The sequence below is a fragment of the Notolepis coatsorum genome (assembly GCF_963971535.1).
Source record: "Notolepis coatsorum genome assembly, chromosome: 1".
Classification (NCBI taxonomy): domain Eukaryota; kingdom Metazoa; phylum Chordata; class Actinopteri; order Aulopiformes; family Paralepididae; genus Notolepis; species Notolepis coatsorum.
This window is the reverse complement of record NC_140165.1, coordinates 231551207-231814105: the sequence shown is the minus strand read 5'-3', so window position 1 is coordinate 231814105 and position 262899 is coordinate 231551207. Positions and strand designations below refer to the sequence as shown.

The 262899-nt window shown below is 44.5% G+C and overlaps 5 protein-coding genes across 6 annotated transcripts; 4 read left to right on the top strand and 1 right to left on the bottom strand.

Moving 5' to 3' along the window:
• Window positions 1-12740: 12740 nt before the first annotated feature.
• Window positions 12741-17903, bottom strand: lipt2 (lipoyl(octanoyl) transferase 2). The gene is made up of 2 exons (XM_084314915.1): window positions 17156-17903; window positions 12741-14815 (listed from the first exon to the last, which is right to left on the bottom strand). Exons 1-2 carry the CDS (start codon window positions 17598-17600, stop codon window positions 14595-14597), a joined length of 666 nt encoding a protein of 221 aa, XP_084171041.1. The 5' UTR covers window positions 17601-17903; the 3' UTR covers window positions 12741-14594.
• Window positions 17904-25387: 7484 nt separating this feature from the next.
• On the top strand, window positions 25388-27416 carry defbl1 (defensin, beta-like 1). Its single transcript, XM_084314928.1, has 3 exons — window positions 25388-25520; window positions 25827-25950; window positions 27279-27416. The coding sequence occupies exons 1-3, from the start codon at window positions 25469-25471 to the stop codon at window positions 27301-27303; spliced, it is 201 nt and encodes a 66-aa protein (XP_084171054.1). The 5' UTR covers window positions 25388-25468; the 3' UTR covers window positions 27304-27416.
• Window positions 27417-29990: 2574 nt separating this feature from the next.
• Window positions 29991-54051, top strand: rnf169 (ring finger protein 169). 2 transcript variants are annotated; one of them, XM_084316725.1, is made up of 6 exons: window positions 29991-30428; window positions 31188-31258; window positions 40412-40504; window positions 45198-45307; window positions 45884-45983; window positions 48753-54051. In XM_084316725.1, exons 1-6 carry the CDS (start codon window positions 30029-30031, stop codon window positions 49959-49961), a joined length of 1983 nt encoding a protein of 660 aa, XP_084172851.1. In that variant the 5' UTR covers window positions 29991-30028; the 3' UTR covers window positions 49962-54051. The 2 variants fall into 2 exon arrangements, with proteins under 2 accessions (XP_084172851.1, XP_084172852.1); XM_084316726.1 differs by lacking the exon at window positions 40412-40504.
• A 367-nt stretch (window positions 54052-54418) lies between these two features.
• On the top strand, window positions 54419-69175 carry spcs2 (signal peptidase complex subunit 2). The gene is made up of 5 exons (XM_084320762.1): window positions 54419-54495; window positions 54929-55012; window positions 57948-58108; window positions 59398-59532; window positions 66712-69175. Exons 1-5 carry the CDS (start codon window positions 54454-54456, stop codon window positions 66896-66898), a joined length of 609 nt encoding a protein of 202 aa, XP_084176888.1. The 5' UTR covers window positions 54419-54453; the 3' UTR covers window positions 66899-69175.
• An 8235-nt stretch (window positions 69176-77410) lies between these two features.
• On the top strand, window positions 77411-185029 carry abcg1 (ATP-binding cassette, sub-family G (WHITE), member 1; the record flags this gene model as incomplete). Its single annotated transcript, XM_084314618.1, has 15 exons — window positions 77411-77473; window positions 81912-82158; window positions 143342-143459; window positions 146604-146736; window positions 151005-151055; window positions 151928-152073; window positions 157087-157210; window positions 157720-157834; window positions 157918-158063; window positions 158501-158602; window positions 169758-169926; window positions 171189-171289; window positions 174224-174382; window positions 177745-177863; window positions 184801-185029. The coding sequence occupies 15 exons, from the start codon at window positions 77411-77413 to the stop codon at window positions 185027-185029; spliced, it is 2022 nt and encodes a 673-aa protein (XP_084170744.1).
• Between the last annotated feature and the right edge of the window lie 77870 nt (window positions 185030-262899).

Sequence of the window (262899 nt, the reverse complement as noted above, 5' to 3'; positions counted from 1 at the left end):
TTGAGTATCAGGAGATACCCTGTTTCCCTCCAATGGTACTGACATCCTGTGAGTGTCAACGGCACCCCTCCACACCTTTTAAAAATTCCAAGAATAAAAAAAATAATAATAATACTCTAACCCTAACTAACCTTACTGTCATGCACTTGTCTTAAGGCGAGACACCCGGTGAATAGGCAAATATACTTTTTTTTGTTGATTTTGAGATTGTTATATTTTGCTTCCTAAACATGTCTTCTATGAAACTAGTGACAATAAAACATCAATAACACACATTTAGTTGTTTATTTTACTTCATTTTGCCTTATTGCATCCATAAATGTGCACATATTTTAATGGAGAAGTGCCTCATTTGCATATATAAACATAAAATTCAGAAACCTTGCAATATATTTTTTCTTAAACTGGGAAAGTTTCATAGTGATATCTATTCAAATATTTTTTGCCTATTAGGGGGTACTACACTGTACTACACTGTTTGTAGCCTGTGTGTATTTCTGTTCAGTTCAATAACATCATTATTATTATTCAGTTATCAGGCAGGTATTTAGGTTGTCTATTACTAATGGTTTGATTAGGTATTGTGTTTGTAAATATCTGCTTCAAAAAAAAGTATGGCATTTTACAATACAGCACTTTGAAGGTGTTTTCCCAAAAATGAGTTTTAAGAGTTTTTCCTCATACTCTGAGCCAGAAATCTCCACTTCAGTAGCACTCACATACACCAAACCTTCCAGTTCTATTCATATCTATGTTATGAAGGTATTTACAGAAGGGTTTGTTGATATCGCATCATACCCTGATTTATATCACATTTTATTCCTAAAAACATGGCGAAATATGGAATTTTACTATAAAAATGGACTGTGGAGTATTTTCTGATTTATGGAGTGATAAAAAGAGATATCCAAAATCCCCTCTGTAATAACCTTTGGCTCTAATATGTCAACAAAATGAAACTATAATTTTGAAAATGGCTTTATCCAATGTTCAGATTTCTGTTCTGGAATTATATGCAAATTAGTGCATATTTAAGTAGATCATGCCTCATTTGCATATTTAAACATACAATTTCAGAAAACTTGTAATACAAAAAAGTCTTGTCTTAATATAAGTAATCAACTGGGGAAGTTTCATTGTGATATCTATTAGTTAAATTTTTTACCCTATTCACCTGTAGTGTCTCACCTTAATAAACTAACCTACACTGTAACACGCAACACTTTGATGAACATTGTTACTCAGCTGAGTTGTACCCTTCCTGATGACTTGTCTACAGAACTTGTAAGTCGCTTTGGATAAAAGTGTCAGCTAAATGACTAAATGTAAATGTAAGAATAGGGCGCCACCATGAGTCCAAATGGACAAGTTGCATTAAAGATGCCAGCAGTGCCACCTCAGAAACATGGATGCCCGTTTTACTGTGGGATGGTCTGGGAGGAGTGATGAATGACGTCAACCCTGGAGGCCTCCATGTTAAAGCAACTAGTCTTTACTCAGCTGATAGAGTTGTGCCCTTCCTGATGACTTGTCATACAGAACTTGTAAGTCGCTTTGGATAAAAGCGTCAGCTAAATGACTAAATGTAAATGGGTGAATACTAGATTCTGACACCTTAGTATGCAATTCCAACCGACCCGTCAGATCACTGTTCTAACTTAATACGCTGACTATAGTGTGGACTTGCTACACAATATCATGCAAGCTAATGTTATGCAAGCAGGCATTATGTTTGCTGGTGTTGCCTAAGGTTTGTAAACAGTGAATATGTTAAACAGTATGTCCTCGGAATACCAGAGTGGCAGTAAAGTACCACACAACTTGCTACTTGAATCTGCTGCCGAGCTTAATCAATGAGCGTGACATTAAGCTTTGTGTTAAACATACTGTTAGATCATATTCACTGTTGGCAAACCTTATGCAATGACCATAATGCCTGCTAGCATAACAAAGGTTATCCTATAACCCTAGTTATATGAGTATAGCGAGCGCTCTGCTCTATTGGAACTGTCCCTTTAATCATATATGCTATCATGAAAACGTTCAACCACATGCACGCTCCACACCTGCCTGGCCACGCCCACATCCACTCACACATAAGTGGGGCCATGGCCATACTACCAGCTCCTTCCCCAGTCTTTCACCGCTGAAACGGAAGACACATGGGGTCCTCAGCGAGTCAGAGCAGAGCGCTCGCTATACTCATATAACTAGGGTTATAGGATAACCTTCGTTATATTTTGTTATAGCTTTGCGCTCTGCTCTATTGGAGCACAAGAGTGGAGCAGAGCGGAAAACCCGACAGATGTACCCGCTGAGGTCCCCTACAACAATCAGAATACCGGGAGGATCCGGGCCCCCCCGACCCCCCTAGTGAGGGACGGGAGGGAGATCAGACCCGACTGTGCGAAGAGGGTTCAGTACCTCAACGCACAGGGCGAGCAGACCGCAGGACTCACCTTTGTTTAGAAGAGACCGCAACTACTCGGATGTGCATCCCGCCCGCGTCTATACTTTAAGCAAGTGGCTTGTCCTTCCGCGTTCCCGTTTTTTTTTGTATTTTATTTTTTTATTATTTTTTAAACAAACACAAACAAACATGACAACACACAATAAGATATACAAGCATTAGTTGACAGTGCACATCCAATGAAATCACCATTTAGTTAATTGTCTTATACAGGATATACCCCTAATACCTGTTATCTAAAAACCTATACACATATGCTCTAGCTCGTACCCCCCCCCCCCCCCCCTCCCGGACCCCCCATTGGATAATCCAACCATTATAACTTGTTCCTAACCATACACTACCATTGTATGCTAGCTTTTATTCTCTCCACCACTTCTAACCACATTGTCATTTTGGATTCAAAACTTTTGCGCTCCGATTGGCCACGCACATTTCTGGTCATGTGACATGTATGCCAATCGTGGGACGGCAAGTTCTGCGCCTATTTACGGGTCTAACAGCCTGCAAACGACCTAACGCCTAGTTTATCACTGGTTAAGCTTAGGCGACTCTTTCGCAGTTGGTTAAGGTTAGAGTTTGGAATCAGGGCAGGCGTTCTATCGTCATGCTCTAAGACAAACTCTAACCATAACCAACTTCGAAAGAGCGCCTAAGCTTAACCGTCCAAAAACTTGCCGTCCCACGATTGGCGCACATGTCACATGACCAGAAACATGCGTGGCCAATCAGAGCGCAAAACGGGAACGCGGAAGGACAAGCCACTTGCTTAAAGTATAGAAGCATCCCGCACGCCACCAGGGAACAGACGTGAAGCAAAAAACACACGTCACAGCCCCCAACATCGCGGGGTCGGGGTAAAAAAAACCCAACCCGTGGCAAGGCCATAGCAGCGGGGCGCGGAGGAGGCCCCAGCCCCAGGCCACATCCCGGGGGCCAGGACTCCCTGGAAAAGGGGCCTGGCGAGGTCAACGAGGCCGCGGCATCGAGATCCCACCAGACGGTCACTGGTGACACCACCACCCACATAGCCAGCCTATCGGACAGGGCCTAAAATAGGTGAAGGCCCTTCTCCCCCTGGCACACCACTCTGAAGCGCTCCAAGGAGGCACAATGTCGTGGGGCCAGCTGGCACACCGGGGAGACAACCCTCCAAGGAGGTCGATCCCTCAATCCAGGTCGACAGGTCTTAAAGAGCAGAACTGGACCTGCGCCCGGAGCACTGCGGACTAGACAGGCGCCTAAGGGGCTTACTGTAAGAACAGTATCCCGGCGGAAAGGGTGTTCGGTATGCCGTGCACCATGTCACAATCTCATGGGGCCATGAACCTCGCGGAGTCGGAGTTAGCCAACTCTGCCAGCGAACAGATTCCACCACGAACCCTGACCCTGCCAATTTATTAATCCCACGGGGTCGAGGTTCAGAGAAAGAGTTTGACACAATTGGCAGACGTCACGAAACATGCAGGGGCATTTAGAAATACAGACGGTATTGAAAATCAATAGTCAAAATCACAGATGCGTTTCAGTTTCCATTACACTGAAACGGAGTTTTGACAGTGGTTGGTTGTAGTGCACACACAGCAGGCGCCAGCAGAGGGCGAGACCAGTCCTCACTAGTGGAGCGAGCACACGCAGAGCTGGTTGTCTACACACAGGAGGAAGCAAACGATAGGGGGAAAACCCGCTTCAGTGGTGGAAATTAAATGAGACACGCTTGCCGTTGCTGGTGCTGCGGGCTAACTGGCTATTCTGAGAGCTAACTGTTGTGTATGTTTCACGCGACAGTGCTGTGAAAATACCGTAAAGCGTTAGCTCTCAGAATGGTAGCCAGAAGCCTGCAGCTCCTAGTACTACTATCGTTAGCTCTCAGAATGGTAGCCAGAAGCCCGCAGCTCCTAGTACTACTATCGTTAGCTCTCAGAATGGTAGCCAGAAGCCCGCAGCTCCTAGTACTACTATCGTTAGCTCTCAGAATGGTAGCCAGAAGCCCAAAAAAAAGGATACATTCACTGTGTTCTGCCTCATTTATTGATGAAACGAAACAAACATCAACACAATGTACCACCAAGAGCGGAGATTTTTTGTCTCTCAAAAAGCGAGAGACTAACGTTACCGCTGTTGTTGTTGTGGTTAGCTTACATGCTAACTAGGGATGCACCGATATGAAAATTTGCCACCGATACCGATTGTTCAACTAACACAATCGGCCGATACCGATATTTGTGGCAAAAATCTTTTTTTAAATATTTTTTAAATATTTTCTTTTTTTGTAATATTTTCTTTTTTTGTAATATTTTTTCTTTTTTTTATGAAACTACTGTATATTTGTCTTACAAATTGTGCTCACCGATATGAACATAGGCCTCTTTACTTACTTAAAAAAAGGAAACATCAAGAAATAGCACTATCTCTCTCCCAGTATGTTCTGCAGGGCTGCAGCTAGATACTAGTTCTCCCAGCATGGTCTACCTGCTGGGCTGCAGCTAGATACTATTGTCTCAACCAATGAAATTTTGATTGACAGTCGATTCTGCCAATTACGTCACACACCGCTTGCACCCGCCTCTGCTGTTACCACCAATCGGCAAGCGCGTATAAATTTTTTACTTCTGCTTTTGTCCGCCATTGATTTTGACGAGAGAGGTTTTCTAGAACAACAACAACAAGGCGTGGCCGACGTTTAGCTTTTAGCTCCGCAGGATGACTTAAATGAGGCATAATGATTTTACTGCAACTAATGTTATAATAAAACAAAGCCTTTCTATACATGCGTCTGATTGAAAACGTTATTAACAGATTGCAGAATGGGTAAAACTCAGGGCTCTGTGAGCAACAGAAGGAACTGAGCTAGTATGAACGCTTGCTACGTTCGGGTAAATAATATGCTGATGTTATTGAACATGTAACACTAACTATATAACGTTAATGCCACAAAACGAATGCCTTGTTAATCATAAGCAGTGTTGGGACTAACGCGTTACAAAGTAACGCGTTACAGAAACGAAGTTACTTTTTGCCGCAACTAGTACTCTAACGCATTACTTTTGAAATTCAGTAACGCTACTTACGTTACTGAATGGTTCGTCACTGCGTTATTTGCGTTATATACGGCGTAGATTGATAGCGAGCGGTAGTGATTATTATTATTATTATTATCCTCATCCCCACCCGCGTAGAATGATACGAGGCGAGTCTGGCCACTGGCCAATCAGAAGTGCGCAAGAAATGCGGCTACGGAAAGAAATAGACCCTCTCTATTGTAAACAAAACAAACGCTCGCTATGAATCTATATAAAAAGAACGCAGTAACAAACTAACAAACCATTTAGCAACTACTTGGAGAGATAATTAATATACAACATGGAAACGAGATAAAGAACATGTTTGAGGCGCTGCTGGAGTCAACTGGACTAACGTAACGTTACTACATCTCAACCACCGCAGACTTTGGTGAGTCAGTGCAATGTGTTCACTGAAACTCAAGTTGATCAACGGATTTTGACTGTACGAAATCTGCCAGGGAATCTCATAATACTAATCAAACAATATAAATATAGTCCTTTCATGCACAATTGATATCCTAACTATTCTAACGTTGCAATGCTTTGATTGATATCTTAAACAACGTTGCAACTTGCAAGATGGTGAATGAATGAATGAATGAAAACTTTATTTAACAGATTGCAGAATGGGTACAATACAGTACGGCTCAATACATACAATTGTTAAGGGGATGCAGACCTGAGAAAGACGTTTGTCTTGTTTCCATCAGGGTCCCCCATTTTCAATTCATATAGAAATTTATGACATACACAACATACATGACATTTATGGCATAGGGACATATAGGTATTTAGTACTGATACATTTGTGACATAAACGGTATTCAAATATACAGTACTGTCTGTTACCCCTAGCTTTGGGTAGGGCGTTCCACATTGTTGTGGCATAATTGCGAAACGTGTTTAGTCCCTTGTTTGAGCCGAATCTGGGTTTTACATGATTTGTTGAGCTTCCTCTGGTGTAGTGGTTGTGGTATTCACTGACCTTTGGGAAGTATTTTGACATGTACATGGGTACCCCGGTCGTATAGTGTATCTTGTAGACCAGGCCCATTGCAAGTTGCTGTACTCTGTCGTCTACTCTAAGCCATCCTAGGTTGTCAAAGTGGGCAGGGGTGAGGTGGGTTCTGGGGTTCAGGTCAAGTAGTAGTCTGACCAGTTTGTTTTGTGATGTTTGTAATTTTGTTTTAAGCGCCTTTGAGGTGCTTTGGTACCATGAGGTGCACGCATAGTCGTAGTACCCTTGAATTATAATGGTTATAATGAAACGCTCCGGCGACATCAAGGCTGTTCCTTCAACCGGCGCACTTCTTATTATATGACTCGGGACAACATTTGTTTGTGTCAGATTTGTGTTTGTATCTAGACCACATTGCTTAGCAGAGTTCGGTGATGTGAATGGAAACTGTCAAGTTGATCAACCGATTTTGAGTACTATAGGGCATGGGACTCGGGAGCAATCTTTTTTTTTTATCTTTTTTTTTAAATAACTAAATAGTTACTTTTCACAGTAACTCATTACTTTTGGGTGTAAGTAACTAGTACAGTAACGAAGTTACTTTGAAATGAAGTAACTAGTAAAGTAACTGAGTTACTATTTTTCAGTAACTAGCACAACACTGATCATAAGTAGTAACTTTGATGCAGTAGCTTGTGTGTGTGGGGGGGACTGGGGACGGCGTTGTGCAGGTCGCGAGTGAACTATTTTTTTGTCTTGACGCTACACAAATTGATGGATATTTATCGGCTACTGCCATCGGCACATTCGAGCTTATCGGCCGATAGGCCGATTGCAGTCAACAAGGCACTTATCGGCCGATACCGATACCCGACCGATACATCGGTGCACCCCTAATGCTAACGTCAATGGGATCGACAATAGCATTGTGGCTAGGCTAGCTCCCATGGCTTAGTAGAGCTAGTTGAATGGATAAACGTTATTTAACATTGCAGAATGGGTACAATTACAATACGGCTCAATACAAACAATTGTTAAGGGGCCCAGGGGGTGTAGACTGTTGTAGTTTGGCTTCTGGCTACCATTCTGAGAGCTAACGTTACTAGGATGCTGCGAGCCGGCCATCGTTCGGTGATTTGTTTACTTGGTAACACGGGTTGCCCCCCCCCCCCCCCCCCCCCCCCCCGCTAATGAAAATGAAAGTCATACCGTCATATACCGTATATATGTCATCAAGGTATGACGGTATGAAAAAAATGATACCGCCCAAGCCTAGGACCAACCCAACCCGGTTCTAAACGGGAACCGGTACTAAATTAGAAAAAAACTGAGTATTGATAAGCTCCGATGTTATCGGTACTGCTATCGGTAGTCTAGGAGCAGATTAGCTACGGAGCTAACTACGGTGTACCATCCATCTGCGACGCAACGGTGGCAGCAACAGTGGATACAGAGTAATGTTAACGTTATGTCGAGTTCATACTACACTACACGTATGAACTCGACATAACGTTAACGTTACTCTGTTTCCATGAAGTGTTTAATTAGCAGCAATCTGTTGTTGAAAATGTAACGTTAAACCGGAAACGGAAATGTGAGGACAGGAAGCCATCATGAAATCGTTGTAGTCATATTGTAGTCTTTTAGTCTTATTAACTAAAAGATTTGAACAAAATAAAAAGCAGCAGCACTATATTGGATAACTGAGTGACGTTTGCTATGCATTTCTTTCTTTAGGGGAGTAGGACATTTGTTTCACAGTTTTAGCATGTTTTATAGATGGCTAGGTTAAACACAGGTTTTTGTCTTTAACACATCCCACGCCGGAAACGGCTTACGACGTTTCAAGTTCATGCGAATTCTGCCAATCCACGGCGTACAACGTTATTGAGATCATATTTCATTTTTTCGCCATGTTATTCATAATTCCCTCACGGAGCCTGGTATGATGCAGTGGGAGCATGCACAACTCTGCAACGCTTCAATACTGCCACCTGGTGGATGATCGGCGAGTTGCCAAACCGGAAGTGGATCTCTTGTGATCCCGGTGCATCTGACAAATGCGTCCGGCACTCGCATATTGTTGCGGGACTGTATACACACGTCCGTGTGTAGCGATCGCTGCCATAACGCAATAATCGATACGATTTGGCTGTGTATTATGATTATACAAACCGGAAATGGATTTAGGAGATCGCCGTCAAATAAGTGGGATCTTTTTCCTCCAGTCTCATCGTCGAACGGTAAGAGGACACTGATGTCATTTTCAGCGTGTTTGTTTATTATTATCCATGCAAACTGCTCTCATCAATATATCACCCATACTACATAAAGCATTTACCGACGATCACGGAATTATAAACGACCACCCCCCCCCCCCCCCCCCGTTCATCCGTGCATGATCAGTCATAACGTTTAGGATCATGTACAGTTGAAATTTTTAATATAGCGTGTATCGCCAACAAACGGCATTTGATAATCTATATATGCGTTTATGCCTATATCTCACGTTCTAGGAATTACTGCAGAAAACGATAAAAACATATTTATATTCTAGACGATATTTTCGTATGAATCTATGAATGAAAAAGTAAAACGTTCCTACATCCTGAACGATGTTGAATGAGCCATAGTAATGTCAATTTAGCAATACAATTAAAAAAGTTATAGCCCTGCAAAGAAGGTAAACATCTCCATAGGCTTACAGTGCTGGCAGAGGGTGGTATAAGATGCTCAAATTGCGTGGCAGGGAATGTGTTAAGAGGGGGGGTTTGATTTGATTGAAGTGCATTTCAAATATGCAACACAACAAAGAAACATCAAGTACAGATATAGCCTTAAGCCGTTCAAATAATAAATGTATAATATTTTTTTTAAATAATAATAATCTAAAAGAACTGATAAGAGTATCGATAAAGTACCGAACCGTTAAGCAGTATCGATAAGAGTAGTAGTATCGATAAAATCCTAACGATATCCATCCCTACCTAACATTGTGCAAAAAGGTACAAAATAGTATGGACCAATGCACACCACTGTTAAGGGCAACTCGTAGCTGCATCTATATGACACACACATTCATGACATCAACCCCTGTGACGTCCGGCCCGCCCGCGTGTACCACTTCCGCAACGGATTTGATTTCCGGGGTTGGCCTGATTGGCCACTAAGCCCACGTGACCCTACGCTGGCCCGCCCCCCTTACCCCGCTTACGCCTGAGAGTCACACACCAGCTAGCGGCAGCCAGAGAGCCTTGCTACTACTAGCCGAGTGATGAATGAAGCCATCTGTTTCACCTAACAGCACTATTGCTCCGTGATCATAGCCATCCATCTCTAAAGCTAACCACTATTTGTAAAAGCCACAACCACGTTACCATATGTAATAATGTAAATCATTGTGTCGTTGTACATATTGTGTACACCGTTAGAAGCTAACGCAGCTTAGCCTGGTAGCTATTGTTGTGCTAACAACATCCGATGTAGAAGGCATAGACGCAGGTCGCTTGTTGGCCGGCATGAGTGCCCGATTTGGGGTGGTTCTCTCCTCTTTGTGTGCCTTTGTCCTTGCGGGTGTTCTGCCGGGGGAGCTTGTGGACGCGACAATAGTGGTGGTTGTAGGGTGTTTGAGCTTGTAGCCTAGTTAGCTCGCAGCTATCGTTAGCTTCTAACGCAACGGTGTATACACAATATGTACAACGACACAATGATCAAACACCTTATAAATACTATTGTCATGTCCATAAGTTCCCTGGCAGAATACTTGTGAGGACAAGGGTATACAAGGAGGAGAGAACCATTTTAAATCGGGTATTCATGCTGGCTAACAAGCTGGGTAGCTATGAGCTAATTTTTGCAAAATCAACTCTGCCTCTCTTTGTTAACTACAACAAGCAATGCTGTTTGTTATTTAAGATGAGGTCGGACTCGGCACTGACAGATTTGTGTTCATTGTGCTGCTTTTATAAAGCCTCAAATGACTGCTTACAATATTTCATGAAAGCAAAGTGCTTTGTTTGTCTAATATTTAAAAAGGTTTCAACTTTACAGCACTGACAAAGTTGAACAAAGTGCTGTACAAGTCCCACAACATTAAAAAAAAAAAAAGTAAAAAAAAAAAAATTTTTAATTAATTTTTTTTTATAGTTGATTCCATTTTTATTGCTCAATTCCGCGATTCCGTCCGCGATTCCGTGATCGCGGATTCCATATGGCTCTACAATAGTGCTGTTAGGTGAAACAGATAGAGCTTCATTCATCACTCGGCTAGTAGTAGCAAGGCTCTCTGTCTGCCGCTAGCTGGTGTGTGACTCTCAGGCGTAAGCGGGGTAAGGGGGGCGGGCCAGCGTAGGGTCACGTGGGCTTAGTGGCCAATCAGGCCAACCCCGGAAATCGAATCCGTTGCGGAAGTGGTACACGCGGCCCGCCCAGGCATTTCCCCCCCAGAAAAGCTCAGGGTCCTTCGGGGTACCAGAACTTGTCTGCGCCCCGGCGGACAACGGGTTAAACTGATCCGGTTTAGCTACCGGCTAATGGTTAGCTACAGGCTAACAGCCAGTTACTGTATCTCGGACGTGATGGAGAGGTAACGGAGGAATCCTCGCCTGGAGCTGGCTGTTCTGTGGGGCCGTATGCCTGAACAGCCGACCCCGCACAACTGACATCCGTTTAGACCGTCCGCCCCCGCCGCCAATTGACGTGAGCGAGCAGAGGCGGAGAGCCCGCGCCGCAAGACACCACCCACCAGAGAGGCCATTGGACCAGCCGACTGCATCCCGCGTCAATAGTTGCGGAGTGCGGCAATAGGACGCGCACTCCCCTCTGGGCGCCGCTGAGGCTCACCTGCCTGCCACAAACGTGGAGCAGGAAAGCCCCACTACGCCCAGAGGAAGCCCGAATGTGAAGCGCCGGTGGAGGTCAGAATAATCCTGTAGACTCTCCGGTGGTGACGACATTATCCTTTCTTTCTCCCGTAAATTAGTGAGAGAGGGAAAAACAAAAGACAATGCCAACACAGCTCCTATAACTAAACGAACTACTTTAAGCACTGAACTTGAAGAGGTGCTATACACGGACTTCACGGTGGTGAAAGTAGGGAAGGAGCTGGTAGTATGGCCATGGCCCCGCTCATGTGTGAGCAGATGTGGGCGTGGCCAGACAGGTGTGGAGAGTGCATGTGGTTGAACGTTTTCATGATAGCATATGATTAAAGGGACAGTTCCAATAGAGCAGAGCGCAAAGCTATAACGAAATATAACAATTAGCTTTCTAGCTGATGACAACAAACAACTAGTTCTAGGTATTATTCAGATTCCAGGGCCCTATTCCCCATACCTGGTTCAACTAAGTCGATCAAAAGTCCCATTATCCAGATTCAATTAACCTGATGTTTGAATCCGCGCTTTCCCTGTTCCTCGAAGGTGGATTCAGTCTCGTTCATTTGAACCAGACTTGATGCTCAGGATCAGTGCGCGCGGCCGCCTCAGCTGAAAAGACAGCAGGTGTCGATCGCAGAAATCCTGATTTTCTAACGGCATTGATTGATTGATTGATTTAAAACTTTATTAACATATTGCAGAATGGGTACAATACATACAGCTCAATAGCCTCGCCGACAAGTTAAATGCATAATCTATAGGCTAATGTTAAATCCCTCATTACCCCAATCAATCAGATTATATTTCTTTAAATGTGCCTGATGGCAGTAGGCTTAAAATGGAATGAATAATCGAATGAGATCTATTGCTAGCGAAAATAATTCGTTAAACTCTTTCAGAATAAGTAGATACAAAGCCCAAAGAGTATCTAATTGATAAGAATTAATAGATGCTTATGAGGATATCTGCACTGTATGCGCTCGGCTTAGGTAACATGTACTTTATATATAAATACAATTTTCAAGGCGCGACCCCCGAAATAACAGAGAGGCTTGGAGCCGGCTATACAGTTTCACTATTAATCAGGTTTTAATCTGTTTCGGACATAATCCATATGCATTGAATTGATTAACCTTTGGTTTATACCAGTGACGCATGTTCATCATCAGATAACAGTGCTTGAACAGATAAATGCATTTTCTCAAATGCATTAATGTGACGTCAACGGCTCATTCAATTGCTCAAATCCGTCAAACAGCGCATCTCAGACATTTTAATCCCAGTTACAATATCACAATAACGTGTGAGTGATGATACAATTCAACAATCCTCAGATTCCTCGTAATTCATAATCCACAAAGACCACAATCCACGCATAGACACTTCAATTTTATACTTGAATGAAACACAATCCGGGCGCTCCGTTAAGCAAATCTACAACGGAGAATATATGAAACTAATCAGAGCCAAACGGCCGATAGGTTTCATTCATTAAAAATATCCCCGCGGGATTCACATTTGCAATGCGCTGTTAATAAAATAACCACATGCAGTGTGTTCTGAAGGTCCAGATTAACACCGAAAGTCTGCGTTTATTATTTTGTATAACTTATATATTGTTTATATATATAAGATATATATCTTCACGTCATATGTTTACGTGCCAGTATCTATCATTTGCCCTTTGTACATGTCCCATTCTTAACGCCGTAGGCGCCAGTGCGCGCGCGCCCCTCTAGACATGTTTCAGAACATGTTCAGACATGCCCGGACAAGTGAGAGAGCGTTTTGATCTGTATGGGTGAATAGGCTCAGAACACAGGAAAACTAGCAGAGTGAGAGAGAAGTAACGTTTGGAGCAGTTGTAAACAGCACGGCCAGGCAACGTATCGTTATAGAGAGCCGAACGGCTAATTAGATACAACTATAATATTGTCAAGCCATTATTGGCACAGTATAGTGATTTGTGTAAGCGAAGTAACGTGGGGAGACTTATAGTTGAACCCAGCAACGTTCTGGACATAACTACTCATTGAAGACCGCCTGCGGGTTAGCTTCAAGTACAGACGGAGCTAACTAGCTATCATCCATGCCAACGGGCTTTTGGACTAATAGCTATTAATCCTGCCATCGGGCGCTAGGAATACAAGGACCGGTCCGTACGAGACCCTCTTTCCCAGCGACGACAGGATTATCCCACCAGTCTGCAGTTTCTCTGGAGCCGGAGCTCTAGAGAGAACCACCGTCTCCAGCCATCATCTTGCTTTTCCCTGTGCCGCTTCGCTCCGTCTCACTCCCTTCAGAGCTCCACCGGTCGGGTATCCGTAGTATAGGAACTATCGTTACCTCTGACTTTGTTGCACTGACATTCTATTATTAAAAGAGAGCTGTGATATATAATATGTATGTTGCTATGACTATTAAAATGCTTGTTTAACTTGCATCACTGTCCCCGCGCCGTTAATAGAGTGTCCGCCATTTTGTGTACTTATACTGTCTGGCCATTAACATATTCTTTAGCAGTGGTTTAATCTAACATATCTAAATACAGTCAGGGTTGTGTAGCCCCTTAGCTACACAGTGTGTATCGCGACTCCGAGCGCCGTATATGACGTGCATTATTTTATTTAGGACAAAGTAAATCTATAGGCTGAATATGATTTATTATCAGCATTTAGCTATATTATTATACATTTCAAAAGCCCCCTCTAGGAAAACGAAGCACAAAAACATAATTTAGAATGGTATAATGCAGATCTACACTGTGGTAATTATTTCAGGAAGCGAGCTGGCACTTCTTTGCGAGGGTGTGGCCATGGTTCATCCAGCTAACTGAACTTAACCCTGCTCCGGACCAGGTTCAAACTTTCTGATCTGTTACCATAGCGATTTAGAAAATCCAACTTCGGGGAACGGAAATGTCTGGCTTAAGTCAAGCTATGCTGAAAATTATCCGGCTAACTCAGTTAGCCAGGTACGGGGAATAGGGCCCAGAGTGTCGCAAGTGTTGAATGCAAAATGCATGAAAACATGAATAAATGCTCCTTATTTTTACTTTATTATTTTTTCTATCTTTGGCCGTCGGTCATGGTGTAAGAGGGATAATGCCCTTCTAGCTCTACATTAACATATTTGAATGGCCTTGGCAGATGGATATTTCTCTGCCTCTACCTCGTTCATTAAAACATGTTAATGTGTAGCTTGTCAGGCATATTACCCCTTACTTATTCTCCTCTCAACAGTTCACAATTAAATTGATCTTTGAATGATTCCAATAAATACGGCGTGGCTTCATCTGTGCTGACATTTCTTCCAAGTTCTTGACTGAGGGAGGTGACGCCTTTTCCTACAATCCCACACGGAACAATGTTTTTAAACCAGTCCATTTCTGTGTTGCAGTTGAGAGCCAAGCCGTGCGATGTGATGTATCTCCCACAGTGGATTCCTGCGAAGACAATATAGTTTTATGAGGACCGCTAGAAACATTCAACACGAAGGAACGACAGGCAAGGTTAACGACTGTTACTTAAAGTACTGCTTTACTTAATATGACCTAAAAGGAAAAGTTGTCCTCATCAAGGAGGAAGGTACGCTCCTTCATCCCTCCTTGTATCACCACCTCACATCACATCACCGTCCTGGTACAGTAGTATCATAGTAAAAACAAAGATGAGATCAAATTTAGCTACTTCTCCTAGAAATAAAAAATGTATCTGTTCCATATCAAACTGAATGGCAGTTTCATATATTTCATAGTTTCATATATTTCATCTAGCCTATATAGACAGTTTCACTGGAATTATGTTGGTAGGTAACAGTTTGGACCCAAATATATTTCCTGTCAGTTATCAAGGAAACTGGTGCCTGTTCTTTTGAAGCCTGTATTAAAATTCTAAATATACAAACTGTCTGAGGAAATATACATCAACCAAACGTTATCAAACATTAGCTAGTTAACAATGCAACAAATTGCAGATGATTTTGACATCCAAGGTAATAATAACCTGTTTATGTGACATAATGGAGATGGTGATCCCATTCAACCGATGTCGGCTGAAAGTTTCCACACTCCACAGTTCACACGCTACAGTGACATGATGACCTTCCTTCTCTTACAGTTTCCTTGTCAGTTATTGCGTTAGCAAACATTGCAACAGGAAATACACTTGGTTCCTTTTTTAATGTTATTGTTGTCACTCTGAAGCCATCTACAGCTGAGCGCATGTTGGTTACATGTTGTATGAATGAGATTGAAGTAAAGTCTCAAAGAAACCTTGGTGTGACAGATATGTCTCCTAGAATTGAGACAACATTACTGAGAACACAATGGCTTCTCAGATAATTTAAAAATGCTCTCAAATAAGGATATTTGCGATACCTAAATGAGAAACTCTTCTACTTCTCCTGAGATTGAAAAGAGCCCAAATAACATCCCATCCCCTTACCTACAGTATGGTATGGTACCCATGTTCCCCAGTCCTGAAAAAGGGTCCCATGTTCCCCGCTCATGAAAAAAGGGTCCGACCTACTGTATGTTCCCCACTCCTGAAAAAAGGGTCCCATTTTCCCCCCTCCCAAAAAAGGCTTTCCATCCAAAATCCAAATGGCTTTACATAAACTAATGTTAAACTTCTATTCCTAAAATAATAATAATAAAAATACAAATAAAGTTATTATTATTCCTAAAATATCACCAGTGACAGAGTTGTAGACGACAGAGTACAGCAACTTGCAATGGGCCTGGTCTACAAGATACACTACACCAAGATACCCATGTACATGTCGAAATACTTCCCAAAGGTCAGTGAATTCCACGACCACAACACCAGAGGGTGCTCCACAAATCATATTCAACCCAGATTAGGCTCAAACAAGGGACTAAACACGTTTCGCAATTATGCCACAACAATGTGGAACGCCCTACCCACAGCCGTAAAATAATGTGGATCCCTACCCTCGTTCAAAACCGCTCTCAAAGAGCACCTACGGGTGGCTGACCCCCACCCGATCAACCCCCTCCAATGTACAGTTTCTTCCCCTTCGAATGTATATATATTTTTTTATGATCTCTCTCTTAAACAGTACTGTATATTGTGTATATGTCTTGTATGTCATAAATGTCTTGATGAAGCAGTATACTGTACATCTGTATGTCATGCATGTCATAAATGTCTTGATGAATTGAAAATGGGGGACCCTGATGTAAACAAGATGAAAGTATTTTTATGGTCTGCATCCTCTTACCAATTGTTTGTATTGAGCTGTACTGTACTGTACCCATTATGCGATCTGTTAATACAGTTTTCAATCAATATAGGCTAAATATATAATATAGTAAAACCATCATTCATACATACAGAAAACATGCAACATCTATTTCTTCAATGTATGTATGTATAGGTATATATATACATACAGTATATCAATATTATTATTCTGTATTTTTCTCAAATTAAATCAAAGAAATACAGTAGAGATATCCGTCAATAATCAATCAAAAATATAGGCTTTTATTTAAAGCAACTAATCTGTAATTAATAAACAGTAGGGGGACCCTTTTTCGGAAGGGAGATATCGGACCGTAATGACAGCAGTATGCCGGGGAACATCGGACCCTTTTCGGGAGGGAGATGTTGGACCATTCGGGAAGGGTAACAAGAGGAACATTTGTGAAGAAATATTCGGGAGGAGGGGGGGGCATCGAGATAATAACCCCATAGATGGAATCAAACAAACACAAATAATGATTACATATCGTTTCACTTTGGAAGGTGTGTTAAATTACCTAGAGCGCATATCTTGTTGTCTCCAACCCACACTCCCGTGTCTGGGGAAGTGGACGCTTTAATCCCGAACTTGCTGCACAGGCTGATGACGGTCCTCTCCAGCTCACACACGTACCACCGCACGCTCTTCCTGAAGCACGCCAGGTTGAGGACGGGATAGCACACCAGCTGGCCCGGCCCGTGGAACGTGATGAGCCCGCCGCGGTTGGTGCGATGGAACTCGGCCCCCAGTCGTGTGAGTCTCCGCTCCTCTTCCAGCGGATAGGGCGCCTCTCTGATGCCGATTGTGTAAACCGGTGGGTGCTCGCAGAGGAGCAGGGCGTTCTGTGGCTTATCTGTACACGTTAGGTGTCGTTTGACATAGGTCTGTTGTACCCGCATTGCTTGTGCATAGGAAACACGACCCATGTTTACAACCTCCACGACGGCATTCGTTTTCTGCATAACGGTCGCTACTCGTGTCGTGTGCTGTCAGGAGTTGAAGGTCACGTCTGAGAGTTGGCATCGCTCGAATGAACTTCTTTGGATAACTGGATAATACGGGTCTGCAGGCTGCTTTTTGCGGTCACTTGCCTTCGTTTGCTCGAACATTAATCAGCTGTGGTTCCGCTGACCTTGTCCGCGTGTAGCAGCATACGCCCGGGCCGTAACACACAAAACGTTGCTAATAGTGCAGTGGTCCAACAGTGACAAACTAATTACAATGTAAAGCGTGATCGTGTTGACACTTTCTTCTTCTTCTTGCCTTCGACGTGTCGGTCTTCGGCGTATTCCTCTTACAAAGAAAATGTGCATTCCGCCACCTATCGCACTGGAGTGTGTAATGTTAGCGCCCTCTAGTGTCTAAGGAGAACTAAACATCTTCTTCTTCTTCTTCTTCTTCTTCTTCTTCTTCTTCTTTGGAGTTAATGGCGGGTCGCAACCACAGAAAGGCGCATACCGCCACCTACTGTACAACCCAGCAACTGGAGCAGCTAAAGCAAGAACCTGGCAAAGAAAAGAAAACAATAAAGAAAAACCAATAAACCCAGAACAAACTAAACAAAATACCCAACCCTAACATCACCACCCTATACAAACCTAATAAAATTAAAACTAAAACCTTGATTGATTGATTGATTGAAAACTGGTTGCAGAATGGGTACAGTACAGTACAGCTCAATACATACTAAACCTAAACACAAACAAAATAAATTAAATAAAATTCAAATCCTACCCCCCAAACCAATTGAAAACACAAACCCCAAAACCAAATCCTGCACCCCATTACTGCCCACCTCATCCCTCAACCATCCACCCAAAGAGAACTAAACATATTGAGAGTAAGATCCTTTATAGGTCATAGGGTGAACCCTGAAAAGTGTCTAGAAAATGATTTTCATTCCCACGTCTGGAAACTACATTCTGAATGAATTTTTCCATAGACAATGCCATCATGGACATTGGGTTAAAAGTTATCCGCAAGATATCCTGCCGATTTTTGTCAGGGGCCATAAATGTATATGTATGGAAATTACAAAAAAAAACGAAAAATGTAAGAATCTCTCTGAAATTGACATTTACACATGTACCTAAACATCTGAGTCAAATATTGGTGTATTTGTATACTTGAATGTGACTTTATACCATGATATGCAGCAAATTTGTATAAAAAACGCTTTACCTTATGATTCCCAACCTGCAATATTAAAGATGATGGTAAAATTTTCTAAATATTGAGGTTGTACACATAAAACAGTTCAGTGGATAGTATAATGACAAAAAAGAATATACCCACACACTTTTGATCAATATGGTTAATCAATCAAAACACTACACCATCCCCTTAATTTAGAATAATGGAAAGAAAATGGAAAAATCAATAAGTTACATAGATCATGACATAGCACAGTACATGGCAGTTTTGCAGACACACAGGAACATCTTCCTGTCTCACTTTTGCCTTGTTTGCAACCGCAGTTGCAACACTATCTTGTACTATCAGGGGCCGGATTTGTAGTTATCCAGGTCACTGTTAACTCCCCATCCTCGACGTGCCACCCATTGCCAACGGGTGAAGGGGCACACATTATAGCCGCTTGGTCATTTGCCATTTTGCAGTGTTGGTACACAGCATCACTTGTCGGGGGCATAGAGAGTTCTGGCAAAGCCGATGACGCCATGCAGAATGCTTTGTATCTTGCATCATTCACATTCTTAGCTGATGACTGGCCATACAGGTGGGACACATTGCTAAGACCATCAAAGGTAGACTGGTCTAGGATAAAACTGCTACCCAGTTCTGTATGGGCCGGCAAAAGCTGGTAGGCCTGTCCTGGATTGAAGTTTTTTCAGAGGACTTTCACTTGTTCTGTGTTCTGTAAGCTCAGACCCTACATCCACATATTGAGCTGCAGAACACGTTGTGGCCCATTTATGTATCCAATAGCTTTTTGTAGATAAAATGCCTATAGCAAGTAGCGTGAGAAAAACAGCATCTCCAGGAACATTGGCAAACTCTATCTCTAAACAATGTTTGTATGTCTCCACAATGGTACAATTCTCTCCTGGCAAGTTGAGCCACCGTTCGACGCAGTTTCTATAAATTATGTATCCCACGTGTCTGTGTAAAATCTTGTACACTTTCTTTCTGAACGAGCGTGGGATGCATATAACATTGTTTAGAAACCTTTTTGCTAACTTTAGAAGGTGGTTTTGTCCATTTTCGTCCTCTTCTGTACTCGTAGATTCCATGCTAGACTGTTTACACAAATTTGTTGTTGTCCGTAACCTGGCAACAAAGCGGCTGCTATTGGTCGAGCACAAGACACGTGACAGAATTCGCACCACCTACATCAAATATAACTATGCGATGACTAGGGATGGGTATCGTTAGGATTTTATCGATACTACTACTCTTATCGATACTGCTTAACGGTTCGGTACTTTATCGATACTCTTATCGGTTCTTTTAGATTATTATTTAAATATATTTAAATTAAAAAAAATATATATAAATTATTATTTGAACGGCTTAAGGCTATATCTGTACTTGATATTTGTTTGTTGTGTTGCATATTTGAAATAAACTTCAATCAAATCAAACCCCCCCCCTCTTAAAAAACAAAAACCTGTGTTTAACCTGGCCATCTATAAAACATCATGCTAAAACTGTGAAACAAATGTCCTACTCCCCTAAAGAAAGAAATACATAGCAAACATGACTCAGTTATGCAATAGTGCTGCTGCTTTTTATTTTGTTAAAATCTTTTAGTTAATAAGACTACAAAATGACTACAACGATTTCACGACGTTTTCCTGTCCACGCCGGAAGTGCATCGGATACCTACCTTAACGTTAAATTTTCAACAACGGAACAGATTGTTGCTAATTAAACACTTCATGGAAACGGAGTAACGTTAACGCTATGTCGAGTTCATACGTGTAGTGTAGTATGAACTCGGCGAGTCGGCATAACGTTAACGTTAGTCAGTTTCAGTGTTGCTGGATGGTACTCTATTAGCTCCGTAGCTAACGTAGCTAGCCACGTTAACGTTAAATGTTCAACAACAGAACAGATTGCTGCTAATTAAACACTTCATGGAAACGGATTAACGTTATCGCTATGTCGAGTTCATAAGTGTAGTGTAGTATGAACTCGGCGAGTCGGCATAACGTTAACGTTGTTGCTGGATGGTACACTCTATTAGCTCCGTAGCTAACGTAGCTAGCCACGTTAACGTTAAATTTTCAACAACAGATTGCTGCTAATTAAACACTTCATGGACACGGAGTAACGTTAACGCTATGTCGAGTTCATACGTGTAGTGTAGTATGAACTCGGCATAACGTTAACGTTAGAGTGTACCATCCAGCAACACTGAAACTGACTATTAGCTCCGTAGCTAACGTAGCTAGCCACGGACAGGCACCTCCAGTCCCTACCCGTGTATGTGTGAGTGTGAGCGGCTCGCGACAAGTGTGTGTAATGGCTTGCTGCGGCTCGCTTCTCGTGCAGAGACAGAGAGAGGAGAGATAGTTTGCAACGTTTAAATTCCTGGAAAAAAAACCTCATAATAATAATACTTTCTCGAGTATCGATAGCAGTACCGATAACGTCGGAGCTTATTAATACTCCGGTTTTTTCTAATTCAGTACCGGTTCCCGTTTAGAACCGGGGTCCGGGGGGCATCCCTAGCGATGACCAAAGTATCCGTTCGCGAGGAAAGATCTAGTCCCAACTTTAAAAGTATAATTGCGAAAAACCGGCAGGATTGTAGATGGAGAACATTTGATTCCTAAATCTACACCAATAGATCTTTCACCCAGAGTGACAAATTCGTAGTTCCCCATGGTGGGAACGGGATGAAACGAAAACGGGGTTCACCTTATGGCCTATTATTGATCCCCTTGGGGACATTCATTAGTATTCGCGTGCATTAGATTACTGTAGCCTACTTTGGCTCAGAATTGCACATGACCAATCACAAGACACGGGTAAACCCAGTTTAAGTCAGTCCACCCACCTTTGTTTGTTAAATACAGTTTAGCTTTGAAATTCAAAGTGGAATTGTATTAGTAAGTAGAAATTGAGGAGGGCTACAGCTTCAAATGCTGGTGGAGCAAAGCTGTATGAAGGCGCTGTTTGGACCAAGGAGAGGGAAATACATCAAAAAACAGAAAAAGCTAATCCAAGACACTTCCAAAAGTAAAAAAGCTTTAATAAAAGGCTAGTACATAATAGAATAATACAAACTGAAGAATTATATTAGTATCAGATGAATTCAAGATATGCTGTAAAAATAATCTTTGAAGTAATAAAAGAAAAGAATACTATTTAAATCGAATTATATATATTATATAATTTATTATATTATAATATTTATATAAATCAGTGCTTGTTGGGGTACCTGACACTGTATGATCATTGACTGGAGTTCATAGTTTACCCACATTTGATGAAAAAAAATAGTGGTACATTTATGCATATGTATTGGGAATGTCCACCATATTTTGGGAAGAAATAACCACACTATTATCAGGATTTTTGTCTTTGACAATACCTGTAATGCCTTCTGTATTGTTGCTGAATGATGTCTCTCAGTTATCATACTCTGTACATATAAAGAGGCTAATCTTGTCCGGTCTTACGGCTGCCAAAAAGCTAATAGCATCACGCTGCATTCAACCTGATAAAATGTGCCGGAGGGTATGGATTCTTACCTATCTTGATGTGATTTACCTAGAGATATCTACCGCACGAATTCTAGGTGTTAATGAAGCCAGCATAGCAATCTGGTCAGAAGTGGTGGAGAGGATAAAGCATTATATGAACTATTAATCCTTGGTATCAAACGGAATAATGGATGTATTCAAGGGGGGTCCGGTGGGGGGGGGGACGAGTAAGAGCATTTATGTGTTTTATAGTGGATTTCTACTGTAAATGTTTGTATGTCATGTCAAAAAAAATAAAAAATAAAAAAAACATTTGTTCACAAAAAAACAAATATTTTTGGACTGTCTTAGACAGTTCTGTATGAATTCAGAAATTGGGCGTACTTCCCCTTTAAGTCATATGGTCATTGATGTTACAGTGACTGTGTGACATAAAGCAGTCCAGAGCAACAGCATCAACAGTACAGTAGCAGTTACATAAAATGAGGTTACATTGTTGGAAGACCAGGTGTGAAGTTTCCTGTGTTCACCGTCTGGCTGTGTGCTCAGATAAACCTTCTGGACGACGCTTGATTCATGTTGTTGCATCCCTTGTGCTTATCTCACTGTGTTGATGTAAGATATAGTCAATTGAAGATTAGATTAGATTCAAATGTATTGTCATCATACAGCACAAGTACAGTACAATGAAAAGAAGTTTGGCATCCAACCAGAGTGCAAATGTAACAGTAAAGTGCAATAGTAATATACAATGTACAGGTGATTAAACTGGGCACAAGATATATAAATTAGTACTACTGAGTGTAGTGCTAATCAGATGTATGTACATAGTTGTAATATTAATATGTACAGTGATACAGGTATGAAGATAATATGGTAGTAAATCTGTAAGTATACAGTAAAAAATATATATATATATGGTATATACAGCATTATTATACAGATAGCATGAAAGCATGTACAGATAGCATGTGTAACAGGGTGGATTATCCCTGCTTCGTGGGAACGGTTGCTGGCAGTCACGAGGTAGCTGGACACAGTAGAACTCTGTCGGACTGCACCCTCGTCTTTGGGCCTGGGGCGTCGACTGGAGGCTGGTAGTGTGAGTGGATGGGGCCCGGGATTTACCAACCTGGTCTGGTACTCTGGTCTTCCTTCCCTGCAGCAGGGCGGTCAGCAGTACTCCCCAACACGCTCCCACTCCCCCCAGTTGCTCCTTAAACCCTCCCACACCTCGTGACTGAATTGTAATCAAATACTCGGAGTTCCCCCCGCAAGCAGTACCCTCCCTCAATGACCCTAGAAACCTTACAATGAAGAGGGAACGGTGGAATAGGAAAGGGTTAATTATATTAACATTACCCACACCAAAAGGATTGTCAACCGGCCCATGGATAGACACACACACCAAATCTCCCATCCGATTCTTTAATGTTATGTACTGGTCAGTTACAATGATCTACTACTAGTGGTCAATTGGACTGAAGTCCTACTATAGCTCCTGTGTGCAACTCAATACCTCATAAACACGTATATTATACACCCACCTCTGGGTTAATATCAGGGATAATATACTTCACTGTGTTTGACTCATCACCCACGTCTGGGTCTTCACCCTGTATAATACCTCAAAAGGCTTTAATTATACGGCCAGAATAATACCTCAAAAGGCTTTAATTATAATGCACCAGGTCTGTAACTTCCCCACAGGGAAAGGGTTAATTGGATGGGAAAATATTATTAAACACACATGTTATCACGCTCAAAGGAAAGGAACGAAAACAAAAGTGTGGGCCCACTAATACCTTGCAAAAAGCCCTATTCTAATGCCGGCATATATAGTCTGGGGTACCCCTTAGACACTGGTTGTTAGTGTTCAATTCGCCCGCAGGCCGCACCACACTGTGTAACGTGCAATAGATCCTGGGCACCGGAGCCCTCCACCACCGTCCTGGTGGCAAGATGGCGTCAAACGCTCTCGTCGCAGGTGCTAGCAAGCGGGGCTGGGGCAGGGGCAGTGGTGGGTTGAGAGCGCATGCTGGCGACCTCTGCTGGACGGGACGACTCCCGTGCTGGCTGCTCCCAGCCGGTGCAGAGCTGATGCAGAACGCCGGTGAAGACAGCTGCTGACGGCCGGAGCAGACTGCTTGTAGGTCCACGCACGTATCTGGGCTCGCACTCTATACCGGCACAGTAACTGCTATAACCCGACTACTAAGGACTCAGATATGTTATTAGCTGCACGCTACTTATACCGCACACAGTAACTACTGTAACCCGATAATGTTAGTACCTTGTTCTGTACCGTTTGCTCACACACTATCGCTGGTACTCCTAGGATGTCGCGTCAACTAGCAAGTACTTCCTATCACCCGTCGCTATCCCACGGGGCTCTCCAACATAACTTCTGCAACAGGGCTCTCCAGAGCCCCCGTCCGTTGCGACTGTTCGTGTTCAAGTTCACTGCCGAAGAGGTTCTCTTTCCGTCTTCCGCTCCCATATATCACGTTCCATCTCTCTCCAACACTCTCTGTCAGACACCGCCCCCTGCTGGTCCCGCCTACTAGTCACACAGGGAAGGATGTTGATTATGGTCCAGCGATACTGTGTATGGTCCATACTTCAGTCGATAGAAGGAAGAGAAACTCATATCATTGCTCGTGGGAATATCAATGATGTCTTTGTGTACAAAAGGGGATATAAAACACAAGTCAGCAGTTCTGAATAATATACAATATTTTCAGGCTGCTACACATGCATATACAGATAGCATGTACATTGAAGATTAAAGTGTCAAATATTTAATATATCCTACTAGCCTGTAAGATGTGGATCCCATTTCATAGTTGTGTGACTGTTCTCTCTCTCTCTTCTGGGACACATTTTAGTGAATGAGCCAATGAATGGGACAATAGGATCTTTTATTGAGATTCTGCGTTTGTTCAAGTCAATTCAATGTTTAGGTGTACTTCCACTTATGGAGGGATAATGATTTTTGGCTCTTTATTTGGGTCACAAGCTCTTTCTGCGTCTCCATCACTCATGACTCTTATTAGGTTAAGTACTTCTAGGCTGTGTGTGACGCGCTCATACAGCTAAAAACTCCATAAAATCTGGTACAGTACAGCAACCAAGAAGGACTCTTCAACTGCGTTATCATGAAATATTACATCTGCCTCTTGATGCTCCTGGCTTATTTGGCCATTGCGGGTAAGTCTGAGTTATCTTGTTGTTGTTGTTTTTGTATCATTTCAGTGTCTATTGGAGGACATTTAAAAAGATTTTCCTGAAATTTGGTATATCTGTCAGAGGACAGCATATAGTTTCACAATTGAATGTTTCTTAGTAGAACGTCCTGCCTCAGGTTTTCACCCAAGGACACTCAAATCAAACAGTTTGTTTTAGCTTAACGTCTCATTCAAAAGTGGACCAATAAAAGAAACCTAATAAATGTGTCTCAAATGGATATATACTGTATCACATCTGAAGACAAGGCCTTCTGTGTTTTCCCTCTAGCTCAACTCGGCCAGGCCGCTAACTTCCCCGGCTGGCCGCCGGGCTGCTCCAGCGGGACCTGCCGCTCCGTATGCCAGTCCGCCGAGCTGCCGTTCGGGCCTTTCGGCTGCTCCAAAGGATTTGTGTAAGTCTAGAGACTCCACGCCGTATCACTGGGGTCATTCGAGGGGGGAGGGATACTACATTAATACTTACTATTAACACTACATCTCTGTACATACATCTGATTAGCACTACACTCGCTAGTACTCATTTATATATTTTATACCCAGTTTAATCACCTGTGTATATTACTGTTGCACTTTACTGTTACATCTGCACTCTGGTTGGATGCCAAACTTCTTTTTCTGTATGTTGCATGTTGTCATTTAGCTGACGCTTTAATCCAAAGTGACTTACAAGTTCTGTATGACAAGACAGCAGGAAGGGTACGACTCTTACAACTGAGTAACAATGTTCATCAAACAGTGCTGAAACTTGGGTGCTGCAGTGATGAGTGCATAGTAGTAAACACCCGCTCACTCAGATCTGCCGATCAGCACCTCCTGGTGGTCCCCAGGTCCAGGCTCAAAACATGGGGTGATCGAGCCTTCGAGGTGACGGCAACCAAGGCTCTGGAACGCTCTCCCCCTGGACCTGCGAACTGCCCCCTCAGAAAACTCTTTTAAAAAACAACTAAAAACACATATGTTTAGACAGGCCTTTGGTCATATATAGGCACTCTTTCTTGTCCTCACTGTTCCTATAGTTTTGTTTTTTAATTAGTGACTGATGATTTTATTTAAATTCTTGTATTCTATTATTTTATTTGGTTTCACTGTTTTTAACTGCTGTCTGTTGTTGTTGTCATTTATTTCTGCTTTTTGTTTTTTATATACTAGCTGTAGTGTAAAGCACCCTGTGCATTCGTGCTGTGAAGGGTGCTATATAAATAAAAGTCATTCATTCATTCATAAAGACATAGTATAAGACTTAGTATAGTAGGAAGAGTACATGACAGTATAAGACAGTAAGAACGTTAGTTTATTTTCTTATTTTTGTTTAATTTCAGATATTGAAGGGTTTCGGCTGTCCTAACTGTATGATGACAATACCTTTGAATCTAATGTAATGCAATCTAATGAAAGGGATGCCATTGAATGGGGTATTACATGATTATACATGGGGTAAGGCATCTCCCCTCGTTAGCACAAATTATTACATCACTACCCCTCGTGAACTTCACAACAGGCCGTCATTGTAAATCACTTCTCAACTGGTTTGCCTGGTTACATAAATTAAAAAATAAATAAAAATGAAATACCGGTAGATATTATTTTCCCAGAGAGAAACTCCCATTGTTAGATGTGAACAGATTAGCCACTGAGCTTTATTATATGCCTGGTGTGACAGGCTAGTCATTAGGAAGCCTAAATTTCAATATTATATCTCTTTTTGTTGTCTCTCCTACAGATGCTGTGTCGCGCACATTATGTGAACAAGCAATCCCATGGAGATAGATGGAACCCTGCCGTTGGAGACATCATGCATTCTGCTATTCCTAATGAGATAGAAGTAGCCCAAAATAAACTCTGTTTCGTCTACATATCATGCCATTGTTCTTTCAACAAGCTTTTGCTGACTTTTGTTTGTGAAAGGTTTTATGTTGCAGAATAAAATGATAAGCTTGCATGCATTAAAGCTGGAGTTGTATTTTGTGGCTGAGATAAGCAGGCGGCGAAGCAAACACACAGATTAACATTCTAGGGGCCTAACAGTGGAACAGTAGGAATATGAGCAACTGCATAATGCTGCACGACACCAACATCACATGCAGCAGTATTACTTATACTAAGTAGTAGGCTAGAATGTAGCTTTCATCCTATTACCAGTTCAAGATAATTGCAAAGATGAAATGGTTCAGAATCAAAGTGTAAATGTTATAAATGAGTTTGAAGCATTAAAGGTGCTGTAAGTGGTGTTTTATTTGTTAAAATAAGTGTTAAATAGCTCTAGATTCCGACAGCCATCACTGATATAGAGTGTTTGGTCAGATTTGCCCCGCAATTGTAAAGCGCATTACAAATAAAATCTATTATTATTATTATTATTATTATTATTATTATTATTATTATTATTATTATTATTATTATTATTATTATTATTATTATTATTATTATTATTATTATTATTGTTATTATTGTTATTATTGTTATTGTTGTTATTATTGTTGTTATTGTTATTGTTATTGTTATTATTATTATTATTATTATTATTATTATTATTATTATTATTATTATTATTATTATTATTATTATTATTATTATTATTATTATTATTATTATTATTATTATTATTATTATTATTATTATTATTAACATGGATCTCACAGTCCCTCCGCTCTGTAGTAAACAGAAAGTAAATTTTCTGGTAGCCCTTCCCACATTATCCAATCAGGAGAGAGAACCATAAATATTGTAGTTATTTCAAGAAAGCTTGCCAATGTAACGGTACTAGTCATATCGTCACCTTAAACTTCGATGCCCCGAGGGAGTTTCAAACCCGTGGTCTGCCGCACCGCGGGCTACAGCACAGACCACTATACCAAGAGGTGAATTCACTTCTTTGCAACGTATCTGTGTCTTTTAAGGGTGAGAGTGAGTTTAACCCATAGTACCGCAGCCGCTACTCGCCCCAGTCACTTCACAACATCTGAAGTCCATTGTGACTGCGCTTCGCGGTACTGTACCATCCGTTACACTGAGACAAATGTTCTTACTGCTCTGGTGGATTATTTAACTTAGTTGTTTCAAGCACATATTTACTTAAAACTAGTTTTTCTTCATTTTTTTGGTCAGAATGTACCTTCTGTTTACTGCAGAGCAGGGGGGAATGAGAGACCCATGTTATTGACCAAACACTATACTGTATAAGTGATGGCTGTCAGAATATCAAGCTATTATTTTAACATAATAGTTTGTAGGCTACATATCAGAAGTGGATCATTTTATTATTTATTACCACAGCGTATTTCTTTCTTTTATGGACTTAATTTCGTGTTGCAAGTTTATTATTATGTTATGTGGCCTTGACACTGCACTCTTTAAAATAATGTGCTCCTTTCAATACGTCCTACGTGTAGCTTGTAGGTGTGGCTACAGCATGTATTCTTTTCTCAAAGCAACACATTTATGCTGAAAAATAACAAGTTGTGTCAACATCGTTAACTATAGACATTGATTGATTGATTGATTGATTGATTGATTGAAAACTTTATTAACAGATTGCAGAATGGGTACAGTACAGTACAGCTCAATACATACAATCGGGATGCAGACCAGAGAAAGACTTTCGTCTTGTTTACATCAGGGTCCCCCATTTTCAATTCATCATAATAACATATATGACACACACGACATACAGATAGACAGTACTGCAGCTGACATACCAGATTTGCAAATACAGTACTGTTTGTGATACAAAAAGAGTCCAGAAAAGAGAGTATATACATTTGACGTAGAAACTGTACATTGGAGGAGGTTGGGTAGGTGGGGTGGGGTTGGGTGGGTGGGGAACTGTACATTGGAGGTGGTTGGGTAGGGGGTGGGTGGGGGACACTGTACATTGGAATATTGACAAAGCCATACTTGGTCATTTACTGTACATTGGAGGGGGTTGGGTTAGGATATTTGCAGGGGCCAGTTTCGAATTGCAGTCTCCCGTAGGTGCTCTTTGAGAGTGTTTTTGAAAGTGGGTAGTGATTCACATTCCTTTACAGCTGTGGGTAGGGCGTTCCACATTGATTGCGAAACGTGTTTAGTCCCTTGTTTGAGCAAATCTGGGTTTAACATGATTTGTGGAGCTCCCTCTGGTGTTGTGATCGTGGTATTCACTGACACACGGGTGTGTTGAAAATTGCTCATCCTTTGAGTAGCCTCCAGCTGCCTATTGCATCCTTTATGCTTTTCTGAGTTGTTGTTGTTGTTGTTGTTGTTGTTGGTTGACCTCGTTTACATCCTGAATGCGAATAGCTGGATGCAGAGCCGCCCATCGAGTAGGGTAGTATATCTGCAGAGCCGCCCATCCCGAATGTGGAATGAAGGCGCGCTCGATCTTCAACCCTAGCGCGCCGACTGGCGGGCGGAATCGGCAGCCTTGGCTAGTACTACCGCTAGCTGCATCGATGGGCGGGGATTGTTTTCAAACTAGAGTCGGAGAGACCAATGAAGATGGCGACCACAGGTTCCGCCAAATGCACTGGCAGACTGGAACAAAAATGCCAGGCCGGCTCCGCGGACATCATGCTCAAACCCGGTCCCAGCGCACCGTCACGGGCCCAGCTGACCCTGGAGGAGGCGAGGTGTCCGGCGTGCTCGGAGATCCTCCTGGAGCCCGTCACCATGCCGTGCGGCCACTCGCTCTGCCTGCACTGCTTCCAGCGGACGGTGGAAGGTAGCGGGCGGTGTTGTCCCCGCTGCCGGCTGAGGGTGTCCAGCTGGGCCCGCAGACAGTCCAGCAGCAAGCAGGGCCTGGTCAACACACAACTGTGGGACATGGTGAGGAAAAGTTACCCGGAGCGTTGTAAAAACAGAATGGAGCAGAGGGACCGCGACAATAGAAAAGGTTTGTTTGTTTTTCGTTGTTTTTTTCTCCATACTTGTTTACCGTATTAACACGATGATACATTTTAATCCAAATTATTGTTTGGGAATCGCCGCTCGTCTTATTAATTAAAAGCAACGCCGTGGAAAAACAGCACAAGCCACATAGATTTGTTATACTTTATTGCAACTTCGTAACTCGCGTATAAAAAGGTAGGATTGGCCTGTTATATTTTACAAATCGATAAGTACAGTAACGTAACTGAGTAATTTTGGGCAATATGTTTCTTATCTTCGGTGCCCGGGTCATATGAGTAGCCTGCTGCTTACACGCCACAATTTGAGGGTCTCTATTTGTAGCCCAACGTTCGTCCTGTTGACACTTGTTTTTCTTTCATTTGAAGTTGACTTGTCCGGACTTGTAGCTTGTGTTGTCTTGTGGGAGGAGCTGTTATTTGGCTACACTATCATTTTGTGATTATGTCATTTTTACACGTTTAAAGCTGGTCAAAACTATTGACCTGCCACTCGCTATTCACCGGTGGATTTTTTTTGCCAATATGGTCCTTTTTTGTGTCAACCATTGAGTTGCTCCAGATGGTTCCTTTTTTACTATACTTGCCAGAAAAGCAGCCACAGTGAGTGACTAATCAATGAACTGCATTCCATTCTGGTACAGAGGTGTGAAAACACACTTGATTATTCCTGATATAATACCTTTTTATGTTGGTGGTTTGGTTTAATTTCTGCTTTTGTATGTTTTTTTTTATTTATTTTTTAGACATTTTCATCTCGCCTGCTCAGATTTCTAAATCTGGAGAGATTCTGTCAGAGCAGGTTGGCAATCAGAAGGTGAGTAGTAGATTACATTTATCATTGGGTTGCATTTCGTGTAGCTTTGGAGATCAATAACCATGCACATGCATTATAAAAACTGAAATTAAACAGCTGATGTAGTTATATAGTCTACTTCAAATTCAGTTTTTAATATATATATATATATATATATATATATATATATATATATATATATATATATATATATATATATATATATATATATATATATATATATATATTTTTTTTTTACATAAGCCAACCTACACATGGCCCAAACCTGACTTTCAGCTACAGTTGCTACTAGCTTGTGGATTCTGTCGGGAATCCGACAAACTTCACTTGCCAAATGACTGTCAAAATATAGTTTGTAAAATAATACACAAGTTGGCTAACTGCCAAATTAGTACATTGAATTGACAGACAACGTAGCAGTGATTGGCCCTACAGGGCTACATTACCTGTAAATACATGATCTCATATCTCATTGTATTATTATTATCATTATTATGTGGCATCTTTGTCAACAACACGTTTTTCTTCTGGGGGACAATAAAGGTTTCATCTTAAAAAAATAAACTCAAATTTACAGTCTTTAGATTGTAAGACCAGAAAACACGACTCATCTGAAACGTTAAAATATATTTAGGCTAAATGTTTATTTTCCCCAAGCTTCCAAAAATATAATTTATTACATATAATTTAGGTTGTAATGAGTTATGTACAAATTCAAATGTTATGCAAACTTAAAAGTTCTCTCACAATCAATATTATTATAATTTTATTGTTTCGTCTTTACTTTTATTTCATTTGTACTCTTGTTAAAGCGTCCTGTGAACTAAAGCATTTGGTAATTATTTTATTAAAAAGCTATACAATTAAAAGTGTATTGTTGTAAGGCTGTACATACTGTATGAGTAAATTAACTATACTTTTGCTCACACAATATCTTATGAATGCGTTTATTTATTTCGAACATAAATTGAAAATAAATAATAATAAAAAATAAGTAATAAACAGATTAAAAAACAAACAAGCAGGAGTAGGAGGATGAAGTATAAATGTATGTATTCCTACCCCCTTGATTGATTGATTGATTGATTGAAAACTTTATTAACAGATTGCAGAATGGGTACAATATATAGTACGACACACAATTGTTAACACATTCGGGGCCATTGGGCTGAGTCTAATTAATGTCAAGAGGACCGGGGAATGTAAACAAACGTGGGGCTGTTTGTACAGCTAAATCTATACTTTATAGTATTGCTATCTGTCCATTCTCATTGTCAATTGAGTCCATAAACCGTCCCTTCAAAATGGTTTAAAGAAGAAAAAAATTCATCAATAGCTTCTCATTTTATAGCGCCGTGAATATAAGCGTTATACGGGATTTGGGACTAGTATATTTTCTGGAAGGCTAGTTATAGGGCTAATAGCTGCTAACGTTATATCCAATGGCATTTCCGTTTTACAGATGCTACAGAAATAACTCAAACTGCATATGATCGACACAATCCCAAAGCATGTATGCATGAAAGGGGGGGGGGGGGGCGGGGGACGTCGTTTATTATTATTGATTACCAATAACCGTGTTCGTCTAACTAGCCACATCAAAACAATGCCCGATCGGGCTGTAATTTACGTGAAAAAGATCTTACCGTGGTCCGGGCTGATCCCCCCCGAGCATTTCCCCGTTATCGATCGCCATCTGGTAGATCGATATGTCCATTGGCTGATGATAAATCCACTTATTGCATGATGAAATCTGCGATCCGAAACGTAATCCAAGCTACATGCTGCACATCCAGAATCCTGCTACTGAAATCTCCATTGGAAGTTAAAAAAAAAAACTGATCCGTTCAGCCACAGGGCACACTGCATTATCGCGATAGCGCCCCTAAGAGGATCTGGCCAGTATTGCACCTTCTCGAATTCATAGAGTAGGGTAAATCTGCAGTGCCGCTCGGCGACCTTGAATAGGTTATTAAAATGGAATAAAAGCAATAACAACTTCCCACGGATATATCCGTGCCTCTGTCCACAACGGGTGGAATCGAAACACGGATATCTCCGTGCTTGGGCGGGAATGTGTTGGGGATGCAGACCAGAGAGACTTTCGTCTTGTTTACATCAGGGTCCCCCATTTTCAATTCATCATAACATATAATGACATACATGACATACAGATAGACAGTATTCAGTATACCTTCACACTCTATTATCTTATGCAACTCATATTCACTCCACAAACTGAAATATACATATATTGTTGAATTAACAGCCTGTTTCTTGAAGTTAGACTCTCCTCTAAATTGTAACCCCCCTCTCTATAACAGAATTTTTGGATGTTACCCGGGAGTGAATTGTTTCGTGCTTTAAACATGATTTGTGCAGTCTTAAAATTCAGCCAGGTCCCAGAGTTTCATGGCATGTGATTTAAAAAATAGTGTGTTTGTGTGTTCCAGATATCCTACCTTATTGATAATCAAATCAAATGTATTTGTAAGGCCCGACAACATACGGTTATTCTATAACCATAGTTATATGAGTATAGCGAGTGCTCTGCTCGTAGTGGAACATTCCCTTTATCCAGTCTAATAATGAATAATTTTCTCCACATGCACACACCCATCCGCCTGGCCACACCCACATCCGCTCCTCTACATAAGCGGGGTCGTGGCCACGCCATCAGCTCCTTCCCAAGTCTTTCACCACCGAAGGCGAAGACCACGGGGCCCTCAGTGAGTCCGAGCAGAGCGCTCGCTATACTCATATAACTATGGTTATAGAATAACCGTATGTTATATATCGTAATAGCTTACGCTCTGCTCGTAGTGGAACACAGGAGCTGAGCAGAGCGGAAGCTCGACAGATGTACCCGCTGAGGCCCGCCACAACCATCAGAACCGGGGAGGACCCGAGCCCCCTGGACCCCCCCTAGAGGAGGACGCGAGGGAATCGGATCCGACTGTGCGAAGAGGGTTTAGCACCTCAAAACGCACAGGGTGAGCAGACCGTGGGACTTACCTTCACACAGAAGGACCCGCAAACACTCAGGCGCACATCCCACATGCCACCAGGGAACGGACGGGAAGCAAAACACCCCTGTCACAGCCCCCAACATCACGGGGTTGAAGGTCAAGAACCCAACCCCGTGGCAAGGCCGTAGCAGCGGAACGCGGAGGAGGACCCAGCCCCAGGAACAACCTGAGGGCCAGGACCCCCCCGAAAAAGGGGGCCCGGTGAGGCCAACGATGCCGTAGCATCGGTACCCCACCAGACGATCATTGGTGACACTACCCCCCACATCGCCAGCGTATCGGACAGGGCCCAAACCAAGAGCAGGCCCTTCCCCCCTGGCACGCCGCTCCGAAGCACTCCACAAGAGGCTACGCCCCCACAACACTGTGGGGCCAGTCGGCACGCCGGGGAGACAACCCTCAAAGAGGTTGATCCCTCAATCCAGACAACAGGCCCCGAGAGCATAACTCGACCTGTGCCCGGAGCACTGTGGACTAGACAGGCGCCTAAGGGGTCTACTGCGAGAACAGTACCCCGGCGGAAGGGGTGTTCGGTATGCTGTCCAGCGGGGTCGAGGTTCAAGAGAAGGCTGACACGATTGGCAGACGTCATGAAAGGTGCGGGGTAAGGCTGAGCTCGAACGTTCGTTCGTTACGTTAACATTCTAATTATAAATCAAAATTCTAATTTTCAAAACAACAAAAAACTCCGAAACATAACTGCGCGTATACACCGGCTATACAGGCAGTACAAGTGTTTCAGTTTTTAAAGGGTTAACCCAGGCCAACAGGTCGACGAGAACGAGTTCGGACCTGGGCCCGGCGGACCGGGATCTACACAGGGATGTCAGAGGGGTTCAACAGAAAAAGCTCCTCGACAGCCCCCTCCCATCCCTGCCCAGCAGGGGGAGGGAGGGGTGAAAACAAATGGAGAAGGACCAGGCCCCCTAACACAGCGTAAGGTACAACACAGTATGGACCAAGCACATCACTGTGAAGGGCAACTCGTAGTGGCATACATATGACACACACATCCATGATATCAATCCCAGCAACGCCCGGGCCGACCCGGCATTTCCCCCCCGGAAAAGCACAAAGTCCTTCGGGGTACCAGAACAGCAGATCTGCGCCCCGGCGGACAACGGGTTAACTGACCTGGTCCGGCGCGACCAGAACCAGTCCCGTGTCTTAGTCATGCCGCCATCCCCAGTCCTAAGAGGGGGGTAGGTACGCCGTCGATCCAAAACATCACAGAGGGCGCCACCAAGATGGTCAGCACGTGAATGCACTGTACCTGGTGGCCCACCCCACGGGCGTGAGACCCCTCCGCCAATGTTTTGATCTACTCCGTCATCTCCCCCCGGAGATGAACGTGAGTCGTCGAGTCTAACCTAGTACACTGGCGCTCGGTAGAGATAAAAAATCTTCTTCCCAGTCGCTCGCATAAAAAAACGCTGTTTCTATGAATTGGGCAACCAAGGCGCGCCAGCCCATGACGTGGTTCCACACCGAAAGCACCCAGGGCCAGCGCTATGTACACGTTGAGACCCAAAAAACACATCAATGGTAAATTCTAATAAGAAAACCAGACAACAATGACAGTGGTCCGTAGTACGGAGCCTGAAAGAACTCACGGAAGTCTCATGGCCAATAGAAACACGCCCAGTGACGTATTCCATGGCCGGGGAAATCCCGTGACCCACCTATCCTAATATGGCGTGGGACCAGGGAACTCCCCTCCCCCCTTTCCCCTCCCTGTGACGCGCTGACCCCACAGCTCGACAGGAAGACCGACGAACAGGAGGTCCAACCCCCTGGCCAATCAGTAAAAGGGGGGAGGGGTTTATCAGTTCACCCCCTATGACCCCACACCCCGGATACGATGAAAATAACAAGCAGCGCATGACACCAGTTGTCTAGCATGCTACATGAAAAAGCGTATATACCCGACCCGTAGGATAAAGCTTAACAGTTTGCACGCCAGCCACAGACGATAAACTCGTTTGTGTTTGTGGCTTTTATACAAGGCTTTAGGCTCATGTGCGAAACTCGCCACCCGCATTTTTATACCTTTACCAAGTAAAGAAAAAACAACAGACGTTAAAGAGAGGGTCCAAAGTCTCCAATATATCTCCAATATATAGTGAATAAACACACGTTTTGTAACAAAAAATAGTCCCTCACCAGGAGGGACTTTTTATTTAATAACAATTATATGCAGGGGTAAACAGGGGAGTCACTAGCGCCGCGTGCAGAGAGCCGTTTGCCCCCATGGGGAGCCGGCCCGGAGGGACGGTGCTGGGGAGGCTCTTGGTCACGTCGATCCCTACCGTACCCTCCGGGCGTGGGACGACTGGCTGCAGCGGTTGCGGCACTCCCTCCACTCCTGGCCTTCTTAGCGGAAGGCCCAGCGGTGGTGATGGTGGCAACGGTCGCAGGCCTCTGCCGGCGTTGCTTCCTCCGGACATCACCGGTGGCATCAGGTTGGGGGAAATGGGGCTGGAGCACGGAGCACTCCTCCATCTCCCTGCAGGCTGCCGTCATCTGCTGCAGGGCCGACCCGAATAGTCCAGCATCGGAGAAGGGGGCCATGAGCAGCGGAATCCTCCTCTTGTCCGGCACCCGCGCCTGTTCCAGCCAAAGGTGGCGCTGGATGAGAGTGGCCAGGGCGCGCTCCTTCCCGGCTGCTATCGCCTGCAGCTGGGTTAGGTGCCGGATGGCTCCAGCCGCCTGGCGTGAAGCTACCGTTGATGGTCATCTAGTACCGACCCGCCCGCCATCAGCCCCGACATGTAGCGTGCCAGCTGCGCCATGTTGGAGGTCGCAGCCAGGCTCTGTGTCGAGGCGATGTACACCTGGTCACTCCACGACGCCAACTGCCTAGCCGACTTCCCCTGGGGAACCCGGCTTCCTTAACGGCTCCCACACCATTTCGGGGCAAAGTATGGCTGCCATCGGGCTATCAAGCCGAGGCACACCGTCCTTAAGCCCCTGGACCAAACCCACCACCCGCGTGACTGGCACATAGGCGGGGGTAAGGCCAACGATGCGGGATATTACCTGTCCCTGTGCCACGTAAGCCTCCATTGCTGGGATGAATGGGCAGACAACGCCCGTCTCTCTCACAGGACGACGTTGCCAGAGATTACCTATCATGTCATCAGGAACAGGTGCCGGCAGTGGCTGCGGCAACGCCACGGCATTAGCGGCTGCGGCGGCCGCCATGAGCTCGGGGAACAAGGCAAGCAACTCCCCTTGCATACCTTCCTCCACGTCACTCGCGTACGGGAGGCTGCACCGGCCGCCAACGTCCGACGCGGCAGATAGCTGGGCATCTCGTCTCGAGGTTGGAGGTTCTAACCCAGTCCCGGAGTACAGGGAACCCCAAGGAGACGTAGCACCCCCTGCCACTCCCCGAGGGGGAGAGTGATACGTCTCCACTGGGCCTTCGAACAAGAGAGCTCCCGCACCCTCCATGTAATCCTCAGTTTCCATCGGAAATGGAGAAGAGGCAAGAGAACTCTTGCTCGGCTCCAGCACAACACTAAAACCAGGCCGTTCACCCCTGCTGCTCGCCGTCTTACGACGAGAGCGAGCCGAGGCGAAGAGTCTGCGACGCAAATCCTCGGCCACCAGAGATGCTGTCGGCCTATCGGCCGACTGTCCTCTGGCGGGGGAACCAGGGCTGGAACCCGGCCACCTCACAGGAGATGGGGGCTCAACGGCCCCTCGGTGAGGCACATTCTCCACCGGGTGCCGCCCAGGCGCACCTGGCTGCCACGACCTCCGACGGCGAAGACATTATCTCTTAGTTTTTTCGGAAATTTGCGAGAGAGAAAAAACAAAGATACAATGTCAACGTAGCTCCTTTCCAACAACTATTTCGGCACTAAACTTAAAGTGGTGTGTTACAGACGCTTTTCGGTGGTGAAAATAGGGAAGGAGCTGATGGTGTGGCCACGACCCCGCTTATGTAGAGGAACGGATGTGGGTGTGGCCAGGCGGATGTGGGTGTGCATGTGGAGAAAATTATTCATTATTAGACAGTTCCACTACGAGCAGAGCGTAAGCTATTACGATATATAACACACGTTAATGTCCCCATGGGCCAGGTAATGGTATACTTTTGCTATGCTATACACTACAGTCTATGTGATGTGGGTATGATGGTAATTAAGGAATGGTGAATATTATGTTTAATGTAAATATGTGTATACTTGATATGAACAGCAGTATTATAGGCATACAGCAGTATTGTACAGCAGTATTGTACAGCCAGCACAGGGCTGTACGCTAAGCTTTTTCACTAGGGGCACACTTGCCCCTAAATGAGAAATTTAGGGGCAAAGAATATTTTTTTAGGGGCAAATTTTTAAATAACTATTTTACCATTATAGTAGGGCTGGGCGATATGGCCTCTAAATGATATCGCGATATTTTGACATGCATCAAAAATGCTTGATTTAACCCTTTGATGCATACAGTCACGCCAATATGATGATTATAATAAGTCCCTGCAACATATGTTTGCATTATTAAACCATGAAGATGCTTTAAAAAATTATTTAATGAAAATGTACTAAGAGTAGTCTACTGACACACTAATAAAAAAAATGATTTACATCTAAGACAATTTATATAAAAACTCTTGGGTGCCTTTTACACAGTACTGTGTTTTCTATCCACTTTAGCCAAACACACACACACACACATATATATATACACACACACTACTGTGAGAAAATAATAATCACACAGACTTAATGATTTTAGAATATTTCAGATAATGAAATTAAATGTTTATATCATCAACTATCCAGTTAGTATTTATACTGTGTGTAACATTTGGCTACTTTTAATCATTGAATGTAGAGAGAGAGCGAGAGAGAGAGAGAGAGAGAGAGGGGGCGAGAACGAACAAGAGAGCCAGCCCCCCCCTTCGCGTTTTGATAGTCTAAGCTGCCGTAGGTGATGACGTCACACTCGAATGTAAACAGGAAGAGATGGAGACACACGGAGATGGAAATTCAATACAGAAATGAATAACCAATAAATATGAAGTTATGTTTAAACTTCTGTTGTCAAGCGTTGTCAATATAACCCACCCCCTTTCCTCACGAATGGAACTAGTCTTGTGGAGTCCGCTTTGACCGTTTTCCAGGGTTAGCAGAGATCGCTAGTTAGCTTAGCATAATCCTAATGGTAGCTACCGTTAGCTCATTGCTCGTGTCAATTAAATTGCATGTTATTAAAGGTCCGCGCTGGTCTGTCTAATGAAATTACAACCGCAACATTATATTGCACTGTACAGCCCTGGTTGTAGGCTAATGTTTTACTACAATTTGTATGGATTAATTTAGGAGTGAAATGCGAATGAAGGGTTGAAATCACCACTCGCAAGCTTGCCCCCAGATATTATTTTAAACTCGCACGGACCAAATTAGGGGGCAATTTGCGATCATATCATCGCAGTGTACAGGCCTGCAGCAATATTATACATTATTATACATGACTATTCTATGCAAGTAGGATGTCTAAGCTATTTTACAATATTATACATGAACTATGTGCAATTATGCATAATATTACATAAGACACTATATGTGGGTATGTCAGGTGGTCTTGTGGTCAAAGTTATGTCTGTGGAATCATATATTTGTTAAATTTTTGGACTTTATGGTCTTGTTTTGTTCTTGACTTATTTACTTGTCATAATAGAACATTCTAGAACATTTGTGATGTGTATGATGTCATAATCATTTGTGTATCTATTCAACAATTCTCTCAGAATATCTCATTGTGCATCTTGAAACAGTACTGAACAGATAGACTAAACAACATAGATTGAAGCATGCATTTCTCAACCAAGGTGCCTTGCCTACCGTTGAATAACAATACAGAGACAATACAGACCCTCTCCCGTTGGCCGGCGGTGCACAGGCATCACCCACACTGTCACAATTTCCCCGCGCGGAATTGTCTAGTTTATTATTATTTATTTTCAATTTATGTTCGAAATAAATAAAATAGAGAAAAGGAGAAAAAGTGGATCAGAAAAATAAAAGTGTATTGTTGGTATTATAATATATTGCGGTTTATTACAATTTGATGTAAGACACGCAACAATTAAATACATTTTCATTAGGGGCCGATAAATGAAGAGAAAGAGGAGGGAAGGAGGAAAGTCTTCCAGCACTTAAAGGAAGAGAGTGGAACAGTCAAGCACTTTGAAGTTCCTGTAAGTATTGGACTTTCTTTGTGTAGAAGTGAGCCAACCCCCCAGTTTTAACAGTGTAACTATCTCTTTATCACAGTGCAAGCACAAGATGTCCTGATCGCATCACCTCGACTTAGCATTAAAAGAGCAAAATCCTCAAAAAGAGTCGATTCCCCAGGTCATGCGCTCTTTGATTTGTGAGTCGGAGTCAGAATGGCAGAGACCCACGAGAGTTTCTTTGTCATTATGCCACTCAAAATGGTTAATTCTGCTGCTTTTCTCCAAAATTGCAATGCAATTGGCAACATTTTCTTTTTTGTCTTTTGAAAACAAAAGTGACTTTGAAGATTGGCCATGAAGCTGCCATGAATATTGTGGGACTTGGTTGAATGTGTGTTACTCCTATTCTGGAGGGGTTGAATGGAGTTGATTCTTTTGACTCCACAAATGTTCAATTTCAATTCAAACTAGAGATGTTCCGATACCATTTTTTCCTTTCCGATCCGATTCCGATACCTAAGCTTTGGGTATCGGCCGATACCGATACTTATCCGATACCAGTGCATACATTAAAAAAAAAAAAAAAAAAAAAAAAAAATTATATAAATGATACTTTTTTTTTTTTTAAACAAATACTGTTTTATATATACTGTTTTTTAGTAATAACTAGAAAGTAATGGTATTTATTCAACAACAGGTGATTGTATAGATTTGTATTAGTATCATTAATCAATGAGTATGGGGCTTCAGCACTGCAGATATACCCTACTCCAATGATCCACACGGACATTATACGTTGCTGCACTCGCTACCCACTGGCTCTGCAGATATACCCTACTCAGTCTGTCTACAAGGCTCCGTTTCAGTAGCAGTCGGATCTGTTGTGATTTTTGCACAATAAATATTCAACATTCTCTTTTGAGACTCCGCCTCAGACTCTTATCATTTGGCACTAAAAGCTAAACATTGTCACCGATATGGCTGTCCGCAACATGTCATTAATTGTGTACGCGAGGTGGTCTCAATGACGACGTCAACGTGAGCTAAGTTAGCATAGCATGAGCTGCCGGTATATGAAAAGACTTTAACGTTACTGGTGACATTGTGATTTAACGAATACTCCTTTGCCAACTTGCTGTACTTTGCTTGCAGGTCTGCAGCCATTATTGCTGGATTATGAATAGCCCCAACTTTAGCCAAGGTAATGTTAAAGCTAGCTTTCGGTTAGCTGTTCAATGCTAATAACACCAGCCACCAAGCGAACCCATGAGCTCCCCGTCAACACCGCTCTGTCGGGACGATGACATTTAAGAAAGTATCTGCTGTTAAAATGACAAATGGCATTGACACTTTAATCGATTAAGCACACGTTTGTTTTATAATGCTTACTCAACAGACCGCAGTGTTGTTGATCAATTACGTCATATGGTATCGGAGCGCAGCATTAGAGGGTACTCGCCGATACCGATACCAGCATTTTAGGCAGTATCGGCGGCTTTTCCGAGACTGGTATCGGTATCGGAACAACTCTAATTCAAACTCATGGAGAGTTAAAGACCCATGCATTCTAGATGCTGGGTCTGTAATGTATGTGAGCCACCCTGAAATGAAAGTGGGGGAGTTTTGAATGTGGACGTTCCTCAGACTTTTATATTCAGAATCAATTATCTGTATAATTCAATTTATTGTAAATTACTTAAACAGAGTCTACAATGTACTTCTCTACTGTGCTAAAGTGAGGTCGTTCTATGTGTGCACACAGGGAATGCCATCACATTCCTCACAGTCACAACAGCCACCTGTTGTCAGGAGACTGTGTCCTCCACCTTTTTAAACTGTTGAACTAAGCCGTAATTCCACTAGTCTTAAAGTCTGGTATCTTACCTATAACCATGTTTAGACGTGTGTTAGCCCTGTATTCTGCTGCTATTCTGAAGAAGCATTTTGATTGGCTTATAATATGGACGAGAACACGAGATATAAGTTGTTCAGTCTTTATGTTCTGAGCAGACTGTCGGGTGTATACTCTGCAGTCTTTATATGTTCTGGGCAGACTGTCAGGTGTATACTCTGCCCGTTGCAATGTAATTTCCTTGCAATGTCTCCTGTCTGTAATTGCTGATTCACTTTGAATAAACCATTGAAAGAGGTCTTCCACCTTTCATTATTGGATATTATTGATAACCATGACAATTTGGATAATGAATATAGTCAGATATAGGGTTGGGCACCGAGAACCGGTTCTAATAGGAACCGGTTCCTAACTTCCGGTTCTGGACTTTGTTAATTAATACCCTAGTTACAGTACAGCAACCAAATTAAACTGTATCAAGTCAACTGACAATGTGAATAGTATGAAAAAAAATTTAAAGTAAAAAAAGAAAAGAAAAAAAAAACCTGCGAAATAAGCTGTGACCTGTTTTGACCTGCACCTCAAAGAATCTGAATCGAGAATCGTTTAGAACAGGAATCGAAATGGAGAATCGGAACCGGAACCTAGTCAGATATACGAGTACATTTGGGTGAAGGCCCGACGGGATTATTTGACTATTTAAACATGAATATTTTACAATTGGTTGACCCCACATGATGTAATATCCCACACTACCCATACCTTTACCTCCCCTCCCCTGTGCTGCTATGACGCCTGATTTTCCCCAAGGGGATCAATAAAGGATTATCTTATCTTAGTAGAAAAATGTACTGTCGGCATGTCAAGACGGGGCACCTGCAAATAAACTGAACAAACGGCATACAGCTATTCACATTGAAACCATCCAACAGAGTTTCTCTTGTAAACAACTCACTTTTGTTTATATACAAGCAGGATACACCTCATTTAACCTTTGTAAAGTCCATTCAGATTTTATATCTCATCAGTGTTAGGTTTCACTTTCGGTTTGACGAAGTTGTTAACAGTCCGACCTCCTTTTGATTGACAGGCAGTTAGCTTGTTAGATTTTGAAGGGCAATTGTACAAACCAATTAATTTGTAGCACAAGCGTGCACCTTGCATGCCTCCACCAGTGTACTCTTCCTGTGTTCTACATCACCCCCGTGCTTGTGGCGTTCTTGTGGTGTGTTTGTGTATCCTCAGGTGCATGGTGGACCAACACATTATACACAATTCTCCTTTTCTTCCACTGTGCTCTATATAGCACATACATATACTTTATAATATATATATATATATATATATATATATATATATATATATATATATATATAACAAAACTCTATTGGATACCTTTAAGTCTGCTTTTAGTTATTTGTGGTCCAAGTTGTGATGAACTGACTGACTGAAATGACTACTACTGAGCTGACTATCGTTTAAGATAAAATTAACTTTATATTGTGTCAGCCTTTACTATAATGAATTCTATCAGACCTAAGATCTTACATTACATATGTTATGTTATTATTACATATTTGGTTGTGTAATGCTTAAATTGTCTTTTGCCTATTTATGTCTTTCTACTATCACCCCCCCCCCCCCCCCCAAGCTGCTATGATGCCCCAATTGTCCCCAAGAGGATCAATAAAGGATTAATGCACGATATATCGGCCGCCGATATAATATCGGCCGATATGGCAGTTTTTTTTACACATCGGTATCGGTCCGATATCAAGATAAAGCCGATATAAAACGTTTTTTTTTTTTTTTTTTTTTTTTTTATATACATGTTTTGGCCTTAAATTTTTCAAAATATCTGTCATTTCAAAAAGTATACAAAAGTAATAAAAAAATATGCGTTTTGGAAAATAGCTCTTTATTTGATTGCCATTTTTGGAATATATGTGAGATTATGTGCTTCATAAATCATCTTTTGTTTTTAGGTGACATGTCATGCCCCTTTTTAAAGATGCACTTTGTACACTTGTTGTAAAGTGCTGCCTCTGATTGAGACATAGGGCATGTTGTCTCTGACACTATTGCCAGCTACAGTACTTACTGAATCTGATTCTGGCGTATTACCGGTAAGTAAACAAGCTAATTGAGGGGCCGTGATAAACTACAGCCCGTGCAGCTGGGACGGAGATTCACAAGCTTCAAGCCGCATTTTAAGTGACAGTGAAAGCTGTGTTCTGTGACAGACACTCGTGATCCACGATAATGTCTTAGACACGTTTCAGTCAGTGCTTGAAATATTACAAGCAAAAAAAAAGATCAACATTTTTTATTTGAGTTTTGTCCTGTTGTCTGTTCAGTCTTTCCTTTTTATGATTTTCCGTATTGTGTTTTTTTTACAGGATTATTTCAAATACTGCTTTTCAAAATTCTGTTTACTATAATACAGGGGTGTAACGATTCGACCTCACTTCGATTCGATTACGATTCTTCAGGCAACGATTTAATGCATCATGAAATCTCTTCATTTGACCACGATTTGATTAATTTTCGATACATTTTCTATCAGTTAATTCCCCAAAAAAATTTGAATACACAAATGTGGCTGGGGGAACTGATTCACTCAGCATGAATGGACTATAGGTCAATAAAAACAATACACACAAAAGAAAACATATTAAAAAAAATATATAGATTTTCTTTTCTTTTTTTAATTTAGATTAATTTAGATTATAATCGATTCTAACATATTCAAATCGATGCATTGAATCTAACACATTAGAATCTATGCATTTCGATTAATCGATGCATCGTTACACCCCTAATAACGTATAATCATTCTTCCACCTTTTACTGTTCCTCTAGTTCCATGGGTTGCTGTCAGACTCTGAAAACGAGGAACCCATTGGGAAGAGAACCAGGAACGTGTCTGCGTTTGTCAGAAGAACAAAGAACTCGCCAGCCTTCACAAGAGAGTACGTTCTTCTATTTGTTCTTATGGGCAACTTGTTTATTTAATTGTTTTGATATCGGTAGGGATTCACCAATACCCTGTTTTGAGTCATTGGACTAAAATGATTAAAGGTTCTATTTGTAAGATTTTCAGTTGTTTGGAATTATAATAGAAATGTACGGATTGCTGTGCTCATTCATGACCCCAAGACGAACAAATCTATTGGTTTAGACCCTGTGACCTATCCTAGATCCTTATCTAGCCTATTGTAAGCAATGTGAGGAATGACACTATTACAAAAGGTCTATCATGGTAGATCCATTTGTAGGTCTAATTGGAAATGTTTCCTTCTACCCTATGTGTACGTTTTGAATGGGAAAAACCCTCCCATGCTAAATCTTCTCCGCAAACAGGAAATGTGCAATTTACATGTCAGTTACATCATGGTAAAACTACATAAAAGGCTACAGTTTCACTTTTAGAACATCAATTATTGTTTTCTCTTATTCTCCTATGAGGTCCACATTATCCTCTCAGTCAGGCAGTTTGAGTGTTATTGACAGACTTGTTGCCCCCCCCCCCCCCCCCCCCCCCCCAGTGGTGCACAGAAGAATGTGCAGAGAAGCCAGAGCTGCACGGACTCGGTAGAGGGCAGAGGGAAACTGAGGGCTGCCACCCTTCCCCCCACCTTGGATAAGGTAGGTCATCTGTGGGTGTGAAGAGAGGCAGGATGGCCTAGACTGGTAAAGAGGTCCGCCAGTAAACCAATACTTGCTGGCTCGATCACCCGGCACCGACGGGAGGGTGTGTGCTGTGAGCTGAAGGGTGGCTGGTATTACATCTGCAGTGCCCACCAAACTGTACTGCAGGACAGTGAACCTGCACTCTGACCTCACTGTTGAAATGCACAATATTGGGGTCAGGACTGTGGGTGTAACTAGGACCTATATGTGATTTTATATTGACAATGTAATCTTCTTTTGCCAGTGGTTTTCACTTTTGACTGTTGCGCAAAGCTTCAGTCAAAAGTTGGCAGCTTGGGGAGGCTGCACTTTGAGCTCATGTGGCTCCTGAGCAGAGAGAGAGGGAGGACGGGGCAGGGAACTGAACCTTCCGTTAGCCGCTGGCCTCCGACCCAGTGGACTGGCCCTCCTGAAGGAGAAAGAGGGTTCTGTTAGTATAGTTGAGCCTCCGACCCAGTGGACTGGCCCTCCTGAAGGAGAAAGAGGGTTCTGTTAGTATAGTTGAGCCTACGACCCAGTGGACTGGCCCTCCTGAAGGAGAAAGAGGGTTCTGTTAGTATAGTTGAGCCTTCGACCCAGTGGACTGGCCCTCCTGAAGGGGAAAGAGGGTTCTGTTAGTATAGTTGAGCCTCCAACCCAGTGGACTGGCCCTCCTGAAGGAGGAAAGAGGGTTCTGTTAGTATAGTTGAGCCTCCGACCCAGTGGAGTGGCCCTCCTGAAGGAGGAAAGAGGGTTCTGTTAGTATAGTTGAGCCTCCGACCCAGTGGAGTGGCCCTCCTGAAGGAGGAAAGAGGGTTCTGTTAGTATAGTTGAGCCTCCAACCCAGTGGAGTCGCCCTCTGGAGGGGAAAGAGGGTTCTGTTAGTATAGTTGAGCCTCCGACCCAGTGGAGTGGCCCTCCTGAAGGAGGAAAGAGGGTTCTGTTAGTATAGTTGAGCCTCCAACCCAGTGGAGTCGCCCTCTGGAGGGGAAAGAGGGTTCTGTTTGCACAGAGTGGTCCTCTGGTAGGGAAGTTGAACGCTTGCCCTAAAAAGGGGAAATAATAAGAGGTTGGACAAGTCAAATGGTAAATGGTGCATTTTATATATACAATTTGTTCCTCACATTCACCCATTTACACACTGATGGCAGAGGCAACCATGCAAGGTGCCAACCTGCTCATCGGGAGAAGTTAGGGGTTAACGTCACGGTGACCAATTGCAGTCACTCTTATTGTCTGGGACCAAATACGGCCACGCCCCACTCCCAGTAAAAAGTGGGAATCTCTAGAATGTATACGGAAGTGGCTCTCAAGGTGACGATTAGACAACACTTTATGTTGTCAGTAGATGGCAGCATTGGTTTAAAATTAAAAGGTGAAAATGTTGAAAACTACAACACTGCATTTCCCAAGAGCGTTAGCACAGGTCGCAGGTCACTGGGATGTGTCTATATTCTTCGACGTGATCTGAACAGCGGTAAACTAATACTGCGACCTCGGTATAGCGACCGCGAATGGTCAACTAATTATCTTACCAAAAGTGCGCTGGTAGCGTTACATATGTTGTCTAAAGGGGGGACATATGGTACAATTTAAGATTCTAATGATAATCGGCATATAAAGGACAACATAGAGCATTGTTAATTTGTAAGAAACCTCAATGAAAACGGCGCAGGGTGCTATTGTTATGAAAATGTGATAGAATCCTATAAAAATGTGGACGCATTTGGTTTACGTTCCGTTAAGTGTCTTGCTCAAGGACACATCGACAAGCTGCCCGGGGGGAGCGGGAATCGAACCGGGAACCTCCGGATTACCAGACGACTGCTCTACCTCCCAATCCACTGTCACCCTGAGTCAAGTCAAGACACCCAGGGTGTGGGGGTTCCTCTCAGACAGATCTCGCAAAGAAGAAGAATTAGGAAGTTGCATGCATGCGTGACATAGAGGCAGAGGAAGTGATTCATATATATACAAATTAATTTACCTTCAGGGTTCAGTCTTGAAATGTCTGACGGGGGAGAGTGTTCAGAGAGATGGGGGCGAATGGCGAGCAGCCAGCAGCGCTGAGGGGAGGGGCAATATGGCGGAACCGGTGGATCAGGTATAGATGCATTGCAAAGTACAGGAGGGGTTCTGCACTGCAGGTGAGACAGGGTTCCCGCAGGGCCTTAAAAAGTCTTAAAAGGTCTTAAATAGGATTTTGATAGTTCTTAAAAATGTATTTGACTAGGAAGTTACTTCTATTTTGCGATAACTTCTCTGTATCTCGTTTTAAATGTGTTTGGGGGAAATGTCCGGGCTGCAAAATAAGCAGTATGGTAATAGTTGACTTAACCACTGAAACCTGCATGGACTACAACATATGACGTATATGGTTAGGTTACCTTGTGTCTACTGCACCTTGTGTATACTGTTTACTTTTACTGTAACTTATAATAATATAACCGATCGATGGGGCATACAGACCCTCATCTGCACCTTTGTTTACACTGTTTATTTTTCTCATATTTCTATATTCAGATCTCATTTTATTGCCTATATTTATGTCTTTCTACTATTACCCTGCCCATACCTGTACCGCCCCCCTCCCCCATGCTGCTATGATGCCAGAATTTCCCCAAGGGGAACAATAAAGAAATATCTTATCTTGAAATAGTAAGCCAATGGTTGGCTCATATGCACAGTCAACATCCTGTGAATCCAGTGAAGTTTATGGTTTTCTTTGTTCCTCTCATCCCCCAGGTCGGTATCGGCCACAGCTACAACGCCGGCATCCTGCTCTCCTCGGAGAACAGTCGACGGTCTCTCTCGGCGCCCATAACGCTCCCGGACAAGCGGCACGGCTGGCGCTACATCATGGCGTCGTCGACCCCGCTGGGAGGTCCTCTCGCCAAGCCGGAGCGCTCCATCAGCCCCGAAAGCAACGACAGCATCTCGGAGGAGCTGAACCACTTCAAGCCCATCGTCTGCTCCCCCTGCACCCCGCCCAAGCGGCTGCCCGACGGCCGGGTCCTGGAGCCCACCATCGTGAAGTCTACCCCCAGGAACCTGACGCGCAGCCTCCAGCGGGCCACCAGCTACGAGGCCAGCCCGACCATCCTGCAGAAGTGGCGGCAGATCGAGGTGGACCGTCAATCCATAAAAGTGACGTCGAAGAGCACCCTGACCAGCCCCATCGACGAGCACCCCGTCAAAGCGGGCGTGGCGGCCGAGGACGGGGAGCGCAAGCCCTGCGTGAGCTGCGCCAAGAGGGGGAAGGAGCACTTTGGCGTCTGCGGGGTAAAGACTCATTCGCCGCCGGGACACGAAGTGAGGGTGTTCACGCTCAACAAGAGGAGGCTGATATTTGACCAGCAGGGAGAGACGGACGGCTGTCAAAAACTGTCTATAAAGGTGCATGTTCCTGCGCTGCGCCACAACAGCGGGGGGCTTTTAAGAGAAAGTGCAGATTTTCCTGAAACGGTCGTAGCACCTGAATCGTGTAGCGGAACCTTGTTTCGCACAAGGCAGTCGTTTTCCCCGCACGCAAAGAACTCTGGCTTCCAGTCTTGCAAATTAGCCTCAAAGGACACACGTAGCCCCAGAAAGGAGCCAGGCAACAGCAGCTGCATCCAGAACCAATCTACCTCGAGGAAAGGCAAGAAGAGGAGCCAGAAGACCAAACATTTGGAGGACACGGAGTCGGCACTCAAGAGGTCGCGGTCCGTCAGCCAGGAGCTTTTGGACATAGAGTACTGTGAGAACGACCTGTACATCCAACAGATCCAGCAGGAGAGGGACGACCGGGCTCTCGCGTTGAAACTCCAGAGACAGTTCGACTTGGAGAACCAGAGGGTCAACAAGCAACAAAGGAGGAGCCCCGATAAGTACTTCCTGCGCTCCTGGATGTCTCATCAAAACAGAAGAAGACACAGTCCGCGTACGTCGAGACGAATCTCCAAGAAGCACTAATGTTCAGTTGTGGCAAGTCTTTCTAAACATGCAAGTGAGTAATGGCTGATACAGAGTACTTCTCTGAGCAGGGTGCGATTTGCTGGGTGAGGGGGGCGGGTTTCCATGCTTTCATTATTCATGTCCCTACCTCTGGTCATTCGTTTTGATCGCCTAATGGGGATACGATTAATCCCCCCTTCTGGTAGTTTATAATAGACTATTGTTCACTCTAGCATCAAATTAAATACATGAATTTCTCAAAATCGTCAGCAGCCTACACACCTGCGTCTCCCTGCTTGCCAGTGCCCCCTCTCTCCAAGAAGCTATACTGCGACAACTGTGTCGTCGAGCTCAGTTAGAGTAACTACAGCCCGACACTTTCGGTTCACACTGGTCTCGGCGCTACAGCTGAAGACGCACTCTATGGTGTAATGGTTCGTTCCGACTGCCTTCAGCCAAGTCAAGTTAATTTCCGACGCAGGGGATGCAGCCACGAGGTAAAAGTGAGGTGCTGCATACGCTCCTCTACATTGGAAATGAATGACTGAATGCAGCCGCTAGACATGGCTGGGTGCGGTCGCAACAAGCCTTAGAGGAGGAAGGGGTGGAGATGGGAGTGACTATCTGAGTGAGGTCGGGGAAGCTCCAAATCCCAAAGTAAGTAAGTGACTTGGATAAACGTCAAATATTGAAGTCGGCCCAAGCACGACCTGGTTACCACCACTGTACTGATACCTTTATCTCCGATTTACCAAATTTGACTGCGCATTACAATGAGCTTTTTCATGTGACATCAAATAAAGATGGAAGTCCAAATGGCTCATCTAAAAGGCACTGTTTCTGAATACGGGCTGGGTGCAAAATCTGACTGGGTTGTTTTATTTCACAGTTTGAGTGTTTGTAGGCCCATCAGAAACCCAGTTATATGTGCACACACAAGCAGGAGAACCCTTGTTGACGGCCTATGCCCCAAACGGGGTAAAAGGCGCAAGTAAAGTAAGTAAGCAGAGGAAAGCTGAGATTTTCACAATATGGGACCTTTAAGGCACCCAGTAATGACTATAAAGACATAATCAGCCTACAATTTATGTTCGGTTCTGCAGTGTTTCCTTTGCTCATCCATTTGGCCTATTTCACCTACAGTACTTAGCCTACTGTGCTTTAAGACATTTGTGAATTCATCTTAAATGCTTATATTTAGATCAAATGCTTTATATATTATGTAAACCTTATAAACCTTCTTACATAGCCTATTCAATATTATTTTACTGTCCCGGAAAGTCGGTATGCTGTCCTGCATTCGGTCACAACCCTACAAAGATGAAAAGGGAGCAGCACACCATTGCATTATATTTTTTGGAAATCGTCCATTTGAAAGTAAAACATAAGCCTGCTAAGAACACGTTCAAGCGATTGGGGGCGAATCCCTCGAAAAATTTAAACAAACATTAAACAAATTTCTGTTGCATCGTTTTATGAGATGTGTGCGTTTTATATGGATATAACTATCATTTTTATGGCCTACATTTAAAAAAAAAAAGAAACAATAATTTAATGTCCCCCCCCCCCCCCCCCCTTCTGTTTTATTTTTCACAAATCGCACCCTGTATATCAGTACTTTCTTTGTAGATATGACACATTCTTTATTCGCTCGAAAATTGTAGGGGGGAAATGATGTTCAGAGAGACTGTTATGTTGACTTGGGTGTTAATTTAATGAAATGATGTCTTTCCATCTAATTTTGTATTGTAATTACAGCTCAATCAAATAGTGTTTTGCTCTGTTCTTCAGAGGCATCTGTGGCTTCACCAATACTAAGAGCGCCTGGTAATAGATCACAGCACCACTAATTATTATTTCCTAAGAGAAAAGCCAGACCTCTAATCGAATTGAAAGAGAGGGTGATTTTCATCCTCATCATCCAATGTAATTTTTTTTCTCTCTCCGTGAACTGTTTATTGTATAGTTGTCAGTTATTTTAATCACATATCCATCACCTTTGCTTTCTACTGTCTAGTGTGCTGGTGTGTTACTGTGTTTAATTTGCTTATACATTTGGGATATACACATACACACACGTTATATGGTTGAGGTAGTGTTATGTCAGAGGTATAGTGTTATATCACACGTAGCAGGATTTTCAACCCTATTATTACTGTGTTTCACACAACGGGATGGTCCAGTTCTCATCATTTCCACAGTGAGGAAATAAGCCATTGTGTTTATTTTTCAATTATTTGTATTCAAACTTGGAATTTGAACTATCCACAATTGCCTCTCTATGGTATATTTATAAATATAAGACGGATTGAGGATTTTGTATAATTATGTGACAGATATGGATCTTAACAATGGAGACAATGTACCAATGTGAATATTTTGTGTCGGAACATCTTTGATGTAAAATCCATACTGTAGATTTTCCTCTTGTTTGCTGTAGAATCTCCAGTTTTCGGGCCATGGTTCTACCCTACCTCCTGTACAATAATCATGGTAACACTTTGAATTAGGGGGCACAAATGATTAAGTACCTACGAACTAATGAGGGATAATGTTAAAAAGTGGAAAACATACTATTTAACTGAAGGTTAACTTTTATAATTGGAGGTAAGCAGGTATACAAATAGAGATCATGAGAGTTAAACGAGTGGTGTAGTGCGTCATTTAGGGGTGGGACGATACATCGATCCAGATCGATACATCGATGTAATTATCAACGATCGAATCGGATCGATGCGATGTAATAAGATCGATTCATATCGATACTCTTATTTTGAAAATCCTGTGGCGAGTCTCATAACTGATTGTGTTAAATGGGCATATGATATCATCTCATATCGATCGCAGGCACCTGAATCTAATCGTATCGTATTGTATCGTGAGAGACTTTGTGATATCGGCAAATATCGTATCGTTGTCCAAAGAATCGATATCGTATCGTATCATGATGAAACTGGTGATTCCCACCCCTAGCGTCATTGGGAATCGAAGTATAGAAGCCATTCTGGAAGACTTTCCCTGCACTGAGACATCAGGGTCTGTGGCCTGAGTGAATGATTGTTAATTTAATTTAATTTCAAACCTTTTATTTTAAACTTGAGTCGAAAGGCAACTGAGGTGAAATAAACAAGATGAGGCAAATGATAACAAATCAATTAAAACATGTTCAACTTGATTGAAAAGGGTTGGAGATCAATGTTTTAAACTCTGCAACAGAGGGGAGTCAAGCTTTAAGGACTGTTGGGCGTTCATTCCATGAGCTATAGGAGCACCATAGCGAAATGCAGATTTACCCTGTTCTGAGCTAACCTAATCAATGATTTGCTGCTAATATACAGCTACATTATATATACATTGCTATATATTTCCTAGGCACTTAATCATCATTGCTGTGCCCCTCAAGTAAAGTGTTAGTAATCAGCTGGTGATTTGTCTTCATTTATTTCTAGACTATTGTTAACTAGGAGACTTTCCCTTCTCATCCATCAACCCCTTTTTATCAAACCTTTACTCTATATTGACTTCCTCTCAAATAGCCGATTTCAATTGAATGGCAATGTAATTAAAGCAACTCCATTAAAGTATTTGGCAAGATGAACACGCCTGCCTTATAAAAAAGGATTAAAATGTACATGGTACAACTTACAAGGGATACCATTACAAAGTTAGCAGTGTATTAAGTAATGCATGTGTACTATTCATACTAAGTTTAATGATATGTAATTAAGAATGTTTTGCTTGTTTGAGATTTTTAATATATTTTGCGCGTTGCTAATGCTATTTTTTCTATTTCACATCCTTCGGCAGTTGCAAGAATGGATTCCAAGGGCTATTTTTGCAGTTGATGACTCTGTAATACAGAATATTGCGAAATACTCTGAACTATTCCATTTTGTAAAAGGCATATGCCTAAAGTAGCTTTACTCTTGACAATGTTAATATGCAAATGTTTATTATGTATGCAATATCTTTACTTTTCTGATTGATGCAGTATCACAAAGATGGATTTGATGTTAGAGGGGGTAAATCGAGTGCCAAAATAACGGTGCCTTATTGTTTTACAATAAGCGACAGTAATTTTTTTCTTCATTTGTATTAAAATGATTTCAGCCTCTTGCTACATGGCTACTGTAACTGGTCCGTCACATTAGGTACCTGTTAAATGACTAAAAGAGACATGAAGAACTTGGAACCGTGTGCTGTCTTCTTTTGAATGTGTAAAAGAAAATATGTCGGGAGCGAGTCACTATTTGCTTGTTTGCGCGCCGCAAACAAGTCTTTTAGTCTATTGCAGATCTTTAAGTAAATGATTATCACGACGAGGACCCTCATCTCAGCTGTGCGCATCAGTTTGCATCGTGATTATGTCCATCCAATCTACAGAAGATCTGCACTGTCTCTTCGACCACACGGCCACGTAGACGCGCTGTCTGTGGTTGGTCGTTTAAATTGCCGCGGTAGCCTATCGCAGCGTTCCAGGTCATAGGTGCAATAAATACAGGAAGAGAAGATGGCAGCGAGAAACGGCAACAAGGCTGGACTCATGGAAAAAGTGAGAATCAAACATATATTTTACGTTAGGCAACGACAAGTATATTAGAAAAGGCTAAATGTTTTTTGTCTTGAAGTCCAGCACTTATTTCGATGAGTACAGTTTCACGATCGCGTTTGCGTGCCGATGATACTAGCTAGCGAAGCTAACGTTAGCTAGATCCAATGGGTTCACGTCAGCGAACACAAAGACTAAACACTGAAGTATGACATACTAATGTGATGCTGCTAAATGTAACTTGTACATAAGAAAATGCTTCGCAGTGATGGACAGCCATACATGTTACACTTGTAGTAGACTAACGTTAGTAGTTAAGGAGGATATAGTAATTAGAGAAACAGTCTTGCTATTTTTAACATATTCGCTACATAACGGTAATTTCCTGTTCCACGTAAGTCTGGTGTGTAAAATGGTGACTCACATTTTTTTCCAGTGGAGGATCGATGAGAAGCCAGTGAAAATTGATAAATGGGATGGTGCCGCTGTGAAGAATTCTCTTGATGATGCAGCTAAGAAGGTTTGTGTAGTTTTCACGGTCTATATCGGTTGCATCACCACAATCTTTCGTGGGCCTACAACAGGTGTATGTATGGGGACTTGTTGTACACAATTGTAAAGTTTCCTTGACTCCTACTGGATGGGTTAAACACAGAGGAATACTTTCCCCACCAGGATTATAATTTAACTTAAAATTGAATCTTATCCTACGAAGAAACATAAATTAATTGAATTCAGTACAATGACAGTGTGCCCTAAGTATTTTATGCCTATAATAATACCTCATCCAGTACATATCAAACTGCTAAAAGCCGGCAGACTGAATCATCAACTGGGCCTGTTAGGTACTTGACTACGGTAATATAGACTTGCACACCTAGTTTATTATCAAACTGACTACATGCAGTAAACATAACGATGGAATGTACCATATTGGTTCAAAAGGCATACAAAATAGAGGTGTAACAACTCAGCCTAACAACAGTTAAATTCCAATTATTTTGTCTTAAGATTTCATGTAATATAAAATCGTACATTTGATTTGATTCAATTAAATACTATTTTAGTAGTGATATAGGAATATAATTGTGACAAAAGTGACATGACCTTATACAAAGTTATTACATGCATAGGTATATTAATTCAAATCAGATAATACATTTCTTTTTTTTAATTAGTCTGAATATTGCCACCAGTGATGTTGTGTTAATTACAGCTCAATGAAACAATAAGGTAGAAGTCCCTATGAGACAAGGTATTGCTATTTTTCTTCATCTACATCATTTCACTGTGCTATAATGAACACACCACAAGGATTCAACGTCCCCGATGAAATCACCGGTGGCCATATTTAAACTAATTTACTCAATAGCTGTCGAACTATATTAATGTGCGCAAAGTGGTTTAATTACAGTTTTTTTGATGTGTGTGAGATTATGTGCAAAATAAATCATTGTTTTTGGTGAAGTGCCCCTTTTAATGCAACATCTTGGGAACACTTTGAATTATATGTCAACTTGGATCTGTTAACTACCGTTGGTTGATAGGGTTGGGTACCAAACTCTACTTTTTAGGGTACTGACCGAATTACATGGTACTACAGAGTACCGATTCATGCTAGATCAATCGGCACCAAATTTGGGTACCTTTTACATGTTTAGTATAAGGGCGTTTTCACACCTGTAGTTCGTTTGCTTTGTTCCGATTCAGGGAGACACAATGTTGCACTTGTCCCTTAGTTAGTTTGTGTTCACACGGCTGACCAAAACAAACGCACGCGCGAGCAAACTGTCACTCATTGGTCAGATTTTGGGGTGTGCCCCCCCCCCCCTAACCCTGAATCATTGAAATTCGGGGGGGGGCAAATGAATGAATGTGGATAGACCACTACCCTTCTGCGTTAAATTGAAATCGGGGAGGAGATAGCGGGGGGAGCATATGAAAGAATGTCGATGAGAGCCGTGATGTAAGTGGTTGCAGATACGGCTTTGGGGGTGCTGGAGACATGATCGAATAGACTTGTATGCGCCTGAGTCTCCTGAACACGGCGCAAGCCATTCCTAATCGATCAGAAGTTCTAAATCGGCAGAGAAAAAGCCAGTTTTTAAGCACCTATTCCCCATGCACACGCGCAGATTGCCCACGGATTGTGACGCAACGCACACCCGCCCTGGATTGTTCCATCAGAGCGCTTCGGTGGCCAGTGTCCTTTCAGCCGAACAGGATAATGAAACTGATCCCACTAAATGACCAGACGCGTCTTATGGCGACATCTACAATTACCTCATTGAGTCTCCAGGTAGACTAATGTTTATATTTAAGTGCAGTGGTCTGTAGCCACTCACGCTGGCCACCGAAGCTCCCCCCTCTGATGGAACAGTCCAATGCGAAAGCGTCATCATGCAGCGCGTATACAGTACGGCAAGTGAGTTGTCGGTTTGTTAAGTCGATTGCATTCTCACAGCGTACGAGTCGCTTCGGGTTCGGTTGGAAGTGCGCCGAGACCACCCTCTCTAGGTGGTCTTGGTCCGCTTGTTTTGTTCCGCAACAGAATGCGATTGCTGTGTTCACATATGCCCAAATGAACCGAAATAGGGGGTAAACGCTCCATGTTCCGGAACAACAGCTCCAAACGAGCTAGGTGTGAAAACGCCCTAAGACTAAGAGTGTAATATACTAGACAATAGGGAGCCTTTTCCACAAATATATATATATTTGGAAATAAATAGGAGTTTGATCATATTTACTGAGGATGGCCAGATAATGTTTATATTTAAAACATTTACAAACATAATACATAATCATGTGATTAATTTAGTGTGCTGTGTTACAACAATAAATAATGTTCTAAATAAATAACAACGTTGAAGTTGCAAAGTTTGAACTTATTACCTTAGTACCGTTGTGTACCGATACCGAACTCCAGGAACTGGTATCGGTTCAAATGTGAACAGTACCCAACCCCATTAGTTGAGGTGACTCAACTATACTCATGTTGAGTATTGTCCCACTACCAGACTGTATTATTTGTAAAAGTTAACTTATTGATGAATGAAGGCCACGCATACCAAAAACTGAGCTCTATTAGCCTGATGCTAGTTGACCGGCCCACACAGGAGAGTATCAAGAAAAACACTCAAAATGTATAAAAATGTAGTAGTTATACTTGTTCACAGTAATGCAGCTGTGTGTGCCCTTTATTACATAAGATAAGATATTGCTTTATTGATCCCATTGGGGGAATTCCAGCATCATAGCAGCATGGGGGAGGCGGGAGGGGAGGTACAGGTATGGGCACGGAAATAGTAGAAAGACATAAATATAGGCAATAAAATTAGATATGAATGTAAACATGAGAAAAAATAAATGATAATGATAAAAAATAAATGATCTGTGTCGGTTTATTCATGTTTTGTGTGTTTATTCATGTATGTGTCTGTGGTCCTTCCTTCTAGGTCTTGTTGGAGAAGTATGGCTACATGGAGAACTTCAACCTGGTCGACGGCCGTCTGGTCATTTGCACCGTCTCCTGCCTGTTCGCCATCGTAGCTCTGATATGGGACTATCTTCACCCGTTCCCAGAGTCCAAGCCAGTCCTGGCGTGTTGCGTCATATCATATCCTTTCACATGACGGCACAATCAAAACTTGGCATACTCTAGGAATGAAAACTAGAGAGCCTTTTCACATGGTACACTGTAGAGATGAGAGGGAGAGAGAGAGAGAGAGAGAAATGGATAGAATAGAATAGAAATACTTTTATTATCCCTAGGGAAATTTGACACTGCAAATCGCTCAACATTAAACATTTAGACGGAACAGGTCACAAATCAGAATAACAAATCAAATTGCCCAAGATAAGAGTAGAATAAAATGGAATAAAATATACAGTAAAAATATACTGTAGGTGTAATATTGCACAGTGCTGTTTCAAAAGTAAGAGTCCAGGAAGATGGTAACTGTCACTCTGTGCTCAGTGATGCAGTGAGGCACAGTGATGCGTTGTATAGTCTGATGGCTGTTGGAATGAAGGACTTCCTGTGCCGTTCAGTGCTGCATTTAGGTCGTGTGAGCCTAGCACTGAACATGCTCCTCCTGTCAGCCAAGTCTGTGTATAGTGGGTGGGAGGGGTTTTCCCTGATGGCCTGGAGCTTAGCAAGGCTCCTCCTCTCCGCCACCCTCACTAGGGAGTCCAGCTCCACCCCAACCACGCTACTGACCTTCCTGACCAGCTTATCCAGCCTGTTTGTGTCCCCTGCTCTCAGTCCGCTGCCCCAGCAGGTCACAGCGTACAAGAAGGCGCCCGCCACCACCGACTCATAGAACATCCTCAACATCCTTGTACAGACATTGAAGGATCTCAGCCTTCTGAGGAAGTAGAGTCGGCTCTGGCCCTTCTTGTACAGTGCCTCTGCGTGTTTTGACCCGTTCAGTTTGTTGTCGATGTGCACACCGAGGTATTTATACTAGGGGTGGACGGTATAAACGGTATACGGTATAAACGGTATGAATTTGCGCTACGGTATGGATTTTCACTATACCTTGTGACCGGTAGACTACTAGAGCAGCTAGTCACAGCAGTAGCAATGACGTTAACGTTACTTGACGATTCACTCGGTGTTTGCAGTGGTCGTTGCATAGTGTTTAATTTTACTGAGTTCCCTTGAGCAAGGCACGCAACCGCTCCAGCGACGCTGCTCAGTGGCCAACGGCTGAAGACTGCAGTTGTACCAGGAGGCAGCTCCAAGGTGTCAATGTGATTCTTTTCAGCCAATCTCTTTATATGAAGGTTGAAATATAGAAGCAGTTACATCACAGGGATGATTTAAGGTGTGTCTACACCATAGCTGTGATGTTTGCGAGCTTTGCATTCCTCTCCCTGTTGTCTTCCCTAATGGACACTCACGTATTTCATAATGATGGGCATCCTAACGCTATATACCTCCTACCAAGAAAAGAACATCTTCCTGGTTTCTTCGGAGAAGGATCCAGCCGGCATGGACCCAGACCACACCTGGCAGCTCTCATCTAGTCTGAAAAGGTAGCGTTGTGTCTCTTATTATTTAGCAAATCTGACATCTTTATGGTCCAATTCCAAACCTCGTGCCCACTCGGCCACATGGCGGCTTGATGTGTCCACCTGTCTCCTGGATTTTGAATTCCAAGTGTGCCTCTAATGCTAGTCGCTATGTCCTTTAGAGCTCTCCGTCAGGCCTAAATACAGATTTGACAGCTGGATCATCCCTGAGTGGTGGGTACAACTTTTTGGGCATCGATTGATTGATTGATTGAAAATGTTATTAACAGATAGCAGAATGGGTACAATTAAATACAGTACGGCTCAATACACACAATTGATGCAGACCAGAGAGACTTTCGTCTTGTTTACATCAGGGTCCCCCATTTTCAATTCATAACATTGTAAGGCAGTAGGGATGGGCAAAACTCACAAAATTGATATTCAATTATCACTGGGAACTATTCCAATACTAATCGATAAACAGCAACAAATATATTTTAATTATTTATAAATTATTATTCTACATAATTTTTTTTAACTTATTCAGCATCGAAAGAAGCATACAAAAACTAATACGACAAATTTGTATTCTTGGGGCGACCAAACCAACCAATTAATCTATTTAAGAATGGGCAGCCCTTTGTTTATGATCAGATAATGACTCATACCTGTGAGTGGTTGGCATTGTTTGTGACGTGCAGATGACACATTGTGGAGAGAAAGGAAGACAGAAAAAGGAAAGAAGACAAAGGAAGGAAGACTGAGAAAGGAAGGAAGACAGAGAAAGGAAGGAAGACAAAGGAAGGGAGAGAAAGGAAGGCAGACAAAGGAAAGGAAGACAGAGAAAGGAAGGAAGATGGAAAGGAAGGCAGAGAAAGGAAGACCAAAAGGAATACCGAAAGGAAGACGGAAAGGAAGACAGAAAGGAAGGCAGAGAAAGGAAGGATGCCAGAGAAAGGAAGCCAGAGACGTGATGAAAACCATTTGAGTCTAATCCATTCTAATCCATCCATCCATTCATTCTGCTAGCATTAACGATTGGTTGAGCACTGCCACTGGCTAACATGAGCTAGCGTTAGCTATCAGACCCTGTTAGCTCAAAGCTCCTCTTTCAACTTAACAAGCATTAAACAAAATGGCCCAGTCATCTATTCACCTTTGTTTAATACACACAGTGTTGTCTCTAATGTTATCTAACTACTTATAGCTCCCGATATCATCAGTTTGGTGCTGGCTAACTAGCGTGAGCTAACGTTAGCTTCTAGCCACAATGCTATACGGTTATAATGGCATATTCCATTGACGTTAGCATGCAGCTAACAATGTAGCTACCGATCTTTTTTTAGACTAAACTATCCACTCTTGGTGGTCACTTGTGTTGATGTTAGTTTTGTTTCATCAACAAATGACAGGCAGAACACACAGTGAATGTATCCGTTTTGTTTATTGCACTTTTATTAGACTTTGCTGAAAAAGAAGTGCTGCAATGGGTAAACAGGCAAAGATGGTGGCGCCCGGCGCCGCCTTGTTGACTTTCTTTGCAGGAAACGTGACAGGAACGTGACATCATCGCCTACGGCAAGCGTAAACGCTCAAAAGGCAAACCGTAAACAGAACCCGGAACGAAACAAGACTGCAGTGTGTACGCAAACTAGAGGGGGGAGAGGGGGGGGGGGGGGGGGGTTCGCATCAGATCTCGGAACGGGCCAGAACGGAACGGAATAGAAACGAATAGGGTGAGTGAGAAAGGGCCCTAAAGCACTCATTAGCCTCTTGTTCACAGCTCCAAACAGACACAATGAGGCGAGAAGCCAGCGCTCATCAAGGGTTTGATTGGATGTAATAATGAGGATGAACACAGACACGGTACAACTGTACCATTAACACATCCCATCACAATGGCAGGCAGACGACGGCAGACATCAATACTGGTCAAAAACACAAGACTGAAGAGGAAATCATGACAACTTCTGATATTAACACATTGGGCGCCATGGGTTATATCCATCAATATACCCAGTCTGCCACTGTTGAAAGCCTATGGAGATGTTTACCTTCTTTGCAGGGCTATAACTTTTTAAATTTTATTGCTATATTGACATTACTATGGCCCGTTCAACATCGATTATCTATCGTTCAGGATGTGGGAATGTTATATTTTTTTTCATTCATACATTGTTGTGTTAATACAGTCTAGAATATAAGTATTTTTTAAGCTTTTCTGCTGTAATTCCAAAAACGACAGTTATAGGCCCTGACTCATATGATAGATTATCGATTGGCGTTTCTTTCCTATACACGCTATATTAAAAAATTCAAATGTATATGATCGGTATATATTATGCTTCATCATGCGTGAAGGAAAGGGGGGGGGGGGTTATAATTCCTTGATCGTCAGTAACGGCTTTATTTAGTATGGGTTGATATATTGATCAGATGGTTTGCAGTGAAATGAATAAACAATCGGGCTGAAAATAACGTTACTGTCCTCTTACCGATGAGATGAGACTGGAGGAAAAAGATCCCAATTATTTGACGTCGATCTCCTACATCCATTTCCGGTTTGTATGGCGCAATAAACGGCGAAATCATATCGATTATTAAGTTTAGAAAGCGATCCAAATGCATTATAGTGTTTGTCTGGATCCACGTAACAAGATGTGACTGCCGGAGGGATTTCCTCAACGCACCGATCACCACGTCCGGTTTTGGCGAGAGTGTAACTTGCCCGACCATCCACCAGGCGGCGGTATTGAGGCGTTGCAATCTCATACAGGGACCCACTGCAGTCCGGAGGTTGGCTGGATGAATTATGAATGCCATGGCGAAAAAATGAAATATTGATCCCAAAAACGGCGTAAGTCGTTCTTGGCGTTCAACACATGGCGGGAAAAAACGGCGTCCCTCGTTCTTGGCGTCCAAAGTGTTAAAGTAGGCACGTCTAGTGATTTTGTGTAACAGTGGTTACAAACCGAGGCAAACCAATCACTGCTGTTGCTTCCCTCGGACAAACAAATGTACAGATACCTGGGATTCGATACAGAATTTTTTTTCTTTTTTCGTTACCTTACTTTTCTCAGTTATGTGTGTTGCATGTGCCGTGTTAGCCAATCGGAGGCTTTGTTACATTTGTCGTTGATATATATTATATCTTGGAACAAACGTGCTTATTGGCTCACTGACACTGAGGTTAACTACTTGGGCATCGAAAAATTTAAAGTAGGCTTGGGCGGTATAATTTTTTTGACTTTAATTTTCATCAGCGGGGGGGGGGGGGGGCAGAGCAGTAGCGGCTGGTGCCTTGTGGGTCGCAGTTCACGTTAGGAGGTCGAGTTGAAAATGTAATGCTCTGAGATGCTCTGGAGCAATCTCTCTCTCTCTGTCTCTCGGATCAATCAAATCAAATAATTAACACATGTATGTTGTCATTTTAAACAACTCACCATTCATTCATTATGCATCAGCAGCAGCTAAATTAATGTTATAGTTCACAACACAGCAGCGTGTTTTGAATCGCTAGCCTATTATCGTCTCAGCAAGCACAGTCAATACTTTTTTCCGTAGCCGCATTTCGCAGAGAGAGAGAGAGAGAGAGACGCACGTCCAGGGCAGGAGGGCTTGATATAAAGTGTATAATCCACTGTTGATGTATTCCTGTCCACTGTGTCCAGACTGCATCCGCCATATAGCTTGTTAGCAGTGCAGTTAGCACCACACAACACAAGTACATTTCTTTGTCCATTTCCGCGTCGAACAGACTGCAAACTACCTGGCGTTCTATTGCCATGCTCTAAGACAAACTCTAACCTTAACCAACTTTGAAAGAGTGCCTAAGCTTAACCGTCTAAAGAACTTGCAGTCACGCTCTAAGACAAACAGCTGCATCTCACAACAACACATCTATCTCTACCACCAACCTAGGAATAAGCTAGAATTGGAACATTAGAAATTGGATTCGGCCAATCAGAGATCGTCTCCGCGAAATTCTGCTACGGAAAAAAATACTGGCGTTGGCCAATCAGAGAGCGTCTCCACGAAATGCGGCTACAGAAATTCTTGACGCTGCTGCCTAGACCGCTTCAAATCGCGCCCGGATTCCAACATAATAGTCATATTTCAACGCACAACGCGTTACGCACTGATTGGCTGCGACGGATACAGTGATCAAACCGTGACGCGCACTCAGAGCGCTATCGCGTCTAGCCCGGGCAGAGAAAAAAAAAAGAGAAAAAAAGTGTCACTTCCTGTTCAAGAAAACGAGTATTTTTTATTTTATATAATAACGTTATATTGTGCATTGGAAACACAAACATACTTAAAATGAGTAAATATTATTAATTTTAAACATGTTTATATTATTTATAGGGCTATAAAACAAAAAACAAAAAAATTATTTTTCTTGTTCTCTCATATAACCAGGGCAGGGCCTGAGGGGGGGCGGCGCCCGAGCGCCCCTAGTGGCGAGCCGCCACTGGGGCAGAGCTAACAATATACTCGTTATCACCATACATAACGCTTATATTGAAACATGTTGACATTAGGGCCGTTCTTTCAACCTAAAAGTGCACTTTCTTCAACCTCTAACCTAAATTCCTTAGCAACCCGTGTTACCAAGTAAACAAATCACAGAACGATAGCCACGTTAGTTAGCCAGCACCAGCCAGGTATCAACATTGGCTCCCGGACCGATAGCCAGTTAGTTAGCCAGCACCAGCCAGGTATCAACGTTAGCTCCCGGACCGATAGCCAGTTAGTTAGCCAGCACCAGCCAGGTATCAACGTTGGCTCCCGGACCGATAGCCAGTTAGTTAGCCAGCACCAGCCAGGTATCAACGTTGGCTCCCGGACCGATAGCCAGTTAGTTAGCCAGCACCAGCCAGGTATCAACGTTAGCTCCCGGACCAATAGCCAGTTAGTTAGCCAGCACCAGCCAGGTATCAACGTTAGCTCCCAGAACGATAGCCAGTTAGTTAGCCAGCACCAGCCGGGTATCAACGTTAGCTCCCAGAACGATAGCCAGTTAGTTAGCCAGCACCAGCCAAGTATCAACGTTGGCTCCCATAACGATAGCCAGTTAGCCAGCACCAGCCAGGTATCAACATTAGCTCCCAGAACGATAGCCAGTTAGTTAGCCAGCACCAGCCAGGTATCAACGTTAGCTCCCAGAACGATAGCCAGTTAGTTAGCCAGCACCAGCCAGGTATCAACGTTAGCTCCCAGAACGATAGCCACGTAACCCTCTGCTGGCGCGTGCTGTGCACTACAATCAACTCCGTGTCAGTGTAATAGCAGTCTGTGACGTCACGGTATTGAGAATCATACCGGCGGGGTCTCGAAATATCCTGGTATACCGTAATACTGTCATACCGCCCAAGCCTAATTGAAAGTCACATTTAGACATTTTGAAATATTGAAAGTCACTTTTCTCCCAAAATGACCATGTGGTCCAATATGAACATCTAATAGGGCAGCGGTGGCCCTATTAACTCATTGACTGCCACGCTGTTTTCCCATCTTTACTCCCTGGCGCCAGCATTATTGACTATTTTCACCATGTTTGCGGACCCATCGTATATTCTATAGCTATGGAGACAATAGTATGGCACATTTGACAGGCACTATTTATAGTCTAACAGGGACGAAACAGTTCATTTCTACATATCTTTGTTTGTGCGCTATACCACGCTAAACATCGCCCCGTTTCACAATAATCCAGGCTGGTTTTCTAAATCGTGAGATATAGTATGTTTTGTGCAGCGTATGCGCAAATCTCACGGTTTCTCGCCTGAAACCTATATTATTGCCAGGTCAAAGGTAAACACATGACCTAGGGGCGACAGTGGCTCAGGAGGTAGAGCAGTCGTCTGGCAATCCGGAGGTTCCCGGTTCGATTCCCGGGCAGCGTGTCGATGTGTCCTTGAGCAAGACACTTAACCCCTAATTGCTCCCGATGAGCAGGTTGGCACCTTGCATGGTTGCCTCCGCCGTCGGTGTGTGAATGTGTGAGTGAATGGGTAAAATGTGAGTAACTAATTGTAAAGCGCTTTGGATAAAAGCGCTATATAAAAAAGCAGCCATTTACCTTGTTTCTTCACAAAGCCGGGGGGGTTGTTTTCTGACGCTGCGATCCTACAAACCCATGTTTTAGGTTCGGTAAAGTAGACGTAAAATAGACGTTACCTTTGTTTTAGAAGGTACTCCACTCTCCCTTCGAGTCCAAGTGTCTTGAATCAGAACAGGATCAATACATATAACGTTAGGTGGCCCTCATCCATTGTCTTCTTCGTCTATACTTGAGCAGACTATAGACGGAGCCGAAATAGGTTTCCTCATCGGCCGGTTTGACTATAGTATTTTTATGATTTACCAGAAGTGCTGAGTCCAACATAGTCCAACATAGTCTGGTGGAAACGCACCTTATCGTTCATAATCATCATCCATATAATCCATTTAGTCTTTTTCATTATATCCAATAGGTGATCGCCATTGTCGAACGTGTCCTGCTCATTGCTGCTCGCAACCTACTAGTAGAGTCCCTAGTTGTTTGGGGCCTGTGGGGCCACACAAACTAAGCTGGCCCATGCATGTTCATAAGGTAGGCGATACTGCCACCTGGCGGGACTCAATCGTCATTGCAGGGCCAATCCACACTCACAAGGTCCGCGCAACTGTTTAGAATAAGAAAATCGGAAAAAAATTATCTTAAAAACACTTGGATTTGAAACACGAGAAATCTTGTGTTTGGCGCTGAATGAGTTAAGGTTAGATAAGTGGGTTTGTGACAGGAAGGTTGCTGGGTTCAATCCTCCAGACCAGCAGGAAGATTCAGGTGTGACTGGAACTGTCAATGTGAAGCAGGGCGTTGCTGAAAAAGAGCATGCATGCTCGGAGAACCTACCCTGTTAAAAAAAACTAAAAGAAATAGATGATTTGATTTTCAATAACTAAGCAGATATCAGTATACTATATTAGGGGCAGGTATATATATATATATATATATATATATATATATAAGATTTTTTCTTCTTCCTGTTCCTTTCGGCCATGGTATTTTTTGTGAATTATGTGAATATGTACTGTTGGACTGTGGTGATTCCATGTACGAATAAATAAATGATGATGATGATGAAAAGGTCCTTCTGAATATCATAATTTTGTTCCTGGTTTAAACCGTTCTTTAATTGGTTTGTTTCCTTGCAGGTTCGACGACCAGTACAGCCTGAGGGTCTCCTTCACGGACGGGAACTCCAGAAACACGAGAGAAACGGAGTTCACCCACTCCGTGGCGGCTTTCTTCGACGAGAACGGAACGCTCGCAATGGACCAGTTCGAGAAGTGTGTCTCGAAACTTCATGACACGCTGGCGACAGAGAAAAAAACTAATTAATGATGAAGAATACGCCTCTTTTTGATACCGCTGCACACAGGCAGATTGACCGTAGAACCTGCTGGCATCGCATCAGTGTTTCCCTAGTATTCCTTCTATTAGTGGTGGTGGTGGAGTAGTTTCCCCCAAGTCCATCTCGGTTTTTGGTCCCAGTCTTGGATCTAGTACAGGTCGCAGTGCTTTATTACTGTGATTCTGTATTATGATCATAGTGCTGATTCTAAACATTGTTTGCGTTTTTAGCTTTTTTTGCGCAGGGGCGACAATTGGAATGAATGGTAGTCGTATTAGTGTGATGGCCTACCCCCTGGTGGAGGAATGCAGGGAAAACACTGGGATTCCATGGTCCTGGCTGTGTTGAGGGTTAGACTGTTGGTCGTTGTAACGTTACATAAAGTCTGCACCCATCAGCCTTCTGTTGTCCATCCTTATTGATTTTGCTGATTTATTATTATTATTACTATTGTAGCGCAATGGTGATCAATGTGGTCCTTTTCTACCTTTGCAATCTTTTGGTAAGATTGAATAGTCTTGCTAGTATTTTACCCAAAGAAAAGTAAATTGGATCTCCATCATTATACAGATTCATACCTTGGTGAATATGGCTAGAAAACTTAATATTTAGGGTGTTTTGAAACAATCAAAATAAGTAGGATATGAATGAAAGGGGGGGGGGGAAAAACATTGTCATTAAGATTATCATGGTAATAAATAATCTGTGATGAATGGAATTGAGATTCCCTTTCGAGAGCAGCCAAAGCATGATTGAATCATAATTCATTACTTTACCACAATAGAATTCTTTGTTTAATTTAAATGTATCGGATTGTTTTGGCAGTGTTATAATAGAGCCTTTCGTTCAGTAGGGGGACGCTTTGGGTCCACATTAAATGATGAACATAAGCTGATGAAAGCTACATAATAGAGAAACAGGCCGTTTTTCACCATGGGCATTGATTGGCTTTCAAGCTAAATCATCAGCTTTGGCTCTCTGTCACAGTATGTATACACTATTGTACCGTAGCTATTTGCTTTAAATACAGAGATAAAATTTCAATTTGTATTACAAAAGTATTCCTCTCTGAAACTGAGGGGCACATGCTCAGATTTAATCATTTCATCGTGCCAAAACGTATAGCTCTACAGAATCTTTTGTTTATTTTTCTTAAACGAGCAGACCACACAGAGTGTTAGAAACATGTTTATTTATACACTATTTTTAGGGGGAATCTCCCACAGTCAAAATAATAAAGAAAGCACGCATGGAAAAGCTTTTTGAGTGAGAGATTACGGACCATTTACCGGTGGCTTTGATTTCTACCAGTGAATGTGACGACCAAACAAGGTTTTGATCCAATGATGTGACAGATCCACTTGAGATTAGAATGTTGTCCATTTCGTCATATTTTGTAACAAATTACAATGTTTTTGGGGGCTTTTAATCTTAATTATCCTCCCTCAGCCAAGCACTTACTATACTGGATGTGTGTACTTTTTTGTGTGTACACTTTCCTTTTTATTAAATCGGGGGGGGGGGGTATTTTGACATTTTAATTCCGCCCTTCCATCCAGTAGATGTATGTTTTTAAATTGTATGGCTGTATAGGGTCGGCCTGTTAAAACTAAACAGGCGTTCAACCTCAGAAGTAGTTCACACATTTTATACCGACGGACAAGATGCCTTACACAAGGAATGGAGTGAATGTCTGGATAGATTTATATCGATTATAATGTTTGATTTAATTCTGAAAGCCTTATTCGCAGTAACTACGTGTTATACTGGAACAGACTTTGCAAAAATATAATGTCATGGATATTGTTACCGTGTAGTTTACCGTCGGGCTGAGAAGGGTGAAGGAAAGTTACCATTGTGAGAGGAAGAAAAGGGACTAAGAAAACATTTCTCTTTAGTGTAGTGTCACCATTTCTCTCTTCTGTACGCTTATTGCTGTATTTCTTTATGCAGAGTTCATTTCCACAGTTTATACGTTTCATTGATAAAACTGGAATAGTCTTAGTGATATGTCACGATGACCCAGGAGGAATGCATGATAAACAAATTATTCTTAAAAATGTCCACAGACTCCTACCGACTTGATTTATATTCCAGCACAACGGTTAGAAAATACTGTTTTTTTTCTCCCTTTGGATGTGATATAACATTTAAGTTCCTACTTAAGTCTTTGCTGGTTTTTGTTTTTAGATTCTTGGCTTAGCAACCTTACTGTACGTGTCTGTTCTTCGTACCAGTTTAGAATAAAGTAATAAGGCATTTTTCATCTGTCTACCCTTTATTATTAACAGCATCTAAGATTCTATGGACATACCGTATAGTCTACAGTTTTTATTATTAATAACATGCATGGACATACAGTATAGTCTACAGTTTTTATTATTAATAACATGCATGGACATACAGTATAGTCTACAGTTTTTATTAATAGCATGCATGGACATAAAGTACTAGTCTATACAGTTTTTATTATTAATAACATGCATCGACATACAGTATAGTCTACAGTTTTTATTATTTACATCATGCATGGACATACAGTATAGTCTACAGTTTTTATTATTTACAACATGCATGGACATACAGTATAGTCTACAGTTTTTATTATTAATAACATGCATGGACATATACAGTATAGTCTACAGTTTTTATTCTTTATAACATGCATGGACATACAGTATAGTCTACCGTTTTTATTAACATGCATGGACACAGTATAGTCTACAGTTTTTATTATTTATAACATGCATGGACATATGGTATAGTCTACAGTTTTTATTATTAATAACATGCATGGACATATAGTATAGTTTTTATTAATAGCATGCATGGACATCAGTATAGTTTACAGTTTTGTATTATTAATAACATGCATGGACATCAGTATAGTATAGTTTTTATTATTAATAGCATGCATGGATATACAGTATATTCTATATTCTACAGCTTTTATTAACAGCATGCATGGACATCATATAGTCTACAGTTTTTATTATTAATAGCATGAATGGACATATAGTCTACAGTTTTTATTATTAACAGCATGCATGGACATCATCTACAGTTTTTATTATTAATAGCATAAATGGACATCATATAGTCTATTTTGTATTATTAACAGCATGCATGGGCATCAGTATATTATAAAGTTTTTATTATTAACAGTATGCATGGACATATAGTATACCGTTTTTATTAGCATGCATGGATATACAGTGTATTATAAAGTTTTTATTATTAACAGCATGCATGGATATGATTCTAGGCCAGCAGGGGTTCATGTAGTTCCAGAGGATATGATGATCCTAGGCCAGGTTCATGTAGTTCCAGAGGAGATGATGATCCTAGGCCAGGTTCATGTAGTTCCAGAGGATATGATGATCCTAGGCCAGGTTCATGTAGTTCCAGAGGATATGATGATCCTAGGCCAGGTTCATGTAGTTCCAGAGGAGATGATGATCCTAGGCCAGGTTCATGTAGTTCCAGAGGAGGTGATGATCCTATAGGCCAGGTTCATGTAGTTCCAGAGGATATGATGATCCTAGGCCAGGTTCATGTATTCCAGAGGATATGATGATAGTTCCAGAGGGCATCCTAACCACTACTACACGATCTCTGAGTTGGAGTTTAATTTTAATGGTAATGTTTATGTCATTTGAATGAAGCTTTTCAAGCATATTATGTGACATGAAGTCTGAAGCCTAATGGAAAGTTGTTAGCTTTGTTAGCTTATCAAGATGGCAGCAGAGTGAGACGGCTTATCTTAAAACAGACTTAGCTATTAATACATAGCCTATACTCACAGCATCACAATTAATCTGTGTAACTTTTGACTGGAGTAGGTACGGCGTATCTCTCTACCTATACACTCATACTACACATAATAGGGAGGTGTAGTCTGACGTCACTGGTTGTTCCACCCGTATAGGGATTTATCATTTGGAAAATGGATTATCGGCTATTGTAACAATTCTGCCGCATGAACATTGGCAAGCTTTCCATTTTTGCACAAAATGAGTTCCCTTCTACCACTAACATTATTGTTTAAGCATTTTTGGTTGAAATAAAGGTAGTTATAAGGTTTTTAATTTGTCGTAAAAAAAGAACTACATTCACCAGTAGGCAGCCTGTTGTTCAGTACGCAGCCTGTTAGGCTGTCGCCTAATCCCCGTCACGGCCAGCTGATACCAAGCTAGCTAGCTAACGTTAACGTTACCCCGCTAAACGTACTAGACGTTAGCATTTATGTCTACTGTCGTGAACCATTTTAAATCGGGGCATGTAGAGGAGGTTCTGGAACGAGTAAAATGGGCAGGTCCTCTTCTCAGACCTGTGGGGCAAGCACTGCACACGCATCATGCCGGCTAGCAAGCTAGCTAGCTACACATCACGGCCCATTGATACCACGATAACTAACTAACGTTAACGTTACAAGCTCAAAAACCTTATAACTACTACTACTGTCGTGTCCATAAGTTCCCTGGCAGAATACTTTGTTCGCGAGGACAAAAGTATACAAAGAGGAGAGAACCATTTTAAATCGGGACAGTAGTAAACCTGGAACGGGGGCCCGGAGAAGTCCATGATGCCAGCATCAAGACCCCACCAGGTGGGCACATAGTGACCCCGCCCCCCACATCGCCAGCATATTCGGACAAAGGCCCCTCAGCCGAGCGGGCCCTGTCCCCCCAATAGTACACCGCCTGGCACACTGACCCTGCAGAACAGGCAGTCAGCATGGCCGTAAGCACACAAAAAAGGTTAACCAACGGAAGCAGGCAGCGCACCGGGGAAAAACCAGGCAACAGGCTGTAACCTGAGCCTGGAGCACTGTGGACGAGACAGGCGCCAAAGGAGTCAGCTGAAAACAGCCGCCCCCGGCGGAAGGGGCGTATGCTGGCGTTGTTGCATGACCAAGCCTCCATTTAAAAAAAACCCACCCAGAGGGGTTGAGGCAGAGAAGGCTGACACGATTGGCAGACGTCATGAACGTGCAGGGGCACCCTCAACCGGGTAACCCGGGAGTTGACACTGCTCCAACACACCAGGGAATCAACCACCTTGGTGTTACCCAATGCGGTGGTTGTTCCTATAACCCCTCAAGAAAAAAACTCCAAAACACACCTGCGGGTATACACCGGCTATACCGCAGTACAAGTGTTTCAGTTTTCAAAAAAGGGTTAACCCAGGCCTACGGGTCGATGAAACATTACTTCGGACCGGGCCAGGCGATACGGGAAGCACAGGGTCACCAGAGGAGGTCAAAGACCACCCCAACAGGCCCCTCTTCGCCATGCATGAGAGAGGAGCGAAAAGAATGGAGAACCAGCCCCAAGCACACCGTACTTGGTATTCCCAGGCGGTCTCCCAACCAAGTACTAACCAGGACCAACCTGCGTAGCGGCCGAGATCTGACGAGATTGAGCGTGTACAGGTTGGCATGGCCGTAAGCCATTACGACAGTGCAGAGTACAAAATGTACCCAACCAGGGTCTCCATAGCGCTTAACCCTGTGACACCCGGACCGACCTGGCATTTTCCCCCTGAAAAAGCCCAAGTCCCTCAGGGTACCAGAACAGCAGATCTGCATCCCCGGCGGACAATGGGTTTAACTGATCCGGACCAGCGTGACCAGAACCAGTCCCGTGCCCTAACCACGCCGACATGCCTACTCCAGGAGAAGGGGCAGATATGCGTGTTGATCTTAAACATGAAAAGAAGGCGCCACCCAGACGTTCGGTGCGAACCGCGCCCGGTGGCCCACCCCCAGGGCGTGAGACCCCTCTACATATGTTCAGATCCATTCCGTCATCATCCCCCAGACATGAATGAGAATCCGTCGACAACCAAAACAGGTAGTCGGAAGAGGAAAAACCTCCATCCCAGTTGCTTTATAAAAACGCCGTTTTAACCTCAAGCAACCAAGGCGTGCCAGTCAGTCGCCTGATTACAGAACACCCCGAGCTAGCACTATACGTGCGTCGGGACACAACCACATCAATGAACAGGCTATTTAGACCTGTCATTGAATCCCCAAGGCGCCCAGGGGAACGACAAGAGGGGTGTGATGCTTCCTAACTCCAACTCTTCTTAATAGAAAAGAAGGAAGCACCAACAGTATGTATCCCAGTCTACACAGCCGGTGGTAAATTTTTTTCACATTTTTACATCCCACCACCCTCCCATAGGGAGGAGACGGAAATCCCCAGAGAGACTTCCCACGCGAGCTGTACAGATTGAAAAGAATATATTGCACCTTGAGCCATGTAAAAGTTTGGTTTTAGGGCTCTCCGGGGAGGAGGCACTGAACCCATACACACTCAATAATCGAATTGAATCGAATACACACACAATAGAGTAGGACTCCTTCTTGAGGTTCCACTCACCTTGACAATCTGAGGAGGAGGCTCTGTACTCTGAGGAGGCTCCCTCACATGGAAGGAGAGTCCCAACTCACAGAAGGCCCGAATAGGAGCTTCGTGAGGAGGAGCCCTGACCACCCCCCGAAACAGATCCATCATATGGACCTGAACAGCACACGGAAGTCCTACCAACAGAGACGCGCACAATGACGTACTCTATGGCGGGGGAATTTCTGCAGTGCACACGCCCAATATTCCAGGGCGTGGGACCAGGAAACTCCCCCCCTCACCCTGTAACGTGCCGAACCGCAACATGACAGGAACCTTGAAGGACAGGTGGGTTTACCCCTGACCAACAGAAAAAAGGGGGAGAAAAGGTTACCAGTTCACCCCTTTACGACCCCACACCCATGATACGATGTAATGACAAAAAAGAGTATGACGCAGTCATAGTCAGCTCCATGAAGCGTCTAACAGCTTCACACAGCGCATGTGCCAACCTGCTATCTGATTTTTACTAAGGAATAGAGAGGGCCCTCTCAAGAGCCCCGGTATCAGACTTACACATGTGCTTCTGTGGCCAGCCCAACCCAGTTGTAGGTCACACGACACACACAACCCATTATCACCTACAAAAAATGGCAAAAACACTCTACAGAGGAACGCCGTTTTTCATAATGAGAGAATACACAATTCTCGATTAGTATCGGCCACAGGCCTTGCTAAGCACACACGAAAAAGCGACCAAACAATCTTTTCTTTTAGGAAAATAAAGTTTCTCAAGCGGTTAGCACAACCCCAACAACTAAGCTAAGGGTTACATCGTATCCCTACCACACAGTGACACAATATAGTGTAACAACATGTCTGAGAGGAGGATGAAGAAGTCCCCAGGGAACCGGGGGGAAACACAACCCTCCTACTTTACCCTTAATACGGCCAGTTAAACAGGTAAACCTGTTAATATGTGAACACACTGTTCATTGTCATTACAGGCTGAGAAAGAATCATTCTTTACTCATATGTCACTAAGCATAGCTTTATAGGTTAGTTTAACCCCCTTAGTTGTGAGTGCACGGTACAAGAACACACATGATGTTTCTCAACACAACAAACCAGATCATTTTCACATCTGTAATAAACAACCCGATTTGCATGGAGAAGCTAAATACCAGTGACAAGACAATTCACACATAACTCGCGTCGTATCCTAAATGTAGTGCAGCAACACACGTTTTGGAAAACATCGTTATTTACAAAACATTTAGAAGGGAAAGAAAGAAGAAGTGTACAAGGTCTGGTCAGGACCTTGCCTACCGGGAGCGCAGATCAAGTGAATTGCAGTCTCTAACATGGCACCGAAGTAAACACAGCCTCCTGTGTTTGATGACACGGGCAGCTCGCTGCTCCAACCCGCCACTACGGTGCTCCTTGTTGACGCAGTCCTCGCCGGTCTGGCTCAGGGCAGGTTCGACGAACATCCTCTGTCAAAGATGACGTCGTAGTCAAGAGTGTTTAAAACATGTTATAGTCACAGCACGTTCAACAGTGTAGCATTAAGCTAACGGCCGCCTCGGCCGATAGCAGCAAGCTAACGTTTCCTAGCCTAGCCTAGGTAAGCCACAACTAGCACGCAAGCTAATCAGCTATCACCTGAACCTGTACACAATGATATAACAAGCCACACTTAGACATGCCGCCGTTCTGAAACCCTCCTCACTGTTTAAGAGAGAAGAGAAACGAGATGTTAACACAGTTTTACAACGGTGATTTTACCAACATCGGACGGAGCCAGCACAATTCCCATCTGGGCTGTAGCTGACTTGAACACGGATCTTCCGCTAACGAACATCCATGCCCATATTTCCTCGTGAGGGAATACTCTCATGTGTATATGAAAGACGGGGCCTACACGGTGACAGAGAAACATCCACTCGTCCAGAAAACACAGGGATCACCAGTGTTACTGGTCGTGGCCCACTAGTTAACTATAATGGGCTTCAGACCAAGGTCCTCCGCCGTTGCCTAAGAGGCTGAACAAAAGGACCCTAATCTGGGGCCGGTTTTCGTAAACATTGTCAGCCAGCCCCCATAGCACTAACAGACAAGCGGAGCTCGCAAGCAACATTACTCACCAACCTGGAACCCACCGCTTCTCACAACAGTCGGTGCGTCACTACAGTCCAGCTGCACCGTCGGAGGGTTTCACCCCGTCCAGCCACAGCAAGGAGGACTGTAGTTGGGAGGCATGCAGCGGCGTGAACTCCCAATACGAAAACCGATGGAGGTTTTTAGAATGATCACCATCTTCCAGACACTCCAGTACGAAGACAATATCGCTGTATTTTCTCGAAAATAGTGAGAGAGAAAATAAAGATATGATGTCAACGTATCTCCTTGTTCTTCCTTTCCTCAGAGTAAATATTTTTCTCCACGTCAAGTGGGCATGTGAGCAGCACTTAGCTTGTGATGAAATTTGAGAAGGAGATGAGTGTGTGGTCCCATCCCTGCTTATGTAGGTAAGCGGATGGGGGTGTGGCCAGATGAATGCTGGCATGTAAAGGTACATTTTGAAATTTATTCAGTGTATATACGCTGAAGCGAGATATATGCAATAGACGCTGAGCGGGAGCTAGTATGACACAGAACCAACTGTGTGGAAGCTCAAAACACTCTCTCCTACATGCACTCAGAGAAGAGAGCTTTAAAGTGAACCAATCGATACTGGAGGTGACAGTGAAGGCAGAAGGTAAGTTCCTTTGACATCCACAAGAGGGAGTGCCGGCTCAATTACATGGTACTGTATGTCTCGTCGCCTCGACTAATACACCTGCTACACAGAAGGACTCCGAAATGCTCCAAAATAACACTTGATGATTTCAAATAATAGCCAACCTCTAAGAGTCATAAGATCATATTCTAGGAGTCAAATAGTAGGGTTTTATTTGACAACAATCTATATGAATTGAAAATGGGGGACCCTGATGGAAACAAGACAAACGTCTTTCTCAGGTCTGCATCCCCTTAACAATTGTGTGTATTGAGCCGTACTATATTGTACCCATTCTGCAATCTGTTAAATAAAGTTTTCATTCATTCATTCATTCATTCATTCATTCATTCATTCATTCATTCATTCATTCATTCATTCATTCATTCAACAAGTGTCTGACTCCAACATCTGCATGGACTACAACGGATGACGACGTGTATAATGCCAGTTAGGGTACAGTATACTGCACCTGTGTATACTGTTTACCTTTTACTCTTATTCGTAGTATATATTCAGATTCAAATGATTGTTTGTAACATAGTATAACCGATAGGGGATCATAGGGCACCTTTGTTTACACTATTTATTTGTCTCCTATTTTTACATTCAGATCTAATTATATTAGAGGAAACCAATAAAGGGATATCTTATCTTATCTTATCTTATCTTATCTTATCTTATCTTATCCTTTAATCTTTATTCTAAGAAAATCGGGGGCCCAACATTCCACCAGTTCACCTTGAAGACATCAGAGGAAGCAACTGGATGTTTAGTGAACAAAACACGCAAAGCAAAAAATGCAACACAGTGTATGAATGAATGAATGAATGAATGAATGAATGAATGAAAACTTTATTTAACAGATTGCAGAATGGGTACAATACAGTACGGCTCAATACATACAATTGTTAAGGGGATGCAGACCTGAGAAAGACGTTTGTCTTGTTTCCATCAGGGTCCCCTGACTGTTTTGTAGGAACATCCAATGGGATACCTATGCTACTTGCACCACAGACCCCCTGGAAGCTGGGATATCAATATCAGCCACGCCGCGCGCACAGTCAAACTACCAGAAAAAAAACCAATATGACGTCACGGCCTAATACATACTCCACGCGATGAAAACGTGATCTTGATTTTACCTGCCGCCGCCGGTTGACTCCGTGACGTCACAGAGTCTCTCGGCCAGCTGTCCGGTTGTAAACAGTGGACCGGTCTGTCGGGGAGAGATCGCAGAGACAGACTCCAGACCAGACTCTCAACCGGAGGAGCGCACGCAGCGCGCGGGGCTCGGAACAGATGTGCGCGTGCTTTCATTTGAAAGGAATATTTTAGAACTGGCTGCAGCAAATAACAGGTCGGGGATGGCTTGTCTGGTGGCAGCCTTCTCCGTCAACAACACAACTGTCACCAACTCCATCATCATGGTAAGTGCGCTCGCTGCCGCTGACTGATATGTGACCGTGGTATGAGGATCAAATAAACATAAAACGGTCTTGTCGACCGATACTGAATGAAAACACTTCAAAACAGTTATAGTCTGTTGACATAATATTTAATTTTATTTGATCCGATAACCATTTCTCTGCGAAATGTCCTCGACCCCAGGCTCATATCTGAAGATATGTCTGCAAATGTTGTGCATTTCAATATGCCAGACTTAGTATTGGTAACCCATAGTTCTCCGAATTTTGGTATGAAATGTGGCTTTTTAAAATATGTATTTTAGGTTCTAAATGCCGCAGCATAATTTTTCTTCCATGAAAAAATGCTTTCCAACATTATCGGCACGTGTGAACAAAAGCTGCCTCATTAATCTTCAGGCTATTTTAAGATTTATTTAAGCTAGAGAGTGAATGAACCGTATTATTTCCGTATGTTTCTCGATGCATTGTGGAACTACATCATTATGAAACACAAGACAAGATCCATATAATTAATTGGCAAATAAACTACATTATGACGGCGTTCACCTGCAGTAATATAAAATCTTTATCAGTAGCCTGATTTAAAAATAAACTGTGTAGCATCCTTCATTAGCCTCATTTTGCATTTTGCAAAGGCAACATACATAGGTGTTCTTCATCCTTTCCATGCCAGTGCAGGCTGTTTTTCCTCTGAACTAAGTGACTAAAGCTTTGTCCGATAGTAACCTCGACACTCGGTATAGAAACAGATTAGGCGCTTCGACTCAACAGGTTCTAATGGTTTGCCAATGTGCCCATATGGGGCCCAAGTCCTGTCATATGCTGCAAGATTAGAACCTTTCCAAACTATTGATATCCTCTTCAAGAAACCGTTTCATCACCGCTATTATTTGGCGACTAGTCATTTACATCCATGCCTTTAATATGGTTTTATCTTGAGCGATTGCAAGTGCAACGTGAGCTCAGATTCTATAGGCTATCACCAATAAGTAGCCAAAATACTCTATGTATGCGCAGGTATGTAAAGGTATGAAACGTTGTTTTTATTTACAAGGTGTTATATCGCTGGTGTTACTTACAATACAATGCACCTTAACTCATTCAGCGCCAGCTATTAGTCTTGGCCTTGTAGCTAACGTGCCAGGTTTCCATTACATATTTTCACTGTGTGTCACTATGTTTGGAGAGCTATATCTATATTCTATATTATAGCTATGGGGACAATACTATGGTCATTTGACAGTGACTTTCTTCCGTCCAAGATGCAAAAAATAGATACATTTTTCATGCATACTTTTGCACGTTATGGATGGATATGAAAACATTGTTGGATCAAGCTGAAATTGATGTCAGATAGTCCTTACCTGTGGTCGGTGGTATTCCAAAAAGAATATTCCAATTGTCTGATCACAATTTCCAGTATTGGTGTCCATCTGGTCCCTGACATAATTTGGCAAATTTTTTTAGTGTAACACAGAGTTAGATATAAGGTTTCAAAGGGTGGGCGACACTGCCATCTGGCAGGATGTAGCCGGTATTGCACTTTGGCAATCTCAAAATCCTTTCACATGGCAACACAGAGGTCAGTGGATGAATAATGAATAAAAATATCGAATAAAAGAAAAAACGACCAAAACCCGAGATATCTCGGGTCTGGCGTCCAACACACGGCGAGTTAACCCGAGATATCTCGGGTCTGGCAATTAAAGAGTTAAAGGTCGAATCTGTAACGTCATCAAACAGCAACCTCAAGGCAAAAGATGACAACATGGTACTGCGCTTTGTTTACAGTTATTGTTTTTGTCTGATGTATTTATTGGATTTCAGTGGGTATAGGCCATACTATATGGGGAGGAGTTGCTACTGCTGCTGGCCAGACCTCAGGCTCTGCCAAGAGAGGTCTGGAGAAATTCACAGTATAATACGTTATTAACTCCAACCCACACGTAAGACCGAAACAAAAAAGTAAACAAAGCCTAATACCAATGCGGGGATCTTTTGCCTAGAGGTCGCTGTTGACAGGATTACAGATTATGCCTTTAACACCCTTCATTGTGTTTTTGCTACATTGATGTAAGACAAGCCAAACATTCAAGTCAAGTAGGCTGTACACTGTGATTTAGGATTTTGTGTGATCACATGTGAATACAAATTAGATTAGATTATATTCAAATGTATTGTCATTATACAGCACAAGTACAGTACAATGAAAATAAGTTTGGCATACAACCAGAGTGCAAATGTAACAGTAAAGTGCAATAGTAATATACAATGTACAGGTTATTAAACTGGGTATAAGATATATAAATGAGTATTGCTGAGTAATAGTGCTAATCCGATGTATGTACAGTGTTGTAGTATTAATATGTACAGTGATAAAGGTATAAAGACACTATGGTAGTAAGTCATACTGGCCAGCAGCGTAACTAGTAAAAGTAGGTAAGGGATGTACAGATATAGATACAGATATGTAAAAAGGATTATATGCAGGTATGTACAGACAGATGTGGATAGATATGAAGAATGATTATGTATATGGTATATACAGCATTAATGCACATGGTATCATACAGATATGGGTTATATGCAGGTATAAGTAAGTATATAGAAGGATTATATGCAGGTATAGTCATATATATATATATATATATATATATATATATATATATATATATATATATATATATATATATATATATATATATATATATATATATATATATATAAAACTAAAAGTTGAATACCTTAAGAAAGAAGGGACCGCACACTCCTCAGGACTGGTTTTTGCTTTTCTTTTTATTGCACAACGCGTTTCGCCTCTGCTTCCTCAGGTGCTATATATATATATGTGGTAAATATAAATGTATACAGTATATACAGCACTATTTTACATGCTATCATACAGAGTTATATGCGTACAGACTATAATATGAGGTAGATAGTAATAGGGCTGTCTTAAATACTTCGAAGCTTCGTTCGATGGGCATGGGATTCGAATATGAACTTTTCTGAATATATATATATATATTTTTTACCTATTTATAAAAAAAAATATTTTGTAAAATCAACTCTGCCTCTCTTTGATAACTACAACAAGCAATGCTGTTTGTTATTTAAGATGAGGTCGGACTCGGCACTGACAGATTTGTGTTCATTGTGCTGCTTTTATAAAGCCTCAAATGACGGCAGTTACAATATTTCATGAAAGCAAAGTGTTTCGTTTGTCTAAGATTTTAAAAGGTTTAAACTTTACAGCACTGACAAAGTTGAACAAAGTGCTGTACAAGTCCCACAACATAATTTTTTTTCTTTTAAATAAATAACTTTTTTTTTATCTCGAAGCTTCGAATTAAAAACGAATCTCGGCCCGAAGCTTCGAATTCCAAAAAAAAATTGAAGGTCAGCCCTAGATAGTAATGATACACCTGGTAAGGACACTAATCTAAACCAACAACGTGTCCCCATGGCAGTCAGAGCCATGCAACAAGCACACTGGGGGACAGGGGCTCAAATAGGAAAAGGCCACTCCCACAGCGGCGGGGCAAGTCACCTTTATTTTTAATAATGTCTTCTTTTTAACGGATATCCTTCCCAGTTTTAAGTGGAGATGATGCTAACCTAAAATCTATTTCCAAAAAGAGAATCATTAAACACATTCTAAAAGTGCATTTTGGCAGGGCAACAGGGCAGGCGCTTAGAGTCCTCATTGGACCCTATCTGTGCACAACTGCACATGCACAGCAGTTGCATGATCCCGGCATGGACCGATTCCCAAATGCCCCAGTCTCAGGGCTGATGGTCAAACCATGAACCACTGAACTGTTTTTAGTTCTGAGAAGAATGTCAGTCCAAAAAAAAGTGCCTTTTATAAATGGTAAGATGTTGTAGTTATGGTCTGATCCTTTGCTTCCCGTCCATGGTGAGTTTGACAAGCTTCCATCCTGGAAGGTGCTATAGAGTTCCCTTAGTTCCAAAAAACATATTTAAGAAGTTATTTCATCCCTCATGCCATTGCTCTGATGAATTCTTAGCTTTTCATTTTAACCATGGTACTGGTTAGGTACCCGAAGCTCTGTCGGTGGTTGTGTTGTTGTTTTTCTTTTGTCTATGTATTGGCTGTTTTGGGCCAATGTCTTTTGTGTCTGTATAGTGTTTGTACTGTGTTGTCTTGTTGAACCATGGTGAAGCCAAACACAAATTTTCACGAAAGTGGACAAATAATAATGTCTATCTACAGTATCTACAGAGTATCTATCTATCCATCCATCCATCCATCCATCCATCCATCCATCCATCCATCCATCCATCCATCCATCCATCCATCCATCCATCCATCCATCCATCCATCCATCCATCCATGCATCCATCTATCTAGTTACCGTCTCAGTTTGATCCACATTGCTCTCTAACCATCCGTTCTATTAACCCCTCTAACCAGAACACGAACGGACCCCCGGATCTCATGCTGGACCCCAGGACTGTGTGTGTCTCCATGGACGAGGTGGTGAATAACCAGAGTGTGAGTGGTCAGCAGACTCCACTGTTGCAGGGGCACCTCAAGAAAGTGGAGAACAATCTAACTGAAGCCCAGAGGTTCTCGTCGCTGCCGCGCAGACCGGCGGTCAACATCGAGTTCAAAGACGTCTCCTATTCAGTCCCTGAAGGGCCGTGGTGGAGGAAGAAAGGTGAGGCTGGTGTTATTGTGACGTCGTTCATCATATTTATTCAAATAGATACATTTAAAAATTTACAAATGACAAATGAAGCCTCCCAGCCTTTTCTAGGTGTCAGTCGGCCATCTTTGGGCCCATTGGAAACTTAATGTAGCACGTCACCAAAAACAATGCTGATATATTTTGCACATTATCTCACACACATCCAATCACTCTGAACAGTTTTGCACACATTCATTTAATTTGAAGGTCATTGAGAGTAAATGAGTTTGAATATGGCCACCAGTGATCAGGGACATTGAATCCTTGTGTTGTGTTAATTATAGCTAAATTAAATGATAAGATAGCAGTCCCTATAAGACAAGGTATTGATATGTTATCATTTCATGGAGCTGTAATTGACACAAAGATTCAATGTCCCCGATGACATCACTGGTGGTCATATTCAAACTCATTTACTCTCAATAACTGTAGAACTAAACGAATATGTGCATGTAAATTAACTGTTTAGAATATTTGGATGTGTGTGAGATTATGTGCAAAATAAATCAGCATTTGTTTTTGGTGAAGTGCCCCTTTAAGAGTGGCTGATCTCAGGCTTGCTAGTTTTCCAATGATAACTGTATGTCCTCTCCCTGCTGTGTCCTCCTCTCAGCCCTCCTAGTGTTTATAAAGACAGCAGATCAAGGGGGAGAGGACGCCAACTCTAATAAAAAAAAGGGCAAAACACAGTAAAAATAACAGAAAATAGGAACAAACTAACAAAAAAAACTCAACAACAAAACAAAACAGAAGGAGTTGAAATTAGTTCTTGAAAGTGAAAGCAGAGAGTTCAACAGAAAACAGAGTTCTACTGTATCCAAGCAGACAAACAACAGCGATGTGGGGAAAGCATTGTGTTCCCAGCAGCAACTGTCCATCTGAAGCATTGGACCAGAAGTACAACCATGTTTTCACTGCTCATACTGATTCTGAGTAGCCTACTAAACCTTTAAGAATCCTAACTAACTCCAATATGTTCATTTTACTGAACAGTATAACGTTAGACTTAGACCATTAGTTTGAGGACATTGAACAAAAATTATTGCGATATAATAAATGTTCTCCATTAGAGGCATCGAATTAAGCAGTATCACACGAGAGGGAGTGCTGTTTGATTCATTGATTGAAAACTTTATTAACAGATTGCAGAATGGGTACAATTGGACATTTACCGGAGCCAGTTTCGAATTGCAGCCACCCGTAGGTGCTCTTTGAGAGTGGTTTTGAAGGAGGGTAGGGATTCACATAATTTTACTGCTGTGGGTAGGGCATTCCACATTGTTGTGGCATAATTGTGAAACATGTTTAGTCGCTTGTTTGAGCCGAATCTGGGTTGAACATGATTTGTGGAACTCCTTCTGGTGTTGTGGTCGTGGAATTCACTGACCTTTGGGAAGAATTTCGACATGTACTGTACATGGGTATCTTGGTGGTGTAGTGTATTTTGTAGACCAGGCCCATTGCAAGTTGCTGTACTCTGTCGTCTACTCTAAGCCATCCTAGGTTGTCAAAATGGGCAGAGGTGAGATGGGTTTTAGGAGTAAGGTCAAGCAGTAGTCTGACCAGTTAGCACATACTCATTTACACACAACCTGGACCTCGCGGGGAAGCAGCAGTAGCACATACTCATTTACACAGTGCTTATGGGCGGAGCCAGGCCAACACAGCCTGAAATCCAAAGTAAGACATTTGGCTTTTGAGTACTTGATTAGAAATATAAAACAATTAATTATTTTGAATAAAAGCTTACAGATGTGTTCAATAGACTCACAGGAATTGTGTAAAGTTGCCCAAATAGTGCTAGGAATAGCAATGCATGTCCCCTGTTTTTGGGGATTTGTACTTTACTCAAGTATTATTAAGTTTGTATACTTGTACTTTTACTCAATTACATTTCAGAGAAAAAAAACATACTTTTTACTCCTTACATTTAAAATGCAGACCTACAAAATACAAAGTACAAATCTTGCAGGTCCAACCATTTTAATTAGTATATTTGTTTCTCTGGCCGAACTAACGTTAACGTTATTAATCCTGCGGCCGCACTTTATTTAAAAACAGCCAATCAAATCCCCATCAATGGAAAATGAACCTGCCCATACCAATGCTGATTGGTCCTTGTGCAAGACTAGAAAGAGGGGATCTTTGATTAAACACCTGCTATCAGAAGAATAGACGGTCAAAAAAAAAGTTCTTACTTTTACTTTTTAGTACTTAAGTACATTTCAACTTTTGACTTTACTCAAGTGTGTTTTTAGCGGCGGCCGGGTAGTGCAGCGGACTAAGCGTCTGCCTACCACCACAGAGACAGTGGGATCGAATCCAGCTGTGGTGCTTCCGGGTTGGCCGACCGTCCATACTAACACAATTGGCAGTGTTAGCGGGTGGGAAACCTGGCGAGGGTGGGTCCTGGTCGTTGTAAACAGCGACTCCTACAGTTCGGTCGGGGCGCCTGCACAGCAAGGGAAGGATCTAGGAGAGGTAGTGTGACCTTCCACACGTTACACTCTCCCAGTGAGAGTCCGCGCTGCCAGGTGAAAAGAAGTGGTGGGCTGGGTACACATGTGTCGGAGGAAGCATGTGATAGTCTCCGCCCTCCCAGACCGACGGTAGGGGGTAGAGTGCGCAACGACCAGGAAGGGGATTGGGAATTGGCATAACGACTAACATTGGGAGGGGAGAAAAACAGAAAAAGAAGGGGGAAAAAGATAATAATAAAAAAAAAAGTGTGTTTTTAGCCAGATACTCTGACTTTTACTTGAGTACGATTTTGAGACGGTACCCATACTTTCACTTAAGTATAATTTCTGGGTACTTTAGTTTTTACACCCCTGCTGGTATCGGTATCAGTGCATCCTGAGCCAGGAGGCTGACATCAGCAGGCGAACACAGGTGCACCACCACGCACTTAACCTAACAAGGCTGCCTCTGCCAAACCTGACAAGAAACAAACCTTATAACGAAGAGCTTGGTTTACCCCTGTATTCCTGTTGTTAGCTTGTCTCCCATACAATACAACACCTACAAATAGAACACCTAAAGGAGAGGACAGCCACACTCTCCTTCAGAAAAATATCTTATAAAACGTGATTTCAGACAGTACATCTGTCATACCCCACAGTCATTCATAACTATGCATGTATTGTTGATCTACAGTATATAGTGTGTACGTGGTACAGTACATAGTACTGTTAGATCTCTATGGTGTCTGTATGCACCATATATAGTTCTTATCCCAGTGCTGAGCAATTGACCATATTCACACATTGATCTTATGGAATGCTCAGGTTGGGATTCCTTTTCACCCAGAGGATAGAAAGGAATCCCAACCTGAGCATGACATAAGAAAAAAATGGCCGCCGTGTGAATATGGTCAGCGATGCTTTGTTTTACATGCTCTGTACCCCGAAGAAGGTTTAGTGGCAACATGTTGGAGTATGCTAACTCATTGTAGATTAATTTAGATTTAGATTGGAGTGTGTCATTTTCCTTTTTTTGTTTTTATTCATACCCCACTACCGACTGTCACTACATTCTCAAACGGCTGACATCTCAAGCGGTCTGTAGATCAGAGCACTTTCATCTGATGATGTCAGCAGATTGGCAGACCTCACGTTTGGGATGCACGATGCACCGGGCTGTGACTCATCATTATGCACGTGGATCACCGGTTACATAATACCGTCTGCATATTAGTACATTGTGTTGTTGTTGTTGTTTTGTTAGGGTGTGTGGTATTTATGAAATGCACTGTATATCCCTGTCATCTTAGTTGGAATGATGGAATGATTTTCTGGGCTATTACCTTGCCTGATACCGGGGGGGGGGGGGGGGGGGGGGGCGTGGGTGATGAGAGATTCAAGGAATGGATCTTAAAAAGCTATCTCCCATCATTGCTCAGCCGAGTGTCTGATCTCTGATCAGTTGAATCAGGATGAAATCCCTCAAAATAAAAAGACTCAAAAAAGATTCTCCCTCAATCTAGAATCACAAGTGATTGCTCTGCTCTCTCCTGTCTTGATCCAAGGGGGGAAAGGTCACCACAGTGAACTGTAATCAGGGGCTTGTGTAAGGTGGCATGAAAGACGACGGTGTCCTCCTCGTTAGGGTCATTAATTATGATGCACATCTTCCTTTTCAAAGCCTTTCTGTGTATTTTCAGCTGCAACCAGCAACTCTAATAGCTTGCTCTGTTGATTGGTCCACGAAAGTGTCCCCTCCCTCTAGGGGCCACAGCTTCTGCCCTAGGAGGCTGACATTTGGTCTGGAGGTCAGTTTTGTGTGTGGTTGCGTGCACGAGTGGATGCGTGCACATGTGGATGTATGTGTATATTATGCGGTCGTAGCTATTGCAGATTCACAATTTTTTTTTAATATACATTTGAAAAGTCTAAATATTGTGTCTTTATTATTAATTAAATGTTGTGTCCTGGGGCGACAGTGGCTCACTGAGTGTCTGGTAATCAGAAGGTTCCTGGTTCGGTCCCAGCTCCTCCTGGTGGCAGGTCGAAGTGTCCTTGAGCAAGACACTTAACCTCTAATTGCTCCTGATGAGCAGGTTCGCATCTTGCATGGTTGCCTACACCGTCGGTGTGTGAATGTGTGAGTGAATGGGTAAAAATGTGAGGAACAAATTGTGAAGTGCTTTGGATAAAAGCGCTACTGTAAAGCAGTCCATTTACCAAGAGGAAAACTGGATCCCTATAACCAAAAAATCTGATTGGCTGAGGTAATACCACATTCCCATTACAAATAAGCATCTTCTAAGCTTAATGTTGTTTCAACGGTTCTTTTTTGTTGTCGAGTTTGGAAACAAGATCGAAACATTTGCTAGTAATTATCTAAATTCATCATTCATCATTTTCCTCTACCAAAACTCTATAGTGGAGCTTTAACTATAAACATATTAGGGAAACGTTACACTTTATCTGACAACCATCCTCGCTAACAATATATCTTTATAGAAAATGTGTAGATGAACAACCATTCACAGCAGCTTCCTGTGCTGTCCTGCTTGTTAGTCATGAGCGGTTCACGCGGTGGATGTAATGTGTCTCCGTGGATGTAATTGGCAGTGTCTGTGGATGTAATCCCACACAGCTGGCTCGTTAGTTTTCTCTGGGGGATCGACACGCCACCTTCATCAAAGAATCATTAGGGTTGTGTTCATTAGATCACTCCATCTGGAAACTCCTTTGGCCTGCAAAGATCCTTGGTGGTTATACCAGGTGAATTGTGTTGAGCTCGCTGTGTGGCCTCGCAAAGTGACTGAATGTGAAAGGCCTTCTCGTTTCCCCTGAGCTTTGTGCGTCCGAATCTACATGTTCTCAAACCCAGCCCCCTTTCTTCTTGACCCCCCCCCAAACGTTGGTTTGGTCCGAGGAAAGCAACAGCTGTGATTGGACAGGATCAAGAGGGCGGGGTTTGAGATTGGTCAATAGTCTCGTTGGCAGCACCTGCAGATCAGTTAGGTGTTTGGACCGCGGGAGAAAGTCAAAATGGCTTAACAGCAGGCGGCGCCACAGTTTTGGGACAGAGGGCGTCAGGCCCTTGGGTCCTGGTGGAGAGATGTAACTAAGCGGTCTGCAACGCTGCCTTTGTTGCTTGTATGATGTCATTATTTTGGGTGTTGATAGAGTTGTAGCTTCCTCCTGGCCTCCTTGACTGGGTATTATTTAATTTTCTTCCACACACACTATAGATTTACCACAGAAATACTGTAGTGATTCACCATAGCTTTTCTATAGTGAGTTGATGGAATATTATAGAAATGTAAGATTAATCGCTATAGTATTCCTGTGGTTTTATGCTATAAAATTGTTAATATTTTGCAAGTGAAATTGGGATAATGTGGATATTAATGCCATTGGAGGTGATGGTTTAGGAGAAAGACATGGCTAGAAGCACACATGACCTGCGCATGTATCCTACAAAACATCTGAATGACAATTTACCATGTTGTGCTGTGGTGGCAGACCTGCAACACTGATACTATATGTTTCCAACATGGGGTCGTTTCCAACATGGGGTCGTTTCCAACATGGGGTAGTTTCCAACATGGGGTAGTTTCCAACATGGGGTCGTTTCCAACATGGGGTAGTTTCCAACAAGGGGTAGTTTCCAACATGGGGTAGTTTCCAACAAGGGGTAGTTTCCAACAAGGGGTAGTTTCCAACAAGGGGTAGTTTCCAACATGGGGTCGTTTCCAACATGGGGTAGTTTCCAACATGGGGTCGTTTCCAACAAGGGGTAGTTTCCAACAAGGGGTAGTTTCCAACATGGGGTCGTTTCCAACATGGGGTAGTTTCCAACATGGGGTCGTTTCCAACAAGGGGTCGTTTCCAACATGGGGTAGTTTCCAACATGGGGCAATTCAATTTTTTTAAGTGAAGATTGGTGAAAGTTAGGTTTGCACTTCAATCCCAATAGCAAAATTCATCTTGGTTTGATCATTTCTTTGTGTCAAATAAAAACAAAGCTTATTTGAATGATTTCCTTGGCGTTTCTAGTTTTTAAGAGAAGAAAATAGATTAAAATCGTAAATCGGATGGGGTGTGAAAAATCGGAGATTTTATTTTTAGGGCATATCGCCCAGCCCTACCTTAGCATACACAATTCTATTTGGGGGTCTCTGAAAGTTTTAAGATTCGAGAACCCCCCCCCCCCCAGATTGGATGCATTTAACTGAATGCGTACTCTTGGATACAGACACAGTCACACAGCTATGTAGCAAAATATATGCAATAATATTCAAGCTGGGAGCTGATTTCCTCATCTGTGAAGTTATGTGTTTGATTGTGGTCCTGCCTGAAAGCCTTCCAGACGTGGAGGAGTAATCCATGTTTTATGTATCTACTGTCTACAGCTCCTGCTCTGTCTCTCTTGGAGTGAAGTAAACATGAACACTGGAAAAAGAAAAAAAAAAGAACAAGCCCAGTGAGCAAGCCCAGTGAAACAGGGTTGTTGTTAGTGCAGGGGAGCGTTAGCTAAGGGCCACTGCATCCTCACCCTGTCCCTTCAATATTTCATGCCCCACAGATGTGCTCCAAAGTTCCCAGTGGCTTATTTCAGGTGCCCCCTTAGAAACTTCAATATTGTCATACTTGCACATCAAGTGTTGGCTGTAAATTATGTATGTAGATATGATAATATATGGTAAGATAAGATATTCCTTTATTGATCCCCTTTGGGAAATTCGGGCATCATAGCACATCACACTCTCACTCTGCCCTCAGATTCATCACTAATGATAGATATGACACTCATCACTGTGTCCTTTTTGAGAAGGTTGGTTGGTCCTCACTGACAGAGAGGCGCAACAAACACTGGTATGGTTTTTTTTTAAGGCTCTTATTGGCAGTGTTGGGACTAACGCGTTACAAAGTAACGCGTTACAGAAACGAAGTTACTTTTTGCCGCAACTAGTACTCTAACGCATTACTTTTGAAATTCAGTAACGCTACTTACGTTACTGAATGGTTCGTCACTGCGTTATTTGCGTTATATACGGCGTAGATTGATAGCGAGCGGTAGTGATTATTATTATTATTATTATCCTCATCCCCACCCGCGTAGAATGATACGAGGCGAGTCTGGCCACTGGCCAATCAGAAGTGCGCAAGAAATGCGGCTACGGAAAGAAATAGACCCTCTCTATTGTAAACAAAACAAACGCTCGCTATGAATCTATATAAAAAGAACGCAGTAACAAACTAACAAACCATTTAGCAACTACTTGGAGAGATAATTAATATACAACATGGAAACGAGATAAAGAACATGTTTGAGGCGCTGCTGGAGTCAACTGGACTAACGTAACGTTACTACATCTCAACCACCGCAGACTTTGGTGAGTCAGTGCAATGTGTTCACTGAAACTCAAGTTGATCAACGGATTTTGACTGTACGAAATCTGCCAGGGAATCTCATAATACTAATCAAACAATATAAATATAGTCCTTTCATGCACAATTGATATCCTAACTATTCTAACGTTGCAATGCTTTGATTGATATCTTAAACAACGTTGCAACTTGCAAGATGGTGAATGAATGAATGAATGAAAACTTTATTTAACAGATTGCAGAATGGGTACAATACAGTACGGCTCAATACATACAATTGTTAAGGGGATGCAGACCTGAGAAAGACGTTTGTCTTGTTTCCATCAGGGTCCCCCATTTTCAATTCATATAGAAATTTATGACATACACAACATACATGACATTTATGGCATAGGGACATATAGGTATTTAGTACTGATACATTTGTGACATAAACGGTATTCAAATATACAGTACTGTCTGTTACCCCTAGCTTTGGGTAGGGCGTTCCACATTGTTGTGGCATAATTGCGAAACGTGTTTAGTCCCTTGTTTGAGCCGAATCTGGGTTTTACATGATTTGTTGAGCTTCCTCTGGTGTAGTGGTTGTGGTATTCACTGACCTTTGGGAAGTATTTTGACATGTACATGGGTACCCCGGTCGTATAGTGTATCTTGTAGACCAGGCCCATTGCAAGTTGCTGTACTCTGTCGTCTACTCTAAGCCATCCTAGGTTGTCAAAGTGGGCAGGGGTGAGGTGGGTTCTGGGGTTCAGGTCAAGTAGTAGTCTGACCAGTTTGTTTTGTGATGTTTGTAATTTTGTTTTAAGCGCCTTTGAGGTGCTTTGGTACCATGAGGTGCACGCATAGTCGTAGTACCCTTGAATTATAATGGTTATAATGAAACGCTCCGGCGACATCAAGGCTGTTCCTTCAACCGGCGCACTTCTTATTATATGACTCGGGACAACATTTGTTTGTGTCAGATTTGTGTTTGTATCTAGACCACATTGCTTAGCAGAGTTCGGTGATGTGAATGGAAACTGTCAAGTTGATCAACCGATTTTGAGTACTATAGGGCATGGGACTCGGGAGCAATCTTTTTTTTTTATCTTTTTTTTTAAATAACTAAATAGTTACTTTTCACAGTAACTCATTACTTTTGGGTGTAAGTAACTAGTACAGTAACGAAGTTACTTTGAAATGAAGTAACTAGTAAAGTAACTGAGTTACTATTTTTCAGTAACTAGCACAACACTGCTTATTGGTAAGCTACCTCCTTATACTACATCATTATTGGAATGAAATTGTGGAACCTATGGAACTAAGGATGCCCCAATCACGTTTTTTGCCACCGATACCGATCACTGATCGTCTTGAGTCATATCGGCCGATACCGATCCGATACCGATCGTTTTTGATAAAAAAAAAAAGAAAAATTATTTTATATAATTTTTTTTTAATAAAATATATATATTATATAATTAGACTTGTACTTGTATTATCTGCGAGACATTGCCACCACGCGACAAGTGAAAATGCTCGCTATCTGCAAACAGCTCCACTGTCTGTGTGTACTCGAGTAGCCTCCAGCTACGGCCAGGATTCTCCGGCGCTGCAGCTGGACCCTAGTATTGGTATAAATCACATTCAGCAAGCCCTCAGCTCGAATACGCATCGAATCAATGTTATAAGACATTGATATCAGGAGCTATCTGTAGCTACTGCTAGCCGGCTAGATAACGTTAAGACAACGCCTCAGTGAACTATTTAGTTTAGAGCTAACGTGAGCTAACATGAGCTACCGAGTCAACGGAGGTAACTTATCATGCACTCGACTATTGCTGGAGAATTTGTTGATATCAGCAGCTATCAGTAGCTAGCCAGCTAGATAACGTTAGACAATGCCTCATGTAGTCACTGGGTCATTTAGTTTAAACAGTAACGTTAGGTAGGTAGCCAACGTTAGCTCACGTGGCATGCACCAGACTATAGCAGACTGCGAGGCTCTTGTTTACATGAGTGCGGGAGGGGCTGGGGAGGAGGAGGCGCCGTACGCTGCAAGAAGCTCTGTGTGTCTGAGAGAGAAGTCAGCAGTGACTGTGAGATCTCCGCTAAGAATTGGATCATGTTTTTCGATCGGTTTTGACGATCGGCGAAAATAAAGCATTATCACCGATCACCGATCGCATATTTATACTGATTATCGGCCGATAACGATCGGTGGCCGATCGATCGGGGCATCACTATATGGAACCTATGGAACCCGTTCTAGTGACTGGCTGATCCTTAAGGTCCCCAGAGTATACTCAGAACAGGGTAAATCTGCATTTTGCTATTCTCGAAGTCAACTTCCTGTCTGTTGTTGCTAGGCAACTGCAGCGTGGGGGGAAACTGCCCCGCCTGGTACATTGTGTACGGTTCATTTAGTGCAGAAACGGATCGTTAAAGCGTCAAATTAAAGACTATCAAGCGGAATTTTCTTCAGTCCTTCACAATGCCAAAGAGCTGCTGTGTTACGCGTTGTACTAATGACAAAAACAGAAATCCAAATCGCAAGTTTTATACCATCACAGAGGAAAAAGTGGCTGGTGGCTAACGTTCGGCTAACTCGCTCTGTGTTGTGGTCGTGGTAGCTACATGCTAAGCTAATGTTAATTACATAATATCGAACCGATAGGAGCTTATCTTATCTAATCTTACGTGGATGTTTGATCGGGTAGTGGCACACGTGGTACCACCACGTAAGATTAGATAAGATAAGCTCCTATCGGTTCGATATTATGTAATTAACGTTAGCTTAGCATGTAGCTACCACGACCACAACACACGGAGCGAGTTAGCCGAACGTTAGCCACCAGCCACTTTTTCCTCCGTGATGCATCAGCTGGTATTATATAAAACTTGCGATTTGGATTTCTGTGTTTGTTATTAGTACAAAACGTAACACAGCAGCTTCAATTTGGGTATTCGAGAGATGGCCATGTCTGCAGGTGTTTTGTATGGACATTATGTCAAGTCAATCAGGGGGAGATCTTTGACTCATATCTCGCCTTAGAATCACCAGAAAGGCTTTCGAAATAGTGAAATGCCATGTTGGCCTCAATATTTTCAAAACAAATCGTATGAAAATGTTATGAAATGAACAAGAATGTGATAAAACATGTAATAAAAACGGACCTCAACGCATGCATTTGATGGTAGAAATCCGTATGGTCCCTGTTGTGAAGGGCCAGATTAAACCGAATATATATATTTATTTATATATATATATTTAATTGTATTTGTATATTCTCTAATATTCCCTGATATCCCTTGTATATTCCTTGTACAATATGCATTGAATATCCATTCTAGCCTACTGAACATCCCATAATAGTCTCCATTCTACTATTGGTCGAGACCTTGGTGCCAGGCTGCCATACCCCTCAGACCCAGTTCAAACGTACCGCTCCACATGTACGAACAAGTCCTAGTTCCGCGTAGGAATCTGACTACCGCACCACTAATGGGACTATTTGTTCATAGTGCGTATATATGGCTTACGCCTGCTACCCCTTCTGGGGCATAGGCCGTCAACAAGTGATCTCCAAGCATCTCTGTCTTGAGCTGTTCTCTCCAGTTGGTTCCAGGTCATCTTCATGGTCTTGGTGTCTGCCTCCAGGTCTCTGCGCCAGGTGTTTCTCGGGCGGCCCCTTTTCCGCTTGCCCTGCGGGTTCCATGTTAGGGCTTGTCTGGTGATGGTACTTGCGGGCTTTCGCAGGGTGTGGCCTATCCAGCGCCATCTGCGTTTCTTAATTTCTTCTTCTGCTGGCAGCTGGTTTGTTCTCTGCCAGAGTTCGCAGTTGCTGATGGTGTCTGGCCATCGGATGTTGATGATCTTCCGCAGGCAGCTGTTAATGAAGACCTGCACTTTCCTGATGGTTGCAGGTTGCGTATATATACTGCGCTACTAAAGTAGGACTTCCTTTTCAGTCCAGTTTCTTACCCTCCCATAGAGTCACAGACGTAAAGCCTCCCCGCGACGCCACGTGTGGGAGTAAGGCCAAGTTCGCCTACCATCGGTATTGAGACATCGTGTATATTAATATTTGAATAGTCATATTTGGCACTATATCGTCGAGTTGGACGTAGTCTATTAAGCTAATAATAGTCTGTTAATATATAGTGCTTCGTGCGGTGAGAATACTACCGTAGTCAGTACCCCATCGTTTCGGGCAGAGAACTGGCTGCTTATCCAGGGTGGTTGACCCCACGTGAAGCTGCACCCGAGGAGCCCCAGAGCCGACGAGCGAGTGGACCTGTATACCGGATTATTCTACCGACGACAGCCCGCCTTCCCAGGCACGGATTATGCTTTGTATACTTTGATTATTCCATGGATAAAGACCCCCGACACTGCCGTGTGTTGGAACCCCCCCCCCTGGAGAGGACGCAAGGTGAGGAGACGCTCTGCAAGACGAGGTCGCTTCACGTCTCTCCTCCGTGGACCGGAGAACGCCGTCCCACAAAGAGTCCACCTGCTTTCATCTGTGGTCCAAGGATCGCCGGCGCATTGAACGGCACTACAGTGGGTTCACCTGGGATACCCTTGGCCGGATGAGGCAGCCGGATTCTACCCCCCCCCCCCCCTCCTACTCCTGTCGGCTTACAAGCGACCGGATTAACCCCCCCCCCTAGTGTATCCAGTATATAATCATTAAAGTATCATTGCTGTTATTCCTTAAACTATTCCAGGTCGTATATGTACCACCTGCGCCTTCAGAGATTGGACATTCTCTATTGATATACCGACGAATACTCTTGCCATAAAAGTGCATACTAATTCCCATTCATAAATGTGATTGATTTGATTAAGTGCTTGCTCTACACACCATCGCTGTGTAGAAATAAAGACCTATTTCTAATTCGTACATTTGTGTTGGATCCGTTTCATCTACGTGACAGTGTTCATCATAATATATTTATGCCGTGTACTGGGTGGCCGAATATTAAGTACAAAGGTAGTGGTAGTAAGTATCATATCTAGTAATACAGTCAGGGAATTGTACCCCTCAGTTACAATTGGTCCTTCGAGCCGGAGGGTAATCAGTGTAATATTAATATAGTGTTATTAATATTGAAATGGCCTATGATGAACACTCCACGAAACGATCCTCCTAACCAACGCCCGCAGCGCGAACGACGGCTCCCTCAGTACTTAGAGGCTTACGCTGTCAGTCAACAACCTAGTCTTCTACTAACAGTAAACGCGGTAAAACTAGAAAGTAAAAGTATGTCTAACCCCAACGCCCAGACTACCCCGACCATAGAGGCCCCTACGGGCTCTAATGTAACTGACCAAGTTCACGGTGGGGACCAGTGGGAACCAGACATGACTTCACACCCCGCCAGTACTGAAGAAGTAGTCCCCGATGAGTCCCGGGAGGAATACAACGCTACCGAGAGAGAACTCGGCACGGAAGAAGACGGGGAGAGCACCGTGGAGATAGAGCTCCAAGGCTCCGCAAGGAGTACCCCGAGGGAAGGCTCCCCTATACAACCGCCTTCTCCCAGCGAGGCAGAGAGGACCCTACAGCAGGCCTTCCTCATCAGCCTGAACGCCGCTGCTGAACGCGACCGACTGCAGATCCAGCAGCGGAGCGAAGAAGAGCATATACGTCTAGAAATAAGACGCATTCAGAGAGAAGAGAATGTGGCCCGAGACCGAGCAGACAGCCAGCGAGCAGCTGCTGGTGCTCTACGGGACGCAGAGCGCGACAGACAGCAAGCGCAGCTAATAGAACAGCTGATCAGACGGACAACACCCTCTCCCTCCGCCAGAGGCTCCAGGAACTCGTCTAGACACACCTCCAGGGCGGCATCCCCTAGCCGAGTAAACAACCCTGAACTTGACCAACAGACGAGGTCTATACCCCCCACAGACCACCTCCCCCCACCGGTCCAAGCGAGACCTAGCAACCGGGAAGGAGCAGCATATCCTGTGGAGAGGCTAAACCAGAGACTACAAGCACTGGATGACCTAACTGAAGACGAAGAGGAAGAGGAGGAGAACCACGCCCGACGACAGCACAGTACTCTACCGGACCAGGAGGTCCGGTACAGCCCAGGCTATACTCCCGCGGAGCTGCGCTACAGACCCCCGACTCTATACACGGGTGAGCACGACGCACGACCCGCACCGAGGAACAGCACCTGGACAAGCGGGCCATGGTACACTGCCGGTACCAGCCCATACCAAGGAGCGGGAGGAGACTCGCCTAGGAGGCCTCTCCCCCAACGCTCGCCGATGTATCCACAGTCAGCGTCATACATTGGCACGCCTATGGTACCCGACTTCACCCAAGAGAACCGGGCCCAGTATACAGAACTCCGCATGTGTCTGGAGACCATGTTGGTGGATGTATTGGATGAACGCCACAAATACGCCATCCTACTGAAGCACTTAAAGGTACCCCGCGCACATAATATAGCGCTCGCCTACGCGACTTCCACCACCCCATACACAGCAGCGCTGGTAGCATTGGACCAGAGGTATGGGCGCATATGGGATTACGTGATCCAGGAGATCCGACACATCGACCGCTTACCCCCAGCAATAGACAATCGAGCACTGGACGACCTGTCCATCAGAGTGCAGTCCCTGGTAGGGATGTTGGGAGCGCAGAGAGAGAAGGGGAGGCATGAACTTTACGCCAACTCAAATGTGGAAAGGATCTTGGAGAAGCTGCCGCCCGCTCGACAGGAGCGTTTTAGGCGACAGAGGGACCACCGAGACCCGAATGGCCCCGAACCGAACCTCCTCGATCTAGCAGACTTCCTGGCGAGAGAAGTCAGCAGCCTACGGCTAGATACATTCGGACGGAGCACCCCTGGCTCCAGAGAAGGAACCAGACGACTAAATGATGGAAGAAGATTGGTGACTGTGATGCACCAATCGGAGTCAGTACCGAGCAGCAGGAGCCACAGTACCCCCTCCAGAACGGAGAAGTGGAAGATAGTGTGCCCCTACTGTGAGAAAGAACACTGGCTAGCGCAATGTGACTCCTTCCCCAAGCTGAACGCGGAGGAAGCAAGTCAATGGATAAAGTCCAACAAGCGCTGTTTTCGCTGTGCGCGCTCACACATGGCAGCCGAATGCCGCTTAAAGAAAAGGTGCACCAAGTGCGATGGAGCCCATCTGGACATACTTCACGACAGTAACAGACGGCGCCCTTCACCCGCACCATCCAGCAGCAAAGCGAGCGTCATGTACATCGATCCCGCCAGCAGCAGTGGAGCCCGAGTACTCCTAAAGGTAGTGCGTGTGACACTAAGCTACCAGAATAAAGTCCTGGACACTTACGCCGTCCTCGATGACGGGTCAGAGAAGACCCTTCTGCTCGCCTCCGCTGCGGCCCAGCTAGGGCTGCGGGGAAGCGAAACCCAAATGACAATTCGGACAATAAGACGAGATTTGAAGACGATAAAGGGCGAGAATGTCTCATTCTCTATCGCAGCAAGCGGCCAGCCTGAGCGACGGTACCAGATTACAGACGCTTTCACCAGCCAAGAAATAGGACTGTCGCGGTACACATACCCCGTCGCCAAGCTGATGGAGAAATATGTACATCTGCGCAAGTTACCGATCCCGCTCATAGACAATGCTATGCCGACCCTGTTGATAGGCTCCGACCATGCAGACCTCATTGTCCCGATAGACCGGGTTCATACCGGACCCCGAGGCTGTCCTGCAGCAGTCGAGACCCGTTTGGGATGGACTCTCCAAGGCCCGCTCGCCAAATCTCTCAACCGAAGTACAGCCACTAGATGTCTCCACTCCCGAGTCACGGAGGGAGAAACCGCACTCCTGCAACACGTAGAGCGGCTATGGACCTTGGAACAAATGCCCTTTAAGAACGGAAAGAAAGACATTCGCTCTAAAGATGACATTTACGCCATTCACCTCCTCGAGACAGGGACCAAGAGAGTCCCGGTCAACGGCGTGTTGAGATACGCCACGCCACTCCTGCGGCGAGAAGGAATGCCTACTTTCCACGCCAAGACAGACGCCACAGAACGGTACCTGCTGAACACGGAGCGGCGCTTAGCCAAGAACCCCGCCCAAGAGAGTGTATACCGCGCTGAGATTGAGAAGCTCATCACAGCGGGACACGTCACAAAGATGGACATTAAAGAGGCTGACCAGACCACTGAATCGTGGTACGTGCCTCACCACAAGGTCCATCACAACGGTAAAGACCGCATAGTATTTAACTGCAGCTACCAGATCGGATCCCAAAATCTGAATAAAGAGTTACTGCCCGGTCCCACACTCGGCCCCTCCCTACTCGGCGTTCTACTCCGCTTCCGCCAGGAAAAGGTGGCCATCAGCGGGGACATTAAAGGAATGTTCCTGCAGGTGAGATTAGTAGAGGCGGACAAGCCCCTGTTACGGTTCCTATGGAGAGAGAAGCCAGGAGATGAGCACCCAGCCATCTACCAATGGGAAGTCCTCCCCTTCGGAACGACGTGCAGCCCCTGCTGTGCTACATTTGCACTACAGAAACATGTAGCAGAGGACCCAGCAGCGGACGAAGAGGTCCGACACAGCGTAAAGAACAGCTTCTACGTAGACAACTGTCTACAAAGCCTTTCAACCCAAGAAGAAGCCGAGGCTCTCCTGATTAAACTCTGCGCCTCATTGATCAAAGGCGGCTTTGATCTCAGGCAGTGGGCCAGCAGCGATCCGCAAGTACTCCGCAGCCTCTCCTCCGAGGACAAGGCAGCCAGCAGCGAGACCTGGATGGCTACAATCCCGGGAGAAGCCCAGGAGATGACCCTGGGATTGGTGTGGCGATTCAAAACAGATTCGCTTCACTACAGACACAAGCCCCTGACTACGGAGCAGGGAAGGCCGGCGGCGGCGCCGACCACCAGACGGAGTGTGTACACAACACTCGCCCGACAATATGACCCGCTAGGATGTATTCTACCGTACACCACCAGGGCAAAAATGATTGTACGAGCATTGTGGGACAAGGACCAGGGCTGGGACGACCCCATTCCCGCACACCTTGCATCCACCTGGAGAGAGTGGGAGATGGAGCTCCACTCACCCCCAGGCGTTAGTATGCGCCGAAGTTACTTCCCACCCACGGTGAGGCCAGAGACATGTAAAATGGACTTACACGTCTTCAGTGACGCCTCAGAGGTCGCATACGGATCAGTAGCCTACTTGCGGGCCCAAGAGAAGGGGGGAGAGATCTACACAGCATTTGTCCTCGCCCGCTCGAGAATAGCCCCACGCAAGCAACAATCTATCCCACGTCTAGAGCTCTGCGCAGCCCTAGCCGGAGCGCACCTAGCCACGCTCATCCAACGTGAGCTCACCATACCGGTGTCTAGAACAATCCTGTGGTCAGATTCCACGACGGTACTCGCCTGGATCAAATCGGACTCATGCAAGTACAAAGTCTTCGTGGGAGTCAGAGTCACCGAGATTCAAGACTTAACCGAAGAGTTAACCGGAGAAACAGAGTGGCGCTACGTTGATACAAAACAGAACCCAGCTGACGTCATCACCCGGGGGATGCCCCTGGATGACCTCACCCGTCGCAATGTCTACAGTGACGGCCCCGCATTCCTAAGACTCCCGGAAGGACAGTGGCCCATGCCTATCCCGAGGGAAGCAAGTCCAGAGGAGGTGGAAAATAAGAAGTCTGTGTTCTGTGGATTGAGCACCGTAGCCTCCACCGACCCTAACATAGACGATTGCACGTCCATAGAGAGTGCACAACAAAGAACATTCCTGCGGTACCACCCGGAGTGCAAGTCCCCCGCTGATATGTCAGCAGCTAACTACGAGGAAGCAGAATTGCTTCTACTGCAGCGAGCCCAGAGAGACAATTTGACAGAAGGAACAGTCGTCATGATTATTGATCAATCACTGCCCAGAGCTATGTGGCCGGCCGGCCGCGTAAGCAAAGTGATCACCGGTGCCGACGGCAAGGTCCGAGCAGCTGAAGTGCTCGTCCAGGGTCGCACTTACACCCGTCCCGTGGCGAGGCTCATAGAACTGCCTCGACTCCCAGACACAATCGATGATGACCATGACCCTATAACCCTATGACTTTGTGAAGTTGACTGACCCCTACAGCAAACCCTTATGTGTAAATAGACAACGCGATTAATCTGTCTCTGTTTAACTGATTAGGTCTGGGACCAATCAGGGGGTGGCTGTTGTGAAGGGCCAGATTAAACCGAATATATATATTTATTTATATATATATATTTAATTGTATTTGTATATTCTCTAATATTCCCTGATATCCCTTGTATATTCCTTGTACAATATGCATTGAATATCCATTCTAGCCTACTGAACATCCCATAATAGTCTCCATTCTACTATTGGTCGAGACCTTGGTGCCAGGCTGCCATACCCCTCAGACCCAGTTCAAACGTACCGCTCCACATGTACGAACAAGTCCTAGTTCCGCGTAGGAATCTGACTACCGCACCACTAATGGGACTATTTGTTCATAGTGCGTATATATACTGCGCTACTAAAGTAGGACTTCCTTTTCAGTCCAGTTTCTTACCCTCCCATAGAGTCACAGACGTAAAGCCTCCCCGCGACGCCACGTGTGGGAGTAAGGCCAAGTTCGCCTACCATCGGTATTGAGACATCGTGTATATTAATATTTGAATAGTCATATTTGGCACTATATCGTCGAGTTGGACGTAGTCTATTAAGCTAATAATAGTCTGTTAATATATAGTGCTTCGTGCGGTGAGAATACTACCGTAGTCAGTACCCCATCGTTTCGGGCAGAGAACTGGCTGCTTATCCAGGGTGGTTGACCCCACGTGAAGCTGCACCCGAGGAGCCCCAGAGCCGACGAGCGAGTGGACCTGTATACCGGATTATTCTACCGACGACAGCCCGCCTTCCCAGGCACGGATTATGCTTTGTATACTTTGATTATTCCATGGATAAAGACCCCCGACACTGCCGTGTGTTGGAACCCCCCCCCCCTGGAGAGGACGCAAGGTGAGGAGACGCTCTGCAAGACGAGGTCGCTTCACGTCTCTCCTCCGTGGACCGGAGAACGCCGGCCCACAAAGAGTCCACCTGCTTTCATCTGTGGTCCAAGGATCGCCGGCGCATTGAACGGCACTACAGTGGGTTCACCTGGGATACCCTTGGCCGGATGAGGCAGCCGGATTCTACCCCCCCCCCCTCCTACTCCTGTCGGCTTACAAGCGACCGGATTAACCCCCCCCCTAGTGTATCCAGTATATAATCATTAAAGTATCATTGCTGTTATTCCTTAAACTATTCCAGGTCGTATATGTACCACCTGCGCCTTCAGAGATTGGACATTCTCTATTGATATACCGACGAATACTCTTGCCATAAAAGTGCATACTAATTCCCATTCATAAATGTGATTGATTTGATTAAGTGCTTGCTCTACACACCATCGCTGTGTAGAAATAAAGACCTATTTCTAATTCGTACATTTGTGTTGGATCCGTTTCATCTACGTGACAGTGTTCATCATAATATATTTATGCCGTGTACTGGGTGGCCGAATATTAAGTACAAAGGTAGTGGTAGTAAGTATCATATCTAGTAATACAGTCAGGGAATTGTACCCCTCAGTTACAGTCCCCCTATACCAAGATGGCGGCGGTCTCGTGACATCAGAGTGTCTTCGAGAATGATACCCCTCTAGCTCATGGAAGGAACTCCAACAGTCCTTTAAGCATGACATTCTCCCCTCTGTTGCAGAGTTTAAAACCTTGATCTCCAACCTTTGTCAATCAAGTTGTACGTGTTTTAATTGATTTAATTTATCCTTACTTTTGTCTCGCCTTGTTGTCTTATTGTTGTGATTTTATATGCTGTGTGATTCTATATGCTTTCTTTTGCTTATTTCTCTATGTATACTTGACGTGACTGTGAAAAACCTCAGTTGCCTTTCGTGTTTAAATAAAAAATGTCAACGAAAAATAGCAGCATCATGGGAGGAATACATGACTTGTTTAATGATAGCATCAGGGATTTCGGGGGCATTTTCCCTCACATTCTTCTTATAGCTAAAAGCGTACAGTACATATTTTGAGTCACCATTCTGTCCCCTTCAAATCGCCCACTGCACTTGTATGTAAAGTATAGTTACATGTCACTGAAAGGTTACTTTAGTTTGAACAGAGAAGCCCACCGTGTAGTGCTGTTGATTGTCTGCAGTAGAAACCAGGCTGCAGGGATGTTCCAGGGCAAATGTTAGTAATCCAAACAGAGTGGAATCTTGAGAACTGCACAGAATTACAATAGATACCTAGGATTGAGATTCTCATGGGCACTTCCTTCCAAATCTAAATTCTTATCATTCGGCTTGTGCCCTCAGCATTACTGCAGTGCTCGGGATTCAGAAACATTTACAGGTTGCCATGGCAAAAAGGCATAGTCTTTAATATAAATTATTTTGAATCTACATTGTCAGCGCATTAAAACGATGAACGACAGCATGATCAGAAATTCTACGAAAGCCATATAAGCCAAAACAATGGAGTTTAACCGTAATACTCCAAAAAGTGCCCTTTCTATCCATTCCAGTTCTATTGAGCCAACTGTCTATGTTGGTGCTAACATAACGTAATTTACTTTTGTGCCAGTAGCCATCAGGCTCCACAACCGTGGGCACAGACTGCTGCCAATCGGCTGATGAACTTGAGAACTGTTATGACTATCTGAGTATTTTTTTTTTTTTTTTTACACTTACATTTTTATTTTCATTTTTGATTACAAACAACTCAGACAATACAATTAAACAAACAGAGACGATAAAGAAAGAATTATAATAATAAAAAAGAAAACTGAAATAAAAGACAGGGGGTGACATGGGTTCATCGGTCAATTCTATCTTTACATTGTTTATTTACATCTCAATTCCTTTTCTTGTTTCCTTTTCATTCTTCTGTGGTGTCGTTCGTAATTGTCCTATAGTCTTGCATTTTTCCCATCTTGATATGAATTTCTCCTCCTGTAACCTCAGCATATGTGTTATTCTCTCCATTTCTTGTATCTCCTCTACTATTCCTACCCATTGGTCCTTAGTCGGTGGATCTTTCTTGTACCACAGTCTGGTTATTGCTTTCCTGGTTGCCACTAATAGTATCTTTAACAGATATTTGTCTTCCCCCTGTATATCTTCCTGTGTCAGATTTCCTAGATACAGCACTAAGCCTGTCTGGGGTATTTCGTATCCTATTATTTCGTTTATTGTCTCTCCTATTCCTTCCCAATAATTTCTTATTTTCTGACATTCCCAGAATATGTATGTGTGGTTCGCACCCTCTTTTCCACACATTCTCCAACAAAATGTCTGTGCTGGACCTGGTGCATATTTGCCTTTTTTTCCTGGTGTTATAAAGAATCTAATTATGTTCTTCCATCCAAATTCCCTCCATACCCTTAAACCAGTTGTTGAGTGCTGTACTTTGCATATGTTGTACCATTCCTCCTCTGTAATCTCGATCTCTAGTTCCTTCTCCCATCTTTCTTTTATGTATTTGGTTGTATCCCCCTTACTGTCCATTATTGTTTGGTACATTGCTGATATGACCCTCCCTTTCTTCCCTTCATATGCCCTTACTATCATCCTAATTATTCCATTCTGTTCTTCGGTCTTGTCTCCTCTTATTTCTTTGTTGTAATAGTCTCTAATCTGTAGATATCTAAAGTGGTCTTTATTCTCTAGTCCAAATCTTTCTTTCAGTTTTTGTAGGGTCTGTATTTCTCCATTTTCTATCATTGTATGTACATATCGCTGTTACCCCCCCCCCCCCCCCCCTTTCCCATCTTTTGAATCCATGGTCTCCCCTCCCCGGCTTGAATCTATTGTCGTGTGTTACCCATCTCAAGACCTTGGATTCTTTTTCTAACTTGTGTGTTTTTACTACTGTGTTCCATATATTTAAAGTGAATTTAGTGATTGGATCTAGCAATTGTTCCTGTCTCTTAAATAATTCCCTATCCCCTATTAGTGCCTGTACATTGTATCCCTCCCCTTCCTTTTCAATGTCTTTCCATCTGGCTTCATAATTTACATTGCACCAGCATGTCACTGCTCTGAGCTGTGCTGCGTAGTAATAGTCTCTCAGACTGGGTACTGCCATTCCCCCCTTCTCCTTTGGTAGTTGTAGAGTAACATATCTGATCCTCTGCCTCTTCCCTTCCCAAATGAATCTCGATATCAGTCTGTCCCATTCTCTGAATTGGTTTTGTGGTATTGGTATGGGTAAAGACTGATATAGGTATAATAACCTTGGCAGTATGTTCATCTTGATGATTTCTATCCTTGAGTTGAAGTCTAGGGGCATTACTGTCCATCTTTCTAAGTCTCTCTTGATGTTCTGATTAATCTGTATATAGTTTGCATCAAACAGCTTCCCCACTCCTCCTGTGATGTTTACCCCTAAGTATTTAATCTTGTCCATGTCCCATCTAATTCCGTACCTTTCCCTAATTTCTGTCGTTGGAGTATAGTTCCATGTTATGGTCTGTGTCTTCGTCACGTTAAGCTTATATCCTGAATAGTGCCCATATTCTTTCAGTAGATCCATCAGTACCGGGAAGCTTGTGTCTGGCTGTCTCATATATACAATCACGTCGTCTGCGAATAAACCTAGTTCGTGTTCTGTCCCCTTTATCTCTACCCCTTTGATGTCCTTAGTCTGTCTAATTAATTGTGCCAGTGGTTCGATAAATACATCGAAGAGCGTCGGCAAAAGACAACAGCCCTGTCTGGTAGCCCTCTCTAGTTTGATTCGGTCCGTCAGGCTGCCATTTACCTTAATTCTTGCTGTCGGTTCCTGATATGGTGCTTTAATTGTTCTCATAGCGTCTTTGTCTAAACCAAACTTCTCTAGTACCTTGTATAGAAATACCCAGCCCACACTGTCGAATGCCTTTTCTGCATCTAGACTAACCAGTACTGCACTACCTCCTTCCCTCTGTATCTCCTCCACTATCTGCAATGTCTTCCTTATGTTATCCTGCGTCTGTCTTCCTTTAATGAATCCGGTCTGATCTTCATCTATGATGTCTGGCATAAACGTCTCAAATCTTTTGGATATTATCGATGTATACATCTTGTAATCCACGTTAAGTATGGACACAGGTCTGAAACTGCTACATAGCTCTTTATCCTTTCCTTCTTTTTGTATTGTGGTAATTATGGCTTCTTTCCATGAGGGTGGCATTATGCCCTCTTTCATCGTGTGTCTAAATGCTGCTTCTAATATGGGAGTTAGTTCCTGTCTAAATGTCTTGTAGAATTCTGATGGGAATCCGTCACTACCCGGAGATATGCTATTCTTTGCTCTACTAATTGCATCCTCTACTTCTTGTTCTGTGATTTCTGCATTTAATATTTCGTTCTGTCCTTTCCCTATCGATGGCAAATCTAGCTTTCCTAAAAAAAAATCTATTTCCTCTTCTTCTGCTGCTATCGGTTGCGTGTATAGTGTCTTGTAGTATTCTTCAAATGTCTTCTCTATTTCAGCTGGCTCTCTCAATATCTTGTTAGTCTTTGTATCCCTTATTGTATGTATCGTGTTTAGTTTTTGTTGTGTCCTAATTAGAGCTGGGCCATTAACGGTGTTAACGTGCTGCGTTAACGCTATACTAGTATCGCGCGATAATATAATTAACGCATTAATCTAAATTTTTTTATTATTTTTTTTTTTTTTTACATTTATTTACCCAGGGTAGGTTCGCTGAGCACAGATGCTCTTTTTCAGGAACGCCCTGCTTCACATTCACACAGTTCCATTCCACCTGGGAGCTGCCCAGTACAACCACAGTTGACACCATTGGCCACTGAGCAACTCCACTGGAGCAGTTGATTCAAGCCATGTCACATAGTTCAAGTTTGAAATGATTCTTTCTGTTTTGCTCCTGAGAGTGCTAGATACTGTACTGTACTGGTAATATTATTTATTTGTGTTAACTTCTGAATAAAACAACTTATTAAACACAAGTACATCTTATTGAACATTATTTTGATATTTCATTACCAATTATCATAGCAAAACAGCTTTTTCAAACAGTCTGTAATGCATTTTGGAAACGGGAGATGGGCTCATGGTGTAATGGGCCACCTGGCCTGAGAAACATAAGGAGGAAAGAAAAAGTAAGGACTTACTTCTGGTCATTATTTGGGTAGAACACACATATTTTGAATGCCTTCGGCAGTTTTTTTTTTTTGGCCATTTTAATCTAGATTAATCTAGATTAAATCCAGGATTGCAGATAGATTAATCTAGATTAAAAAAATTAATCTATGCCCACCTCTAGTCCTAATCCTTCTAGCCAAAAGTCTAGTCGCTTTCGGTCCTCCCTCATAGTATGTCTGTTTCATATATCTTGCTTTTTTTTCTATTTCTGTCAGTAGCTCCCTGTTTATTCTTCCCCTCACATCCTTGATTTCCCTAAGTGTCTCCTGGTCCTTTGAGTTTTGGTGTTTCTTCTCTAGTTCTTTCAGTTTTCCTATTAGATTTTGATACGTCTCCATTCTAGCTTTCTTAAGTAGTGCTGTCTTCGCTATCAATTTGCCTCGTATTACTACCTTCAGTGCATCCCATAAAATATTCGGACCTCCCCATTGTCATTTTCTTCTTTGTATCTGGCTATGTCCTCTTTTATTTCATTTACTAAACCCTTGTTATTTAATAGTCCTACGTTCAGCCTCCAGACTGTGTTTCTCTGTCTACTTTTGAGATCTACTGTCAGATATGTCGCACTATGGTCCGCTACCCCTATCCTGCAGTCCTTCACCCTGTATCTGTCCCCCGTTGTCATGAGAAAATAGTCTATCCTTGAATACATTGTGTGTGGGTGCGAGTAGTGTGTGTATTCCCTGTCTAATGCATGCATTTCTCTCCACACATCCGTAATTCCCATTTCTGTCATTTGTATATTCATATATTTGCTGATGTCTGTCCTCCATTTCTTTGTACTTGTGGTGTCCATGTCATAGTTCCGTATCACATTAAAATCACCCGTACATATTAGAATCCCTTCTTCTTCTTCCATTGCTATGATATCAAAAATAGTTTCGAATAGATATCTTTCACTATCCGGAGGTGCATATACATTGATTAATGTTACCATTTGCCCTTCCATTTTTCCCTTCACCACAACATATCTCCCTTCCTTGTCCCTTATTTCCTTGGTCATTTCGAATTTCACTGAGTTCTTAATTAATATAGCTACTCCCCTCCTCAAGTTCTGTTTAAAAGAACTGTAGAACGTATTTTCATATCCAAATCTCTTACATTTTTCGTGTTCCTGTGCTATTAACACTTTAATCGCAGATGACGTGTTTAGACGTCATTCCTAGCCATGCTCATTCTGCCGAAGACGCCGTAACTCGTCTTTGATATCAATAATTCAAAAATCTTTATTATCTTTATCCGGAGCCATGAGATAGACAGTTGCTCAACTGTCTAACGGTTCAAGAGCGCCATCCGGTGGCCGATCGGCAGATCGGCCAAGAGGGAGGGGCGCGCCAAACAGGAAGTGCTCATCCATAATCTGTCCGGGCACTCGCGATCGGTAGCCTGACTCCATCTCAACACACTGGATGATCAATCGCTCGCCCTAACTCAATAAACAACGTTATTTGGACGTATATAGTATTATACAACCTGGAAATGGTTCATCAGGATCAACATCCCATAATCGAAAACTGTCTACTCCACGCCGATCGTCCAACGGCGCGAGGAACATATGGTAAGATCCAGCGTTATTTTCTAACGTATTCCATATAAACTGCTCTGATGACCATATGACCCACACTAGACGAATGGTATAACGTTGCCCACGGAATTATAAACGCCCCCTCGCCCATCCGGTCAATATCAGATGATACGTAGTAACTCCTAGAACCACGTCCAGTTGAAATTTTTTATCTCGCGCCGATTGCTATCAAACTGTATTTCATCATCAATATAATGCATTTGGAGCTATAAATCAAGTTCTGGAGAAAGCTGCAGAAAACGATAAAAACATACTTATACTTTAGACCATATTTTAGTATGAATATGTGAATGAAAAAGTTTAACGTTGCTACACCCTGAACAATGGATATAGGACATTGAATGGGCCAAATTAATGGCAATTTAGCAATAGAATTTAAAAAGTTATAGCCCTGCAAAGAAGGGGAACTTCTCCATAGACAAATAGAGCTGGCTAGGGATGGTAAATTATGAATTTAACCCATGGCGATCAAAGTGTTAAATGCGTTTCTTGTAAGAAAATTACTTGCATCTCTTCTTTTCTAAATTTCGTCATCACCTTACTCCTTTTGATTGGGTTGTTCATACCATTCACATTCAACGACACCATTTTGATACCTTTAACTTGTTTCAAGTTTTCAAGTTTCAAGTTTCTTTAATAGTTGTCATACAGAAGTACAGAATACTTTCATACAAAATGCTTCTTACTGTTACGCCCCAGAGACTGTGCTAGACAAGATAGTATCAAATAACATAGTATAGCATGTAATTTAGAAGTAGAAAATGAGGTCACAGTGTTCAGTATAGATATGTACAATGTTCGATGCAGAATAGACGTAACTGAGTTACCATATAATATACAATACTATGCAGTGTACTAATGTACAGTACTATATAGTGCAAAGCAGAAATGGGATGAGGTACAATTTAGGTACAATTTACAGTAAGGTGTACGAGTTGCAGTGCAATCCTTCATCAATAAATATAAAGTGTGGGGAGTGGGTGCTACAGTGTGTTTGTTGCTGGACTATGTCTGTACTAGGGTGAAAGAAACAATCCCCACTACCAAAATGAAAGTTTACCCAAATCAAAAACCCTGGGTAGACAAATCCGTCCGTGAAGCTCTGAGAGAGCGCACCAAAGCATACAATGACGGCCTAGTGGCAGGCAACATGAACGACCACAAGGTGGCGCAACACAACGTAAGGAGGACAGTGACAGAGGCCAAACGACGCTACAGGGATAAAATTGAACTCCAGTTTGAACAAGCTGACTCCAGAGCTATGTGGCAGGGGCTCAAAACGATGACAGACTACAAAGGCGCCTCCCTCAAACTGAACAGTGACATCTCCTTAGCAAACGACCTCAATACCTTCTATGCGAGGTTTGATGCTGGTAATAACAACACCAGCTCACAAGCCTCGGCAATGGGGGGGGGGGGGTCGGCTGCTGATGGAGGCGCAGTGTTCAGGGTAACAGAGCATGAGGTGAGGCGGACCTTTAAAAAAGTGAATATCAGGAAGGCAGCAGGTCCGGACGGCATCCCCGGCCGCGTCCTAAAAGTCTGTGCCGACCAACTGGCCCCAGTATTCACTGACATATTTAACCTGTCCTTAGAACAGGCTGTCATCCCCACCTGCCTGAAGAAGTCCACTATTATCCCTGTACCCAAAAAATCCAAGCCTGCTTGCCTCAACGACTACCGCCCTGTAGCTCTCACCTCCATAGCCATGAAGTGCTTTGAGAAGCTAGTAAAGGGCTACATCTGCTCCTCCCTCCCCATCAACATGGACCCCCTGCAATTTGCATACCGCCCCAACAGGTCCACGGAGGACGCCATATCCCATGTGCTGCACACAGCAGCATCACACCTGGACAAGAGGCAGGGGAACTATGTGAGAATGCTATTCATCGACTACAGCTCGGCATTCAATACCATAGTCCCCTCCATACTCATAGCCAAGCTCAGGGACCTGGGCTTGGGCTATGACCTCTGCCAGTGGGTCTTGGACTTCCTGACTGGCAGACCCCAGGTGGTGAGAGCAGGCAACTGCACCTCCTCATCCATCACCCTCAACATAGGGGCCCCCCAGGGCTGTGTTCTGAGTCCCCTCCTCTACTCCCTGTACACACACGACTGTGTGGCTCAGCGGAGTAGCAATACAATCGTCAAATTTGCTGACGACACAGTGGTGGTGGGCCTGATCTCTGCCAACGACGAGAGGGCCTACCTGGAAGAGGTCAAGGTCCTGGCGGGATGGTGCCAGGAAAACAGCCTCTCCCTGAACGTCAGCAAAACAAAGGAGATGATTGTGGACTTCAGGAGGTCGGGGGTCAAGGACTACAGCCCCCTCAGCATCGACGGGGCACCGGTTGAGAGAGTCAACAGCTTCAAGTACCTCGGAGCCCAAATATCCGAGGACTTGAAATGGACCATACACATTAACAGTGTGGTGAAGAAGGCACGACAACGCCTCTACTTCCTCAGGCGCCTAAGGAAGTTCCAAGTCAGCCAGAAGATCCTTAAGAACTTCTACTCATGTACAATAGAGAGCATCTTGACCGGCAACATCACCTCCTGGTTTGGGAATAGCACTGCAAAAGACCAAAGCAGACTACAAAGAGTGACACGTTCAGCCGAACGCACAATCGGAGGGGGGCTCCCCACCCTCCAGAACATTTACTACAAGCGTTGCAAGGGGAAGGCTAAGAGAATTATTAAGGACTCGAGCCACCCGAACAACTGCCTCTTTGAACTGCTGCCGTCAGGCAAGCGATACAGGAGTCTCAAGGCGAGCACAGAAAGACTCAGAAGTAGCTTCTATCCCCAGGCCATCAGGCTGCTAAACGAACAATGAATGAACACTACACAACAACAACCACCAAACACACATAGCACACACATCCACACGCACACACTCACTTTAAACAAACACACTGTAGCACCCACTACACACACTTTATAGCACACACCCACTTTAAACAAACACACTGTAGCACCCACTCCCCACACTTTATATTTATGGATGAAGGATTGCACTACAACTCGTACACCTTACTGTAAATTGTACCTAAAATTGTACCTCATCCCATTTCTGCTTTGCACTAGATAGTACTGTACATTAGTACACTGCATAGTTGTGTATTGTATATTATATGGTAACTCAGAACATTGTACATATGTCTATACCGAACAACTGTGACCTCATTTTCTTCTTCTAAATTCATGCTATATTATGTTATTATGTTATTTGATACTATCTTGTCTAGCACAGTCTCTGGAGCGTAACAGTAAGAAGCATTTTGTATGAAAGTATTCTGTACTTCTGTATGACAACTATTAAAGAACTTGAACTTGAACTAAAGTGAGTGTGTGCTATAAAGTGTGTGGAGTGGGTGCTACAGTGTGTTTGTTTAAAGTGAGTGTGTGCGTGTGGATGTGTGTGCTATGTGCGTTTGATGGTTGTTGTTGTGTAGTGTTCATTGTTCGTTTAGCAGCCTGATGGCCTGGGGATAGAAGCTTCTTCTGAGTCTTTCTGTGCTCGCCTTGAGACTCCGGTATCGCTTGCCTGACCGCAGCAGTTCAAAGAGGCAGTTGTTCGGGTGACTGGAGTCCTTACTGATTCTCTTAGCCTTGCCCCTGCAACGCTTGTTGTAAATGTTCTGGAGGGTGGGGAGCCCCCCTCCAATTGTGCGTTCGGCTGAACGTGTCACTCTTTGTAGTCTGCTTCGGTCTTGTGCAGTGCTATTCCCAAACCAGGAGGTGATGTTGCCAGTCAGGATGCTCTCTATTGTACATGAGTAGAAGTTCTTAAGGATCTTCTGACTGACTTGGAACTTCCTTAGGCGCCTGAGGAAGTAGAGGCGTTGTCGTGCCTTCTTCACAACACTGTCAATGTGTGTGGTCCATGTCAAGTCCTCGGATATGTGGGCTCCGAGGTACTTAAAGCTGTTGACTCTCTCAACCGTTGCCCCGTCGATGCTGAGGGGGCTGTAGTCCTTGACCCCCGACCTCCTGAAGTCCACAATCATCTCCTTTGTTTTGCTGACGTTCAGGGAGAGGCTGTTTTCCTGGCACCATCCCGCCAGGACCTTGACCTCTTCCAGGTAGGCCCTCTCGTCGTTGGCAGAGATCAGACCCACCACCACTGTGTCGTCAGCAAATTTGATGATTGTATTGCTACTCCGCTGAGCCACACAGTCGTGTGTGTACAGGGAGTAGAGGAGGGGACTCAGAACACAGCCCTGGGGGGCCCCTATGTTGAGGGTGATGGATGAGGAGGTGCAGTTGCCTGCTCTCACCACCTGGGGTCTGCCCGTCAGGAAGTCCAAGACCCACTGGCAGAGGTCATAGTTCAAGCCCAGGTCCCTGAGCTTGGCTATGAGTATGGAGGGGACTATGGTATTGAATGCCGAGCTGTAGTCGATGAATAGCATTCTCACATAGTTCCCCTGCCTCTTGTCCAGGTGTGATGCTGCTGTGTGCAGCACATGGGCTATGGCGTCCTCCGTGGACCTGTTGGGGCGGTATGCAAATTGCAGGGGGTCCATGTTAATGGGGAGGGAGGAGCAGATGTAGCCCTTTACTAGCTTCTCAAAGCACTTCATGGCTATGGAGGTGAGAGCTACAGGGCGGTAGTCGTTGAGGCAAGCAGGCTTGGATTTTTTGGGTACAGGGATAATAGTGGACTTCTTCAGGCAGGTGGGGATGACAGCCTGTTCTAAGGACAGGTTAAATATGTCAGTGAATACCGGGGCCAGTTGGTCGGCACAGACTTTTAGGACGCGGCCGGGGATGCCGTCCGGACCTGCTGCCTTCCTGATATTCACTTTTTTAAAGGTCCGCCTCACCTCATGCTCTGTTACCCTGAACACTGAGTCTCCATCAGCAGCAGACCCCCCCCCCCCATTGCCGTGGCTTGTGGGCTGGTGTTGTTATTACCAGCATCAAACCTCGCATAGAAGGTATTGAGGTCATTTGCTAAGGAGATGTCACTGTTCAGTTTGAGGGAGGCGCCTTTGTAGTCTGTCATCGTTTTGAGCCCCTGCCACATAGCTCTAGAGTCAGCCTGTTCAAACTGGAGTTCAATTTTATCCTTGTAGCGCCGTTTGGCCTCTGTTACTGTCCTCCTTACATTGTATCGCGCCACCTTGTGGTCATTCATGTTGCCTGCCACTAGGCCGTCGTTGTATGCTTTGGTGCGCGCTCTCAGAGCTTCACGGACGGATTTGTCTACCCAGAGTTTTTGATTTGGGTAAACTCTCATTGTGGTAGTGGGGATTGTTTCTTCCACCAAAGTACGAACATAGTCCAGCACTGTCTCCGTGTAGACATGAATGTTATCTGTGTCGCGGAACACGCTCCAGTCTGTGCAGTCAAACGCAGCCTGGAGCGTCTCCTCTGACGTCAAATCCCATTTCTGCACCTCTCGCGAAACTACAGGAGTGCTTTTGATTCTCTGTTTGTACTTTGGAGAAAGCAATATGGCCGCATGATCAGACTTCCCAAAGCCACTAGCAGAATGAGCCTTGTATCCACCCTTGAATTGCGTGTAACAGTGATCTAGGATGTTACCGCCTCTGGTGTTACAAGTCACATGCTGATAGAAGTCAGGCAAGACCTTTCTCAGATTGGCGCTATTGAAATCACCCACCACTATAATGGCGGCGTTAACGTTCGCCGCTTGGATTCTATTTACCTCGTCGTGGAGTCTGGAGAGCGCGACATTATTGCTGGCTTGCGGTGGAATATACACTCCGACCAGGACGATCGCCGTTAACTCCCTCGGGAGGACGAAAGGACGACACTTGATGGTTATATATTCCAGGTCTGGGCAGCAGTGGTTCGATAATTCTTTCACGTTAGCTGGATCGCTCCAATTGTTGTTAAACATGAAGGCAATACCTCCTTCACGTTGTTTGCCGGACTCTGCTGATCTGTCCTTGCGGTGGGTGAAGAAGTGATCGGCCGGTTGTATGGCGTGGTCTGGGACGTCCGGCGTCAACCACGTCTCGGTGAAGCAGAGAACGTTACAGTCTCTAACGTCTCTTTGGTATTGAATCCTTGCTCGGATGTCGTCCAGTTTATTGTCAATTGATTGTACATTGGCTAGCAATATACTGGGTAGTGGCGTTCGGTGTCGTCTGGATCTCAGCCTGTTACGGATCCCAGCTCTCTTCCCACGCCGTCTGGTGGTTCCTTTGTTCCTGGGGTCAGGATCTGGTCCCATTGTTCTGAGAATCTCCACAGGCCATTGCTGCGGTTCGGAAAGCTGATCCAGGGAGTAATCCAATCGGTAAGTTTCCCGTAATCCGATGTCTATAAGTGACTGACGGTCATACACATTAAATGCACCTACTGTTGGTACAGACAAAACTCTTAAAACTATAAATATTAACAAAAGTAAGCACAATCTCGACGGAGCGTACAGACAGGCGACCGGGCATAGCGGCGCCATCTTTCACATCCCCCTTGCGTCATATTTCCAATCCAAATGCCCTCCTGTCTTACCCATGTCACATACAATTATATTTGCGGTTGTAGCCTTTGCTATCTTTACCTGGTACACATATAAAAAGAAAAAAACAACATTAACGTTTGGTGCTTCCAAGGTATTAGGGAGTTCTCTTTTCCTCTCCCTGTCCCCTGCTGGTGGGTGGGGAGTAATGGCTCTCCTGGTGAGAGGGCTCCCCCTAGTGGCTTGGATGCCTCCTGTGTTGGCTCTCCCTTGCTCACTATATAAGTCCAACATTTGTTCTGTGAACTGCCCCAGAGCTCCCGGTCAATGCTCTGTATTTATTTTTCTTATTGTTCAGAGACATTTATCAGCGAGTCTATTTGTATTGTGTGCCACATGTGATCCCATTATGCTTCCATATCGTTCCAATGTGTAGTGTTCGCTGTGTGTTTATATATATTTATTCCCTATGTGTTGTAGACCCGTGTCTTTAATTAATTTTCCTTGGAGTGATTGTTCATTTATCTTCCTCTGTTGTGGCTATTCTCACTCCTCCCTTGTATCCCCCATTATCCTCTGTGTATGTATTGGGTAGTCTTGCATGTTTATTCTATTTTGTACTTATCCTCCCTCGGATCACCGTGGCCCTTCACGTCTCCTCCTCCATGCTCCAAGTTTCTTTGTCAGTCTTCATTGTTGATCTGCCTCGAATCGCTTCAGGTCCCTTCCCTTCCTTCTCCCGTCCGCGTGAATACTTTACCCAAGGCAGTTGTCCTTCCGCGTTCGGTTTGCGCGGCCTGATTGGCCTCTCAGCGCCCAATCGTGTTGCGCCTAGCTTTCAGTTCCACAGCCCAAGTCCTCGCCCATTTCCTCGTATTCACGCTAGTGGGCTAGTCGCTAAAATATATATCGTTTTATATATAATTGTACCATTACAATCGCACCCGCCTGGAGAGGCACTGTTACAAGTGTACGAGGGTTGTGTGCAAAGAGCACAGCCTCTCAATTTGCACAACGTGCACAAAATAATAATAATTATTGTAATGATAATCTTTACAATAATAATAATAATATTGCATTTAGCTGTAGACCGCAGCAGCGATAGAAATATATGGCGAATGTAGCTGTGCATTCACTGTACATGTATTGCAGGACAATGTGTGTACTGCCTAATATCTGTGTTGGTACAATTATATATAAAACGATATATATATTTGAGCGACTAGCCCACTAGCGTGAAGGGGCTCCTTTCCTCAGAGCAGCCCGCTTGTATCACCACGCTCGGCGCTGCTGCGATGGTGCAGGAGGTTGCCTCGCTAGTGGGCTAGTCGCTCAAATATATATATCGTTTTATATATAATTGTACCAACACAGATATTAGGCAGTACACACATTGTCCTGCAATACATGTACAGTGAATGCACAGCTACATTCGCCATATATTTCTATCGCTGCTGCGGTCTACAGTGAAATGCAATATTATTATTATTATTATTATTATTATTATTGTTGTAAAGATTATCATTACAATTATTATTATTTTGTGCACGTTGTGCAAATTGAGAGGCTGTGCTCTTTGCACACAACCCTCGTACACTTGTAACAGTGCCTCTCCAGGCGGCTGCGATTGTAATGATAATCTTTACAATAATAATAATAATAATATTGCATTTCACTGTAGACCGCAGCAGCGATAGAAATATATGGCGAATGTAGCTGTGCATTCACTGTACATGTATTGCAGGACAATGTGTGTTCGCCTCTATATTGGCTTGCATACTAGCTTGGATACTAGCCTGTAGCTGCTCTGCCCAGCTGGGTATCCCTGCTCTGTCGGCTAGCATCTCGCTAGCGTGATTCGCCTGTTGCGTCATCACCTCGTGTTGGTTTCTTTTCATCTGTGTATTTTCTTCATCTGGGGCCGTTTTTCTCTCACTCATCCTCGTGTTCATTGTTTCTTCCTTGTTTAGTCCTTGAATCTTCACTTTTGATTTCGTTTTGAATAGTTTTCCTTCCTTTTTTGTTATTTATTGACCGGGAGCTCTTTCCTGTGGCTTCCTACCTGTTCATCGCAAACCGGAAGTCTCCGACTATCTGAGTCTTAATAATAAACACTGTTAGGACTGTCTGACTCTTAATAATAAACACTGTTAGGAGTATCTGACTCTTAATAATAAACACTGTTAGGACTATCTGACTCTTAATAATAAACACTGTTAGGATCTGATTCTTAATCATAAACACTGCTAGGACTATCTGACTCTTAATAATAAACACTGTTAGGACTATCTGACTCTTAATAAAAAAAAAAACAGTGCAGACTGCAACTATACCATCATCACTATTACTACTGAATGATTGAATCCTGCCACTCACTAGTCACTACTGTTCACTACTACTACTACTACTACTACTACTACTACTACTACTACTACTACTACTACTACTACTACTACTACTACTACTACTACTACTACTACTACTACTACTACTACTACTACTACTACTGTTATCACTATTGTCATTATTTACTTGCACTTTGTTCTATGTTCTATTACCTATGGACCTATCCTACCTGTACCCCCCCCCCCATGCTTTAATTCCCCCAAAAAGGAACACTTGACTTGACTTGACTTGAGGTGTCCACTTGCTGTAAAGTCACTCTAAGTGGCATATGCTGAGTGCTTCAACACTTAAAGTGACTGCATGGAGCAGCAGCATTGCCTTCTTCAGTCACTCACAGTCTCTCTCTCTCTCTCTCTCTCTCTCTCTCTCTCTCTCTCTCTCTCTCTCTCTCTCTCTCTCTCTCTCTCTCTCTCTCTCTCTCTCTCTCTCTCTCTCTCTCTCTCTCTGTGAGGCAGGTACACTGCAGTAGGAGCAGCAGCCTCATCTGCTCTCAGCCGGTTACTAGCGGTCATCAAACTGCAGTAACCTCAGTGGGGGAGGGGAGGGGGATGCTGGTGGTGATGATAACACACCCTGATGCCACAGGCGTCACATGGTGGAAGATAAAAAATAAAAAAGAGGCTGTTTTTGACTCGCCTTTCATCTGTTCAATTAGGGGGAGAAATGGTTTGTTTTTTTCTCTTTCTTTCTCCTTTTCTTGCTCTCTATCTCTCTCTTTTTTTTTTTTTTTTTCACTTTTTCTCCCATTTCTATATTTTTTCCCATCCCAATTTCGTATCATCCAATTCAACCCTCCCCTGTCACGAACGCTGTTTCTTGCCTCCCACAAGCCGGCTGCAACGTGGACTAAGTCATACATAGCACAAGTCCCCTCCGGTACTTGAGGCAACAGCAGTCGCATCTTTTCACCTGCGCAGCTCGATCTCTTAGTGGCGAGGAGTAACGCGTGGGAGGCTCACGCTGCCCCCGACACTTCCTGATTCTACTGCGCAGGCGCACCAACCGACCTGTAGGAGTCGCTGTCCACAACGCCCGATCCCCACCCATCAGTTTCCCACCCCCTAATACGGCCAATGTGTATTAGTATGAACGACAAGCTAAACTGAAAGCAATGTGGAGCGCTGGGCTCGAACAGGCAAGCCCAGCGTCTCCGTCATTCGTGGCGAGCGCCTTGCCCACTACGCCACGTAGCCGCCCTCTATCTCTCTCTCTTTTAACAAGTGCACAATATCAATTCAGCTGGATGACGTACGTAGAAACTTGTGGACTTGTGAATATGCTTTATTTCAATGATTTAAAAATATTTTCTTGGAACATTCACAGGGAATTGGCTTCATGAGATGTAGTTGTGATTGCTTTGCAGTCTTTGTTAGACAACACTTTGAGAGTGGATGAATGGGGATTACCCAGCCCCTTAATAAAAACCCTTGTCAGGTATTCAATGTCAAAATGTGAGATTAGAACTGAAATGAAAATTCAAATCATCATGTGCCGTCAGAATTCCCTGTTGGTTTATTCAGAGCATCAGCCTCTCGGAGCTCAGAGCATCGGTCCAGACGCTCCGGCCGAGCAGCAGGAGCAGCGGTGCTTTCTACTCCTTACAAAAGTTAAAGGTGCTGTAAGTGATATCCTTCTGGCTACCTGCCTGCTGATGACTAGGCAAGTCACTTCACCAGAGCAGGAAGGAAACACGAAACACAGAGGAAATAGATCATTATGGGAGCATCTTTGACTACATGTGTTTCTGAGTTCAGATCAGTGGTGTAGCTGAGGGTAAATGCAAGTATAGAGTGTCTACCAATTCAGTTACCCAGGAATAACACCCATCTGTTGTCGTATTAGTCATATTACTCAAATATCATAATCCACAAGCTTGGCCTGTAAAATGATTGCCATAATGGAAATCAAAGTGGGCCTTCCTCGATCAGGACTTACAGGCTGTTTAAACAGAAGTTAAAGGTGCTGTAAGTGATATTGTCACTAACCTCCTGTCAAAGTAGGCATTGCAAAATGTTTACGAGCACAAGCCACCCTGTACCAGGCTGCAGTTGGTGCGTCTAGCTCATGAAATTCAGATCAAACTTTCAAACTAGGGTTTAGGTGGAAAAAGAGAAAGTTCACAAGCACAATTATCTCGCCTGATTGGATAAAGTGGGAACAGGTGTTTAATGCAGAGCGATGGGACTGGGACATCCATCCAAAGCACTTACAGCACCTTTAATGGTGTCAAGCTAATTGGCCAAACCTACAAGCATGCTAGCTGACAATCAACAACAGTGAAAAATAAGTCTTTGTCAGATCACAACCTGCCACAACTTTTTTATTTATATGCTTGCAGGAGAGCTTGGGAGCTTGAACATGTAACTGAAAAATGCATTGATGGTTCTCACCTTCTCTTAACCCCGTCTGTTATCTGAACCGCTCATAAAACCCTCTGGTATTTTGCACTCTGTTACGATGGAATGATAATGCTCTTTATTCCAACGGGAGCGTCGGATTGCATGTAGGAACGCACCCTTAGGGTTCTAGTATTCCAAGAGAACATTCCAAAAAACATCCACCCGGTAGGGGTTAACCTCCTTGTGACACTTTAGGGGAGAAGGTAAAGAGGGTGGGGGGACCAACACCTCGTTAATTACGTTACATTTACATTTAGTCATTTAGCAGATGCTTTTATCCAAAGAGACCTACAAATTGTGAACAACAAGTCAGCAGGAGGGGTACACCTCTGGCACTAAGAGTAAGCGGTATTGTTCATCAAACAGTGTTGAACTTGAGTGTTACACTCTGAGTACGTAGTAGTATTATATAGCATATATATAGCATAGACATATTAACATAGTACCTGTAGGTAGTAGTATAGGGATAGTAGCATAGTACATAGTAGATAGTAGTATAGACAAAGTAGCAAATAGTACATAATAATAAAAGTCAGTAAGAATGTTATTTATTTATTTTCATTACTTCAGATATTTATTGAAAGTCAAGTCAAGAGTCAAGAGTTTTATTTGTCACGGCATACAGGGCATGCAGTGAAATGCGGGTGGTCATGCCCGCAGCAATTGTGCAATAATACAAGTAATAAGAATAAGACATAACAGGTATAATGTACATAAGGTTTAAAATGCATGGTAAAAGACATGCTAAGGTCCTGCGATAGTGCAATACAGTGTTAACCTACAGATGAGGCACTGGGTCTTATATACACTACTATACAATACTATACTATACAATATACAGTTATACTATATATCCTTATGCTATCTTGCTATATCCATCTATTGCTATACAAGAACCACTCCCGTTCTTTATTTTTTTATTTTAATTTCTTATAAAGTAAAGTGACCTTTTCATTTTGTAAAGTGACCGTTTGGTGTGAGCGTGTGCAGCATGTGTGTGTGTGTGTTCGTGCTAAAGTGACTGTTAGTGTGTGAGCGTATACAGTATGTGTGTTGTGTGTGTGCTCATGTGTGCTTGTGTGTGGAGAGTTCAGTGTTCAAGACTCTGATGGCCTGGGGGAAGAAGCTGAGCCGAAGTCTCTCTGTCCTAGTTGCTGGTGTGCACAGACATTTGCCTGACCGCAGCAGCTTGAACAGGCTGTTGTTGGGGTGGTGAGTGTCTTTCATTATTCTGCAGGCTCTGGATTTGCACCTCTTGTTATATAAGTCCTGCAGGGGTGGTAGTGCAATACCCGTAGTACGCTCAGCTGAGCGCACCACTCTCTGTAGGGCCTTCTTGTCCTGTGCCTTGCTGTTTCCATACCAGGCAGTGATGTTTCCAGTCAAGATGCTCTCTACAGAGAGGTGTGAAGAGGTGTGTTTTTAGTCGACGGCGGGACATTTGGTGGGTTTCAGCTGTCCTGACTGTGGTGGGAAGTTCATTCCACCATTGTTGTTCATAGGCCTACTGGTTTTAACTAACCAGACCAGGAGGCCAACAGTTGAGTCCTGACCTCCTTGAGCTCCTTGACCTCCTTGACATGATCCATTCTGGCTACCGCCTGCTGATGACTAGGCAAGTCTCTTCACCAGAGCAGGAAGGAAACACGAAACACAGAGGAAATAGATAATTATGGGAGTATTTTTGACTACATGTGTTTCTGAGTTCAGATCAATGGTGTAGCTGAGGGTAAATGCAAGTATAGAGTGTCTACCAATGCAGTTACCCAGGAATAACATCCATCTGTTGTCGTATTAGTCATATTAGTCAAATATCATAATCCACAAGCTTGGCCTTTAAAATTATTGCCATAATGGAAATCAAAGTTGGCCTTCCTCGATCAGGACTTACAGTAGGCTGTCAGACAGTTCTAGCTTGCAATGCTAGACCATGCATTGTTTCACCATTACACCAGGCCTACTTTGATTTGAGTATGTTCGCTGCTTTAAAGGTATAATCTGTAATGCTGTCAAAACAGCGACCTCTAGGCAAAAGAGCCCTGGGCCCTATTCCTCGTACCTGGTTCAACTAAGTCGATCAAAAGTCCCATTATCCAGATTCAATTAACCCGATGTTTGAATCCGCGCTTTCCCTGTTCCTCGAACGCTGATTCAGTCTTGTTAATTCGAACCAGACTTGATACTCAGGATAATTGTGCGCGGCCGCCTCACCTGAAAAGACAGCAGATGTCGATCGCAGAAATCCTGATTTTCTAACGGCATTGATTGATTGATTGATTTAAAAATGTATTAACAGGGGGAGCTCCAGTAGCTCACCACGTACCGCGAGTGCTATTTCAGCGCCGTGGACAACCGTGCTCGTCACGGATCTGGGGCTGAGCGAGTTCGAATCCCGGACTGCAGCCGTGCCTTTCCCAGAGTGTCTTCCCCCCCATCTGAACCCTTTCAGCCTGCTTCTGTCGGTCGAACTTGACCAAGTATAAATGCGATAAACGTATAAAAGAGCCAGGGAAATGGCCAAAGTTTAAAAAAAAAAAAAATTTATTAACAGATTGCAGAATGGGTACAATACAGTACGGCTCAATAGCCTCGCCGACAAGTTAAATGCATAATCTATAGGCTAATTTTAAGTCCCTCATTACCCCAATCAATCAGATTATATTTCTTTAAATGTGCCTGCTGGCAGTAGGCTTAATGGAATGAATAATCGAATGAGATCTATTGCTAGCGAAAATAATTAGCTCAACTCTTTCAGAATAAGTAGATACAAACAAGCCCAAAGAGTATCTAATTGATACGAATTAATAGATACTTATGAGGATATCTGTACTGTATGCACTCGGCTTAGGTATCATGTACTTTATATATAAATACATGGTTCCCAAAATGTTCAAGGCGCGACCCGAAATAACGTGTCAGAGAGGCTTGGAGGATATACAGTTTCACTATTAATCAGGTTTTAATCTGTTTCGGACATCATCCATACATGCATTTAATTGATTAACCTTTGGTTTATACCAGTGACACCTCATGTTCATCATCAGATAACACTAACAGTGCTTGAACAGATTCTCAATTCTCAAATTCATTCATGTCAACGGCTCATTCAATTTCTCAAATCCGTCAAACAGTGCATCTCATCAGACATTTTAATCCCAGTTACAATATCACAATAACGTGTACGTGACAGTGATACAATTAAACAATCCACAGATTCAGATTCCTCGTAATTCATAATCCACAGTCCACGCATAAAGAAAAGACGCTTCAATTTATGCTTGAATGAAACACAATCCGGGCGTTCTGTTAAGCAAATACATCCACAGCCGAGAATATGAAACTAATCAGAGCCAAATTTCCGATAGGTTTCATTAATTAAAAAGATCCCCGCCGGATTCACATTTGCAATGCTCCGCGTTATTAAAATAACCACTTGTGTGTCGCGACGCGCGAGCGCCATATCCGTATAACTATAAATATGATGTGCATTATTTAGGACAAAGTAAATCTATAGGCTGAATATGATTTATTATCAGCATTTTAGGTCTATTATTTTACATTTCAAAAGCCCCCTCTAGAAAAACGAAGCACAAAAACATAATTCAGAATGGTATAATGGGATCTAGACTGTGAGAATTATTTTAGGAAGCGAGCTGCATTTCTTTGCGAGGGTGTGGCCATGTAGGTAATCGAGCTAACTGAACTAAACCCTGCCCTCGACCAGGTTCAAACTTTATGATCTGTTGCCATAGCGATTTAGAAAATCCGACGTCGGGGAACGGAAAGGTCTGGCTTAAGTCAAGCTATGCTGAAAATTATTCGGCTAACTCAGTTAGCCAGGTATGAGGAACAGGGCCCTGGGCCCTATTCCCCGTACCTGGTTCAACTAAGTCGATCAAAAGTCCCATTATCCAGATTCAATTAACCCGATGTTTGAATCCGCGCTTTCCCTGTTCCTCGAACGCTGATTCAGTCTCGTTAATTCGAACCAGACTTGATACTCAGGATAATTGCGCGCGGCCGACTCACCTGAAAAGACAGCAGGTGTCGATCGCAGAAATCCTGATTTTCTAACGGCATTGATTGATTGATTGATTTAAAACTTTATTAACAGATTGCAGAATGGGTACAATACAGTACGGCTCAATAGCCTCGCCGACAAGTTAAATGCATAATCTATAGGCTAATGTTAAATCCCTCATTACCCCAATCAATCAGATTATATTTCTTTAAATGTGCCTGCTGGCAGTAGGCTTAATGGAATGAATAATCGAATGAGATCTATTGCTAGCGAAAATAATTAGTTCAACTCTTTCAGAATAAGTAGATACAAACAAGCCCAAAGAGTATCTAATTGATATGAATGAATAGATACTTATGAGGATATCTGTACTGTATGCGCTCGGCTTAGGTATCATGTACTTTATATATAAATACATGGTTCCCAAAGTTTCAAGGCGTGACCCGAAATAACGTGTCAGAGAGGCTTGGAGGCTATACAGTTTCACTATTAATCGGGTTTTAATCTGTTTCGGACATCATCCATACATGCATTGAATTGATTGACCTTTGGTTTATACCAGTGACACATGTTCATCATCAGATAACAGTGCTTGAACAGATAAAAGCATTTTCTCAAATGCATTAATGTCAACGGCTCATTAAATTTCTCAAATCCGTCAAACAGTGCATCTCATCAGACATTTTAATCCCAGTTACAATATCACAATAAAGTGTGAGTGACAGTGATACAATTCAACAATCCACAGATTCAGATTCCTCATAATTCATAATCCACAGTCCACGCATAGACGCTTCAATTTATGCTTGAATGAAACACAATCCGGGCGCTCCGTTAAGCAAATACATCCACAGCCGAGAATATGAAACTAATCAGAGCCAAACGCCCGATAGGTTTCATTCATTAAAAATATCCCCACAGGATTCACATTTGCAATGCGCCGTTATTAAAATAACCACATGCAGTGTGTATCGTGACTCCGAGCGCCGTATCCGTATAAATATGACGTGCATTATTTAGGACAAAGTAAATCTATAGGCTGAATATGATTTATTATCAGCATTTTAGGTATATTATCTTACATTTCAAAAGCCCCCTCTAGAAGAACGAAGCACAAAAACATAATTCAGAATGGTATAAATGGGATCTAGACTGTGAGAATTATTTCAGGAAGCGAGCTGGGATTTCTTTGCGAGGGTGTGGCCATGGTTTATCCAGCTAACTGAACTAAACCCTGCTCTGGAGCAGGTTTAAACTTTCTGATCTGTTACCATGGTGATTTAGAGTAGACAATCCGATGTCGGGGAATGGAAAGTTCTGGCTTAAGTCAAACTATGCTGAAAATTATCCGGCTAACTCAGTTAGCCAGGTACGAGGAACAGGGCCCAGGTCTTAACCACCGTAACCACATGTATGTTGTTGCAACCGCCACTAATAGCCTTTTCAAAAGGTTTGTGTAAAGGTCTTCCCCACACAGATTAGTCTCATCAAATGGGAACGTTGACACAGATTATATTGTATTGTTGCAAGATTGTGAATCATAAATATCTACTGTCAGATAAAAAATAAATATAGCACACAGAAAGTCATTTAGTTGAATAATTCAAATTAAATCAATTTTATTTGTAGTTCCATTGTGTTTTCATACGACAGCAGCCTGGAAAATAGTAGCTCCCATAGAAAGTGTTGAATCATGTGTCTCACTGCACCGTGTGTCTCACTGCACCGTGTGTCTCACTGCACCATATGTCTCCCTGCACCATATGTCTCCCTGCACTGACTACCTTGTTGCTCCCAAATAATTCTGCCTCCTCCATGATCTAGAGTCTAGACTACTAAAGGGATCCATTGTTACATCATCAGTCAGGCTGACTGAGAGAGAAACTGAAAAAGAGACACACAGACAGACAGAGAAAGAGAGACAGACTGACTGACAGACAGACAGAGAAAGAGAGACAGACTGACTGACAGACAGACAGAGAAAGAGGGATAGAGCCAGACTGACTGACTGACAGACAGAGAAAGACAGATAGAGCCAGACTGACTGACAGACAGACAGACAGAGATACAGACAGACAGACTGACTGACTGACTGACTGACTGACTGACTGACTGACTGACTGACTGACTGACTGACTGACTGACTGACTGACTGACTGACTGACTAGACAGAGAAAAAGAGATAGAGCCAGACTGACTGACTGACTGACAGACAGACAGAGAAAGAGAGATAGAGAGACAGATCCAGAGAGAATGATGTGCATTTCCCAGAAGCAGACTCCAGTCTGATTGATCTAGCGAGCCAAACAGCCGCCCCCCACACAGGAAACCGCCATTCCATGCCACAGCAAAGGGATGGATTGATGACATTTATACAAGTACATAATTGTTTATTTTGCCAAATATCTTAGTCATGACAATAGTGACTAGCAAGGCGTGTTGGTGTTTATAGGTACATTATACTGAGATTAGAACATAGAAATGAGCAGCATGACCTTCAGCTCAGCAACACACACAAGGGGGCGGGGAAAGGGAGCACAGAGCTTTGTGGCTTGAAAAGACAGACAGACAGACAGACAGACAGACAGACAGACAGACAGACAGACAGACAGACAGACAGACAGACAGACAGACAGACAGACAGACAGACAGACAGACAGACAGTGAGACAGACAGTGAGACAGTGAGACAGAGAGTGCAGTGCTCCTCTCTATGTTTTATGTGACTTGGAAAGGAAAGCCCTGCAGTAGCAGACAGTTCACCTTGTCTCTCGTTTTCAGTGAGTCAGCCAACAAGCCAACAAGGCCGACCTGCTCCTCAGGGCAATGATTACATTCACTCACAGACTCTCTGAGAACTGCAGTCTGCTCCACTGTGGTCACTGTGGTCCAGAAACGAGACAATACCTATCCATCTGCCAGACTGGTATCATAGAAGTCACACTTTAGATTAGATTAAAATTAGGGATGCTCGATATTGGCTTTTTTACCTATACCGATATTGTCCAACTCTTAATTTCCGATACCGATATCAACCGATACAGATATATGCAGGGTTTCCCCCCCCCCCAAAAACGGAATAATTTCAGGTAATTAACATTACATATCTCTTGTTGTGGAATTAACACAACATTATGCATACTTTTGACAATAAATAAAATCAGAATTTGTTCTTACTTGCTTGCCTGGGTAAATAAAGGTTATAGAAATGTAAAAAAATTATTATTATTTTTTTTTAAACCGATACCGATATTTTCCGATATCACATTTGAATGCCAATATTGGCCGATAATATCGGTAGGCCGTTAATATCGGACATCCCTAATTAAAATGTATTGTCATTATACAGCACAGTACAGTACAATGAAAATAAGTTTGGCATCCAACCAGAGTGCAAATGTAGCAGTAAAGTCTATAGTATATACAATGTACTAGAGATTAAACTGGATATAAAATATATAAATTAGTACTACTGAGTAATAGTGCTAATCAGATGTATGTACAGAGTACAGAGTTGTAGTATTATTATATACAGTGATACAGGTATAAAGAAACTATGGTAGTAAGTAGGGGTGTAAAGAGGTACACGTATCCGTACCGAACCGAACAGTTTCAGTGTGTACCGTACCGTACCGAACGGCTGTGTAGTGTACCGAACGAATACAGCGGTATGTTAACCACTAACGACCGCCCACCGGGGGCTGTTTTTTTTCACAATCTAATATAATTATTATTATAAAAAAAAATGTACAAGTCGATTATTAATTTCAATATAGAATATTCGTTGACAGCCCTACAAGTACAATTAGTTACTGCACACTACATCACCCCTTAGTGGAACATGGAAAGCCAAACTTTCCCCCACTGTACCGAAAACCCGTACCGAACCTTGACTTCAAAACCGAGGTACGTACCGTACCGTGGTTTTTGTGTACCGTTACACCCCTAGTAGTATATACTGGCCAGCAGTGGAACTAGTAAGAGTAGGTAAGGGATATGTACAGATTAGGGGTGGAACAGTTCACAAAATCGACGGTTCGGTTCGTATCACGGTTTTAGGTTTACGGTTTTCGGTTCGGTTCGGTTCGGTATACGTTGTTTTTTATTTAAAAAAGATTTAACACTCCAAAAATACCATACATCAACATAAGATATATAGCCTAAAAATACTTTTTAATAACTTTTCAGTTATTCTCAAGGACGTAGTCATGCAAAAACTGAAAGAATGAGGCCATAACATCAGGCATACTATTTTGACAGTGACGGTTAGAGCTAGGAGATATTTTGGTACAGCAAGAGGGGAGGCATTGCTGATTTAAACATGCTTCTCATTTATTTGGTAAAAAAAAAAGTTTACCTTTAATAATGTTTGGCACACAAAGACCGAACTGACTGAAAAATATAGGCAACATTTGTCAAAGTATTAACTCGTCAATATACCCCCCTTCTCCACTAATCGAACTGGTGTCGTGGAGTCACTTCTCTGAGCGTTTCCACGGTTGGCTTGCGGCTAACAATAGTTAGCTTGCGGCTAACAATAGTTAGCTTGCGGCTAAAGTTAGTTAGCTCGTAGCTAACATAACGTTATATAAGCGAACAATACACACATGCCCCGAATGCGTACAGTTTGGTACGATCTCCACGGTTCGGGGCATGTGTGTATTGTTCGGTACACGCTGTTCGAATGCGTACCGTTCCACCCCTAGTACAGATATATATAGTATCTACAGATACTGTATGTAAAAAGGATTATATGAAGGTACAGACGCAGCGCTCAAAAATCAAACCAATTCTGCTGCCTGTCTGCTGCTTGTTGCTGCTTGTGTGCCACTTAAGTCTACTCAGGTGTTAATTTTCCGGGGGTGTTGGCTGGGGGAACAAAGGGAGGGTAGTTAACTTAAGTGCTTCCCCAGGGAGGGGGTCAGGGGCTACTGCCCTCAGACCCCCAAAATAATTTTTATATGGGCAGTCTGACTTGGGGTACTGACCATATATTAGTGTTGCAATGCATGATAAGTAAACAGTGAAAAAAGCTAAGAAATCTGATGGGGCTGGGACATTTGGGACGAATAAAAATGTAAGATGAAAATCTGCCCAGCCTGTGGGAGGAAGTGGAGGTGTGAAATCTGGCCCGGTCAAGAACAATAGAGGAGTGGTAGAGAGTGGTAGAGAGGCATGAGAGGTTTGAGTTTTGAGTGCTGTATCTGTATGTACCGCGCGATAATATAATTAACGCATTAATCTAATTTTTTTTTTTTTTTTTTTAGATTTTTTTTTTTTTTTTACCTTTATTTACCCAGGGTAGGTTCGCTGAGCACAGATGCTCTTTTTCAGGAACGCCCTGCTTCACATTCATACAGTTCCATTCACACCTGGGAGCTGCCCGGTACAACCACAGTTGACACCATTGGCCACTGAGCAACTCCACTGGAGCAGTTGATTCAAGCCATGTCACTTAGTTCAAGTTTGAAATTATTCTTTCTGTTTTGCTCCTGAGAGTGTGCTAGATACTGTACTGTACTGGGAATATTATTTATTTGTGTTAACTTCTGAATAAAACAACTTATTAAACACAAGTACATCTTATTGAACATTATTTTGATATTTCATTACCAATTATCATAGCAAAACAGCTTTTTCAAACAGTCTGTAATGCATTTTGGAAACGGGAGATGGGCTCATGGTGTAATGGGCCACCTGGCCTGAGAAACATAAAGGTGCTCCCATAGTCCAGCAGACTGTACACAGAGCAGACTCCGCGGAGGTCCGTGCGGACTCTTTGAGCTTTGATCTCAGCGGACAGCAGACCCACAGCAGAGTCTGATTGATTGATTGAAAACTTTATTAACAGATTGCAGAATGGGTACAATACAGTACAGCTCAATACACACAATTGTTAAGGGGATGCAGACCAGAGAAAGACTTTCGTCTTGTTTACACCAGGGTCCCCCATTTTCAATTCATCAGGACATATATGACATACATGACATACAGATAGTCAGTACTGCTACATCTATACATTTATGACATACCAGATTTGCAAATACAGTACTGTTTGTGATACAGAAGGAGTCAAGAAAAGGGAGTATATACATTTGACGTAGAAACTGTACATTGGAGGAGGTTGGGTGGGGGGGGGTTGGGTACACTGGGATATTGACAACCATACTGGGTAATTTACATTGGAGGTGGGTGGGGGGGGGGGGGGGGCACATTGTATAAACAAGCAAAACTGTACATTGAGGGGGGGGGGGGGGACTCTGTACAAACAAACAAAATTGTACATTGGACTATTGACAAGACCATACTAGGTAAATGACTGTACATTGGAGGGGGTTGGGTTAGGATATTTACAGGGGCCAGTGTTGCATTGCAGTCTCCCGTAGGTGTCTCTTGAGAGAGGTTTTGAAAGTGGGTAGTGATCCACATTCCTTTACAGCTTTGGGTAGGGCGTTCCACATTGATGTGGCATAATTGCGAAACGTGTTTAGTCCCTTATTTGAGCCGAATCTGGGTTTAACATGATTTGTGGAGCTCCCTCTGGTGTTGTGATCGTGGTATTCACTGACCTTTGGGAAGTATTTTGCCATGTACATGGGTACCTTGGTCGTGTAGTGTATCTTGTAGACCAGGCCCATTGCAAGTTGCTGTACTCTGTCATCTACTCTAAGCCATCCTAGGTTGTCAAAGTGGGCAGGGGTGAGGTGGGTTCTAGGAGTAACGAGAGAATGCAGCTGTGACTGCGTCCCCGACCGCCAAGAACCTTGGTGTTGTCCTCGACGACCAGTTGAACTTCTCTGCTCACATCGCAGCGACGACCAGAACCTGCCGATTCCTCCTGAGCAACGTCAGAAGGATACGCCCCTTCCTGACAAAAGAAGCCACCCAACTCCTCGTCCAATCAACAGTCATCTCCCGCCTCGACTACTGCAATGCACTGCTCGCTGGCCTCCCGGCCACTGCCACTAAGCCTCTTCAACTCATTCAGAACGCAGCGGCCCGCCTGATCTCAAACCTACCGAAGTCGGCCCATGTCACCCCACTTCTTAGGGACCTGCACTGGCTCCCCATTGCTGCACGAATCCGCTTCAAGGCCCTCGACCTAGCATACCGTGCGGCAAAGGGAACCGCTCCCGCCTACCTCCGGTCAATGGTCTCTAACTACACACCCTCAAGACCCCTACGCTCTGCATCTTCTGGCCGCCTCAGACCTACTCCTATCCAAGCTCCGGGAGGGTCATCAAAGAGAAGTCGCCTATTCTCAGTCCTTGCCCCACAATGGTGGAATGAACTACCCACCCCAGTTAGGACAGCCGAATCACGTCCAATCTTTCGCCGTCGACTAAAGACGCACTTCTTCAACCATTATCTGAATTAAAAAAAAAAAAAAAAAAAAAAAAAAAAAAAATCTAACCCTAACTAACCGTACTGTCATGCACTTGTCCTAATAAACTAACCTACACTGTAGCACTCAACACTTTGATGAACATTGTTGCTCAGCTGATAGAGTTGTGCCCTTCCTGATGGCTTGTCGTACAGAACTTGTAAGTCGCTTTGGATAAAAGCGTCAGCTAAATGACTAAATGTAAATGTAAATGTAAGGTCAAGCAGTAGTCTGACCAGTTTGTTTTGAGATGTTTGTAATTTTGTTTTTAGCGCCTTTGAGGTGCTTTGGTACCATGAGGTGCAAGCATAGTCGTAGTACCCCTGAATGAGTGCTCCTGCCAGAGTCTTCAGGGTATTCTTGTTTACCAGAGAGGAGATCCGGTACAAGAATCGAGTTCGTTGGTTGACTTTTTTTATTACATTGGATGCCATTTTGTCACAGGAGAGATTAGCCTCTAGGATGGAACCCAGGTAGGTAATTTCATCTTTCCTTGTGACAATATTGTCACCCACTGTAACTGAGAAGCCGTCGGTCTTGCTGAGTTTGTTATTTGAACCGAAGAGAATGGACTCTGTTTTGCCCATGTGTAATGATAGTTTGTTATCAGCGAGCCATATGCAGATTCTGCCTAGTTCAGAGCTGAGGGTTTTTTCAACCTGTAACTTGTTCTTGTCAGAGACCAGCAGGGCTGAGTCGTCCGCAAACAGGAACAAGTTGCAGTCACAAGCTGACGACATGTCATTTGCATAAATTAGGAACAGTAGCGGTCCTAGTATGCTTCCTTGTGGAACACCACAGCTCACTGTGAGAGGGGGGGATAGGGTACCGTTTACCTCCACCATCTGTTCCCTGCCCTCAAGGTAGGATTGCATCCAGCTCACTGATAGACTATCAAAACCAATTGCTTTTAGCTTGTCAATCAGAATGGAGTGATTGACCGTGTCAAAGGCCTTTTGTAGGTCCAGCATGACCATGCCGCAGTATTTGCCTGCGTCCACCTCTTGTTTGATGTGGTCATTCAAATAGAGAAGGCATGTGTCAGTGGAGTGGGATGTTCTGAAGCCAGATTGGAATTCGTAGATTAGATTTTTTTCCGCTAGGTACTTTTCGACCTGTTCGTAGACTATTTTTTCCATGACTTTCGAGATGGAGGTGAGAATAGAAACAGGGCGGTAGTTGCCTGGGTCTAATTTGCTGCCCTTTTTGTGCAGAGGGGTCACCCTCGCAATTTTGAAGTCCTTGGGGACGTGTCCCTGTTTTATGGAGAGGTTTATTATGTGTGTGATGATTGGGGTGATGGCGGCTGCTGAGTCTCTGAGGAATTTGGAGGGGATGTTGTCATGGCCAGTGGCCTTGTTAGGTTGGAGGGCGCTCAGTTTATTGAGTACCTCATCTGTTGTTACCATTTCTAGCTTGAAGTCGTCCTTGTCCAAGTGCGAAGCTCCTATTTTCTGACGCGCGGACGTCCGCGCCGCTGACTTGGTGTCACACAAAACGCTGCTCGGCGTTATGGTTGACATCGAACTGCATTTAATGTGACGCCGATCTGCATTTTACTCTGACCACTCGCTCAGTGCCAAGAGAGATGTTTGAATGGCTTTTCTAAATGAAGTGTGTAAAATTGCCAGTTTTATTTCGAAATATTGGAAACGGAGATAATATAGAATGTTATCTCCGTTTCCAATATTTTGAAATAAAACTGATGCTTTTATTTCATGCAATGCTTGTTTCATTTCAGCACCACGCGCTGTCCACCTCAAGCCTATACGTACATTGCATCTCGCTGCCTATGTACCTGTTATTCAAGTGCGTAAAACTGCCAGTTTTATTATCGAAATAATAAATTAAAAAAAATTATCTATGCCCACCTCTAATATATATATATAGGTGCATCTCAATTAATTAGCATATTGAGGATGGTTGCCTGCAAAAGGAGCCCCGACCAAGTATTGAGTGCATATACTTTTCAGTAGGCCGACATTTCTGTAATATACTGTATATATATATTTGTATTGGTATTATGTAATAATAAAATTTTCTCAGATACAGAATTTTGAGTTTTCATTAGCTGTAAGCCATAATCATTAACATTTGAAGAAATAAAAGCTTGAAATATTATACTATATAATATATGATTTTAATTTAAATAAAGAAAACATTTTATCCTCTTTTTCTCCGCCTGATTTTATATTTTTCTCCCCATCCCAATTTAGTCGTTATGCCAATTCCCCCCCTCCCCTACCTGGTTGTTGTGCGCATGTTCCTCCTACTGGTCGGTACAAGGGAACCCTGAAGTCTACCACATGCTTCCTCCGACACATGTGAAGACAGCCAGTGGCTCTCTTCTCACCTGGCAGCGAGGACTCTCATTGGTGAAGCGTAACGCGTGGGAGGTCATGCTGCCTCCACCATTTCCTGCCTTTCGCTGAGTAGGCGCCCAGACCTGACCTGTAGGCGTCGCTGTCCACAACGTCAGATTACCACCCTCGACTTCCCTCCCGCTAACTCAGCCAAACGAGTTAGTATGACGATCGGCCCAAGCCGCAGGGCAATGCTGACTCTGGGAGTTGAGACCGCAGCCTCTTGCATTGGTGACGAGCGCAATCTCCGCTATGCCATCCGACCGCCGATATGATTTTTACTTTTTGAATTGAATTACTGAAATAAAAAACTTTTCATAATATTCTAATTTATTGAGATGCACCTGTGTGTGTGTATATATATATATATATATATATATATATATATATATATATATATATATATATATGGTAAGAATTTTAATATATATATACGGAATATACAGCATTATCATGCATGCTATCATGCGGCGTTGTACTGTACTGTAGGTGTATAAGTATGTATAGAACAAATTCATGAATAAATACAAATACATAGATTATTTATTAATTTATACATTTAATTGCACGTAAAAAGTGCAGTGAGTGTAGAAGTACAACATGTACAACATGACACCCTGAGAGCTCTCCTAGAATAATTCAGCTTAATTTCTCAGGGAGTAGACGAGGACACATAGTGTCATTGATGCAAAACGTCACAGGCTACTACAGTAGTGTGGTAGTGAAAGGGTTAACCCTTTGTAGTGTGGTAGTGAAAGGGTTAACCCTTTGTAGTGTGGTAGTGAAAGGGTTAAGGGGGAGCTGTGGTCTGTGATGAGCATACTGAGCGTACTGAGCATGGGCTTTCATACTGTGGAGATGGTACACACACACACACACACACACACACACACACACACACACACACACACACACACACACACACACACACACACACACACACACACACACACACACACACACACACACTAGTGAGCTAGTGACTGAGCTCTCTCTCTCTCTCTCTCTCTCTCTCTCTCTCTCTCTCTCTCTCTCTCTCTCTCTCTCTCTCTCTCTCTCTCTCTCTCTCTCTCGCTCTCTCTCTCTCTAAATAGACTATCAAACTTAAATGCTTAACTAACTTACAAATTTGGCTCAGAATGTCAGTTAAAATATAACCGTGTTCTACCGAAAGTAAGGGTTTTCTACCAGGAGCGTTCATACCGTGGTCTTCACTCTTCAGCTGGTTGGCTCTGGCTGCCCTGTGTCTGTATGGTCTGTGTTGCACACGTCTCACTGTTATATTTGATCAGACTATGTATTTCCATCAACATATCAAAGCGTTGACCCGTACTTCATTCTTCCATTTAAGAAACATTGCCAAACTCGCTAGAGTTGATCATTCATTCGTTCATCCTGGCTGGATTACTGTGATTCTCTTTTCACCTGCCTCATCATGTTGTTTCTAAACCACATGGTTCAGAACGCTGCTGTAAGGCTATTGGCCAGGTCCAGCAGGTCAACTCACTTTATCTCTCTTCTGAGAGAGAGAGATTTATATGGAGGTAAAGACTCAAAGACACTAAATATATTCTAGAAGGATATACTGTCTGAAATATATAATAATGTGTACATTATTTTTACAAGGACAAATACAACCACAGTGGCATATTGCAAGCAACTGCCTATTGTGTTGTAGGGTGGGAATCACCAGAGGCCTCACGATACGATACTATCACGATACTTGAGTCACGATACGATAGTATTGCGATACTAAATACATTATGATATGCTGAGTATTGCGATATTAATATTGCGATATATTGCGATGTATTACCTTTTTTCAACTGCAAAGTAAAACTTTAAAAAAAAAACTATATTTTAGACAAAACATGTTTTATCTAATAAAATAAAGTTTAGTCTGTTCATCTCACTTCAATCATTTTTATTGCAGAACATGGTATTTTCTCAAGCAGACAGATGTAAACACTGTAATCTGTGTTGCATGTACCTGACAAACTGAACTGTTTGTATTAGTCATATTCCAACTTAACTGAATGCACATGTGTGCGTGTGTGTGGACTACTGTACAATTACAGGTATTGAAATGAACAATGCAACTTCCTTATACAAAAAAAATATATGCAAAAGAAATATATATATCTATTTTTTTTATAAATAATTAAATATCGATACTTGGCGTCCCTGTATCGATACAGTATCGCCACGCAAAGTATCGTGATACTACTACGTATCGGTTTCCCCCCCACCCCCAGTATCTTAGCTAATGTTAGCTCATTATAAATACCCGTCCTTGGAGCAGATTGGTTACATGTTTGATTTGTTTGTGCTTTGATCAAAAGCAGCCAATTACTTAGTTAGCATCATACTTTACATAACACACTGTGTGTGTGTGTGTGTGTACCATCTCCACAGTATGAAAGCCTATGCTCAGTATGCTCATCACAGACCACAGCTCCCCCTTAACCCTTTCACTACCGCACTACAGAAGGTTAACCCTTTCACTACCACAACTACAAATATAAAAAGTCGATGTATATCGGTTAAAGGGACAAAACTATGGAATAACTTTGACAAAGAAGTAAAAATGTGTAGTTCGCTACATACTTTTAAGAAATTATTCAAATATAAGGTGATACATAAATGTAAAACCTCATTATTAGTACATGATTCAAACAGATACCTACTTATTAATGTTGATTGCTACTCTATACCTGCAATTAGTGTTGACAACTCAGACTACATGGGGAGTTACTGTAGCTGGTCTTGCTCAGGCCCTCCTTGGCAGTATTGACACTGTTTGAACTGGAGACCAGCCTCCCTAACCAACCAGACAACCTTTCTTTCCAAGCGCCAAGTTCTTTATCTGTCTAGAACTCCCCCAAAAGTCTTGTCTGTAATTTTGTCATTGAATTCCTTATGGCACGATGGTAAATGGTCTGCATTTATAGCACTTTTATCCAAAGCGCTTTACAACTCATGCCTCACATTCACCCATTCACTCACATTCACACACCAACGACGGAGGCGACCATGCATGCTCATCGGGAGCAGTTAAGGGTGAAGTATCTTGCTGCCGGGAGGAGTTGCAATCGAACCGGGAACCGTCAGATTACCAGCCACTGTTGAGTAATTACGAGCCACTGTCACATGACACGTTGTTCATGATTCTCCAACATCGTGTTTCATGTTGATGGCTCCAGTCAGAATATGCTGAGGGATGATGTCTGTCTGGTGTTGGATAATCGGAGCAGAGAGCAAGGAGGAGACACATGACTCATCCTCCCTGGCAGCACATTATCTTGGCCCGGTGACACTGCTGCCTGGCTGAGGGACAGGAGGAGGGAGCATAGATTTAGAATGGATAGAAAGGTCCTGGGTGTATGATGGTAATCTCCTTCAGTACGACGTACCCAGACGACAACACTTTTTTTTTTTCAAAGTCAAATTTAAAGTCAGCTTTATTGTCGCTTCTCATAATGTGCAAGACATACAGAGAAATGAAATTAAGTTTCCCCCTTCCCACGGTGTATATAAAAAAAAAGATCTAATATAAACATAAAGTAACATATAGAACACTATAAACATAAGTAACATAATGGGACACGATGTACGTATACACTATACAGGACTATATATACAGTATAAACAGTGGCTAAAAAATGTATGTATGATTGAAATAAATATAGGAGTTAAAAGAGAACTTAGTGCAAATCTTTTTTTTAGCAGCAGTGGTATGTACATAGTAAGTATAACTGATAAATAATGGCAGTAGAATACAATAATGGCAGTAAAAACACGGGTCATTCCCCACGGTCGCACCAAGGGCAGAGTGATTTAGAGAAAATATCTAATTGCGATCATTTTGACTGATATTGCAATTGCGATATGACTCACAAGTCACAACACATTATTATTCCAAATGTCCTTGAAAAACACGATCATGGTGTGATTTCAACAGGGATCTGTACCAAACAGTTTTGCACACATTCATTTAGTTTGTGTTGTTCACATTGTGTTTTGACGGAGTCTCATTCACTGTCAACAAATGTCAAACCTTTATTTAAACTCTTATCATAACAATAAGACAACAAGACGAAGGCAGAGAAAAGCAAGGATACCAAATCAATTGAAACACATACAACTTGATTGACAAAGATTGGAGATCAAACTCTGCAACAGAGGGGGGCATCTTAAGCTTTAAGGACTGTTGGAGTTTAATTCCATGAGCTAGCAAAATGCAGATTCACCCTGTTCCGAGCAAACTTGGGGACCTTTAAGGAAGAATAATGCTAATTTAAAAAAGTTAAAAGTATATAGTAATCCTGAGGGGGAATTGTGTCATTGTTGAGAGCACCACACACAGCATCATAGATAGATGCCTTCAAATCGAGGCTCAAAACCCACTTCTACCTACTAGCCTTTCCCGTTCACTGACTCATGCCCTGTTTTTCTATGTGTTTGCCTGTGTGCCCTCCCATAAAACGGAGTGTGATTGTTGTCTATATGTATCTTGTGTATTTACCCTCTGTACAGCACTTTGGTTGACACGCGTCATGTGAAATGTGCTTTATAAATAAATTTGATTGATTGATTGATTGATCAAACATCAAACAGTCTCAGTTTGAGCAAAACCTCCATGACGTATGAAAAATGTCCTTTCTGCCCATCCTGGTCCTCTGAGGAAGGCCTCCTCTGATGTCAACATAAACACGTTAAGTGCCTGGCAGCGGCCTGACCGTCACCGACCCCCGAGACGTGCCTCCTCTTATCTCTCTGCTCCTCTCCCTCCCTCACTATCTCTCCCTCCATGCTGCAGCACTCTCCCACAGATGGTTAGCGGCGTGGACAGACATCACGAGTCCCCGTCCTGAAGTGGGAATGTGGGTCTAGCGTAATTGAGCTGGAGAAAGAGAGAGAGAGAGAGAGAGAGAGAGAGAGAAGAGAGAGAGAGAGAGAGAGAGAGAGAGATGAGTCGCCTCTCTGCTGTCCGGTTTCAGCACCACGGACAGCACCGAGCCAAAGCACCGTTCTGTCCCAGCGGCCTATTGGAACAGACATGAAACAGACATGAAACAGATGTTTTGTTGCAGAGAAACCCTCATTTAACAAGAGGCGTTTTGCTTTATGCCGGGTTTGATCTCGTATGACTTATCTCTCCTCTGCCGGGACCCCGTTTTTAGACTTTCCCACTCACTCCATATGGGTTAGGCTATATTTGGACTGAGTGAACCATAAATAGCTGTTACCCAGGTTACTGCTCACCTTGCATGCCGGCAGCCGGTATACGATGCACTATAAGGTGCAGAAAGTAGGAGGAATAAACTTTCTAACAGATGGCTTCATGCTATTGATAGATGGAGATTGTGGAGATTTCTATTCACTCCCAAGATGGTTGACCTAAATGCTTTGTTGTGCTAAGCCGGTAATAAGTTCTCATTATCCTCTTTTGAAGCTCATTATTTGCGCTGAGTGTGTGATTTCAGACTGCTTTCTCTGTGATTGCTTCACCTAAAAGTAGAAGAACGTTGGGCTTTCAGAAAACACATTGCATCCGCTGGACTGTGAATAATCTCACTGTTGTTCTACTGTTGTACAACGCACAGATGTAATCAAAATCTCACCGGCTGTTAGCTGTGTCACTGAATGGAGGTGGTGGGGCTACGCGTTCTTTTGCGTTTGGAATCACCGATTGGGCCTTTAGAAGGTGGAATGGTAATTAAATTACCCTTCATTCCCGTCAAACGGCCCATCGAACAAATGAGGTGTTTTGACTGTTCAGCTGAACTTTGGCTTTATTGATACATGCTAGCAGTTGACACTGAAGCAGAGCAGCATTTGACAGAAAACACGGATTCAAAAGGAACACATTCGGACAAGACAGAATGCAAACAACATAGCAAAAACAGGCATTACACTTATATATTACACTAGCTATCTTATATATTACACTAGCTGTCTTATACTGTATCAGTGGCGGCTCTACCACTAGGGGCGCTCGGGCGCCGCCCCCCCTCAGCTCCTACCCTGGTTATATGAGAGAACAAGAAAAATAAGTTTTTAGTTTTTTGTTTTAAAGCCCTATAAATAATATAAACATGTTTAAAATTAATAATATTTACTCATTTTAAGTATGTTTGTGTTTCCAATGCACAATATAACGTTATTATATTAAAAAATAAATACTCGTTTTCTTGAACAGGAAGTGACGTTTTTGTATTGTATTAGCTGCATTACACCCCTGCCCTAAAAGCTTATAGGTCCATTTAGGGGCCTGATTAAACAGTCGAACTGCGTTGGGGGGATCACACAGTGGATGTTGTGATGGCTTCACGTCTCTTATCAGTTTCCCTGCAGCCTCCTCCTTCCTCGCCTGATATCAGACAGAAGTGTCGTTGCACTCCACTGAAGGGGGCGGATTCAAAGGTCTGGATCCAGGCAACCTTCCCCCCTACTTTGAAGTGAGATGAGTAGGTGAGCACTCGTGGGGTGATGCCTGCTCCGCTCTCTTCTTGAAGGGCTCCAGGCTCCACGGTCACCTCAGGCCATTGTGTTCAATGGAGAGGAAACTATCACCACCTCCACAGCGAATAGTCCATTTCCACGACATGCGGAAGCGGACATGACCGGTTAGCCTTTGGGAGAGGTGTTAGTTGGACAATACCTAGGTTAACCTAGGTCCGCTTCCATTCATTGTGCTAAGCTAGGCTAACATGCAGCCAGATAGCTTTCTACTGAACACACAGAGAGGAAACTGGTATCTATCTCCTTGTCTCTCTCTGGAGAAGACGGTAAGCTAATTTCCCCAAATGTTGGCGTGTTCCTTTAAGCGGCGGGTAAACTTCATTTCACAAATAAAAAGGTGCCAAAGTGAGTTAAGAAGGGTTTGCCCTCTTCTTCCTCCCCTGATTAGAAGTGCGTTACAGTACATACATTATGAGATGAGAGGTTACTGCAGTGCAGGCCGGCGCTCCTTCTGTGCTCCGCTGTGAGTCAGGACAGGGAAGGACGGCGAGGTATTTGCGTATCGCAGTGAAGGATTATAACTGAAAATCCAATTAAAGTGGCAGCCACTGCAATCAACTGGATTAGTGTTTAGGAGCAGTGTCCATTAGGTAAATAGCAGGTTACTGCAGGTCACTTCAATAACAAAGGATGGCTGATTTTATTTCCAGGATGAGCCCTGTTGTATTAATAGATAACGCTAATTCATTTGGTTCGTTTCCCTGCACGTGGTCGCGCGCGTTTGACCCGTGGGTCGTGTCAGGCTTTCCTAGACACAGGGTCATGGAATGAAAATGGGTCCCACAGAAAGATTCTTAATCAAACAAAAATTACTATCATTGTACTATATGTGATTGTAATTTCCAGATTAAAATGTATTGCCTGAAAACCATTCACTGTGCCTATACAAAATGACCACTGACTTTCTGTCTCTCTTAGGAATTAAGTCATTTAATGCACTTGTTAAAATATCTAATCCATATGATGCCAATTTTGAGAACTAAACATTAAATTAAATTAAATTCAAACGTTTATTTATCCTCGAAAAGGTCAATTGAGGTCACCGTCATTTTCAATGTCGTCGAGACTTAGAGACATTTCAATGCATAAATTCTTTATAATATAATAATAATAAATAATAACAACTATCTATATAGCACCCTTCACACATGGACCGCAGCCCAAAGTGCCCCACAGCAAGTAGCACAAAATGAACATAGGCATACAAATCTGCATACAGTCGGGCGGCTATGTGGCGTAGTGGGCAAGGCGCTCGCCACGAAATCTGGAGACGCTGGGCTTGCCTGTTCGAGCCCAGCGCTCCACATTTGCTTTCAGTTTAGCTGGTCGTCCGTACTAATACACATTGGCCGTATTAGGGGGTGGGAAACTGATGGGTGGGGATCGGGCGTTGTGGACAGCGACTCCTACAGGTCGGTTGGTGCGCCTGCGCAGTAGAATCAGGAAGTGTCGGGGGCAGCGTGAGCCTCCCACGCGTTACTCCTCGCCACTGAGAGATCGAGCTGCGCAGGTGAAAAGATGCGACTGCTGTTACCTCAAGTACCGGAGGGGACTTGTGCTATGTATGACTTAGTCCACGTTGCAGCCGGCTTGTGGGAGGCAAGAAACAGCGTTCGTGACAGGGGAGGGTTGAATTGGATAATACGAAATTGGGATGGGAGAAAATATAGAAAATGGGAGAAAAAAGTGTATATATAAAAAAAAAAATCTGCATACAGTCGACAGAATAAAAACAATGTATAAAATGCAGACATAAGAATAAGTATAAAAGACAATAAAAGTAGTGCAATGTAGAACATGCAGACATAAGAATAGGCATAAACTAAGTACAATAAGTACAGTGTTGCTCGAAGGCATGTGAATCCTTAATCAGCCCATCGAACAGATGAGGGGTTTTGACTCTGTTCAGGTGAACTTTGGCTTTATTGAGACATGCTAGCAGAGCAGCATTTTATAGAAAACACAGATTCAAAAGGAACACATTCGGACAAGACAGAATGCAAACGACATAGCAGAAACGGGCATTACACAAGCTGTATTAGATATTACACTAGCTGTCTTATATATTACTTAATAATAATAATAATAATAATAATTATATCTATTTAATAATAGATTCATCAAGTTTAAATTTTTATTACAACCTTGTTTTCCCATGATCATGAAAACCAGCTAAAGATAAAACTATTATTGTGCCGCATGCTGTGATGCTCTCATTTCGTCTTGTGTTGTAATGTAGCGCACTTCCTTCACAGCGGTGTGTTCGCCCCCCCCCCCCCCCCCCAAACAGTAGGTTCAGCTCATATAGACCTGTTCGCTGTTTACAAACATACCGTGTTCGAGCCAATCAGCAATACCAATGGAGTCACGTGACTAAGTTGCCCCTTACCTGCACGAGCTACTGCGTTAACCATGACACTCCCCTGACTAAAAGTAGTTTCAAACGAAAACAGCTGGATGTAATTTTGCCAAATCAGCATGGCTGTGAGTGTGAGTCTTTCACCTTTTACACATCTAGCTTTGGCATGGATTGATTGTTTCGATCGCGAGCATGGCTAACTAATGAAAATATATTGTAGTCTGCCCCGTTTTTCTGACCAGGATTACGTTCCTTTTGCCCACTTGATGTGCACGCACACTGAGTCTGACGTATACAGCGAACAGGGAGGAGGAGCCACAGTGTGTTTCTCCAGTGATTTTGACATGTCTTTGGTAACTTGTAGAAGATGACAGAAAGGCAGCCTTTGGTCGAGAAGAAAGGTAAAACAAAGTCGTCGTCATACGATGTTCTCAAATCAATGAGTAACTAATCGTGTTTAATAATCATGATTTTAATATCAATCTAAATAATCGTGATTATGATTTTTTAATTGTCAGATTAGCCACAGTGACTTTATTATTTAAGAACGCGCTGATCTCAGAGATTGTGACAGTCAGACAATTACAAGGACACCACTGGGATAGATGTGTGTTTCAACACACACACACACACACACACACACACACACACACACACACACACACACACACACACACACACACACACACACACACACACACACACACACACACACACACACACACACACACACACACACACACACACACACACACACACACACACACACACACACACACACACACACACACACACACACACATATACACACACACACACACACACACACACACACACACACACACACACACATACTAGTCAGCTAGTCAGCTAGTCAGCTAGTCAGCTAGTCAGATAGTAAATTATATTGACCATATTGACCAAATTGTTTACACTGCCTGTGTTGTTTTTACTACCTGTACACTGTGTTGTTTACTACCTGTACCCCCCCCCCCCACTCCCCCCCCCCCCCCCGCCATGCTGCTATGATGCCTGAATTTCCCCAAGGGGATCAATAAAGGAATATCCTATCTTATCTTATCTTATCTTATACACACACACACACACATACACACACACACACACACACACACACACACACACACACACACACACACACACACACACACACACACACACACACACACACACACACACACACACACACACACACACACACACACACACACACACACACACACACACACACACACACACACACACACACACACTCAGCTGGGTGCAGCTAAACACAGGCCCTGTCTCACCTGTGTGACACAAGCATGTTCTGGGAGAACCAAGGTGAAGCGGAGAGCAGATTATACTGTAACACACACCTTCTGGATGAGCTCACTCACTCAGAAGACACACACAAAACAAAACAACAACAGAAAAAAACAAGTGCTCCTTTCAACCTCCATGGGACAAAGAGGCCTTTCTCCACTGCGGTCTTGGGAACGGTCTATTAAAGTAGGTAGGATACTAAAAAAAAGGGGGGGCTTGAAGGTTCCTTTGTGAGCGGTGATGTATGGTTTTGTGTGGTTTTGGGTGACCCTGGTGGCTTTTGTTCCCGCTCGGTCTCAGGTTACAAGACGCTACTGAAAGGGATCTCTGGGAGCTTCACCAGCGGGGAGCTGGTCGCCATCATGGGGCCCTCTGGAGCCGGCAAGTCTACGCTGATGAACATCCTGGCCGGATACAGGTAGATGTGTGTGCTTGGTCATGTGTGGATGCGTGTGTGCGTGGGTGCGTGTGGGTGTGTACTTGTATTGCTATACTACAGGGGACACTGACCTGTTTACACACTCACACAATGGGTACCAAAAACATTGTGGGGACAAATTTGGGTGTCCCCATAACACAAATTAGGTCATGGTTATGGTTATGATTGGGTTGTGCTTAGGGTTAGGTTATGGCTATGGTTATGGTTATGGTTATGGTTAGGGTTAGGGTTAGTTACAGAATGCATATAAGTCTATGTAATGTCCCCATATTTCAATGTGTGTGTGTGTGTGTGTGTGTGTGTGTGTGTGTGTGTGTGTGTGTGTGTGTGTGTGTGTGCACGTGTGTGTGTGCGTGTGAGAGATGTAAAGAAAATACGAGAGAGAAACTACATGAAGAAAAAGAGTGAGTGAAAGACAGAAAGAGGCAGATCCTAGTGTTTCAGGCACGTTCTCACAGTATCTATGGCCAGAGAGAACCCTGATCCCCACCCTCCCTCAACCCCCAACTCCTGGGCTTACATGCTAATTCTACAGGTTTTCTGTGTCTGTGTCTGCATGTGTGTGCAATGCATGTGTGTTTGTATGTGCCGTATATATGTGTCTATGTATGTCTGAACATGTGTGGCAGAGAAAGAGGAAAGTGGGGACAGAGAGAGAGATAGAGACAGAGATTTTTTTCCTATTGTTAGGTTTTAGTGAGTTTTTCCTTACCTTCGCGTGGGGTATGTCTGGGAGTGTTGCATTTATTTATTTTGCATTTATTTAAAAAAAAAAATGACTTTATGGTGTTCTTGTTTTGTTCTTGACTTATTGTGATGTTTCTTCTTGACTTGTTTAAAGTAGATGTGTCCGGCCCATGGGGACATTAACGTGTGTTGTCGGGCCTTACAAATAAATTTGATTTGATTTGATTTGATTTGATAGAGAGAGAGAATTGGGGACAGAGGCAGAGAAAGAGGAAAGTGGGGAGAGAGAGAGAGAGAATTGGGGACAGAGGCAGAGGAAGAGGAAAGTGGGGACAGAGAGAGAGTGAGAGAGAGATAAGTGGGGATAGAGGCAGAGAAAGAGGAAAGTGGGGACAGAGAGAGAGAGAGAAGTGGGAACAGTGGCAGAGAAAGAGGAAAGTGGGGACAGAGAGAGAGAGAGAGAGAGAGAGAGATACGTGGGGACAGAGGCAGAGAAAGAGGAAAGTGGGGACAGAGAGAGAGAGAGAGAGAGAGAGAGAAAGAGGAAAGTGGGGACAGTGAGAGAGAGAGAGAGAGAGAGAGAAAGAGGAAAGTGGGGACAGAGGCAGAGGCAGAGAGAGAGAGAAGTGGGGGACAGCGAGAGAGAGAGAAGAGGTGTGTGTGTGCGTGGGTGCGCGCGCGTGTGTGTGTACCTCTTGCGATGCCAGAGGAAGGGGTTGAGGTGTGTGTCATTGCATGCATATTTGTGTGTGTAATTAATCATCTGGTCACATGATAACTGACCAATGGTTACAGTCCTTCCCATGGGAACATTTCCCCAAGGACTCTAACCACACTGAAGGCCATGGTACACTGGATACATATGGAGATATGTAGATGGGGTATATTTAACTGTATAATAACCTTATCAAACATGGCAACATAAACATTCCAAATGTTTATTTCCTGATAATATCAACACAATTCCATTAAATTGCTTTTTATAGAACTCTCCGAGACCGACACAGAGACACAAGCAGAGATGATGATGAATACACAGCAGATATGAGGTTGTCATGACAAAAGCTCCCCTCAGTGTGTGAGAGGATGGCTGACCTGTGAACACTGATTACTTCAATGTGCAACAGGTGCGCAGCCACAGCTGCTCCCAGGTCTGATTAGCTTGACCCGGGACAGGTGTGTGGCAGCTTAAACCAGCCATCCGCACACCACAACCACAATAACAAACACAAACCATTGTTCTAGAACTCCCTACTCCTTGACTGACCGCTTTATTGATGAGAAAATATGTTGAACCAATATTTGCACAACACACAACAAACTCTCACTGAGAGAGAGAGAGAGAGAGAGAGGGAGGGAGGGAGAGAGAGAGAGAGAGAGAGAGAGAGAGAGAGAGAGAGAGAGAGAGAGAGAGAGAGAGAGAGAGAGAGAGAGAGAGAGAGAGAGAGAGAGAGAGAGAGATTGCAGATTTGCTCAGGTCACTTTAATAAGCCGATTTACGTGATTTATTCACCTCACCTTACTGTACATCATGGTGGTTGGAGGACCTCTAGAATACTACCACTGAATTACGAATGCAGGATAGATGCAGGTTGGTGGACTTGTACAATGCTACTACTGTATATACTGTAGTACTACAAATACAGGATAGATGCAGGTTGGAGGACTTCTACAATGCTACCACTGTATATAATACAAATGCAGGATAGATGCAGGTTGGTGGACCTCTACAATACTACTATTGTATATCATCATTTGGTCGTCCTCAGACGTGTTTGCCAGCGGAGATTCCAATCATACCGATCCTCCATACATCCGGCCAGTTCCGTAGAGCTCTCCACACCTGCGTCCTTCCTCAGTACATCCACGTATGTTGGCGTGGGACGTCCTCTTGGTCGGCGCCTGTGTGTTGGCTCCCAGAGCACTAGCTTCCTAGTCGGAAGTTCCTGGTGTCGGTTGCAGTGACCTGCAAGTTTCATCCTCCTGGATGCCACCTTGTCGCTCAGCCTTGGTAGTCCCCCGTACAGATGCTTGTTGGTTACATGCAGGTACAAATGCAGGATAGATGCAGGTTGGAGGACAGAGCTACCAATACATACAATTACTGTCCTGATACTTAAGCCTGACTGTATGTGAAAATGTGTTGTGTAGTCAAGTCAATACAAAGAAACAGAACAACAAATATGTAAGGCAAAAACAAAACACTGTCTGCCACCGCTGAAGCTCGGTCCAGGCCATGGGTTTCTACAGAGCCCCCCCTCTGACTGTTGATAATGTTACAAATACACACAGCCATTCCATGTAGGGTGTGTGAGTGCTGTTTCCTCTCAGTGGGGGCCTCTCTTTGGTCCGCCCCCCAGCACATGGGGCCCAGGTGCAGTTGCTATCCCTGCGCCCCCTGACTTTCTGCCCTTGTTGTCTGACCTGTGTCTCTAGGGAGACGGGGATGAAGGGGGAGATCCTGATCAATAGCCATCCCAGGGACCTGCGCTCCTTTAGAAAGGTCTCCTGTTACATCATGCAAGATGACATGCTGCTTCCACATCTCTCAGTGCAAGAGGCCATGATGGTAAGGGTCAAACCCTCGTCTCTATAACAAGGATGCACGCTGTCACGGAGGCGAAACATTTAAACGGTCTTACGCAAAGTGCCGTAACTGTGAGCCGCCACTAGGGGCAAAGTGGCTAACCGTGAGTAAGTGACTGTAGGGGTGTGAGTTCCATTGCTATCTGTCCTCTATGACCCCTGTCTATGAGGTCATCTAAAAACTACAAAATGCTGCAGGATCTGGAACTGTTTTAAACCCTATACTTAAAATAAACTTGAACTGAACAGGTTTTTGGAACATCTTCTCGAGGGACTGCAGTTGGAAATTAGCCAGCTGACTAAAACTGCCACATTTATTTACCAGGAATGTTTATTAACACATTGTCCGCCATGGGTTATATCCATCAATATAGCCAGTCTGCCACCGTTGAAAGCCTATGGAGATGTTTACCTTCTTTGCAGGGCTATAACTTTTAAAATTGTATTGCTATATTGACATTACTATGGCCCATTCAACATCGATTATCTATCGTTCCCGATGTGGGAACGTTATATTTTTTCATTCATACATTGTTGTGTTAATGAATATAAGTATGTTTATAAGCTTTTCTGCTGTAATTCCAAAAACGCTAGTTATAGGCCCAAACGCATATGATAGATTATCGATTGCCATTTCTTTCCTATACACGCTATATTAAAAAATTAAAATGTATATGATCGGTATACATTATGTTTCATCATGCGTGGAGGAAAGGGGGGGCGGGGGTCGTCTATAATTCCTTTATCGTCAGTAACGGCTTTATGTAGTATGGGTTGATATATTGATCAGACTGTTTGCAAACAAAGAAACGCACAATCGGGCTGAAAATAACGTTACTGTCCTCTTACCGTTCGCCGATGAGACTGGAAGAAAAATATCCCAATTATTTGACGCCGATCGCCTAGATCCATTTCCGGTTTGTATGGCGCAATAAACACCGAAATCATATCGATTATTGCGTTATGGAAGCGATCCATATGCAAGCCAGTGTTTGTCTGGACTCACGTAACAAGATATTACTGCCGGAGGAATTTCCTCGACGCACCGATCACAACTTCCGGTTTTGAGAGTGTAACTCACCCGACCATCCACCAGGCGGCGGTATTGAGGCGTTGCAATCTCATTCAGGGTCCCGCTGCAGCACCGAAGGTTGGCTGGATGAATTATGAATGCCATGGCGAAAAAATTAAATATTGATTTCAAAAACGGCTTACGCCGTTGTTGGTGTTCAACGCATGGCGGCCAAAAACGGCGTAACTCGTTTATGGCGACCAATGTGTTAATGACAAAGTAAAACATTTCTGAAAATTATGCTGGAGACATAAAAACATGTGAAGCACCATTTAGTTGCTGCACATGTAGATTTTCACAAATATGCAAAATATTAAAGCTAGAGTGAATACTTCCTATCTACACAGTACAGACAAATATATTAAAGCTAGAGTGAACACTTACTATCTACACAGTACAGACAAATATATTAAAGCTAGAGTGAACACTTACTATCTACACAGTACAGACAAATATATTAAAGCTAGAGTGAACACTTGCTATCTACACAGTACAGCAAAGTGTTCCCACTACTACCGTGTCATTAGAGGCAAATTCATATTATTCCATATTTGAGATTCAGTGGTAGTTGGAATATAGAAATGTACGCATTACTGCCACGTAGTGGAAAAAGTGTATGGGGTTCAGTAACCTCATTACAGAATAAATCAGAGCCTCTAGGTGGCGGTACACACACACAGGGTGTCGGGCCGTGAGGAACAAGATATTTCATAAGTGCCTGCTATACAGCTCTATGGTTGGAGCCAACCTCTGGTTACCTGAAACAGAAACTAGTGTGGGAATTTAGTATGCATTTAGTGTTTCAGTGGTCTGGTCAGCAGGCACTCCTACTTTTTAAAGAAGTTTGAAAGAGGACCTTCTTACCTGTTTGTATTAAATCTCCTGTTATTCAGTTTTTACTTTTACTGGAACAGAAATGTATATTGTTAAAGGAACACGCCAACTTTTTGGGAAATTCGCTTATCTGCCATCTACCCTGGAGTTAGACAAGCCGATACATACTATTTTCTTTTCTGTGCATGCATTAAGCTTAGGGAACAGCCGCACTGTTAGCCTAGCTTAGCGTCATTCACTGGAAGTAGGTGTGCCAGTGTAGCGTAGTTCCCAACAGTCACGAAATACACTCCAAATACAACTCAAACTTTCCTGTAAACATGTTGTGACCTGTGTATTTACCACATGGAGAAAAAAGAAAAAAGAAATTAGACATTTTCGTTTTCTAAGCAGATATATACTCAGATTTTTTTTTTGCAAAGCACTGCTGCCTGGGCGCAGTGATTTCATCACCTCAAAAGCCCTGTTGTTTTTTGAAAGTTATTATTTTTGAGGTTATTATTTTTTTAAGCTATTAGCAAAAACGAACCTGTTAAACTCATAAATTATGATGATTGTTTTAAATTATTATTTGTATTTATCATTATAATTATTATCATTAATAATAATAATATAGTAGCAGTAGTAATAGCATAAGTAGCAGTAATAGTAGTAGTAGTAGTAGTAGTAGTAGTAGTAGTAGTAGTAGTAGTAGTAGTAGTAGTAGTAGTAGTAGTAGTAGTAGTAGTAGTAGTAGTAGTAGTAGTAGTAGTGGTTGTAGTACTGCAGTATGAATGGGTCGCATTCCCAAACGGATTTACGACAAAAAATTTCCTCTCAGGCCAAGTTAAGACATATTAGCGCTAGTAGCGCGATTCCCCAAATTTTCCTGAGATCGGATTTGGCCGTGGCTGAGAGCAGAATTTAAGAGTGCCGAGGAGCACACTTATGATTGATTGACTGATTGAAAATTTTATTAACTTGACAGACTGTGTTCTCCATGTTCTTAATGGCAGGCCTCCTTGCTTAATCATAATTAAAATAAATATGACAATATTTGTATGATAAGAAATTACGTGGATGTCGGAAAAATAAATAATATGGATTCATCTGATCACAGGGCAGCTGGATTAACCATATCTGAACCAGCTATTTTGGACAAATAATTACTTTAATTACTTAGATATTCAAACACAATTATGCAATTATTGTGAAATGATAATAATTATTTAATGCCTTCTGTGGAATTTGTATTTCTTATTTGTTACATATCTGTTTTAATGATTAATTATACATTTGAAAGAATGCAGGTCAACATGCAATATATCCCATTGATTGGTATACAATGAGACAGATCTTTGTTTGATATAGCTATAAACCTGCATTCCTTTGAATATATCATTCATCAATTAAACTGATATTGAAATACACTATATAGCCTATACACCAACACTGAAATGAATAAGAACTAAAGCTAATCGCGTGGAAATAGACTGCATTAATATTCCATAAATCTTGTGTGCGCCAGTATAGCCTACGTTTCTAATGAATGAACAGTATATAGGCTTATATTATTCTAATTACTTGTTTCATTAGGATTTAGTAGATACTATATATGCTCTGCCCTACGTACAACAGTACACATATTAAGGCATATAAAGTCTGGCGTACCAGCGGACTGCATGGTGGACTGTACTACAGTCTACGGGGCAGGCAGTGCAGTATATTTGCTGCTCTCCTAATAAAACAAGTCATTAGAATATAAGCCTATATTGCGTTCATTCATTACACGCATAGGCTATACAGTACTGCGTGTGTGTGTGTGTGTGTGTGTGTGTGTGTGCGTGTGTGTGTGCACGCTGCGGCAGGTGCACCACGAGCTGTACTATAATGATGACAATACATTAATCTAATCTCATTTTGATCGGCTGCAAAGCGCTTCCGCATATCGGCAACCATTTTCACACGGCTGCATCGTCAGTTGCATTCTAATGAGCTGGACAGGTGTGTCTAACTATTGACTTTTTATGATTTCATCTGCACACTTCGCTATTGGCTGCCTTATAAGGAGCTTCGGACGGGGACGCGTGTTCATGTTTCAGAGCGGTGAAATTCCTCATCGCGGCATCTCAGCTCAGATAGTTTGAGCACTTAAGACATCTTCCCCACGTGTTGGGGATTCAGAGTGAACTTGTCGTAGATTCTATCTCAGTCGGTTCCAAGATAAGTCTTCCAAGAGAACTCTTTGGAAGATATTCGGGAATGAGACCCAATGTCTGCTTAGACATGCATTTGGACACGAATTGAAAAGTTAAACCCTATCATCTTCCACCCTCACCCACCTCTGTTTCTCACACCCCTCCCAGGTGTCAGCTAATCTGAAGCTCCAGGAAAAGGCGGAGGGCAGGAGGGAGATGGTAAGTGAGTTGCATGGGAACAGCCTCTGAATCCCTCTAACCTTAATCTGTGCAAGCCTGTTGTTTTATCTGGCCTCCCTCTGGAAGCTATAGACCCAGCCGCTGACTGTTTCAGCACCTCAGCCTCCAGCTCATTTCAGTTCAGTTCAGTTCAGTTCAGTTCAGTTCAGTTCAGTTCAGTTCAGTTCAGTTCAGTCACTTTATTTTTAGATTACATGTGCAAATTGAGCAGGGAACGATATTTAAAGTGCTAGATTACATGTGCAAATTGAGCAGGGAACGATATTTAAAGTGCTAGATTACAAACTAAGCACCATTGAGTAGTGAAGCACAGTGAGTATCAAATTAATAATATTTCATATTTATTTGTAGTACTTTTCAGAATGTCTTTACTACAATCCTCTTGGCTTCATATAATCTGTAATGCGTGAATATGTGTGATTATTGAGGGCAGAAACGGCGTCTTTAGCATAATATTAAAGCCTTCATTATGATGGAACAAAACCCCCTGACCTTAACCCTCATGAAGAAAGTCTTGTGCTCAGTCTTAGCTGTAACACATTTTAAACATTTTATGGCAGCCATCTATGTTTAACATGTATTGTTGGCACCAAATTACGTTATTACCATAACACTCTATAACATTATCAATGTTCTATGGCAGCCGTCGTATAGTGTATGAATGAGATTACCATGATACTCCATTGAAGATTGGTGGCTGTAGCCTAATTGACCTATCTCAAACTCCACCCCGCTTTTCTTTATCCTCCAAGCACGATTGTTGTGATTGGAGGATCAATAAAAGAGGGCAGGGTTTGAGATAGGTCAGTAGTGCTCTGTGATGTGTTTGACCCTGTGGTATGTGTTTCCAGGTGAGGGAGATCCTGACAGCCCTGGGGCTACTGGAATGTACTAAGACCCGTACGTCCCATCTGTCTGGAGGCCAGAGGAAGCGGCTGGCCATCGCCCTGGAACTGGTCAACAACCCGCCCGTCATGTTCTTTGATGAGCCCACCAGGTCAGCCTCAAGCATTGTAAATAGTTACCCCCCTCGGGGACAATAAAGGAATACGGCAACATTATGGGAAATGCGCCTACCGTTGAATTGAATTGAAAATGGCGGACCCTGATGTAAACAAGACAAACATCTTTCTCTGGTCTGCATCCCCTTAACAATTGTGTGTATTGAGCCGTACTGTATTGTACCCATTCTGCAATCTGTTAAATAAAGTTTCCATTCATTCATTCATTCATTCATTCATTCATTCATTCATTCATTCATTCATTCATTCATTCATTCATTCATTCATTCATTCTTCTCCAGAGTCAGACAAGAAGATGGATACCGATTTCCTCTCTGTGCATTCAGTAGGCTATCCGATTTAGCTTAGCATAAATTAACGTGGATTCAGGCCAGCTAGCCTAGCTCTTGGCCAATTTAATATATATATATATTTTTTAGCTTTCTGTATTTTTCGTCCATCCCAATTTTAGTCGTTATGCCAATTCCCTTCCTGGCCCTTGCACGCATTGCCCCACTGTCGGCCTGGGGAGGGTGTAGAACTACCACATGCCTCCTCCGATACATGTGGAGTCGCCAGCCGCTTCTTTTCACCTGACAGCGAGGAGTTTCACTGGGGGAACTTAACGCATGGGAGGTTCACGCTATTTCCCCCAGAGCCCCGACCGACCAGTAGGAGTCGCAGTTTACAACGACCAGGACGCGTCTATTCGAATACCAACCGGTTCGCTTCTGCGTTCGCGTTTTGCTAATCTTATTGGCCACTGCAATTTCTGGTGCGATCTGATTGGCCACTGACGTTTCTGGGCATGTGACATGTGCGCCCAATCGCGTGACGCGCCCATTTCCGCCTCGACCAGCAGCAAACTACCTAACGCCTAATTTATCACTGGTTAAGCTTAGGCGACTCTTTCGAAGTTGGTTAAGGTTAGAGTTTGGAATCAGGGCTGGCGTTCTATCGCCCTGCTCTAAGACAAACTCTAACCTTAACCAACTTCGAAAGAGTGCCTAAGCTTAACCGGCGAAAGAACTTGCCGTCACACGATTGGTGCGACCAGAAACATCAGTGGCCAATCAGAGCGCAAAACGCGAACGCGGAAGCATGAACCGGTTGGTATTCGAATAGACGTGACCAGGACACATACCCCACTGGCTTTCCACCCGCTAACACTGCCAATTGTGTTAGTAGGGATGACTGACCAAGCCGGAGGTACCGCTGACAGCTGGATTTGATCCCAGAGTCCCGAGTGCTTAGTCCACTGCACTACCCAGCCGTGCCCTCTCCTGGAGTTTTAAGCTAGTGGTCCTTATCCACTTGCATTCATTTGTGGTAAGCTAGGCTAGCTTGTAACCGGATAGCTTCCTACTGAACACACAGAGAGGAAATTTGTATCCATCTTCTTGTGTGACTCTGGAGAAGACGGTTCAATGGCTGGTGAATTTGAGAACTGTTAAATCTGTTAAATCTGACTAAATCCTTCCACTCACTACTGTTCACTACTACTACTGTTATCACTATTATCATTCCTACTTGCACTTTGTTCTATGTTCTATTATTATTACTACCTATCGTACCCTCCATGCTGCTATGACACTTGACTTTCCCCACAGGGATTAATAAAGGACCACTTGACTTGACTAGTGGGTGACATGGGATTGACAACAAAACCAGCCCAATAAAAGTGAAACAAAAAACTACAGAAGTTAAATGTGTTGTGCTCTTTGCTAATGTAATCATGATAGGAGGATACAATATGATGCAATATGAAATGATATGATATGATATGAATTATAGTAAGATATTAGATCCAATACAGGCCTGAACTTTATTGTCCACAGTCATAGACATTTTCCCCAGCAGGGGACAGACAAATCAACATTCTGTAACACATGTTCATAATACATAAAATATATCACCAACAACACTCTGTAACACATATTCATAATACATCAACGATATCACCAACAACATTCTGCATCACATATTCATAATACATTGAATATATCACCAACAACATTCTGTAACACATATTCATAATACATAAAGCCTGTTTCTGGTACATTAACTCATTCAGCGCCAGGGGGCGCTAGAACGCCATCGCTTTAATCAATGGGGAGACTGCGAAATTTGCGAGTGCTTAAAATATATCTTATATTAGAGCTATGGGTCTAATACACCCGTTGATTGTCAGTGAGTTGCTTCCAGTCAACATGCACAAAACAGATTGTTTTTTCATCCGTACATTTCCGTTTTATACCGTTTTGAATATGAGTATAGTTTTGGTGATTCTTAGTAATCCCAGGAAAATATGCGATAATAGCGTTTTAGTGGAATACACTTATCACGTTGTAATTTTTCACCTGATTATCTAATCTTCCTGAAATCAACGCTAGATTATCATTATTATGTCTCCTCGTGCATACATGAAATGGCCCTCATAGCGGGGTGGTATGTGCTATTGCACAGATGTGTGTCCCGTTCCCGTTTGCACACGCACGCACAGTACAAATATACATTTATTTTTGAAAAAGAAAATAAACTCTGTTACTTGAAATATTTTCACTGTGCTCCTAAATATTTTTGTGTGCTCCTAAATTTCTTTGTGTGCTCCTAAATCTTTTCATTTAGGAGCACATGTGCTCCTTGGGAAAAAGGTTAGCGTAGAGCTCTGTGTAGGCGGCAGTATTTGCCCTTTTGTGAGCTCAGACCCATTCCCAATGATAACATCAGGCTGGATGGATGAAAAATTAATGGATATAGCTAATAAAAGAAATAACGATTAAAACCCGAGTTTTCTCGTGATTGGCGCTGAACGGTTGGCGAGTTAACCCGACTTTTCTCGTGACTGCCGCAGAATGAGTTAAAGAGGGTATTGGATCACACAATCAGTCAGTACATTAGTCATTCACTCATTAATTAATTCATTCATTAACCCATTGAAACCTTCATTCATTCATTAATTCATTCATCCATCCATTCATTCATCCATCCATCCATCCATCCATCCATCCATCCATCCATCCATCCATCCATCCATCCATCCATCCATCCATCCGTTAATTCATTCATCATCATCGTTGTCATTCAGTATACCAGTCAGTCAAGTACAATGATTCACATAGTAAATTAGTCACTTCTCCATTCAGTCAATAAATTACTGTCATTCAGTCAGTCAGTCAGTCAGTCAGTCAGTCAGTCAGTCAGTCAGTCAGTCAGTCAGTCAGTCAGTCAGTCAGTCAGTCAGTCAGTCAGTCAGTCAGTCAGTCAGTCAGTCAGTCAGTCAGTCAGTCAGTCAGTCAGTCAGTCAGTCAGTCAGTCAGTCAGTCAGTCAGTCAGTCAGTCAGTCAGTCAGTCAGTCAGTCAGTCAGTCAGTCAGTCAGTCAGTCAGTCAGTCAGTCAGTCAGTCAGTCACTCACTCACTTGATGCGATGGAGGTTAGAGTGTTTCAATAAAGTTCTAGTTTTAATTGCATACCATCTCCCATGCTGTGCGGTAGGATCAGGGAATACAGTGAAACCCCAAAAGACACAGAGACACCAATGGGAGTTAATTAGGCAATTAGCAGGCAGCTTTCTGGTCCCCACTGGCTAAGACTCTCCTGAGGGAGAGGACTCTCTCCCAATGTTCACACCAAGTTCTGACTTGACCTTTTCACTGCTGATTGACCTTCAGTAGGGAGCACTAATTATTATGATTATTATTATGACATTTCTTAGTTTTCGTTAGCACTGTGGTGGAACCGGACTCATCACTTGTGTCGTAGATGGATCTGCATGATCAATACAGGTGTAATAGTGAAACACATATACAAACAAGGTGCATGTACAATACATGAGTAATGGCTGAGGGGTTAGGAGACACTGAGGTGGAGAAGGGGATCCAGCTCTCTTGTGGATAGAGACACACAGGGGTTTGGGGACATAATAGGATAACAAAGGGATTCCTCCACAGCACCTATGGTAATTGTACATTTTCTACAAGTTTCTTCTGTCTTTGGCAGTCTACAGCAGTGGATGTCTATGGCGGTCTACAGCAGTGGATGTCTATGGCGGTCTACAGCAGTGGATGTTTATGGCGGTCTACATCAGTGGATGTTTATGGCAGTCTACAGCAGTGGATGTCTATGGCAGTCTACAGCAGTGGGTGTCTATGGCGGTCTACATCAGTGGATGTCTATGGCGGTCTACAGCAGTGGATGTCTATGGCAGTCTACAGCAGTGGATGTCTATGGCAGTCTACATCAGTGGATGTCTATGGCAGTCTACAGCAGTGGGTGTCTATGGCAGTCTACAGCAGTGGATGTATATGGCAGTCTACAGCAGTGGATGTCTATGGAAGTCTACAGCAGTGGATGTATATGGCAGTCTACAGCAGTGGATGTCTATGGCAGTCTACAGCAGTGGATGTCTATGGCAGTCTACAGCAGTGGGTGTCTATGGCAGTCTACAGCAGCGGGTATCTATGACAGTCTACAACAGTGGATGTCTATGGTGGTCTACAGCAGTGGGTGTCTATGGCGGTCTACAGCAGTGGGTGTCTATGGCAGTCTACAGCAGTGGGTGTCTATGGCGGTCTACAGCAGTGGGTGTCTATGGCAGTCTACAGCAGTGGGTGTCTATAGCAGTCTACAGCAGTGGGTGTATATGGCAGTCTACAGCAGTGGGTGTCTATGGCAGTCTACAGCAGTGGGTGTATATGGCAGTCTACAGCAGTGGATGTTTATAAAACAGATCATCATTCTGGTGTGTTAAACTATGGATTGGGACCCAAAATGGGTCACAGGTCTTCTCCTGGTGGGCCAGTAATAATATGTGTGTGATATATTTCAGTGAGCCAAGGTCCCGTGATGAGAACATATTTTATATTTGCGTCCCTGACATTTATCATCATCATCATCGTCATCATCGTCATCGTCATCGTCATCGTCATCGTCATCAGTCCTGAGCTATAGTGATCTGAGTGACCTGAAGTGATCTAGTCCTGTCTCTTCCTCCCTCTCCTCCATGCAGTGGGCTGGACAGCTCGTCCTGTTTCCAGGTTGTGTCTCTGCTGAAAGCACTGGCGCTGGGAGGCCGCACTGTGATCTGCACCATCCACCAGCCCAGTGCCAAGCTGTTTGAGCTCTTTGACAAGGTAGGTCAGGGGTTAGCACGCCATTCACATCAGACGTTTTTGAGTTTTACATTAGATTACATTCAAAGTAAAAATTACATTCAGAGTGCAATGTAACAGTTAAGTGCAATAGTAATATACAATGTACAGGTGATTAAACTGGGTATAAAATATATAAATGACTACTACTGAGTAATAGTGCTAATCAGGTGTATGTACAGAGTTGTAGTATTAATATGTACAGTGATACATACAGGTATAAAGACACCATGGTAGTAAGTCATACTGGCCAGCAGTGTGACTAGTAAGAGTGACACACACAGGGAATTGGTATACTGTAATAACTAAATTGGGGAGATAATATCTTATCTTATTATCATATCAAGGTAACCCACATATCAAAACAGGTGAAATGATCCTTTATTGACCTAAATGGTTTTGGGTATGGGTGGCCTCAGTTCCTCTGCCCCTATGTCCTCTCGACATTTCCATGTATGATCCTGATTAGAGCCTCTGATTTCTGTTGCCAGCTGTATGTACTGAGCCAAGGTCAGTGCATCTACAGTGGGAAGGTGGCTAATCTGGTCCCCTACCTGAGTGACCTGGGCCTCAACTGTCCCACCTACCACAACCCTGCTGACTTTGGTAAGACACATCCTCGTCTAGAACACTGCCCCACTGTCTGGTAGTGTGCTAATTCACTGAAAGTCTCCCTGTATCCTCCTCAGTCATGGAGGTGGCCTCTGGGGAGTATGGAGACCAGACGGCCAGGCTGGTGAAGGCCGTACAGGAGAAGAAGTGTGAGAAGGACTACTTGACTGAGATTAATGGAGACACACATCTCAACCCCTTCCTCTGGCAACGCACTGTAGAGGTACACACACAGCCCCTCTCTCTCTCTCTCGCTCTCTCTCGCTCTCGCTCTCTCTCTCTCTCTCTCTCTCTCTCTCTCTCTCTCTCTCTCTCTCTCTCTCTCTCTCTCTCTCTCTCTCTCTCTCTCTCTCTCTCTCTCTCTCTCTCTCTCTCTCTCTCTCTCTCTGTCCACACCCCCCTTTCTCTAAACTAAACATATTTTTTAAACATGCATTTAATTCTTGTCATCATAAAAAAAAGAAAAAATACATAATAAAATATACCAGAGACTTACTTCTTTCACTCTTCTAACCCTGCCTTCTTCTAACTACTGCATCTTTAGTCATCATGAAGTATCTGTAGTCATACGCTCTCTCTCTCTCTCTCTCTCTCTCTCTCTCTCTCTCTCTCTCTCTCTCTCTCTCTCTCTCTCTCTCTCTCTCTTGCTCTCTCTCCCAGGAGTCTTCTACCTCTGAGGGCTGCCACAGTTTCTCTGCTAGCTGCATGACTCAGTTCTCCATCCTCTTCAAGAGGACCATCCTCAGTATCCTGAGAGATTCGGTGAGCACATGCTGCCACCTAGTGGACGTCACTTTGCACTGCGCACACAAACTAAATCGGGCACAAGCAGGTCCAGTAGGGCAGGCAGGCGTGCACACATACGCAGGCAGGCACGTGGCTCGTAACACAGACCCACTCGCACGTATACTGTGTGTGAGCAAACAAACACACACAAAAAGATACACTCACAAGAACACACGTACACAAACACACTTACTGTATGTAATGGTTGTCAGACAAACAGAATGAAGATTCAGCTAATATTAATAATAATAATAATAATAATAATAATAATAATAATAATAATAATAATAATAATAATAATAATAATAATCATAATAATAATAATAATAATAATAATAAATTCAATTTGTACCGCACTTTACATTTGTGAAAATCTCAAAGTGCTAGCTACACTGGGACAGGGAGGGATATACTTACATTAAAATATGTTGTGCGGTAGTGTACATGTATAACAGATGGGTAGATCCAGTGGTATACGTACTATATCAATCTAAAGAAGACAACAGGTCAAAATAATGAAGGTCAATGGTCCTCAACCTTTGGCTCATGACCTCTAGGGATGTCCATCGCCCCCCTCCCCCCACCCTAGCTTGGTCAAGCATAGACAAAATGGTTTGAGCCAATCATTTAATTTCCCAGGATCTTTTCACATGATAAAACCATGTATATGAATTCATGCAGTCTTTAATCTCGAAAGATCATTGAGAGCAAGCCATTATAGATTTAAACTGACCAATGCATACTAAAGTATTGCGCTTTAAAGTTATTTGCAAAACATTCCACGTGTTAGGGGCATAGAAGTTAAAAGCAGATTTTCATAATTCAGTGTAAACTCTGGGAACCTTAACTCATAGACCGCCACGCCTATATGACCAAATTAGGGTTAGCACGCCACCGCTTTAAAGCCAAACTTGCAGGTTAAACCCTACTGATCAATTATGGGTAGTTTACATCATTGGTATATAATTTCATAATACATTTTTTTCCATTTGACGCCGGAAATGCCACTCAGAAATGGTTAAAAAGGTCCACGCACGAATAACATGCACGAGCAAATTAAAAAGCTTATCAGAGCTATCCGGGCCATTACGTCACGTCTGGTATCTTTCCCCTACTGTACTTCTGATCCACTACAAGGAGTTTTGACGAGTGCAGAAAGCTATTTCCTTGATCCAAATGGACGCCTTACAAGACGCAAATGGGTTTAATCGTCTGAGACTTTGATGGACCAGCTACAACTGGTTGAAACAAGGTAGTTATAATGTTTTTAATGTCGTAAAAAAAGAACTACATTTACCACTAGGCAGCCTGTTGTTCAGTACAGCAGCGCTACTGGTCTGTGGGCTGTCGCCTAATCCCCGGGTCATAGTACCAAGCTGGCTATATAGCTCTGGCTAACGTTACCCCGCTAACGTTAGCATTATGGCTACTGTCGTGCATGTAAAAGAGTTTTGGGAATGAGTAAAATGTGTAGGTCCTGTGGGGCAAAGCACTGCACACGCATCATGCAAGCTACGTTAGCTACACGTCGCGGCATGTTGATACGATAGCCCCTTTAGCTGCACTCGGTGGATAGCCCCTTTAGCTGCACTCGGTGGATAGCCCCTTTACATTTACATTTACATTTAGTCATTTAGCTGACGCTTTTATCCAAAGCGACTTACAAGTTCTGTACGACAAGACAGCAAGAAGGGTACAACTCTATCAGCTGAGTAACAATGTTCATCAAGTGTTGCGTGTTACAGTGTAGGTTAGTTTATTTAGCTGCACTCGGTGCATATGTACAACGACATAATGATCAAACACCTTATAACTACTATTGTCGTGTCCATAAGTTCCCTGGCAGAATACTTGGGAGGACAAAGGTATACAAAGAGGAGAGAACCATTTTAATTCGGGCTTTGTTAGGAGTTTCAAGAACGGCGGCTACCAAGCTAAGCTACGTTAGCTGCTAATGTTGTACACAATATGTACAATGACACAATGATCAAACACCTTATAACTACTATTGTCGTGTCCATAAGTTCCCTGGCAGAATACTTGTGAGGACAAAGGTATACAAAGAGGAGAGAACCATTTTAATTCGGGCTTTGTTAGGAGTTTCAAGAACGGCGGCTACCAAGCTAAGCTACATTAGCTGCTAACGTTGTACACAATATGTACAACGACACAATGATCAAACACCTTATAACTACTATTGTCGTGTCCATAAGTTCCCTGGCAGAATACTTGTGAGGACAAAGGTATACAAAGAGGAGAGAACCATTTTAATTCAGGCTTTGTTAGGAGTTTCAAGAACGGCGGCTACCAAGCTAAGCTACGTTAGCTGCTAACGTTGTATACACTATGTACAACGACACAATGATTTACATTATTACAAATATGGTAACGTGGTTGTGGCTGTTACAAATAGTGGTTAGCTTTAGAGATGAATGGCTATGATCACGGAGCAATAGTGTTAGGTGAAACAGATACATTTTCATTCATCACTCCTCGGCTAGTAGTAGCAATGCTCTGCTTCCTGCCACTACCTGCCTGTGACTCTCAGAGCCCCTGCTGCCCTGCACCTGACGTGACGTCAGCATTAAGATGACACACGCACGCTATGAAACATGCAATTAAAATATGCATGTGCATGGAGCTTGTGGTTTGGTCAACAAAATGTTTGATAAAAATGCTAAAAATGGGTCAATTTCGATACTTTTTTCCCCCTCTTCATGAAAGTCAGCGTTGGCCTAGTCACATTGTTTATTGAACAAAAATACAACCTGCAAGTTGGCCTTTAATCAATGGGAGGACGGGGACATTTACGAGTGCTTAAAATATATCTTAAATTATGGCTATGGGTCTAATACCCCCGTCGCTTATCAATGACTTGTTTGCAGTCAACATGTACGAAACGGATTGTTTTTTCATCGGTACATTTCCGTTTATACCGTTTTGAATACGAGTATAGTTTTGGAGATTTCTAGTAATTTCAGAGAAATATGCGATAATAGCCCTTTAGTGGAATACACAAAACACGTTGTCATTTTTCGGCTGATTTATTAATCGTTTTCAAATAAACGCTAGATTATCGATAGTATATGTGTCCTTATGCATGATACAAAAGCGGGCTGAAAAATCGTTTATCCGTGCCTTGCTCAGCGCCAACGGCACGCACACACACACACACACACAGACACGTCGTGATCGCTATGAAAAAAACATCTGATTAACCCAAGACTGGTAACATAGAGTCCGTACCTCACATCAGATGTTCTGCAAAAAGATTAATACAATTCCTGATCGCCATTCCAAATATCGATTGTGTCCATTGATCCAACGTTATAGTCCAAAACACGTAATCCACGCTGCTCCCAGTCCCCCCAGTTAACGTGATACAACGATACTGCATGCCCGAGAAGCAAAACCCGGACCGGACTTTTTTTTTTATGCACATCCCCAGCCAATCCAATGATGTGCAATACCATCCGGGAGACGATAGGCGGCGGTATTTGCCCTTTTGCGAGCTCAGACCCATTCCCAACGATTACATCAGGTTGGATGGATGAAAATGAATGGATATCGCTAATAAAAGAAATAACGATTAAAACCCGACCATCATCGCGATTGGTGTTCAAGCGTCGGCGAGTTAACCTGACTATCACGTGACTGGTGTCCAATAAGTTAAGCATAAGCCAATTGAGTGTGTGTCCAGAGTTCCAGTCCAGTAATGAAGTAATAATAATAATAATAATACAATAACATAGACAATAGGCATAAAATGAGCATACAGTTTTCAGAATAACAGCAATGTATGTAAAGTGCAGACATTAAAATAGGCATACAATTGGCACTATAGGAATCACAGCATATAATTTACATATGCATATATACAGATGCCAACCTTATCATACAGGATACAATGATGGTACCATAACTGTCTCTCTGCCAGAGAGGACCACCCAACCGTATCATACAGGATACAATGATGGTACCATAACGTAAGGTTATGTATATAACCAAGTTCTATGAATACTGGTGACGCTCAGCGTCAGTCTGCACTAACCTCACTTCGTGCCTAGCACTGAATAAAAAACTCCACAATGTACCTTTACATACCGACATCCGTCTGGCCACACCCCTATCCGCTTACCTTCATAAGCAGGTGTGTGGTCACCTACTCGCCTCCTTCCCAAACTTTCACCACAAGGCGAGATCAAGGGCCGCAGTGGCGTCCTGATGCTGAGCGTCACCAGTATTCATAGAACTTGGTTATATACATAACCTTACGTTCTATTTCATTCTGGCCTCCGCTCAGCGTCAGTCTGCACAAGAGGAGCTGAGCGGAAGCCAGAAGCTCGACAAATGTACCCCGCTGAGGCCCCCCACAACCATCAGACCGGAGAGGACCGAGCCCCCCCGACCCTCCCTAATGGAGGGATACCCTCCCTATTGGAGGACGGGAGGGAGACGGATCCGACCGTGCGAAGAGGAACTCGAGCAACTCAACGCACAGGGTGAGCAGACCGTGGCTTGACCCCACGACTATGCACACGCACAACAACAAACCTCGTTACTGCCCCCAAAAATCACGGAGTCAAGAGCAAACTCAACCCTGTGGCAAGGCCGTAGCAGCGGAGCGCGAAGGAAGACCCAGACCCCCTGAAGGGACTGGATCCCCTGTAAAAAAGGGGGGCCAGAGAGGTCAATGACGCCAAGCATCAAGACCTCACCAGGCGGTCACTTAGTGACACCGCTCCCCACATCGCCAGCGTATTCGGATAGGACCCCTCCAAGAGCGGGCCCTTCCCCCCATTAGTACGCCGCCTGGCACACTGACCCTGCAACACAGGCAGTCAGCATGGCCGTAACTTTGAAGCACTCAAAAGGTTAACCATAACGGAAGCAGGCAGCGCACCGGGGAAACCAGGCAGCAGGCTGTAGACCCGAGCCTGGAGCACTGCGGACGAGACAGGCGCCAAAGGGGTCAACTGAAAACAGCCCCCCCGGCGGAAGGGGCGTATGCTGGCATTGTTGCGCACCATGACAAAGCCTCCATAAAAAAAACCCACCCAGAGGGGTCGAGGCAGAGAAGGCTGACACGATTGGCAGACGTCATGAACGTGCAGGGGCACACTCAACCGGGTAACCCGGGAGTTGACTCTGCTCCAACACACCAGGGAATCAACCACCCTCTTGGTACCACAGACGGTGGTTGTTCCTATAACCCCTCAAGAAAAAACTCAAACACACCTGTGGGTATACACCAGCTATACCGCAGTACAAGTGTTTCAGTTTCCAAAAAGGGTTATCCCAGGCCTACGGTTTCAACGAAACATTACTTCGGACCGGGCCCGGCGGCTCGGGAAGCACACAGGGTTACCAAAGGAGGTCCAGAAGACCACCCCAACAGCCCCCTCTTCGCCAAAGCACAAGTCCCTCAGGGTACCAGAACAGCAGATCTGCGTCCCCGGCGGACAACGGGTTAACTGACCTGGACCAGCGCGACCAGAACCAGTCCTGTGCCCTAACCACGCCGACATGCCCACTCCAGGAGAGGGGGTAGGTATGCGTGTCGATCTAAAACATGAAAAGAGGGCGCCACCCAGACGGTCCCATTTGTACCGCGCTCAGTGGCCCACCCCAAGGGCGTGAGACCCCTCTACCTATGTTTTGATCTATTCCGTTAACATCCCCCAGATATGAACGAGAATTCATCAAGACAACCTAGTAAACTGGCGCTCAGAAGAGACAAACTCCATCCCAGTTGCCCTATAAAAACGCTGTTTTAATAACGAGCAACCAAGGCGTACTAGCCCCCTGCGTGATTCCTATCAGAAACACCCCAAGCCAGCACTATGTACGCGTCGAGACCCAAACACATCAATGGATAGTCTAGCAAGACACCAGACATTGTTCCTCCAAGTCGCCTGGGAGAACGACAAGGAGCCGTCGTGCTTCATGTTCTTTCCTCTTTTTATTTAAAAAAGAAAGAAACACAGACTGACATGAATCCCACGTGACGCAGCTGAGGGTAATTTTTTTTTCATTTTTACATCCCGCCACCCTCGCCACAGGGAGGAGACGGGAATCCCCAGAGAGACTTCCCACGTGAGCTGTATAGATTGAAAAGAAATATTGCAACATTGAGCTATGTAACACTTGGGTTAGGGCTCTCCGAGGAGGAGGCACTGAACCAATACACACTCAATAATCGAATTGAATCGAATACACACACAATAGAGCAGAACTCCTTTTTTTGAAGTTCTACTCACCTTGACAATCTGAGGAGGAGGCTCTGAACTCTGAGGAGGCTCCCTCACTGGGAAGGAGAGTCCGAACTCACAGAAGGCACTTCTCCCTGAGGAGGAGCTTCGTGAGGAGGAGCTCTGACAACTCCCTGAAACAGATCAATAACATGGACCTGAACAACCCACGGAAGTCTTACCAATAGAGACACGCTCAGTGCCGTACTCTATGGCGGGGAAATTTCCGCGGTGCACACGCCCAATATTTCAGGGCGTGGGACCAGGAAACTCCCCCCCCCCCCCACCCTGTAACGTGCCGAACAGCAACGTGACAGGAACCTTGAAGGACACTGGGTTTTAACCCCTGACCAATCAGAAAAGGGGAGGAAAGGATTACCAGTTCACCCCTTTACGACCCCTCACCCCTGATACGATGTAATGACAAGTAGAGCATGACACAGTCATAGCATGCCACATGAAGCATCTAACAGCTTCACATAGCTCATGTGCTAACCTGCTGCTAAAGGAAAAAACACAGAACAGAAGAGCCCCGGTCCCGACTTACACATGTGCTTCTGTGGGCCAAAACTTACCCCGTTGTAGATCACAACGACACACACAACCCTTCATCACAACAAAAAATGGCAAAGTACACTCTTACTACAGAGGAACGCCGTTTTTCATAACGAGAGAAGACAGAAGTCCTCGATTATGTAATGACCACAGACCTTGCTAAGCACACATGATAAGTGACCAAACAACCTTTTCTTTAGCACAACCCCAGCAACTTAAGCTGAGTGTTACATCGTATCCCCACAAACACAGTGACACAATATATTGTAACCAAACATGTCTGAGAGGAGGGGGGGGGAAGCCCCAGGGAAACCGGGGGGTCACCCCTCCTATCTTACCCTTGATACGACCAAGGCGAACAGGCACCTCTGTTAATGTGTGAACATGCTGTTCATTGTCATCACAGGCTGAGAAAAAAGATTCATTCCTCAATCACATGTCACTAAGCATAGCTTCACAGGTTTAACTAACCCTCTTAGTTGTGAGTTCACCCACGGTACAACGTTACATGAACACACATGTTCTCATCACAACCAACCAGTTCATTTTTACACATGTAAAAAACAACGCCGATTTACTACAGAGAGAAAAGCTATACCAGTGACAAGACAATTCACACACAACACGCGTCGTATCCTCAATGTATTGCAGCAACACATGTTTTGGAAACATCGTTATTACAAAACATTTAGAAGGGAAGAAAAGAAGAAGTGTTTAAAGTCCGGTCAGGACTCCTACCTTCACCCTGAGCGCCGGCCGAGAGAACTGCCACACTGGTTAACGGGACACCGAGTTGAACCCAGCATCTCCTGCGTTGGTGACGAGGGTATGTCCGCTACGCCACCCAGCCGCCGTTCTCCATGTTGACGAAGTCCTCGCTGGCACTGGCACCCGGGTGTAGGGTCGACTAACATCCTCTGTCAAAGATGACGTCGTAGTCAGAGTGTTTAAGGCATGTTATAGTCACAGTAACGTTTCAACAGTGTAGCATTAAGCTAACAGCCGTCCAACTGATAGCAACAAGCTAACGTTTACTAGCCTAGTAAACACAACGAGCTAGCGCCGCAGCTAACAGCTGACTGGCTAACACAGTAGGCCACAAACTAGCACGCCAGCTAAGCAGCTATCACCTGAACTGTACACAACGACATAATAAGCCACACTTCAGACAGGCCGCCCCCTGAGTCCCTCCCCATCCTAAGAGGGAAGAGAAAAAGAAATGTCAAACACAGTTTTCAACTGTGATTTACCAGACATACAGCGGAGCCAGCACAATTCCCATCCGGGCTGCAGCCGACTTGAGCATGGAACTCCCGATAATGAAGATCCTATGCCCACATTTCCTCGTTAGGGTGTACTTCCACATTTATGTGAAAGGTGGGGCCTGCACGGGACAGAGAAGCATCCGCTCGTCCAGAGAATCCCGGGTTTTAACCAAGTCTCGGTCGCGGCCCACTAGGTTGACCATCATGGGCGTCAGACCAAGATCCTCCGTCCGCCGCTTAAGAAGCCGAGCAGAGGACCCCAGTCCGGGGTCGGCGTTCGTAAAATTGTCAGCTAACCCCCATAGCATAAGCTGACAACCAGCGCTCGCAAGCAAAACAGTACTCACCCCACACGGAAGCACTCAGTTTCTCACAACAGCCGGTGCCTCCCACAGTCCAGCTGTATGACCGGAGGGCCAATACCCATCCAGCCGCAGTATGTCAGCGGCGCGAGCCCCTAATACGAAAAAGCCGGTGGAGGTCAGAATGATCATCATCTTCCAGACACTCCAGTGACGAAGACAATATCGCCGTATTTTCTCGAAAATAGTGAGAGAGAAAATAAAGATATAATGTCAATGTATCTTCCCGTTATTTTGTTTTCCAACTTTCTTCAACTAAACAACCTCGTCAAGTGTGGGTATCTACCAAGGCACTTCCTTGTGGTGAAAGTGAAGAAGGAGGCGAGTAGGTGACCACACACCTGCTTATGAAGGTAAGCGGATAGGGGTGTGGCCAGACGGATGTCGGTATGTAAAGGTACATTGTGGTGTTTTTTATTCAGTGCTAGGCACGAAGTGAGGTTAGTGCAGACTGATGCTGAGCGGAGGCCAGAATGAAATAGAACTGTCTCTCTGCCAGAGAGGACCACCCAACCTTATCATACAGGATACAATGATGGAACCATAACTGTCTCTCTGCCAGAGAGGACCACCCAACCTTATCATCAGCGGTGCGTTCCTGATATCAACTGTGATTGCACGCACGCTAATGGCGCCACGTGCGCGCGCGCTCCCGGCGCGTGAGTGCGCTCCCGCGCATGCGCATAAATGTCCCCTCGCTTGAGCACAGACTAAAGACAGTGCCTAATTGCCTCTACGAATGGAATGTAACACATATCATTCACAAGTTAGGTGTGAATGTATCTGAGAACATATTTAACACACCTGACGACCGGCGCTATTGATATGCAAAGTAGCCCAGGTGGGTACTTATAGCGAGTTGGCGAGTGCAGCGCATTCCTGTGTGCGTGCATGCGCTTCTGCTCAAATCTTTACTCAAATCTTACTCTGCACGGAGTGCAATCTCGTCCCATGAGCAACGCATGCCTGCTTATCATACAGGATACAATGATGGGTACCATAACTGTCTCTCTGCCAGAGAGGACCGGACCACCCAACCTTATCATACAGCAGTGGTCACCAACCCGTCGATCGCGATCGACTGGTCGGTCTTTGAGACCTTCCCTGTAGATCTTTCCCTGATTTTTTTTTTTTTTTTTTTTTAATATATATTTTTTTTTATATCTTTCTCTGAGAGTCCACATTACAGTTCTACTTTTGTTTTGATGTGAAAGGTGATGCTGCATAAGATTACTGCACTTAGCACTGACTGAGAAAGTACATAATACAGTTCTACTTTGACAAACATATTTACAATTAGCATTTTCTAATGTTAATAATATGAGAGTCCACATTACAGTTCTACTTTTGTTTTGATGTGAAAAGTGATGCTGCATAAGAGGACTGCACTTAGCACTGACTGAAAAAGTACATATTACAGTTCTACTTTATAAAATGCTAATTGTAAATATGTTTGTCAATGTTAATAATATGAGAAAGTCCACATTACAGTTCTACTTTTGTTTTGATGTGAAAAGTGATGCTGCATAAGATGACTGCACTTAGCACTGACTGAGAAAGTACATATTACAGTTCTACTTTGACGTTTTAATGTTGGACCAAAGCATTGCATGTAATTAGAATACAGGCAAATAAAAGTAATTTAGTTTAAAGTACAATCTTGGCTGTCTTTTTCTCTCAACGCTTCACAAAAAAAAAAGTGATCTTGGGCTTAAAAAGGTTGGTGACCACTGTCATACAGGATATCAAAAGTCATAAACATTCACAGTAAAAAATGACCACATTTTCAGATGGGTCTGAGGTTAGGGTTTGGGCTTTCTACCAGGGTAAATTCATTTTATTTGGGTCAATTGAAAATATAAATGGAGGCCGTGATTCGTTGGCTAATGATGTCATTTACTCTAAATTATATCTTAAAGACCATAGTTTCAGCCTCTAGATGTCACTAGAGTGCCACCAAAACAACAGACTGAAATGTCATTATTGACGTTGACTGATACAACTCTCAAACTAGGATCAAATATGAATCAAGATCTAATAATATCATACCAATCTTACCACTAGAAATGTTGTCGGAAACATATTTTAGATTTGACTTTTGGTAGGAAAAGAGAAAGTTGACAAGTGAATGGGCTGCCATTTTATTTTTGAAATGCTCAATAATATATGTATTTGTAATAAAGAGGGAGGGGTCAGATAAACACTTGTAGTGGGTCTTAAGTGATGATTGAGAGGGCTTATGTTTGTATTGTTATTTCATGTAATAAAATGTATTTAACCTTTATTGACCAGGTTTGTCCCATTGACATCCAGGATCTCTTTTACAAGGGAGAACCAAGAATAGCAGAAACACAGAGTTTCAAAATAAACACATACGTCATTACAGATAAAAGTAACATTACAACATGATCACATAAAACATTTGCACACAGAAAACCTGGTTACAATAGGCTTCACCATCAGCCTTAAATACATTCATACATTAATATCAGACTTTGAATTTGAAGATTGTTCCAAGCAGTACCTAAAAAAAACCCAAAAGCTTACATTTCTTTTTAAATTTCTTTTTATAATCATACCATACATTTAATAAGTTATAGGGCCACCATTTAGTGCCAAACGTTTTTAATATTTGAACTTTGAACAAAAGGTTCCTGCCTGGATTGATTGATTGGTTGGTTGATTGATCTTCCTGCAGGTTTTGACCCATTTGCGGATCATGTCTCACATTGGGATCGGCGTCCTCATCGGCCTGCTCTACCTGGGCATCGGGAACGAAGCCAAGAAGGTCCTCAGCAATTCAGGGTTCCTGTTCTTCTCCATGCTGTTCCTCATGTTCGCTGCTCTCATGCCAACCGTGTTGACATGTGAGTTCTGTCCACCCGTCTAGCTTTGTTTGGCCTTTGGTGTTTTTCTGTGCTCAGAAGGAGCACCTCTACAACCGCTCTGGTTGGTTGGTTTTAGATGCTACCTCTATAACCGCTCTGGTTGGTTGGTTTTAGATGCTACCTCTATAACCGCTCTGGTTGGTTGGTTTTAGATGCTACCTCTATAACCGCTCTGGTTGGTTGGCTTGTGTATCATGTGTGTGTTTGCTTGATCTCGTCCCCTGTCACACAGCTGGCCAAGCTACAGTACCAAGCAGCTGGCCAAGTTACAATACAATACATTTCCAATCGCCACACATTTCCAAGTGCCACACATTATCAAGTGCCACACATTTCCAAATGCCACACATTATCAAGTGCCACACATTTCCAAGTGCCACACATTATCAAGTGCCACACATTTCCAAATGCCACACAGTATCAAGGGCCACACATTTCCAAATGCCACACAGTATCAAGGGCCACACATTTCCAAGTGCCACACATTATCAAGGGCCACACATTTCCAAGGCCAGCACATTTCCAAGGACTAGCACAGTGGTATTTATTATCATAGTGGACAACATCTCAATCATTATAATGCTTGTGGTGTTACAAAAATTATAAACTCTTCAAATATTTTCAACATTTATAATATAACCTAGCTACTGTATACAGTATGTATCATTATTCTATCTTTATAGCAACTCAATCTTCAGCATTTCACCCTCAATGCAAGAAGATCTTTGTATATAAGAGTAGAATTAGGACAGGTTTTTGTCCCTACTGTCATCAGGTTTCTCCATAAACAGACTGAAACTCATAAACCACCTCACTGTACTGTCACTGTCGAGGAAGGATGCGTCTTAATGGACTGAACAGCAGGTCGTGGTTTATGTTTATCGTATAACATTGGAGCAATCAATCAAACAGGCAAACAACTTCATACTCATACAGTAAATACAGGCAGCTACTAAGTCAAACCGATTTTCGACACAAAGGTAAAGCTCTGACTGACAAAGATAGGAAATATGACATCACATTTTATATTGAAAGGCCAGAAAAGCATCCACGTCTGATCATTGCAGTATGCCTCATGATTTGGGTTGTATTTTATATGTCTGATGACGGTTCTACGCATGTGCTGGCCTGAAAATGTGACTTTCTATGATTGTTGACGACAAATTTGTATAATTTTGCATCATAAAACACATGTCATGGTATCGTATCATAAAGAGCCCTGTTTCTGTCCTCTGACACAGTCCCTCTGGAGATGGGAGTGTTTCTGCGAGAACATCTGAACTATTGGTACAGTCTTAAGGCCTACTACCTGGCCAAGACCATGGCAGATGTCCCCTTTCAGGTAAAATATCACTCTCTTTGCTTACTGCTTCATTGTGCCGCATCGGCTCACTAAATTGGTAAATGGTGCATTTATATAACGCTTATATAGAACCGGGAACCTTCCGATTACCAGCGACCACTCTACCTCCTGAACCAAGACATTATTAGCAAGACGAATTTTTTTTTAGCAGAGATGAATGGAAACCACAGTAGGTTAACAATATAATGTAAGCTACCCAGGGGCGTAGCTGTAGATTGTGGGCCCCATGAAATAATGTATTTGTAGGCCCCCAGTGAATGCGAGCGCGCAAGATAATTTCTTTTGGCCATTTATTTATTGATGAAAACGCATAATATGGGTTTTACCTATACATTCGGATCAGCAGTTCAGCACTTGCACTGTTGGTGGGTGAGCCTAGTAAAGGATGTCGCATTGCGTTCATCTTTTTTTGTATTTTTATTTTGTTTGTATTTTTATTTTTTTATAATTTTTTATACATAACATCAAATTAGACACACAAGCATTAACAGTAAACATCCAATGAAATCACCATTTGAATCATTATAAATGTAGTATACGAGATATATACCTAATACTTGCTATCTATCTTCAATGAATGGACCAATGCAATAGTCTACCAAAGCCCCCCCTCTCTCTCTATATATCACACACACACACACACACACACACACACACACACACACACACACACACACACACACACACACACACACACACACACACACACACACACACACACACACACACACACACTTCAGAAACAAACATAGTATCAATGAGAGCATCAATAATACACCTGAGTGATGCCTAGTACATTTTTGCCCCCCCCCCCCCCCCCCCAGTGCTGGGCCCTTGGAATCATCCTAAACTACCCCCCCCAGCTACGCCCCTGAAGCTACCTACTAGGAGCCAGAGCAGCTAAGTGTGAGTGAATGACTGCAGGTCATAGAGGTGCTTCGCATCTAAGAAACATATAACAGGAGCTTTCAGCAGCTTTGGCATTGAGGTCAAAATGCCTCCCCAATCCCAAAATAACATTATGTAATAAGGTTTTAGGCTCTGGGCGAAATGTCTCAAAGCGTCTTGGTTGAGGTTATGACAGAGGATCAAAATCACATACATGTTTATTCCCTTCTTTTATTTATTGTTCTGTAATATCTGGGTGCAATTAGTTGGCATTGTGGATTATTTGACAGTCCGAACAGCTTTAGTAGATACTGTTCTAATGGACACAGTTTGAGTTCCTAGTGGTCTATCATGGCATTGTGAATATCCATCATTCAGACAGCACCATTCATAATTTAGACCGGTAAAAGTCAGTTTGCTTTAGGTATTCTAAAGGCACATACACAGTCTCGAAGTACAGGGTGTGTATATATATATATATACACAATGCGGACGGACAGTCCACATTCCTTAACTTCTCTACATCCAGACGTACAGTATCAGCTCTTTGATCAGTGCGCACGCTGAGCCATAATGACACCAGTACACCAGCACTCAGACATCAGGTAGCTCAGACAGAACAATCAAGGGGTACGCAGACATCTGCTGAGGTCCACTATTGCATAATTTCTGTCTGTGGCCTGGGGACCCTTGCAGACTCTGGTCCACGTAATTACATTACACAGTCAGGTGCCACTCTGAAAACGAAAGAGAGTTGGTTTTCTGTTGGCTGGAAACTGCAATTATCCACACAGTGTTTCTATTATCACAGGCTGCCTGAAATCAACAGACCGTCTATACATCCTGGCAGGCATAGGCCCCCACCAGAGATACAACGAAATGCAGCAAGCAAGAAAGAGCGCCAACAGACATTGGCCAAAGACATCCTCTCTTCGGCCATGTGCCAGCCAAAAGCCGCCTTAAATCCAGGAAAAGTTTCCTGAAGAGCGTCCCGCCCCTCGGAATACCGAGCACAAGCAGTGAAAGAGTCACTCGGTGGGAAGAAAGACTTGACAACCTCCCACCAGCAACAACAATGGAGCTAAAGAGGCGAGCGAGGCACTGCCCCCTGGAGCAGACACCAACTATGCAGTGTGGAAATGCCTAAACAGAATAAGATCTGGTGTTGGACGTTCAAAAGCCACTCTCGCCAAATGGGGATACTTAAATGATGGGGACATTTGTTTGATTGTGGCACTGAAACACAGACCATGCAGCACCTCCTGATATGCCCCATGCTAGAACAGCCCTGCACAGCATCGGACTTGGCAGAGTTCAGAGTTTTATAATATGCATATTTTTGTATTTTTGTATGTTTGATTTTATAAAACAGGGGACGTTCTTGATAAGCCTCTAGGCTTCTAACTTCTCCTTCACAATCGTTATAACTTATTATGTATTGTTTTTACTTCTGTTTAACTGTGTTAATAAACAAACAAACAAACAAACAAACAAACAAGAAGTGTTTCTATTTATAAACTGTACGTTTGCCTAAGGCTCTTCTAAATTAGATGTATATTGGTAAATGGTAAAGCGCTTTTATCCAATAATTTTTGTTCCTCACATTCACCCATTCACTCACACATTCACACACCGATGGCAGAGGTGACCATGCAAGGTGCCAAAACCTGCTCATCAGGAGCAATTAGGGGTTAAGTGTCTTGATCAAGGACACGCTGATCAGAAGGAGCGGGAATCAAAAACTGGAACCTTCCAATTTCCAGACGACGCTCTACCTTCTGAGCCACTGTCGCCCCCAAGATGTATGTTGTTGTGATGTCACCTTCCCAGAGGCCTCCTCTAATAGGCTCTAATGGGATCGTGTTATTCCCGTGGCTGTGAAGGGTACCATATAATATATGTAGCACCGTCAGAGAGATCCACAGCCAGACTCCAAAAACCCACCACAGCCAATATCCACTTCCTGAATTGATTGCTTAGAAATTGAATTGGCTCCTCCGACCGTGCCGTCTGTGTCTCGTCCAGGTCGTGTTCCCGGTGATCTACTGCAGCATCGTGTACTGGATGACGGCCCAGCCCCCTGACGCCGCACGCTTCTTCCTCTTCCTGGCCCTGGGCGTCCTCACCTCCCTGGTGGCCCAGTCCCTGGGGCTGCTCATAGGGGCTGCGTCAACCTCGCTACAGGTCAGCGCTGTTTACCTTCAGTCGTTTAGCAGACGCTTTTATCCAAAGTGACTTATAAGTTCTGTACAACAAGTCAGCAGGAGGAAGGGTACTGTGCTACAGTCTTGAGTGCATAGTAGTGAAGACATATTAGCATAGTAGGTATTAAAACCTGCACAGACTACAATATATGACATATGTTGGCGTATGCCAGTTACGGTACCTTGTGTATGCTGTTTACCTTTACTCATACTCATAGTATATATATTCAGATTCAAATTCTTTATTGCCTATATTTATTGTAACGTATAACCGATAGGGCATACAGACCCTCATCTGCACCTTTGTTTACACTGTTTATTTTTTCTCTAAAATCAAATTTGATTGCCTATATTTATGTATTTCTACTTTTACCCTGCCCATACCTGTACCTCCCCTCCCCCCTCCCCCATGCTGCTATGAGACCCGAATTTTCCCCAAGGGGATCAATAAAGGAATATCTTATCTTATCTTATATAGGCATGGTAGATTCCATAGTAGCAAAGTACATAATAGTAAAAGACAGTATAACTGTTAGTAGTTGTTACTATATCCTACGTACCCAGCAGATGTGTTGGTTGTTGAGGAGGTGGGTGTACTGTGACTGCACCATACAACAGGAAGTCAGTGTTAATTAGGCTGATTCAATGCCCCAGAAAAATATGTGGGCATATTTCGTTCCCTTAGCTACACTACTGGTATGAAAGATCTATCTGGGGCAGTAGTTAGAGAGGAAAAGGTTGTGACTGGAAAGGCGCATTTAAAATGTTCCAGACTGGAGGGGAAACAAATCTAGGCTGTGGACCTGAATGAGAAATGATGTACCTTGAGCAAGGCAGGTAATCCCCTCCTGCTCCACTTCCAGCAGAGCTGCTCAGTGAACAAGAGTAACAGGCTGTTGTCTTACTGGTCATCTCCCAGGTGTGCTTGTAGATAAGAAGATAAGATGCTGCTCTAAATAAGAACGTCTGGCAACTTGCCTGGTTAAAAATCTAGGTGAGACGGTATATCCAATATGATTCTTTGGAAAACGAAACATTCTGTAGATAACTATCCCAATTAAGTGATATTTCTCCAGCTGGAAGTGGATTAGTGTTACCTTTTGAAGGAATCCTTGTTTTTCAATGTGTATATAATGTAAATATTTGGACATGACAGCATCTGCTATTAGATCTCAGATGAGGAGGACAGTATTTAGTGGTGTGTGTTTTCAAGTTAGACTGGGAAGCCACAGGCTAATAGAGCCATGGGCTCCGAGGTCGTCGGCAGGGTGTTAACATCAACACCTGATAAGCACTGGTGGGGGAGGTTTGGTCAGAGCTATGGGGAGAGTTCGACATCGATAGAAGAGGATGTTTAGTGTGTTAAAGGTGACCAGCCGTTGCCATGGTAGCGTGTCACTTAGTAACGAGAAAAGGGGGCGGGGCCCCGTTGCTAGGGGGAAAACGTTATGAGAGGTGAGTTCCTTCCGGGGTAAGTTAGATTAAGACACGAGGTGGAATCGAGCAGACGTGTCGATCAGAGACTTTGAAAGGATCCCTCCTCCCCTCGGGGAGGAAGGGAATATGCCACGTCATCGCTAGCTTCGGCTAACAGGGGAGGTTTTGGCCGACGACGAGGCTTCAAAACCATTGGACTAATAGCAGAAGAGACGGTGGAGAATAATGAATTTAGGTTTTCTTCAAAGACTGTTCAAGGACATTACAGAATGGTTTACATCTTGTACGAAGCTATGTTTATGAAAATAAACATCAGGAAAGAGATCACATGGCCAGTGTCGTTTTCTTCTGATTACGGATGTACTAACAGGGTTGATACAGTGTGAGACAGCTAATGAGATATCCAAGTAAAATGACACAACGCGGAGGCAAGTCACTGAGCAGCAGGTGACTAGTGGATTAAATGATCAAAGGCTAGAAACACTGTTATCTTTCACTTTGCTCTCGTGAAGAAGATTAATTACTGAATCACTGTTATTGCTGTTAAGTGTGGAGACAGGAGAGATAGAGATCTCAGTCAGATGGATCAGAAGAGATCATGTAGATCTCAGTCACATAGATCAGAAGAGATCATGTAGATCTCAGTCAGATAGATCAGAAGATACTGTAGATCTCAGTTAGACAGATGAGAAGACATCATGTAGATCTCAGTCAGATGGATCAGAAGAGATCATGTAGATCTCAGTCAGATAGATCAGGAGATATATATCTCAGTCAGATAGATCAGGAGAGATAATGTAGATCTCAGTCAGATAGATCAGAAGAGATGGATGTCAGGGAGATAGATCTCAGTCAGATATATCAGGAGAGATAGATCTGTCAGATATATCAGGAGAGATAGATATCAGTCAGATAGATCAGGAGAGATAGATCAGGAGAGATATATCTCAGTTAGATAGATCAGGAGAGATAGATCTCAGGGACATATAGTATATCGGGAGAGAAGATGCAGAGGGTGAGAATAGTTCATAATAATTGACCTGTGAGGGTGAAACAACCAGGACTCACCAGGGAGGCACAGATGAGCCTTGAGGAACATTACCAATGTCCTGTTGATATCCCTCCACCCTCACTATCTGTATGTTTGAAGATATCCCTCCACCCTCACCGTCTGTATGTTTGAAGATATCCCTCCACCCTCACCGTCTGTATGTTTGAAGATATCCCTCCACCCTCACCGTCTGTATGTTTGAAGATATCCCTCCACCCTCACCGTCTGTATGTTTGAAGATATCTCTCCACCCTCACCGTCTGGGATTCTGTAGTATGTTTGCATTGTTCACTAATACAGGTTATTATCACTGAGTGTGTTTACATGTGTCAATCCTAACCAGAGTTCTCTACATGGGAAACCAAACCTCTACCGGTCAGCCAGAGGGGAATCCCCTCCCTGGCTACAGTGTGGGAGATACCGTTTAGGCTAAATAGTCTTCACTAAACAGACCACACAGTATTCCAGATTTGTTTGTACTTGTGTCGTTTTTATCCTGTGTCCCTGACCGCAAGTCAAGTTTCCCATCTGGGGTAATAAAGTGACTGAACTGAATAACAGCTCATTTCCATTTAAAGTATTAAAGCTGTTCAACAGCATTTTTCTTATCCTGGTCACAAATATCCCTGCAGTGTAGTACATAAAATATTCTAAACATTATCATGGAAGCTAAGTTTAAGCAGACTGTAAAAAGTAAACGGCACAAGGTGAGAGGCTAAACGGCCATCTGCAGACTCGTTATCTCTTTTCATTATCACTTTTTGCCACGCTGTACATCTGCGGGATTCTAGCAGTTAATTCTATGGGGTTATTTGTAGCGGGGCTGATGTTGTGCTTTTCTATCCCCGCTCCAGGTCGCCACGTTCGTGGGTCCTGTGACGGCCATCCCTGTGCTGCTTTTCTCCGGCTTCTTTGTCAGTTTTGACACCATTCCCTGGTACCTGCAATGGATGTCATACTGCTCGTATGTCAGGTGAGCGGGTTGATTCTTGTATATTTTGTTCCCTGTATTTTTCCATGAGGGATTAAGCAAAACTTTAATCTTTTATTCCAGTTGAAGAACAGTGATGTTTCAGTCATTCATCACCAACTAGAATTAACATAACTTTTTTTAACAGAGAGAGAGAGAGGAGTCACACTTCATCCCTGTTGCTGTTGTTGTTGTTTTACATTAGAAACATTTTTAACAACAATTTTGTTCTTTGTATAGGCTTTCCCTTGGCTTTTAGTGGAGATTTGTAATGTATCTTGCTCTAAATATATCTATCCTACGGAAGCGTATTGCTGCCAAAACAGAAACTGAAAAAAAGATCAGTATCTTATTGTTTTAACATAAAATGTTTCACTTCATTCATTCATTCATTCATTCATTCATTCATTCATTCATTCATTCATTCATTCATTCATTCATTCATTCATTCATTCATTCACGTTATAACGTGATAACTTATTGTTTTAACATAAAACGTTTCACGTTATAACGTGATAACTTATTGTTTTAACATAAAATGTTTCACGTTATAACGTGATAACTTATTGTTTTAACATAAAACGTGTCACGTTATAACGTGATAACTTATTGTTTTAACATAAAACGTTTCACGTTATAACGTGATAACTTATTGTTTTAACATAAAACGTTTCACGTTATAACATGATACCAATTTATCATGTTATAACGTGTAACGTTTTATGTTAACTTAAAACAATAAGTTATCATGTTATAACGTGAAACGTTTTATGTTAAAACAATACGTTATCACGTTATAACGTGATACTGATCTTTTTTTTCTGTTTCTGGTGTGGCAGCAATACGCTTCCGTACTATCCACATCTGTCTGTACAAACCTGCATACAAACGAAAGGTTATCCTATAACCTAGTTATATGAATACTGGCTGAGCGTCTCGCTCTTTGCCATTATGAGATATCTCTTATCTCCTAGCACCTACTGTGCTCACGAACGAACAATTGCACTCACATGCACGTGACCAGGCCACGCCCCGCGTCCTGCTATAAGACGCCGGACATGGTCACACTCTACCTTCCTCGGAAAAAGTTTCCAACACTGAAAACCCAACCAAGGGACCTCAGGGCGCTAAGAGCGAGACGCTCAGCCAGTATTTATATAACTAGGTTATAGGATAACCTTTCGTTATATATCATACTGGCCATCGCGTCTCGCTCTTTGCCATTATGAGATATGGGACAGAGCAGACGCGTGGCCCGACAAGTGTACCCCCTGAGGGCCCGTAAGCCCCAACCAGGGAGGAGGGGAGTCCCGTCCACCCGCCCGTCCTAACGAAGGGGGGGAGGCAGTCAACTCCACCAAAGTGCGGAAAAAGGGGTAACCAGAGACCCCTGAAAACGCACAGCACAGGCGGGACCACGTGTGACACAGCACCCCGTGGCACACACCCACACACCCCTGCTAGCCCACCAAATGGCGGGACGCAGGAGAGGTCCCAGACCTCAGAACCGCCTGGGAGACAGAACCCCCAGTCATGTCCATGAGGTAAAACTTAACGAAGGGACCCGGGGAGGACCAGGAGGCCGCAGCACAGATGTCCTCCACCAAGGCCCCCCCTAACAAGGCGGCAGAGGAGTGGAGTGCACCCTGACACCCCCAGGGGGGACCTGTCCAGCCAACGTGTAGCAAAGGGCAATGCCCTCGCACAACCAATGTGACAGGCGCTGCTTGGACAGCGCCTTACCCGCGCGAGGGCCACCGTAACAAACAAACAGTTGATCGGCAGCCCTGAGATCCTGCGTCTGACTGAGGTAAACCCCCAATGCACGGACAGGACACAACAGATGATGGCTCGCCTCTAACCCACTAGCATGAGGAGGCGGATGAAACGCCTGAATCACAATATCCCTGGAGCGAAAAGAGCTCCGGATATTCTTTGGCACGAAGACTGGATTAGGCCTCAGAGTCGCACCGCTATTGGCCCGAATAGACAGGCACTCAGGCCGCACCAAGAGAGCACACAGCTCACCCACGCGCTTAGCGGAGGTGATGGCCAGAAGGAACGCAGTCTTGAAAGACAGCTGCTCCAATGGCGCCTGCTCAAGAGGCTCAAACGGGGCCTCCGACAACCGGCCGAGGACCAGTTGGAGGTCCCAACTCGGAGACCGAGAACGTCCCACCGGCTTGAGACGCCGAGCGCCAAGCAGGAAATGTTTCACAAGAGGGTGGCTGAACAACGTACCGCCCTCAAACCCCACATGACAAGAGGATATAGTTGTGGCGTATACCCTCACTGTCGAGGCCGACAGTCTACCCAAGATAGACTGAAGGAAGGAAAGAACAGCGTCCAGGGGGCAGGACACCGGATCCCAGCCCCCCACCTTACACCACTCTTGAAAAGCACGCCACTTACCTGCGTAAACCAGGATAGTGGACGGAGCGCGCGCGTTTCGGATGGTGTTGACCACAGAAGGGTCAAGACCCATCCCCTCCAGACTCACCCCCTCAGCAGCCAAACCTTCAGTGGCTGTCCCAGAACAGGGAACAGACAGAGAGATCCGTGTGCCTGAGAGAGGGCCCGCGGTAACCAAGGTACAGGCCACGGCGGGGCTACCAAGAGCTGGATCAGGACCGGGAACCACACAGCCATGCCCCGGTCCGGCGCGATCAGGATCAAGGTCCTGCGCTCCCGACATATCCGCTCCAACAGCTGAGCTATCAGGTGTATGGGGGGGAACGCGTACAGAATCCCGGGCGGCCATGGATACATCGAGAAGGCATCCACCCCCAGGGGAGGATTGTCCCCCCGACTGACCGAGAACCATAAGGGGCACTGGTGAGACTGTCTGCTCGCAAACAGACCCACCGTGGCTTCCCCGAACCGGTCCCAGACCTGTCTGACTATGTCTGGACGTAGTCCCCACTCATCGGGATGAGGACCGCCCCGCGATATCACATCCGCGCCCACATTCTCCTTGCCAGGGATGTGGAGCGCCCTCAGGCTGCGCAGATTGAGAGACGCCCATAGTCAGAGCTCGACCGCCGCCCGGTGCAGACGGATGGAGCGTACTCCACCCTGTCTGTTGATATACGCTGCTGTCGTCGTGTTGTCCGTCCTGACCAACACGTGCTCGCCCACCACCAGGTGGCCGAACCGCTTGAGGACCAGAAGGACCGCCTTCAATTCCAACACATTGATATGCAGTGCAGACCGGGTAGCATGGCACGTCCAGCTGCCCCCTACTGCATTGGTCCGACATGTCCCCCCCCCATCCCGTGAGGGAGGCGTCGGTGAAGACCGTGACGTATGACAGCCTGCAGCCCATGGAGATCCCGCTGGTGAGGGTACCAGTCCTCCCCCAGTGGTCGAGATCCCCCAGTATTGACATGGGAACCTTCAGTCGTTTCCACTTGCCTCTCACCAGGTCTATTTTCATACTGGAAAACCACCTCTGAACCCTCCTCATAAAAAGGAGGCCAAGAGGAACCACATAGTGAGCAGATGCCATCATACCGAGCAGGCGCATCACGGACAGCGCCCTAACCGTCCTGCCAGGACGGAGCCCCCTGAGCGGGCCGAGAATATCCACTCGCTGTCGCTCTGAGAGGGTTGCCCTCATAAGTCTTGAGCTTAGAACCAAGCCCAAGTACTCCTTCTGTTGACTGGGAAGAGGAGTACTCTTCTTCCAGTACACAGCAAAACCCAGACTGGTGAGGAATTCCACCACCAGCCTGGTATGAGACCTGGCGACCTCCTCCGACCGGCTGAGGAGCAGAATGTCGTAGAGATAGAAAATAACTCGTGAAAATAACCCTGACGACATAGAGGCTCCAGCGCGGTCTCTACGCACTTGGTGAATGTGCGAGGGGCCAGAGAATAGCCGAACGGCAGCCTCTGGTATTCGTACGCTACACCCTGAAAAAGGATGCGAAGGAATTTCCTGTGAGGAGGGAAGATCGGGATGTGAAAGTACGCATCCTTCAGGCCTATGGAGGTGAACCAGTCCCCCACTCTGACGGAGCTTATCAGGTGTTTGACGTCAACATCCTGAACCGCCTCGTCACAATCAGCTGATTGAACGCAGACAAATCCAGAATGGGTCTATCACCCCCCGATTTCTTGGGCACCTGAAAATACCGGGAGTAAATGCCACACATCGCGTCTTCCTTTGGGACCACGACGATAGCTTGCTTCGCTAACGGAGATTGGATCTCGTCTGCCAGAGCTGTCACTGCTGCTGACCCCGACAACAGGGTCTGTACCAAACCTGAAAACGGAGGGTGGGGTTGCGCAAACTGCAACACAAGCCCCCACCTCAGCGTTCTCTCCATCCACCTCGACATACGGCACTGCTGTAGCCATATGTGATGATAATCCCAAAGCGCACCCGCCACCATTTTGCGCTGGTCCGCCAGGAACCGTAGATAGGCGGCCCGGTCCCACCCGCTGTGCGTTGCCAACCCTGGACCCGCCAACCGTGCGAGCAGCGCGTCTCATGGAGCTGGGATATCGCACCCTGACACTACCAACGAGGCAATCGCACCCAAGGGGGGACCCCGAAAGAAAGGGCCGGTTTGATACGGGGGAAGCTGACATCACACTGGGTGACAAAAGCTCCCCCACAGAACACCTCCCCGGCATGGATTGCTGAGGAACCGTTCTACAGCTGGACATGCAAGGTGCGAGGTCCCCACACTGCCCGATAGGGTGGGTTCCTACACACCGTAGCCCTGCAGTGATATTACTACCACCCAAATCACGCGCGCCTGCCTGACCACCACCGGTCTTCCGGCCATGGGAGGCACTAACGTGACACCCGGCCTGGCGAGGGCGGGGCTGGGGAAACTCACACTGCGACCCCCTGGGCCTTGAGTTCCCCCCCTGACAACCTTTGTCATTGACAGGCACAACACCAGGCTCACCAAACACAGACGTAGAACGTGTGGCGTGGGAGCCGCTTGACAGCACAGCATTCTCACGGACAGACCCAGGCCTAGCCAGCAACTGGGTATCAGCCCCTGTCCCCATGAGAAGCGAAACGTGGGGCCGTTTGCGCCTCATTGAAGGCATGCGGCCCGCAGCCAAAGGGAACAAATCAGAGCCCGTATCCCGCTGGTGTTGGGGGGAGAGTGACCAGAGAGCGAGCTAGACACAGCTAGATGGCGATTGTTTTTTAGGGCGTGCTCATCTAATGTAGCCGATCCCTCGGCCACCAAGGCTGTCGGCCTTGCGATCACCTGTTTTCTTTGTGTCCAGGGTACCTCAGGCGGGGGAAACATGGCCGCTGGCTGGGGGCCTCACCACAGTCGTTGGCGAGGCCGCGCCCTCACCTCTGGCTGCGTGGTGCAAGGCGGTGTGGGGCCTAGGTCAAATACCGCCCGCACTCCTGCGGAAAGACCAAAGACTCCCTCTGCGGAGAGGGGAGCCCTGAGGAGAAGAAGTCTTTTCTCCTCCTCAAAGGAAGACTGCTCCAACCAAAGATGCCTGTGAATAAGTGTTGACAGCATCCTGGTCCTCCCTGCGGTTATAGCTTTCGACTGAGTTAAAAGCTGTATAACCCCAAAAACACGCGCAATGTTTTCGACGTCGGCTGGCCCTAAGGCCCCACTACCTGACACCATTGTGGACAGAAAAGCAGTCAATTGAGCAATGACACTGGTCGCCGCTAAATTCCGTCCTGCGGCGGTATAAACTTCATCAGCCCATACAGCCACCTGCCGGGCCGACTCGCCCTCTGGCGTCGGCTTCCGGGTGGGACACCGTTCAACCATGCCAGGGCAAAGGACCGATGCTACCTGCCCCTCAAGCCACGGCACACCCTGTTGTCAGCCCATCCACCCGTAAAAGGGGTAAATAAGCCTCAGCAAAACCCCCACATTAGACACCGATTGACCTTCAGCAATGAACCGGTTAAGAGGAGGGAAGAGTGGTGACAGCCCATGGCGGGGAACAAAGGAACAGTGAACCAGCATCGTAGCATTAGCATTAGCCGCGCACTTCAGGATAGCTGGGAAAACATCCAATTCAGAGTCATGACGACCATGTTTACCCAAATATCCTGTCCCTCGCACCAATACACAACTCTGCTGTCTCATGGGACAACGAGCAGTATCACAAATGCTAGCATCAATGCCTGGTAGCGCAGACCCTACCTGTGCGCGACAAAGCTCGACTGCTAGCCGTCGTGCGACGTCCCTCGATCCGCTGTCACGAGATGAGGGAACCCCAGGACAGGTCCGATGCGCTGTTAGGATGTGCCGAGAAGATTCCAGGGGCTGGTGAACCTCCGGCGAAAACCCAACATTGTGTAATTTCTCCCTGCGTTTCATAACAACTAGTTCACGGAGTGCACTGCAACGTCCGTGTTGGAAACAAAAAAAGAGGAAGGTAGAGTGTGACCATGTCCGGCGTCTTATAGCAGGACGCAGGGGCGTGGCCTGGTCACGTGCATGTGAGTGCAATTGTTTGTTCATGAGCACAGTAGGTGCTAGGAGATAAGAGATATCTCATAATGGCAAAGAGCGAGACGCGATGGCCAGTATGATATAGATACTATGTGTATATCTGTACATATCCCTTAACTACTCTTACTAGTTACGCTGCTAGCCAGTATGACTTACTACCATATAGTGTCTTTATTATACCTGTATCACTGTACATATTAATACTACAACTCTGTACATACATCTGATTAGCACTATTACTCAGTAGTATTAATTTATATCTTTTATCACCTGTACATTGTATAGTATTACTATTGCACTATTACATTTGCACTCTGGTTGGATGCCAAACTTCTGTACTTGTGCTGTATAATGACAATACATTTGAATCTAATCTAATCTAATCTAATCTTTAATTAATTAAAATACTGTTTTAGAGGCATTTCCAAACACTGTGCCATTATGTGGAACCCTAACAAACCGCTGTCTCACTGTAGATACGGCTTCGAGGGCCTCATCCTCTCCATCTACGGCATGGACAGGGAGGACCTCCACTGCGACAAGGACGAGACCTGCCACTTCCAGAAGTCCAAGGCCATCTTGAAGGAGCTGGACGTGGAGGACGCCAAGCTCTACCTGGACTTCATCGTGCTCGGCATCTTCTTCGTCACGCTGCGACTCATCGCATACTTCATCCTGCGCTACAAGATCAGCGCCGAGAGGTAGACGCCCAGTGGCGAGGGAGAGGAAGAGGGAAGAAGATGAAGAACAGGAAGTGAGTCAGGATATCACCAGCTTCATGCCTTTTGGACACATGCTTCTGGAGACTCCTTATCGCTCCTCTGTGGCGCGCGGCCTGGACTTCAATCACAAACCTCAGGCCGGAGACGGGACGTGACGTAGTACGTCTACAAGTGAGCGGGTGCACGGGATTCTACTTTGGGGAAAAAAGAAGAAGATGAAGTTCCGTGTTGTGCCTCAGGGCACCAGGCTGGCTGGCAGAAAAGTTCAGTTTACTTATTACCCACAGATTAAATGAGTGATACTGAACTTTTATTATGAAGAGGGGGAAAAAAAGCGCTTGTCTGTGTGAGGAGCTGAGGAGCCTCCAGTAGATGTAACAATCACCGTTGGTAGATTTCACGTGTGGTAAATGGAAAAACTATCGCGAAGACTCTCTCTAGTCTGAAGTCTCTCGACTGGCGTCTGCGTCTTTTTTAGGCAGAGAAGAGAAGGTCAGGATAGGTGCGGTCAGGCCCGGCCCCATAGCAACGGAGCTGGTCTCCTACTACCGGTGTTTTTTTTTAGACTGGCCAGGACCTTGTGCTGAATGACTGTGGTATACGAATGCTCCATTTCACAGCTACGGGGATAAATCGATTCCGTTGCAGCACGTGTAATTCTATTGAACGATGCCATTGCTTTCTCTTTTGTATATGGTCAGGAAAGTTGGTCTATTTTGTGCGACAGTTATGGTCCAAATTCACAGCTGCAGGAATAAAGCAATCCCTTTTTGATGTGAAAATTGGAAGAATGCCATTGCTTTCACTGAGTGTAATCTGGTTGGGATTATGTGGTGCGGGTAGTGGCAGGCAGACTACACGGGAATGGAGATAATCTGGATTATATGTCACAGTTCACTGGCAAATGATATAGCATGTGAAAGCAGTGTTCAAATGCTGTATTTATACAAAAATATGGAGATTACCCTTTATGGTACATATCTTATTAATGGGAAATAAAACTAAAAAAACATTATTATTTTTTCTTTTTCTCAGTTTAGTCAGACACCAGAAGATCCCATTGGGACCATAAATAATTCTAGAATTCCGAAGAAAGGAAGAAAACGTTCCAAAAGATTTCGCTTTACATGCAGCTCAATACATAATGTATGAACTGCGTGTATCGACCCAACCAAAGGGATTGATAACAGTCCTAACTGATCTGTTTAAGATGTGAAAAGAGGAACGACATGATCTCACGGCAGCTCGCCCCTATCCATGGCTTTCGTTTGTCTACCTCTGCTGTCGGCTGAAAACCCCTGCACATCTCCAGAAACATCAACTTTTTCTTTGTAGGCCTATATATATATAAAAGAAATTATTAAGTAATTTAAAGTGATTTGTATAATGGAATTTTAATGTACTCAGTATATAAATGACCATGTAAACCATCAAATGAATAAGAAAAACAAGAAAAACGCTCCTCAATCAAATGTTTGGAGGTCTTCCCACCACAGCGGTGGCTACTAGTGAACCTCAGGAGCATCGGTGCAGAATGTGAGTGACAGGTGGACGCGTGTGGCTCCTCCCTCTCCCAGTCGTTACGCAATCATGGATGAAAGATTTTAAACAATAGCCGCAATGCACTGTGAGGCAACCAGCTAAGATAACCACTGTAGGAGTCTCCCCTCCCCCGCCCCGCATCCATCCTGCGTCAGGCCTGCAGGTGGTTCTGAATCATTCCTCTGTGCTGAGGGGAGGAGCAGTAGAGGAGCAGTAGAGGAGCAGTAGAGGAGCAGTAGAGGAGCAGTAGAGGAGCAGTAGAGGACCGGTAGAGGACCGGTAGAGGAGCAGTAGAGGAGTGGTAGAGGAGCAGTAGAGGAGCAGTAGAGGACCGGTAGAGGACCGGTAGAGGAGTGGTAGAGGAGCAGTAGAGGAGCAGTAGAGGACCGGTAGAGGACCGGTAGAGGAGCAGTAGAGGAGCAGTAGAGGAGCAGTAGAGGAGTGGTAGAGGAGCAGTAGAGAAGCAGTAGAGGACCGGTAGAGGACCGGTAGAGGAGTGGTAGAGGAGTGGTAGAGCATGGAGAAGTGGGAGTTCTACCACGGGAACATCCTTAGGGCCGGGTCATTATATCCACATTCCTCGTTTATCATCTTATCCGCGTCGCCGTATTTTTGTTGAGTATTTTTGATATGGTGGATATTAATGCTAATATTAATTAAACACATGCTATTATTAAGTGAGGTTTCTCACAAAATGATTTTACTGAAATATTTTACTGAAAATTACAGTTTAAATTGGGACATTGTATGTGTCACACCTACCTACATTACCATGCAGTTCAATATGATTATGAACATTAATTGGATTATCTAGCATGTGATTTTCCACACCGGAGCAGATATTGTGACATATTAAAAAAAAGAAAATCACCTTCTAAATAGTGATTTTTCTTTTCTCAAATCTGCCCGATCAAGATGCCAATGATTATGAACAACAGTATTTTGTGATTATACTTTCGTAACACTTTTGTTCCTCATAGCCTACTGTGTTATTTATATGCAGTTTTCAATCCCTATTGCAGGCAGTAACGTTCATCTTCACTGAGTCAAACATGTTACTTGCATGAGATCATATCGCGGTGCGCTAGAACTGCTTGAATCGAACAAATCCATCTGTCTTGAGGTTTATCGGTCAGTCAAAGATGCGCCGTGTGAGATTTTCCATCCTTTTCCTTTTAGAATGAGGACCACGTAGACTCGTAGACCTATTCCGGGGTAATTGCACACGATTTAGCCTAAACGCTTGCCGTCTCAAATGAGGACAATCTGAACATCTTAAACGGTGCATCTTTTAACTCATTCCCAACCAACAACGATTATACTCGTTATTGGGCGCCATCCTTTGAACGCCAACAAAGTGTATACTTGTTATTTGATCGTTTTTCCTTTTTTTCTATTTTAATATTCTATTCAATGTCAGGGACCCGTATGTTGCCGTTAGAAGGCATACTGCGACCCCAAGGGTGCAGTACCGGCCAGATCCTCCCAGGTGGCAGTATCGAGTGTGCAGTAAACCCTGTTCCAGACCCTGTGTTACACTCAAATGTCTCTGGGCGCAGTTTTCTGGGTCGGGCGAGTCGAGCGGTTCTCCCGATTGCATTGAAGCGCGTCAAATGCCCCCGATCCATATGTTGTGGTGGGTTATGTTGTGGACCAGATGGACATCAGATGGACCAGATGGCGATCAAACAATTGGAATATTATTTTTGGAATACTCCCGATCACAGGTAAGGACTATCTGACGTCAATTCTAGCTTGATCGTGCAATGTTTTTATACCAATCCAGCTGATCAGCGTTTTTGTGTTCAATACGAATGCCGTTACTGGCAAACAAAGAATCAGAAATGACCCCCCCCCCCCCTTTCATGCATTCATGATGAAACATAATACCTATTATATACATTTGATTTGGGAATAGTAGCGTGTCCAGGCAAGAAATGCTAACGCTTATAGTAGAATTCACGTATAAGGCTATAACTCAGCCTTTCGGGAATTACCCCAGACCACTCTGAAATTATACTTATATTCACCACGGGATAACGCACGAACGTATGCATGGACAAATTATCTCTTTTTTGCATCTTGGACGGAAGAAAGTCACTGTCAAATGACCATAGTATTGTCCCCATAGCTATAATATAGAATATAGATATAGCTCTATAAACAAGGTGACGCACTCCTATCTTTAAAGCGTGGCATAGCTACAATGGGACCCGTCTAATCCCCGCCGCTGAATGAGTTAAGTGTAGTAGTTTTGTATTTTTGTATTTTGTATTTTTTACTCGTTTTCAGACTGCCTTTACTTAGACGTAGAAGCTGCCGGTCTAGACGTAGGCATCAGGCATAGCTTTTTAAGCACATTGAGTCCTATAGTCACCTGCATGTTGTAACCCATCAGGGAAGGGGGTAGAGGCATATACATAATAAAGGCTAGATGACTCACCCGCACTGCTGGTCAATGGAGACCGACGTTGCCACATGGCGGCCATCTTGCCACAGGCAGCACGCCCATTCATAACATAAATATCTATGGTGCATGTACTATTGAAATAACCATAGCTTGCTAAATGTTCAACCGATTTTCAAACAGTTTGGTTTGTTATAAACGTCAGAGATGTAGTTATCATACTGCATACTAATAATGGACTTTCATATGAAAATAATTTCAACATGTCCAAGCATCCTGAATCATAGCCACGTTAATAACGTTTGTAATAAACCAAATCGTTTGTAAATCGGTTGAACATTTTGCAAGCTATGGTTATTTCAATAGTACATGCACCATAGACATTCATGTTATGAGCGGGCGTGCTGCCTGTGACAAGATGGCCACCGGTGAACTACGCTGGAGACTCCACCTTGCACCATAGTTCACCATCTATGGGTAGAGGTACAGGGGGTGTGCGGGATGCCCCGGGCGGCACATGATGCCGAGAGGCAAGAGGGGCCCCTCCGAGATGAAATAGTGTCACCTCTTCCATGTGACATAGCTATTGAATCAGTGCTATAGAACTATTATTGTGACAGTCAGTCAAACACCTGGCCTGTTGTGACCTACTTGTGCCAAAGCACAAAGGTCTCATGACGACAAGAAGGATCACTGTTCAATCATTTATCCACCGTTTATTATTCATCATCTTATATAACTTCTATTACTATTCATTATTACCTGCCGTGCGTATCCTCCGCTAACATCTCTCGCCGCGTGTCATATTACGACTTCCAGAAATAGATGAAACCTACAGTGCAGTGAATTGTGAATTCAATACACGACATTAATCATTACGATGCATTATTGATATTGCAAGTATCAATGCAATTATTTTTCTTTCTTAGACAGACCCGATGATGTGCTAAGTTAGATTGTTATGTTTTCTGGTATTGCATTATTACTCTGTGTGGCGATATTTCAGAAACAAAGGTGCGGAAGAATATTAATGTTATATTGGTTTCATTGTCCTGTCAGTGTTATGAACATGTTCTACATGTAGGAAGTTCAACGTATCCTTGTTGTTCACTTAACTTGGAATGGAGAGGCTTTGTTATATTTAAGGCCCCCGTTTGACCTTTGATTTAGGCTGTGACTCACACTTCAGGTAAAAGTGGCCCATATCTGAATTTCTTTGAATTTTTTGCTATGTGACTCAGATCTTATTTTTGAACAGCACAAATCACATGGAATCTGATCTTTTCAATTCTGATTTGGGTCACTTTCACATGTGGTCCTAAATCAGATACAGGTCTGATTTGTTTTAATTAGCTGGCCTCCACTGCTCATCAACTTATACATTAAAACATAAACTGTGACTTCAGTGTCCTCCATGTTTATCCATCGTTATTGTCCATTTCCGTATGCGGGTCAGTTCAGGAGTGTGACAGGTTCACACTGGAATCCGATATTGGCCACATTTAAAATATAATGTGAACAGCCAAACCAAATCATCTGATCTGAGCAATACATCAGAATTGAGCACTAAGGCCTGCAGTGTGAACTTAGCCTTAAATGTCTTTTTAATAAGGATGAGGGGCATTATTTGATTCATGTTTTCAAACTGCTTAGCGTTTCTTCCTCTGTTTTAAACCTGTGTTTCCAATAGGAATATTCATATAGATTAATGCAGGGGCGTAGGCTTGATTTGAGCTTTGGTAGGGACACTTTTCTTTTTGCACTAATTTGAGCGTAAATACTGGTTTATTTTACTACAAAGAGCATCAGATTCTGATGACTGTTTCTTTAATTAACTTCGGAACTGATGCATTTGGCCTACATCTGCACTTGCTGTATACACAAAATTGGGTCCAAAAAACCTTTCCAGAAGAAGACATTACTAAAAATAACTTCAAACTTATACTTGCTGCTAATCAAAATGCCCTCTGTCTCTGATGAAGCGCTCATGAGAGTAATGTGACCAGCGAGTGGGAGGCTGTGACAGAGCTGGTGAGACACTCACTGGGACAGAGGCAGGGAGGGAGGAAAGTCCAGGATGTCAATTGGATATTGCAGATAATAGGACAGCTTGTTGATGCAGCTGTCAACCTATACTTTCGCAACAGATGAAAAGGCCCTTATTTTGCAAGACCACGATGTTGTGAATTATAAAACTAAAACTGCAGTTTTCACTCTGCAATTTCTTTGGGAGCGACAATTTGTCTTTCTGTGGCTTTGGTAGGGACATGTCCCTAGCGTCCCTATATAAAACTACGCCTGTGGATTAATGCATCTGCTTTGAGCTGTATTTCAATTCTCTGTATATATTATAATGTTGAAATATTCAGTCAATAGCACATTGATATTTTCTGTAAAGTGAAAACTGTTATGTAATGACATTGTAGATGAATGAATAAAATTATGATATTTTTCAAATATCCCCTTGTTATGTTTTTTTTCTCTTAGTTGTGGGTGTAGCTGTTGGTTTGATCTGTTGCATACAGCCATTAGTTTGGTTTCTATGCCTCTCAGATTTGTATTGTGTTTTGTTATTTATTAGAATGCGTCTTTATGACATCATAACCCCTACCAGAATCCTTTTGTTTTGTTGAGTTGTTTTGGCACATTTTATATAACACTGCTCTTCCATTTAGGTTTGAGTTCTAGGGTTCAGGGTTAAGTCCAGTAAGTAAAGTCAAATGTATCAAACGTGTTTCATCTGTGCTGATCAACTGAGGTGATTAAAGTTAAAGGTAGAATCTGTAATGCCGATAAACAGCGACTTCTAGGAAAAAGAGCCCCTCTTGATATTGTGCTTTGTTTCCATCTGTTGTTATTGTTTGATGTGTGGGTTGGATTTCAGTGGGTGTAGGGGCTGGGTTGCTACAGCTGGCTTTACCAAGAAAGATCTGGTGGAAAATCACAGAATAACAAGTTACTAAACTCCAACCCACACATCAGATCGTAACAAAAAAAATTACTTTCAGGCACTGAACATTCTGAATGGTCCGAATACTGGCAGCATTTAATTTCAACTGGCATTTTCAAACATCAATATTGTGCTGTCAGAACAGTCCTCAGTTTGTAGCTTAAGTATTTCATGAGACTTTTAATGTCCATTTCACCAATGTCATCTGCTTTCAACCACGAAATGCAACGTTATTATAATGTTATTATAAGCTGATATACTGTATCTAGTGATCTACAGTATGCATAAAAGCGATTGATCTCCCCCAGCAAATCTCGTAGTTACAGTTACATTGTATGAACTAAGCAGGTTTATACAATGGCATGCACATTTCTTGATTCTGATTGGCTGAAACAGTGAAGTTGCCGGTTGTTATTTAGTATAACACACTCTATACCATAACGTGACCCCAGATCCCTCCCACAACCGAATTACTTTATTTTTTCTGAATCAATCCGCCATAGATAGAAAAATTTAAGTATGAATAGCTTTTGAGCTTTTGGTCAACTGGAATATGTTAGTTTGTTACATACACATGGATTATGTAATTAATTTGTCATGACTCATTGTGAAACAAAAGAAAAATCGCTAAAAAAAGAAAAAGGCAGACGTTTTTTTGTTGTTGTCAGATTTGATTGATTGATTGATTGATTGAAAATTGTATTACCAGATTGCAGAATGGGTACAATACAGTATGGCTCAATACACACAATTGTTAACACATTCGGGGCCAGACCCGGGATATCTCGGGTTAACTCGCCATGCGTTGGGTGCCAGACCCGAGATTTCTCGGGTTTTCTATCGTTATTTCTTTTATTCGATATACCAATTCATAATCCATCGAGGGAGCCTGTGTTATCATTGGGGATGAGTCTGAGATCGCAAACATCCAATACCGCCGCCTTGCAGCCGGTATTGCACATCCTTGGAAACTCTCTGGCTTGGGCTGTACGTCGATCTAAAAAGTCCGGTCCGGGTTTTCCTAGTCGGGCATGGCGAGCGGTTATAACACATGGATTGAGGATAATCAAGCACTCCCGGTTCATGTTCTTTGGTGGATTATGTTGGCAACACGATCAACATCAATACTTGGAATGGCGATCAGATAATTGGAATATTCTTTTTGGAGCTCATCCTAGTCAAGGTAAGGGCTATATGGTATCAATCTGGCGTTGATAGAAGAATCCCTTCCCCGCGATCCTAACATATGTGTGTAATGTGTGTGTGTAACGTATTCTGTTGGTGACGATCGAAGCATAGAAACCCCCCCCTCCCCACCCTTTCATGCATTCATGATGAAACATAATACCGATAATATAGCGTTGATTTCAGATTGATTGTTGATCCAGGCGAGGAACGCCACGGTTTCTAGTGAAATGCATAGCAGCGTTTCTTGGGATTAGACAGAATTACTCTAAAACTATACTCATATTCACCACGGTATAAAACAGGAATGTATGGATGACATTTCACAAATTGAACGATAGATACTCGATGTCAAATGGGCAATAGTTTTATATCCATAGCTATGATATTTAATATAGTTTTAGCCCTGCAAACACCGCCATGTATCCCTATTCTTTAAAGCACTGGCATTCTTACCACACGGCCCACAGCGACCTCTGGCGCTGAAAGTGTTAAGGGGATGCAGACCAGAGAAAGACTTTCGTCTTGTTTACATCAGGGTCCCCCATTTTCAATTCATCATAACATAATGACATACATGACATACAGATAGACAGTACTGCTACATCTATACATTTATGACATACCAGATTTACAAATACAGTACTGTTTGTGATACAAGAAGAGTCTAAAAAAGAGAGTATATACATTTGACAAAGAAACTGTACATTGGAGGAGGTTGGTAGGTAGGAGATTGGTAGGTGGGTGGAGGGGGGGGATTTCGTATTACACACTCCACGTGACCCCAGAACCTCAATGTAAATAAACCATAATCACCCTACAAAAACAGTACTGTATTTGTAAATCTGGTATGTCATAAATGTATAGTTGTAGCAGTACTGTCTATCTGGGTTTAACATGGTTTGTGGAGCTCCCTCTGGTGTCTACTAGTGGATCTACTATTGGATCTACTTTCTCTGTGGATGGTTTTGTGAATAAATCTCCATTATGCTTCAATTGACTTACTTACTTACTTACTTACTTACTTACTTATCCTCTTCGTCCCGGTTGGGGCATAAGGCCGCAATCATACACTGCCACTGAATCCTGTCTCGTGCTTTGGCCTGCGCTTCGTCCCAGGAAAGACCCATCTCCTTCAGCTCCATCATCACTGTTCTTCGCCAGGTGTTCTTTGGTCTACCCCTCTTTCTCTTCCCAACTGGGGTCCATCTCAAGGCAACTTTGGGTAACCTTTCATTGGGCATCCTCAATACATGGACGAGCCATCTTAACCTCCGTCTGCTTCAATTACTGTGTGTTTATTCTATAGCAATAAGGTTGGGTGAATTCAGCCATTGTATAAAAGACATTACACCACTTGTAGTCGTGTGTTATAGGAATTAGATCATGCCTAGGGGGGTCTAACGACCCTCCGCTGCGCGTCGGGCCTAACAACCACCCCTAGGCATGATCTAATAATTCCTATAATACATTTCTGCACGTGATGTAATGCTTAAGTAATGTTTGCAGCTCAAGCATTTAAAGATGGCTATTCCCTATGGACAGAGAATATTGCATTACAGCCCTGCAATGTGTCATACAATTATAAACTGAATTTAGTGATCTATGCACAAAAGCAATTAGATAGATTGTATGAAATAATTAGGGGAAATGTTTGCAGCTCAAGTATTTAAAGATCATTATTAGAAGGCAATTTGGGCAATTTGCACCTTTAGGCCGTATGGTGAAGGCTGAGAAGTGGCTAGAAAACTATTCTCGTTCCCACCTCTGCGAATTACACAATTTTCACTCTGGGTGAAAGTTCGATTGGTGTAGATTTAGGAACAAAAAGTTCTCCATTGACAAAATAGCCCATTTTGCGCAATCATTTTAGTAAAGTCGGGACTAGATCTTTCCTCGCGAACTAATATTTGGTCACCACAGAGTTTTATCTGACGCAATTGGTGCGAGTTCGGTCACGTATCTTGCGCTCGACCAATAGCAGCTCTCCTTGTTGCCAAGTTACAGACAACAAGAGATTTGTGTAAACAGTAGTAATGGAAGCAACCGAAAGGCAGTACTCATCGACGAGTACAGAAGACGACGAAAATGGAGAAATAACACCTTCTAAAGTTCGCAAAAAGGTTTCAAAACAATGTTATATGCATCTCAAGTCCGTTCAGAAAGAAAGTGTACAAGATTTTACACAGACACGGTGGGATAGATATAGAAACTCCGTCGAGCGGTGGCTTAAATTGCCAGGAGAGAATCGTATCATTGCAGATGCATACAAACATTGTTTAGAGATCGAATTTGCCAATGTTCACGGGAATGCTGGTTTTCACACTACTTGCTATAGGCGTTTTATCGACAAAAAACGCTTGGATACAGCTGCGAAACGGGCTATGTGTTCTGCAGCTCAAGATGTGGAAGCAGGAGAGCCAGAACTTACAGCACATGGCTCTACAAGTGAAAGTCCTCTGAAGAAACTTCGATCCAGGACAGGCTTACCAGCTTTTGTCGGACCTGTACTTCCAGTCTTGTGCATCATTTGCAAGAAAAGGGACAAATATGTGACTGTGAAGGGCAAACGCAAGAGGGACCATCTATCTATCACTGAAACATTGTCTGCAGGTATGAAAAAAAGCCTAGCTACACTAATGTGAAAAATACACTATTTGATGCTGTGCTGAGATACAGTTTAGCTGTGTTTTTATACTTGACATAACTAGCATTCTAGTTTTCTGTGCTGTTGATGATCTAACATGTGACCACGAGGAATGTGACACCAGGGTGTTTATACACGCACAACATGCTGCACAGATCTATCAAACTGTAGTCATCAAGAGCCCTGATACAGATGTGGCAGATAGGCAGAACTGCCATGTAGATTGTATTTTTTTCACAGGAGTTGGCAACAGAACAAGGATCATTGACATAGCTAAGGTGTCATCAGCCCTTGGCACCAATGTGTGTTCAGCACTTATTGGGATCCATACCTTCTCAGGTTGTGACTCTATAGTGCCTTTCATGGCAAGGGCAAGAGGAAAACATTTACTGTTGCCTGTGAAAAAAAGGACTACATAACTGCATTTACAGAACTGGGTAGCAGTTTTACCCTAGACCAGTCTACCTTTGATGGTCTTAGCAATTATGTGTGCCACCTGTATGGCCAGCCATCAGCTAAGAATGTGAATGATGCAAGATATAAAGCATTTCTGCATGGCATCATCGGCTTTGCCAGAACAAGTGACGCATTGTACCAACACTGCAAAAGGGCAAATTACCAAGCAGCTATAATGAAACATTCTTTGAAAGCTGTAATGTGTGCCCCTTCACCCGTTGGCAATGGGTGGCACGTCGAGGATGGGGAGTTAACAGTGACATGGATGACAAAAAATCCGGCCCCTGATAGTGTGTTGCAGGTAGTCCATTGCGGTTGCAAACAAGGAAAATGTGAGACAGGAAGATGTTCATGTGTGTCTGCAAAACTGCCATGTACAGATCTTTGTCAATGCCAAAACTGTGCAAATGTAAGGAAACGGAGGATAGGGCTACATTAGAGGATGACTCAGATGATAGTGGTGAGAATGTATAGGGTGAGGGGATTAGGGTTATACAGCAGTAGTGTGATTTGTTTATTTGTTGAGATCAGTTTGACACTGATCTCTCCACACACCTCACTGTTTACTCATTTTACTCTGTAGTGTATATTGTATATATGTATATTGAATATTCCTCTTTACTTAACTTTTTACTTGCTTACTTTTTTTAATATGAAGCACACTCTCAGGGGCTCATACAGAACCAAGCATTTCATCGTAAACTACCTAATTTACTATTTACTAGAGCTGTCCCCGACTAAGGATTTGGATAGTCGACTATGATTGGCCAAAATGTGCCGTTAGTCGACTATTAGTAAAAAAAAATATATTATAATATATATTTGTATCATTCCATTTGGGCTGTGGGGGTGCTTAATGTCTGAAGGAGTCGACTGAAGGCTTCTTGTCCTCTGCAAAAGTATGCAATTGGTCTAGTGTGTTCATTAGATGGGTGAAATCCTCTTTCAGTGCATCTGTGCCTGTTTTTGTAGGCAGTTAGCCTCTGGTATGCGTGCCATTAGCGTTAGATGCCTCTTTTCTTTTGGAAAGAATGAAAAAAAATATATAATAATAATAATTTGTAATAAATTTGTATTTTATTTTATAAAAAAAAAAAAAAATTGTATTCGACTAAGAGGTTGGCAGTCGACTACGGCTCCTTTCGACTGATTAGTCGACTAATCGACTAATAGGGGTCAGCCCTACTGTAACTGAGGGGTACAATTCCCTGACTGTATTACTAGATATGATACTTACTACCACTACCTTTGTACTTAATATTCGGCCACCCAGTACACGGCATAAATATATTATCATAAACACTCTCACGTAGATGAAACGGATCCAACACAAATGTACGAAGTCGAAACAGGTCTTTATTTCTACACAGCGATGGTGTGTAGAACAAGCACTTAATCACTTAATTACATTTATGAATTGAAATAGTATGCACTTTTATGGCAAAGAGTATTCGTCGGTATATCAATAGAGAATGTCCAATCTCTGAAGGCGCAGGTGGTAAATATACGACCTGGAATAGTTAAGGAATAACAGCAATGATACTTTAATGATTATATACTAGATACACTAGAGGGGGTTAATCCGGTCGCTTGTAAGCCGACAGGAGTAGGAGGGGGGGGGGGGGGGGTAGAATCCGGCTGCCTCGTCCGGCCAAGGGTATCCCAGGTGAACCCACTGTAGTGCCGTTCAATGCGCCGGCGATCCTTGGACCACAGATGAAAGCAGGTGGACTCTTTGTGGGCCGGCTCTCTCCGGTCCACGGGGGAGAGACGTGAAGCGACCTCGTCTTGCAGAGCGTCTCCTCACCTTGCGTCCTCTCCAGGGGGGGGGGTTCCAACACACGGCAGTGTCGGGGGTCTTTATCCATGGAATAATCAAAGTATACAAAGCATAATCCGTGCCTGGGAAGGCGGGCTGTCGTCGGTAGAATAATCCGGTATACAGGTCCACTCGCTCGTCGGCTCTGGGGCTCCTCGGGTGCAGCTTCACATGGGGTCAACCACCCTGGGTAAGCAGCCAGTTCTCTGCCCGAAACGATGGGGTACTGACTACGGTAGTATTCTCACCGCACGAAGCACTATATATTAACAGACTATTATTAGCTTAATAGACTACGTCCAACTCGACGATATAGTGCCAAATATGACTATTCAAATATTAATATACACGATGTCTCAATACCGATGGTAGGCGAACTTGGCCTTACTCCCACACGTGGCGTCGCGGGGAGGCTTTACGTCTGTGACTCTATTGGAGGGTAAGAAACTGGACTGAAAAGAAAGTCCTACTTTAGTAGCGCAGTATATATACGCACTATGAACAAATAGTCCCATTAGTGGTGCGGTAGCCAGATTCCTACGCGGAACTAGGACTTGTTCGTACATGTGGAGCGGTACGTTTGAACTGGGTCTGAGGGGTATGGCAGCCTGGCACCAATGTCTCGACCAATAGTAGAATGGAGACTATTATGGGATGTTCAGTAGGCTAGAATGGATATTCAATGCATATTGTACAAGGAATATACAAGGGATATCAGGGAATATTAGAGAATATACAAATACAATTAAATATATATATATAAATAAATATATATATTCGGTTTAATCTGGCCCTTCACAACAGCCACCCCCTGAATAGGTCCCAGACCTAATCAGTTAAACAGAGACAGATTAATCGCGTTGTCTATTTACACATAAGGGTTTGCTGTAGGGGTCAGTCAACTTCACAAAGTCATAGGGTTGTAGGGTCATGGTCATCATCGATTGTGTCTGGGAGTCGAGGCAGTTCTATGAGCCTTGCCACGGGACGGGTGTAAGTGCGACCCTGGACGAGCACTTCAGCTGCTCGGACCTTGCCGTCGGCACCGGTGATCACTTTGCTTACGCGGCCGGCCGGCCACATAGCTCTGGGCAGTGATTGATCAATAATCATGACGACTGTTCCTTCTGTCAAATTGTCTCTCTCCTTTACCCACTTCTGGCGGGTCTGTAGAGACGGTAGGTAGTGTAGTAGGAAACTGTTCCAAAACTTGTCGGCTAATACTTGGCTGTACCTCCACATTCGTCGGCCGTTCGCTTCTTCAGGCCGGTACATTGTCTGGGGTAATGCAGGATCTAGCCGCCCCATCAGGAGTGTGTTGGGGTCTCTGCGTAGGCGACCACCCACTCTGATGAGGGTATGAGCGTCGCTCTCGGGGGCCAGATGAATTAATCTGCTGTCGGATGGGACGGGCTTTCCTCCCTGTAGACAGGCCAATTCATCGGGGAACGAGTCTCTCTGGGCTCGCTGCAGTAGAAGCAATTCTGCTTCCTCGTAGTTAGCTGCTGACATATCAGCGGGGGACTTGCACTCCGGGTGGTACCGCAGGAATGTTCTTTGTTGTGCACTCTCTATGGACGTGCAATCGTCTATGTTAGGGTCGGTGGAGGCTACGGTGCTCAATCCACAGAACACAGACTTCTTATTTTCCACCTCCTCTGGACTTGCTTCCCTCGGGATAGGCGTGGGCCACTGTCCTTCCGGGAGTCTTAGGAATGCGGGGCCGTCACTGTAGACATTGCGACGGGTGAGGTCATCCAGGGGCATCCCCCGGGTGATGACGTCAGCTGGGTTCTGTTTTGTATCAACGTAGCGCCACTCTGTTTCTCCGGTTAACTCTTCGGTTAAGTCTTGAATCTCGGTGACTCTGACTCCCACGAAGACTTTGTACTTGCATGAGTCCGATTTGATCCAGGCGAGTACCGTCGTGGAATCTGACCACAGGATTGTTCTAGACACCGGTATGGTGAGCTCACGTTGGATGAGCGTGGCTAGGTGCGCTCCGGCTAGGGCTGCGCAGAGCTCTAGACGTGGGATAGATTGTTGCTTGCGTGGGGCTATTCTCGAGCGGGCGAGGACAAATGCTGTGTAGATCTCTCCCCCCTGGTCTTGGGCCCGCAAGTAGGCTACTGATCCGTATGCGACCTCTGAGGCGTCACTGAAGACGTGTAAGTCCATTTTACATGTCTCTGGCCTCACCGTGGGTGGGAAGTAGCTTCGGCGCATATTAACGCCTGGGAGTGAGTGGAGCTCCATCTCCCACTCTCTCCAGGTGGATGCAAGGTGTGCGGGAATGGGGTCGTCCCAGCCCTGGTCCTTGTCCCACAATGCTCGTACAATCATTTTTGCCCTGGTGGTGTACGGTAGAATACATCCTAGCGGGTCATATTGTCAGGCGAGTGTTGTGTACACACTCCGTCTGGTGGTCGGCGCCGCCGCCGGCCTTCCCTGCTCCGTAGTCAGGGGCTTGTGTCTGTAGTGAAGCGAATCTGTTTTGAATCGCCACACCAATCCCAGGGTCATCTCCTGGGCTTCTCCCGGGATTGTAGCCATCCAGGTCTCGCTGCTGGCTGCCTTGTCCTCGGAGGAGAGGCTGCGCAGTACTTGCGGATCGCTGCTGGCCCACTGCCTGAGATCAAAGCCGCCTTTGATCAATGAGGCGCGGAGTTTAATCAGGAGAGCCTCGGCTTCTTCCTGGGTTGAAAGGCTTTGTAGACAGTTGTCTACGTAGAAGCTGTTCTTTACGCTGTGTCGGACCTCTTCGTCCGCTGCTGGGTCCTCTGCTACATGTTTCTGTAGTGCAAATGTTGCACAGCAGGGGCTGCACGTCGTTCCGAAGGGGAGGACTTCCCATTGGTAGATGGCTGGGTGCTCATCTCCTGGCTTCTCTCTCCATAGGAACCGTAACAGGGGCTTGTCCGCCTCTACTAATCTCACCTGCAGGAACATTCCTTTAATGTCCCCGCTGATGGCCACCTTTTCCTGGCGGAAGCGGAGTAGAACGCCGAGTAGGGAGGGGCCGAGTGTGGGACCGGGCAGTAACTCTTTATTTAGATTTTGGGATCCGATCTGGTAGCTGCAGTTAAATACTATGCGGTCTTTACCGTTGTGATGGACCTTGTGGTGGGGCACGTACCACGATTCAGTGGTCTGGTCAGCCTCTTTAATGTCCATCTTTGTGACGTGTCCCGCTGTGATGAGCTTCTCAATCTCAGCGCGGTATACACTCTCTTGGGCGGGGTTCTTGGCTAAGCGCCGCTCCGTGTTCAGCAGGTACCGTTCTGTGGCGTCTGTCTTGGCGTGGAAAGTAGGCATTCCTTCTCGCCGCAGGAGTGGCGTGGCGTATCTCAACACGCCGTTGACCGGGACTCTCTTGGTCCCTGTCTCGAGGAGGTGAATGGCGTAAATGTCATCTTTAGAGCGAATGTCTTTCTTTCCGTTCTTAAAGGGCATTTGTTCCAAGGTCCATAGCCGCTCTACGTGTTGCAGGAGTGCGGTTTCTCCCTCTGTGACTCGGGAGTGGAGACATCTAGTGGCTGTACTTCGGTTGAGAGATTTGGCGAGCGGGCCTTGGAGAGTCCATCCCAAACGGGTCTCGACTGCTGCAGGACAGCCTCGGGGTCCGGTATGAACCCGGTCTATCGGGACAATGAGGTCTGCATGGTCGGAGCCTATCAACAGGGTCGGCATAGCATTGTCTATGAGCGGGATCGGTAACTTGCGCAGATGTGCATATTTCTCCATCAGCTTGGCGACGGGGTATGTGTACCGCGACAGTCCTATTTCTTGGCTGGTGAAAGCATCTGCAATCTGGTACCGTCGCTCAGGCTGGCCGCTTGCTGCGATAGAGAATGAGACATTCTCGCCCTTTATCGTCTTCAAATCTCGTCTTATTGTCCGAATTGTCATTTGGGTTTCGCTTCCCCGCAGCCCTAGCTGGGCCGCAGCGGAGGCGAGCAGCAGGGTCTTCTCTGACCCGTCATCGAGGACGGCGTAAGTGTCCAGGACTTTATTCTGGTAGCTTAGTGTCACACGCACTACTTTTAGGAGTACTCGGGCTCCACTGCTGCTGGCGGGATCGATGTACATGACGCTCGCTTTGCGGCTGGATGGTGCAGGTGAAGGGCGCCGTCTGTTACTGTCGTGAAGTATGTCCAGATGGGCTCCATCGCACTTGGTGCACCTTTTCTTTAAGCGGCATTCGGCTGCCATGTGTGAGCGCGCACAGCGAAAACAGCGCTTGTTGGACTTTATCCATTGACCTGCTTCCTCCGCGTTCAGCTTGGGGAAGGAGTCACATTGCGCTAGCCAGTGTTCTTTCTCACAGTAGGGGCACACTATCTTCCACTTCTCCGTTCTGGAGGGGGTACTGTGGCTCCTGCTGCTCGGTACTGACTCCGATTGGTGCATCACAGTCACCGATCTTCTTCCATCATTTAGTCGTCTGGTTCCTTCTCTGGAGCCAGGGGTGCTCCGTCCGAATGTATCTAGCCGTAGGCTGCTGACTTCTCTCGCCAGGAAGTCTGCTAGATCGAGGAGGTTCGGTTCGGGGCCATTCGGGTCTCTGTGGTCCCTCTGCCGCCTAAAGCGCTCCTGACGAGCGGGCGGCAGCTTCTCCAGGATCCTTTCCACATTTGAGTTGGCGTAAAGTTCATGCCTCCCCTTCTCTCTTTGCGCTCCCAACATCCCTACCAGGGACTGCACTCTGATGGACAGGTCGTCCAGTGCTCGATTGTCTATTGCTGGGGGTAAGCGGTCGATGTGTCGGATCTCCTGGATCACGTAATCCCATATGCGCCCATACCTCTGGTCCAATGCTACCAGCGCTGCTGTGTATGGGGTGGTGGAAGTCGCGTAGGCGAGCGCTATATTATGTGCGCGGGGTACCTTTAAGTGCTTCAGTAGGATGGCGTATTTGTGGCGTTCATCCAATACATCCACCAACATGGTCTCCAGACACATGCGGAGTTCTGTATACTGGGCCCGGTTCTCTTGGGTGAAGTCGGGTACCATAGGCGTGCCAATGTATGACGCTGACTGTGGATACATCGGCGAGCGTTGGGGGAGAGGCCTCCTAGGCGAGTCTCCTCCCGCTCCTTGGTATGGGCTGGTACCGGCAGTGTACCATGGCCCGCTTGTCCAGGTGCTGTTCCTCGGTGCGGGTCATGCGTCGTGCTCACCCGGGTATAGAGTCGGGGGTCTGTAGCGCAGCTCCGCGGGAGTATAGCCTGGGCTGTACCGGGCCTCCTGGTCCGGTAGAGTACTGTGCTGTCTTCGGGCGTGGTTCTCCTCCTCTTCCTCTTCGTCTTCAGTTAGGTCATCCAGTGCTTGTAGTCTCTGGTTTAGCCTCTCCACAGGATATGCTGCTCCTTCCCGGTTGCTAGGTCTCGCTTGGACCGGTGGGGGGAGGTGGTCTGTGGGGGGTATAGACCTTGTCTGTTGGTCAAGTTCAGGGTTGTTTACTCGGCTAGGGGATGCCGCCCTGGAGGTGTGTCTAGACGAGTTCCTGGAGCCTCTGGCGGAGGGAGAGGGTGTTGTCCATCTGATCAGCTGTTCTATTAGTTGCGACTGCTGTCTGTCGCGCGCTGCGTCCCGTTGAGCACCGGCTCGTTCTCGGGCCACATTCTCTTCCATCTGAATGCGTCTTATTTCTAGACGTATCTGCTCGTGTTCGCTTCGCTGCTGGATCTGCAGTCGGTCGCGTTCAGCAGCGGCGTTCAGGCTGATGAGGAAGGCCTGCTGTAGGGTCCTCTCTGCCTCGCTGGGAGAAGGCGGTTGTATAGGGGAGCCTTCCCTCGGGGTACTCCTTGCGGAGCCTTGGAGTTCTATCTCCACGGTGCTCTCCCCGTCTTCTTCCGTGCCGAGTTCTCTCTCGGTAGCGTTGTATTCCTCCCGGGACTCATCGGGGACTACTTCTTCAGTACTGGCGGGGTGTGAAGTCATGTCTGGTTCCCACTGGTCCCCACCGTGAACTTGGTCAGTTACATTAGAGCCCGTAGGGGCCTCTATGGTCGGGGTAGTCTGGGCGTTGGGGTTAGACATACTTTTACTTTCTAGTTTTACCGCGTTTACTGTTAGTAGAAGACTAGGTTGTTGACTGACAGCGTAAGCCTCTAAGTACTGAGGGAGCCGTCGTTCGCGCTGCGGGCGTTGGTTAGGAGGATCGTTTCGTGGAGTGTTCATCATAGGCCATTTCAATATTAATAACACTATATTAATATTACACTAATTACCCTCCGGCTCGAAGGACCAATTCTAACTGAGGGGTACAATTCCCTGACTGTATTACTAGATATGATACTTACTACCACTACCTTTGTACTTAATATTCGGCCACCCAGTACACGGCATAAATATATTATCATAAACACTCTCACGTAGATGAAACGGATCCAACACAAATGTACGAAGTCGAAACAGGTCTTTATTTCTACACAGCGATGGTGTGTAGAACAAGCACTTAATCACTTAATTACATTTATGAATTGAAATAGTATGCACTCTTATGGCAAAGAGTATTCGTCGGTATATCCAGTGGCGGTTGGAATGCCCCACGGGCCCCGAGGCGAGGTTGACAGCTCGGGCCCCCCCCCCCCCCGATATTTATTGTATTATTAAAAAAATAAATAAAAAATCCAACATGAAACAAAACATATCACAATACAATAATAATACGTCAAATGTATATACTCTCTTTTCTGGACTCTTTTCGTATCACAAACAGTACTGTATTTGCAAATCTGGTATGTCATGTATAGATGTAGCACTACTGTCTATCTGTATGTCATTATGTTATAATTAATTGAAAATGGGGGACCCTGATGTAAACAAGACGAAAGTGTTTCTCTGGTCTGCATCCCCTTAACAATTGTATGTATTGAGCTGTACTGTATTGTACCCATTCTGCAATCTGTTAAATAAAGTTTTCATTCATTCACCATGACATGTTTAGGTATTTGGCCAGATCCAGCTTGTCTGTGATGAGAGTGTTTTCTGTCTTTATGATTGACTATCATCATTAGATATTTCAGTTTCGTTATTACAGTAGCTGGCTAACAGTACGTTAGTTGACTAATACCAGAGTCAGAATTGGGTAATATGCCGACTACTGGCAGTGATGCGACCTATGTTACCACATAACTTTTGTCATCTCTGGTACTATGCAGTGCACTATGCAAAACGGCAAAGAGATAGGTAACGTTCGTTAAGTGCCAAATTACCATCATCATGATACACCCTCACATAATTCACAAAGTGTTCACGTGCGCCACCCATGTGGTAACCTAGAAACACCATAGATTGTGGCTAGGTGGTAACGTATATGTTTTCTATGATCACTATGAATTGAAAATGGGGGACCCTGATGTAAACAAGACAAACGTCTTTCTCTGGTCTGCATCCCCTTAACGAGCCGTACTGTATTGTACCCATTCTGCAATCTGTTAAATAAAGTTTTCATTCATTCATTCATTCATTCACATTACGTTAGTTAGCATCCAAGCTAGCGTGATAACGTTAGTAGTACTAGTTAGCTTACCTGCAATAATGTTGTCATCGTCCTGGACAGATAAGACTTGTTAAATCATAATATATCCACACTTTGTGCTGGTCCTCGGTAAATGTCCCCTTTAGCTGCTCGGCGTCGTCGGATTTTAATACACCATGGTAGCGGTGGTGATGTGGGGGACCCTGATGTAAACAAGACGAAAGTCTTTCTCTGGTCTGCATCCCCTTAACAATTGTATGTATTGAGCTGTACTGTACTGTACCCATTCTGCAATCTGTTAATAAAGTTTTCATTCATTCATTCATGTTTCAGGTGACTTATTATGTTGAACATAGCTTGCGATATGTTTCTCTGATGTCGCGTTCACGTTACGTGGGAAGAAGCGGAAGAACCAGAGGACATCTCGTTGCTACAACTAGGAAGCCTTCACGCATTGACTCGATCAAAACGCCCACATCCATACTTCCGCAATTCGTGACGCGAAGTGGGAGATATCGGGGTCTATAAAAAATCCCATATGTCCTAGTAGGAATTACAACTAGGAGGCTGACGTGAATGGTTTTTCCCAGTCGGAAGCTGATTCTTCCGATTCTTCCCACGTAACGTGAACGCGACATCAGAGAAAAATATCACCTCCGCACTGCTTGTGAGATTTACGTGGCTACGTCACAGCCAAGGAAAGGGAGTGCTGGATTTGTGCAAAACGCCCTGTTCCTAAACCACACGCTATCAGTCGTACTCGTACCACAGTACTGGCAAAACGGGAGGAGCCTAGAATCAAAACAAACGCACCAGTCCCAGTTGCCGTTACCACCAGTTGTGTTCGATCCAGTCCCACACGCGGCGAACGGCAACTCCATTCAGTCCCGGGCCTGGGCCCGGGGCCGGAGGGGGGGCCCGGGGCCCGGGCCCCCCCTCCCGCCAGACGGTGGGCGGGCCCTAAGGCAGCTGCCTCCCCAGCCGCGCCTATAGCTCCGCCCCTGGGTATATCAATAGAGAATGTCCAATCTCTGAAGGCGCAGGTGGTAAATATACGACCTGGAATAGTTAAGGAATAACAGCAATGATACTTTAATGATGATTATATACTATATACACTAGAGGGGGTTAATCCGGTCGCTTGTAAGCCGACAGGAGTAGGAGGGGGGGGGGGGTAGAATCCGGCTGCCTCGTCCGGCCAAGGGTATCCCAGGTGAACCCACTGTAGTGCCGTTCAATGCGCCGGCGATCCTTGGACCACAGATGAAAGCAGGTGGACTCTTTGTGGGCCGGCTCTCTCCGGTCCACGGGGGAGAGACGTGAAGCGACCTCGTCTTGCAGAGCGTCTCCTCACCTTGCGTCCTCTCCAGGGGGGGGTGTTCCAACACACGGCAGTGTCGGGGGTCTTTATCCATGGAATAATCAAAGTATACAAAGCATAATCCGTGCCTGGGAAGGCGGGCTGTCGTCGGTAGAATGATCCGGTATACAGGTCCACTCGCTCGTCGGCTCTGGGGCTCCTCGGGTGCAGCTTCACATGGGGTCAACCACCCTGGGTAAGCAGCCAGTTCTCTGCCCGAAATGATGGGGTACTGACTACGGTAGTATTCTCACCGCACGAAGCACTATATATTAACAGACTATTATTAGCTTAATAGACTACGTCCAACTCGACGATATAGTGCCAAATATGACTATTCAAATATTAATATACACGATGTCTCAATACCGATGGTAGGCGAACTTGGCCTTACTCCCACACGTGGCGTCGCGGGGAGGCTTTACGTCTGTGACTCTATTGGAGGGTAAGAAACTGGACTGAAAAGAAAGTCCTACTTTAGTAGCGCAGTATATATACGCACTATGAACAAATAGTCCCATTAGTGGTGCGGTAGCCAGATTCCTACGCGGAACTAGGACTTGTTCGTACATGTGGAGCGGTACGTTTGAACTGGGTCTGAGGGGTATGGCAGCCTGGCACCAAGGTCTCGACCAATAGTAGAATGGAGACTATTATGGGATGTTCAGTAGGCTAGAATGGATATTCAATGCATATTGTACAAGGAATATACAAGGGATATCAGGGAATATTAGAGAATATACAAATACAATTAAATATATATATATAAATAAATATATATATTCGGTTTAATCTGGCCCTTCACAACACCTACTATTTACTATATTTTATTGTGATAAATAATAAACAAACTTGAAACTTGTGTATGTATGTGACGAATAAACCTCTTGAATCTATTTTTGTACCTGCATTCTATTTTGTCTTTAAATGGAAAATAAAAAGGTTAATGAGTAACTTATTGATTTGTAAATTGTTTGACATTATTCCATTATTCCAAATTAATTATTAATACATTTTTGTCATTATACTATCCACTGAACTGTCAATCTTTAGAAAATTGTACCAGCATCTTTAATATTGCAGGTTGGGAATCACAAAGTAAAGTGTTTTTGATACAAATGTGCTGCATGCATCACGGATTGTGTGTTTATGGAGGTTTATTGAATAATTGCCCCGACAGGACGTCATGCATCGGTGTGAAATGCTGTGTTGTTGGTGTAGATAGAAGGCGATATGATTTAAATGTACAGTATGGTTAATAACACAAACGTTATCGCCCGTTTCACAGCTGTATTCAATCGATTGCCTATATCAAGTAGCGTATATGCATATAACATTGTTTTGAAACCTATTTTGCGAGCGTTAGTGTGTTTGTTGTCCATTTGCGTCGAGATGTACTCCGTGAATGACACAATAACATCACGCAGCTGTTCAGTGTTTACACAATCTCTTGTTGTCTGTAACTTGGCAACAAGGAGAGCTGCTATTGGTCGAGCGCAAGATACGTGACCAAACTCGCACCAATTGCGTCAGATAAAAGTCTGTGGTGACCAAATATCCGTTCGCGAGGAAAGATCTAGTCCCGACTTTACTAAAATGATTGCGCAAAATGGGCTATTTTGTCAATGTAGAACTTTTTGTTCCTAAATCTACACCAATCGAACTTTCACCCAGAGTGAAAATTGTGTAATTCGCCGAGGTGGGAATGGGATGAAACGAACAATACAGCCTTCACCATACGGCCTACTTGTTTGGAAATGTCATCTGGACTCTGTGAGTTGCCAGTGCATTGTGTGGTCTGTTGCACATTCCTGTTCAACTCTAGTTCTTGGTAATTTGAGTTCCTGGTAGTTTTCATGCAAACACGGCTTTATATACTGTAGTTACAGAAATAACCAGCACTCACGGAACTGTCCTTTATAAGGCATGTTTATTTGGAACAGGCAGAGACTATTACATGATCAAACGCTGAAGGCCCCTTTCCACCGAAAGCAGCCAAGTCCAACAGCGTGGCTGCGTCCAATTCATTTCCAATGTAGTGGAAGGGCAGAGAGAGATGGTGCGCCCCAGGTCAGTCGCCGTTGGTTTTGCTCAGCAACGAATGTGCAAATCTTTTGTTATTATGTTTGTTTTTACTACTTTTTTTATCGAAACATCACTGGCGGGGACGTCATACGACCGACCGCCAGTCACTTATTGACCTAAACTCCGGACTCAAAGAGGAGTTTAGAGACACTTTATCATGCCAAGACTGGCCAACGGAGATCAGGCGGGACAAAGACAACGAGGGGGACAAAGGCGGCAGGACAGGCGGCAGGACAAAGAAGAAACACAGAGGAAAGAGGAGCGGAATCAGATTAAGACTAAGAAGATCTGCTTACCGTCCGGCTATTCCATCTATCTTCCTGGCGAATGCACGTTCGCTAGAGAGTAAGATGGATGATTTACGAGCACGGGTCCGATTCCAGCAAGAGATGAAGGACTGCAATATCCTGTGTTTCACGGAGACCTGGTTGAAACCAGCGACTCCGGACCACAGCGTCTCTCCCTCGGACTCCTTTACCGTCTTCAGAGCGGACCGCACAGAGGCCTCCGGGAAGAGCATCGGTGGGGGTGTCTGTCTCATGACCAACAACGGCTGGGTAAATCCCAACGAGATCAAGGTACTCTCCAGCTCATGCTCCCCGGACATGGAACATCTCTCCATCCAATGTCGCCCCTTCCATCTTCCACGTGAGTTTACTGCAGTAATCATGACTGCAGTATACATCCCTCCCCAAGTGAATGTCGCCAGGGCGCTGGCGGAGCTACACGATCATCTAAACACACATCAGATCAAACATCCATGATCGTAGCCGGGGATTTCAACCAAGCGAATTTGAAAAAAGTAATGCCGTCTTTCTTTCAACACATCGCCTGCTCCACCAGAGGAGGGAATACACTCGATCACTGCTACACCCTGTTCAGAGCCGGATACAAGGCTGTACCGGCTCCTCCATTAACGGGAACGACGAGCACGTCGGATCATGACGCCATTATCCTAGTGCCGGCTTATAAACAAAGATCACGTGACGCCGTCGTGTCACGTGAGGTAAAAAGATGGACCGACCAATCAGAGGCCATGCTTCAGGACGCACTCGATGACATCGACTGGGGAATGTTTGAGGGAAGCGCCAGTGACGTCAGCGAGTTCACATACACTGTGGTGTCTTTCATAACAACACTTTCTGATAGTATTGTCCCCACAAAAAAGGCGAGGGTGTTCCCGAACCAGAAACCATGGGTGGACAGTACTATCAGAGCAGCTCTGAACTCTCGCACCACTGCCTACAACCTTGGCAGAGAGTCAGGAAACATGGAAGAGTACAAGACAACAGTCTACACTCTGCGCAAGGCTGTTAAACTTGCGAAAAAGACGTATGCTGACAAGATGGAGGCACAAATGGCACAGAATGACACAAGAGGCTTATGGCAGGGACTGAAGACGATAACTGACTACAAAGTCAGCGCCCCCTCAATGGGGAGCGACGACGCCTCCCTCGCGGACCAGCTCAACACCTTCTATGCGCGGTTTGGTGCAAACAGCGGCGCCGCTAGCTCAATGGCTAGTGACGTCACTGGCGCGCTGGCTGTTGTGGAGGGGGGGGGGAATCCGTGGGGGGGCGGGGACGCTCTCTCATTGACGGTACACAGTGTGAGAAGAGCATTTATGCAGGTGAACACCAGAAAGGCTGCTGGCCCAGATGGAATAACAGGACACATACATAAGTCCTGTGCTAACCAGCTAGCCCCTGTGTTCACCACCATATTTAATCAATCCCTGAAGGAGTCAGTGGTCCCTGCCTGCTTCAAGATGTCCACCATTATCCCGGTACCAAAGAAACCCTCCCCAGCAGGTCTCAATGACTACAGACCGGTGGCACTCACCTCTGTGGCCATGAAATGTTTCGAGAGGCTGGTCAAGGATCACATTTGTGCCTCCCTCCCCAGTGATATGGACCCTATGCAATTTGCATACAGGCCAAACAGGTCCACTGACGATGCGGTCTCCCAAGTACTGCACAGCACCCTCTCTCACCTGGACCGTCAGAAGGGGGGCTATGTGAGACTGTTGTTCATTGACTACAGCTCAGCGTTCAACACCATAGTCCCCACCAGACAAGCTGACAAGCTGATCGAGCTGGGTCTGAGCTCCGCTCTGAGCGCCTGGATACTGGACTTTCTGAGTGAAAGGCCCCAGGCGGTCAGGGTGGGGGGTCAGACCTCCAACACCATCACCCTGAGCATCGGGTCCCCCCAGGGCTGTGTTCTGAGCCCCCTGCTGTACTCACTATACACACATGACTGTGTGGCCAAGTTCAGCTCCAACTCCATAGTGAAGTTTGCGGACGACACAGTGGTGGTGGGGCTGATCTCGGACAACGACGAGAAGGCCTACCGGGAGGAGGTTGAGGTACTGGAACGCTGGTACTAGGACAACTGCCTGCTCCTGAACATTGGTAAAACCAAGGAGCTGATTATGGATTATAGGAGAGGACAGCAGGAGACACACACACCACTGAGGATAAACGGGGCTACCGTGGACAGGGTGAGCAGCTTTAAGTACCTGGGGGTCCACATCGCAGAGGATCTGACATGGACAACACACATAGACTCAGTCGTAAAAAGGTGAAGCAGCGCCTCTACCACCTGAGACAGTTAAGGAAGTTCAGAGTATCTGGGAAGATACTCCAGTCCTTCTACTCCGGAGCTGTAGAAAGCATCTTGACTGGAAACATCACCGCCTGGTATGGAAACAGCACGGTACAGGACAAGAAGGCCCTACAGAGAGTGGTGCGCTCAGCCGAGCGTACCACGGGTATTGCACTACCACCCCTGAAGGTTCTATACAACAAGAGGTGCAAATCCAGAGCCTGCAGAATAATGAAAGACCCACACCACCCCAACAACAGCATGCTGCTGAGGTCAGGCAGACGCCTGCGAACACCAGCTACTAGGACAGAGAGACTTCGGCTCAGCTTCTTCCCCCAGGCCATCAGAGCCCTGAACACTGAACTCTCCACACACAAGCACACATGAGCACACACACGACACACACACGACACACACACTGTACACGCTCACACACTAGCAGCCACTTTAACATGAGCAAGCACACACTCATGCTGCACACGCCCACACTTATGGCCACTAAGGAAAGGTCACTTTAAAAATAGTATAGTATAACTGGAGATTGTATAAATTAGCATGTACAGAAAGACCCAGTGCCTAGCTAACAGTGTATTGCACTACCAAAGGACCTAGCATGTCCTCCATGCTCTGTAAATAACCTATGTACATATACCGATATGCCCTACTTTGTTACTTGTTTATTGCACAATGTTAATAGTTTATTGCACAATGTTGTTCTATTGGATTTTATTATATGTTATTGCACATCGTTGCGGGCAAGACCACCCGCATTTCATTGTATACTTGTATGCCGTGACAAATAAAACTCTTGACTTGACTTGACTTGTGTATGCAGTACCTCTACATGGGAATTTAATTTAATGCCGTGCTGCTAGACTTGCCTGGAGTTTTCATAGTATTCATAGTATTCATAGTTTTCTTTTTTTTATCTACTTTTTCTCCCATTTTCTATGTTTCTCCCATCCCAATTTCGTATTGTCCAATTCTACCCTCCCCTGTCTCGAACGCTGTTAGGCCATGCCTCCCACTGGCCGGCTGCAATGTGGACGAAGCCTTGCATCATGTGTCCCCTCCGGTACACGAGGAGGCAGCCGTCGCATCTTTTCACCTGCACAGCGTGATCTCTCAGCGGCGAGGGTCTGCGTGGGAGGGTCACGCCGCCCCCGTTGCTTCCTGATTCTGCTGCGCAGGCGCACCAACCGACCTGTAGGAGTCGCTGTCCACAACGTCCGATCCCCACCCACCAGCTTCCCACCCTCTAACACTGCCAATTGCGTTAGTATGAACGACCAGCCAAGCTGGTAGCAATGCCGAGAGCTGGGCTCGAACCCAGCATCTCCTGCATTAGTGGCGAGCGCCTTGCCCACTGCGCCACTTAGCCGCACAGTATTCATAGTTTTCATAGTATTAATAGTTTTCATAGTATTAATAGTATTCATAGTATTCATAGTTTTCATAGTATTCATAATTTTCATAGTATTCATAGTTTTCATATTATCCAGTTTTCATATATTATTATTATTATAATTTTTTTACCGTTACGCATATAGACTGCCCTTTCAACTGAAAAATGTCAGGATAGAATAAAAATATTAGGTAAAGAGAGAGAGATGCCCCATATTCCATTGCAGTTTGCACGGCCTCCTCAGCGTGCCTCTCCGCGGACCTATATATTTTATGCATAGCGTGGGTGGTGATGATGATGATGATGATAGAAACCGCTGTGGCGCATACAGTTGACTGCTGGTATTACACTTATTGAGGGACACGAAGAAGTCAAGTCTGATGGGATTTGGGAATCTCAAATACAAATCGGGATTGGAATAAAAAATGCATTTATATTAAACAATACAGAATCTACAGCACTTCTTGGGGTCTGTAGGGTAAGCACTTATTCCCTCCCCCCTGAACATTTATGGAGATGCATGGGCCTTTTAAGTCAGTGATAAAAGTGTCTTTCAAGGATAAGTGAGCTCCTGCACTTATTATTATAGTTCAATATTCAATATTTGATCACCAAAACCCCCCAAGAAGCATAAAAAGGGGGCCCCTCGCCCGAAAAGGGCCCTTAAAAATCGGGCTCATGCCCTATGCACGCTCGGTTAAAACACACACAGGTATAGTGCCCTTTTCAGCCTTTGAGCACCTCCCCCTCTAAAGTCCTGTGCACGTCCCTGTAAAGGTCCATTCCGCACCTGCCGCGCTTTGGAGCATTAAGTGTTTATTTTGGTAGCATGCTCGGGACAGAGTGAAGGGGCTGTCCTGTTTTGGGCCACCACGTTCTCTAGCCACGACATGGCGCTCCAACGGGGGGGTTTTGTTTATTCTTTTCTTTGTGTTTACTTTAATGTGCCGGCTTAGTAAAGGTAAAGTGCATTGCACAGGTGTGGGCCCACGCAGGTTGTGTGTGTAGACGTTCCAGGTTACCCACAGGGTTGAACCGTGGTTTATACTAGCTGTGTGTGTAGACGTTCCAGGTTACCCACGGGGTTGAACCGTGGTTTATACTAGCTGTGTGTGTAGACGTTCCAGGTTACCCACAGGGTTGAACCGTGGTTTATACTAGCTGTGTGTGTATACGTTCCAGGTTACCCACAGGGTTGAACCGTGGTTTATACTAGCTGTGTGTGTATACGTTCAAGGTTACCCACAGGGTTGAACCGTGGTTTATACTAGCTGTGTGTGTATACGTTCCAGGTTACCCACGGGGTTGAACCGTGGTTTATACTAGCTGTGTGTGTAGACGTTCCAGGTTACCCACAGGGTTGAACCGTGGTTTATACTAGCTGTGTGTGTATACGTTCCAGGTTACCCACAGGGTTGAACCGTGGTTTATACTAGTTGTGCGTTGCGTTATTGCCGTGCCGCCCCCGGGCGAAGGTTTATTGATAGTGTAACCTAGTTATGTATCGTGCTACTGCAGCAACTCCTTTAAAGGGAACGTGCACCATTTGATTAACATTGTGGAGTATGGCTTTCTCTTCCTACTAGGTAAAATAGATTGCTTACTATGGAGGCAGTATTGTGATGACATGTTTATGTAACTATTCCTTTGAAAATTACAGTAAACAGGACTGTGATAATTGGACCCACTGTGTGTGTGTGATTTAATAGAGTATTCCTGTCTAACCTCTTTGATAACCCTGTATTCCACTAAGCAGGGTAGGTACTAATTTCAGGTCTCCCACAGAGAAAAGGTATGGTACTGCTTTGGGGAGAATTACACCAACCACTACTTCCACCGGGTGTGAGGGGGTGTGGGGCATACTAGGGGAGCGTGGGTGATTAGGGGTTACTGAGTATTGCCCTTAAGAGGCGGGAAGGACCAGTACACAAGTCCTAGGTTGGTAAATCCTAAGGCCCTATATGCCACCTTTGTTAACCTTAAGCCTAGTACCCCAACTCTGCAGTCGGGGGCCCAGCTGGACTTAGCTCTGCCGGGTTCCTACTATCCGGTGCCAGTAGAATCTCACCCTCACTAAGTAGGGATAATCCACCCTTCTACAATAATATTCATTGTTTTCATAGTATTCATAGTTTTCATAGTATTCATAGTTTCCATAGTATTCATAGTTTTCATAGTATTCATAGTTTTAATAGTATTCATAGTTTTAATAGTATTCATAATATTTATAGTTTTCATAGTATTCATAGTATTCATAGTTTTAATAGTATTCATAATATTTATAGTTTTCATAGTATTCATAGTATTCATAGTTTTCATAGTATTCATAGTTTTAATAGTATTCATAATATTTATAGTTTTCATAGTATTCATAGTATTCATAGTTTTCATAGTATTCGATCGCATACATCTTAGTCACAGATAACTGGTGATTGTAAATTAATGTAATCAAATAGCAGGTGATTATCATCACTGTGGCTATTGAGCTGTGGCGTATTGTGTGGTCATGAGAGTAATATGATCTGGTTTGTCTTTAACTTACAGTACAGTTAAAAAGAAAAACACCTCTGAAGTCTAAGCCAAAGTTGTTTATTAGTTTTTCAACTAGTAGGGGAGAGTGGGGTAATATGTGCCAAGGGGCAAGTAGTGCCACCCCTGTTATCTAGAAAACCATAGAAGAAGTTGGTCATGTGACAACATATTTTTGAAGAGGCATCCATTTCACTCAACCTGCAGAGAAGGGAGACACCTGGCTTGAGAGGTAAGCACATTTAAGTTCAATTTTTTTTTTGCCCTCCAAAGTAAAATTTGTATGATCAAGGTTTTTTGATTGCTGTGTTTGAACAATTATAGACAACTTTGAAAACAGTTCACACATGTTTTAGTGCTTTAGTAAGCTACACCATGAGTCTATACAGTTAGCATGATGCTAGCTCAAAATAGCTGGGGGATGCATTTTTTTCAAAATGGTAGGCTTGGGGTGATTTGTGCCAAAGGGCCTGAGTTAAGTTGTGCCAGGTGTTCTGTTTGTTAAGTTGCTCCAACTTATAATTATTAACTATATATATTACTTTATTGTATTTTATTGTTATTGTACATTGTATTCAAGATTACATTTGATCACTAAAACTATGTGATATTCTTAATTTTAGACCAAAATCCATCATGCCACGCAGATATACAAACGGAAGACAGACAGGGTTTCAACTCCTCTTGAAAAGTTCGAAAGAGCAGTGAAAAAGGTGCAACAGGGGAAGACTATACGTCAGGTTGGAAAGGAGATGAAGATCTGCAGGATGCTTTTACCGCTTTTGAGATTAAAATGATCTGTTTTACGTAAAATTATCAATGGCACAATTTACCCCAGTGTATTCTCTTTAATGTCACAACTTACTGTACCCCTCACCGGGGGCAAGTTGTACCACAAAACCACTTTTTTTTCTAAAGCTATATTTCTGAAACAGTTTATTTAAGATCCAAAGTGATTGTCCCCAGGGATGCACAACATCCTAAACTATATGTACATATTTTAGTTGGGGGCATTACTGTAATCCCCTTGCTTTAAAGGCACTTTAAGTAAAAAATTGGCACTACTCACCCCACTCTCCCCTATGTGTGGCTGAATGGTGTTAAAGGCTGATGAGAAGTCAACAAAAAGCAGCCTAGCATGTTTCTTGCTGACTTCCAGGTGTTTAAATAGAAGGTTCAATAAGGTGATGGCAGCATCAGACACTCCTCTCTTAGCCCTGTATGCTAATTGCAAAGGGTCCAGGCAACACTGCTTGAAACTAAACATGTTCTCCTAAAGCGAAATGTCACTTCCATACTTCCTGTGACAAAATGGCATCCAATGTAATAAAAAAAGTCAACCAACGAACTAGATTCTTGTACCGGATCTCCTCTCTGGTAAACAAGAATACCCTGAAGACTCTGGCAGGAGCACTCATTCAAGGGTACTATGACTATGCGTGCACCTCATGGTACCAAAGCACCTCAAAGGCGCTTAAAACAAAATTACAAACATCACAAAACAAACTGGTCAGACTACTACTTGACCTGAACCCCAGAACCCACCTCACCCCTGCCCACTTTGACAACCTAGGATGGCTTAGAGTAGACGACAGAGTACAGCAACTTGCAATGGGCCTGATCTACAAGATACACTATACGACCGAGGTGCCCATGTACATGTCAAAATACTTCCCAAAGGTCAGTGAATACCACAACCACTACACCAGAGGAAGCTCAACAAATCATGTTAAGCCCAGATTCGGCTCAAACAAGGGACTAAACACGTTTTGCAATTATGCCACAACAATGTGGAACGCCCTACCCAAAGCTGTAAAGGAATGTGAATCCCTGCCCACATTCAAAACCGCTCTTAAAGAGCACCTACGGGAGGCTGCAATTCGAAACTGGCCACCGTAAATGCCCAAAACCCCCACCACCTCCTAATAGTCTCCTCCCCACCGCATGTATATATTCCCTCCCCGCCGTATGTATATTTCTCTCCCACCCACCCACCCCCTCCTAATGTACAGTCCCCTCCCCATCATATGTATATACTCTGTCAGGATCTAGGGGTAACAGTACTGTATATTTGAATACCGTTTATGTCACAAATATATCAGTACTAAATACCTATATGTCCCTATGCCATAAATGTCATGTATGTTGTGTATGTCATAAATGTCTATATGAATTGAAAATGGGGGACCCTGATGGAAACAAGACAAACGTCTTTCTCAGGTCTGCATTCCCTTAACAATTGTATGTATTGAGCCGTACTGTATTGTACTCATTCTGCAATCTGTTAAATAAAGTTTTCATTCATTCATTCATTCATTCATTCATTCATTCATTCATTCATTCATTCATTCATTCATTCATCATTCATTCATTCATTCATTCATTGTTTACAGGGAAGTATTTGTATGGAGCGAGGAACCATTCTGCTGTATACCACCAGAGGGCAGTGTTATATCACTAAACAGATGGGCCGCTACTAAACCAGAACCAGGGGCAAGGTTTAGAATTCAGTGCATTTGTGATTCTCTGGAATAAATGTTACAAATGTTCTCCTTGCGTTTGAATGGATATTCTGTATTGAAATGACATTGACAGAATTAGAGCGAGGTATTGGATTTATAGGAAGCTAAGATACTGTAGGCCTATGGAAGGAATCGGAGGGTATTTTGCATTCTCCCTCATTTTCAGCACCAACAGCCCTGCAACAGTGTTCCAAATGATTCCTCTGAGACACGGCATGGAGATTTAGCTGCTTATTTCTGGTGGACATGAGGTTTGTATTTGTATGGATCTCCTTGGGGACACGGTAAATGCTCACATATGCTGCCAATCCTAACGCACGCTGAAATATGTGAATAACGTTTTTATAGATTTTTTTTAGGACTGGGAACAGATGGTGATATTAACATTGAAGCCACAAATTATTTGACAGCCCGTTCCCAGAGCTCTGTAAACAGCCGTAATTGTTTGGGTAATTTGTACTATTTATCGGATTAATTCCTCAGATGTGGCTAAGCATCTAACCACTGTTTGTTATCTATGCCTTCTTTAACCTTGACTCTCAGTCTGTGGCTGTTTGTGATTACAGCTGGTGCTGACTGTTAAACAGGTATGACAAACATCTGCAGGCTACACTGGAGTGGTCTACAGAACATACAGGCCAGTCAGCAGTCAAAACAGTCTATAGGCCACACTGGAGCACAGTACAGTACATGCCAGCCCAGTCTATCCAGTCTGTAGACTACCCTGGAGTACAGCACAGTACAGGCCAGCCCAGTCTAACCAGAGTGTAGACTACCCTGGAGGTGCTGGCACGCTAGATACCATTGACCAAGGCGCTGGCATTAGAACTGCAGTTGGTCCCCGCGGGCGCCGGACTATGGACGCCCACTGCGTCTCTAGAGAGGTAGGATGGTTTAAAATGCAGAGGAAAGATGGCAGCGCACACAGGCAGGAAACCTGACTAAAACAGAGTCCTAAGACGTCATTGACATGTAGCACTACAGTATACAGGCAGGAAACTTGACTTAAACAGAGCCTGTAGGCTGAATTGCAATGCAGTGCATACACACTGTAAAAAAAAAATCACAAGTTGTCTCAACGTAAATCATAGGTTGTCTCAATTATATTTTTAGTTTGTCTTGTTAAATCAGCTAAATAGGGGAGAATCGGAATAAGAGAGTGGCTTTATTCAAGAATTATGAGTTTTATTAATATTCACTCTTTCCATTTGGTAGATTGATTCCAATTGGTTGATACAACAACAAAAAAGCCAAGCCAAAAGGCTAGTTGAAAATATAAGTTGAGATACGTGACAGAAACCCTCTTAAGCACTAGCCATTATTTTCAGAAAATTTGCCTAAAATTCACCTACCCAAGTAAATGGAAGATTGCTCCACTTCTACAAGGTCCATTCGCATGTTCTTGGTATCTAGGGACATCTATGGACCTCAGGGAATGTATTCCCAGTGTCAGAAATATTGTGTCTGTGTTATGGTAGCGTTTAACTGCAGCCCAAGAGCAGAACACAGTGAGAGGAGAATGGAGCGGTTTAGGTTGTTTAATCCAATAGGTACCAAGCAGACAGGGTCATAGTAATACAGGAATGTTCGACAGGTGCTAGCAGGAGCACTCCTCGTGCTCCACAGGAACGTCCTGGCGGGTGGTGTCTCGTGAGATAGCGTAGGCCGGCGGCAGATGATCCTGGGCACAGGGAGACAGGGGTTAGAGCAAGGCAGGGAAACAGATAGAGCAGCAAGGTAGGTTACGTCCTCGTACCTAGGTAGGTGTAGCAACACTCAGACAGTGAGTGGCAGGCACCGCAGGGCTCATATCAGAGCTGGTGATGTCTTGACGAGTCTCAGGTGTGCAGATAGGACTTGGCTGACAGCGTGTGGAAACAGTGACAGGAAGCTGCTGTGGCCGTGATTGTAACAGTCTGACTATGCTTGAGTAAATTGTAATGAACCAAAGGAGAATATTAATTATTATTATTTACTTAACATTTGTCATCTTTGACGGTGAATAACACCATGCTAACATTGACTAGACATAATGACAGAGTTAAAACTGTATATTGTATAGTAGTGTACATAGGACCCAGTGCCTTCTCAGGAATTTAGCATGTCTATTTTTATCATGCACATCTTATGTCTTCTTATTACCAGTTTTTTATGTCTATTTTATTATTAGTATTATTGCACAATCGATGCAGGCATGACCACCCGCATTTCACTGTATGCCCTGGTATGTATGTGACAAATAAACCTCTTGAATCTTGAATCTTTGGAGTATAACACATACAGACACCCTGGTTTAAACAGTATTTCGACTTCATTGGAAGCTTTGCAGTCTTTCTGTGGAATCTCATAATGGCTCCGTGGAGTATAGCAGTCAGCTTTAATCCAGTCCCAAATAAATAATGTGTTGCTATCTACAGTACAGCGCTGTTCAAGGTGTCACGTCGCCCTCAGCAGTGATGTGCAGCCTGCAAGCAAATAATGTGTTCATTTCAAACTGTGTAGACCAGTTTGACCTGATGAAGAGCCCTGATGAAGAGCCATTACGGCTCAAAACATCCAGTAAACAAGTGTTTTGCTGAGTGCAGCTTCATGTTCAGCCAAGGGCCAGCAGACCGTTAGAGAGAGCAACAACTATTTAGTACCGACGACTCTTTGACCCAAGCTCATCTGCCAGTGGAGGTCTCCACGTGCAAAGAATGAAATTAATACGAAATTTGTCAAAACATTCCCTCCCTCTACTCAAACATTCCTTCTTTATCCGCAAATGAGTCCAAACATTCCCTCTTTCCTACCAATGAGTCCAAACATCCCCTCTGTCCCACCGATGAGTCAAACATTCTCAACCATTGAGTCAAAACATTCCCTATTTTTTCCAGCAATGGGTCAAAACATCCCTTCTTTTCCACCAATGAGTCAACACATCCCCTCTGTACCACCAATGAGTCAAAACATTCCCTCTGGCCCACCAATGAGTCAAAACATTCCCTCTTCCACCAATTCATTGGAAAAGGTCTCCGCTTTCTGATGGATGGACTTTAACACTTTCTGTGCCATAAACGTCAAAATACGTGTTTGTCGGCCAACGTTTGAGTGCCAAAAACGTAAAAAGTAGTTTTTACTTTGCTCCCCGCTCTACAGACTTGCCCAGAGCAATCTGCATCATTTAGGCATGTCCCCACACATTAGAACTGCATTCTGATCACCAGGTGGCAGTATCGTCCGTGTCTGAACTGCAATGGCTTGGGGCTGATAGTCAGCTTCACTTTCAGTTTCTCCTCCGTTAGTGGTCCCTCCTTACGCTGGTAATCGCGATGGCGATGCGATCACTTGGAATTATTCTTTTGGAATACCTTCTGGCTAAGGTAAGGTACATTCTATGTCTATTTTACCAAATCTGAAATGTGTTTTTCTAACAATCACAGTTCTGTGTTTCACCGGACGAAAAACATGCTTGGCAAACGATCATAGGTCATAGAGGGGATGGAGGGAGACAACGGGGGAACAAAAAAAGAGAGGGAGCGCTACCGGAGTCTCATGACCAGCACAGAGTGACTCATGGCCAGCACAGAGAGACTCATGGCCAGCACAGAGAGACTCATGGCCAGCACAGAGAGACTCATGGCCAGCACAGAGAGACTCATGGCCAGCACAGAGAGACTCATGGCCAGCACAGAGAGACTCATGGCCAGCACAGAGTCTCATGGTCAGCACAGAGTCTCATGGCCAGCACAGAGAGTCTCATGACCAGCACAGAGTGACTCATGGCCAGCACAGAGAGACTCATGGTCAGCACAGAGTCTCATGGTCAGCACAGAGTCTCATGGTTAGCACAGAGTCTCATGGCCAGCACAGAGAGTCTCATGGCCAGCACAGAGAGACTCATGGCCAGAACAGAGTCTCATGGTCAGCACAGAGTCTCATGGTCAGCACAGAGTCTCATGGTCAGCACAGAGTCTCATGGTCAGCACAGAGAGACTCATGGCCAGCACAGAGAGACTCATGGCCAGAACAGAGTCTCATGGTCAGCACAGAGTCTCATGGTCAGCACAGAGTCTCATGGTCAGCACAGAGAGACTCATGGCCAGCACAGAGAGACTCATGGCCAGCACAGAGAGACTCATGGCCAGCACAGAGAGACTCATGGCCAGCACAGAGAGACTCATGGCCAGCACAGAGAGACTCATGGCCAGCACAGAGAGACTCATGGCCAGCACAGAGAGACTCATGGCCAGCACAGAGAGACTCATGGCCAGCACAGAGTCTCATGGTCAGCACAGAGTCTCATGGTCAGCACATAGTCTCATGGCCAGCACAGAGAGACTCATGGCCAGAACAGAGAGACTCATGGCCAGCACAGAGAGACTCATGGCCAGCACAGAGAGACTCATGGCCAGCACAGAGAGACTCATGGCCAGCACAGAGAGTCTCATGACCAGCACAGAGTGACTCATGGCCAGCACAGAGTGACTCATGGCCAGCACATAGAGACTCATGGCCAGCACAGAGAGACTCATGGCCAGCACAGAGAGACTCATGGCCAGCACATAGAGACTCATGGCCAGCACAGAGAGACTCATGGCCAGCACAGAGAGACTCATGGCCAGCACAGAGAGACTCATGGCCAGCACAGAGAGACTCATGGCCAGCACAGAGAGACTCATGGCCAGAACAGAGTCTCATGGTCAGCACAGAGTCTCATGGTCAGCACAGAGAGACTCATGGCCAGCACAGAGAGACTCATGGCCAGCACAGAGAGACTCATGGCCAGCACAGAGAGACTCATGGCCAGAACAGAGTCTCATGGCCAGCACAGAGAGACTCATGGCCAGCACAGAGAGACTCATGGCCAGCACAGAGAGTCTCATGGCCAGCACAGAGAGACTCATGGCCAGCACAGAGAGACTCATGGCCAGAACACAGAGACTCAAAAGGAGCTTCTATCCCTGGCCATCAGGCTGCTCAATGTGGACACTTAATTTTAAACACTAATTCATTCACTCTAAAATTCATTGTACACTCATTCACTTTAAACACTGAGAATTGCACACTGTACATTGCATTGATATTCCATTACACCGTATTTTATCTATTTATTCTTACACATTTGCAAAGTGACTTACAGTACAAATTGTGAACAACAAGTCAGCAGGAGGCGTACATCTCTGGCAGCTAAGGGTCAGTGGCATTGTTCGTCATATACATATATATACACGATAGGTAGTAGTATAAGTATAGTAGCATTTAAGTAAGGTACATAATAGTAAAAGACAGTCACTTCAGGTATTGTTTGAAGAGGTGTGTTTTTAGTCGTCAGTGGAATATTGGCCAGAATTCAGCTGTCCTGACTGTGGTGGGAAGTTCATTCCACCATTTTTGGACGAAGGACCGAAAATAGCCTGCTTCACTTAGCCAAGAGTAGCCATGAGTAATATATATTTTTTTTGTATCCACTTTTTCTCCTATTTTTCTCCGATTTTCCCCCATCCCAATTTTGTCGTTATGCCAATTCACCCCTCCCCTTCCTGGTCATTGCTTGCATGTGTCGAACAGATGCTTGTCACATAGGAGACAGCCAAGCCAGCAACCTCTTTTCACCTGCCAGCACGGACTCTCATTGGTGAAGTGTAACGCGTGGGAGGTCACACTACCTTCAACATATCCCTTCTTTGCTGTGCAGGCGCCCTGACCGACCTGTAGGAGTCGCTGTTTACAACGACCAGAAGACCACCCCACCGGCTTCCCTCCCGCTGACTCTGCCAATTGAGCCAGTATGATGGCCGGCCAAGCCAGAGGCAACGCTGACAGCCGGATTCGATACCGGTGTCTCTTGCGTTGGTGACGAGCGCTTAGACCGCTGCGCCACCCAGCCGCCCTATGAGTAATATATTTAATATGTAGTCTATCGACAATATACAATGTGTACATATTACAACGGGGCGGCAGTGGCTCAGGAGGTAGAGCAGTCGTCTGGTAATCTGGAGGTTCCCGGTTCGATTCCCGCTCCTCCCAGGCAGCATGTCGAAGTGTCCTTGAGCAAGACACTTAACCTCTAACTACTCCCGATGAGCAGGTTGGCACCTTGCCTGGTTGCCTCCGCCATCAGTGTGTGAATGGGTAAAGTGTGAGGAACAAATTGTAAAGCGCTTTGGATAAAAGTGCTATATAAATGCACCATTTACAAATAAGTACACATATTACATATTCAAACAATGTAAACCTTTTACATTTTCAGAAAAGTTATAAATTAGCTGACCTGACATTTCTGCTTTTAAGCTAGTTCTAAATCTGTTTGATTTTTCTTTTATTGATTATTTTAACAGACATGTAGCAGAGAATAAACCCACCTATACCATGTTTACCCTCCTTTTGATTTGTAAAATAGAGTTGACCTACCTTTGTAATCTGATATAAATATTTACATGTAGAAGTATAGTATAGATTATAGTAAGTATACTCAACAGCTGAGGGGAAGAAGCTGTTATATTTCGTATTAGCTTACGCTCTGTGCTCAAGTGGAACATATCCTATATCAGTCTAAATACTGAATACATTTCTCCACATGTACATACCCATCCGCCTGGCCACACCCCCATCCGCTCCTCTACATAAGCAGGGGTGTGGCCATACTAACAGCTCCTTCCTTATTTTCACCACCGACAAGTGTCTGTATACACCACTTGAGTTTAGTGCCAAAATAGTTGGAAAGGAGCTACGTTGAAGAGAAGGAGCTGCGTTGACATTATATCTTTGTTTTCTCTCTCACTACAGCGATAATGTCTTCGCCACCGGAGTGTCTAGAAGATGATGATCATTCTGACTTCCACCGGCGCTTCGTATTAGGGGCTCGCGTCGCTGAGCAATCCCCGCCGGCATTACCGCCGGCTCTGCAGTTGGTCACTTTGCTTGGGAGGCGCTCTGCCGTGTGAGGGCTGACGGCCTCTTTGGGGCGGGTGATGTTTTTGCAACGCGGGCGCCAGGTGTGTTGGTTGTGGGGGGAACAACTACACAGCTTACGAAGGTCCGGCTCCAGGCTGGTATCCTTTTTCGCTGCCACTTAGCGGCGTGGAGGGGGTTCTGGTTTGATGCCCACGTTAACATTAGCTCCTCATCGAGAGCTTTGTTTTCCTGGGACCGTGATTCCGAATCTGCGGTTCAATTCCCCGGGTCTCTGGACAAACGGATACCCACTGTCGCCGTGCTGGCCCCCGATTTTCAAAGATGAAAAGCACCCGGTGCGAGGGAGGTGAGCTTGGTGTTTCATTATGAGAATATCTCCATGCTCAAGTCGACTATAGTCCGCGAGGGACTTGTTGCCGGCACCGCTGTGTCTGGTAAACACTGTTCTGAAGAGGGACGTGTATTGCCTTTTTCCCCCTTCTTTCTTCGGATGAGAAGAGGAAAAGACAGCGGCTGTCTGAAGTGTTGGCCTGTATTGCTTTTCTCATGTTGTACAGTTTTCAGTGGTAGCCGCTTAGCTTGCTTCTGCGTTAGCTAGTGGTTAGCGATAGCCGGGTTGAGCTAACTGTTAGCCAGTTAGCTGTTAGCTACAACGTTAGCTGCCGGCTGTGCTCGGCTGGGAACGTTAGCTTGATGCTATATCAGTTAGCCTAGAGTTAGCTGTTAGCTTGTGCTACAACCATTGGTATTAGCCGTGAGAATAGCAGGCCCTGGTACTCTGACTACGACATCATCTTTGACAGAAGATGTAGTCTGGCCTGCACCATGACCGGCTGCAGGAGGGGGGCGTCTCGCCGGAGCGAGGCTCCGGCCATAGCTTCTTTTTGCCCTGCCAGCGAGAGGCCTTCGTCAACGTGGAGACCAACTTGTGTTGCGGCCTTTCGCCCTGCGTTTCCTTGGTGCAGGTAAGATGTCCATTGGACATTACCCCACTCTTCCTTCCTTCCCCTCCCAAATGTTTTTTTTTTATTTATCTTTTTCCCCCTCATTTCTTTTCGATTTTTCTCCCATCCCACTGTTAGTCGTTATGCCAATTCCCAAACCCCTTCCTGGTTGTTGCGTACCCCCCCCTACTGTTGGTCCGGGAGGCCGGAGACTGTCACATGTTTTCCTCCGACACATGTGCAGCCAGTTGATGTGGAGGTCCTTGGTTTCCACAAGATCAATGAGTTTGGAGATGAGTTTGGAGAGGATGATGGTGTTGAATGCTGAGCTAAATTGATGAATAGCATTCGCACATGAGTGTTGCTGTCATCCAGGTGGGTGAGAGCAGAGTGTAACACTTAACTGAGGAGATGGTGTCCTCTGTGTTCCTGTTCTCACATTAGGCAAATGGATATTTGTCCGGTGAGGGTGATAGGCCAGATGTGAGGTGAGCCAGGACCAGCCTCTCGAAGCACTTCATGCCGATGATGTGAGTGCAACAGAGCGGAACTCATTAAGGTTCGCTGCAGAGGAGTGTTTTGGCACCGGCACGAAGGAGGTGGTTTTGAAGCATGCGGGAACAACTGCCTGGGCTAGTGACAGGTTAAAGATGTCAGTTAGCACCTCAGTCAGAGGCTCAGTGCAGGCCCTGAGCACACGACTGGGGATGCCATCGGGGCCAGCAGCTTTACGTGCATTGTTCCTGCTCAGTGCAGCACACGCGTCGGTGGGGGAGAGAGTAAGGGGTCGGTGGTCAGCAGGGAGAACAACCTTGATGGCCGCCTCCTGGAATGACTTGGGAATTCTGTTTTTGGAATAACGTGGGAATTCTGATTCAGGAATAATAAACAGGAATTCAGATTATGGAGATTTTGCCAAATAGTTAAACAGTGTTTATTGTTTATTTGTTAGTTGTTACCAAGGCAACAACTATTCTTCCTGGGGTCCACAATGTTGGAAGGCAGGCAGGTGGACAGGCAGGCAGCCAAGAAAGAGAGCTGTTAAGAGCAGGGGGGGGGGGGGGGGGCGTTGTTAGTCATGTTGGTTAAATAATTTGACACACTCTGCAGGAGCCAATATGAACTCCCATGTGACCTGCGACCAAGAACAGTATTTCAAGAAGTAGGATAACACAGTAAGCCGGGTAACTGGGAGAAAGAATGATAGTGAAAGTTATTCTTGATTATTTGGATCATTTATCAAGTTAAATTAGGACATTATTAGGGGTTCTATTGTATCTGTTAGGATTACATTCACATTTCGTCATTTAGCTAATGCTTTTATCCAAAGCGACCTCCAAGTTCTGTACAACAAGTCAGCAGGAGGGGTACACCTCTGGTGGCTAAGTGATATTGTAATCAAACAGTGTCGAACTTGAGTGCTACACTCTGAGTGCATAGTAGTATAGACATATTAGCATAGTAGGTAGTAATATAAATAATATAATAAAATTATAATGCTTATGTCATAATGCACAATGCCATACTGCTTCTGCTTCAGTGGCCAAATGCTTAGACCACTGTAATGGTCCGGCTATATTTGGATTTAAAGTTTTCTTCCAACATAGTCTTACAGGATTTCAACAGTCATGTAGGATTTCTTAATTTCCACTATAATCCCTTTGGATAAAATCCTATTGGATAGATTCCAAACTGTAACAGGATTATCTAATGGTTTTATTTAATTGTAATCCTATATATTGTTTTGACTGTGGTATGAAGGATTAAATAAAACAGTAGGTGGAAGAGAAGGAAACTTCCGGCCAATAGGATGGTTTGCCTTGGTTCACACTGCCAGCGTCACGCCTGCCTCGCTGAGCCGCAGCGGCTCAGACGTGTGACGGTGTCATCAACCCACTGTTCTGTGATGCTGTCCACGCAGACGGTGTCACATCGACACACTGTTCTGTGATGCTGTCCGCGCAGACGGTGTCGTCAACACACTGTTCTGTGATGCTGTCCGCGCAGACGGTGTCATCAACACACTGATCTGTGATGCTGTCCGCGCAGACGGTGTCGTCAACACACGGTTCTGTGATGCTGTCCGCGCAGACGGTGTCGTTGACACACTGTTCTGTGATGCTGTCCGCGCAGACGGTGTCATCAACACACTGATCTGTGATGCTGTCCGCGCAGACGGTGTCATCGACACACTGATCTGTGATGCTGTCCGTGCAGACGGTGTCATCAACACACTGTTCTGTGATGCTGTCCGCGCAGATGGTGTAATCAACACACTGATCTGTGATGCTGTCCGCGCAGACGGTGTCATCAACTGTTCTGTGATGCTGTCCGCGCAGATGGTGTCATCAACACACTGTTCTGTGATGCTGTCCGTGCAGACGGTGTCATCGACACACTGTTCTGTGATGCTGTCCGCGCAGACGGTGTCGTCAACACACGGTTCTGTGATGCTGTCCGCGCAGACGGTGTCATCGACACACTGATCTGTGATGCTGTCCGTGCAGACGGTGTCATCAACACACTGTTCTGTGATGCTGTCCGCGCAGATGGTGTAATCAACACACTGATCTGTGATGCTGTCCGCGCAGACGGTGTCATCAACTGTTCTGTGATGCTGTCCGCGCAGATGGTGTCATCAACACACTGTTCTGTGATGCTGTCCGTGCAGACGGTGTCATCGACACACTGTTCTGTGATGCTGTCCGCGCAGACGGTGTCGTCAACACACGGTTCTGTGATGCTGTCCGCGCAGACGGTGTCGTCGACACACTGTTCTGTGATGCTGTAGACGAGTACCACATGTCTCACACTAGAAAATATGCTCAGTGCTGAATCTCTAGGATGAAACACTGCTGCTGCCAGAGCTGCTCTGCCCATGATAACCTGGTCACTGTGTAGCTGCTCTAACCTGTTAACATGGTCACTGTGTAGCTGCTCTAAGTTGTTAACATGGTCACTGTGTAGCTGCTCTAACCTGTTAACATGGTCACTGTGTAGCTGCTCTAACCTGTTAACATGGTCACTGTGTAGCTGCTCTAAGTTGTTAACATGGTCACTGTGTAGCTGCTCTAACCTGTTAACATGGTCACTGTGTAGCTGCTCTAACCTGTTAACATGGTCACTGTGTGTCACATAGTAATGTCTAACGACAATATAGAATATAAGCTGGAGCGGGCCGTATGTGAAAACCAGCCCCTCCAGTAGTGCATTAAGCAAGGTCCCGAGCAGGTAAGAAAGTGAACACAAGGCGTTGTTTCAAATAGTAAATTATATTTATTCTCGGGGAAGGAATTCAAACCTTCACTCAAATTATATTTATTCTCAGGGAAGGGATTCAAACCTTCACTTGGCTATTGGGAAAAGAGGGGAAGTAATCCCACAAACATATAACAAATAGGGAAAAAGGTAGTTGGAGAACAGACAAGTAAATATAATAATTAAGGCTAATATGGGCTGTGTCCTCAGACACCAGCCAACCAGGTTGGCACTGGGTTATCACCCAGCACTAAAGCCAACCCAGTGAACAAATAGTTCCAGTGGAACAGTAGCAATTAGGCACAAAAAGCCAACAATAGGATACTCCCACACAATAGGGTAAGTCACACAAAGTGACAAGTAAACATAACAATCGCTCCACACAATAGTGGCAACCAACGGCAACCTCACTCCACTCTGGTCACTGGCACATGACAGAATGAGGCGCCCCGATGTGTGTCACCTCCCACTCTTTTAACCACCCATCTCCACTGCCTGCCTGAAGATGCACCAATTAGGTGCAACCAATCCAATCAGGGAGATGAGTGGCATCTGTAGAAACAGAAACAGGCGATTAGGAGATGACACAACACCACACATAGAAAACAACACAAATAATATATTACCCTGATGTTACATGGTGTCAAAATATATGGCAATAATGATAATGAACAACCCACGTACGTGACACCTCCCCCCATAGAAGCGAACCTACCGGGTGAGCAAAACATTATTTCCTATACAACCAACATCAGAGCAGTACCCCCAGACCTACCCTCTGGATAAGGCATCGGCCACAACATTGTCCACCCCCTTTTTGTGACGGATGACAATGTTGTAGCCCTGCACCAACAGGGCCCAACGCATCAACCTCTGGTTGTGGTTATACATATGAGCCAAGAACACCAGGGGATTGTGGTCCGTGTGGACCAACACCAGAATAGCGCTGGAACCCACGTACACCTCGAAGTGCTGGAGAGCGAGGAGCATCGCCAGCGTCTCCTTCTCGATGGTCGAGTAGTTCAACTGATGCAGCTTGAACTTCACAGAGAAGTAGCAAACCGGATGATGCACCTCGCCCTCTCCCGCCTGCAACAGCACAGCTCCAGCCCCAGCAGCACTCACGTCGACCTCCAGCTGAAAGGGCAACGCAAAGTCAGGGGCTGCCAGAACAGGAGCACTGCATAGGAGAGACTTAGCAGCCTCGAAGGCGCACTGACACTCCTCGGACCACACAAAAGGTACAATAGGACTACATAAAGAAGTGAGGGGAGCCACCACCACAGAAAAATTCCTACAAAAACACCGGTAATACCCTGCCATCCCTAGGAAATGCTGTAGCTCGCGCCTCGTGGAAGGAGCCGGATACGCCAGGATCGCTGTCACCTTAGCGTCCACCGGGCGGACCTGTCCGTGATCCACCTGCTTCCCCAAGTACGTCACCGTGGCTTTTCCAAACTCACACTTGGCGAGGTTCAGAGTCAACGAAGCCTCCGCCAAGCGTGCAAAAACCACCCGTAAATTATCAATGTGCTCCCCCCAAGTGTCCGAGTACACCACCACATCGTCCAAATAGACGTTAAACTTAGACACACCCCCCAACACCATGTGCATCAAACGTTGGAACGTGGCCGGTGCGTTCCTCATTCCGAAGGCCATAACGGTGTACTGCAAAAAACGGTCTGGTGTAACGAACGCCGAAATATCAGATGCCCGCTCTGTCAGGGGAACCTGCCAGTACCCCTTCAAGAGATCGAGTTTCGTAATAAATACAGTGGGACCAATACTGTCAATGCAGTCATCCATTCTGGGCAACGGGAACGAGTCAGGCACCGTCACCGCGTTCACCTTCCTGTAATCAGTGCAGAACCGGGGAGACCCATCAGCCTTGAGAGCTAAAAGGCAAGGAGAGCTCCAGGGACTACGGCTATCCTTAGCCATCCCATGTTCCATCAGATACTCAGCCTCCCTCCTCATCACCTCCCTCTTCGCCACCGGACACCGATATGCGTGTTGTTTAATGGGGGTCGCACCCCCCACATCAATATCGTGCTCCAGGACGGTCGTTCTGGAAGGCACATCAGACAACAACACAGGATAGGATAACAACAGTTGACGTACATCATCACTCTGTGACTCGGGCAGATACAACAGATGGGCAGTGACCTCACTCATGAACTCAGAGTTAGTCAAACGCCCCGTCTGCTGACCCTCGGACAACGCCTTCAAATCGTTGTCCGGCAGGGGATTAACACACGTTAACAAAACAGCTGGAACAGCTCCTGGGCTGCCAGACTGTACCTCCTGCTCACTCTCACCAGCACGGGTGAGATACTTCTTCAACATGTTAATATGACACAACCGTGTCTTCCTGCGCCTCTCGGGCGTACATATAACATAATTGGTGTCTGATACTTTCCTCTCCACCTTATAGGGCCCTGCAAACCGGGCAGAGAGAGCTGACCCAGGCATGGGCAGCAAAACCAGCACTTCATCGCCTCGAACTGCCGCCCCACCGCCTTCTTGTCAAACCTCACCTTCATCTCCCCCTGGGCAGAGGCGAGGGCCTCCCTAGCCAGCGAGGACGCACAGCGGAGACGCTCCTTGCACCGGGAGACAAAATCAAACACAGTCGATTTAGGAGAAGAACCAGACAACATCTTCTCTTTGAGCAGTTTCAATGGACCACGCACACTGTGACCAAACACTAACTCTGCTGGGCTAAACCCAAGTGACTCCTGTTTAGCATCCCGAATAGCAAACAGTACAAATGGCACACCCTCGTCCCAACCACAACCCGTATCAACACAGAACTTTTTTAGCATCGCCTTCAGCGTCTGGTGCCAGCGCTCTAGCGCCCCCTGCGATTCAGGATGGTACGCGCTTGACACCGTGTGACTGATACCCAAAGCCTGTAACGATTGATTAAAGGTCTTAGACATGAAATTCGAGCCTTGATCACTTTGCACTGTTTTTGGTAAACCGTAAGTTGCAAAAAACTTGTTTAATGCCTTGGTAATTGCTGGGGCAGTAATCTTCCTCAGAGGTATCGCCTCTGGGAAACGGGTGGCAAGACACATAATAGTCAACATGTATTGGTGACCTGCCTTTGTCTTAGGTAGGGGGCCAACACAGTCAATGATCACATGTTCAAAAGGTTCCCCTATCGCTGGAATGGGGTGCAGGGGAGCTAAAGGAACCCCCTGATTTGGCTTTCCCACAATTTGACATGTACTACAAGTACTACAAAATTTTACCACATCGGCCTTCAGACCGGGCCAAAAGAAATTTTGCAGTATTCTGTCATACGTTTTTGAAATACCCAAATGACCAGCCCAAACAAGTTCATGAGCTAACATCAAAACATGACGTCTACACTCCACTGGTAATACAACCTGGTGCACTACATTCCAGGCATCCCCACACTCTAAGCCTGTCACACCTGGCCTAGCTACCCAAGTTCGCATCAACACCCCTTCCTCTATTAAGAAGGTGTGTTTCCTACTATCAGTAGTGCTGGCTACTGCCGCAAAACAACTTGTTAGGGAGGAATCATTTTTCTGAGCGTCAATCAACGCTTGACGCGTTAGAGGCAACGGCACGTCGGAAAACTTGGGATTTACCAGTTTCCCCTGAACGCTACTCACACCCCTTTTCATCTCGCCACTAGACGGCCACCTGTCCTCAGCGAGAGCCTCGCCACAGATGGAGTCACGCAGCGTCACCACCTGCTCTCGTCTCTCCTGAGCCCTAGTCACAGCACAGATAGGAAAAACATTTGGGTGACTTTTAATCAACGCATCGCACAGAAACTCAGACACTGGGGCATCCACCATCTCCAGAAATGGAATTACCTTCCCCCCAGCTATATCATTCCCCATGATAAAATCAATTCCGGCTACCGGAAAAGAGGAACGAACCGCCACGGAAAAACAACCTGTGACTAGTTCTGATCTCACATGTATCATATGTAATGGAGCGGGTGTGAAGCCCATTTCTATCCCGCGCACAATAGCACTTGAGTTACAAGACGACTTCTCATTTAACGGCAATACATCCGCCAGAATAAAGGACTGCGAACCACCTGTATCACGAAGGATCCTCACCTCGTGTTGGTCACAGACTTTACCCGACAGTGACACAAAACCAGAAAATATAAAAGGTTCAAAACAACTGTCTGGTTTCTCCTGCTCTGGGCGTGAGACAGTGCTAATCAACCCCACCCCTTTTGGTTTCTGAGCTGGCCTTTTAGTATCTTGCCGATCGCGCACAAATGCATAACAGTCCGCCACCAAATGACCTGGGCCCTCATTCATCAACCTGACTTACGCACAGATTTGTGCTTACCCTGTGCGTACGATCATTTCTAAGCAAAGAGTGGGATTCATCAATTTCAACTTGAACTTGACTCCGTGCTTACGTGTACGCACAGCTCGGACCACACTTAGCTGACGCCCAGTGGTAGAATATCGTTACTACGCATAAGCACTCCTCAGTTCTGCATTAGTTTCAAGGCGGAAATAAAGACACTGGCGCGTGTTCTGTATGACCCCCGTAATTCATTATAGTTCATTGTGAAATAGCGATATTAGTGTAATTATTGTCAAACCCTAAATAGCATGTGGAATAGGTCTTTCTCTCCGAATGAATGCAGGTTTATATATATAGCGTTATGGGGTGCACTGACTGCGCTCGCAGGAACTGTTTTCAGAGATAGCATCAGATAGGGATGAATGAGGGGCAGTCTAATTGCAGAGAGAACATAATATTAACTAGAGTCCACTACCCGAGACACCTCCTTCATTTGTACCGCAATTTGGGACCCAAATTGGAGCTATGAGCTTAAAAGCTTTTCCGTGCTTATTTGAGAAGCCGGTCCAGCTGCAGAGCCGGAGAGACAGACAGCAGAGAGACAGACAGACAGACAGATAGACACTGTTCCACAGTGTGTGTGTGTGTGTGACCACTAGTCTCCTAGTAGAGACCCCCCCTCTGGACCACCTCCCAGTAGAGACCCCCCCCCCCCCCCCTCTGGACCACCTCCTAGTAGAGACAAGTTTTCTGAAATTTATGTTTATATATGCAAATGAGGCACTTCCCCATTAAATATGTGGACATTTATGGATGCAATAAGGCAAAATGAAGTAAAATAAACAACTAAATGTGTGTTATTGACGTTTTATTGTCACTAGTTTCATAGAAGACATGTTTAGGAAGCAAAATATAACAAAATCTCAAAATCAACAAAAAAAGTATATTTGCCTATTCACCTGCAGTGTCTCGCCTTAATCCTCATCTTCGTCTTCTTCCTAGAGAAGTCTCTACTAGGAGGTGGTCCAGAGGGGGGGGGGGGGGGGGGGGGGCTGGGTCTCTACTATTAGACTAGTAGTCACACACACACGCACGCACGCACACACACACACACACACACACACACACACACACACACACACACACACACACACACACACACACACACACACACACACACACACACACACACACTGTGGAACAGTGTCTGTCTGTCTGTTTGTCTGTCTGTCTCTCTGCTGTCTGTCTCTCTGCTGTCTCTCTCAAAATAGTATAAGTGCTATCTTGGCCCTGAGAGTTGCTCTCCGGCTCTGCAGCTGGACCCTCTCAAATCAGCACGAAAAAAGCTATAAGCTTATAAAACGATTTAATATGCTAAACTTCGTTTTAAATTCCTTAATTCACTTTTGTTTATTTCATAAAGATTTTCCCGACATAATGATACCTGCCCCGACCAGATCTGTGACTCTGTTGCGATACAGATGAATTATCTACTCAGAAAGCTTATAAAACAATTTAATATGCTGTGGGATATTTGTAGATATCCTGATGAAGAATGTGCTCAGTCAACCGAGGTTTGGATAATAACAAAGGTTTATTAACCAAACAGATAGTAAATACATAGAGAGAATGGCTGAGGGTTTCCCCCCAGGTGATCAGCTTAATTACCCAGGTAAGAAGCCCCGGATAGATCTCAAGAGGAGATCTATATAGTTAACAGGGGGGGGTGTGGTCCCATTTGATAGGTCAGATGGGGGGGGGGGGGGGTACAGGTAATGGGGACACAGGGGAGGGGAGTGTCTTATTCCACAGAGAGGGGGGGGGGCACAGGTAAGGGGATATAGGGGAGGGGACTATATTTACAAGAGAACATTAGATATTATACCACAATACTCACTTTTCTTTCTTATAATGTGGGTGAGATTAATGTATAATATACCAGGATTGTTTGGAACAGGTAAAAGTGAAAATAGAAAACAATTAAAATAATGAAAATTTTGGCCAATGTGATTTGGTTGTTGGCATAACAGTTTAAAATAGAATTATTTACATACATGATTCATGACATGATCGACTGGACTGCGGTCTGTGTTATTTTGATATCAGAGATGTGGGAATAGATGTCACCCTTTTCTTTTATTAATCGCTCAAAATACCTATATCAATGAGTGGTCTTCAACTCTGATATCAAACAACAATTAACATACTCATTAGAAGCTATCGCTGTGCAAATATCTTGGCATACCTTCAGTCGTTCATGTCGTGACTCAGGGGAGCCAATGTGATCGTTAGGTTATGACTATAACCAAGTTCTGTTAGTTAGGGGCGATGCTTGGCATCGCCTTCTGCACTATCTCGCGTACGTGCACGCGTACTGAATAAACCACAAATGTACCTCTAATACCAGTATTAGTCTGACCACACCCCTCATCAGCTTACCTTCATAAGCAGGTGTGTGGTCACCTGCTCTCCTCCTTCCCAAGCTTTCACCACAAGGTGAGGTCAAGGGCTGCAGCGGCCGTCCGATGCCAAGCATCGCCCCTAACTAACAGAACTTGGTTATAGTCATAACCTAACGTTCTGTATCGTTAGTGGCTTAGCTTGGCATCGCCTTCTGCACAAGGGAGGCCAAGCGGAGCCACTTGGCTGACAAATACACCCCGCTGACAGCCCCCCAAAACCATCAGAACAGGGAGGGCCGAGCCCCCCCGACCCCCCCTAATGGAGGGTATCCCCCCTATTAGAGGCTTCACGGGAAGGCGACGGACCCGACCGTGCGAAGAGGCACTCAAGCAACTCAACGCACAGGGTGAGCAGACCGTGGCTTGACCCCACGACTACACACACGCACAACCCGCATGCCACCCGGGAACGAACGGAGGAACAACCTCGTTACTGCCCCCAGAATCACGGGGTCAAGGGCAAACCCAACCCCGTGGCAAGGCCGTAGCAGCGGAGCGCGAAGGAAGACCCAGACCCACCAAAAGGACTGGACCCCCGGAATGGGGGCCCGGAGAAGTCCATGATGCCAGCATCAAGACCCCACCAGGGGGGCACCTAGTGACCCCGCCCCTCACATCGCCAGCGTATTCGGACAAAGGCCCCTCAGCCGAGCGGGCCCTGTCCCCCTCAACAGCACACCGCCTGGAACACAAGCCCTGCAACAGGCAGACAGCATGGTCATAACACACAAGAGTTAACCAACGGAACAGGCAGTGCACCGGGGAAGACCAGGCAACAGGTCGTCAACCCAAGCCTGGAAACAACTGCGGACGAGGCAGGCGCCAGAAAGGACAGCCGAAACAGCCGCCCCGGCGGAAGGGGCGTATGCTGGCGTTGTCGCATAACCAAGCTTTCAACAGCACGTCAGGAGCGGGATCCGTAGACCACACGGCCCCTGACAGCTGCCCACAGAAAAGCCCATACGATCGGCAGACGTCATGAACGTGCAGGGGCACCCTCAACCGGAGAACCGGGAGTTGACACTGCAGCAACACACCAGAGAACCAACCACCCAGGCATTACCCCATGCAATGGTTGGTCCCATAACCCCTCAGGAAAAAACCCCGAAACGCACCTGCGGCACCACCGCAGCCCGCGTTCCGGTTCCCAACAGGGCCATCCCGGGCCTACAGGTCAACGGGCATCACCCCGGACCGGGCCCGGCGATACGGGGAGCACAGGATCCCAAAGGAGGTTAACCCCACCCAACAGGCTCCTCAGCGCCAAAACGCAAGAGAAGAGCGTAATATGGAAGACCAGCCCCCAGCACCCCGCACTCGGTATCAACAAGGGGTCCCATAACGCACAACCCTGTGACACCCGGATCGACCTAGCATTTTTCCCCCCGAAAAAACCCTAAGTCCCTCAGGGTACCAGAACAGCAGATCTGCATCCCCAGCGGACAACGGGTGCACTGATCTGGACCAGCGCGACCAGAACCAGTCCCGTGCCCTAATCACGCCGACCTGCCAACCCCAGGAGAAGGGGCAGATATGCGCGTCTGATCCCAACATAAAAAGAAGGCGCCACCCAGACGTGTCGGTATGAACCGCGTCCGGCGGCCCACCCCTAGGGTGTGAGACCCTTCCCATATGCCCAGACCCATTCCGTCATCATCCCCTGACATGAACGGGAACCCATCGACAACACACAGGATGTCGGAAGAGGAAAAACCCCCATCCCAATTGCTCCATAAAAACGCTGTTTCACCAAAGCAAACGAGGCGCGCCAGTCAGCAATGGCCAAAGCACATCCTGAGCCAGCACTATGTGTGCGTTTGGACATACCCACATCAACAATAGGCCGCGTAGACCACCATATTGAATCCCCAAGACGCCCAGGGAAACGACAAGAGGGGCGAGATGCAATCAACTCCATGAATGAATGAATGAAAAACATCCATCAAGACACATTCAACTCTTTATAAAATAAAGAAAAGGCATCACATGTATGACCTAACTGCACAGCTGGGAGTAAAAAACCCTGTTTTTCACATGATTTTAATCCAGTCACTCTTCTTAATCAGAGTGTAAGACCAGATTCCCCCAGAAACACCTTCCCACATGAGACCACGGTCAAGAAAAAGATATGTAAACTGTGAGACACGTGACCAACAGACTCAAGTTTGACACAAAAACGAGCGCAGCAGGTTAAGTCCTGCGCTCTAACCTCGACATCTTTACGACACCAGCTCATGGAAGGCGTCGCCATAGCAACAACGCTATAACGGGCGGGGAAAACCCACCGGATCCTGTCATAACAGGAGTCGGTAGAATACCCCTCCCCCCCCCCCCCCTCCCCCGCCAAGCACTGGCTTGGCCCTGACTGGCTCAGCAGGAAGGTCAACAAAACCTCTAAACCAATCAAGTGGGTAAAGGAGGGGTTTATCCGACACCCCCTCCCGAAAAACACACCTTCTATCCCTACACACAGAAAACAACCGTAGCCATTTTGAAAACCTCCGGTAGAACAAAACACATAGCATAAGCTAATACAATGTTAGCTACCCACAAAGTGTAAAAGGGATTACAACAAAACACAAGTCGCCTGTGCGTGAATCCCATACCCGCAGCCTAAGCTATAGGAAGACGTTGAACGAGAGTAATGGCTAGGCCATGAAAAGTGTGTACGAGCATTACTGCAACTAACAACACAGCGTTGTGAACACATACTTAGTTAAAGCAATGGAATATCACCAGTTCTAATTGCATGTGGAGCATCAAGCTAATAGAACCTATTACCGAGTGTAAGTTGCAGACCTTGCTTAAAAACTCGTAACACAACACAACTCATTCCCCCAACGTAACAGGGTAGATTCATAAAACACAACCCCACCACATGATTTGTATTGAAGAAACACACAGTTTGTTCGGCCAAACACAGTCCCCCTTATATCGGGGAACTTTTTATTAATAAATAATATGTGATCAAGGCACAAAATCATAGGGGGGCCGGGGAGGGTGTAGAGGAGGGAACACAGAGGGGGAAAAGTCACTCAACGGCGCCTGCCACCTCGCGCCGCTCGAGTCTGGCCACCCCGGGGAGCCCCGGGGGGACGGTAGGTTACAGTCTGCTGGACACGACGTTCCCTACCGTCTCCTCCGGTCTGGGATGGGCCGGCGGTGGCTGAAGCGTCGTTTCGTCCCCTGGCCCTCTTGGCAGGGCCAGCAGCGGCGGCGGGGGCAGTGGTAGCGGCGACGGAGACAGCTCGACGTCGCGGAAGCCTTCTGCCCCCACCGGCAAGGACGGGAGGCGGAAAATGGGGTTGGAGGATGGATCTCTCCTCTGCCATCTCTCTGCATGTTGAGGTCATCAATAGCAGGGCCTTCCCGAACAGGCCAGCGTCGGAGAGGGCGGCCGTCAGAAGAGGGGCTCTCTTCTTCTCTGGCACACGGGCCTGCTCCAGCCAAAGGTGACGCTGGCCCAGGGTGGCCAGAGCGCGCACTTTACCCATGGCTATGGCTAGCACCTGGGAGAGGTGCAGCACAGCTCCCGCAGCCTGGGTGATCTGATCGCACCTCACCTCGTTCAGATCCGCGCCGCCCGTCATTATCCCCGATACAAATCTAGCCAGGTGGGCGATGTTAGAGGCCGCAGCCAGCGACTGTGTACCGGCGATAAATGACTGGTCACCCCAATAAGCCAATCGCCTAGCCGACCTCCCCTGGAGGACCGGCTTGCATAGGGGCTCCCACACCATATCCGGACAGAGGAGCGCGGCCATCGGATTGTCAAGCCGAGGTACGCCCTCCCCCATACCTTTGACCAACCCCGACACCCGCGTAACTGGTACGTAGGCGGGAGTCAGTCCCATGATGTTGGAGACCGCCTGGCCCCGACGAACATAGGCCCCCATCGATGGGAAAAATGGGTAGACAACGTCCACCCCTCTCACCGGGGGACGCTGCCAGGGATGGCCTATGAGGTCATCAGGGACAGGAGCAGGCAATGGCTGCGGCAGCGGCACACCGTTTGCAGCGGCGGCTACCGCCATGAGCTCGGGAAACAAGGCCCGCAGTTCCCCCTGCGGACCCTCCTCCACCGACCCCGCATCCCTCGCATACAGCAGGCTGCGACTGGTCAAGGAGCCACAATCCGATGCGGCTGACAGTAGGGCATCCTGTCGATGAGGCCAAGGTGGTTCCCCGACATCCTCGAACAAGGCGCCCCGTGGAGCCATTTCTCCCCACCCCGGGGTCTCCGGAGGAGGGATACTCTCCTCCACGGGACCATCATACAAGAACCCGTCCGCCTCCTCCATGAAGTCTTCAGTTTCCATCAGAAATCCAGAGTCGGACGCGGCCTCGCTGGTCTCCAGCAATTCCCCAAACCCAGGCCGTTCGCGTCTGCACGCCACCATGTGACGACGTGAGCGAGCAGACGCAAAAAGTTTTCGTCGCAAATCCCCTGGCTCTAAGACAATCCCCCGTTCATCAACGGGCGATTCCCCAGAAACAGAGGAACCAGAGTCGAGATCAGGCCATCGCCGGAGCGACGGCTCCGAACCCTCGGCTCGTCGGTGAGGAAAACTATCCACCGGCAGTCTCCCGGGCTGGGTCGGCAACCACGAGAGTGGCAACAGCCCAGCACCGGAACGCACGACGGAGGCGGGAATGGAGAATCGGTGGTGAAGAGTAGGTCTAGCGGGTCTACTCTCCGCGGAATACATTATGACCCAAACCTTTTTCTTATATAAACAAGTGAGAGAAGAAAAAGGTTAGGCACAATGTAAACCTAGTCACAACTCTTTTCAACTTATCAACGACACGTCAAGTGGGGTACTACCGAGGCACTTCCTTGTGGTGAAAGCGAGAAGGAGGAGAGCAGGTGACCACACACCTGCTTATGAAGGTAAGCTGATGAGGGGTGTGGTCAGACTAATACTGGTATTAGAGGTACATTTGTGGTTTATTCAGTACGCGTGCACGTACGCGAGATAGTGCAGAAGGCGATGCCAAGCTAAGCCACTAACGATACAGAACTGGTTGTACATACAGGCATCGTAAACCAATTAAATACATCCACTGTCTCTGTGTGGTCAGAGTGCACAGGGTGAAAAAACAAAATTGTGTGCATAATTATTAGGAATAGGATTTACACATAAGGCTAATGTGTACAAAAACGTTTTAACAACCGTTAACCTGGTGGTTAATAAAACTAACATGATTGATTATGGGAAACTGTTCACAAATATATATATATATATATTTGCACATTTTATGATGATTGTTGATGAAATTACTTAGGATCCAGTTGTATTTAATCTGAGTTTGAGTGTCACTTTCATCTGTGATTGCCTCAGCTTTGTTGGTCTTTACTTAGAATCAGGCAATTTTCTCCATTTCTTCTCTATAAATGAGGAGATAAAACGTCTTATGCATTGCTTCTGTATGTAATTCTAGTGCATATACTATCAATGGTTCACCATACAGGTGCAAAACAACATTACATGTCCTCTTCTATGAGAGAATAAAACAACTGATTCTTTCTTGTCTGACAATACAATTTTGTAACCTAAGCAATTCAAATGTGATGTAATACAGTAACACAGTACAATTTAAATAAATACATAATAATGTGGACAATGTGGCGTTCAGAAGTCTCTTGGTCCACAGGTCTCTGATGTGTCTCTTCTTGACGATGCAGTCGGGAATATTCACTGGTCGCCGTTCATTCCCTGTCAAGGGTCACCTGTAGCAGTCAACTATAGTGGTTTTGCAGACTCTTTTCCTGGATCCTGCGTTGTTCTCCATCACCACCACACATCCGCCACTGTGCTCACGCTTGGCCCCCATCAAGCCCAGAGACATGGTGGTCAGGGCGTTCTTGAACGTGCTGTGTGGTGGTTGGTCCCCCCCGTTCCTCATCATCGCGGTACTAGAGGGGCGAGGGGGCGGGCGTTTTTGAATGTGTTGTGCTGGTTTCGCTGTCCTCTCCTCGTCATTGCGGTACCACTTGATGGAGGGCGAGGGCCCGCCGGTGTAGTGGCTAGTCAGTAGGACGCTCTCTCTCACACGGATGACAATCTTGTCATGGGAATCCACCTTGATGGTCGGGGCTTTGGTTCCCATCTGCAGGTGATGGGTTTGGTCTGCCGTGGTCTGCAGTGCCGGGGTGGAGGCCGTCAAAGGTTGATCTCCTCTTCGTCAGTGTCTCCTTGGTCAGTCTCCTTCGTGGTCCCCTGCTCCACTTTCTTGGGGATGTCTGTGGGCTGGGTTGGATGGCGGTTCTCCCACGTTTGCTGTCGTCGTTCTGGTTGTGTCCGCAGCTCCTTGGCGGCGTCCCTGGTGGTAGTATGCTGTCGTGGGTCGCTCAGGTCGCTGGGTTGTGTTCCTCGTCCTGTCCTCTCACCAATTCGTGATCTGAGGATGATAAAAACTGCCTTAGAAAACTCCTCACATAAATGATTCAACGCCTTTCTGCTAAAGTGGAAAATCATTTTGGGATTAATTCAATTCATTGCAAATAAAATCATTTAATTGAAAATAGGAAATGCAAGCCAATTGCATTAGCAGTGATTCTTTATGTTAAGAAGGTCACATTCACTACAATCTTATCAGATCTTGTATCTAACTAGATCTTACAGCATTAGGCTTTAAATAAAATTGTAAATGAATGGCCAAAGTCTTGAATCAGATGAAATAGCTCTTTTTCTTCATAGTCTGTGATGTTAATTGAAGTTGATCTTACCTCAGGCCGTGTACGATGGTGTGCTTCTTCAAGATACTTACCTCGCCATGACTTCTCGGTTGTTCTTCACGTCTCAGCGTGGCTCGTCATAATTTAGCATGGGGAAAAAACTTTTTTGCATGAAAAACAATCATTCGTTTTGTCATCTAACCCTAACTAACCTTACTGTCATGCATTTGTCCTAATAAACTAACCTACACTGTAGCACTCAACACTAATAAAACTAACTTACACTGTGGCACTCAACACTTTGATGAACATTGTTACTCAGCTGATAGAGTTGTGCCTTTTTTGATGTCCTGTCATACAGTGTCAGCTAAATGATCAATGTACGTGTATACCTTGTACATTTAGATAATTGTGTTTCAATTTTGTGGTTGATATTTTGCAGTCATGGAAATGTATTAGTTGTTAAAAGAATAGTCTAAGGAATAGTCATGCATGTTATTGGTTATAAACAGAGAATAGAAGGAGGGGATTGTAAGTAAAGTTGTTTTCATCATTTATCTTTCATCTCGGGCACTTCTCTAATTCATGTGCCTCTTGAAAAGAGATGATGAAAACGACTGGTTAGTTATTGTTAGTATGGGAGTTAGGTAGATTTTCATAACTGCAAATTCATCACCTGTGTCTAATTCATGTTAATTAAGTGGTTCTCTTTTGCCATCCACCGCTAGGTGAGTCCACCAAGTCTGGGGGCACGAGTGCAGGCATTTGCATTGCTTTGTCTCTCAAGTGTCCACTCTGAAGAAATTTACATGTGGGTGTTTGGATGCAGATCCGTTCCAAATGGCCAATCGATTGTCTCTCAGTTCGGAGATACTAAGTTGGGTCTCTATAGGTGTGGTCAGACTGGCTATTTGCATTGTCTTTCAACTCCACATCGTCCTCAGCTGGTTTGCGTGTTCAAATGTAGATTATTTGGGTCCTCAATTTAAATGATTGTAGCTGGTCTCACTTTGTGTCTTGTCTGTGTTCAGATGCAAATCACTGGAGTTTCAACTTTTGTGATACAATGTGTTTACACCCATTCTGCATCTTGACCCAGAGCCAGATCTCTTGGTTGTCTGTAAATACAAACACATGTTAATTTCCCACTCTTTTCTTTTATTCTGGGTGAATCCTCTTTGACTGTCTGTGTGCTGTGTCCTTCTCTATTTCATCATCTCACTCAATGTTACTGTGGAAAAAGAGGAGGCATGATTTTGGCCTCATTTAAACATTATCTGCATTTATTCATTATCTCTAAAGAAAGGTTGTTATTCTTTCTTTAGCTTTTTAGATCAATTCTATCCAATTGATTAGAATCCTATTTAAAACTAGCTTTGGTCAATCGATTGTCTCTCAGCTCTGCACTGTCTCTCGGTTGACATGCAAATTGTTGGATTTTCTGTCTTTTGTGATACAATTTGGGTGTAGTCATGCACTGTTTTGCATCTCGCCTCAGAGCCAGATCTGTAAATACAAACACATGTTAATTTTCCACTCTTTTCTAAGACCATCTGAGTGGGTTCTCCTTGATTGTCTGTGAGCTTAACAAAACATCAGCTATTTCTCATCCATCCCGTCCTAGGATGTAATGATAGTGTTATCATTTATCAATCATATCGCATATGTACACAAGCATCATATGAATGTGGAACCACACATTTTGAATCATGTTTAAAAATGTCTTACAATGGAAAGGGCTAGTTATCTTTCATTGGTTCTTTAGATAAACACATTAACTCAAGTGAATATAACCTAAACATCTTACTTTTAAACATGATCTATGTTGTTTGTGCCCAAGTTTTCAACATTAAAAGCTGTTTATGTGGACTACAATTCCTGTACTGCCGTATACTGGAAACCGGGAGTGTTTGTTTAACTCTCCGTTTTGGTCAGTATGGCCGGTACGCCCACAGATGTATTATAATTCTGAAACAGACATTGTAATTAGCTTTATGTGACTTATAATGTGTAAATTAAAGCAACATAAACACTCAAGTGATCTGAGATAGTTGTAATTTGCTGTAACTGAGATGATAGTTGTGTATATGTACAGTTTCTACGTCAAATGACTCCCTTTGTATCACAAACAGTACTGAATTTGCAAATCTGGTATGTCATAAATGTATAGTTGTAGCAGTACTGACTATCTGATGAATTGAAAATGGGGGACCCTGATGTAAACAAGACAAAAGTCTTCCTCTGGTCTGCATCCCCTTAACAATTGTGTGTATTGAGCTGTACAGTATTGTACCCATTCTGCAATCTGTTAATAAAGTTTTCAATCAATCAATCAAAGCATCTATATTTATGATTTTCATACTCACCGGGGAAAGCTGCAATGTTCGGTTCGTTTCTCCGGTGGTCTGGGATAATGCAACCCGCATCTCGCCACCGCAACTCAACATTTTCCAATAGCAGCGCGCACATACTTATACAAATAAAACATATACTACAAGTGGATTTCACGCACCTTCGCCCTTGGGCACATTAAACTTTACGTTCGCCTATGGATAGTTTAATATAAAATCATAGCTTCACGGCGCGCATAGCGTGACGTCATCGCTCCATGCGACGTTCGTGCGTTCTCATTCGCCTCGGAAATAACGCTTTGCAATTCATACAGTATTTTTCCAACGAGCTCTCAATAGCCTGGAATTCCTAAACCAGCGTTTTGTTACCGAATGAACGCGCCTGTTCATATGTGAAAACGTAAACAAACTGAAACGATAAACTATACTTCCCCAAATGGTCGTTCCCGTGGGCCGTTTTGTTAATTCCGGAAATTACTATCCTATTTTGTCGCGTGAACTGCACTTCAATGTTATTCTCTAATATAACGGTACTAGTCTCTCAATGCTCGGCGCACGCAAATACAAACGAGACTTTAAACAGACAAAACAACAATAATACATATAAGTTAACGTGCGTGTATATCTGACTGTATTGGATCGCTGTACGTTTAGTCGGCCAGCACTCTGCTGCGACAAGGCATTTATCCCTTGATATATCTATACATCGTTATTAAAGTCATAACGACCGAACCTGACTTCGAAATTTACCAGCGATATATTAGATGTGAATATACCGTTTAATCATACTCTCGGTCTCTTGAACTCGCGACTAATGTCCTGTTTAATGTACTTTCCGTACTACTAGGACATCGCGTGATCATCTTCCCGCTATCTGTATTGATCAATTGGTTAATTGAATCCAAAATACATCGTTTTCAGAAATGGAAGAGATTGTGGGCTTAGTTTGAGGTTGAAACAATGAATATTATGACGCTACTCTGGTAATTTCTAATTATGATTCCATCAGCTTCTCGGTCCTAACTTCCCGCCTCTTTGCAAAGGAATCACAGAACGTTTTTAACAGAGTAGCGTTTTCAAGGATATCACATCATAATAAGCTCACGTATCTTCTTTTGTTGCCTATATTTTTAGTCTGAATTAGACTTGGGTTAGCAAACCAACAACCTTATTGTGTGCCTTAGCTTTTGGTCGGCTCCGACTCGACCTGGAATAGCACTTCAACCTTTGTGCCTAAACTTTTGGGACTAGCACATATAACCCATCCTTTCAGAACCGCCTGATAAGGACCCAGGTGCACGCGCGCCCTGGTAACGATTCTCAATACAGATCAGATATATTAATGCACATTATTCTTACTCAGCCATGATCTCAATATTTGACAACATTCTGTAATATTCACCTGGCACAGAGAAAAGCGGGAAGGTTTTAATTCCTTTCCATACATTTTTGGTCGACCAGTCTATTATACTCACTATGAGCCCCCATGTCACATAGTAATGTCTAATGACAATATAGAATATAAGCTGGAGCGGGCCGTATGTGAAAACCAGCCCCTCCAGTAGTGCATTAAGCAAGGTCCCGAGCAGGTAAGAAAGTGAACACAAGGCGTTGTTTCAAATAGTAAATTATATTTATTCTCGGGGAAGGAATTCAAACCTTCACTCAAATTATATTTATTCTCAGGGAAGGGATTCAAACCTTCACTTGGCTATTGGGAAAAGAGGGGAAGTAATCCCACAAACATATAACAAATAGGGAAAAAGGTAGTTGGAGAACAGACAAGTAAATATAATAATTAAGGCTAATATGGGATGTGTCCTCAGACACCAGCCAACCAGGTTGGCACTGGGTTATCACCCAGCACTAAAGCCAACCCAGTGAACAAATAGTTCCAGTGGAACAGTAGCAATTAGGCACAAAAAGCCAACAATAGGATACTCCCACACAATAGGGTAAGTCACACAAAGTGACAAGTAAACATAACAATCGCTCCACACAATAGTGGCAACCAACGGCAACCTCACTCCACTCTGGTCACTGGCACATGACAGAATGAGGCGCCCCGATGTGTGTCACCTCCCACTCTTTTAACCACCCATCTCCACTGCCTGCCTGAAGATGCACCAATTAGGTGCAACCAATCCAATCAGGGAGATGAGTGGCATCTGTAGAAACAGAAACAGGCGATTAGGAGATGACACAACACCACACATAGAAAACAACACAAATAATATATTACCGTGATGTTACATGGTGTCAAAATATATGGCAATAATGATAATGAACAACCCACGTACGTGACACTGTGTAGCTGCTCTAACCTGTTAACATGGTCACTGTGTAGCTGCTCTAACCTGTTAACATGGTCACTGTGTAGCTGCTCTAACCTGTTAACATGATCACTGTGTAGCTGCTCTAACCTGTTAACATGGTCACTGTGTGGCTGCTCTAACCTGTTAACATGGTCACTGTGTAGCTGCTCTAACCTGTTAACATGGTCACTGTGTAGCTGCTCTAACCTGTTAACATGGTCACTGCTCTAACCTGTTAACATGGTCACTGTGTAGCTGCTCTAACCTGTTAACATGGTCACTGTGTGGCTGCTCTAACCTGTTAACATGGTCACTGTGTAGCTGCTCTAAGCTGTTAACATGGTCACTGTGTAGCTGCTCTAATCTGTTAACGTGGTCAGTGTGTAGCTGCTCTAACCTGTTAACATGGTCACTGTGTAGCTGCTCTAACCTGTTCACATGGTCACTGTGTAGCTGCTCTAACCTGTTAACATGGTCACTGTGTAGCTGCTCTAACCTGTTAACATGGTCACTGCTCTAACCTGTTAACATGGTCACTGTGTAGCTGCTCTAACCTGTTAACATGGTCACTGTGTAGCTGCTCTAACCTGTTAACATGGTCACTGTGTAGCTGCTCTAACCTGTTAACATGGTAACTGCTCTAACCTGTTAACATGGTCACTGTGTAGCTGCTCTAACCTGTTAACATGGTCACTGTGCTCTAATCCAGTGGTTCCCAAAGTCGGGGTCGCGACCCAAAAGTGGGCCGCGAGCAGCCACGGGTGGGCCGCGAGATGATTTAAAAAAAAAAAAAAAAAAAAAAAAATTATTTTAATTTTTTTTGTCAGGCCACTGAACTTAGAAGCAGGCCAGGACAGTGTTTCTCGTTGTATTCTAAAATTCTATTCTATTGTATTCTAAAATGTGACTATATGGTTTTATATTAACTTAATAAATAAACAAAAACGAAAAATCAACTTATTTCAACAAACATTTCAAACTAAATAACAGATTATGCACATAAAACGCTGAAAACAACCGAAGCAACAATAGTATTTTAATGAGGCTATTATTATTATCATTATTATTTTGCAACAAGTTAGCCCTCTCATAAATAGCACATATAAATGAATAACTAACTTGAACTAACTTAATAGGATTGAAGTGATATTTGGCTTAAAAAATCGGTCGCCTGGCAAAAAAAAAATAAAAATAAAAGCCAGACGATGTGCATTGGGCCGCGGCTCTCTGACGCCTTATTTTCTGTGCCCCGGCCTGAAAAGTTTGGGAACCCCTGCTCTAATCTGTTAACATGCAAGACGTGCCATGGTGCACACACACTGCTGAGGTAATTGCTGTGTCTGAGGCCTCATCCCATCAACAACAGGAGTCATGGCCAGTACCTGTGCCAGTATCACGCACTGTTCTGTGATGCTGTCCGCGCAGACGGTGTCATCGACACACTGTTCTGTGATGCTGTCCGCGCAGACGGTGTCATCAACACACTGATCTGTGATGCTGTCCGCGCAGACGGTGTCATCAACACACCGTTCTGTGATGCTGTCCGCGCAGACGGTGTCATCGACACACTGTTCTGTGATGCTGTCCGCACAGACGGTCATCGACACACTGTTCTGTGATGCTGTCCGCGCAGACGGTGTCATCGACACACTGTTCTGTGATGCTGTCCGCGCAGACGGTGTCGTCAACACACGGTTCTGTGATGCTGTCCGCGCAGACGGTGTCGTCAACACACGGTTCTGTGATGCTGTCCGCGCAGACGGTGTCGTCGACACACTGATCTGTGATGCTGTAGACGAGTATCACATGTCTCACACTAGAAAATATGCTCAGTGCTGAATCTCTAGGATGAAACACTGCTGCTGCCAGAGCTGCTCTGCCCATGATAACCTGGTCACTGTGTAGCTGCTCTAACCTGTTAACATGGTCACTGTGTAGCTGCTCTAAGTTGTTAACATGGTCACTGTGTAGCTGCTCTAACCTGTTAACATGGTCACTGTGTAGCTGCTCTAACCTGTTAACATGGTCACTGTGTAGCTGCTCTAACCTGTTAACATGGTCACTGTGTAGCTGCTCTAACCTGTTAACATGGTCACTGTGTAACTGCTCTAACCTGTTAACATGATCACTGTGTAGCTGCTCTAACCTGTTAACATGGTCACTGTGTAGCTGCTCTAACTGTTAACATGGTCACTGTGTAGCTGCTCTAACCTGTTAACATGGTCACTGCTCTAACCTGTTAACATGGTCACTGCTCTAACCTGTTAACATGGTCACTGCTCTAACCTGTTAACATGGTCACTGTGTGGCTGCTCTAACCTGTTAACATGGTCACTGTGTAGCTGCTCTAACCTGTTAACATGGTCACTGTGTAACTGCTCTAACCTGTTAACATGGTCACTGCTCTAACCTGTTAACATGGTCACTGTGTAGCTGCTCTAACCTGTTAACATGGTCACTGTGTAGCTGCTCTAACCTGTTAACATGGTCACTGTGTAGCTGCTCTAACCTGTTAACATGGTCACTGTGTGGCTGCTCTAACCTGTTAACATGGTCACTGTGTAGCTGCTCTAACTGTTAACATGGTCACTGTGTAGCTGCTCTAATCTGTTAACGTGGTCACTGTGTAGCTGCTCTAACCTGTTAACATGGTCACTGTGTAGCTGCTCTAACCTGTTAACATGGTCACTGTGTAGCTGCTCTAACCTGTTAACATGGTCACCGTGTAGCTGCTCTAACCTGTTAACATGGTCACTGTGTACCTGCTCTAACCTGTTAACATGGTCACTGCTCTAACCTGTTAACATGGTCACTGTGTAGCTGCTCTAACCTGTTAACATGGTCACTGTGTAGCTGCTCTAAGCTGTTAACATGGTCACTGTGTAGCTGCTCTAACCTGTTAACATGGTAACTGCTCTAACCTGTTAACACGGTCACTGTGTAGCTGCTCTAACCTGTTAACATGGTCACTGTGCTCTAATCTGTTAACATGCAAGACGTGCCATGGTGCACACACACTGCTGAGGTAATTGCTGTGTCTGAGGCCTCATCCCATCAACAACAGGAGTCATGGCCAGTACCAGGAACTCAGGCCCAGAACACAGAGACGAGCAGGCAGGTAGGCAATAGGTGAAACCCAGTGATGTTCTGTGGAACCCCAGTGCTTTTAATTAGTGCAGGGCTGAGGGAAGGGTGAAGTCCAAGAGAAAGGGCTTAGGGGGGGGGGGGGGCTGGAGGACTGGGCAGATGGGGAGCTATGCAGAGTCTAGGGGGAATGGGGAAAAACAGGCTGGGGCAGGAGTCCAGGAGAGGCAGGCAGGAGTCCAGGAGAGGCAGGCAGGAGTCCAGGAGAGGCAGGCAGGAGTCCCGGAGAGGCAGGCAGGAGACAGGAGAGGCAGGCAGGAGTCCAGGAGAGGCAGGCAGGAGTCCAGGAGAGGCAGGCAGGAGACAGGAGAGGCAGGCAGGAGTCCAGGAGAGGCAGGCAGGAGACAGGAGAGGCAGGCAGGAGACAGGAGAGGCAGGCAGGAGTCCAGGAGAGGCAGGCAGGAGACAGGAGAGGCAGGCAGGAGACAGGAGAGGCAGGCAGGAGACAGGAGAGGCAGGCAGGAGACAGGAGAGGCAGGCAGGAGACAGGAGAGGCAGGCAGGAGACAGGAGAGGCAGGCAGGAGACAGCAAAGGCAGGCAGGAGACAGGAAAGGCAGGCAGGAGACAGCAAAGGCAGGCAGGAGACAGGAAAGGCAGGCGGGAGTCCCGGAGAGGCAGGCAGGAGACAGGAGAGGCAGGCAGGAGTCCAGGAGAGGCAGGCAGGAGTCCAGGAGAGGCAGGCAGGAGACAGGAGAGGCAGGCAGGAGTCCAGGAGAGGCAGGCAGGAGACAGGAGAGGCAGGCAGGAGTCCAGGAGAGGCAGGCAGGAGTCCAGGAGAGGCAGGCAGGAGACAGGAGAGGCAGGCAGGAGTCCAGGAGAGGCAGGCAGGAGACAGGAGAGGCAGGCAGGAGACAGGAGAGGCAGGCAGGAGACAGGAGAGGCAGGCAGGAGACAGGAGAGGCAGGCAGGAGACAGGAGAGGCAGGCAGGAGTCCAGGAGAGGCAGGCAGGAGTCCAGGAGAGGCAGGCAGGAGACAGGAGAGGCAGGCAGGAGACAGGAGAGGCAGGCAGGAGACAGGAGAGGCAGGCAGGAGTCCAGGAGAGGCAGGCAGGAGACAGGAGAGGCAGGCAGGAGTCCCGAAGAGGCAGGCAGGAGACAGGAGAGGCAGGCAGGAGACAGCAAAGGCAGGCAGGAGACAGGAAAGGCAGGCAGGAGACAGCAAAGGCAGGCAGGAGACAGGAAAGGCAGGCAGGAGACAGGAAAGGCAGGCGGGAGTCCCGGAGAGGCAGGCAGGAGTCCAGGAGAGGCAGGCAGGAGACAGGAGAGGCAGGCAGGAGACAGGAGAGGCAGGCAGGAGACAGGAGAGGCAGGCAGGAGACAGGAGAGGCAGGCAGGAGTCCCGGAGAGGCAGGCAGGAGACAGGAGGGATCTTCTGTAGGCACAGGAGACCAAAGACCAAGGAAATCAGGCAAAAGGCAATATCGGCTGATGGAACAGCTACAAAGAACACTAGGAATATACACAAACAGAATGCTGGTTGGAACAGCTACAAGGAACACTAGGAAAATACACAAACAGAATTCTAGTTGGAACAGCTACAAGGAACACTAGGAAAATACACAAACAGAATGCTGGTTGGAACAGCTACGAGGAGCACTACGGACATACACAAACAGAATGCTGGTTGGAACAGCTACAAGGAACACTACGGACATACACAAACATAATGCCGGTTGGAACAGCAGCTAGGGAATTACAAAACCACGCTGACGGGATAGTGGAAAATGGCAGGTCACTAACTCTGAGAAATGAGTCTAGGATCTGGCAACCAGCTGCCGTCAGGACCAGGTATTTGTAGCACAGCTGATGAACAGACAACGAGCGGCAGCTGGTTGCACGCCTGACTCTACTCCTGTAATTAGAGAGAGTGGGAGCAGAGAAAGAGAGAGAGGGATAAGGAGAGAGAGAGACCGACAAAGAGTGTAGAGAGTAGAAAGTGAGCAAGAGAGAGAGCGAGAGAGAGAAAGAAAGACAATTAGGGCAAAGAAAGGGAGGAGGACTGAGGGCTCTGAGGGCAAGGCAGGAGTGGAGGACATGACAGTAAGAGTAGAGGACATGATGGTAAGAGTGGAGGCTATAATGGGAGGAGTGGAGGACATGACAGTAAGAATGTAGGACATTACATTTACATTTAGTTATTTAGCTGATGCTTTTATCCAAAGAGACTTACAAGTTATTTTTTTTTCAGATAATGGTTGAAGTGCGTCTTTAAGAAGGACATCTCTTGGAGGAGATGATGGGAGGAGTGGAGGACATGACGGTAAGAGTGGAGGACATGATGGGAGGAGTGGAGGACATGACGGTAAGAGTGGAGGACATGATGGTAAGAGTAGAGGACATGACGGTAAGAGTGGAGGACATGATGGTAAGAGTAGAGGACATGATGGTAAGAGTGGATGACATGATGGTAAGAGTGGAGGACATGATGGTAAGAGTGGAGGACATGATGGTAAGAGTGGAGGACATGACGGTAAGAGTGGAGGACATGATGGGAGGAGTGGAGGAGATGACGGTAGTAGTGGAGGACATGACATTAAGAGTGGAGGACATGACATTAAGAGTGGAGGACATGATGGGAGGAGTGGAGGAGATGACGGTAGTAGTGGAGGACATGACATTAAGAGTGGAGGACATGACATTAAGAGTGGAGGACATGATGGGAGGAGTGGAGGACATGACGGTAGTAGTGGAGGACATGACATTAAGAGTGGAGGACATGACATTAAGAGTGGAGGACATGATGGGAGGAGTGGAGGACATGACGGTAGTAGTGGAGGACATGACGGTAGTAGTGGAGGACATGACATTAAGAGTGGAGGACATGACATTAAGAGTGGAGGACATGATGGGAGGAGTGGAGGACATGACGGTAAGAGTGGAGAGTTATATTTTTCTTCAGTGCAAGGGTTCAATTGACGTACTTCAAGTCCTGCCCTCTTTTCTTTAGCCTCCCAATCGCAACTGTAGCTTCCCGAGCAACAGTTGTGATTGGAGGATCAATAAAAGAGGACAGGGTTTGAGATAGGTCAATTCGTTTGACCTATACATACTGTATATCTGCATACTGTACTGTACCCAGCAGCAAAACTACAGCACTGCCTCTACCACCGTTGGCCCAGGATCAAATCCCAACACAACTTTCTCTGCTATTCCGCCGCCTCCCTGCTGTCTCAATAAATAAAGAAATAATCACCCACTCGATTAAAAAAAATTATAATAAAAAAAAGGAACCCACGTCTCTCCTTTAAACTCTGCTGCTCCCTGCGAAGGTCCAAAGGGGAGGACAACCATGTGGGAGGCCTGTCCCACAGCAACTGTAGGTGTGGACAGACAGAGTGGACAGACAGAGCGGACAGACAAAGTGTGGGAGAGAGGTGCCGCCTAGGTTCTGCTCGCCTTTATTACACTCTCTATTTTCAGACATCGTGCACAGGCCTGAAATAGGCTGTGGTGCACAGTAGCCTGAGCTGACTCCCTCCCTCCCTCTCCTTACTCTCCCTCTCCTCACCCTCCCTACCTTCTTCACCCTCTCACCCTCTCTCCCTCTCCTTACTCTCCCTCTCCTCTCCTCACCCTCCCTACCTCCTTCACCCTCTCTTTCTCTCCTTCCTCTCCCTCCTCAACCCCCATCCCTCACCCTCACCTCCCTGAAATAGGCTGTGGTGCACAGTAGCCAGAGCTGACTCCCTCCCTCCCTCCTTCACCCTCCCTCCCTCCTCCACCCTCTCTCCCTCTCCTTACTATCCCTCTCCTCACCCTCCATCCCTCCTTCACCCTCCCTCCCTCCTTCAGCACCTCTCCCTCCTTCAGCCTCTCTCCCTCTCCTCAACCTCCCTCCCTCACCCTCCCCCCTCCTTCACCCTCTCTCCCTCTCCTTACTCTCCCTCTCCTCAACCTCCTTCCCTCCTTCACCCTCCCTCCCTCTCTTCACTTTCTCTCTCCTCACCCTCTCTCCCTCATCCTCCCTCTCCTCACCCTCCCTCGGATCCCTCCCTCATCCTCCCTCAACCTCTCTCCCTCACCCTCTCTCCCTCACCCTCCCTCTCTCCTTCACCCTCCCTCTCTCCCTCATCCTCCCTCTCCTCACCCTCCCTCGGATCCCTCCCTCATCCTCCCTCAACCTCTCTCCCTCACCCTCTCTCCCTCACCCTCCCTCTCTCCTTCACCCTCCCTCTCTCCCTCATCCTCCCTCTTCACACCCTCCCTTCATCATCCCCCCTCCCTCACCCTCTCTCCCCCATCCTCCTTCCCCTCACCCCCTCCCTCACCCACACAGCCAACAGGTGGAGGAAATATAAGAAAGTGATGTATCAATTAGGGCTGTCAGTTTATCGCGTTAATTAGATTAATTAATTACACAGCAAATTATCGCGTTATGAAAATTAACAAATTTTTTCTTTTTATAAATCTCATTTATTCCATAAGAACGTAGAATAAACATTTACAGACTTTTTTTTAAATGGGTTGTTGTGTTCTTTATCAGTAGTTTATAAATGTATGTTATGGCAATTCATGATGTATTTTTGTAAGTTTGGGTCCTGGGGAAACACCAAATTTCTCTTTTGGGTCTTGAGCTGAAAAAGTTTGGGAAACCATGGCTTAGAGACTATGAGGACATTAGCTTCGTATATGAGGACATTAACTTCATATATGAGGACATTAGCTTTGTATATGGGGACATTACCTTTGTATATGAGGACATTTGCTTTGTATATGAGGACATTAGCTTAGACTATGAGGACATTAGCTTCGTATATGAGGACATTAGCTTCATATATGAGGACATTAGCTTCGTATATGAGGACATTAGCTTCATATATGAGGACATTAGCTTCATATAGGAGGACATTAGCTTTGTATATTAAGACATTAGCTTAGACTATGAGGACATTAGCTTCATATATGAGGACATTAGCTTTGTATATGAGGACATTAGCTTTGTATGAGGACATTAGCTTTGTATATGAGGACATTGGCTTTGTATATGAGTAGCTTTTTGACCAGAACAACTGATTTATTTTGGGCTTTTACCAGCATTTGCAGCGTGTTTTGATCAAAATATAGGAGAAACACAAATGCACACAAATACACACACACACACACATGCACACGCAAACACACACACAGACCACAGTGTGTGTGGCTCATGAATGATTATTCTCCCCCCTTTGAGTGCTGTTGTTAACAATTTAGGGGCTAATAGTAACAATTTAACATGGGTAATTCCGTCACACCCTGAGGTCTAGCAGCAATAAGCTGCACTTCTTTTCCGCTATCTTTTATTTTCAGGGGATTTGTTTCCTGCGCTCCCAAATCCAAGGCCATTTTAAAGCTGCATCGGGTATTTTAAAGAAGAAAAACCTACCTCTACGAGGGCGTCGGGGTAGTCGAGGTCTAAGGCCTAGCAGCGCAGGGACCCCGGGTTAAATTCTTGGCAGTGGCTAGTGTTTGCAGGTGAGTCCTGGCCGGTCGTGGCACCTGTTCAGCAGGGAGGGGATCTGGGGAAAAACATCTGCGCGAGTTATGCTCTCCCAGTGAAACTCCTAGCTGTCAGGTGAAGAGAAGCATCGGTCGATGCATCAGAGGAGGCATGTGGTAGTCTACACCCTCCCCAGATCAACAGTAGGGCACCACCCCTCACCACCCCAACAACAGTCTGTTCAAGCTGCTGCGGTCAGGCAAACGCCTGCGCACACCAGCAACTAGGACAGAGAGACTTCGGCTCAGCTTCTTCCCCCAGGCCATCAGAGTCTTGAACACTGAACTCTCCACACACAAGCACACATGAGCACACACACAACACACATACTGTATACGCTCACACACTAACAGTCACTTTAGCACGAACACACACACACACACACACACACACACACACACACACACACACACACACACACACACACACACACACACACACACACACATGCTGCACACGCTTACATTCAACGGTCACTTTACACAATGAAAAGGTCACTTAAAAAAATTAAATAAAAATAACGGGAGTGGTTCTTGTATAGTAAATAGATGGATATAGCAAGATAGCATAAGGATATATAGTATAACTGTATATTGTATAGTATAGTATTGTATAGTAGTGTACATAAGACCCAGTGCCTCATCCGTATACTAACACTGTATTGCACTATTGCAGGACCTTAGCATGTCTTTTACCATGCATTTTGTAAACTTTATGTACATTATACCTGTTATGTCTTATTCTTATTACTTGTATTATTGCAGAATCGCTGCAGGCATGACCACCCGCATTTCACTGTATGCCTTGTATGCCGTGACAAACAAAACTCTTGACTTGACTTGTCATGTGGTAGTCTACGCCCTCCCCAGACCGACAGTAGGGCAGCATGTGGTAGTCTACGCCCTCCCCAGACCAACAGTAGGGCAGCATGTGGTGGTCTACGCCCTTCCCAGACCGACAGTAGGGCAGCATGTGGTGGTCTACGCCCTCCCCAGACCAACAGTAGGGCAGCATGTGGTAGTCTACGCCCTCCCCAGACCGACAGTAGAGCACTATGTGGTGGTCTACGCCCTCCCCAGACCAACAGTAGGGCAGCATGTGGTAGTTTACAGCCCTCCCCAGACCAACAGTAGGGCAGCATGTGGTGGTCTACGCCCTCCCCAGACCGACTGTAGGGCAGCATGTGGTAGTCTACGCCCTCCCCAGACTGACAGTAGGGCAGCATGTGGTGGTCTACGCCCTCCCCAGACCAACAGTAGGGCAGCATGTGGTAGTCTACACCCTCCCCAGACCAACAGTAGGGCATTATGTGGTGGTCTACAACCTTCCCAGACCAACAGTAGGGCACTATGTGGTGGTCTACGCTAGGCTTGGGTGGTATGGCGGTATTACGGTATACCAGGGTATTTAGAAATCCCGACGGTATTGAAAACCAATAACGTCAAATTCACAGATCCGTTTCAGTTTATATTACAGTGAAACGGTGTTTTAACAGTGGTTGGTTATAGTGCACTGCACACACGCGCCAGCAGAGGGCGAGACCAATCCTCTCTGCTGGAGCGAGCCGCAGAGCTGGTTGTCTACACACAGGAGGAGGAGGGGAAACCCCGCTTCACTGAAAATTAAATGAGACACGCTTACCGTTGCTGCCTGGTGCTGCGGGCTAACTGGCTGTTCTGAGAGCTAACTGTTGTGTATGTGTATCACAACGGTGATCACGCTTTACGGTAATGTTGTGACAGTGCTGTGAAAATACCGTAAAGCATTGTGGTAACAAGAGTGTGTGTTGTTGTGGACTGGTGGAGCAAGCAAATAAACGGTAAAACGTTACGTCGCAGTCCGGTGCGTTTTTGAATACACAATACTAACGTTACTAGTACTAGGGTGCTGTGGGGCTCCTGGCTACCATTCTGAGAGTTAACGTTAGTATTACTAGGATGCTGCAGGCTTCTGGCTAGTGGCTACCATTCTGAGAGCTAATGATAGTAGCACTCGGATGCTGCGGGCTAACTGGCCATCTCCGCGATTTGTTTACTTGGTAACACGGGTTGCCCCCCCCCCCGCTGATGAAAATGAAAGTCATACCGTCATATACCGTACACCGGGGTATTAGGTAATCAAGGTATAACGGTGTGAAAAAAATTATACCGCCCAGGCCTAGTCTACGCCCTTACCAGACCAAGAGTAGGGCAGCATGTGGTAGTGAGTCCTGGCCAATCGTGGCCGGTCGTGTGTGCATGTGCCTAATGCTGTGCAGGTGTGCTACATGAGTCCTAATCCTCTACCTCTTTATAGTAGCATGCTGGACCCGGAGGATGACACTTTTTTTTATAAATTTTTTTCTGTTTCTGATTTCTCTGATTTTCTCCCCGTCCCAATTAGTCGTTGTGCCAATTCCCCCCCCTCCCCTACCACGGCTGCTGTATGCATGTTCTCCTACGAGTCGGTACAAGGGCATCCCGAGTCGATCGCACGCTTCCTCCGAGACGTGCGCCGACAGCCAGTGACGTCTTTTCACTTGGCAGCGAGGACTCTCATTGGTGAAGTGTAACGCGTGGGAGGGCACGCTATCTCCACCAAGTCCTGCCCCGCTTAGCAAGCGCCGAGACCTGACCTGTAGGCGTCGCTGTCCACAACGCCAGATTCCCACCCGCCAGCTTCCCCACCCCCTAATACTGCCAATTGTATTAGTGTGAACGGCCAGCCAAGCTGGTGGCAACACCGAGAGCTGGGCTCAAACCCAGGAGGATGACACTTTTAAGATAATATATTCCTTTATTGATCCCTTTTGGAGAAATTTGGGCATCATAGCAGCATGGGGGAGGGGAGGTACAGGTATGGGCAGGGTGATCTTAGAAAGACTATACAATTACATCTGAATATCAAAATATGAAAAAAAGAAACAGTGTAAACAATATGATTAACTCTGAATATAAAAATATGAGAAAAATAAACAGTGTAAACAAAGGTACAGATTAGGGTCTGTATGCCTGTCTGTATCGGTTTCACACACACCGGCCTGATGAGAAGCTGGGGAGGCTGCGTCAGGGAACTGGCTTGAACTGGATAATTAACTGGCCAGGAGTACCCTTATCAGTGTGTGTGTGTGTGTGTGTGTGTGTGTGTGTGTGTGTGTGTGTGTGTGTGTGTGTGTGTGTGTGTGTGTGTGTGTGTGTGTGTGCAGAATAAATGTGTGTTCATTTGAGAACTCAAACTGTCTCCATTGCGCTGTGTTGGGTAAAGCACCCGAGGGGTAACAGCCAACACTGTAAGAAGAAGATTATTTTATTGTCAATGTACACAAGGCAATTTAAAGTAGTCTTTTCGCATATCCCTCCTTGTTACACATACACACAGTCCTCATATTCCTCCTAGTTACACACAGTCCTCATATCCCTCCTATAGTTACACATACACACAGTCATCATATCCCTCATTGTTACACATACACACAGTCCTCATATTCCTCCTAGTTACACACAGTCCTCATATCCCTCCTTGTTACACATGCACACAGTCCTCATATCCCTCCTTGTTACACATACACACAGTCCTCATATCCCTCCTAGTTACACATACACACAGTCCTCATATTCCTCCTAGTTACACATATTCCTCATATCCCTCCTTGTTACACATACACAGTCCTCATATCCCTCCTTGTTACACATACACACAGTCCTCATATCCCTCCTTGTTACACATACACACAGTCCTCATATCCCTCCTAGTTACACATACACACAGTCCTCATATCCCTCCTAGTTGCACATACACACAGTCCTCATATCCCTCCTTGTTACACACAGTCCTCATATCCCTCCTTGTTACACATACACACAGTCCTCATATCCCTCCTAGTTGCACATACACACAGTCCTCATATCCCTCCTAGTTACACATACTGTACACACAGTCCTCCACACATATGCATTTCATCAGAGAGGTCAGAGTGCAGGGTCACCTGCAGTGCAGCACCCCTGGAGCAGTTTTGGCATGCAGTGCCTTGCTCAAGGGCACTTACACCTACATCTTATACGTGGATAACATCAACTATAGTACTGGTGGCCCCATTTACACCTAGCATTAACATTTGACTGCAGAGAGAAGCTGCATCTAGATTCTATTTAGATAGAGCAGCAAGCCACATTTAAACACATTCATCCGGTAGATACACACAGGCAAGGTGATATTTTCTCCAATAACATGCATAAATACTTGGATAAGTATTAGCGAATGGATTTTGTGGGATATTTGTGGATATCCTGATGAAGAATGTCTCAGTCAACCGAGGCTTGGATAATAACAAGGTTTATTAACCAAACAGATAGAATACATAGAGAGAATGGCTGAGGCTCTCGCCCCAGGTGATCAGCTGAAATTACCCAGGTAAGACCATGATTGTGGTCGGGAAGAGCCCTTTATAGTTCAACAAAGGGGGTGTGTGGTCCCATTTGATAGGTCAGATGGGGGGGAGGGGGTACAGGTTTGGGGGACACAGGGGAGGGGGGTGTCTTATTCCACAGAGAGGGGGGGGGGGCACAGGTAAAGGGAACACAGGGAGGGGGATATATTTACATGAGGACATAATTATACCACAATACTCACTTTTCTTTCTTATAATGTGGGTGAGATTAATGTATAATATACCAGGATTGTTTGGAACAGGTAAAAGTGGGGATAATAGTTTAAAATAGAATTATTTACATACATGATTAATAGAATTATTTACATACATGATTCATGACATGATCGACTGGACTGCGGTCTGTGTTATTTTGATATCAGAGGTGTGGGAATAGATATCACCCTTTTCTTTTATTAATCGCTCAAAATACCTATATCAATGAGTGGTCCTCATCTCTGATATCAAACAACAATTAACATAATCATTAGAAGCTATCGCTGTGCAAATATCTTGGCATACCTTCAGTCGTTTATGTCGTGACTCTGGGGAGGCTAATGTGATCGTTGTGCATACAGGCATCGTAATAAACCAATTAAATACATGCACTGTCTGTGTGGTCAGATTGCACAGGGTGAAAAAACAAAATTGTGTGCATAATTAGGCTAATGTGTACAAAAACATTTTAACAACCGTTAACCTGGTGGTTAATAAAACTAACATGATTGATTATGGGAAACTGTTCAAAAATATATATATATATTTTTGCACGTTTTATGATGATTCTTGATGAAATTACTTAGGATCCAGTTGTATTTACCCTGAGTTTGAGTGTCACGTTCATCTGTGATTGCCTCAGTTTTGTTGGTCTTTACTTAGAATCAGGCAATTTTCTCCATTTCTTCTCTATACATGAGGAGATAAAACGTCTTATGCATCGCTTCTGTATGTAATTCTAGTGCATCACCATATAGGTGCAAAACAACGTTACATGTCCTCTTCTATGAGAGAATAAAACAACTGATTCTTTCTTGTCTGACAATACAATTTTGTAACCTAAGTAATTCAAATGTGATGTAATGTGATCATGTGGTCACTTCTTCCTTCAGCAATACATTTTAGCTCATTATTACTAACCATTGTTAATGCTTTCTCATTGATTTCTTTTCATCACATCTCTAGTTCATCGTTTTGCAGATACATACAATTGTGTGAAAAGTTTCCTTCTTGTGAAGGTATTAATCTGAATGATGTTGCGTCGTTGTTGACAAGGTGTTCTCTGTCGGTCGTGTGGCAGGGCCAAACAGTAACACATAAAAATTAAATAAATATATATAATAGACATTACCTTAGTGGCTAATGTGTCAAAATAAAATTGAAAACCATTAACCTAGTGGTTAATATAAAAGGTGATTATGATAATCGTTATGCATTGTTCTGTGGTCACAACAAACTTGGTGTCTTGGAACAATCCAACTGGTTCTGCCCTGTTTAACAATACCATTTTGCAATGTGACTCTGTGATCATTTCTCATTGTCATTATAAAATTACAGTTCTTGTTTGTGAATCTGACAGTTGCTGTGAAGTGTTGATCATCTGTTCTCGGTCGGGGATGTGTCCTTCTGTGGTGACCTGCTGTGTGTTGAACGTATCGTACATTCAGTTGATGTTTCTGTGAGCCTGTCGTGTGGCAGTAAGACAGTAAAAAGTAAATAAATACATAACATTTTTGGACCATGTGTATTCAGAAGTCTCTTGGTCCACATGTCTCATTTGCTATGTGTCTCTTCTTGACGATGCAGTCGGGAATATTCACTGGTCGCCGTCCATTCCCTGTCAAGGGTCACTTGTCTGCGCTGCTCTCCATCACCACCACATGTCTGCCACTGTGCTCACGCTTGGCTCCCATCAGGCCCAGAGACATGGTGGTCAGGGCGTTTTTTGAATGTGTTGTGCTGGTTTCGCTGTCCTCTCCTCGTCATTGCGGTACCACTTGATGGAGGGCGAGGGCCCGCCGGTGTAGTGGCTAGTCAGTAGGACGCTCTTTCTCACACGGATGACAATCTTGTCATGGGAATCCACCTTGATGGTCGGGGCTCTGGTTCCCATCTGCAGGTGATGGGTTTGGTCTGCAGTGCCGGGGTGGAGGCCGTCAAAGGTTGATCTCCTCTTCGTCAGTGTCTCCTTGGTCAGTCTCCTTCGTGGTCCTCTGCTCCACTTTCTTGGGGATGTCTGTGGGCTGGGTTGGATGGTTCTCCCACGGTTGTTGTCGTCGCCTCTGGTTGTCAATTTTCTTTATGTGTCCCGCTGTGATTAGCTTGTTAATCTCAGCGCGGTACACAGTCTCTTGAGCGGGGTCTCTGGCTAGGTGCCGCTCTGTGTTCAATAGATACCGCTCCGTCGCTTCTTTTGGGGAGTGGAAGGTGGGCATACCCTCTCGCCTCAAGAGTGGAGTTGCGTATCTCATCACTCCGTTGACTTTGACTCTCTTTGTCCCTTGCTCGAGGAGTGCTATGGCGTAAATGTCTTCCTTGGAACGAATGTCTTTCTTTTCGTTCTTAAAGGGCATTGTCTCTAGTGTCCATAGCCTCTCGACATGCTGTAGG

What these genes read in the sequence shown, in the direction of transcription:
- lipt2 (XM_084314915.1), bottom strand. Translation starts at nt 17,600, where the DNA reads ATGCAGAAAACGAATGCCGTCGTGGAGGTTGTAAACATGGGTCGTGTT. An exon ending in CAACAAGATATGCGCTCTAG is followed by an intron (nt 14,816 to 17,155) that starts GTAATTTAACAC and finishes TTGTCTTCGCAG; the next exon opens with GAATCCACTGTGGGAGATAC.
- defbl1 (XM_084314928.1), top strand. Translation starts at nt 25,469, where the DNA reads ATGAAATATTACATCTGCCTCTTGATGCTCCTGGCTTATTTGGCCATT. An exon ending in GGCTTATTTGGCCATTGCGG is followed by an intron (nt 25,521 to 25,826) that starts GTAAGTCTGAGT and finishes TTTTCCCTCTAG; the next exon opens with CTCAACTCGGCCAGGCCGCT. An exon ending in GGCTGCTCCAAAGGATTTGT is followed by an intron (nt 25,951 to 27,278) that starts GTAAGTCTAGAG and finishes TCTCTCCTACAG; the next exon opens with ATGCTGTGTCGCGCACATTA.
- rnf169 (XM_084316725.1), top strand. Translation starts at nt 30,029, where the DNA reads ATGAAGATGGCGACCACAGGTTCCGCCAAATGCACTGGCAGACTGGAA. An exon ending in GGACCGCGACAATAGAAAAG is followed by an intron (nt 30,429 to 31,187) that starts GTTTGTTTGTTT and finishes TTTATTTTTTAG; the next exon opens with ACATTTTCATCTCGCCTGCT. An exon ending in TCAAGCACTTTGAAGTTCCT is followed by an intron (nt 40,505 to 45,197) that starts GTAAGTATTGGA and finishes CTGTTCCTCTAG; the next exon opens with TTCCATGGGTTGCTGTCAGA.
- spcs2 (XM_084320762.1), top strand. Translation starts at nt 54,454, where the DNA reads ATGGCAGCGAGAAACGGCAACAAGGCTGGACTCATGGAAAAA. An exon ending in AGGCTGGACTCATGGAAAAA is followed by an intron (nt 54,496 to 54,928) that starts GTGAGAATCAAA and finishes ATTTTTTTCCAG; the next exon opens with TGGAGGATCGATGAGAAGCC. An exon ending in TTGATGATGCAGCTAAGAAG is followed by an intron (nt 55,013 to 57,947) that starts GTTTGTGTAGTT and finishes CCTTCCTTCTAG; the next exon opens with GTCTTGTTGGAGAAGTATGG.